This window comes from Lissotriton helveticus, chromosome 1_1 (genome assembly GCF_964261635.1).
Source record: "Lissotriton helveticus chromosome 1_1, aLisHel1.1, whole genome shotgun sequence".
Taxonomy (NCBI): Eukaryota; Metazoa; Chordata; class Amphibia; order Caudata; family Salamandridae; genus Lissotriton; species Lissotriton helveticus.
Genome location: NC_136057.1, coordinates 2,007,379,455 through 2,007,667,812, shown reverse-complemented (window position 1 = coordinate 2,007,667,812; position 288,358 = coordinate 2,007,379,455).

Below are 288,358 nucleotides of genomic sequence, written 5' to 3'. Positions count from 1 at the left end.
TTGATGACATCTCAAATGACATCACTGATGACATCACTAATGACATCATCCACGTGATCATCTGATGCACCTCCTCATACCCTAGTAAAACCTTTCATATACCCACTCAAAAATACAGACCACCAATATCGAAAGCATGAACAGACCAATAGCAGTTAGTGCATACCTGCTCAGTGATTCATAAGTCTACACACACATCCACCCACTAACCCATACAGTCACTCATACACACTGTCATTCACCTATACAGCCACTAATATATACACTCATACATCCATATAGACACTCACACACTACCACTAACCCAAAGAGTTACTCATACACCTGGTGAGTCATGCAAAGAAACTATCTTTCTTTATCATCTTTATTGCGACAATATTGTCATAAAAGAAATTTCAATACATAAAGTAATAAAATTTAAAATAGTATGAATCAGTTCATTGCCTTAAAAACTACCATCAGAGCGGATTCATTTAAGCTATAACATCACAGTGCAATAAAAAATCGTTAAGAAGAAACAATTAAAACATGGTCATCATAGAACCCTGCACTTTTATGATTGGCAATCAGTCTCCCCAGGACTATATACATGTGTCTACCCACTGCCACTAGGCTCAGCATTCAGATAGTTCCGTCTCATAAACCACATTGCTGTTAAAAATTTAGATACAGCAAATACAATTGGGGGAAAGATCAGTCTTTAGTATTTGAAAGACTTCATGACACTGTCTAATCCCCAAGTTTTTACAGATCTGAGCTATCCGCTTTTTTCTTGGGAAACTATCACACACCCATTTCCTTGATTATATAGTTAAACACACACCACCACACTTATTTACACAGATACTAACACATACTTACTGTCTTAAACAATCACTCACAGAAACACACACTCATCCATACAGATACTCTAGCAATCACTCACTCTCAAATATAGTCATTTATATACTCCATGTTGGAACTGGCCCTTCTTGCAGGGTCATCCCCAAACTTTTTGCTTCCTCCTTCCTTATTTTTCCTGACCTGTGGCTGTTGGCAATAGGACTCTGCGCACTTTACCACTGCTGATCAGTGCTAAAGTGCATATGCTCTCTATGAAAATTGTTATTCTGATTGGATATACATGTTTGGCATATTTGTATCACCATGAAGTCCCTAGTAAAGTGCACTGGGTGTGCCAGGGCTGGTGATGACAAATGCTACTAGTGGGCCTGCAGCACTGATTGTGCCACCCACAGGAGTAGCTCTAAAATGGTGTCTCAGGCCTGCCACTGCAGTGCCTATGGGCAGTTTAGAACTGCCATGTCCTCCTGGTCAGTGTCCCCACTGACCAGGCCTAACCCTTCCCTTTTCGTGCACATCAGTCACCCCTATGGAAGGCCCAAGGTACCCCCCTGGGCAGGGTGCCGTGTATGTGAAAGGTAGAGCATGTACTGGTGCAGGTAACATGTTCTGGTAGTGAATTACAGCCATTTTCGTTTTTTACTACTGTAAGGCTATCTTGCTCCATAGATTAACATGGGGGATGCTGGCTACAGTGGTTAACAGCATTTCTTCCCATCGGAACAAGATAGGACATAAGTATCTAGTATCCCTGAACTCAGAATTTAATAACACATCTTTTAGGAAAGGTTGATTTTAAATCTTGTGTTTGAGAACAGCACTTTTAGAAAGTTGCTGTTCTCTTGTCTGAACCTTCTGTGTGCCTGGGCCTGTTTGTGTATTGACTGTCTGGTTTGTGAGTGACAGGGGCTAGGGAATTCCCCAGCAGGATGGATGAGTCAGCACTAGGCTGAATGACTGCATTTGCAACTGGAGTAGTGGGAGGAGTTAGCACCTGGGCTGAATAGGGCTGTGCCTGCCTTCCACAATGCTGGCTCCACCCCCCTGCTGGGCGGCTGAGGACCCTGCCCCTCACTCTGAAAGGAAAGATGCAGCCAGCAAAACAAAGTACTCAGGATCCACCCAGAACTGGTTCAGACCGGGCACAGGGCCCACATGCACCAAGAGAACAAAGACTTTAGGGGTGTAAGTACAGGACCCCTGACAACAGAAAATTAGATCATCCTAGAAATCAAGAAGGAACCTCTGCCAAGGAGAAAGCTGAAACTGAAGAAGGAAGATTGTCCTGCTGTTGCTCTGCTGGACTGACCTGCTGTTGCTTTGCTGCCAAGGAGAGGGGAAGGACTTTGCTGTGTGCTGTGTCCCCTGTCTTGAAGGAATCTCCAAGGGCCTGAGAAGAGCTGGCTCCCTGTTTTGAAGTCCCAGGAACAAAAGGACTTCACCCCCAGCTTCCCTGAACTCTGCTGAGTGAGTTCTGTCCCTCCTAGAGTGCTTGATCCAGTTGTGGGGCCTCTGGAGGTTGGACCTGTGCTGGGAAGCTTGAAACTAAGCTTGAAAGACTTTCTGAATCTGAAAAGTGTCGCATCGCTCGCTTGCGGAGCGCATCCCCGACAGTGCGAGAAGTTTCCCGCCGCTACGGAGGTCGAGATCGTCGCAGCGCCTGACGCCGCTGCCAGAGACGTCGCATCCTTCGTTTGCGGGACGCACCAGACCGGTGCGGGAGAATCGAACATCGCTGCGAGTATCGTCGCAGAGCCTGTCGTCGCTGGGTGAGAACGCCGCACCGCTTGCTTGCGGGTCGCATCACGTCGCTACGAGAGTCGTCGCAGAATCATCGCATCAAGGAGCTGCGAGAGAGAGGATCACCGCTGGACCGCGCATCGTCGCCCCGGAGATCGTCGCAGCCCCTTCGAGATCGTCGCATTGTGCCTTTGCGAGAACAGACTTCCTACGGAACCTACGCACCGGAATCCATACAAGTGGCCTTCCTCCCCATACAGACCGGATTCGTCGCAACACGCCCGCTGCTGCAGCGGGGCTGTCGCATCGCCTCCCCAGGGTCTCAGGAGCAACGCATCGCTTGTTTTCCACCGCACCAGCTTCTGCTTTTGGAACTTTGTTGCAACTAAAGGTACTGTGAGTAAACCTGACGCAACTGTGAACTTTTCACGCAACTGTGGTTATTTTTACCGCAACTTGAAGAACTTTAACGCAACCTTAAGAACTCTTTTTGAAACCATATTTGAACTGTGTATGTTGGATTTTTATCGTTTTGGTCTTGTGTAGTTTTAGATTAAATACCTTTATTTTTCTAAACTGTTGTGGAGTCAGTTTGTGGTGTTTTCACTGTGTTACTGTGAGTGTTGGTACAAATACTTTACGCATTGCCTCTGATTAGCCTAGACTGCTCAGGCCAAGCTACCTAGAGGGCGAGCAGGGGTTATCTCAGAGAGTTATCTCCTTGTCCTGACTAGAAGCAAGGGTCCCTATTTGGACAGTGGTACCTACCTCTGCCAACTAGAGACCCCCAGATCTAACATTGGTGGCAGCGGTGGGATTTGAACTTGTATTTGTACTTGACCCACAGTAATTGGTGTACATCACTAGTGAGTGCAGACCACTACGCCACCGCATACTACATTTTTTATTTTTGGTTCTATTTTTGATCGTAACCCTGAAAGAATCCAAGCATCATGTCTCTGAATGGTAAACCAGCAAGTGATGTTGCAGAACTGGAGTTTGATATTGAAATGTTAAGTGATTACAAAGTAGGTCAACTCAGGCAGTTCTGCAGGAACTTTGGATGCCCCATGAAGCGCCGCTCCAAGAAGGAGGAGCTACAGGAGGCCTTAAGGGCCTGGTGGGAGACCAAAGAGGCTGTGGAGACAGATGATGCAGAAGTGGATGAGGATGCACAAAGGAATGGTTTCAGGCCACAGGATCTGCCTGTGCCCAGAGCAGCCTCAAGGGCTAGCAGCAACCATTCAGCTGACAGTTTTTCACCAGAGGAGTTGGAGGAAAACCGAAGGGCGAGAGATCATAAGTTAGAAATGTTGAGGCTTGAATTAAAGATGAAGCAAATGGAGGAAGAAAGGGCGGCGGAGGAGAGCAAAGTTGCCCGTGCCCTGGAGGAATTGAAATTGACCTTGGCCCATGAATTAAGAATGAGGAAGCTTGAATTGGAGCTCAGGAGGTGTGAGGCCATGAGGGTCTCAGCTGAAGAAGAAACATGGGTAGCTCAAGAGGTGAGCTTTGCTGAGTTGGAGGTGGAGTCCAGCTCAGATGGTGGCAGCATGTTTATGATATCTAGTGCTGAGAGAAAGGTACAAACACCCAGAGATGTGGCGCCTGACTTTAGGGAGGGGGTCGACATACACCAGGGGGTTCAGGTTTATGATGTAGTTCCAGTGGAGTGCAGTGTCCCTGAAGTAGATTGGGGGACTGGCACAGGGGACCATATTCCTAGTGGTGGGAGGGACACTCTACTGACTCTAGATGAGAGGTACAGGGAGAGGGGTTCCCCCCTGGTAGAAACCTTTGTGTGTGTGTGTGAGGACCAGCCAGAAGAGTGTGGGTTGTGTGACAGAGACAGTCAGATACTGTCTTGCCAGTCTCAGGAGAGTGGTGTGGGGTACTTGTGTGAGGCACTGGAGGGTGAGGCAAAGGGTAGCTTGGTTAACAACTGTGGGGGGCTGTGTGATTCATTTGTTGGAGAGCATATTTTAAGTCCCTGTTTTCCAGAGCTATGCCAACACCCGGTGGAGTGTGAGTTCTCTGATCCCAGAGAGCTTGCGTTGGAGGCAGACCTCTTGGTGGATTCCAGAGAGTCTGAGGAGGCATTGGGGAGTGATCCCAAAAGGAGTGGCTTAGATGTCTTCCAGACCTGTGAGGTGGTAGAGGTTCAGTGTAACCCGGTTAGGTCCCAGTGTAGTGGGAGGGGTGTAGGGGCTCATGTCCGGTCTCAGTGGAGAAGGAGTGAGTGTGGGACGGTGTGTCTCACGGTGCCCGAAACCCAGTCTCAGGGCCTGGAGGGTTCCTTAAGGGAACACCAGGCAGGGGACATAGACTGTACTTGTTGGCCATTTGAGGAGGATCTCCTAGTGTCTGGTGAACGGGGAGTGCCTGTAACCAGGCCTCCATCAGTTCTGGTGTCTGGCAGTGCCGCTCCATTTGGGAGGGTACCGAAGTCCAGACTGAGGGGTGAGAGGGGGAAGGAGTCCCCAGTGGGAAAACCAGTGGGTCAGGGACCAGTCGGAAGGGCTGAGTCCCCAGTGAGTGACCATTTTGACCTCACTTCTGTCCTGGGGGATCTTCCCGCGCTGTCAGGTGGACAGGGGTCGGGAGATCTGCGCCAGGCAGACTGTCACAGGACACATGAGTTGTGTGTCACCCTCAAGGGGGTACTATGTGAGTCCCCAGAAGCCCTGGTGCGCCAGGCAAGTGTTCCACTGCAGGGGTTAGTCCCTGGGTGGGGAAACCAGGTTCAGGTATTGTCTGACCTGGAGGCTTTTGAGCCTAGGTTTGAGGGCCAGGCCTGGGGTGCCCCCCCTGACCTGGAATACCAGTTGCAGGATAGCACCCCTGAACTGGTGGATGAATGGTGCGGGACACCTGCCACAGGTGCCCTGGCTATTCTAGAAGGGGGTACCGCTCCAGGTGGGAGGGTACAGATCCCCAAGGAAGAGGAGGACCGGCTGTGGAGAAGCCCACCTCAGCCTCCTGTCCAGCCGCCGGATACAGGTCCAGGACTGGTAGGTCAGTGCCAGGATGTTAGACCTGACATGACAAGAGAGGGAGTGGACAAAGGGTGCCAAGCACCTGGGGCTACTGCCCCCCACCCTCTGACGCCACAGAGGTTTGAGCACCCTGAGAGGCATGAGGCCTGGGTCTCATCCATGATCACTGTTTGTGGTCACTGTGGCTTGCTGTCAGTCTGTTGGGACACACCTGTGAGTAAATTAAGGTTAGGTGCTGCACAGGTGGTGTCCACAGGTGAGGAGAAGGGTTCCGCATGGATTGGCATGGTGGACCCCGAGAGTATGGATAGAGTTATCCAACTGGGTTTAGGATGGCGTAGAACAGGACTGCCCTGCTGTGTGGGCCAGTTTCCGTGTTCTATCGCCTTAAGCAGGGAATACCATTGAGGTATCGTTTGGTCTACCCTGGCTTTAGGCTGGAAGGGGGTTGTGTTGGAACTGGCCCTACTTGCAGGGTCATCCCCAAACTTTTTGCTTCCTCCTCCCTTATTTTTCCTGACCTGTGGCTGTTGGCAATAGGACTCTGCGCACTTTACCACTGCTGATCAGTGCTAAAGTGCATATGCTCTCTATGAAAATTGTTATTCTGATTGGATATACATGTTTGGCATATTTGTATCACCATGAAGTCCCTAGTAAAGTGCACTGGGTGTGCCAGGGCTGGTGATGACAAATGCTACTAGTGGGCCTGCAGCACTGATTGTGCCACCCACAGGAGTAGCTCTAAAATGGTGTCTCAGGCCTGCCACTGCAGTGCCTATGGGCAGTTTAGAACTGCCATGTCCTCCTGGTCAGTGTCCCCACTGACCAGGCCTAACCCTTCCCTTTTCGTGCACATCAGTCACCCCTATGGAAGGCCCAAGGTACCCCCCTGGGCAGGGTGCCGTGTATGTGAAAGGTAGAGCATGTACTGGTGCAGGTAACATGTTCTGGTAGTGAATTACAGCCATTTTCGTTTTTTACTACTGTAAGGCTATCTTGCTCCATAGATTAACATGGGGGATGCTGGCTACAGTGGTTAACAGCATTTCTTCCCATCGGAACAAGATAGGACATAAGTATCTAGTATCCCTGAACTCAGAATTTAATAACACATCTTTTAGGAAAGGTTGTTTTTAAATCCTGTGTTTGAGAACAGCACTTTTAGAAAGTTGCTGTTCTCTTGTCTGAACCTTCTTTGTGCCTGGGCCTGTTTGTGTATTGACTGTCTGGTTTGTGAGTGACAGGGGCTGGGGAATTCCCCAGCAGGATGGATGAGTCAGCACTAGGCTGAATGACTGCATTTGCAACTGGAGTAGTGGGAGGAGTTAGCACCTGGGCTGAATAGGGCTGTGCCTGCCTTCCGCAATGCTGGCTCCACCCCCCTGCTGGGTGGCTGAGGACCCTGCCCCTCACTCTGAAAGGAAAGATGCAGCCAGCAAAACAAAGTACTCAGGATCCACCCAGAACTGGTTCAGACCGGGCACAGGGCCCACATGCACCAAGAGAACAAAGACTTTAGGGGTATAAGTACAGGACCCCTGACAACAGAAAATTAGATCATCGTAGAAATCAAGAAGGAACCTCTGCCAAGGAGAAAGCTGAAACTGAAGAAGGAAGATTGTCCTGCTGTTGCTCTGCTGGACTGACCTGCTGTTGCTTTGCTGCCAAGGAGAGGGGAAGGACTTTGCTGTGTGCTGTGTCCCCTGTCTTGAAGGAATCTCCAAGGGCCTGAGAAGAGCTGGCTCCCTGTTTTGAAGTCCCAGGAACAAAAGGACTTCACCCCCAGTTTCCCTGAACTCTGCTGAGTGAGTTCTGTCCCTCCTAGAGTGCTTGATCCAGTTGTGGGGCCTCTGGAGGTTGGACCTGTGCTGGGAAGCTTGAAACTAAGCTTGAAAGACTTTCTGAATCTGAAAAGTGTCGCATCGCTCGCTTGCGGAGCGCATCCCCGACAGTGCGAGAAGTTTCCCGCCGCTACGGAGGTCGAGATCGTCGCAGCGCCTGACGCCGCTGCCAGAGACGTCGCATCCTTCGTTTGCGGGACGCACCAGACCGGTGCGGGAGAATCGAACATCGCTGCGAGTATCGTCGCAGAGCCTGTCGTCGCTGGGTGAGAACGCCGCACCGCTTGCTTGCGGGTCGCATCACGTCGCTACGAGAGTCGTCGCAGAATCATCGCATCAAGGAGCTGCGAGAGAGAGGATCACCGCTGGACCGCGCATTGTCGCCCTGGAGATCGTCGCAGCCCCTTCGAGATCGTCGCATCGTGCCTTTGCGAGAACAGACTTCCTACGGAACCTACGCACCGGAATCCATACAAGTGGCCTTCCTCCCCATACAGACCGGATTCGTCGCAACACTCCCGCTGCTGCAGCGGGGCTGTCGCATCGCCTCCCCAGGGTCTCAGGAGCAACGCATCGCTTGTTTTCCACCGCACCAGCTTCTGCTTTTGGAACTTTGTTGCAACTAAAGGTACTGTGAGTAAACGTGACGCAACTGTGAACTTTTCACGCAACTGTGGTTATTTTTACCGCAACTTGAAGAACTTTAACACAACCTTAAGAACTCTTTTTGAAACCATATTTGAACTGTGTATGTTGGATTTTTATCATTTTGGTCTTGTGTAGTTTTAGATTAAATACCTTTATTTTTCTAAACTGTTGTGGAGTCAGTTTGTGGTGTTTTCACTGTGTTACTGTGAGTGTTGGTACAAATACTTTACGCATTGCCTCTGATTAGCCTAGACTGCTCAGGCCAAGCTACCTAGAGGGCGAGCAGGGGTTATCTCAGAGAGTTATCTCCTTGTCCTGACTAGAAGCAAAGGTCCCTATTTGGACAGTGGTACCTACCTCTGCCAACTAGAGACCCCCAGATCTAACACTCCAAAACTCACATATACTGCTTTAAAACATATGTAGTTACTCACACATGAACCACTAAGACATCCATTCACAACCATACACATGCTCACCCACCCATACAGCTGTTTCTATATGCACTCATGAACCTATACACCCAGTGAAATAACCACTCACATATCTATGCACAGTCACATACCCCACCATCCACCCACAAAAACACACAGGCACCCATACAGATACTCAAACAACCAATAAATAACCCATATATACACTCATGTAGCTACTCACCAAGCCATGCAGCCACTTACACACCAATTAACAGACTAATTAAGACATTCACACAGTTTAGTCTCTAACCCATGCTTTCAGTAAGACACATTTAATCAGTCACTTATACAGTCAGTCATACTCCTAGTAAATCATCCATTCAGACACTCATACACCCACTCATACTTCAATACACCCTGGCACATATATATGTATATAAAACATATTGTTATACTTTACAGAAACACACATTCACTGGATTATGTCATCAGTGATATCATTTGGGATGTCATCAGTGATGTTGCTTAGCATGTCATGAGTGATGTATTAAGTGACGTCATCAGCAGTGCATTGCGGGGCCGTGAGTTATAGTTAGGTCTACTAACTATAACGGCTGAATTTCTATGGTTTTGTACAAGTGAAATCTCCAACTAACTATAACGTCCCTGAAACTTCAGTCAATAGATATGTATATATTTTCCGTACTGTTTAAGCTACCTTTTTGCCAAAGTTGGTGTAATTCCGTTCAACATTTCGGGATGTAGCTGCATCAACAGCTTCATATGGACATTTACATAGAGAAACAGCATTTTGTGGCCCCCCTTTTCTCGCCCCTGCTTGACGGATTACTCCTAAATTTTCAACACAGCAGCTGAAATGAGTGGCCATTACCGTTGTTTAGAAAATCATATTAAGCTGGAGCCCCTCCTGTTGTGCTCATCAGTTTGGCTTAATCCTTGACCCAGTCTGAACCAGCAGATCATTTGAGACTCTTGCGACAAAGGCTATGGCTGGAATATGTCCCTGATACAATTGTAATGATAGAGCTGCATTCCTTATTCACCCAACCATCCTTTGCCCACGCAGAAGATGAAAGCCAGGTAAAGATCCGAGTTTGGGGAAGTTTTCTCTGTATTTCTAATGCAATGCTATGCAGTTCGTAATCCAGTTTGTAATGTAGCAATAAGACAGTCCATAATGCAAGTACTAATGCGGTTTGTTAAAGCAAGTAATAATGCAGTTCGTAATGCAATTACTAATGGGGATCATAAAAGCAAGTAATAATGCAGTTCGTAGTGCACGTACTAATGCTGATCATAAAAGCAATTAATAATGCAGTTCGTAGTGCACTTACTAATGCGGATCGAAAAAGCAGTTCGGGACCGATCGAGGTGCTAGTGAAGGTCTCTATGCTACTCTTGGCAGACAAACGGTCAGCGACTGCCAAAATATGGACCCAATACTATTATGAAGGAAACAAAGTGCAGCTCCACAATCCGACCACGGTAGTGCCACTCCTCGGGGAGTACGGGTCACGATACTGACTTGAGCTGAGGCTCGTGCTGCAAAGATGGAAAAGGCCGAGTGCAGTCTCTTGTAGCACGCATTCTCCCCCAGGCGGTGACACATGCAGGCTCTCTGAGTGTTACCAGGGGGGCTGCAGTCTCTCTCTCCTCTCCTCGGGGCTTGGGGGTTACGCTGTGAGGCTTTGGGTTGGCGGCGGCTGCTCTTCGCAGTAAGAGTCGGGCTACCATGCGACGGCCTTGCAGGTAATCGGTTCCTGGTACAACTCCGTGGATCTTGGGCAAAGGACCTCAGACTCACGATGGTAAAGGTTCACATTTCTCTCTTTGGCAAAGGCAGGCTCGGGTGAGCAGTGGTGATTTCTCACAGCTCCCCCTTGGGATGACAGTCCAGGCCGATGGCAATAACGAGCAAAGCACTTCTGGTCACGCTGTTGATCGAAGCAGAGTGCAAGACTGCTCCGGGGCACATGGTCAAGGGGTAATTCTCACAAGGCTCTCATGCTGCAAAAAACAAATGCACACAGCGTCGCTGAGATACACTTCGAAACTTTGATGTTCCTGAGTTTCCACAACAGGGAGCCAGCTCCTCTTGGGCCCTTGAAGACAAGTTACTTCAGGACACAGCCCACAGCAAAGTCCTTTCAAGCAGTGGGACACAGGACATACAAAGTCCTTTGTCCTCTCCTTAGTCAAATCAGCAAACTGCAGGCCAGCCCCAGAACACACAGCAATGGCAGTCCTTCCCTTCAGCTCTTCTTCTTTGGCAGAGGTTCCTCTTGATCACAAAGTACTTTCATTCGTTTTTTAAGCTTGAGTTCAGTCTTGAGTTCAGGGGTTTCAGCTTTCACATTTGTACCCCTAAATGCCTTTGAAGTCTTTGTGTTCAGGGGGGCTCTGAGCCCGGTCCAAACCAGAACTGGGTGTCTTCCTGCCAGTGCACACCTTCTCTTTTTGATAGTGAGGTTCCGGGCCTCAGACACTCTGCAGGAGTTGGAACAATACTTTTGTGGCAGCAGCAAAGCCCTCTTCGCATCAAACGGGCTACTGCTCCCACCACACCAAATGCAGGCCATCCTGTTGCTGTCTCACCTACTCCTCTCTGGTGTCAGGACACTCCCCCGACCCTGTCACATCCAAATCCAGACAGTCAATACACGACCAGGCAGAAGCACACAGGGTGGTTAGGACAAGAAATCAGACACTTCTAAAAGCTTGTTTTCTAAACACATAATTTAAAAACCATCTACCCCAAAAAGATGTGTTATTAGACTATTATTAGTTATTATTATTATTAGTACTAGACACACTGCACAGGTAAAATCATAGTGTACCTTCACTTAGATAGGTTACAACAGTCTCAGAAACACAAGCTTATTGCGCCACTTTTGTGTCACTTTTAACATGGGAAAAGTGGCTCAAGGAGCTGGTAAATCTGCGCCTGTCTATTCAAGAAAAAATCTCAACTCCAAACTGTGCGAGACAGTTTTAATGTTCTTTTCTCTCTCTTTCACTCTCTCACTCTCGGTGACATCATGTCTCTTTCTCTTTTAAAGTTATAGACACTGCTGTCTACTTTGATGTGTAGAAGCACAGTTGAATTCAAGTTGTGAACCCCGGTGGCCGCAGTGTTTATACAAGGTAAGCACAGCGGCCTAGATATACAATCCCTCCATTGCAATGCGTTGTTATGTTATGTTAAGGGGAGTTTTTTAAAGCTCTCAGCTACTCGAGCGGAGTGTCCCGGCACTATCAGACCTGGAGATCAAAAGCAGAGAAACCAACGAAATTATTGTCCGAACAGCCATGTTTTAAGCTCTTTCCTAAAGTCAAGGAGGCCATCTATCTTCCGAAGAGACAGAGGCAGTTTGTTACACAGTTGTGGGGTCAGACATTCGAAAGAGCGACCCCCAATGTGAGCTCGCCTAATCGCCGGAACCGTAGCCAGTGCCAGCGAAGCAGAGCGTAGTGCTCTGGAAGGGAGGTAAAAACCTATTCTCTTTCTAAGATAGCGGGCGCCAGTACCATGAAGGGCTTTAAATGCCATGGTAAGGGTCTTAAAAGAAATGCGTTTTCGAACTGGCAGCCAGTGAAGTGATTTATGTAAGGCAGCAGTTTTGGACCTACGGCTAAGGCACAAGATCGCTCGAGCAGCAGAGTTTTGAACCAATTGAAGGCGTGAAAGAAAATACTCTGGAAGGCCCAGGTATAGCACGTTGGCATAATCTAGCCTGGAACCTATTAGGGCCTGTACCGTGTCCTCCTGTGGGCAAAGGAAAGCAAGGGAAGAAATTTCCTCAACATTTTTAGGAGGCCGAAACACCGCCCCACTAAACCCAGGAGCTGCGCTTTGAAAGTGAGCCCATTGTCCACTTTCACTCCCAGGTTCTTTGCCATAGGAGTGGCGGCAGAGGGGAACATATCCGCCGGCCACTATGACTTCCAGCAGGGGTCCGGTGGGCAGCCAAAAAAGAGCACCTCTGATTTATCAGAATTGCACTTCAAATGATTCACTTGGAACCAGGAAAAAACAGCCCCTAGACAGTTCTTGATATTCTCACCATTAAAGCCAGCATTCTCTTCACATGTGAAAAGAAGCTGTGTATCGTCAGCATACGATACATTCAGTGAACCATAGGACTCAGCCAACGCTGCCAAAGGGGACATGTAAATATTAAAAAGAGTGGGGCTTAGGATCGACCCCTGAGGAACTCCCACCTCCAATGGAGGCACTAAGGCTGAGTATGGAGGGGCCCAGATTGTTTGTTGGCGGTCTGATAGAAAAGACTCGAGCCAACTAAAAGCCGTCCCCCTCAAACCAATCTCATAGAGTCTAAGGAGAAGACGGCTGTGGGGGACACTATCGAAAGCCGCCGATAAATCCAGCAACACCAACATTGCCTTTCCTCCCACATCCAAAACCTCCTTGATGGATTCCGTGACCTCCAGCAACGCTGTTTCTGTGCTCATGTTTGAGCGAAAGCCAGACTGAGTATGATGGAGAATGTCATGCGACCCCCAAAAATTCGAGAGGGAGTAGTTGACAAGTTTTCCACGACCTTAGCAAAGTGAAGTGAAATTGGCCTGTAATTTGCGTGAATGCTGGGGTCCAAATTGTTTTTTTTTAGGAAGGCAGGATGAGGGCCTGTTTCCAGGCATGAGGGACGAAGCCGGTATTGAGGGATTGATTTAAAACCGGATTAATAATAGGGTTAATAACATGCGCCACTTTGGCAAGAAACTTGGCAGGACAAAGGTCCATCGGTGAGCCTGATTTTAATTTGGATAACAGATCCAATGAGGCCTGTGGGGAGAGAGACGGGAAATTAGTGAGCAAAGAGTGCTCAGGATTAGAAGGAGATAAAAGACAAATGGACTTGATCGCACAAAGGACGCCTGAATGTTCTTGATTTTACTGGCAAAAAAATCTGCCATTTGAGTCACCCAATGTTCTGAAGGCGAGCACTTGGCTGTTAAGGATGAAGGAGACGTAAATTCCTAAACTATGGTGAAAATGTCCTTACTAATGTTGACTGCGGCTTCGATTCTCTTGGCAAAGTAAGATTTTTTCTCCGGGATAATATCTTTGTGATAGATCCTAGTGCACTCCCTATAGGCCTCCTTTGATAATTCATCGTAGTTATGGCGCCATGCTCTCTCAGCTTTCTTACAAAGCCTTCTACTTTCATTAGGTGCAGGCGTAAACCAGGGGGCCGAGGCATGAACAGTGTTTTTTTGGCCACACGAAGGGGGTGCCAACTCATCAAGGCGCTGCGAGAGCCAGGTCTGAAACAGATCAAGATCAGCCTCTAAGTCGCTGTAGGGTGGCAAGGATGTAGAGTCAAAGACTGGGCCAGCATGTCAGTCGATACGTGGTTAAAAGCGCGAGGGGCTATGGCCTGACGACTAAAACCACAATTTATCGATCTGGTGACACGAAAAATGTCGAACTTCACTAAATAGTGGTCGACCACAGCACGGGTATAGGCGTGGCAACGGAAATGGGAGTAGTGGAAAAGATTTGGTCCAGAATTTTACCTTTATTGTGAGTGGGGATGGCAAGATAGGGAGTGAGACCCAGAGGATTAGTAACATCCAGAAGCTTAACAGTATAGGCTGCTTCTGCCATATCCATGTGGATGTTAAAATCACCTAAGAGCAGGCAGTGATTAAACTTCATGCTTAGTGAAGAGATAGCAGTATGAAGTTCCTCGAAAAAGGAGCCAATCTGGCCGGGGGGCCTATACACTAGCAGCCCAGCACAAGAATGATGAGGCGAGAACGACAGGCAAAAGCCCAGAGACTCCGCCCCTTCAATGTCTTCCGTAGGGTCAATAGAGCAGGTGTAACATTTATCAACTACCATTGCAACTCCACCTCCTTTACCCGTTTTGCGATCTTTCCTTAATATATAATAGTTCTGGGGAGGGCATTGACTATATCTGGGCTCGAAAATTCACCGAGCCAAGTCTCAGTCAAAAAAAGACAAGCAGGCTTGGACTCAGATAAAAAATGAAAAAGATCATAAGCATGTTTGCATGAGGACCGTGTGTTAAGGAGTGTACAAGTAACAGTATTTAGCAAATTCCCTTGGACCAAATCCTGATTAAGAGAATTCCCCAAAGTAGGAGATGCCTTGGCAATGAGACCGCTGGCCAATGACCAGCCGCAGCTGGTGCAGCAATGGTTGCCATTAGAGCTGGTGGGAAAAACTTGGCAGCAGCCTCTGGTATTGCCTCTTAGTGCTATTAAAGGTGCTGAGGCGTATTTGAGCACCTTAACGGGAGACTGATTGAGAAGCTCACCCGCCCGACCGCTGCTCGGCGCCTCCGGGATGCTTATGGGCGCAGACGGGCTTTCCTTTGGCGCTCCTTCGGTGCGAGGGAGGCGCGTCCGCTGCTCGCGTCCGCCGTGCGGAGGCATGACCGTCATGCTTTATACTCCACTAAGAGCGCAACTACGAAGCTAGACCACCCCCTGTGTGCCTCCCCTAAGATGGCTGCTCACTTACACCGGCAGCCTCCGTGAGCCTGGGCACTCAGCACCTATTCGGCCGAATGCAGGCAGTGGATTTTGGCAAGAATGGGCCGGATAGCAAGTAGCAGGGTAAGTTATTTATTTGCTCGATTTCCTCAAGCGTGCAAAAACTATTTTTAAAATACACAGCCAGGTAGCAAGTGGCAGGGTAAGTTACTAAAATTGCTCAGTTTCCTAAAGCATGCGAAAATAACAATAAAATACACAACGTTGAGAACAGCATTTCAAACAGCTCCCGGCTTCCACCTCAGGAGAAAATAAACAGGTCTGACAGGGTGCGCCAAGAGTCGCGTGCTTTATACTCCATCAAGAGGACGACTACGAAGCTAGACCACCCCCTCTGTGCCTCCCCCAAGATTGCTGCTCGCTCACACCAGCAGCCCCCGCGAGCCTGGACACTCAGCACCCACTCGGCCGAATGCAGGCAGCGGACCTTGGCAAGAATGGGCCGGATAGCAAGTAGCAGGGTAAGTTATTAATTTTCTAGATTTCCTCAAGCGTGCAAAAACTATTTTTAAAATACACAGCCAGGTAGCAAGCGGCAGGGTAAGTTACTAAAATTGCTCAGTTTCCTAAAGCATGCGAAAATAACAATTAAATACACAACGTTGAGAACAGCGTTTCAAACAGCTCCCGGCTTCCGCCTCAGGAGAAAATAAACAGGTCTGGGCATTACAAATAAGTCGGTGTATTTACAATCCCATTGTGCCACTTTTGTGTCAGTAACGCAGTAGGCACATCCATACAGACACCACTTGAATGTGGGACTAGAACAGAAGTGAAATGTACTAGGCACACTGCACACCTAAAATCGTACTGTTACCTTCACTTGTAATGCTTCACCTTATTTAGTCACATCTACATAAATTTAAACTCTTTTTTCTCTTTTTGTTTTGCAGATTACCTACCTGACGTCTTTTGGAGTCCACATCACAATTTCTTTATAATACTGTTTCATTAAAGTTATTTTTCTAGTTGTTTATTACATTATCTTTAAGTTACGTTTACAGTTATTGTTGTTTTAATAAAAGTTAATTAAAAAAACTATGGGCCCGATGTAGGTAAAACGCATTTACCGATTTTAAAATACCGATCCGTACCGAATCGGTATTTCAAAATCGGAAAATGATATGTAGGAAAAAATCATCGGAAAAATACCGAATCGGTAGCATTCGGTATCGAGAGGCGATACGTACCGATTCGCCAAGTACCGATTCGGTATAGGCCGGGTCGGACACGTCCGAATCGGTAATAAAAAAATGCGGAACCAACCGAATCGGTAAACGCCGAATCGGAAATATAAATACGCCCCATGGGCCGAAAGGCCAATAGGAAGGCATTATACATTCCGAATCGGTATTTACCGAACATATTCGGAAAATACCAAATCGGAAAATACCGATTCGGAGAATGCCGTTTTGCCGAGCAGGTTGAGTGACACTGAAGACATCAGCCAATGAGCCGTAAGCACCCTCCCCCACAGGGTGTGGCAACCCAGGCAGGTGCAACTCATCAGAACTTTCTGGAAAGCTGCCTGAGCTGAGCAAACACAGAGAGAGCAGCATTGTGAGCAGGATCCCTGTGAGACATGGATACCAGCACAGAGAGCCAGAAGGCAGCGCGTAAGCGCAATCCGAAATTCAGCACCATGGAGCTGCAAACTTTGGTGGAGGAGGTGGTGAGGGTGCACACCCAGCTATATGGAAGGCTGTCCCTCACTGTCCCGGAGAGCACCAAGAGGAGGCTGTGGATCGACATCGGGGAGAAAGTGAATGCAGTTGGTGTCACCCACAGGAGCCTAGACGACCTCAAGAAGAGGTTTTATGACATCCGAGGCGTGACCAAGCGCAAACTGGCCGACCTGCACAAGCAGGCTGGACTCACTGGAGGAGGAACAAACCGTGCGCCACCCCTCACTCAGCTGGAGGAACTAGTGGCGACCACCATCGAGAGGGCCAGTGTCGTGGGAATTGGGGACCTGGATAGCTCACTCCGAGCTACAGCTACAGGTAAGAAGCATGCGCAACTTGACACACCATACCAGACACCTCCCCTACAGACCCAATGCACAGCCAAACCCCAGGCCAGTACTGCTAGCAACAGACATGAGCAATGCATCTTGCTAAATGTACTCAGCAAAAGTACCCAAAAATGCCACAGCAGAAGCTTAAGATAAATAACAGTAATACAGCATCAACGTGTTTGTAATGAGATGTGCAATGCTTTAATAGTAGTGACTGGAACACATTAGCACCCACTTGACAAATGCTTCTTTATACCTAGGGGCACCATCAGGCGGGGGAGCAGCATCAGCTCCAGCACCAGCTCCAGCACCAACAGCCAGTGCGGCGGTGGCAAGCACCAGTGCAGCAGCACAGGAGGAGGAGGACAACAGCTGTGCCCTGGCAAATGAGGAGGACACTGGACATTCCCTCACAACTCCGCACTCCCCCCGACTGTCTCAGTCTCAGTCGCCCTCATTGCTATTCTCCCCGGAGAACACACCACCACAGAGCCACCCTGCACCTGCCACTTCCCCGGCCCGGAGGAGAATAGTAGCTCCATTAGTCATCATGGAGGGGGCAGCGGGTCAGGCTCCTGCACAAGACCCCGTTACACCAGCGTCACCAGAGCACACACAGCAGGGCAGCAGAGTTCCACGTAGGCCACGTGCAACCAGCAGCCCAATACCAGCACCGGGAGGCAGCGTCTTCGCAGGGCTGGAGTCCAGCATGGTCACGATACAGAGGATGCAGGCGAAATCCATCCTGGCCTGCCATCGCCAGTTGCGCCTGCACAACCTGCAGATGGGTGAGATGACACAGGGCTTCAAGACCTTCGTTGACAGCAACAAGGAAATAGCGACATCTATTGGCCGAATGACCACTGCCATCACCCAGCTCTGCAACAGGTTGGATGACCATGAGCTGAGTCGTCGCAGGGATGCACGAGTACAGAACAGGTCACTCAACCGCCTTGCAGCTGCGACTGCCCAGCTATGCCAACGTGGGGCAAACATGGAGGCCAGCCTCACACAGAACATGTCCGAGGTCACTAGGGGCATGGGCCGTATTACAACCGCCATGGAGACACTACTCATCTCCAACACCGTAGTGAATCCCGTCCTGGGCGAGGCTGGGGACAGCAGCAGCCGCAGCAGCCCGGCCAGCGCTGCGTCAGAGCCGCGCCGGAGCAGCAGGCGCTCAGCTGAGGCTGCAGGGCATTCAGAAGGGGGTGAGGCTCATCCTAGTGGGCCTGCTAAGTGCAGCAGAAAATAAGACTGCCACTGCGGGTGAGGCAACCCGGACATTGGACATTCCTACCCCTTCTTGTTTCACTTTTCTTTTGTTGCACATCAGTGCAGTAACGTTGATGCAACATTATTAAATTTAATTTCTGAAAACATACATTGACCTGTTTGTGCATCTGTACTCACTCAGAAATAGTTGTCTGTGATCTCCTGAAGCCTGTATCTGCCGTCAGTTGGTGCAGAGACTCCAGCAGGTAGTGGTAGTGGCACAGCATTGTCATCGTCAGGGTCCTCGTAGTCGGATAACTCTACCTCAGTGCCTTTCCTGACTGCAAGGTTGTGCAACATTGCACAGACAGCAATAATCTTGCAGCAGGTGATGGGGGTATATTGCCTTGCACCTCCGCTCTTGTGCAGACATCTGAACCTGCTCTTCCAGATGCCAAAGGTCCTTTCCACTACGTTCCTCGTGCTTTTGTGGGCACGGTTGTACCTCCTTTGGCTGGGTGTTGAGGGGTTGAGGTAAGGGGTGGGAATGAACGAGCGTAGGGCATATGCACTGTCACCTAGAAGGAGAAGGGGTAACATTACTCACATGCATACATGTACTTCACACTGCAATTTTGGTTATGGGGGTCTGACACTGTGTCTTACCTAGGAGGTATCCTTCGCCAAATTCCCCTGCCATCAGCCGTGCATAAATTCCGCTACTCTGGAAGATATAGGAGTCGTGGGTACTCCCCGGAAACTTTGCAACCAGGTCAGTGATCACACACTTGGCATTGCATATCACTTGCACATTTATGGTGTGCCGTGACTTCCGATTGCGGTATACGTATTCCGTGTCAGCAGGGGGGCAAATCGGTATGTGTGTGCCATCTATGCAGCCAATGATGTGGGGGAATCTTGCCATCTGATAGAATTCAGCTTTTGTCTGTGCCAGTTCTGCATGGGTGGAAGGGAAGGAAATGTAGTGGTCCATCCTCTGGATCATGGCATCAAGGAACTTGTGGAAGAACCTTGACAGGCTGCTCTGGGTCACCCCTCCTGCCACAGCAACTACACTTTGATAGCTGCCAGACGCCAGCAGGTGTAGGCAGCATAGCACCTGCACCTGCACAGGGATTGCGTGTGCCCTTGGGGTGGGGTGCTGCAACAGGGGTTGGAGGTCCCTGATGAGGTCTCTGATGGTGTCTGCCTCCAGCCTGTACCTCTGTAGGATCTCTGGATCTGTCAGCATGCCCAGGGTCACCCTCTGCCTGTAGACCTGCTCCTGTCTCAGCCATTCCCTCTCTCCTTCCTGCTGTAGCCGTAGCCGTCTTGCTATGACATAGAAAGCTGCCATGTTGCAAGTAGAACTGCATTTTGGGTCCTTTTTTATAGGTTGCACCTTGTTACCACCTGATTCCAATCCATGGTAATTTCCGACTCTGAAATACCGATTTTGAAGCAAAATCGGTATTTCAGTGCTTACCTACATCTCAATCTTAAGCTTTTCGCATCGAATCGGATTTTCACCGATTCGGAATTTATACCAAATCGGCGATTTTACCGATTCGGAAAGTCACCGAGTCGGTAGGATTCTGAATCAGAAAAAAGTAGGAATCGGAAAAATCTCCGAATAGGTATTCTACCGATTCCGAGATTTTTTCCGATTCCTACTTTTTTCCGATTCGGAATCCTACCGACTCGGTGACTTTCTGAATCGGTAAAATCGCCGATTTCGCCGGATTTCGGCCTCCTACATCCCGTTGTCTCTATTCCGATCGGTAACGGCCGAAAATACCGATTTTCGGCCGTTACCGACCGACCTACATCGGGCCCTAAATTCTTTTTTTGGGGGGAGGGAGGGAAGATCTACAACAAAAATAATATTTATAACTTGAAGTACTATAGTAAGATGTTTGACAGTAGGTTAGAAAAGTACTGGCTGTACAATAAATTATATGTTCTCTGGATGGACTACAACATAGAAAGGAAATCAAAATAAAACAAAAAAATGTGTACCACATTTACAAACCTCTTGCAACAATTTCACGTGCAAACTTACCCCCCTATAAAATTAACTGTGTGGGCCTCAATGACGCCCCTGAAACCATGAAAACGACCACCGCCCGGAGATTTCTATATTGTGTGAGGGAGGCTGCGTGGCACACCGCTTGATGCCCTGGAGTCCGCCACACCCAGACCCGGTTCCTGCAGTGTCCTGGGGGGAAACAGCCATTACAACGCGGTCATAACCACGCGTGACCGTCACCACAAATTCAGTAGCACGCATATGGCTTTACCACGCATACTTTTACAACTAGTATACATTAAACACGCATAATAAAGCCATAAACATCCTAACGGCTTTGTGGTGACGGACACGCGTTGTAATGGCTGTGGCTTACATGCTTCAAATTAGTTTTTAGGTATGCGTGTGACCAAGTCTGATAACATCGGAGGCCAAGGACAAACACCGTGGTCTCTGTGGCAGGAAATCTCATTGATCACAGAGAAGATAGGCTGAGGGTAAAATTAAAGTAGCACGTATAATAAAAATAACGGAAGAAAATTACTAAAATGGCCGTGGACAGAGTATGTAATCAATGTTTGGCACCTCGGCAATACGTTGCAAATAAATATAGATAGATTATGATTATTAATATATTACAAAAGTATAGCAGCGGATGACACACACGGCCCGGGAAAAGAAAAATACCTGAAATGAGGACAGCTTTGCTTGGCGAACTTAAAGATAAAAAAGAAATATGGGCTTGGAAACGAGACCGCGCATGCATAGAGAGTACAACTGGTACACAAAAAAAAGGAAAGTTTTACATACTATCATAGAAATATAGCTCTTTTTTTAACCAGTAAAGTTAGTTCTCAAAAATAACTGTTTTTTTAGCCACAATGCCCCCACTATCCCAGACGGCTCCCCGCGTCCATACTTCAAAATAAAACCCCAGTGGGTGCCTTTCCCCGGGTCTCGGAGTGCCTTACAAGCCCCCCATTATAGAAAAAAATGCCCCCAGGATTTAGCCCCCCGGTGGCTAATTAAGAATAAAACAGTCTTCGAGTTTGTTTTTTCCTTTTCCACCACGTACGCGTACCATAGGTGTACCCCGCGATTTTTCTATTTTTATAATTTTTGGGCTTAAAGATCCATGTGGGACCCCCTGAGCAGGCCTAGAGGGTCAACGTGTTTCTACCCAGCCCCCTTTCCTAATTTCTCAACTTTGTTTTACTGTTTTCTTGTGACTCGGTTCTAGCGACGCACAAGATGGCTGCCAACACTTCCTGGTTTGGAGTGTTGACAGACATTTGACAGCCAATCAGCATGCAGCTCATGCTCGTAATTGCACGGATTTCAGTACGGGTGCATTATTTCGTCTCTAGATATCGCTATGATTTTACTTTTCATTTTCTCAGAAACTACTGAATAGACTTACACCATTTAACAAAAAACACAATCTGCGAACCAAACTCTACCTCTCTGCCAAATTTGGTGTAATTCCGTTCAGCCGTTCGGGCTGTAGCCCTGGCTAAAGGTCCCTATGGAAAATTGCATTGGGAAAACACGTTTTGGGACCCCCCTTTTAACTCGGCCCCCACTTGACGAATCACCCCCTAACTTTCAGAGAAGGAGCGGAGCGGAGCAGGCCATTTCCTTGGAGATATTCGCGAAGATTCGTCCACTGGCGCCAAAGTTATTCCAAATAGAATGTTGTTGATTTCCCATGGAACTAGGTCCTAACTATAACTACCTACTGGCGACTGCCAGTAGGTAACATACATATATATATTTATAAAAATTGATTGAATCATGAGCCCCGCCGTGTCGCCTCAATCTGCTTTTGGTAAAGAAGATTACCTTGGGAAAATTTAGCGTGCCAGTGATGGCTCGCGAGGATGACCCTCCCTTACGCGTCCTGGGAGTCGCTGGTTTGCATGGAGACTCCCCGACCGCCCCGCACGACGCAGGACACAGAGAAAATGCTACCAATGGTAGTCCATACCTGTATGGAGAGACGCCGCTACTTCATCGGTGTTTCCGACTCTGGGGCATGCAGAACTGCGAGGCTGGGAGTGAGGGACATGAACATCAGTCAAGACGCCCAGAACAAGTACTCCAGTCCTCGCTAGGGTTCATTGCAAGTCGGCTTCTCAATGGGGAATGACAAGAACATGCCGACTAACGGAACCACTGCCAGCCAAGCGGGAACACTGCATGCTGGGAAATGCGGTCCAATTGTGGAGGCAGAAGTGAGTCCGTGCAATGTTTTCCAGGCAACCAACACTACTTTAGTGATCAGGTTGTATAAAAGACTGAAAATGGAGGACTGCAAGCACCAGTGGCGAATTTTAATACTGAAGGGCATTTGATAAAGAATACTTCCGAAACGCGTCATGCCCAATATTAATAAAAATTGATTGAATCATGAGCCCCGCCGTGTCGCCTCAATCTGCTTCTGGTGAAGAAGATTACCTTGGGAAAATTTAGCATGTCAGTGATGGCTCGCGAGGATGACCCTCCCTTAAGCGTCCTGGGAGTCCCTGGTTTGCATGGAGACTCCCCGACCGCCCCACACGACGCAGGACACAGAGAAAATGCTACCAATGGTAGTCCATACCTGTATGGAGAGACGCCGCTATTTCATCGGTGTTTCCGACTCTGGGGCATGCGGAACTGCGAGGCTGGGAGTGAGGGACATAAACATCAGTCAAGACGCCCAGAACAACTACTCCAGTCCTCGCTAGGGTTCATTGCAAGTCGGCTTCTCAATGGGGAATGACAAGAACATGCCGACTAACGGAACCACTGCCAGCCAAGCGGGAACACTGCATGCCGGGAAATGCGGTCCAATTGTGGAGGCAGAAGTGAGTCAGTGCAATGTTTTCCAGGCAACCGACACTACTTTAGTGATCAGGTGGCATAAAAGACTGAAAATGGAGGACTGCAAGGACCAGTGGCAAATTTTAATACTGAAGGGCATTTGATAAAGGATACTGCCGAAACGCGTCATGCCGGATGTATGACATTATAACGCATGCTTTTACCACGCATGTTTTTACATCGCAAGTTTTACAACGCATGCCTTTACAATGCACAGGGCTTTGGGGTGCTGGAGAGTGAATAGTTTAATTTACTATTCCAACTCCAGTCGCCGTGGATAGTAGGGAAGGTGTTGGATAGTAAATTAAATCTATTCCCTATCCTAGAGCGCCCCCCAACGCAATGCGTTGTAATGGTTTGCGTTGTAAAAGTTGCGATGTAAAAGCATTGCGTGGTAAAAATTGCGTTGTAAAGGATGTTTCCCCGTCATGCCCAATATTAATAAAAATTGATTGAATCATGAGCCCCGCCGTGTCACCTCAATCTGCTTCTGTTAAAGAAGATTACCTTGGGAAAAGTTAGCGTGTCAGTGATGGCTCGCGAGGATGACCCTCCCTTAAGTGTCCTGGGAGTCGCTGGTTTGCATGGAGACTCCCCGACCGCCCTGCATGACGCAGGACACAGAGAAAATGCTACCAATGGTAGTCCATACCTCTATGGAGAGACGCCGCTACTTCATCGGTGTTTCCGACTCTGGGGCATGCGGAACTGCGAGACTGGGAGTGAGGGACAAGACGCCCAAAACAAGTACTCCAGTCCTTGCTAGGGTTCATTGCAAGTTGGCTTCTCAATGGGGAATGAAAAGAACATGCCGACTAACGGAACCACTTCCAGCCAAGCAGGAACACTGCATGCAGGGAAATGCGGTCCAATTGTGGAGGCGTAAGTGAGTCCGTGCAATGTTTTCCAGACAACCGACACTACTTTAGTGATCAGGTTGTATAAAAGACTGAAAATGGAGGACAGCAAGCACCAGTGGCGAATTTTAATACTGAAGGGCATTTGATAAAGGATACTTCCGAAACGCGTCATGCCCAATATTAATAAAAATTGATTGAATCATGAGCCCCGCCGTGTCGCCTCAATCTACTTCCGGTAAAGAAGATTACCTTGGGAAAATTTAGCGTGTCAGTGATGGCTCGCGAGGATGACCCTCCCTTAAGCGTCCTCGGAGTCGCTGGTTTGCATGGAAACTCCCCGACCGCCCTGCATGACGCAGGACACAGAGAAAATGCTACCAATGGTAGTCCATACCTCTATGGAGAGACGCCGCTACTTCATCGGTGTTTCCGACTCTGGGGCATGCGGAACTGCGAGACTGGGAGTGAGGGACAAGACGCCCAAAACAAGTACTCCAGTCCTTGCTAGGGTTCATTGCAAGTTGGCTTCTCAATGGGGAATGACAAGAACATGCCGACTAACGGAACCACTTCCAGCCAAGCAGGAACACTGCATGCAGGGAAATGCGGTCCAATTGTGGAGGCAGAAGTGAGTCCGTGCAATGTTTTCCAGGCAACCAACACTACTTTAGTGATCAGGTAGCATAAAAGACTGAAAATAAAGGACTGCAAGCACCAGTGGTGAATTTTAATACTGAAGGGCATTTGATAAAGGATACTTCCGAAACGCGTCATGCCCAATATTAATAAAAATTGATTGAATCATGAGCCCCGCCGTGTCGCCTCAATCTGCTTCTGGTGAAGAAGATTACCTTGGGAAAATATATATACATATATATATATATATATATATATTCACTTTCACTCAGCACAGCGGCCGCTGTGCAAATGCACTCCAACTTCCAGCCTATGCATAGTTGTAAATCAGCAAGACGACTGCATGGCGGTTTCACATATTTATTACGGTTCCAGCATGTGAAACGGAATCAAACAATAAACCCAACGCGTTTCGGCGACAACAACTCGCCTTGGTCACGGGTTGCAATAGCATAGGCTGGAAGTCGGAGTGCATTTGCACAGCGGCCGCTGTGCTGAGTGAAAGTGAATAATTTACGGGGCGACCTCCGTCCCCGTCGTTGCACCGCAGTTCTGGGTCCCGGTGTCTCATGGAGGATGGGAGTTTGAATATATATATATTCACTGAAAAAACCATAGGTTATAGACCATATATAGTTAGGAATTAGCATTTACAAAACCTTGAAAATTCACTGAAAAAACCATAGGTTATAGACCATATATCGTTAGGAATTAGCATTTAAAAAACCTTATTTTACTCACACAAAACCATTGAAATTCCATATATAGTTAGTTGCACTAACTATATATCTCGCACCCGCAATCCACTGCTGATGATGTCACATATTACATCATTCATGACATGGTCAGTGACATCACTGATGACATCACTGATGACATCTCAAATGACATCACTGATGACATCACTGATGACAACATCCAGTGACTGTATAATTCTGTAAAGTTAAAATATGTCTTACATATTGAACAATGAGTGGATGTATAAGTGTCTGGACGAAGGATTTAGTAGGTGCATGACTGAATGTATGAGTGACTGATTAAATGTGTCTCACTGAGTGCATGGGTTAGTGACTAAACTGTCTTAATTTGTGCATCATTATGTCTGTTGTTCTGTAAACTGCTGCATGTGTTGATCAGTAGCTATATGAGTAACTATATGGGTTATTGATTGATTGCCCAAGTATTTGTATGGGAGACTGAGTGTGTGTGTGGCTAGCTGGGAGGTGTGTGACTCTGTGCAGATCAATCTGTACTTGTATCAATGATTGTATAAGAAAGTAAGTATGTGTTAGTACATGTTTGAAAATGTAAGGTGCTCTATGTTTAACTGTATAGACAAGAAAATGGAAGTCTCATTGATTCTTTACAGGACTGACTAGGTGTGTAAGTAACTCCATGGATGAGTGGCAGACTGTGAGTGTCTGTATAGGTGTATGAGTGCATATGATAGTGTTGTAAAGATGAGTGATTGTATGTATGAATGATTGTATGGGTGAATGAGTGAAGGTGTGTGTAGACGTAGCAATCAGTGAGTGCGTATGTAGTAACTAGTATTGGTGTGTCAATGGTTTCAAAAATTATACTCTTTTTAACACTGGGTGAAACAGAGGTTATATTAAAATGTGAGGAGATGCATTGTATTGTCACATGAATGATATCATCAGTGATGTGGTCATTGATGTCAAATGAGATGTCATCAGTGATGTCATCAGTGATGTCATTTGAGATGTCATCAGTGATGTCATCAGTGATGTCACTGACCATGTCATGAATGATGTAATATGTGACATCATCAGCAGTGGATTGCGGGTGTGCGATATATAGTTAGTGCAACTAACTATATATGGAATTTCAATGGTTTTGTGTGAGTAAAATAAGGTTTTTTAAATGCTAATTCCTAACGATATATGGTCTATAACCTATGGTTTTTTCAGTGAATTTTCAAGGTTTTGTAAATGCTAATTCCTAACTATATATGGTCTATAACCTATGGTTTTTTCAGTGAATTTCAATGGTTTTTTAATAGCAAATATCATAAGCTGTCGAATGTCAAGTACGTGGTAAGTAAAAACATTTTCGTGTTTATGCACACTGATCTGCTTTGAATGCTGCCCCCCACCCCTCATTTCTATTAGGAGTACTCTCTCTTTGCAGATAGTGAAGGTTAGTTAACGTAGCCCTTTGCCCCCTTTGTAATCCGTCGTGCCTGCTTCTCTCTCCATTTGATTGATTGTTCTCTTTGGTTCATTCTCTATTTACAAACAAGCACAGAGTCGCAATACTCTGTTTAGTCTTTGCAGATAGCGAAAAACCGTGTAAAAAAACAAAAGGAATCGAGCAAAATCAGTAGGCCACTAATGGGATCTCTTTTTAACCTCGCTAAAATAGAAACATTAGGAACAACCTGTTGAAAATAGCAATGCGTATGTACATAAGCGGCGTTCATTTGTGTTCACAGTACCCCTTGTTGATTGTTTGAATCGAGCATTGAATTGTTCGAAGTTGGTTCTCTTAAGGATCTTCTCTGCCTGCAAACGAGGAAGAATAGGAATATTCTCTCTCCCTTTGCAGATAGTGAAGGGTAGGTAACGCAAGCCTTTAACACGTCGTACCTATTTCATTCCTCATTGATTGATTTATTGTCCGAACATTGACTGTTTGGGAATTAGTTCTTTTTGGAGGTATTCCCTGTTTGCAAATAAACGTAGGAAAATCTTTGCAAGTAGTGAAAGGGTACGTAATGCGGACCTTTCTCCCCCGTTGTAATCTGTCATGCCTATCTACTCCCCACTGATTGATGCACCTGTTTCACCCGGACCATTTACTAGACATACGTCATCTGGCCCGACCAGAGAGCACCCCTAGTGAAAAGGACATATGCAATAATAACGAAGTGATCACTGTATCCTGTTAACAGAAACTTTAGCATGAAACAACCTGGAAAGAAAAGAATAGGAAAACGAAAATCAGTAGGCCACTGATGAACATGAACTTTTATTAAACAACGAACAAAGAAACGATAACATAACGTAATGATAAAACCTATTAATGTCCTAGAAACAAGAAAACGTTAAAATATGCCATTGGTGAGAGACCAGAAAAACAGTAAGAGAAACCAAATCACCCCTCGCTGTCCCACCGCCTGCCACGCCAAAAAAATCGATAGACTAGGGAAAATGCAAGTCAGTAGAACATCCGCCCCCACTCTGGAAACTTCCAAGGTGGGGCAGGGTTCCGGCTACGCCCAGCCGGGAGCAGCCCATATAAGGCAGGTCCTGCTGCCACGCCTCGGCCAGGAGATCCTAACGTAGGGTGTAGCCGGAGGAGAGGCCGAGACCAGCGGGACCCGGCCAGGGGATTGCCTTTACAACGCTGAACAGTTGCAGGGGGGGGGAATGTCTCCTCGACCCTCCCCTCTCTCTCCCAGTCCGGCCGTGGTGGCCCTTGAGAGTTGCAGGTAGTCCCGCCACATGCTCTTCCGGTCCGGCCACCAACGGTCGGGGGGCCGAGGCCGACGGGATCCGGCTGCAGCCGATAAACCAAGAAACCCGTTCATGGGGCCAGAGCCAGGGGCGTCCGGCCGACATCTACCGGAAGCCCGGCCTGAAGACGGACGGGACACTTCTTCTTTCTTGTATAATTGCTGCAACAACCCTGGGGGGGGGATGTCTTGCACATGCCTCCGACCCCCCCCCCCTCGTCCTCATCGCCTGGTCCGGCCATAACAAATATCAAGCGAGACGCCGTGGGGTGCACTGGGAGGGAGAGACGGTGCGAACAGGCCTCTCCCGCCTCCCCAGTGGAGGCTTCCCAGCTGCACCCTCAGCGCTCCAGGCGCCCGGAAAAGAGTTCTTCCACTGTGGCCATGCTGCAACGTCTCGCCCGGCAGGGTGGAGCCCGTCCGCTCATTTGACCCCGTGATCGCCAGTAGCTACCGAACTCTCAAAATGGCGGTCGACCTGGCAAGAGCGGGCCCAGCATAAAGAAATGGCCCGGTCACTGGTTGACTCCACCACCGTAGTCCTCCACGACCTTGAAGATTCTAGAGGAGCCGCGGGAGTCTCCGACCCCCGATGGGGAATGACTGCCATGATCACCCGTGGAGTGACGAAACTGTATCCGCGGGACGTCGGCGCCAGCCTCACTTTCAATTACTAGAATCCTGCAGACCTCACTTCCGGTGAAAGCACAGTGTGACCCGGTAGGAAAAATTGTTGCACCCCCTCCCCTTTTTGACTGATAGTTCAAACCACCGATCCTTTCCTTTGCCCTTTTAACGGAACTTTGGACTGCCTCCCCCTCTTTTACATTTTCTAGAGAAAACAAAACATTAACCACTACATTAGCATAGCCGTTGACACCAGAACTGTTTTCAAATTGAAAACCAACACCATCTTCAACAGAATCCTTTTTGTTTCTGCTGTGACCCTGCTACAGCACAGGCATTGTCCCCAGCAGTAATTCTGCAATGCCGGTAAGAATAGCTGTGGTGCCTACTGGACTCACTCACCCCCGCGGCGCCCCACGCCGTTATGTGCTGGGCGGCAACTTGCTAGACATCACTTTCGTGCCATCTAGATTTCAGCGCGTTCTGCTGCCTTGGAACTATTCGCACAACAGACTGCTACTGACAAGAATATTTCATTATTGGTGCTGTCAATTTCAATAAATCTATTGGATAATTCAAAAGAAATTGCCACGGTCTCTTCGTTGTTTAAATGTTTTTACTGTTTTTGTTTTGTTGTATATATTTATATGTTATTAAAGTTTTATATTCCTACTACTTTGTTGGAGTGCTATAAATTTTTAATGTGACACATAATTGTAAAAACTTTGATGTACAAAGAGTCATTCCTGGAATCTTCCGCTTCAGGCTCGGTCCCCTCCCCAATCACAATACAGGATAGTTTTCAGATAGTAGGAACACGTGTGGTGTGACGGATCTCATCGGGTGTGGGCCTTGATCTACTATAACTCCTTTGAAGAGGGGTGATTCTTTACAGCTGGGGCCATAAACTACATCTGCAGGGCTAGCTGATAGCCTGGACAATCGGACACAGAGGAAGAGGAGTGTCAGAGGGTGCGGTAGTGAATAGGGCGAAAGGGAGGTGTCGGGCGGGCACAGAGTGTGATTCTCAGGGAAGAGCAGCGCAGATGGGGGGAGGTTTATTGCCCATGCATAAGACAGAGAGCGGGGGTGACCAGTGCCTGGGGAAGATGCTTGCGAGGGTGAGGAGCCATGCTACGAATCGACAGCGTGCAGAGAGTGGGTCTGGTCAAGACATCTAAAATGGCTGCCGTGCACGACAAAAGTGTGGCATTTCAAAAAAGGCAAGATGGCGCAGACAATGTTTTTCAACACTTCCTCATTTCCTTCGAATCGAACGTTAACAGACGTTGAGGCATATTACCAAAGTTAAGCGATATTTATCGCTAACGATGCTTACCAACGATTTTTTTACCGCTAAGCATCGTCAGAAATTATCGAAGATAAACCTTGCTTTTATCAAGGTTTATCACAAATGCGATAATAAACGGCCGCAATGCATGAATATCGCTAAAAACTCAGCGATATTCATACATTACCGAGCTAATGCTCTTAGCCATGTTATCCACCTCCCATTGGATAACATGGCTAAGAACTGCTCAGGGCAGGTGTTACTTTTTGGAGATATTCACGCTTAGCGCGAATATCTCCAAAAGTTGGTAATAGTTGGTAATAGGAGATAGATATCTTGCATGTTGTAATGCCATACCATAATCTCCCAGGAAAGCAGAAACTGATCCTAAAAAGGCCTAGGGGGTGAGGAGTACTCTACTTTGCCCCCTTTTCACGTTCCGAACTATTTTATTTTACTCTCTTCTGTAATTACACAAAATACCAGCGATAAGATGCATCGGAGACACACAGTGAGAGAAAGGAGGCCGGAGATGAAGAAGAGATGTCAAATACACATTGGAGATAATATAGTGGCAGAAGGGAAGTAAATATGAGTAAACTTACCATGTAACATAAAAATGTTGCACTCTATACTATAAGTCTCATTTTATACTACAATCACTTCGCTACAACCTCATAAATTAAAAATAAAAATGAATAATGTCTCAAACAATTTTTGATTTCTAAATATAAATTTATTCTTCAGAATTTTCTAAATTTGAAACAACTACTAACATGTCCTCATCAGCAATGTCCTCATGAAAAGTCTGCAATAATGATTCTTGTAACTCTATGGTCTCCAAACACTCGATAAATTCGCCATCAAGAGATTGATCAAAAAAATCATTCAAGTCATCTCCTCCTTCTGACAATATTTCATTATTGGTGCTGTCAATTTCAATCAATGTAGTGGAATCATTCAAGTCATCTCCTCGTGACAATATTTCATTATTGGTGCTCTCAATTTCAATCAATGTAGTGGAATCATTCAAGTCATCTCCTCCTTGTGACAATATTTCATTATTGGTGCTGTCCATTTCAATCAATCTAATGGAATCATACAAGTCATCTCCTCCTTGTGACAATATTTCATTATTGCTGCTCTCAATTTCAATCAACGTAGTGGAATCATTCAAGTCATCTCCTTGTGACAATATTTCATTCTTGGTGCTGTCCATTTCAATCAATCTAATGGAATCATACAAGTCATGTCCTCCTTGTGACAATGTTTCATTATTGGTGCTCTCAATTTCAATCAATGTAGTGGACAATTCAAAAGAAATTGCCACGGTCTCTTCATTGTGAGCCATTTTATTTTGAAATTGCTTGCTGTAAATTGCAGAAAAAAATAATCACTTTCATTTATCGTTTTTAGTAATACATAATATAAAACTAACTTTATCAAGTATTTAGTATAACAGAAGGACTGCAAATAAATAACAGAAAACATTTTTCAAATTATCTTCAAGTGTACAACATAGTTCCCCTTACAAATTAACAACTCACCTTTTTAAAAGTAGGAAAAGTGTTAGTACTGTGTAAATCAAACACCAGAAATTCACCACCAAAAATTCCTCACAAATGTACCTCAGACAGTAGTATCACAAAATGGCTGTGGTTTCCTCTCATTTGACATATATACATAACCAATTAACTTTCATCACACACAAATACAAAACCAAAGTAACATTTTAATTGGTTCTAAATTTCAACACTTTCAAATGTGTTTTCCCCATGCAATTTCCCATAGGACATTTACATACGTCTACAGCCTGAATGGCTGAACGGAATTACACCAAACTTGGCAAAATGGTACATCAAACCTAAGAGGTCAGGAAGGATCTACTATGCCCCCTTATGGTCATTTCCCCCTTCGCTTTGGCCTCCTCTTGTCTCTCAATCCTACCGAGAGACAAGATGGCGGCCGCTACGGACTGTTTGGAATGTTGACAGACGCCGGAGAACCAATCAGCTTCGCAAAGCTCCGTAACGCGAAAAGTACGCGAAGCGGAGCGCTGTTACAGATATATATCTTTTTTTGAACGTTAATTTCTCAAAATCCACTGGAGCACATATATTGAGACCTAGCAAAGGCACATCGGGCTACCAGTCCCTAATATTTTACCAAGTTTCGTGCAAATCCATTCAGCCGTTCGATTATTATTATTATTTTTTTTTTTTTGCCCCGCGGGGCCCTTTTAAAACCTCCACATCAAACCTAGGGGGTCAGCGAGGATCTACTATTCCCCCTTATGGTCATTTGCCCCTTCGCTTTCGCCTCCTCTTGTCTCTCGATCCTACCGAGAGACAAGATGGCGGCCGCTACGGACTGTTTGGAATGTTGACAGACGCCGGAGAACCAATCAGCTTCGCTTCACAAAGCTCCGTTGCGCGAAAAGTACGCGTCCTGGGCCGCTGCCCAGTCCGCTGTTACAGATATATATCTTTTTTTAAACGTTAATTTCTCAAAATCCACTGGAGCACATATATTGAGACCTACAAAAGGCACATCGGGCTACCAGTCCCTACAATTTTGCCAAGTTTCGTGCAAATCCATTCAGCCGTTCGGGCTAAAAGTGAGGCCAACCGCCCTATGGAAATTAACATGGGAAAAACGCGTTTTGGGACCCCCCTTTTTTCTCGGCCCCCCCTTGACGACCCCCCCCAAAATTTTCAGGGGCTGCTCAGAAACAAAATGTGCCATTTTCCTGAAAATTTCAGCCAATTCCGTCCACAAACGCCAAAGTTATTAGACATAGAATTTTCAAAAAACCCATAGAGAAAAAATCCTAACTATATATACCTACTGGCGACCGCCAGTAGGTAATATATATATATATATATATATATATATATATATATATATATATATATATATATATGAAACAGTCCCTGCCACTCTCGCCTGGAGCCCAATCCTGGATACCGCAGCGCAGAAGAAGAGAGGAGACCCAAGTGCAGGTGAGCAGTGTATTTTATTTCGTCGGGGAGACGGCACACCTCAGCATATATATATATATATATTTTTTTTTTTTATTGGTTCTACTTCACATTACTGATGTCAAAAAATGGAGTTCATGATTTTTTTAACAAAAATATTTTGATAGTATTACTCTAGTAGATCTCTAGAAAAGCATTGCAGCTCACTGCGCTAAGCTGTTAAAACTGCCTGAGAGTACTGCTAAACGGGAGTGCTTTTATTGCTGTGATTAGATTTTTGGGCTGCAAATTAAAATTGAAAACATGCCTTTTTCATCTGAACACCACAGATGTTCATTTCATACATCTCTACACAGTTAAACAGTTATGCGGTAGTAAATGTTTAACCACTTTATCCAGCACTGCTCTCAGTTTGCCAATGCATAATTCTCCTAAAAGATTTCATGGGTTTCATAATAAACAGATAAAATTTCTAGCACATAAAAAGTTAAAATAATTGAATTACACTCAAAATCTAAACAACCTTTGGAAAATGTGCTGATATTGATCTATTAAAGTTAAGCATTCCCTGGATGGAAAGAAAATAATCTTGCATTTTAAACAATTTCATTTTTTCATCAATATCAAATAATTCCTTGGTCGCTTTTGTGAAACTTATTTCTCAATGTCTATTAAAAATACATTTGAATTGCCCCACTTATTTATTGCTCTTTTTCAGCACCAACCTTTTCGGAATAATTACCCAATTTTGATTCATCACAGTCCTTGAAATCTTTTGTTGTAGTAGTTTGGGGTATGTGCAGTGGTGGCTGTTGACATTTGAAAGTGATTAAGCATAAACATTAGGAATTAGTTTTAAGTAGCGAGCAGCCACTGTATTTTTGTTTACTTTTGCCTTGGTATAATTATGTGGCAACTCTTTTGATGGCTTCTGCCCTGGCTCCTAGAGCCAAGCCCGACCCCCGGGTCAGCACTCCCAAATCATTTACCAGCTTGGATTCATTTATATAGGAGAGAAATTTTGAACCGCAAGATGACAAATTAAACACAATTTAGCAAATCTATATTGTGACTGCAGGCATACCTCCAGCCAATGGGAAGACCAATATGGAAAGGCTCCATGTTATTAAAATGAACACCACTGCATGTCAACAACACATACATCACTTCAGAATGATTAGCTAATCGGCATCCCCTGATGACATCCATACAATAAAAATAAGCTTGTTTTTTCCGGGCTCCCTCCAGAAGCAACTAGTCCCAGTAATCCCATGTGTCCCTAAAACTCAATAGTTGGATGATAGCTTTTGAGAAAAATAGTCTGCCAGCCAATCAACCAAACAATATAAATGCTGAAGATTTGTGCACTTTGACGGTGTCCTGGAGTGAATGTGAGAGAGCACAAGTTTGGGAAAAAATGTATAAGTGTACCATATTTACAAGCACGTAGTTAGTTTAAACATGTTTTGCACACGAGTGTTTTATAATCTAGGAGTGAAATGTATAGAATGTTAAGTAGAGTAACTATAATTATAACAGTGTGACGTTTATGTAGAAATGTTGGAATAAATATGAAAACCTCATGTTCTCATGTTAAAAGAATCATGTCCGAATTAAATGTAACTTTGAAATCCAGTATAATGTGTAGGCCTTAGGGCAATTCACAGCAAACCTGAACGTGCTGCTAAAATAATGTGAGACGAGGTTGACGTGGTTCTTCCAAATGTATTATTGAACTTAGGGTTAAAATATATGCTTTATAGATGTGTTATTTTAGAAACGTATGCTAGTTAAGAATGTTTGCTGTTTAAATCAAGTTAATGTTTTAAGAGTGCAGGGACCTGCTTCATGTAAATCAAGTAGGCCTGAAGAGATAATGTCATGTCGTTTGAAACGCCATGTGCTCGTTAAGGAAGAAGTCGAGAGGTGTCCAGTACAGAGCTTGGAGTGTGTTTTACGACTTAAAGATATGGTGGAGTCTGGAATTTGAGGCCCACTGCAGGACGAGCTGTATGCAGGTGCGAGGGTCCTAATCAGCTCGAATGAAAGGGACTTTGTTCAGTGGCGCCTTGCGCAGGCCTGTAGGAGTTTCCAGGAATTTAGGGGGTATCGGCGCATTGGAGAAGAAGCCTGGGAACCAAGGTCAACTTTAACGAGGGTCTTCAAGAGTACCATCATGGAGTTTGCCGCGCACAGAGATACCACGTGAGGGGCGTCCCAAGGGGCGTTTCTGTTGGAAATGTGATTTGGTATTAGGGAAAGAGACCCGGGAGGAGAGCAGAGCAGATGATTTTGGGAGCCTAAGGAAGCGGATGGGTAGGCAGATAGGCTGATCAGGAGAGACCCATCATCAGAGAAGAGACAAAGAGAAGTGCGTGATCTTCTTAGGAAGTCACCACGGCTGACACCTAGAGGGGTAAAGATCTTGCTAAGTAGGGATGTCACTTAGTATAGTGTAGGGACAGACTAACCTTAATTTTCTTTTCTGTAATGACTTTGAGATTGCAACTTATATCCATTTTGACAACCCTTATGGTTTTCGAGATTGTACTTATTATTCTGTTTTTCAGACTTAGACTACTCAAGAAGTTCATGTTCATAGTGATACCAATTTATCTTTTGAATCTCATTTTGAGAAGTTTGTATCTTCAGTTATCTTTGACTTTATATTAAACCTTTAAAACTTAATCCTGGTCAGTGGTCATTTAGAGTGGTGTAAGTTCTTAATTGATTGACTTATTGTAAGATTACCTTTTACTCAATGACAGGTACCAACGATTCAGTCGACAAGCTTGGGATTTGGTAAGGTAACTAGTAACCAGAAATCCCGCGTTAGCAGTTGGTAGCAGAGTGAGGATGGTTATCTTCTTGAGGAAGGTAATCTAGAGAGGTTAGTTTACCCCAAGGCCCGAGACGTCGAAAGACGAGCAGCCGAAGAATCGGGTGCCGAAAGGTGCAGACGGTGCGAGAAAAGCAGCAGTATCGGAAGAGAGTGAGTATAACAAAGGGTCATGCGTGAACAGATTGCGGTGTTTTGTGTTGTATTTGTATTGTAATGTCTTGCGGAGTTGAATGCCTGTAGAGTGAATGAGAGAAGGTTGTGAGCGCGCGCAACCTGGTAAGCTGGTAACCTGGTAAACGGGTGAACTGGTGAAATCTTAAGTTCAGGCCAGAGCTTAAGTGGTTTTGGGTGTATCGAACATCCAGGGTAGTTGTCGACCATAGTACGGAGGTCACGAGGTACCATTGACCGCCGTGGATCCAAGATAGGGAGAGTGTAAGAGTGAGTGTATGAGTAACGGACGCTGGTCGAAAGTTACTGTGTGTGAGTAACCTATCGGAGAAGGCGATTGTCCGGAAGTAAACGGAAAGATATTTCGCCAAGTTAAGGTGACAACTACAGAAAGACTGTGGGCGTACAGTCAAGAAAGGTGATCGCTTGGACGGAAGTAATCATTTTTCAGAGTATGAATGGGACGCGTGCATGACCGAGGAGACGAGCTGAGAAAGGAGGGGAACTGCTGCGAAGGGGGACGGGTGACGTCGGCTAGAGCCGCGCTGTGATTGAGCGGTTGGTGTGACGTTAGCTAGAGCCGCGCTCTGGTTGGGCGGCTGGAGTGACGTCGGAGGAAAGTCGCGTACGGATAGGCCAGTTAGTGAGAACGGCGATGAGATTGGTGGAGTGTCATCAGGAAGTAAACAAACGCGGAGAAAAAGAGAAATCATGAAGTGTTTTAAGTGTTTGAAAGGGATTTTTAAACGTAAACGAAGTGAACATTATTACGGGGAGGAGGCTCCGCCGGAGGGTACGCCAGCTCATTATATGGCAACGAATGTTGGGCTGCATACCATATTATGGATTGGGACTTGGAATAAGCTTACGGAAGGGAATGAGGAAATGCAGTTCCCGAAGTACGGGACGTTTAAGTTAGAGGTGTTACATCGGCTAAAAGCAACCATGTCCTCATTGAAACCCTCACCTAGACCAACACAGTTTGAGGCCCTTAATGCATGGATTAAGGCTGCACACGACCGAAACTTGAACAGGCGTCAACAAAGGCTGACGCGATCGGTAAGGGCAGTGCGAGATTCCAAATGGGATGAGGAGGAAAAGCGTTGGAGGGTACAGGCTATTGAGGTGGAAAAAACTTATCCGATGAGGGAGGTGGCAGGAGGAGGAGGAAACCTCATGGAAGAAGACGAGGAAAGCGAGTCGGAGGACAATCTGATAAACAGATTGTTAATGGATAGACCACCTCCGAGAGTGGGGTTGATAGAAGATAGAGGGCTCGCAAGGGAAGATGGGAATGCCATAGAGGGATATACACCACTCCCTATATCGGAATGGACACCTATCAAAGGCGGAGAAACACCTCAAAACAACACTGTACAGAGTGTAGTGGGAAGGTTTGTGGTGCAGAAAACGCCAACCACCGAAAGGGCTGAGTCTGTGGGTTTGCCAGATGCTCTTCAGGTGCCTGTTACCATAGGACCCATAGTTTCGATCTATAACCCTGAGAGAGATAGAGAGGAACAACAAAGGCAATTGGATAGGGAAAGGATTGAGATGGAAAGGAGGAATAATGTGACAAATGCATGGAAACAATTGCCAGGATCGGTAACATGGAATACCCCATTAGACACAACTGTCGGTCCCAATTCAGAACAGGGAGGTCCGAGAGGACCAATGGATCTAAGGGGACCGCGCCCAAGATCCTATTCAGAATTAAGAGCTGATTTGAGGGAATGGGACAGGTCCATAGTATCTCCGAGTAACAGGACAAGAACGGAACCAGAGTGGGAAAGCAGGGGTAACGGGACTGTGTCTCATTGTGGGGCCAGCGAAAGCAGTCAGGGCCGGGAAGGCCAAAGTCAAGAGAATAGAGGGGATACATGTCCTACAAATCAGAGAGAACGGCAGGAACAAAATACCAGGAGTATGGAGTGTGAGGAGGTGTCTCGCTTCACGCAATCAGAGGGAGACCAAAGAACGCAAGAGTACAGAGATAGGTTTAGGTGCACCCATCATACACACGCACCTGGGGAGAATATACAGCATTGGCAAAGAGAGAACAGTGACAGGTCCCGCCATGCTTCGAGTAATCAAGAATCAAGGGGAAATAGTGAGGAAAGGGGGAGCAATGGGATGCCTTACTATGCACCCAGAGAAAACAGGCAGAACGGGGAAGGCGGAAAAATGAGAAACAGGGAAGTATTTCATCATCCACCCCGAGAGGATGGAAAAGCATGGGACCTAGAGAGATGGGAAGAGGGGAGGACTCCCTTTAACTCACCAGTGCCTAGACGCAGGGCTAGGAGCTGGGACGGGAGGGAGACAGAAGGTACTTCTGGACCAGAGGTGCTGAAAGCTGCGATAAAGGTTAAAAGGCTTGATGTCTCCAGTCTGAAATCCGATTTAGACGAAATTATAGAAGGAACGGTGCCTTTAGAAAGGATCGATTTGTATGAACAAGATGAGTTGCTGTTCATAGCGAAGGATACTACTAGGAGAGCTAGAGCATTCCACGAGAAACTGTCTAATTTGGCCGACAGGTATGCTGTAGATTTATCTAGGACAAGGGCACTACAGAGTAATCATAGACTACAATACTCAGACCAAGATCTAGATGAGAAAAGGACTACTGGATTGAAAACTCACATAAGGGAGCTGATAACTGGAATAAGAGTGTGGAGAGAACTAGATAAATGGGAAGAAAAGTGGTCGAAAAAGGGCACGGTTAGGCGAAGTACAAATGTGATGACCCCTGAGGGAAGGGTAATGCAGATGGAGGCATTCCCTTTGCGAGAAATATCCAACGGAAATTATGTACATGTGCCCTGGAGTAGAGGAGACTTAGCTGCATTTACCAACTCATTTCCGAAGTTGCGGGACAATCCAGTAGAGTGGTATAAGCAGGTAGAGAGGTTTGTTAAAATTTCGAAAGTATTGTGGATTGATTTGAACACGTTGTTTGACATCGTGGTCCCATCTGATCTGTGGACCCCTTGTAAGACTAGTGTCGAATGGCCAAATGCTGAACCATTGAGGGATGCTCGAACAAATGGACCATCTGAGATTGTCATGCGAAAGTATGAAAGGGTAATAGCTTGGTTGAAAGATAAGGTACCACCTCAGGATATAGATTGGGTGAAGATAGATCGAACAAGGCAAGAACCGAAGGAGACCGTGCATGAGTTTTATGAGAGGTTGTTGAAAACATTCAAGCAATACAGTGGACTTGATGTAATGGATCCCAAAGATATAGGACAATTTGTGTCAAAATTTGTCTTGGGGTTGAGACCTGACATTTGCTTGATGATTCAACAACATTTAATCTGTTGGCAGAACAAACCACTAGATGAGATTTTACGGTATGCCAGATACTGTAGTGATGAAATAGACTCTAAAGCCAAGAATCTAAAGGAGAAATTGATGGTGGTACAAATGCAGTCCGCCGGAAAGGGTGGCCAGCAGAAACAGGGGATGGGACGAAAGCCAAACAGTCAGAATAAGGACAATGAGGAAGGGCAGAGACCTAGGATAGACTTTGCCACTTTAAAGAAAACGACAAAGTGTCATCAGTGTCACCAGGTGGGGCATTGGCGACGCGAGTGTCCCTTTAACCCTGAAAATGGAGAGCTAGAAGTAGAAGAGCAGGTCCAAGAAGTCCCAACACAAAAGGTGACAGTTCCAAGCAGTAAGGTGGCCAAAGGGGGGACTTCGGCTCCAAGGGCCCAATTCCCACAGCCACCGAAGATAGCAGCTGGGGGAAAGGTCTTTAAACAAATGCCTCTGTTTATCGAGGAAGAAAAGTGTTATTACATTGATCCATTGACAGGACAACGGGTGAGCAGTGAAGAGGACTGTACTCTCGGGGCAGTCCTAGAAGTGGATCAGAGAGGGCCATTTGTTGAGGCAGAAGTGGCAGGGTGTCCCACTACGTTCTTAGTGGACACGGGGGCTACTCGTTCGACTCTGAGATCAGCGGTGGTTCCAGACTTGCCAATGTCAGGGGAAACAATACAGGTGGTAGGAGTCGCAAATAAAAGAATGACTAGTCCTTTGACAGAACCAGTGTCTGTGAAAATTGGAAACCACATGAACGAACATCAGTTTGTGGTTTGTGACTCGAGTCCGGTATGTCTGTTAGGAAGGGATTTGTTGTGCAAATTGAACTGCACCATATACTGCACCCCGCAAGGAGTGGAGGTACAGACTACCGACGAAGATGCTACTTTTAAGGTGGCCAATTCAAAATCTTGTGTAGAACTATATCCTACTCTGACAATAGAAGATCTTCCCCAAGATTTACGAGATGCAGTGGCGTCAGAGGTATGGGATTTCACCGGAGAAGAAATAGGATTGATTAAGGGGGTAGAGCCGGTAAAAATATTGGTAAAACCAAATGTTGAGTTTCCAAGAACGCCTCAATACAAATTGTCACAGGAAACGATTGCAGGAATAAAGCCTGTGATCGAGTCAATGATACAACAGGGAATACTGAAAGAAATCGTGGGTAGTCCTTGTAACTCCCCGATTATGGGTTTGCAGAAACCTAGTGGGAAATTCAGGATAGTACAGGATTTACGAAAAATTAACAGCATAGTCGTTTCATGTTGTCCCGTGGTACCGAATCCTTCAGTGATACTGTTTCAAATACCATGTCAAGCAGAATGGTTCACAGTGATAGATCTTTGCCAGGCTTTCTTTTCAATCCCATTGGATGAAGAGAGCAGGTATCTTTTTGCTTTTAAAATGGAAGATCGCGTTTTAACATGGTGTCGAATCCCACAAGGATTCACAGACAGCCCATCCATCTTTAATCAGTTGCTGAAGAAGAATCTTGAGAATCTAGTACTGCCACAGAACTCGGTTCTGGTACAGTACATAGATGACCTACTTGTTGCGTCAGAGACAGAGGAAGCTTGTAAAGCAGACTCAATTGCCTTACTGAACCATTTAGCTGAAAATGGACATAAGGTATCTCCGAGCAAGTTGCAGTATTGTCTGACAGAAGTACAGTATTTAGGGCACCGGTTAGAAAAAGGGAAACGTAAGGTGTCCCCAGAGAGGATTGAGGCGATAATGAAGATGAATGCGCCTACAACCCAGAGAGAAGTTAGAATGTTCCTAGGAATGGTGGGTTACTGCCGACAGTGGATAGTTAACTTTTCACTGAAAGCAAAGCCCTTACAGAAACTGACGCACAAGGAGGTGAGTGATCCGGTACCATGGGATGAAGAATGTCTGGTGGCGTTTTTACAGTTGAGAGACGATTTGTGTCGTGCTCCAGCTTTGGGGATGCCCGATTACGAGAAATCATTTTCACTCTATTGCTGTGAGAGAGAGGGATGTGCTTTGTCAGTCTTGGCACAGACCCACGGAAATGCCCGTAGACCAGTTGCATATTTTTCGGCTACATTAGATCCAGTAGCTGCAGCGTTGCCCGGATGTCTCAAATCCGTTGCTGCAACGGGTGTCAGCATTGAAAGGAGCGAGAGTATTGTGATGGGACATCCAGTAGTGGTGTATGTACCGCATTCAGTTGAATTGTTAATGACCAGGACGAAGACGCAGCATCTGACCAATAGTAGGCTCACGCGCTATGAGCAAGTTATTCTTGCTGCAGAGAACGTGACCCTCAGGAGATGCTCTGTCTTGAATCCTGCTACTTTGATGCCATTACCCACTGTGATAGAAGGCGAAGGATGTGAAGACCACGATTGCCTTGATGTGACTGAACTATGCACGAAACCCAGACCAGATATTGTGGATGAGCCATTGTCTGACCCCGATGAAATTTATTTTGTTGATGGCTCGTGTTTAAGAGACGATACTGGTCGATTGAGAGCAGCTTATGCTGTTTGTACTATTACTGGAGTTGTGGAAGCCGCTTGCCTGGAAGGAGTACATTCCGCACAGGTAGCAGAAATTATTGCCTTAACTCGTGCCTGCATAGCAGGAAACGGAAAGAGAGTCACCATCTACACGGACAGCCAATATGGTTTCGGTGTGGTTCATGATTTCGGGCAGTTGTGGTCTCAGAGGGGTTATATGACCTCCTCTGGTTCGCCCATTAGAAATGGAGAATTTGTGCGGCTGTTGTTAGAAGCATTGCAAGGTCCAGTTGACATCGCAATAGTAAAATGTGTAGCTCATACTAAGAATACAGATTTTGTGTCACAAGGCAATAGATACGCTGATGAAGTCGCACGCTATTGTGCAGAACAAAACTATTCTTTCTCAAAAGTGGAAATTGAGGGGGTTGAAGAAAGGACAGAATTAAGCATGATGTTAGAGACCGTGGATTCCTGGGAAGATTTGAGGGTAATGCAGGAGAATGCACCAGAAACTGAGAAAAGGGCATGGGAAACAGCAGGTTGTGTGCGAAGTGAAATGGATTTTTGGGTTTCAGCAGATGGGAGAGCTGTGTTACCTGAAGAATTAGCTAATCCCATGGCAAGAGAAATACATGGTCCTGTACATCTAGGAAGGGATGCTATGATGAGAGTGTTTAGGCAGACTTGGTATTGCCCTAAATTTAGAATAGCAGCAGAATCAGTATGTAAGCGATGTGTTACCTGCCAACAGCTGAACGTAGGCAAACGTACACCAGTCACACTGAGTCACATTGGGAGGTCGGGGGGGCCTTTCAATAGAATGCAGTTAGATTTCATCGAAATGCCAAGGGTCAATCGCCTTCGGTATGTGTTGGTGATTGTATGCGTATTTTCCAGATGGGTTGAAGCGTACCCTACACGTAGGTGCGATACACTCACAGTGGCTAAATTGTTGCTCAGGGAGTTGATACCGCGCTTCGGGGTGCCTGCCTCTTTGGAATCTGACAGAGGAAAACATTTTAACAGCGAAATAGTGAAGATGTTGTGCTCCACACTGAATATCGATCAAAAGCTGCATTGTAGTTATCGACCAGAAGCTTCAGGAATTGTGGAACAAGTGAATGGCACTTTGAAGAATAGATTGGCTAAAGTAGTGGCATCCACATCTTTGAGTTGGCCAGATGCTCTTCCTCTAGTGCTCATGAGCATGCGCAGCACCCCTGACAGGAGGACAGGTCTTTCTCCCCACGAGATCCTGATGGGGAGGGCCATGAGACTTCCTACAGTTCCAACTACTGCCCTACTGAATATTACAGATGATCTGATCTTGGATTATTGTAAAGGACTGTCTGACGCCATCCATTCTGTGTCCCTTCAGGTGCATGCGGTTGAAGTTCCAGCATCGAGGAACCTGTGTCATGACCTGAACCCAGGGGACTGGGTCTTGGTTAAAAAACACGTCCGGAAGAACTGCCTAGATGTTCGCTGGCGTGGGCCCTTTCAGGTAATCCTGATAACGAACACCGCGGTGAAGTGCGGGGGGCTGCCAAACTGGATCCATGCATCCCATACTCGAAGAGTTCCAGCACCTCTAGAAGGAACAGCTCCTATCCCAGACGAAAGCCCGGAAGTGGAAGAAGAGTCGCAAGAAGGGATTGAGGTAGCTGAGGGGGTGTCGGAAGAAGTTGGGAACGCAACGGATTCAGAAGAAGAGCGAAGGCAGGACGGCAGTGAGACGGAAGACGCAACTGAAGGAGAGAGCAGAAGTGAATACGACTCAGACTCAGATCCGTATCAGAGCGACCAAGAACCAAGTGAGAGGACAAGGAATAGGAGAATAAGGCTTGGAGCTGCCACTTGGCCAGCAAGGAGAAGAAGGCTAAGTTTGAGGTCGGCCCAGGAAGAAACGCTTGCTCCTATATCCGAAGACTCAGATCCAGAAGAAGATACCCAGGATCAAGCCGAGGAGGGTCTTAGAAGATCAAGGAGGGTGCGAGTGCCTAGCAGAAGATACTCTACTCCCGACTGGACCTACCTCGTTGCAGATGTCTGGGAGACACAGAACAGGGAGGATCAGGGAAGTGGAACTGGTCAGAACTGACCCGATCATCACAGTGCAAATAAGGTTTCTACTGCCAGGAGCGGAGACCGAAAGGTTGCTGACACTCAACATCGTTCATCCTGCTCTCCTGAGCGGAATAAGAAAATTGATTTTAGAGACAGTTGAGTTTCCAGTTTGCTGTTCACGATATCCAATATTGGAGGGAACTCTTCTTCGTTTGGAAATGCTTGAGCGAGTAGTAGAAATGCTAGGAGCGCTTATTGTTGTGGATTAATACCATATTACGAATGTCTTCAAAGGGGCGCAGAACTGGAAAGGTGAAGAAAGTGATCTTGATTAGAACGGACCCCATCGTAACTGTGGATGTAGAACTGATAGTACCAGGAGTAGAAATTGAAAAAACGCTAACTCTCAATTTCGTCCGTCCACTTGTCCTGAGTGAAATAAGGAGAATAATCCTAGAAAAAGTTGACTTTCCATGTTGTGGTACGAACTGCCCAGAACCTGAGGGAATGTTACTTCGGATGGACATTTATGAAGACGTAGTGTCCCTCCTTGAGTCATACATAACTTCAGACGAAAATAAGACTTTTGAAAAGAAATTGTAAAATTACTGCAAGATAACCTAGCGCCGAGTGGAAGAAGAAAAAATGGTAGGGGTTTCCTTTTAGCGGATGGAGAAGGGCTAGGGTTGTCTATTTTTCTACTGGATTTTGAACTGTTTTGTGGAAACAAATTGTCAAGCTTCCAAGTGTTCAAAAGAGAGACATTGCAAGAGAGAAAGACTTTGTTCGAAAAGAGGAAGAAGTGGATGCAGGAAGAACGTCCAAAGTGACACTGTTTGAGAACATGGAGGCTGGCAACCCGAACCGCAGGGCAAAATGTGTAGTTGCTATACTTTTAGGAGTAGTGGTTTCTCTTATAATTTTAGTGATAACTGTTTCATTCCTAGTGGGACACGAGAGGGATGAAACTGCAGTTAAGGAGGTCAAGGGAGTGTCAACACCGAAAACTACCATTATTAAGGAAAAGGGAAACATCAATGATAAAGACAAAGCGTTGTTAGATGCAGAAATAAAAAGGCTACATACCGATGAGTCACAGGGAAATTACAAGTCAAATGCTTATGCTAAATTGCTTTATGAATATGTTGATGCCATGGAAGTGAAAGATTGTTACGTTTGTATGCAATTACCAGCTTCAGTAGAGGAGGGTATCAGATACCATCATCTTCCGTTGACATATGGAATCACATGCAGTTTGTTGTTGAGCATATTTTATGGACGAGAAGGATTTGAGTATTATTTCTCGAATTTCGACTCGACATTGCCAGAGGTCCCGAATTTCAAGCATTTGAACAAGTGGGACTATTACAAAAGCGAAGACAGATTACACAAATGGTTTATTCCATGGAGAACGTTAGATACTTCACATGCTCGAAGAAACAATCTGACTTGTCAAATATCCGAAGTTGAGAAAAAGTTTATAGGACAGGTAGATACTAGATACAGGAGGCAAAAGATTTTGAAGGCATCAGGACAATGGGAAACAGATTGGACCAAGGAGGAAAGGGCACATCAAAGAAAAGGTAGTATTGGTCCAATTGCTTTGGATACGGAGAAACGGGGGAAACTGTGCATTCACAGGAGTTACTCTTATTATGAGAATTTTTATGTAGGTCAAGTCAATTGTGAACATGCCTTTCAATTGGAATATTACTCTAAGGATTTTCTGAAAGGGATGCAAGCCATTCCAAATGTATATTTTGTATGTGGAAGAAATGCCTATGTGAAGTTACCAGATAATTGGTACGGATCATGCTATCTGGCTGTTGTCTTCCCTAAAATATATCATGTTGAGAATTTAGACACGCCAAAGAAAGAAATACCAACTAGATGGAAGCGAGGGCTGGGTGCAGCAGAAGTAGTTGGAGATGTACTAGGTGCTGCATTCCCTATCTTAGGACTGATATTGACTGACATTAAGATCAGGAGGTTAGCTACAGTCGTGGATAGGCTATCTGCCAGCACTGCAAGATCCTTGATGCTGATAGAAGGGGAGATGCAATCGATTAGGGCAATGGTTCTTCAGAACCGACTTGCTTTAGACGTTCTGTTAGCAAAAGAGGGAGGAGTCTGTAAGGCTTTGAAGGTCCAGGAATGCTGCACTTACATTCCAGACAATTCAAAACCTCTAGAGAAGTATATACAAAACATCACTGCCATACACTATGAAATTGAGGACCTGGCAAAGGTAAATGTGTGGGAAAAGGTGGGTCATGGAATGGGTAAAGTTGGAAGTTGGTTTGCCAACTTAGGAAAGGGTATCGTTTGGTACATACTGAAACCCATCATCATAATTGTGATTTGCGTAATCACTTTGTGGGGATTGGTGCGTTTGTATCAATGTTATAGAGCAAATAGGTTGCAGAGAACTATGAGGAAACAGGAGGAAGAGTTGACAGCGATGCAGGACACTCAATACAAGAGTCTGAAAGCATTGGAGAGTATGAAAAGAGGTGGCACAACCATGACTTCACTTTGAAGGGTTCTACATTTTTAGTGTCTTGGTGATGATGACCCCTGAAGGTCATCAAAGGGGGGACTGAGAGAGCACAAGTTTGGGAAAAAATGTATAAGTGTACCATATTTACAAGCACGTAGTTAGTTTAAACATGTTTTGCACACGAGTGTTTTATAATCTAGGAGTGAAATGTATAGAATGTTAAGTAGAGTAACTATAATTATAACAGTGTGACGTTTATGTAGAAATGTTGGAATAAATATGAAAACCTCATGTTCTCATGTTAAAAGAATCATGTCCGAATTAAATGTAACTTTGAAATCCAGTATAATGTGTAGGCCTTAGGGCAATTCACAGCAAACCTGAACGTGCTGCTAAAATAATGTGAGACGAGGTTGACGTGGTTCTTCCAAATGTATTATTGAACTTAGGGTTAAAATATATGCTTTATAGATGTGTTATTTTAGAAACGTATGCTAGTTAAGAATGTTTGCTGTTTAAATCAAGTTAATGTTTTAAGAGTGCAGGGACCTGCTTCATGTAAATCAAGTAGGCCTGAAGAGATAATGTCATGTCGTTTGAAACGCCATGTGCTCGTTAAGGAAGAAGTCGAGAGGTGTCCAGTACAGAGCTTGGAGTGTGTTTTACGACTTAAAGATATGGTGGAGTCTGGAATTTGAGGCCCACTGCAGGACGAGCTGTATGCAGGTGCGAGGGTCCTAATCAGCTCGAATGAAAGGGACTTTGTTCAGTGGCGCCTTGCGCAGGCCTGTAGGAGTTTCCAGGAATTTAGGGGGTATCGGCGCATTGGAGAAGAAGCCTGGGAACCAAGGTCAACTTTAACGAGGGTCTTCAAGAGTACCATCATGGAGTTTGCCGCGCACAGAGATACCACGTGAGGGGCGTCCCAAGGGGCGTTTCTGTTGGAAATGTGATTTGGTATTAGGGAAAGAGACCCGGGAGGAGAGCAGAGCAGATGATTTTGGGACCCTAAGGAAGCGGATGGGTAGGCAGATAGGCTGATCAGGAGAGACCCATCATCAGAGAAGAGACAAAGAGAAGTGCGTGATCTTCTTAGGAAGTCACCACGGCTGACACCTAGAGGGGTAAAGATCTTGCTAAGTAGGGATGTCACTTAGTATAGTGTAGGGACAGACTAACCTTAATTTTCTTTTCTGTAATGACTTTGAGATTGCAACTTATATCCATTTTGACAACCCTTATGGTTTTCGAGATTGTACTTATTATTCTGTTTTTCAGACTTAGACTACTCAAGAAGTTCATGTTCATAGTGATACCAATTTATCTTTTGAATCTCATTTTGAGAAGTTTGTATCTTCAGTTATCTTTGACTTTATATTAAACCTTTAAAACTTAATCCTGGTCAGTGGTCATTTAGAGTGGTGTAAGTTCTTAATTGATTGACTTATTGTAAGATTACCTTTTACTCAATGACAGGTACCAACGATTCAGTCGACAAGCTTGGGATTTGGTAAGGTAACTAGTAACCAGAAATCCCGCGTTAGCAAATGCACTGGAGTAACTGGAAAGGATTCATGTGAGGCAGGGCAAACAGGCAAAAGTCAAAGCAGTAGATGAATAGCAGATGGTTGTGAATGGATAAAGTGGAGTGATTAAAAAAAAGATTAGCACAGTTAAAACACAGCTACAGCAGAAGACGTACCTCCTTCTTATGGTCTTACAAGAGGCCTTGCCACCACCAACAGAAGCTGTTCTCTCTCTCTCATAAGCTCTGGTCTCTTGATCTACTGGAAACTGCTGATTACTGACAGGTGAAGTTGTGGTCACATGATAGGTGCTGTGGGCTCCTCTACTTCTCGTATACTTTGGTACTTAGTCCAATAACAACAATAACAATGGTTAAAATCCCCTGGTGCAACCAGTGCTATCCCCCTAAATGGAATGCGAGGGGGGAATTGAGACGAGCCACCAGTCAGTGCTAGGGCACACATCCAGTTGCACACCCAAACCCCCTTGGCTGCCCAGGGGAACTGGGCACGGTGACGATCCCCTCCCAATGGCCCAATCACCCCTGTAAGAATGCAGCTGGCCTGGCTTCACTTCCAACTGCCAGTCAGGTGGAGTTGACTCAGAAATTTGGGTATGATTATGATGCAGGTCGGACGAGCTTGATGCTCGTCTGACCGGCATCGTTGCGGTAAAGGGACCGGCTGACAGGTAGTTGGCGGACTGACTGCCAAATTAGCATCGATCCTCCATGAGGGAGGTCAGAAACATGCCTCTTTGAATTGAGGCTTGTGCGGCGCCTCCAGGTCTCAAAGCCAAAAGTCATATTTTAACCATCCCTGCACGCTGTGTCAGGCACAATGCGGTGCCTGCCACACGATTCAGGGATGTGGTGCCCCACAGGGCAAATAGAGGAGGGCCACAAGCATCAGGGGCCCTACTATGGGCCCCCATAAAGCCATTTTGCCAGCCATTTTATGCTGGAAGAACCAGCGGTAAAACGGAGAAATGGTACGGTAACAAAGGAAGGAACGAGCAGCAGAGAACTATGGTAACAAATCCTGGAGCTGCCAGGATTGGTTTGAACAGGCTAACCCAGAGTAACTTTTGAGGCTGGGTGCCTGTGCCTGCAATCCCCCGGCAGTTAAACACAGCTGAAGTTAGCGTGGTCTGAAGTACTTATGTTGGGCTGGCCGTCGTAAGGTAGCCAGCCAATTCAACATGCGCTCTCCGTACAGGCAGCGTACAGATTCTCAATATCAAATTACCCTGCTGCCTTCAGCCCCGCCCCTACACTCCACACTTGGGCTAGAACAGTCCGGGTCTGTAATTAAATGGTAATGACCATTATTTGCATGTACCTGCTGCACTCACAGCAGGCGGTGTTGTGCAGTTCCTACTAATCCGTAGAATATGCACATTGTTTGGACATTGTTTGGACAACTCAATCAGGGAATTGTAAGCGCACTACTCACCTGTGAGGGCCTCAAGGCAATGGAAGGAATTTAACCCAAGAAAACACTTCATACCTCTGTTCGGGGCTCTGGATACTTGTTGAGCCTTAACCATGAAGGTAACATCTCCACCCATTGCCGGGAGGCCATGTTGTAGTAATAGATAATAGTAAGGCCTGTTTGCAATTTTCTGAAATATTTAGAGCTGCTTTCTGCTCTCAAGGTCCTCACTTGTTTCTCCATTTTTGGACATTATGTGAAGAGAAAGTTTTAATTAATCGAAATAAAGTATATGGATAGTTGGTATGCACAATGAAGGAACTTCTAATCCTCCAAGCTTGTTTAACCTACAGCCAATACAAAGGGTATACCTACTCAGCGGAAACGGATTTACCTCTCTTCCCACTATGGACATCTGCAGTTTAAATGTGAGTAAGGGTCTCTGAGAAAGCACGACTGAACTACTCAGATTTACCGTTAAATAAGAACCCTACTTACATTGATGTCACCATGTTGTGTAGTTACTACTAATCTTTAGGGTCTGTGCCTTGTTTGGACAACATAAACTAGGGGCTCGGTGTCACGACTGATTCCGGACACCCCTGCAGGATATTCGAGGTGTGGTTTGAGGTATGTGCCCTTAATGCTTCTTTTCTTTGTGATAGGCGAGGGCTTTCTCAAGTTGAAGTTTCAGAAATATGGTCCTATAGCTTTCTTTCAGTGATATAAGCAACGCAGTCTCTGTTCCCGGAACCACCGCAGAGACCACGTTGCTTATATCACCAAAAGGAAGCTATAGGACGGCAATTCTGAAACTTCACCTTGAGAAAGCCCTCGGCCTATCGGCCATCGGACAAAACATGTGTCGGCTGTTGTTTTTTGTGTGACATCACTGTTGAAAAGAAGAAATTAAAATGGCAAATTTTGCCTACTAAGAATAACTCTACATACATTTTGGAAATGATTATTCCTTTCATCGCATCTGATTAAGGTGCACAGACCTCCAACCACAACCCGAATCATCCTTTTACCAATGGCCCTTGGGTGTCACCATTTGTGAGGCGAGTGCAATTTCTTACATTGGGTCTTCACAATGGGTGCATGAATCCTGTATTCATCCACCCATCTAAAAAAAAAAACACAGGATATGTTGGCCTATAGACAAGCCAGCTCACAGCACCACCATAAGCCCTCCTAACCTTACCAGGGAGCAAATGATTTATGCCAACCACTGAACATGAGAACTCTGACCCCTCAGGGATCATGAAAACAATGCAGAACCTTACGCTCAGTCACTCATGCTCACTTCTTCTCAGAGAGGTATACAGAGAGTACACAGTGGGACGTTTCAAATATATTTATTGAACCAATGTTATTCTTATATAGAATACATGTGCTGCAATGATTAATAGACAGAAGCAGATAAACTGGATTAGGAGCACCAAATGGGTTAATAGTAGATATAGTTCTATCATGGTGCTAAAGCAAAGTATATATGCAGGCATATAAAAAGAAGGCAATTGTCTAGCGTACCTCTACTATGCAAAACCTACTCTAAGTGTACCCTAGAGTGTGTGTAGGTGTAGAGCCAAGAATCCCCCAAATAGCATTACCTTTTGGAATAGAATGAGGGACCCCATCTTGGTTATGAACTGGACACCCCTCACAAGATATCAGACCGCTGCCTGTTGAATTCTCAGCAATAAACGGACCTCTGGAGTCAGCTGGACTGACTCCTCTGCTAATCTATCAGGATGCTCATCTTTTATAGTAGAAAGCAGTCTTGCAATGTGCGTATAGATTGGTGATGTTATGGATATGTAGATAGCCCTGTCACCCTGTGGATTTAGATAATGATGACATTTGTACATAGTGCAAAATGAAACCTTGTTCAGGGGTTTGTGATTATGTTGTGCGAAGCTAGATGTGTAAACAAGTTTAGTTTCAGGTAAACTGATCCATCAATGTTGTGCACTCAAATATGTGCAAAAGGTCACAGCTGAAATTGTTATTTCTGAGGACAATGTAAGCAATAAGCTGCTTCGCTACATGGGCCTTACTGTCATGTAGATCCTGGATATCTTTATACCGTGTTAAGTTAGCATGGGCTCATTACAGGTTTAAACGCCATTTTTCCTTTTTTGCAACTTCTGCACACGACACTTAGTTGTTGCTTTAGCTTTCAACCTAGTAGTTCATCGTGGTTTACATGAGAATAATATGTTATTGCTCTGCTATCTGCTTTGCTTGATAAACTATGTCTGTACAGAGAGTGCTGAAGTTTCAAGAACAACACAATACAGAATTGTTATGAGGTCTGATCTCCACGACTTCATAGTCATAACATAAGTGCAGCTTCTGCCAATTCTGGGCTTGAGGCGGGTTTTATATTGCTTTGCCGAACACACATAACACACACGTGATGCGGTTCACATGAAGATAGAGCTGGTGTATGCTGATGTGATTCCTTCATGCTAGGAAACTAAGGTATGGGCCCGCCCTAATCCAACCCGAAGAGACCTTCTTAGCAAATAATATAATATGTGTATTAGGGAGGGTGAGATATAAGTGTTGTTAACTCTTATTCATTTACAGCATGTTAACATGCTGTCACCATTCGCTTTTTATGGACTAGTAACTATGCTGGTAATTTTGCTACTGATAATATGTGTACTTGTATTATCTAAGATACTGCGCCTGAGAAGACGGCATTAGTAAATAAACATTTCAAATGCACATGTGTTCTTCTTAACTCCATGTTCTGGTTTGTAATGATTATATAACGACCGAGTGTTCATGAGTTCCACGTATCCTGAGGTACTGTAAGTTCATGTTCTGGTTTGTCTAAATATTGGGAGTTTGATAAGACCAATGAGACACTGTAGCTAGCTCGGTAAGGGGTAAGTTGGGTACTAAGGTGAGTTTTGGGTCACCCTAATTCGCCGAGGTTCCAATCCTCTGTGCACAGTTCTGTGTGAGAACAGAAACCCTGCGACATGGCGCCCAACGTTTTCGGTGGTCTTATATCATGACACTCGAGTAGTATATCGTTCAAACCTTAACCCCTTCACATCCGTTTCCGGAAAACGGGGTGTCGGTGAAACCTACCTATTTTATGGAAATAGGTCTTTTTCAAGCTTGATTCTTGCTACAACGGTTTCTTTGAATTACTACCCAGTTGTGCTACAAAGTATTCTTTGTTTTTCAGTATTTCCGGTGATATCATGGCAGTGGCCATTGCGCAACATAGCCGAATGGAAAGGGGCGACCACTCGGTCCCCCCGAACGTATGGTGGAGTACCCCGATCCCCCCGGGAAACCGTTTTGGGCGGGAGGCGTGGCTTGGCTGGTATGCCCGTAGTGGCGTAGCCGGGGCGCGCCTTTTCCCGCCCAGGAAGGGTTGTCCTAGACACCTACACCGTTCGAACCGCCCCGTAGGCGTGTTGGGGAAGGTCCACGCCCTCCCGAAGAAGGATAAAAGGAGCATCTTGCCAAGGAAGCATCCTCTTGTTCCTGTGCTTGGAAGCTGCACCTCCTCGTTGCTCGTGAGCCCGAGACGGAACAAGGAGCCAATTTTGAGAACTTGTAATTTTTTGTGTTTCTCTTTCAGTGAGTCCGAAGCTTTGGATCCAGGACCTCGTGTGAATACCCGCGATACGATGCCTGGCAAGAGGGTCGGAAAGAAAGTTGGGACTGAACAACTGCTTCGCACACTGGTGAAAGATATGGGGGACATGAAAAAGCAGATGGCGGCAATGAATGGTAGACCGAAGAAAACCATCGGGCCAGCATTGCCGGGAATAGTCCCTGCCGGGAGAGGTAAAAGGGTCAGGAGTAGGGCGGCAGGTGGGGAGGCCCCGGTTCTTGAGTCACCACCGGCGAGCCCGGTCGGTCCAGTGGGGGCCCCAGTTCCGATCCCGAACGCAGGACAGCCGATCCCTGTGGTAGTTACGCCCGTGAGTGAGGGGGATATGCCTCCCGAACTGGCCACTCAGTTGGCGGCATGGTTGGGCAAAAACAACGTGAGTGCTCCGGCACCAAGAGACACGGCGGCAGAGGCCAAATTGATAATGGAGCAGTTGCGGCAATCGAGAGATGCTGCGAAGGCACCTTGTCCTCTTGTTTACCCGCAGGTTCCCTCGGAAAAACCGGCACCGGTCGTTGGAACAACAGCTGCAACAGATACGGCTCCTGGTTCTGGTAAGCAGCCGTTGCCGATAGCAGGGGAGGGGTCGTTGCCCTCTAGGAGGGAAAAAATTGTTCAGCATATCCCGATGGATGTGAAAGAGAGGATTTGGGCCGATAAATATGTGAACATGTTTTCGTTGTTGACCGATCACTATGAGATAGAACACGTTAAAAATCAGAAGGAGTTGTTGCATCCGAGTGTATGGCGTGCAAAAATGGCGGGTTTCAGGGTGGAGGAAACAATCGCTAATTGGGCCAGGGCATTCGGTATGTTTACTGCAATCATGGGGGAACGTAGGCCGGAAGTAAATGTAGTAAATGTAGTACACTTGTAAAGCGCACAGCTGCCCCAGCAACGGGGCGTCCCGGCGCTGTATAACTCTGGGGAACCCGTCCTGGCTTTCCCTGTGGGATGGTCCCTTGCTGGGAGTCCCCAAGGTGGAGCCAGGCATCCCCGGAATTGGTGGGGCCGTTGTGGAGATTAGGCAAGCTGATGCCCAGAGTTGCCGAGTGGAACCCCTGATTAGAGTAAGCACCGAAGCGAGAATTATCGAGTCCGCTGACCAAGGTCCACAACCCTGCCGCGTCGGGAATTGAACCCTGGTCCCGGGCTGACTTCTGCTCTCAGGCCTGCTGCCTCTAACCAGTGAGCCACACTACTGAAGTATTGTCAGAATTGGCCTGTTATCAGACACGTATTATGGAATTTTTTGAAGCATATGAAGGTAATCAATGGATGGGTTATGATAACAAATTTCATAAGGCCAAGGAGCACGACTCATCCCTGACGTGGGATTGTTTCGACTCCATTTCCTGGCAGAAGCAAGTTATGCCGAACACGGCGAGGTCGTCTTCTTTTGGCGGGAATGGCGCAGAGCCTCCCCGCCAGTACTTGGCGGCGCCCTTTCGGGCAGGCGCCAATGGGGATCAACACAACAAGAATAATGGGAACTCAGGTAAAAAAGGGGTGTGTTGGAGCTTTAACAGAGGCAAGTGCACTAGGCCACAAGGAACATGCAAGTTCAGGCATGAGTGTGCAGGGTGTGGACAGTCTTCACACCCCGAGAGTTCGTGCAGAGCAAAGAGTGGTGAGACGGGAGGTAGAGGGGGGGCCAAACAGGTCTAACATCGCCCGAGGGGCACAGTTACCCACTCCTGTTGACATCATGGCATTGATCCCTTGGCTGAACCGATACCCAGACCATGTCTCTGCTGGGGTGTTGCGAGACGGTTTCTCATATGGTTTCCGCATCCCGGCGGGGGGTTTACAGGGGGAAGCACAGTGTAAGAATCAACTATCTGTGCAACAAAACATGACGGTGGTGCAGGAAAAAATTGCAAAAGAGGTGACCCGAGGTCGGGTTGCGGGGCCGTATGTGCACCCGCCTGTAGTGAATTTTGTATGTTCACCGTTCGGAGTAGTCCCCAAGAAGGACCCAGGTGAGTTTCGGTTGATCCATAATTTGTCTGCTCCTAGGGGTCTTTCGGTGAACGATGCGATTGACCCGGGACTGTGTTCGGTGCGGTACGCATCCTTTGATGAGGCCGTCGCCATGTTGAATCGCCTAGGGCCCGGAGCGCTGATGGCTAAATCAGATATTGAGTCAGCGTTCCGGTTGCTCCCGGTACATCCACAGGATCAGCGCCTCTTAGGTTTTGTGTTCCAAGGACGTTATTATATGGATAAATGTATGCCGATGGGTTGCTCCATTTCTTGTGCATATTTTGAGAAATTCAGTACCTTTTTGCAATGGGCGTTCACTAGAGCCACGGGCCTCACACAGGTAATGCACTACCTTGATGATTTTCTGTTTCTGGGGGCAGCCGGGGGCACGGAATGTGAACAGGCTTTGATGGAATTCTGTAATCTCATGAAAAGTTTTGGTGTGCCATTGGCACCGGGTAAGACAGTGGGGCCATCTACGTCTCTCGAGTTTCTCGGAATTGAGCTTGATTCAGTAGAGGGGTGCTTCCGTCTGCCCAGGGAGAAGGTAATGAAGTTTAAGGCCGCACTGGAAGTATGCATTGGTGAGAGAAAAGTAACTCTCCATCAGCTCCAACAGGTTGTGGGTCAGCTTAACTTTGCCCTCAGAGTAATACCGATGGCCCGCCCCTTTTCCCGCTCTATCGCACAAGCCATGGTGGGTCTCAAGGAAGGACACCACCGCACAAGACTGTCAGCCGAGGTTCGCCAGGAAATGCGCATATGGTTGGCATTTCTGGTGGATTTCAACGGTCGTGTCGTGTGGAACAAGCCAGCAGTTTCCTCCGAGGAGCTAGGGTTGTGGACCGACTCGGCAGGGAGTGTGGGTTTTGGCACCATATTTGGTGAGAAATGGTCGGCACAAACATGGCCGGCGTGGTGGCACGATAGTGGGCTCACAGGTAACATCGGGTTCCTCGAGCTGTTCCCCATTCTGGTGGCCTTGAAAACATGGCCGGAGGGGTTGCATGATCGTGCTGTGGTGTTCTGGTCTGATAATATGACTGTGGTTGAATGTATCAATAATCAGGCAGCACGCTGCAAATGGATTTTGAGATTGCTGAAAGAAATTGTCCTGCTATGTATGAGATTAAATGTCTACTTTAGGGCAAGACACGTGCCGGGGGTACTGAACCAGGCTGCTGATGCACTCTCTCGTTCCCATATGCAGGCCTTCAGGGGTTTTCTGCCCTCAGCGGACTTGGTGGCGGCACCATTTCCCGAAGCTCTCTGGTCTCTCGGTGCCCCGGATTACAAAACCTCGTGGGAGAGAGTTTAGCACCCAGGACAAGGAAGGCATATGAAGGAGCGTTCCGTTCATATTGGGCATTTTTGGGTTCAACGGGGGGGGAGCATTGGGGACAGGAGGAGTCTGTTCTGCAATTTCTGGTAGCACTACATCAGGCAGGCCGATCACTGGCAACAGCCAACAGGCACAGGGCCGCCATTGCCTTCATGGCACAGGCGCATGGCATCCAGGACCCCACATCGTCCTTTCTCGTGAAAAGAGCGTTGCGTGGGTGGCAACGCCTTGAGGGTCGGAGAGTGGATGGAAGGCACCCGATAGATCTGGCTAGGTTGTCCCTGTTAATGTCCGTACTCCCTGCGACTTGTTCATCTCAATCAGAGACGGTGCTGTTCCGGGCCGCTTTTGCATTAGCATTCCATGGGGCTATGCGGGTGAGCGAGCTGGTAGCAAGGAATAAGTGGGATACGGGGGGAGGTCTGTGTCGAGACCACATTCAGATCAAGGGTGACACAATGATGGTCACAATAGCCAGTTCCAAGACCGATCAGGAAGCCATCGGGGACAGTGTGGTAGTCCAGCGGATCCCGGAGTCTCCCATGTGCCCGGTAAAATGCGTGGAGGAGTATTTAGCGCAGAGGGCGGCATCATGGGGGGGGAGTTTGTTGAGACACACCGATGCCACCCCACTGACGAGGTTTCAGTTTCAGCGGGTGTTATCAATGGCAATCGCGTCAGCGGGCTTGGACCAGAGCGATTTTGGGACCCATTCCTTCCGGATAGGGGCTGCTACGGAGGCTACAGCCAGGGGTCTGAGTGTTGAAAAAGTGAAACAATTGGGTCGTTGGTCCTCGAATTGCTATAAGAGTTATGTGCGGTTGCACATGTTGTGAAGCCTATGTCATGCACTCACGCTTCTTGTTTTCTGTTTGATTTTCAGTTGCACGAGCAGGCCTTGCGGGGCGGTCAGTGCTGTTGACCCGACACCTGGGGACCAGCGGTCAAAGTTCACCGGCTGGAGAAAGAGTGGTGTGGGTCGTTGGCCACTCATACGTGAGGCGCGCCGCGGATGTATTCAAAGCAGGTGACATAATTCACGTTGCGGGGAAATACGGGTACAGGGTGACCTTCCACGGAAGGGGCGGGCTCTGTATTGACCAGTTTCAAGGTTTTATGGAGGATTTGTTAGGGCGGACAAGGTCACCGCCGTCTGTAATCATAGTACATCTTGGGGGCAATGATTTGGTGACCATTGGTCGACGAATACTTCTCGAGTTAATCTTGGCCTCAGTAAGCTGGTTGGCAAGGAGGGTTCCGGGGTGCACGATCCCATGGTCACACATGATTCCTCGGAAGGTGTGGCGGGGGGCCCTCTCTGTGTCAGCTTTAAATCACTCGGTAAAGAAGGTTAATAGCAAGTTAGGTAGACTGTTTCGCACAGAGAAATTGCATTGTGTACCACATGGATGTATTCGGGGGGATCATATGTATCTGGAGGATGGGGTCCATTTGTCCCGGGAGGGAAATGTCTTACTCATAGGGGACTTCCTAGCTTGGTTAAAAAGTTTGAGTAGCCATGACCTATAGTAGGAGTTTTGGGGGGTCCGGATAGCCGGTCAACTATCCGGCCTGTGGCGGTAAGGTCATGATCGGTGAGCAGTAATTGGAAGATCCCTAGAGGTGGGGCGCCACCCAATATGGATGGGAGCGCCCGGGGTGAGGCGGCCATTGGCCCCTCACACGGGGAGGCGGTACCCTCTAAGGATGGGGACGCCGAAAGGGAAGGCGGTCATCGGCCCCTCCCTGGGAGGAGGGGCTACGGGCCCCTCCTGGGAATTTCCCGGGGCCAGGACATCCGCGACGGCGGATGTGGTAAGCAGTGTGGGGTGGGAGGGGGGTCTACGCTACCTTCTAGACACCTCACACGAGTCCTCGGACGACCACCAAGATGGCGCCGAGTAAATATGGGGCCCCCGTTAAGACAAGGGAAATTGGAAGTTGGCACAGAGGTACAGTCCTCTGTGCACCCGCCCCTCACAAGTGAGGGGGGAGTTATGGTATTAGGGATCTGACACCGGTTACGACCTTGCCGTTGGCCCGTAATGCTAGGATGTACAATTTGATTTTGAGAAAATGCATCGTAATGTGTAAATGAATTTGTACATGATATGAAACTGTTAATTTAATGTTTTAATTTTTGTTTCATATTTTAATAAATACGGCCGGTGAGGGTAACTCCCTCACCGCCTTCCAAAAGCTCAAGAACCGTTTCCGTCTTCCCATTCTTGGGGATTGTGTTGGGAGGGGGTGACGGGTATCCCGCCCATATGGAAAGGGGCGACCACTCGGTCCCCCCGAACGTATGGTGGAGTACCCCAATCCCCCCGGGAAACCGTTTTGGGCGGGAGGCGTGGCTTGGCTGGTATGCCCGTAGTGGCGTAGCCGGGGCGCGCCTTTTCCCGCCCAGGAAGGGTTGTCCTAGACACCTACACCGTTCGAACCGCCCCGTAGGCGTGTTGGGGAAGGTGCACGCCCTCCCGAAGAAGGATAAAAGGAGCATCTTGCCAAGGAAGCATCCTCTTGTTCCTGTGCTTGGAAGCTGCACCTCCTCGTTGCTCGTGAGCCCGAGACGGAACAAGGAGCCAATTTTGACCCACCCACCAGCCCCTGATGACAGCGATTTGTATTGCAATAAAGTCAATTGACATGGATATTATCTCTTCTCAGGTTGTTTCAAAAAAGGTGGGATGGTTGTAATATGACAATAAAATGGTTGGTCTTTTCTGGTGAGGTATCACAGCTAAGCGTAAAACTGTTATGGCATAATTGGAGGTTGATGTTTTAAAATGCCCAGTATAACTGTTATTCTCTTTAGTTTAAAAACTGTCGTATTTATTTTCTGGTCGGGCGGTAAGGTCATGATCGGTGAGCAGTAATTGGAAGATCCCTAGAGGTGGGGCGCCACCCAATATGGATGGGAGCGCCCGGGGTGAGGCGGCCATTGGCCCCTCACACGGGGAGGCGGTACCCTCTAAGGATGGGGACGCCGAAAGGGAAGGCGGTCATCGGCCCCTCCCTGGGAGGAGGGGCTACGGGCCCCTCCTGGGAATTTCCCGGGGCCAGGACATCCGCGACGGCGGATGTGGTAAGCAGTGTGGGGTGGGAGGGGGGTCTACGCCACCTTCTAGACACCTCACACGAGTCCTCGGACGACCACCAAGATGGCGCCGAGTAAATATGGGGCCCCCGTTAAGACAAGGGAAATTGGAAGTTGGCACAGAGGTACAGTCCTCTGTGCACCCGCCCCTCACAAGTGAGGGGGGAGTTATGGTATTAGGGATCTGACACCGGTTACGACCTTGCCGTTGGCCCGTAATGCTAGGATGTACAATTTGATTTTGAGAAAATGCATCGTAATGTGTAAATGAATTTGTACATGATATGAAACTGTTAATTTAATGTTTTAATTTTTGTTTCATATTTTAATAAATACGGCCGGTGAGGGTAACTCCCTCACCGCCTTCCAAAAGCTCAAGAACCGTTTCCGTCTTCCCATTCTTGGGGATTGTGTTGGGAGGGGGTGACGGGTATCCCGGCCATATTGCGGTGCGCAACCACTTGCAGACTTATCTTGTCCCATTGGAGGGCATGGCTGTGGTTTTTGTGGTGTGTGCAGACCCGGCGTACCCATTTGAACTGTTTTACTCTTGGGTTATGTTTCCGGAGGTGGATGCGAATTCTCAAGTATTCCTCCACTACACACCCTCCGCTGTACCGGCTGAATATACTCCGTACAGGGCACTGGAAATACCTATTAATCATTGGCAGCATCGCGTTTGGTTTGATGGCGCCCTCCCCCACTCTTTGTCAGCTGCGCGGTTAGGCCCACTCTCCATTCCAGGTGCTGATTGGCCTGCTTTGGGGGGCTTTACCCCGCACCCGAATCACGGCGCTTGTCCTCTAGTGGATGTTCATAGACTACATGTGGTCGCGATTGCTGTGATTCGAGCGTTAGTGCAATACATAGGTCGTCATCTCCCGGGGGGTCCTCCCGGGGGTGCGGCCGTTCAGATGGAACGTGGCGGTTTAAAATTGAATCCAGTTATGGTCAATTCGGTTTTTGGTAAGCGTCCTGATGATAAGGATGACTTTCCCTTTTGGCTTGCCGAGAAGTTTGACCAGCTGGAAGCTGTGTTCCCGAATTCTACTCCTGCTGATAAACATAGGATGTTAACGATTACTTTACCTAAGGATTTAGCTCCCGAACTAGTCGACTGTGAGAGCTGGGGAAAAACTTTTGCGGCAGTTTTTACGAGGTGCTTTGGCACCCCGTCGATGACGCAGCTGCCCGAGATCGTCAAACGTGTTCAGGATGATCACGGACCGGAGGCAGCTGTTGAATTGGGTATGCGCCTGTGTGGTTCGTTTGACATCGTTAGCGATCTCATCCTCTCCAATGTTAAAGGAGACGCAGTGAACTTTCAGGTGTCTAATGCTTTGGCACTTTTACCCGATGCCGAGAAACCCCGCCAGTTGGCGAAAATTGTAGTGGCCGCTTATAAAACAATCGGTCGCACAAGTAAAGGTTTGAAGTATTTCGCAGTCAAGGAGAAGAAACAAACGCAAGTGCAGTCTGCTGCGGCAGATGTACAGCCCAAGTCCAAGAAACAAAATTGGCCTCAAAAACAGAAACAGGGGAAGCAACAGCAGCAGACTCAAGTTTCTTATCCTGCACCACAGGTTCCTGCGCCGACTGAAAAAGTTTATGATTTTCGCGATCGCGCAATGATTAAATCACCTGATCGTTTTCAGGGTTCTGATCAACGCTCTCCTCGTTCCTTTCAGGACTCATCGGCCCCGAAGACCGGTGGTGGAGGAGGCGGACGGGGACGTGGTGGCCAACAAGGACGTGGCCAGCCCCGCCAGACAGACGGCGCAGCGAAGCAGGAGGATTCTGCGCAAAAGCGACCGCAGTTTGCGAAAAAGAAAGTCGCAGCCTTAACAGCGCATAGACATGCCACAGATAGTGAGAACGCGGCTTCGGAATCTGACGTGGGCTCTGACCTTGCTGGACAGCGCGGCGGAGATTACCATAGTGAGAGAGGCGCTGCATCCACTACTGAGGGTGACAGCGACTGATGTCTACGTAGTCATTGAAAGAGCAGACACGAGACTTGCTCCCCCTGAAAGACTTTATGAAATTGTCCTGTTAATTGAAGGTGACATACAGCGTACCGTCAGAGGGGTATTTTGGGAGAATCTTTCTTCTACATATGACATTTTGCTTTCGGAGGCTGACTGGCCCCCACCTTTTGTGCTCGCGGCGCCGCGAGGGGAGGAGGTAATCCTTCCCAGTTTCGCGAAAACTGTCTCGACAGAGCATGCGCAGCATTTTGCAGAAGAGTGGGCTCGGGCTCTCGCACCGGCTCTGTACCGCAACCAATGTGGTTGGGATAAATTGTCTCCTTGCCACGAAATTCCGTTGCGGTCTGAGCCGCAGCCTCAACCTCAATATCCCATTCGGCGTGAAGCAAAAGCTTCCGTCGCAGAAATCCTTGAACAATTGGAATATCAGGGAGTTATTGAAACGTGTGTGTCACCGATGAATAATCCCCTTTTTACTGTGACCAAACCTGACGGATCATATCGTTTGGTATTGGATTACCGGCATTTAAACTCGCATTGCCGTAACTGTGCAGTACAGAATACTCACGGCTCTGCCCTAGTGGATAGTCTAGTGCGTAAGCGTTTTAAAACAACGCTTGACATTTCCAACAGTTTCTATGCCCACAGATTGGATAGCCTCAGCTCCCAATGGACAAGTTTTACGAACGCTGGTGTGCAAAAACGCATCCGGCGACTCCCAATGGGCTACAAGAATAGTCCTGGTGTTTTCACCTCCAGAATTGTTACTCTTTTGGAGAGAATCGACCCGGATGCATGTTCGTATGTGGATGACATTTATCTCACAGACGACGAGATTTGGATGCATCTGTGTCGAGTGAATTCTGTTATTTGTAACTTTGCAGACATGGGTTCCAAATTTAATTTTGCAAAATCGCACATTGCAGAACACACAGTGTTGTTCCTAGGCTATGAGCTAAACAATGAAGGTAGAGGTTTGGCTCCTCACTTCTTGGAGAAATGCGCACAGTTGCGCGCTCCAACAACACTGAAAAAATGACAGTCTTTACTGGGCTTTTTGAATTTCGGAAGAACATACATTCCGGAATATGCCCAGCGTATCAAGCCGTTGTATGCATTGATTCAACCAACTTTCTCAAAATCATGCTGGCTGCATGAGCATTCAGCCATTTTGCAATCCTTGCAGGCTGATCTGCTCGCTTCTAAATACTTACTGACTCGTGATAACCACACCAACCTGGTTATAAGAATAATTCCTGGGACGGTGGGTTTCACGTATCTAACGTTTAATGAAGGAGACACAGTACCTATTGCTTACAAGTCACACTTGTACACTTCAGCTGAATTGCGGTTTCCCACTGTGGAAAAGGTTTTAACTGCTGTACATATGGCGATTCTTAAGGAACGAGCTATATCACAGGGGAAACGCATGTTAGTGGTAACACCCTGTCCTCATTTGGAGGCAGTCACGAAAGCCAGTGTACCTAATTCAAAAGCTTTGCACCCTCGGTGGATTCAATGGGCTGCGTCCTTGACGTCCACGGATGTCACGTTTATTTTTGACGCCTCGTTACGGTCTCAAGAGTACTTGCAGTATGGGTTCGTTCATCCTGCTCCTCTATCTATGCGGCCTTTGGAGGACTTCCATTGCATCATTTACACTGATGGTTCGGCGCAGGTTGCGCATGGCTCTAAACATGCCTACGTTTCCGCATGCGCCATTGTGGTCGGTGCTATGTTGAACGATGAATTCATTTCCAGTGAAGTGCACACCTTGCCCCTGGGCGACTGCACCGCACAATTGGCAGAGCTTCGTGCTCTTTTACTAGCGTTGGAGTACGCAGATCCTAGTGTTACTACTCTCATTGTAAGTGTATTCTTACTACTGTGTCCAGTCTTACAATGAAAACTTGTTCTTTTGGATTCAGAATGAATTTCGTGATTCCAAGGGTAGCACAGTAAAACATAAAATGATCTGGGTTCGAGTGGCGGAACTTAAGGATAAGTTACCACTCGTTTTTGTAATTCATACTCTTGGCCATCAGCGCGTGGGAGTTCACGCTGTTGGAAATTCGCTTGCTGATGAGGCGGCAAAGTCAGCAGTATCTACATACTTAGTTGCAGCAGTTACTAGGTCCAAAACCAAGATTGATAGTGACATCTTGGCGGCAGTTGCTGCCTCTGAGAAGGGAGGTAAACATCCTTCGGGATTCCCTTCGAAGTACAAATACCACTTAAGTCCCGAAAAGGTTCCTTTTGTGACAATTCCTGATGTTGGGGAACGGCTGATTCCCAACTCGGATCGCAGGGCAGACTTGATTACAGCGGCGCATGAAGGTGTGGCGTCTGCGCATGCGGGCGTCTCAGCCACTGTATCTCTCTTACAACAACGTTTCTGGTGGCGGGGACTGTACAAACAGACGCGTGATTATGTCCTTCTTTGTGACATTTGCCAGCAGATTAAACCTTCAACTGCTGCGCGTCCGCCACAGACACAGTTGTACATTTCTAATAAACCACTAGGCTGTGTTTATTTAGGTCACTGCGGTCCTTTTTCCTCTGATACTGCATATAAGTATATCTTAGTAGCAGTTGACTCATGCACACGCTTTGTGTGGGTGTGGCCCCATCGCAGCGCTGATTCACGGACTGTCATTAGAGATTTGCGTGTCTTTATAGGGATGTTTGCCTGTGGTACCTTCCATTCGGATCAGGGTCCGGCTTTCGCCTCTAAGGCGTATAAGGATGCCATGACTTCGTTGGGGGTCCAAGTCAAGTTTTCGTCTCCCTACAGACCTGAGGGTAACAGTGTAGTTGAGCGAATGAACCGTGATTTAAAGCAATCTTTGACAGCCCGAGTTATAGGCACTGGCAGAAACTGGCTGAACCACCTCAATGGCGTGCAGCGTGCTCTAAATAATCTCCCTAGAAGGTCTCTGGGTGGGTGGACCCCATACGAAATGATCTTTGGCATCAAGATGTACGTCCCTGACCTTGACGGTCTAGACTGTGTGGTTCGCGCCACTTCCTTTGACGCAGATGAACATTGCAATGTTTTACAGAATCTACAAAAGACCAGAGACAGTCTTGCAAAGGAACATTTGCCCTCCACGTCGGATGATGCGTTGCAGATCCCGGTAGTTGGCTGGCTACCCCAAGTTGGAGAACTGGTTCGAGAGAAGATCGATAACAAGAAAGAATTTGGTCCTTCCTATCGAGCTCCGGTTCCAGTCCTTGGAGTGAAGGGCACAAGAACAGTCATTTTACCGCCACTTCCTGGTCGTAAGGAAAACAGGTTTATTTCAATTGACAATGTCAAGATACACAGAGTGGCCGATTCTTCTTAGCATGACACCGGCTGTCTCCTGTCCTTCCATTGTGAGAAATTCAGTTATGCCCACTGCTTCTATTGTTGAACCTGAAGTGGCCATCGAATTACCTGCTATTTCCAGTCCTTTGTTAAATACTTTACCCGGAACTAACATTGATGAAATAGATAATGCCTACCCCACTGATTTGTCCATGCCTGACCCGCAAGCACGTTTAGCCATGGAATCCAGATTTTCATTTGACTCTGTTTCCCTTGCCTCGAAGAAACCCTCTTGTATTGCAGTTTATGCCAGCTTGTTTAAAAAAAAAATTTAATTACCCCTTGGACTTACATATGGCTGGTCCTTTTTTCAGTTTACTTTTTTATGTCAATTGGTTTTGTGTTTTATTTTTTTCGAATCATCAATGGACACTATGTCGAGGAAAGAACATGCATTACTCATCTAAATGGAACTTTGGCCCCGCTTTCCTCATCACATTATACACACAGATTTAAAAGAGACTTGACTTTGGTTAACATCACAGCATGGCCTGTCCTTGATGGAATAGTGTGGGATGCGGTTCGATTTCAAATTCATGGCCCAACGGAAGTCGTTAATGTTCCCAATGTACTTAGAGTGAATATGGGGGATGTGGTAAAACAAAACATTCGTTCTGATGACTGGGATGTTAATGCAGTAGAAAGTTTGTTTTCTGATTTGCAATACTATGCTGCCTTTGATGCTGAGGATTTATATTTAGAATCTGCTAATTATGGTGATTTATTCTGCTACCAACATTATGGCAATCACTTCTTACACAAAACATCATCCCGAAGGGATACTGTTAATTTTACACAGTGGGAACATTGCCCAGTGCCTATACAAGGCAGTTCTCAAACATTTCTGAAAAAGTATACTTATTTCACTGACTTTAACCAGTCCAATCCCGAGTCTTTTTATTTTAAATTTCAAAAAATGCCTATGACTTACCGATACAAAATTGTTGTATTCGAAGGCCTTCCTTGATCAATTAGTAACTGGAGGCTACGAGTTATGGAAGGATACAATAGACCTTAAATCAGTTTGGGGTTCAAGAGCCTGGCAGGTACATGGCACCGAGGCTTTGCACCGTGCATGTCTCATCCCGAATCATATGTTTTTTCTAAATGAGACAATTTCCCAGACCACATGCTTTGGATTGACTACTTCTAAAAAATTGAACGCCCCTACTATCCCGGAGTTAGAGGAATATGATGGTTGGAGTAATTTTACTCAGTTGGCCATTAGTGATTTACAGGCCCTACTCCTTAATTCTTCCTTTAACATTTCCAGTATGAATCCAAAAGGTTGGCTGCTTTGGCAACGTAGTGCTGATTCTTGCCAAAATAGATTTTTGGGTTTAGCTGACGGTTTTAAAACTGTTCGATCTGATCCCCGGTTTGACTTGGTCCACACTGTCACGACTTACTCTGTAGGCAAATTGTGTCAAAATTGGCTGAAACATTCAACTTTACATGCAGTTAAAAATCACCTTTCCAAACTGAATGCAGACGTGGATTTGAATGATTTCATTAAAGGCCCGGCTAGTGGCAGGTCGAAAAGGTGGATATATGCAGCTTATAATGAAATTTGGAAACTGTCTCAGATTGAAGCTGCTACACGCCTTAGGGCTATTGATCAGGCGAATCTTGAAAAAGTGCTTGCAGTTGTAGACAATAGTATTAACGTTCTTTCATCTAGAATTTACACACTGGATAACATTGTGTCGTCAATTGTCGATATTGTGCATGATGAAGTGTCAGTGTTATACCATGGTCAGAATCAATTACGGTCAATCATGCAATTTGCATGGACCCTTCAGACTCTGAAAAGTGGTAAAGTTCCCTGGGGATACATGAACGTTTCTTCTTTATTTGCCCCGTTTAATTTGACTGACAAACAACGCTTGCTTTCAATGCGTGATGCTTCCTTTTCTATGTTGCATATTGAAAGGTTAGAATCTTTACCTTTTTCCGTGGCAGAGGCCAATGCTGCGACGTGGCTTATCCACGGTATAATAACGCTGCCTTTTGCTTTATATAAGTTTTCTAATTGTATGAAATATGTACAAATTGGTCGTTATGAACCTTTAGGTAGTGGTTTCCTTCATGAAGTCTGGTCGCTTCCATACACATACAGATGTTTCAAAGATGATCAAGAAGTTTATCTGAATGGAGAGGAGTGCACTGAGACGCCAGATCATTCACTAATGTGTAGACACATACAGTTACACGGTTCGTGCAACAAAGACCGACCAAATATGGCTTGCGTGTTGCAAGGCGCGCCAGTTCCTGCTATCATCCCCACGTTCAAGTTGTTGGAAAATGGTAGTTATTTAATGCTCAATAATGAAGATTGTTGTGGGTTAATTAGAGGTATTCCTTTTATCGTAACAGTAAGTGAACGGGTTATTTGCTGCAGAAATGTTCTATTTCCTCCCACACATGAACATAGGGAGTTTTCCATCTGGCCACAAATACCAACCTTGGGAGCAGATTTCAACGGCATGGCAAGAATAAGGGCTCTTTTGTCTCAGAAAGAGGTGGCCTTGAGTTCGGCCCGTGAAACTTTCGTGCTTCACATAGCGAACACCCGTACAGAGGTTCAGGCCCTTTTAAATACTGATTTGCCTTTGCATTTCAGCGAGATGGTTCGGACTATCTTTAACGCGTCCTCCACAAAGGGCCTGGCACATTTTTTTAAAATTGTTAGCAGTGGTCTCGTGACTTCATTTGAGAAGATTTTTGGAGTCATCCCTGCTTTCTTTCATTCTATTTTTTCCACTTTGTTTGGTGGATTCCCATTTCTACTTGCATTAGCAGCGGGCGCTCTAGTGGTTTTTTGCATTTTTAAATATGGATGTCCTTCCTGTGCAAGGTCCCGCCCCGCAGCTGCTGACGCTGTTCCGCAATCGCATGCTTGAATATTATGGCACAATGCCGTTGGCGATATTGAGCACGGCATATGGATTATCTTTTCGATTCTCCTACTTCACCTGTGTCCAGCCTGTATTTCACTGCCTGACCTGTGATTTCGATTGGGCCATTGATTTGTATCTCTGCGGACCGGTTTCTCCTGACGTCGACTTTAATCAGCTGATGAGTTCTATCATTACTCATGAGTTGGTTTGTCCTGGCGAAAGGGTTATGGCTTTGGCATTGATGCATGGACTAATTGGTCCCTGGAATTTACTGGCGGCAGCACAGTCTTTCTTGGAACAGAGCTTTCTTGAAAACCCACCGAGCTGTCCTCTGATGGTGATAGAGGATCCGGTGCTGGGAGAGCACGTATGTTCTTTTCCACTTTTAAGTTGGATGGCTGAACTGTTTTCGGATGAAGACGGTGACTTCCTATTGGAGGCTGTTGCAGCTTATTTTGCATACACAGTTATGTCATAGACCTTTTTCATGTTTGACATGCTGAGTGCTAGCATATCAATGACAATTTATTGACTTATATGTCAAGTTTTTTATTATTTAGCTTGCTATTGGCTTGAGCCACTATAAAGTATTTGGCTGTTTTTTAGCATTAAAATTTGTTATTGCGTTATTGTATGTTGTTATGACACGTACCTACTCTTGTTTCTCCTGTTCAAAGGAATATTTGGCAAATAGTTCATTTTTGCACAGTGATATAGTTTCTCATTACTCACTTCAGGCCTTTCAATGCATCCAATCCGTGGGCTAAACATACCTTTCCCATTTGTTGAATATCACAGGACATCCATATGGTTCTCATTCATTAGGTGTTTGAAGGCATGTCTGGAATTTTCTTTGGACCTCCATGCCTCTTTTCTTTCAGAATTTTAATTTTTAAACCATAAACATTTATTAGCTTTATCCTTAACTATAAGACCTGTATGTGCTACAAATTTCAAGTTTGCCTACAGTATGAGCAATCTGGCAGTTTAAGCTGATCAATTAGAAAGTTGAAGGTATCACTTTAGAATTGTTCATATTCTTCCCTACAGTTGTTTGGCCTTTTTCAAGGAGATACTTAACAGGTTTTTCACAGAGCTTAAAATGTGTCTCAGACGTGAAACACCAGGTGACCTACGTGTACTCAGTGGCTGTAAATAAATGTAATCCTAATGTAATCCTAATTGTCAAATTGTCCTTCTAGTGGGTATGATGATTACATGGCAAGTGAAGCTTTTCAACAGAGCAGGTTGATTGAAAGAATAAAAAATGTACTAGGGTCAAACTGAAGTCCTGGTTTAAGGTTGATGTAGAAAACTGGGTTATTAGTTGGGCATGATGTCAGTCATGCACAAGAAATGAGTACACAATTGATCCTTACCAGCAACCAAGAATTTAATTGTAGCAACTTACTCTTTCAGGGTATTGAAGTAGAGCACTCCTCGGCCTACTCAGGGGAAGTGATATGGGCTGGGCTAGTAATCTCCATCTGCTGGTGTACACCAACCCTCAACATATGATTGCCCGGACAGTGCTTTTTCTTAGAAAATTGAAGAGTACAGAGGTATGGGGGCAGGCAAGATGATGGCTGTTTGATCTTGGCCATTGTAACCCTCCTGCTTGACCTACCCTGCAACCACGAAAAGCCCTCCCCCCCAGTTTAAAAAAAAATGGATGAAAGGGTTGGGGAGCCTTTCAAGACTACGGATCAGATTACGGATTGCTCTTCTTAGATTGGCAATGTCAGCATTAGCTCAGGCTTACCATGTATGGAGACGACGCAGCCAGCGGCTGGCCATCCTCACGGTTGGCTCTTTTGTGAGGGGCAGAACTGCTCCGGGTAGTGGACCGCAGATGTCTTCGATCAAGGCTGCCAAGGACACAAATGGTCACTCCGAAACAGGAATATCTATGAAGCATCCTGCAGCAAAAGTTGATTTGGATCCAGGCACTGTATCCAAGGGCGTAGCTGCAACAGAATCAGAGGATACATTTGTTTCCCTATCGGATATCTCTGACTGGTCTGACACAGAGAACTATAGCAATGAGTCTGAATCTAGCAGCACAGAGGGGAAACAAAATGGCAGCTCAAATGATACTGTCACAGTGAAGAATAGTAAAAAACTATCTTCACGTAATAAAGGAAGCAGAAATGAGGCAAGAACTTGTGGGCATCTTTGGGATTATTCTGTTTCCCCAGTGTTGGAAGAGAGTGTTGCAGCAATTAGCAATACTCAACAGGGAGGGATGGATGCTGTTTCACTGCAGTCTATATACCAAAGCATTATGGCTCACAGGTGAGAGTCACACTTGGAGTGTCCAGACAGCCTACAGGAAGATGAAGGGAGCTATCCATAAGGTCTCTAAAGTTTGTTCTGAGTTCACGGAAAGAATGAGCGAGGTAGAGAGTAGGGTTGCCATACTGGAAAATTAAACTTCATTACACAGAGAAATTACAGTATCTTTGGAAAAACAAATGACAGATCCCTAGTGGAAGCTAGAGGACTTTAAGAATAGACTGAGATGAAGCAATCTGAGGGTGTTCCAGGGAGAACAGAGGCGGACAATGTGCTGAAATTTGTCGTCAATCTCTTCAAAGGTGCTCTCACTTAGCTGGGAAATTGGGATTGGGCTCAAGACATCCAGCGTGCCCATAGATTCATGATTAAGCAGAAAAGACCTGTTCCAAGAGTCAATCTTCAATCTGGCTTGACCAGATCGGCAGCGCTCCTTCTTTGTTAGACCTGACTTTTGCGATTCTATGGTAGAACCTCGCTGGCAACTTCGCCAGTTGATTCAGCCTTTTCAGAGTAAAGGAGCTCAAGTTTTTCTAATGAACCCAGCCAAGTTAAAGTAGTCTGGAGGGAGACTCCTCATATTTTTTACATCAGAGGTTAAAGCTAAAGAGTTTTTACAAATCCTTGTACAATTATATTCATGAGTAGTGAAGTGCAAGGTTCACAGCTGGGGCAGTCATGCGGGAAGGATAGCACTTCATCAAAGGACTGATTGGTCCAACTGCTTGTGAGGGTTGAGGGGGCAGGGGTGGGGTGATTTGGTGGGGGAGAGGAAGGGTTGAGGGGACGGTGAGGTGAGGTGGGGCAAGTAAAAGGGTAATACTGTTTGTATTTGTCATGGCATTCTTAATCTTGTAAAAAGCAATAGAATGATTACTATAGAGAGCAGCAATCTGATTTGCAGCATTTAAAGTTTCAGAATAGTGGACTCTAAATACAATGACCAGAGGTACAATTTGGATCTGTTTGGTGAATGTCTGTGGCTTCAATGTTAAAAAAAAGGGGCACGATGGCCGAGAGCCTTCGAATTATGCAGACTGATCAGGTGTGCCTCCAAGAAACTCACATATCATGGAATAAACAATGATGGCTGAGGGATTTCGGATACAACATGCTAGCATCACATGTACTTGCCAAGGGACAACAACAAGAGAGGTGGCAATTCTAGCAAGAAAAAGTATAGGCACTTGCAAGCGATGCAAAGAAAATAAGTTTTGGCCGGTGGCCATCACAGAATTCGAGTCAGTCACTGGCAACGTATCGTATTTGATCTGCACTTTGTATGGGTCTAATGTAGATGACCCTGAGGTATTGGATCACTTGAATATAGAACTTGCATTATGGCCACATCACCTAATCTTTTGCAGCAATTTAAATATCTAATTAGATAGCCCATTTAATCTACATGGGGCCAAATGATATCAGGGGGGAAATTGAAGGTGTTTAAGGCTCTGCAAGGTCTGGTGAGAGAATATGGCCTGGTATATATTTGGCATAAACATGGGGTATCCAACCCCAGCTTTACTTTTTATTCAGCTCCCCATAATAAACTAGTTAGGCTAGATCTTTTTTTGTTTCAAATGCTTTAGTGGGACAAGTTAACACTGAGAGCTTCCCGAGGGCTGTCTCAGATTATAACCCCATGGCAATCGAATTTTTAATGACGGGAGCTATTAGTGCTCAAATGTCTTGGACCTTCAAGAGAAAGCTTTTGATTAAGCACGCATATCAAGACCATTTGGTTATGTGAATAGTAGAATTTTTTATATTCATAAGGGCTCAGCACCAGGTATTGTAGTCTGGGATACCTTCAAGGCTGGAGTCCGAGGGGAAACTTGAGCTTCTCTCTCCATCATCAAAAGGCATTGCAGGCTGAAAACCTGAGTGGTATGAGCAGATAAGACTGGCTGAATCTAAACTCAGGGATAAAGTAGTTAAGGGTCAAGATATCCAGCGGTGTAGGCAGGCAATAACAATTGTAAAGTCTAAAATCCATCTGCATTTCGGGACAGTAGTGGCTGCCAAATGTATTCAATATAGGGCTGAATCCTATGAGCTGAGGGAGAATACTGTGTGGTTATTAGCAAAACTACTATGACAGCAAGAAGCAACCAACCAAAGATTAGAAATCATTCAGCCTAATATATGAGTCACCGTCAGAAGTGTTGAATGTTTTTAAGAATTATTACAAACAATTGTACACTGAGGAAGCCGATCTGTTAGGGGCCAAAAACTAGGAACACTTCTTTAAAGAGATGGAGATGACAAAGGTTACACATGAACAAAATGCTAGGCTAGTGGCCCCAACAACAAGGGAAGTGATGGAAGAGGCAATACATTCTTTGGTGCTGGGTAAGGCCCTTGGACCCGATAGCATCACTTTGGAATTTTAAATAAAACTTTTTCAGTCTTTACAACAGGATATGCTGCAAATTTTTCTGCAGGCCCAAAGTGGATATGTCACTTCCTTGTGGAAGAGGACTACCATAGCTGTGTTAAAAAAAAAAGGGGAAGTCAGAACTGAGCCCAGACTCATATAGACCAATATCTAGTTTAATTTGCAATTGTATAATCTATTCTAGAATACTCACAAATTGTTTGCTCAAGATTATTACTCCTTTGGTCTCAATGCGGCAGCATGGGTTCTTTCCTGGTAGAGACATGGCAGACCATGTCCGCCGAGTCATAGTTCTTTTTGACTGGGCGCAGGCCACAAAACCACTGGGAGTAATTCTATTTGCGAAAGCATGCAATCATGTCTCTTGGCTATTTCTGTGGGCTGTTTGTCAGTAGAAGGGGATCTGCGAGGAGTTTGCTCAGGCAATTAGGGCATAATATCTTCTACCGATAGCCGTCATCAATATTACAAAGGCATGAGACAATCAATCAATCAATCAATCAGGGGTTTCAAGGCGCTAGGGGTGGGGGGGTGCAGGTTCCATTCCATCAAGGGGGGGGGCTGTCGAAGAGCCAGGTTTTGAGGTTTCTTGCGAAGATGGGGAGCGAGGTTGTCTGTCTGAGGTGGAGCGGAAGGGCGTTCCATGCTTTGGCAGCGAGGAAGGAGAAGGAGCGGCCTCCCGATCTAGTCTTTCTGGTGCAGGGGACCACGGCGTAGGAGAGCTGGGCTGATCCTAGGGTCCTTTGGGGTGCGTGGAATTTGAGTCGGCTGTTCAGGTATGCTGGTCCGGTGCCGTGGAGGGCCTTGTATGCGTGGGTGCGCATCTTAAAGGTGATTCTCGCCTTGATGGGAAGCCAGTGGAGTATGCGCAGGTGCTGGGAGATGTGGCAGTGTTTTGGCAGGTTGAGGACCAGTCTTGCGGCGGCGTTCTGGATGTTCTGTAGCTTGCGGATGAGGTTTTTGTTTATTCCGGCGTAGAGTGCGTTGGCGTAGTCGAGTCTGCTGGTGACCAGGGCGTGAGTGACTGTCTTTCGGTGTTCGAGGGGGATCCATTTGAAGGTCTTACGAAGGAGGCGGAGGATGTGGAAGCAGGAAGATGAGACAGAGTTGATCTGGCGGTCCATTTTGAGCTCGGAGTCCAGGATGATTCCCAGGTTGCGTGCGTGGTCTGTGGGGGTTGGTGGGTTTCCAAGGGCAGTGGGCCACCAGGTGTCGCTCCAGGCGTCGGGGTTTGGGCCCATGATGAGTACTTCTGTTTTGTTGGTGTTTAGTTGTAGGCAGATGTTTTTCATCCATTTGGCGACGGCTTCCATGTCTTCTGGAAAGTTGCATCTGGCATGTTGGGCTCGTTGGATAGGGAGAGGATGAGCTGGGTGTCGTCTGCGTATGACACGATGTTGAGTCCGTAGGTTCTGACGATGGGGGCAAGTGGAGCCATGTAGACGTTGAAGAGCATCGGGCTGAGGGAGGAGCCCTGGGGGACTCCTCAGGTGGTAGGTGTGGGGTCCGAGAGGAAAGGGGGGAGTCTAACCCACTGCATCCTGCCGGAGAGGAAGGAGCAGATCCAGTCGAGGGCCTTGTCCTGGATTCCTGATTCATAGAGTCTGCGTATTAGGGTGCGGTGGGAGACTGTGTCCAACGCCGCTGATAGGTCGAGGAGGATGAGGGCTACTGTTTCTCCTTTGTCCAGTAGGGTGCGGATGTCGTCTGTTGCGGCGAGGAGGGCGGTTTCCGTACTGTGGTTTTTTCTGAAGCCGGATTGGGAGGAGTCGAGGATGTTGTGTTCTTCAATGAATGTGGCGAGTTGGCTGTTGATGGCTTTCTCGATGACTTTTGCTGGGAACGGGATCAGGGAGATGGGTCTGTAGTTTTTGAGGTCGGTGGGGTCCGGTGAGGGTTTCTTTAGGAGGGGGTTCACCTCAGCGTATTTCCAGTCGTCGGGGAACGAGGCAGTCGCCAGGGAGCAGTTGATGGTGTGGCGGAGCATGGGTGCGATGGTGTCGGCGGCTCTGTTGAAGATGTGGTGGGGGCAGGGGTCCGTGGGGGCCCCTGAGTGGATTGACTTCATTGTCTTCAGTGTGTCTTCGGTGGTGAGGGCTGTCCAGTCATCAATCGCTGGTTTCCGGGTGTCGGGGGTGGTTGGTGAGGGTTCAATGTGTTGGTTGTCTTCGTCGAAGTTGTCGTAGATGCTCTTGATTTTGTGGTGGAAAAAGATGCTGAGTTTGTCGCAGAGGTCTTGTGAGGGAGGGATGTCGGTAGACTCACTGGTGGGTTGGGCGAACTCCTTGATGATGCTGAAGAGTTCCTTGCTGTTGTGTGCTTGGGTGGAGATTCTGTCTTCAATCGCTTTTTTCCTCATTTCTCTGAGGAGTTGATGGTGGGCATTGGTGGCGGCTCTGAACTTGTTGTGGGCTTCTGTGGATTTGGTGTTTCTCCAGGCCTTTTCAAGGCGGCGGCATGTGCGCCTGGATTCTCGAAGTTCGGTGGTAAACCATCTGGCTTTCTTGGCACGGGTATTGTTGTTTTTCTTGAGGGGGGCTATGGTGTTGGTGCTGTCCGAGATCCATCTATGCAGGATTCGGGCTGCGGTGTTGGGGTCGTCATTTTCCGCGATGGTTGGGGTGGAGTTGTTGAGTGAGGAGGTGAGCTGGTCGTCGGTGATTTTTGTCCAGTTTCTTTGTGGAAGCAGGTGCTGGTGTCTGTGGATGGTGGGTGTTCTGAAGGTGAAGAGGACGCAACGATGGTCGGTCCATGGGAGTTCGGTGGTGTGGCTGAAGGTGATGGAGTTTCCTGTAGTGAAGAGGGGGTCGAGGGTGTGTCCTGCTGAGTGCGTGGGCTCGGTCACGATCTGGCGGAGTCCAATGTTGTGGAGGTTGTCCAGGAGGCATGTGGTGTTGGGGTCCAGTTGATTGTCGAGGTGGAAGTTGAGGTCTCCTAGCAGGGTGTAGTTGGTGGATTCGATGGCCTGCGGGGAGATAATGTCCGTGATGGAGTTGGCGAAGGCTCCGCGGGGTCCAGGGGGTCGGTAGATGAGGGCTCCTCGGAGGGCGCCGGTGGGGCTGGCCAATATCTTGAAGTGAAGGAGTTCCATCAGTTCTGTGGACCGTCAGGGAGTGTGCTCAGGCGGAGGCTGGATTTGTGGACGATGGCGATTCTTCCTCCTGGGTGGGTGGGGCGGTCCTTCCTGGAGATCTTGTATCCTTGGGGGATGGCGATGTCCGGTCCCGAGGTGGTGTTGGTCCAGGTTTCGGTGAAGAATGCTACGTCCGGGGTGGTGCTGTCAAGTAGGTCCCAGATTTCTGTGGCGTGCTTGTGGAGAGAACGGACGTTGAGGAGGATGCATTGCAGGGTTTTCGGTTCGGTTGTGTTCTTTTGGGCGGGTTGTGCTGGATCTGTGTTCTTGGTGGTGCTGCAGGTGTGCCGGCAGCGGTGACAGCTGAAGGGTCCATGGGTGTCGGCTGGTGATGCTAGCTTGCAGTTGTTGTTGCAGCCTGGGTTGAGTGCGTGGAGTGCTGCTGGGTCGTAGCGTTGGCGGGGCGGATGTCCAGGGTTCCTGGTGCTGGTCGCGGACGGGCGCAGACGTGCTTGCCTTTGACGCGCCTTCGGTGCACCAGCGGCAGTGGCCGCCATTAAGTAGGGGTCGGGGAGGGCTGGACAGCTGGGAGGCGGGAGCGGGGAGGGGAGCTGGATTGGGCTGGTCGCGCTGGGGCGGAGGGGCCGCGGTGGCAGCAGCGGCGGGGAAAGGTAAAGGGAGGAAAGAAGGGATAAAGAAAAAGGGAAAATAAGCAGAAATAAGGCACAAAAGAGCAGAGATGCAGAAAAGAGCAGAAAGGTGAAAGATAGAAAGGGTAGAACAACGAGTGAAGGAGCAGAGGGAGAGAAAGGGAAAATGGGCAGAAATAAGGCACAAAAGAGCAGAGGTGCAGAAAGGTGAAAGATAGAAAGGGTAGAAAAATGAGAGAAAACAAGTGAAGGAGCAGAGGGAGAGAAAGGGAAAATGGGCAGAAATAGGGCATAAAAGAGCAGAGATGCAGAAAGGAGCAGAAAGGTGAAAGATAGAAAGAGTAGAAAACCGAGTGAAGGAGCAGAGTGAGAGAAAGGAGACAGAGGTCCACTGGACCACCAGTGATGAGGCGCAGGGAAACCTGCGGGTGGTGTAGGGCCTCGATCACCAACACTCAAGAGTGCAGGAGCAGGGGCACCTCACTTAATGGTGGAGCTGCGAGGGTGGGAGAGCAATTTCACTGACAATGAGTCAGTGGTCACCGTTTTTGATATCAAAATGTCTGTGTTCTCCTCTGCTATTTGCTCTATATATCGACCCCTTTCTAAGGAAATTAGAGCCAAATATGAATATTAAATTGGTGAAATTGAATGGGGCAGAGTATAGCGCACTGGCTTATACAGACGACATAGTGGTGCTTACTAGGGATTTAGCTACTACTCTCACAGAGATTAGGTCCTCAGCTGAGCGGATTGGAGATTTTTACAAGATGCAAACTAAATGTAAATAAAACACAGATCCTATGCTCAGAACGTATGCAGCGCACAGATCCATTAGTAGTTTCTGAGTCGGTCTAATTAGGGGTTAAAATTTAAGCTGTCATAGATAAAACTGTCGTATTTGAACATGTGTCTGATTTTAAACCATGTCAGCAGAAAACTGGAAAGATTGGATCATCTACATCTCTCGACATTCGACAGGAGTAATGTGCTCTAGATGTTGATTTTGCCCAAGGTGCTATATGATTTTAGAACTATGCCTACGGTCTCCTCATCATGGTTGGCGAGCCTGGAAAGGGTATGCTACAGGTTTCTATGGGGATATCTCAAACCGAGGAGGTCATCTAAATGGTTGGTTCTTCCAACGCAGCGGGATGCTGGGCAATCCCCACCTTCCTTTTTTACTATTGGACTTGCTTGCTGCAACATATGGATATCTTGATAGTGGGGGATAAAGTAGAGGTCCCAAATGCGGACAGACCAACTATCTACAAATTAGCCTTGGGGAATGATATTAAGGGTTGCTTGGTTAAGGTATTAGAACCTAGCTATTACAAAAAGACTACATTCAAAATGTTAAAAGTTGCTTACAATGTATGGAGGTAGATAAGAGGTAAAGTAAATATCCCAAAATTAAATGTTTATACATCATTCTTGGCTGTAGACACCCTTCCGTCAATTTTCCAGGACAAAGTAACATTCAGATGGGGGAGGAAATTATCAAATTCCGGGGTGATTTGCATACGGAGGGACAGATACTACACTTCCTGAATTTGGAAGAGCTGTACGGGTTAGATAAGTGAGACTTTTTCAAATATTTGCAATTACAGTGCTTTCTTGTTAGAAGCATGAATAGAGCCTGGTCAACATCAAAGAAATCAGTGGTTGAGGCAGTAAAGACTAAGGCGCAGATTGGGAAAATCTACGAGATATTGATCCGAGCATCCCTTGATGAAATAGAGGTACGGAATGCAAAGTGGGAAACTAAGCTCCGAATGAAAGAAAAATATATTGAAGATTCGCTGTAATTGGTAAACCAGGGAGCCTCAGAGGCCAACATTTTATGTCTATTTTTGATCTTTACTATACACAAGTAAAGGTAGCTAATAAATGGGGCGCTAGGAGGGGGAAATGTAACAGATGTGGACTACAGTCAGCAATATCCTTCATATGTTCTACTCTTGCCCTAAGCTGATTACTTTCTTGCAGGATCTTGAGGAGTTCCTTGGTAGGGCTCTTGGTTTATCGGTGTCCATCACTCCCGCTTTAATGTTCATAGGGATATCAGAGAGTACGGAGACAAATGAGGTGGTAAGAGCAGAGAATGGCTTTCTGTTTTTAGCAATGGCTATTGCTCGATTGTGTCTTACCTCACAGTTGCTAAGTGTGGATCCTCCCATTTTCAGTATTAGCTATATACAATATAGAAACTCCTTTATCCAAATTGAAAGGATGAAGGAAAAGGGATTAAGGATGAAGAATCTGGGTCCCAATTTCTAGGTGGGTGAATTAGGCAAGTGTTAGTGAGGGAAAAAATTGAGAGCTTCCCTTGGGCATTGTATCTAGGGACTATTCTAGTGGGCCTTAATTTTTAGTTTTGGAATCCCAAGTAACATATGATCATCTGCTTTTTTACTCCGCCCTCCACAGGGTAAGGGGGGAGAAGCATGTCTACATTACATATTTCATTCTTTATTCCCCATCCTGTCTCCCTGTGATGGGGAAAAATTGGCCCATTCAAGATAATGGTATTCTATCTAATTATGTGAGGCACACGCACTTCATCAGGATAAGGATCCTCCCTAAAGCTGCGCAGCAACAAAAGAGATGTGCTGTATCTTTTTCTCTATGGTACTCATCCAATTGGATGGGTATGGATGTTTGTGATCAATTTGATTATTTATTGCACTTGCACTTTCATCAGAGGCCGGAATTTTTTTTTAATTTTGGATGCGATAAGCTCTTTGGTATTTATCTCTCTGCAGTTGTCCAGTGAGTCAAAGCTATTTAATGATATTTATGTGTTTATTTATCATTTGTATAATGAAATATGATCTTAACCCCTTCCATGCTCATGACGGAACGGTTCCGTCATGAGCGTCGGTTGAGCTGTGCTCATGACGGAACCGTTCCGTCATGAGCCCATAGGCTCATTAGAACCTTCAGCACAGCGCGAAATTCGCGCCGCGCTGAAGGGGTTAAAAAAATAATGTCTCTGTTTATATCTGCTGTAAGAATGGCCATGTTTTGACAAAACAAGGGAACCCTTAAGGTATATTTATAGGGACCTTGGGCATTTACATATTATAAAGAACAATGGTCCCTATACGAAATTAGTATACACAGAAAAACAATAATCATATACTTAATAAGTAATATGTCTTCTGCCCGTTTGGACAGGGTTTATTTGTCAATGAGTGCATAGATAAAAAATTTCTTTTTGAAAGAATGTCAAGCGGGCACAGCCGTGACCCTTAACATACAAGACAAAAACAAACCGGAGGAAATGTGAACAAGGCAAGAAAATAAGTCTGCATACTTGTACATCAGTAAGGCAGGCAAAAAATATAATGAAACCACTCCATTGCAAATTTGTACATAGGTAAATCGCATATGGGGTTTTTTGAGGTCGACGACGTTTCGATGCCTATACAAATGAGGGCATTATCATCAGGACAAGGGGTAACATTATTGTTGTCTTGGGCAAAAGCAATAGATAATGCCTTAAATTTACATTTACTTTTACAACCATATTTACAATTGGGAGAAAAGAAAAGAGAGAAAACCACAACAAGAATTAAGATAAGTAAAGGCATGTATTAATGATCCTATTATTTACAAATAAGTGAACTGTTCCTTAGTGAAGTCCAGTAGTGCGTGAGTTAAAAAACAGTTAATTAGACGCAGTGACTCTTAACGGCGCAGTGAGTCTAAAAACGGCGATATTGCGTGTGAAGAAATAGTGAAATCGACCATTTCATGGAAGTCTTATGGATTCAGAGACTGTGGCACCTTAGTCATAACATTAGTCGATTGCTGCTATTCTGTGATCCAGTTTTACATGCAAGGCAGTTTTTTGGGTAAGTGAGGCCGATGTGCACGTTGGCGCAAGGGTAGCGTGCTAGTGATAGAAAAATAGAAAAATAGCGGCAGTGTACATACTTTGTCTTACAATGACGCTGGCCGTTTAAGAATCAAACGCCGAGATCGGAAGACCGTTTAGTCTGAAAATGATAAACGAACGTTACTACATGGGAGCACATGCTGGGCATCTGAATTACATAGTGCGGGTGGGGTTTACCTAATCTGTCCGATGGTTTTCTGCACCAATAATGGTGTTCAGCAGAGAGATAGCGAGCCGGGACTCAATGGCATCAATGGCGAAGGAGCACAATGGCTTCCTAACACGGACAAAAAAAGGGAGGTCTCAGTAAATTGCCCCCATGCCGGGTGGGCGAAATAGGGGCTAAAGTCGGCTGGTGTACTTACTAGAGGAGTGCGGCGGCACTGCTGCGGGTGTGACATCCAGTGAACCGTGAGCCTGACTCCCGGGCTTTAGGTAAACCTACAATGAGGTAAAAAGTGTTGAAGGACTGGCTAGCGTGTGCCGTCTGTGAAGGGGGTGATTTCGGCAGCCATCTTGTAATGGTAACCCTACAGTGAGGCAGAAAGTGTTGAAGGACTGGCTAACGTGTGCTGTTTGTGAAGGGGGTGATTTCGGCGGCCATCTTATAGTGGTGATGTTTACGTGAGCATGCAATTCAATTAAAAACGGACACAAAGATAATATCTGTTCATTTCAGTTTGCAACAAGGACTTCACGTCCTTAATCCGATTTTGTTAAAACCAGGGGTCAGACAATCACGTATATGTATTTCAGTATATATGACATAGGAGAGGAATTTACAACAGGGATGTCCAGTCCTCAATCCGATTTAACCCGTTCCGAATGCTATTGGTCCGCAGGATCCAGTGTAGTTCCACTTTGTTTAGTAATTGGACCATGTCTGCCCCCCTAGGGGGGGGTTTGATAACCGGGATCACTGTCCATTGTAGGTCATTCTCGTTGTGTCCATTTGCAGAATAATGTTCCACCAGGGGTGCATTTGCTGTCTTGCATTTGATCCTGCTTCGATGTTGGCCAATGCGCAGTTTGATTTTTTGGCTGGTTTGTCCAATATAGATTAGACCACAGGGGCAAAAGATGGTATAAACTAAATTTGCAGAATTACAGTTGGAGAAGGATTTACGCTCAAAATTGATATTGTCATATGTAAACATTTTACCTTCAATAGTTGTATCACAGTACATACATCCACCACACTTATTGTGACCAGTAACAGGTGGGAGCCCCCACACATCATTTATCGTTGTTTTCAGTGTAGGTAGTGGGAGCGCTGCCCTAACTAGGTGATCTTTAATATTTTTTGCACGTTTAAAGGCAAACATAGGCTTATCTAGAGTAAGTTGTCCAGCATTAATAACCGGCCAATGTTTTAGAACACTTTTTCTTATGGCGTTGGACACTGGCGAGAACGTAGTGACACATATGAGTTTTTCTTGTTCATTTTTTTCTTTAGGCTCAAGAAGGGTTTCTCTGGGGCAATACCGGGCTCTTTTGAGGGATTTTCGGACCAGTTTTCGTGGGTAACCTCGGCTTCTTAATTTTTTGCTAAGGGTCTTTGCTTCAGAGAAGTAGTCTTCCCTAAAGTAGCAGTTACGCCTAATCCGAAGAAACTGGGAAAAGGGTAAGGAGTCGCGTAAGGCCCTGGGATGATGGCTGGTATATTCGAGCAGGGTATTCCGCTCTGTGGGCTTGCGGTGTAGTGTGGTAGTTAAACGGCCTTCATTATGTTTTATTTGTAAGTCAAGGAATGGGATTGAGTCTTTACTGGTGGTTATGGTAAAGTGGAGGCCTCCGCTATTGTTGTCTAGCCAATGCTGAAATGCTAGGAGGTTCTCAGGGGACTCATTCCATAGCAGGAAGATATCGTCTATATATCTTTTCCACAGAGAGATTCCTCCGTGGAAAGGATTAGACGCATGCAAAATGGTACTGGTTTCCAAATGGTCCATGTACAGAATGGCCAGGTTTGGAGCAAAAATAGCTCCCATGGACGTACCCTTTACTTGGCCATAGAATTGTCCCTCAAACAGGAAGAAGTTCCTGGTGAGACAAACTTCCAGTAATTCAAGGATAAATAGTGATGGTACATTATGTGGGCGTGCTCTTGACTCAAGGACCTTCTCAATCACCCTTAGGGATTCAAATTGTGGAATATTAGTATACAGTGATTCCACATCCAGCGTGCACATAGTGCTGGATGTGGGATCAAAGGGATACTCTTCAATGAGGTTTATCATAGCCATACTATCTCTGATGTAACAGATAGTTTCAGGGACGAAGGGCTTAATAAAGTAGTCTATGTAATGACCTAAAGGCTCCAGAATTGACCCACAGCCCAAGACAATCGGGCGGCCCGGGGGTGATTGAGGGTTCTTGTGAATCTTGGGCAGACAGTATATCACAGGAGTGCGTGGGGATTTGGTATTCAGAAAATCATGTTCCTTTTTGGAAAGGAATCCTGAGTCCAGTGCCCTGGTAGTGATGGTTAGGATAAGATCTTGAATATCATTGGTGGGGTTCCGAGGGAGTTTACAGTAGTGCTCGGTATTGTTAAGTTGTCGTAGTATTTCAGATTTATAGGCTTCAGTGTCCTGAATAACTATCCCACCACCCTTGTCTGCCGGTTTTATAATCAAGGACTGGTTATTTTTCAAGGTTGAGATCGCTTTTTTCTCATCTAGAGTGATGTTATATGGGATGTAGGATCTTTTAGTTTCAAGTTGTAGTAGATCCTTGAGTACCAGTTTTTCGAATGTAGGAATCTCAGCTGGAATCATGTTAGCTGTAGGGGAGAATTTTGAGGGAGGTCTGAATGGAGTGTTAACGTTCTTAGGTATGGATGGATTAAGAATGAAAAAGCTTTTTAGGCGTACTTTTCTGAAGAACCTTAACCTCTTAAGTGCTGCGCCTATACCAACGGCCGACGGCACCACTACCTCGGGAGTGCTGCCGTCGGCCGTTGGACGTTCCAACTGCACCTGCGCAATGGAACGTTCAGCACTGGAGCTGGACGTTCCAAAGCAGCTAAGGTGTTAATAGTTCAGTTTGAGCTTCCTGAAAGTTGGGACGTATTGTGGGTACGAATGACAAGCCTTTGCTGAGGAGTGATATTTCATTGCTGGATAGCATATGATCTGTAAGATTAAAGATCGGCAAGGGACCAGTTTTTGAAGTGTTAGTTAAGGACTCATTGGCATTTTGGTTTGGTATATCTACCACCTGTAATGTTGGCGGCGTGTAGAGCGTTCCCCGGGGGGGTTCGGTGGTTTGGGCCATGTTTTTCCTCTGCCCCTCGGTTGTCCTCGGCCACCTTCTAAAAAATTCCTGTTTGAGGGTCCTGGGCTGTCACTTTGATCAGAGTGACCAGATGAGTCAGCTGAGGTGTCGGAAAATCCTACGTATTGTTGCCTCCTATTAAATCTACCCCACGGTCTCTGTTGCTGTGGGCCGTTATAGGGGCGATTAGTATAATAATCTTTGGTGAGGTAGGGATATGTTCTTTCCTGGTTGTAGTTCTTGATATCTTTTTTCACTTTAATCTGTTTTTTGTTGAGTTCGAATTTATGAAACTCTTCTATAGTTTTATTTATTTTTTCAAAGAGTTTATTCGTTTCTGAATCAGCATTGCTATCCTTAATTTGTTTTTCTAGATCTGTTATTTCAGTACTCAATTGTTTAAGTTCTTCTGTCGCTATTTCAATTCCTAACACCATCCAGTGCCTTGAGCAGGTCGTACTGATGTAACTAAACCCCTTTAGGTACTTAGGATTAGTGGTGAAGACCCCAGGCACATTGCGCACTTGTAGACCAAGTGGAATAGTGTTGGATTTTAGGTAATCAGTCAAAAGTCTAATCATTAGGAGTAGCCGAACCTCTTTTTTCTTTAGTTTCTCTAAATCATCAGATAGAGAGGAGCTGGATGCGGATGGGCTTTCAGTAGGGTCAGAAAGGAGAGAAGGACCCCATAGAATTGTATTAATGTATTCCAAGTCATACATAGGAGGGTGGGGATCAGACATGCCTAGGGAAGATAGAGTGTGAAAGGTAATACACAGGACACGGTGAGCCCACTTGAGAGAGAAAAGGGGCTGGGATTACCTGAATCCCTTGCAATCCGGCGATTGCGCTAATTATGTTTTGACAAAACAAGGGAACCCTTAAGGTATATTTATAGGGACCTTGGGCATTTACATATTATAAAGAACAATGGTCCCTATACGAAATTAGTATACACAGAAAAACAATAATCATATACTTAATAAGTAATATGTCTTCTGCCCGTTTGGACAGGGTTTATTTGTCAATGAGTGCATAGATAAAAAATTTCTTTTTGAAAGAATGTCAAGCGGGCACAGCCGTGACCCTTAACATACAAGACAAAAACAAACCGGAGGAAATGTGAACAAGGCAAGAAAATAAGTCTGCATACTTGTACATCAGTAAGGCAGGCACAAAATATAATGAAACCACTCCATTGCAAATTTGTACATAGGTAAATCGCATATGGGGTTTTTTGAGGTCGACGACGTTTCGATGCCTATACAAATGAGGGCATCATCATCAGGACAAGGGGTAACATTATTGTTGTCTTGGGCAAAAGCAATAGATAATGCCTTAAATTTACATTTACTTTTACAACCATATTTACAATTGGGAGAAAAGAAAAGAGAGAAAAACACAACAAGAATTAAGATAAGTAAAGGCATGTATTAATGATCCTATTATTTACAAATACATGGAAGTCTTATGGATTCAGAGACTGTGGCACCTTAGTCATAACATTAGTCGATTGCTGCTATTCTGTGATCCAGTTTTACATGCAAGGCAGTTTTTTGGGTAAGTGAGGCCGATGTGCACGTTGGCGCAAGGGTAGCGTGCTAGTGATAGAAAAATAGAAAAATAGCGGCAGTGTACATACTTTGTCTTACAATGACGCTGGCCGTTTAAGAATCAAACGCCGAGATCGGAAGACCGATCACAGAATAGCAGCAATCGACTAATGTTATGACTAAGGTGCCACAGTCTCTGAATCCATAAGACTTCCATGAAATGGTCGATTTCACTATTTCTTCACACGCAATATCGCCGTTTTTAGACTCACTGCTCCGTTAAGAGTCACTGCGTCTAATTAATTGTTTTTTAACTCACGCAGTACTGGACTTCACTAAGGAACAGTTCACTTATTTGTAAATAATAGGATCATTAATACATGCCTTTACTTATCTTAATTCTTGTTGTGTTTTTCTCTCTTTTCTTTTCTCCCAATTGTAAATATGGTTGTAAAAGTAAATGTAAATTTAAGGCATTATCTATTGCTTTTGCCCAAGACAACAATAATGTTACCCCTTATCCTGATGATGATGCCCTCATTTGTATAGGCATCGAAACGTCGTCGACCTCAAAAAACCCCATATGCGATTTACCTATGTACAAATTTGCAATGGAGTGGTTTCATTATATTTTGTGCCTGCCTTACTGATGTACAAATATGCAGACTTATTTTCTTGCCTTGTTCACATTTCCTCCGGTTTGTTTTTGTCTTGTATGTTAAGGGTCACGGCTGTGCCCGCTTGACATTCTTTCAAAAAGAAATTTTTTATCTATGCACTCATTGACAAATAAACCCTGTCCAAACGGGCAGAAGACATATTACTTATTAAGTATATGATTATTGTTTTTCTGTGTATACTAATTTCGTATAGGGACCATTGTAAGAATGGCCATGACATGAATAAATTGGTTTTGTCTGCAAGGAAAATAAAATAAAAAAAGAAAATGGAAAAATGAATGTATTACACACACATAACTAACTACTATGGATTAAAATGCAAATGTTTATATCATGTAGATGCAAATAGATAAGGAAGGTGCCATTTAAAAAAAAAGATGGCCTCCTTGCTTTGTTAGGTGCTCAAAACATCAAGATATTTAACAAGTCTATTGGCTTTGTCAAGGTGTCACCAAATTGATAAATAAGACAGCCTATTGACTTTCTGAAGGGGGCACCACCTCAAAATAACAGTTGAAAACATTAGAATTGATCATTAAAACCTGTGGAGTGAGTAACTATATACAAATGCATTTATTATTAATAAAGCATAGTAATGTTCATCAATAATCATTCAATAAAGTATTATCAGCAAAGCATTGAATATTAAATCAATAATAACATTTAGCAGAGTCTGGTATGTACAGTTTTTAGGCAACAAAGAATAGCCTTACGACCACCCATTAGGGATCCCTGCAATCCCAATCTGTAGATCAAAATCTCTAGCTCGACGAGTACTTGAAAATAAGTTAATTAGTCTCCCCAGGTCATGAATCCTATGACCTTGCACATATAGGATTAATTTTCTTTAAATAATTCCTGGAGGGATGGTGCACTTCCTGCAGCCCCCCAGTACTCTTTGAACATACATTGCTGGTGCCAGTGCCCTGGGAATCCACAGAGGAAGCAAGGAAATAAAGGAAATCCCACATAGGGAATTATGGTGTTCTCCCTCACCGGGAGAATGAATTACATAGGAGTGTCTCGTTCATCTCTATCGGCCTTGTGCTGCACCCTCACAACTCATGTGTTTCTCAAGTTATAGTCATTTCTTATACCACATGGGACACCCAGTTCCTCCTGCACTGTTAGGACAGTGCAGGGAGCCAATAACCACTCTGCTCTCCCAACAATGTGCTGTATTTACAAGGGAGCTTGATTCTCTATGGCTTCCAACTTCAGTCCATTTGGGTGGGAGAAATGCTGCAGCCCCTGGTATCTACCCCCCATGACCTGGGCATGGGGGCAGAAGAATCACGGTGGAGCACCACATGCTCATTGTGTTTTGTTTGTAAGGAGTCAAAGTTCAAATCTTTCCAGTGCCATAACCCATGCCTTTTGGGCTGATTTTCATGATCTTTGGCTTGTTTTGCTCCTGGTCACACGCTCAATCCGCCTCAAGCATTTTGAACAGGCTTCCTGGCCTCTAAAGGATGCACTTTGTGGGTAGCTGTTTAACAGGCTCCATGTGCTACTCTTCTGGTGCTTCTTTCCTGCTGGTGGGGGCATCTTGCACAGCCCGCTGCATTTATTCAGTATAGCACTGTTCTGTCCAGAACACTGGGCCCCAAAGGCTAATAGCTATTTTGCAGAGCACTTGGGGTCGCAGTGGAATCCAGATCCTCCTCAACTGGTTCTCTTGGATGATAAGAGGGCCAGCACCTTTGGCCCTAGAGAGACGCCTCTACAGCTGGGGGTCAGCTGGAGACAAATTTGTTAGCAGAGAATCAGGTGGCTTCTCCTTCCAGTTGTCCAATGTCTTCTTCACTGTTCCTTCTTTGTGCAAGGGATTACAAGTGGGGGTGGAAAGCTCTAGGTGTCAGGTACCGCTGGCCAATCCTAGGATGATACATCATCCCTCCACCACTGTCCCAACCATCTTGCACAGCAGTCTGGAGTAATCTTTACATTCAGATTTCACCTACATGTATAATCGGGTGCAAGCCCTAGAGATTTTCCAGTAACCCCTATTGACCTATCTATGAATGCCCACTAATAATAAAAGGCCTACTCCAGGTCAGTACCTATCTTTCCAGAGACCCTTCTGCATCAGGCTACCTGTGTGCAATTAATGGACTGTGAAGGATAGTAATCTCACACATGCAGCCCACACATGTGCTCACATGTGTTATCTTGTTCATATGTAATCAGTGCCCTTTAGCCTAGCTGTGCTTCAGTGGCCTTGTCTTAAAAGGCAGACACTGGTGGTGTACATGCTCAGTTGAACTGTCGTGAAATTACGGTGAATCAGACTCAGGTACAGAGACTCAGCCACATTAAATGTACAAAAAACAAATTATAAAAAGCAGAAAATCCTGGTCTACTAAATGGGCATAACCCAATTGCAACAGACGACAATTGATTAGCAAAGGGACAGTTTTTTGTAATAGCTAACATTAACTTAATTACCCTAGCCCAAAGTCTAAAATATTGGATAGGAAGCAAAGATGTAATCTATGAAGCGCTTATGTTTCTAGCAGGCACCGTCCACCAAATTAGGATGTTGTTAGGAAACAGCCTTTTCATGGCATTGATGCAGCCATGGAAAGGCTGGCAGAGATTGGGTTTGGGGGCCCGTTGTGGGCCCCCTTCTTTTGGGGGGAGGTGTTGCGGCACTGGGGGTACCCAGGGTACCTCCCTGCATTTCCCGGTACTGCGTGGCAGGCACCACGTGGTGCCTGCCACGTAATGCAGGGAACTGCACAGCATCACATTTTAACATTGCGTATGGTGCTGCAGCAAGCAGCACCGCCCACATTGTTAAATGCCCTAGATGCGCCCGCCAGTATGGCGGGTGCATCCTAATTGCAGTGGTGGGACCGCTGCATGTCTGGTGGGTGGTCCCAAACACCACAACGATGGCGGGGGGTCTAATGTCCACCCACCATCGTAGTGAGCCCCAATGTGTCTTGTGTTATTTAGATCTGTGCAACTTTATGTGGTAATGTTATGTATACCTTACAGGGGTTAAATCGTTCACAATGTTTTGAAATCTTTATTGTCTATCTGTTGCATGAAACATTCTTATTGAGTTATGTGAAGGCCAGTGCCAAACTTGTGTTAAGGGATACTTGAATGTTAATATTGAGGAGGAGCTGAGTGTGATGAGTGGTCAGGTGCAGAGCAGAAGGGGAGAAAGGCAGAATTCCACAGTTTTTACAGACAGAAATCTTCTTAAAAATTAGACTCTGAGATAAAAAGTGTCATATAAATTACCTGGAGCCTCTCTTTAACTAAGCCTGAGAGAAGCAGAGATGCCCAATTTTTCTGGAATCTCTTATGAGTTTCTAGAAAACTATCGTTCATTAATAATGGGAGTTTTGAATCAAAGGAAGACCCAAAGAAAATTAGAATTTCTGATGAACCATTAGGAATTACATTGTTCTGGAGTGAATAAGAAGCCGGAATTGAAAATGGCGTGTGGAATGAATTAATTTCAAGTCTGACAAATGTCACCGAAATTGTTGAACAAGAGCATAGAAAAGACACCACAGTCATGAAAGGAAAGGTTAACTATAGGATTCTGTGAATCATTAGGAGTTACTAAAGTTTTATTGATAGATCATTAGCTGTTTATAATTAAATGCTTTGAAATGAGGCCCGAGGTGGCACCTTGAAAGTTAATCCTCATAGAAGTGTGGGGAAACCACATTGAGAAGCAACAATACTTGAGGAAATGCACCCTCAGAAGCAAAAGGCTTGTAACTTTGTCCTTCAGATGAACTGTGAGTGGTGCCAGGCAGAAATGTTGGGCAGCAGTGAATGCTGAAGCAGAGGAAAAGAAGATTCAGATTGTGGTGGTAGCCTCTTCTAGAAATCAGGAGTGATAAAAGCAACACATGTTCCTTTTTGTTCCATTTCAAACCATTTTCATTGAATTTTCAAGAAGTAAACTCAATAATATTGATGAACACAATAAGAAGATGATGAGCAATGGCAAAAATGATAGAGAACATACAACTCATAAGCAATACAAAGTAAATAGAATACAACAAAACAGCAGATTACTTAGGTGCCTTACATTTTCTTTAATAAATCTTAACACAGATATTGCTTATTGACTTCGAAGTGGCCCACCCTGCGTTCAAGAATGAGTGACTGAATAATTAATTAGAATTCAGAGGTGCCTGATGTGAAGCATTTGTGTATTGTAGATGTCTGAATTTAACCTAAACATTCAAATGAGGTGTTGTTATAGCTGAAAAGGGAAATATAAAGCAATTTAAAAGGAAATATAAATAAGAATGTGTTTATTCTTAAGTCTCCCACATTCAGAAAGAGCCTCAGAAGATGTCTAGTAGATATCTAGTAAGGCCTGGGATGATGCAGAAGTCATGATTAAAGAAAGGCCTTTGCAGATGAAAAAAAACACTATTACAGTAGCTGTGAAAAGCACCGGGGATACACTGGATGGTTTAATCAAATGTATCTTGAAGGTGGAATAGAAATTGAATGTGACTACTGACAAGAGGAGGAAGCTGCAAAACCTGAAAGCAGACTCTACAGGGATGGTAGGGGCATTGCCCTTCTTCAAGAACCATGCTGTGGACGCGATCTAAAAAATCAAGAATGTACCTCTTGGCCAATCTGTGAATGGCTGCCCACCTTCTGATTATAGGTGTATATCACTGGCTCTAGTCCCACAGAGAGCCCCACATAAAGTTTGAGTGGAAATCTTAAAGGTTCACCATAAAATATAAAAAAAGGATCTACTGCTATGTGGAATGGTTATGGTGGCACCTAAGTTCATCAGAGATGATAAGTAAAATCGTTCAACTCATGAGTAGAACAACATCTATGATGATGGCTTATTCCTTACTATTTCCATTTCCAACCTGAATTACCTATATCCTTGTGAGGAAGACCGCACTGATGGAGGTGAAAAATGTAATTATCCACATGTAGCATTGACACTAGGGGTGTGTGTAACATGTATGTAATATGCTGTAATGTATTTACACCAACTGTTAGGGAAAGTACATACAATTATATGTAATTATGTGAAATGCTAATCCATCCACTAACACTTTATCTTAGAGCTAAGTGCATCTTCGCATCAATTTTTTATGCAAGAGGGCATTTCTTGGTTATACCTTATGGCGGGAGAAACATAACTGGCGCAAGCTACACCCGCTCAAGTGCGGCTGTTTGCATTAATCCCAATCAATCACTATAACATTTTGTGGTTTCAATTTCACCCAGGGCTAATGGAGACATCAGTTGGATTCTCAGTGAAATTGAAGGTTCAATGACAAGGGAAAGAAATATTTCTTTATCAAAGGTAAATTTGCAAGTATATTGTAGAAGTGAATCTGATGTGACTAACACATTTACTCTGGCTGCATGGTTTGTGCTCTTCGAGGCCATCGTTTATTACTGTTTCTTGAGCCAGACGTAAGGCAGATTCTCTTTTGGTGGGAGGGGATATGGGATTTGTTGCAAATAAAAACAATAATTTGGGGTGTTATTTCTTTGTTCTTCATATGATGTCTCTCATCTTTAACATGCCTTCCCCCAACTAAGTTCCTCTGGGGTTGTTTTGATTTATTGAGCATTAAATAAATGGCTGGATCTGTTTTTAGTTCAACCCGGCATTCTGTATAAGTCTGTGTCAAACTAGGTGCTATTGCTTTTAATATTTAGTACTATGTTGCTAGAACTTATTTAAACAGGCTGCTTAGAAAGTGGTCCAACTGCAACCCTTTTGTAACTTACTATGTACTTTTTCTGTATAATGTTCCCTATTTTATATAAATATGATGAGAAATGTATAACCAACTTGTCCAATTATTTCCCACACTGTGGCATGTAGTACTAAGCATATTAGGTTTCCAAAGGTTATTATTTTATAAAATGTACATGTCTGTCCACCAAATGTATTTCAATGTATTTCAATAAAACATGACTTTCCACTAGAACTTTTTCATAAAGCCTACTGTCTCTAAGGGTCGCAACATGTCCATCTATCTGTTTAAAAACACACTGGTCCTGTATTTTGATAAAAGAGTTGTAAACACTTTCATAGTGGCAGAAATGTGAACGGATCTTTCAAGCATTTAAAAGAAGCTGTGTGCTGTTGTTCATAGGGGGTGGGGAAAGAATTACGCTCTGCCAGCAGAGTTGGTGGAGTTTTGCACGCTCCAAAAGTGTTCCAAAAACTCTGCGAAGTGACGCGGAGGAATGGCTTTTTTCTCGAGTGCTGGCGAGCACTTGTGAGAAAAAATAGTGCACTAGAGGTCCTCCTGGTAAGATTTCTCATTGCTGGCGGTTGTGGCAGGTCACGATCACTTGTGTTGAGTAATCTGGCATTCGCAATGAGGAATGTAAAAAGAACTATTCGGTGTGGACTGTTCCCATGAGGCACAGGGTCAAGAGTGATTTGCATATGGCTGGGTCTAAACTGGGGTGGCATGGTGAGCAAAAGAACAATGGATTTAACCCAAATCTCCTGACTCGGGGTGAATGTATGATTTATTCAGCATTCCTTTAATCATTTGTTTGCGTAGCACTATTCACAATGAGGAAGCTGCCGCTTGAGCAGAATGTATACTCGAGCAGCAGAAAGCAGCAGCTCCCTCTGGCGGGATGTGTAGTGCTGTTCACCCATATTTTATAGCACAGGACAAACTCCCGGCACTAAAAATCAGCACGAGCAATGCAACTTAACAGACTCACCACTGGCGGAACTCCGCTGAGCGCGGCGGAGATTTTCTGGCACTTCGCACAGGATTAATGTTAATTCGTTAAGGAATATGATCACTTTAAACTAGCTATTCATACAAAAAAAGAGCAAGCATCACAAGGACCAAAGTCAATGAAGATAATTTGTAAGCAAAATCACCAGTATGTAGGGATCACAGATTAACCCATTCAGGCCCCATTCACTGAAATGCATACAAAGAAGTTACTAATGACCATCTTGAGGCGGGAGTTCAGACAGCAAACACCTCCCCGAAAATACACTTAAAGGCATTCTGTTAATCAATGAATATCACTTCTAACCCTACAAGTGGAGGAGTAGGTTAATAAAATATATTAATTTCATCTGGATTTTACAGTTGTTTAGAGTGGAAATCTTTGTTATGGGAATAAAATCTAGTTCTCCCCTTCATCTCTGCCCTGCACACACCTGGCACCTTACCCCCTCTGTGGTTTCCAGACCCATCCAGGAGTGTTTCAAAGTGCTTAGGTCAAATGGGATAGCCTGTCATTGCCAAAAAAAGGATAGTATAACTTTTTTCTTGAAACAAACAAATTACTCTTTGCCCGGCACTAACCCCTGGGAAAATAGTGGCTAAAAACGCACACTATTACTTGAAATAACTAATATCCTTGCTGACTGTCAGTGTGGGTTCCGCCTCACTCAGAAGGGGTACTGAAACAACCTTTTTTCTTGTACTGGTGAAACAACAAACCTGATTCTACTGAACCCTTCTGCAGTTTTTGTCATGCTCAAACATAACTTTGTGATTAACAATCTGCAGGAGGTGAGCTTGGCCGGTGCAGTTCTACTCTGGGTAAATCTTTCGTGGAAGTTTAAGTTCAATCTGTAAAGTTGGAAGCTCTGTGTCTTCAGGCCACATCTCTCAATGGGTCTCATTTAGAGTTTGGTGAATGAATACTGCATCACAAATGTGACAGATATCCCTTCTTCATTATAATAATCACATTGGTGACAGAGTACCCATTCGCCAATCTCTAAATCAAGCCTTATCTTCTTCCTCTATCCTAATTGATTCAATTTTTGGATGTAGACGACACCCACATTTTCTTTTACCATGACCAGCCGGCCCTTGAAATATTAATTAGCTAAGTAATGCAGTCAGAATTGCAAGTTATTAAACCTTATGACTGCTTTGACAGGCCTTGCTAAATATTGCTGGCTAATTGTTTGTGACAATTATCTCAGTGGATGCATTTTCAAAGCTGGACTACAGCAACCAGCTTTATTTGAGTATTCTGTTCAATACTATCATACTTTTAAAGAGAGCGAAATGCGGTTGGTCAACTTGTCTGCCAACGGAGAAAATAGAACCATGTCTCTGCCTCATGCAAAGAACTCCACTTGGCTGACACTGAAACAAAGAGTTCACTTTAAATCATTCTGCGTTATACTAAAAGTCTCCTATTAATCTGATCACGCTTGTCTATCTCATCAAGTTTAGTACTGTAGACCAGCATGGTACTTACAGTCGGAATGTCAGCTTCTGCTGAGAATTCCATTTACAAACAAGGATTGCCACAGCTATTAATCTTGCTTTGGTTGCTGATCTTTTACTTTTTGTTTGTGAATGTGTTCTGTATGAAGGCATGCATTACAAGAAAAGAAGCATTGTCTAAAAGCCTATAGAAACATTTTTCCACATTATTTATCTGTCAGACCCCCCATTTTGCATCTATTTTTGTACCTCAATGTGCTGCTGCATCAATGACAATTACATTTGGAGGCTTGCAGTAAAATAATATTTACTGGGCAGTTACAGTTAGGAAAACATTTCTATAGGATATTGATTATGTGGTTGCTTATAACTTTGGAACTATTTGATGAATCATCACGCAACATTCCCCCAAAAAGTCTCATCCACCCCAGTTCATTAACAAACAATGTTGGGATCTTAAATGTTTTTTCTATATTCATTTTTCCATGGGAAATATTAGACACAGCTGCAGAAAAAACAGCTAAAAGAAAGGAAGCACACTCATTTGGCAGAAAGCTAGTTCTTGGTACAGAAAGCATGCTTTTTGTAATTTGGTGTAAACCCATTGAGAAGTTTTGAAGAAATTAGGGGGGAAATTAATTGTAGATATCATGCCATGGAAGATATGCAGATCTAGTAAATGAATAGAAATGGTCTGATTGACTGCCACCTTATTAACAAAGATTTGGTGGCAGGCTTTTTATGGCTTACGGACTAAGTCCACTGGCCTAAATAAACAAGAAAATAAACATATAGAGGGGGAGAGTAGAGATACCCTACACCCTATGCATTGTGTGTGGGGGGTCAGGCCAGAACATATTTTATTTTGTATTGGTGCCATGGAAGAACCACGGGTCCCATAAAAATAAAGCTCCTGCCTGTTTTCAGACTTAGGGCCCATTTACGAGTTTGGTGATCCTGGAGGGGGCAGCCTCACCACCACCCCGCGTCTGGACCACTAAACAGGCCTGCCAACCGCCCACCAGATTACAAGTTAAATCAAGTGTAGCAGGTCCTGCGGCAGAGTCTTTCAAAGGCTCCTATGGAGCCTTAGAAAGTCAGTACTGTGGGACTGCCACAGTGCTTCCAGCACAGCATCGACTGTGAGATTCCTGCCATGCTGGAACCGGGGGTGCATGTAAACAGGGGGGCACAACATGTGCCCCCTAAATGCACCAACATCCATGGAACCTTTGTTTCCTGACCACCAGCAGTCGCATGGAGGAAGAACCTTCATGCGACCAATAGCGGTCAGGAAACTCGTAATATGCATTGGCAGCGCCACATCAACACTGCTAGCATATTGTCACCACCATGGAATCTGGTTTCCTTGTGGTTGTCGTGGTCAAATGGCAGTCCAACTTTCAAAGTTGTAATAAGGCGTCGGACTGCAGGTGCGGTGGTGGCTGGACCGCCGCCTTTGTGTCACTGTGGGTGTGTCGGTTAACAGACCATCAAACTCATAATTAGGCTGTTAGTCTCCCTAGGTGGGCCAGGGTTCCACGAGGTCACTGTTTTTATTTTTTATGGGGGGTGTGGTCCCCCTTCCTGACCATTTTGAGGCCCCCGGGGCACCATCCCTTACAGCCAATAGCATTAATATTGGGGAGGGGTCATGTAGTCCCCTCCCAAGCCTTAATTAAGCCATGGAATCTCCATCCACTAGGGCCAATATTCTTAATTGGGGGAGCAGACTTGTGACTTCCCTACCTTAGCCTATCAGAGGCCTCAGATCCCCATCACCAGGGGCTGTGCTCACACGAGCAGGCAACACAACTTTACTCCCACCTGGGCAGGAGCAGAGAAAAATACAGGGCAGCATCAAAGTCTGTGAGCCGGCCATAAAAGGTGTGGTGGTGGGGAAACAAATGGAGTTCTACAGGGCCCCTGGTGCCTGTGTGTCAGGGGATGCATATGTTGTGGCCCCCTGCCTGCATGCACCCCTAGTTCTTTCAGGATGTGGACTTAACAGTTCATGCCCTGCAGGAACGTGAAATGGTGTTCCTATTGCGAGGCCTTGCTAAGGCTCACGTGTAAACCTTCAAACTGCACCGGCATCAACCTGCCGCTGCAGGACTGCCCAATCTGGATTCCTGCTGGAATCCGGCGCAGTGTTGCATTATGGCTTTGACAGTGTGGCAGTGGAGCGCAGGTGCGGCTGCCTGCTGCAACACCACCAAAGTCCTGATAAGGCCCAAAGTCTCATGATCCATTGAATCCATGACCCCAGGAGTGCTTAACAATTTTTTAAAAGCCCTCCAGGCTGGAGCTATATGCTTTTCAGCTCTATTGCAGGGATGTCAACTTGTAGGCTCTATTGCCCTGATAAATGGTAAAAAATAATCCTCAATGACATTTTAATGTTTGTTCTTGAAACTATTTTATGATAACCAATTTTATTCAAATGTCATAGACCAGACACTGTTACTTTGGTATTTTAGGCCTGATACAAAGTCAGTAGATGTTCCTTATCTGAAATGACACATTGATATTGTTACATGACACTGCCAGTCATGCGTGGAAGGCAGCACATGGCAATGGACATTTTACTGTGCATAATGAAAACATAGAAATTCACTGGAAAAAACAAACATTAAAGTGACGATATAGTTAGGAATTATAATATTATGTTACTTTACATTTAAGGTTAACAGGACATTATAGTTAGGTGAAAATATCAATTTAAACATACTCTTATAAACAAAAAAAATCTTATGCCCTAAAGAAACTGTACCTTAGTCCCTCACCATGTGCTGCTAAATACCTCAGATATTACACATGTTCTATGACATCATTGATGACATCCCAGCAACATTTTAAATGGCATCATTAATAACAACACTGCTTTGCAGGTGTGTGAATAATAGTTACTTGAGATAACTGAATTACAATTATAAAATTTCAGTGGTTTTGTTTCTTTAAAATAGCATGTTTAAACTGACACTTTTATCTAACTATAACATCCCTTTAACATTTGGTTTCTGGGTAGTTGTAGGAGCAACTGGATCGAGAACAGCTGAAAAATATGCACAAGGACGCTGCTTGTCACCATGTGCCTTTACTAAAACTGACAGTGCACAACCATCTCTCTCTAGTACATAGAGTGTGAAAGCCTTAGTGTAATCTGGAGTGCCTAATACTGGTTCAGAACAAAGAGCTTGACGCAACTGGTAGAAAGCATTCTGGCATTCAGTCGTCCATGGAACTAGTATTGGAGTGTCTTTAGTCAGAAGAGCCAACAGAGGATTAACAATCTGTGAAAAGCTTGGTATCCATTGTCTACAAAAAGAAGTAAGACCAATGAATGCACAAACATATTTCTGAGTACGGGGCACTGGCGTGTCTAAAATAGCTTCATTGCGGTCTTGTATAAGTTCACGTCCCTTATTAGACAGGAGGTGACCTAAATAGGTAACCTTCTGTCTAACAATACTGCAATTTCTTCCGCAAAACTTTGTGATGGTGTGATGCAAGAAATGAAAGCAATGACAGTGTTCCTTCTTCACACTGTTCAGGGGTATCAGCTGCCAACAAGATGTCATCAACATATTGTATGAGAGCCACCCCAGTTGGCACAGGGAAAGAATCAAGCTGTATTTTCAATGCTTAGCTGTAAATGCTAGGACTCTCTATATACCCTTGGGGAACTCTACAGAATCTAAAGGATTGATTATTCAAGTGAAGCCGAACAAATATTGGCTGTCAGGATGAATAGGGATTGAGAAGAAAGCATTCTTCAAATCAATCGCAGTAAATGTAATAGCAGTTGGAGGAACCAAGGTAAGGAGTGTCGTGATGTCAGAGACTATAGGGTATTGGGGCACCACAATCTTGTAAACCTCTCGCACATCAATAATAAACCTGTAAATTTTAGTATCAGTGTCCTTCTTCAGAATAGGAAGGATAGAGCTATTGCAAATATTGTAAGGGACTTCTTCCACAACCCCACTTCAATCAGATCATGAACAATACGCATTAGTGCCTCTTCACCATCTCGAGAAATTTTGTATTGAGGCAATTGAGGTAATGAAGCACCCTCCTTCACCCGAATATGCACTGGTGGAATAACTATTTGTACCACATCGGTATCTGATGTAGCCCACAGAGTACTAGGGAGTGATGCCAAAGCAATATCCTCTCTAATGAGACAGGATTTCTCAACCACAGGATAGTTATCATTCAAAATAATATGCACACCTTCTGGGGAACAACGTATCGTAGCCCTAAAATGCTTCAGCATCTCAAGACCCACAATATTGTCCACAGTGTTAGGGGAAAGTAAAAATGGACATGAAGCAGTACATTTATCAATAAACAAGAAGAATCCTACTTCCAGTGTGCACCACAAGGATGGGGAACACTCAGTGTTGTGTAAAATACCCCTCACACACCAACAGGCCCCTTGGTGTCATGCTTCATCATCAGGGTCTTCGCACCCCGCTAAAGGGATGCGGCACGCTACGACCTGCGACTACGCGGGAGCGTTGACAAGAATTGACTATGTGTGGTGTGTGTTGAGTGCATGTGAGGGGATTAATGTGAGTGAAGGGTGTAGTGAAAAATTAAAAAGTACCTGGCTAGTGGGTGGTGCGAAAAAAAACTTTATTCCGTACCCCTAGCTGGTGCTATTAAAAAGGTGTGCAAAAAACGAGGTTAATTGTCTTAATTAGGGACAAAACCTCTGGTGTGCGTCGACATGTTTCGGAACTGGTGTTCCTTCTTCAGGACGGGGCACAACTTCCCAACCCTACTCACGTATTCCTATAAAAATGTGTTATTCTAATTATCTTTTTAACAAAAAGTGATAACAATCTCACGAAGGCTAACAATGTGCCTACAGCGGTATCTTCGGTTCATGCACTTGCATGCCTCATAGTCACTGTTGTATATTGCGTCATGAGCATATCCAGACACATCAGGGTAGGTAGGTGGATCCACAATGAAATCCGCCTAAATTGGCCTCCTTCTACCACCCTGTGCTGCTCCGCCCACGGCCCACGGCGGAGCAGCACAGGGTGGTAGAAGGAGGCCAATTTAGGCGGATTTCATTGTGGATCCACCTACCTACCCTGATGTGTCTGGATATGCTCATGACACAATATACAACAGTGACTATGAGGCATGCAAGTGCATGAACCGAAGATACCGCTGTAGGCACATTGTTAGCCTTCGTGAGATTGTTATCACTTTTTGTTAAAAAGATAATTAGAATAACACATTTTTATAGGAATACGTGAGTAGGGTTGGGAAGTTGTGCCCCGTCCTGAAGAAGGAACACCAGTTCCGAAACATGTCGACGCACACCAGAGGTTTTGTCCCTAATTAAGACAACTAACCTCGTTTTTTGCACACCTTTTTAATAGCACCAGCTAGGGGTACGGAATAAAGTTTTTTTTCGCACCACCCACTAGCCAGGTACTTTTTAATTTTTCACTACACCCTTCACTCACATTAATCCCCTCACATGCACTCAACACACACCACACATAGTCAATTCTTGTCAACGCTCCCGTGTAGTCGCAGGTCGTAGCGTGCCGCATCCCTTTAGCGGGGTGCGAAGACCCCGATGATGAAGCATGACACCAAGGGGCCTGTTGGTGTGTGAGGGGTATTTTACACAACACTGAGTGTTCCCCATCCTTGTGGTGCACACTGGAAGTAGGATTCTTCTTGTTTATTTATCAGTGCCTGTGGAGTAGGAATCCTATCTTTTTACTCTACCTCCCTTCATTGTTATTTTAGGCAGTACATTTATCAACATGAAATGCAAGTGGCTGTGACAGTGGGCTTAGGGAAGGTGTCCCATCTAAACCTATCGATGTAATTGTTAAGCCAGACAGGGGAGACCTTGGAACCAATTGTTTAGACAGTGCACTACGAGTAGCTCCTGTGTCGACCAGAAACCAATCAGTAAAACCCAAAACGTGCTGTAACATAGGGACCCTTCTGATCTACTGGGACTTTAAACTGATTCAATTACCCCATCCTAGGCATTCCTATGCATAAGCAGAATCCTTCAAATCAGAAGATAAATAATCAGACATTTGATATTGGTTTCATCTATCAAAAGTATTAGAGGAATTACGAGCATGTGCAACAGTTTAGAACCTGGTGTGATTATCCATGCCTCCCTTATGTCCTGAATACCCCAAGCGGCTGCTCATTTGCCCCCATCCATGCTGATACTGCTGAGCACACAATTCTTGACAGTCAACAGCTCAATGTCCAATCTTCTTACAATAAGAGCACTGATCAGAAGACAGAGTAGGCCGAGCATAAGAGGGTGTGCTCGGGCAATGCGACCATACTGTACATAGATGGTCATACATAGAATGCTCAGTCAACAAAATGGGAGGAGCCAACAGTTGCTGATCTTGGTTAAAACAGCCTGACAGTAACAGATTAGAGCAGGTGCATAGGGAGCTACAGACTCTTCTGAGCATGTGCAGAGTAGCAAGGGCTAAGTATAGTCAGTTCTTGAGCAAAGCACAAGGGCAAGCAACAGCGAAGAAGGAAAGAGCACATGGTTGAGCACATGGTCAGACAAGATGGCTTCCGAAAACAAGATGGCTTCAGCTAAATGCTAACAGCGATCTCTGCCAAATTTCCACACACCCACTCACACATCCATATAACACTTACACACCAAGGGGCAGACTTACAAGTCCCTTGCGACAACTTTACGCCATTGTGTCACTTCTGTGATGCAGCAGAGTCGTAAACAATGCGCCACATTTAGACGCTTACAACAAGATGCATCTAAGGAGATGCGTCACGTTGTAAAGCCCTGCGCTACATTACACCTGCGTCAGGTATAATGTATGCAGGGTGGGCGTTCCGATGCAAGAAAGCCTCCTAAAAGTGACTCAGTGAAATCCACAAGATTTCACTGAGTCACTTTTGCAAAGCCACTGCCTCAAAACCTTGCGCCTGCTTGAAGCAGGCGTAAGGAGTGACGCAGCATGATAGGAGTAGGCAATTCTGACGATTGCTGGAGTTGCATTGTGCTTGGACACAACTCCAGCAATTTGCTGCCCTTGTGCCAAAAGATGCGTCACACATCTGTCTATCCTTGCTCTTTGTGGTGGGTGTGCAAGGCTTTTTTTACGTGTAGCAAATTAACTGGTGCATCTCTGCTGATATGCTTATGACATCTCATATTACATAACTCATGACATGGTCAGTGACATCACTGAAGACATCTCAAAAGACATCGCTTTTGACATCTCTGATGACATCATTAAGTGAGTGTAAGTTATCTTGAAATTGCCCTTAGAAATTCACCTACAAAAGCAAGTTAAAACACAATTATGGTTATGAATTGACCAAACAAACAAATCAATTTGCAAGTTATGGTTATGAGCAGAATACATATTTTACACAAACAGCCACATAAACCATAACTCACACACCAAATACAATGTTTATAATTAAGCAACAATACTTAATAAAACTAGTTATTTATACTACTTTCGTAGACATCTATCATGGTGAGGGCCTTGTGGTATTGAATAATTTGTGATTGTATGTTTCATTAAGCATCAGCTACTAACCCTTCAAAAGCCCTTCAAAATTCTGCAGATGTCAAACAAGGAATAGAGGCACATCCAACACAGCCACTATGATTGCGAGAAATGCTATTGGATCACTTATCTCCCTGAGTAGTATCACTGCAATCAAGACATTTGCAATTAGCACATTATCCTTATAATTAGCCGCACAGGACTGTGCGCTGCTATGCAACATCACCAACTTGCCACTTTAGGACTAAGTGGCAGTATCCATCAAACAGCAGGTGAAACCAATACCAAAAAAGCATTTGTGACTGGTTCTGTGGCTGTTTGTGGCCTCTCGCTACAAGAGCAGCATGATGATGGTATGAACTGTACGATGTGAAGTGAACAGATTGCGTTCACCGTTGTGCTATCTAGGAGGATCTAAACCAAAAAGAATTGGTGAGCCACAAAAGCATCCCTTAGAACCCACAATGTGCAAACAAAAGCAAAACACATTGCTACCCTGTAAAAAAGCAAAGGTATTGTTAAGGTTATTAAAATATGAATATTACTTTATCTTAAAAAAGGCTTCTGATTCTGGAACTTGTGGTATATAAATAAATAATACCGGATCTATTTTTGAATGAATGAATGAATAACAGATAGCTCAATAAAATAAGAGTCAAGATTCGAGGTAGTAGGAGTTTCTGCAGGTTTATTACAGCATAAGGACAGGATCAGGACAACCTGCATAGGAACAGAGTGACAGGGCCCAGCAGGACAACTGGGGCCCAGCAGGACAACTGGGGCCCAGCAGCTGCCGGGGCTTGATCTGGGATGAGCGCGCTCTCTCTTTTAATAACAATACATGGACTTATATACATAGCGCAAACACATAGCATTACATTGCAGTAGGCGTAGCAGTGGGTGGAGCAGAAGGCGTGACGCGTAGCAGTCGCGAAAGATAACAGTAAAAAGAGGGGTAACTGGGAGTATACATAGACATGTGATGCAAACGTAACAGAATATGTCATGAAATGGGCGGAAACATAGGAGGGGGCTACCTAAGGAGCCGGGACCTCTAACCTAATGGTGCGCGTAAACTGGCAATGACGTATCACTAGGAGAAGCTGGGGGCTACGAACTCTGTGCTAGGAGCAGAGACTAGAGTCTTGAGGGTCGGAGCGACATGTACCTAAACCCTATCTGGTATCTGATGTTTAGGGAACATGTTGATATAAACTAGAAGTCATGAGGGGAAAAGCTAACTTGATTCTAAGACTGGACCATGCATTATTCTACATGTAGTGCGTGATGAAGAATATTAAATGACCATTAATACAGTATTTCTCTAACGTGGAGCCGAATAGGCTAGACAATGACGGAAACTATTGATGCAGTTCAGTAGCTTAGGAATGCAGAGAAGGAGGACTGAACTGATAGCTGGAACTATAACATACTTTTGGCAGACTCAGAGGCAGAGCCAAGCTGCACCGGGCACTGCGAGGCAGGAAGTAAGTGAAAGGTCGAGGATACAGGTGGGGGCTGGATCGCTTCTCAGCGAGGCTTTCAGGAGACAGGAGCTGAATCTGATGTCCGGGCCCTGTTGAGGCCTGGAAACGGGGACTTTATAATGGGATAACGTGCACACTGAGAAACGTGGCAGCGTAGCTTTACATAGGCCTGATATTCGTATTATTCACGAGGACTGGAAACTTGGCATATTAGAGGTGGACACAACTGTAATTGCGTCATTAATCGGACATGGGGAATAACATATGCATATTGATCATGCACACATAACATATGATGGATGAGTAGGGACACAGAACATGGCAAAATTTACTTTTCCACATTCCCTCCTTGTCACTACGTTTCCATCAGGAAACATCAATTTTCATGATACCATCTATCATTTCATACAGTATCATTTGCTCGTCTCGAATTATCCTGGAACGGGACTTAGAACGGGGCTTGGGACTAGGAATACAAGAGGTAGCGCACATGCTGCAAATCGCAGGGCCACATTGTATACAGAGGCAGCAGCTAAATATGATCGCTACCGCAATACCTAGAAAAGACAGGACTTTCCATCCCCATGCGGAAATTATATTCCAGAACCAACCTGACCATGTCCAGGTGCCTGGATCTTGGTGTAACAGATGGGCAATTTTATGGAGTCTGGTTATAGCTGAATAAACAGACGGCGCGTTATTTGGAATGAAAATGCAGCAACTAGATCCGATGACTCTACAGGCCCCGCCCCTATCGGCCAGTATGACGTCAAGGACGAGACGATTTTGCAAAACGACAAATCTCATAGCAGATTGTTCTTCGGTTAGGTTACCTAGAGCAGAGGCAGTCTCATTTACTACAGCTTCAAGGGTTCTTGTTAACCTACGGATCAGTTTACTGTTCTGAACAGGTCCTACAAAGAAGAAGAAACCTTTATTGAAATCTGTATACTGTTCTAGAGTAGTTTCAGTATAATCGACAATTGGGGACTCCCTTCTATGTCTAATGTGTACTAGATGTGTGTTTCTGTGATAATCAGATGGGGCTAGGAAAACAGGTGGCAGTAGGAAGGCAATGTAACAGGTTCCCTCCCAATCGAGGGGCAGACGAACATATGCAGTTTGACCACAAATAAAATAAGAATGACGTGAAGCTTTGAAAATAGATTTCCCACTGTCACTATACTTGATAATAGTAGTACATTCACTATGTCCTACGTGTACAGAACCATAATTGCGGACACATAATTCGCCTTTGACAGGTAGTACTGAAATAGCAGGTAAGTCTGGAGTAGTATCAGACTGAACATTCAGGACCATGAAATTCGACGAATAATTACCTAAATTATACACTTCATTTTCTAGATCTAACCCTGTTCTGTGGGGGAGACCTTGCTTGTCTGGGAAACATGTACTGTTAAGAAAAGACATATCTGTTGAGGATGACGTTAACGTGGACCATGCTCCACATGAACCATTATGTGAGAATGGATAAGGAAAAAGTGGCAGAACTCCCTTCGGTGTCTGGAAAGGGGGGAGTCGACCACACACCCAACAATTAGTGGCATTGCTGGTCTGGTGTGAATAATGTAACATACGGATAAATGTGTTGTTGCGCATAGCGAGGCGGTATGAATATTCGTGAGGAGGCAGATCACTAAACGTGTGCTCTACTGTAGCATTAGCAGACATATTTACATGAGGAACTGGAAAATACAGATAGAATGCATAGCTGGTGCAGGAAATCATAATGCTGATGAATAATATGAAACTCAGAAAAACGATACATTGAAGTGAACTCCGACTAACTCTCTCACTATGGGGGTCTATTTTATACATGTCAGAAACAATCTAACCGTTTCACCTAGGGGAGGACTTATACAATCAAACTGACTGACTTATTTTACTAGACCTGAGCTTTAACTTATACTCCTGCTGCGGAGTTTTCTCTAACCAGGGAGGGGTTGTAGTAATGTCTTTTGCGGGACAGTCCTTTAAAACAATGTCTTGACAGTTTTTAGAATCTTGGGAATCCTTGGAAATGTTTTTAGAAACGGGTTTCAATCCATTGAAAAGTTTTATATGAGAAAGATGGACCCACCCCTTCCTGCCTTCCAACTTGACGGCAGTACGGGTGGTCAAGAGGACCTGACGTGGCTCCTTCCAACGTGGTTCCAGCGGACTTGATCTGTCAAAATTTCTGATCATCACCAAGGAGCCTGGAACGATCTCGTGCGGTGCCACCTCGGTATTGTCTGGAAATGCGGCGGCAACCTGTGAACGACATGAGTTGAGGGCAGACATCAAGGAAGCTAGGTAATCTGTCAGCATATTACATGAAACATCGGTAATACTTCGGGGTCTAGGAGTACCCCACATGTTAGGGGGGCGGCCGAAAATGACCTCATACGGGGACAGACCTGATCTGGAATGTGCGACCATGCGCATATAAAACAAAGCGACTGGCAGAGCTACTAGCCAGTCCACACCTTTTTCTTTACAAACTTTGGCAATACGGATTTTCAGGGTCTGATTATGTCTCTCGACTAGACCGGCTGCTTCAGGATGGCGTACACAATGAAACTTCCACTGGTACCCTAACAAAAGGGAAACGTGCTTCATGAGTTCAGATGAGAATGGTTGGCCGTTATCAGAATATACGACTCTAGGGAGTCCATATCTAGGGAAAAATTCACGAACCAACTGCTTGGCAGTGGTCGCGGCTGTGTAATCTGGGACTGGATATGCTTCTGTCCATCTGGACAAAGCGCATACAACTACAAGGACATACTTGAAACCTCGACATCGCTCCATCTGAATATAATCCATCTGGAGGACCTCAAAAGGGTGGTCAGGGGGCTGGAAACCACCTTGTTCCACCGGGACACTTTTACCTGGATTAAACTGACAACATATCATACAGGTACGGACTTTCTGCTTGGCTGCAGCTCGTAAATGCTTGTTGAACCAAATGTTCTGGATACTGTCTAACATAGCTTTTTCTCCTAAATGTGCTGGACTATGTGCGGTATTGATAATGACTTGAACCATAGAATCGGGGAGAAACCATGTGGCTCTACCCTTCGTTAACCATCCTTGATCTGTCTGGACCCCTCCTTGTTCAGACCATTTCTTGATTTCCTCGGGAGTAGCATGTAACTGGATATCTATGACATCTTGTGTAGGGTCCTTAACTGTCATGCATGTAATCGGATCTGGAGTATGTGTCATGTTAACTGGAATGTCTGGAGTCTGTGCTGTAAGCTTGGCTGTGCGATCTGCTAGATCATTACCTTGGGAAATAATGTCAGTAACTTTCGTATGTGCTTTGCACTTCATGATAGCAATGGATGTCGGTAAATGTATGGCGTCTAACAAAGCTTGGATAAGGAGACCATGCTGAATCTTGGTTCCATGAGAAGTCATGAAACCTCTCTCCTGCCAGAGCACTCCGAAGTCGTGTACAACTCCGAATGCGTAACGTGAATCTGTGTAAACATTAACTTTCAGGTTCTTGGCATGTATACAGGCTTGTGTCAGAGTGACTAGCTCTGCTGCTTGAGCGGACAGAGTATCAATACGGTGTGTCTCGATAACTTCAGTGTCAGTAGTCACTGCATACGCGGCGACTAGTTCTCCTGTACTAGTTCTCATACATGAACCATCCACATAAAGTGTCAGGTCGGGATCTGGTAACGGAATGTCTGTCAGGTCTTGTCTTGGCTTTGTCGTAATATTAACTACTTCCACACAGTCATGTGGGTCAGGATTTGAACTAACTGATGGTAACAGTGTAGCAGGATTCAGGACATTGCAGCGTCTAATTTCTATGTGTGGCTGGAACAGTGTCAATTCATAACCTGTTAAACGTGCAATGGTCAAGTGCTGAGTTTGTGTTCGGTTTAAGAGAACTTCCACGGAATGTGGAACTTGTACTGTCAGGGAGTGCCCTAAAACTATGGAATCACTTTGTCTGATAGCTAGTGCTGTGGCTGCAACTGACTTGAGGCACGCAGGCAACGCCTGGGCGACTGGATCTAATGTGCTCGAAAAATAAGCACAGGGCTTGTATTGTCCTGCTTGATCTTGTGTGAGAACAGATAATGCTGTACCTTCACGTTCAGTAACGAAAAGTGTAAAAGGCTTACTGTAGTTCGGTGTAGCTAGAACTGGAGCTTGACATAGGGCTTTCTTTAACTCGTTGAAACTAAGTGTATGGTCAGATGTCCAAGGGAGGACAGTCGATACGGCTGCCTCCTGTGTCGTTAACTGTATCAGTGGCTTGGCTAGAAATGCATACTGGGGAATCCATTGTCTACAATAAGAAGTAAGGCCGATAAAGGCACGTACCTCCTTCTGGGTTCTGGGCTGGGGAAGACTCGCTATTAACTGGATACGGTCTGGTGTCAACTGCCTACCCCTCTTGGACAGCAAGTGCCCTAAGTATACCACTTGCTGGACACAGAATTGAAGCTTCGAAGGTGACACCTTGTGCCCCATCTCGGCAAGGAAATACAAAACTGTCAGTGACGCTCGCTCGCAGTCACGTTCAGAACGGGCTGTGATCAGTAGGTCATCGACATACTGGAGCAGGGCAGTGTCAGTTGGCATGTGAATGTTGTCTAGTTGTCTCTTGAGTGCTTGACTGTAAATACTAGGACTTTCTGTGAAACCTTGAGGAGCGCGTGTGAACATATAGCTCCTTCCATTTAAACAAAATCCGAAAAGAAACTGGCTGTCTGGATGAATTGGAACACTAAAAAATGCATTCTTAAGGTCTATGACAGTGAAAAACGTGGCTTCAGAATCAATGGCTGTTAATAGGGAAGAGATCTCTGGGACAACTGGATACTGAGGAATAATACATTTGTTAAGCTCTCGTAAATCAATCACTAATCGATATACTGGGGGTGCATTTGGATCAGTACGTTTCATGACTGGAATGATCGGAGAATTACATACATTGGAGTCAGTTTCTACAACTACTCCTTGAGCCATGAGCTCGTCAATAATTTTGGATAAGGCTGCTACAGCCTCAGGTGGCAATCTGTACTGTCTGATTCGGGGTAACACTACACCTGGTTTGAGAGTCACACGATGGGGTGTGATTTGCATGTAACCTACATCAGTTGGACCTTGCGCCCATAAATGCTGCGGAACATTAGACAGTCTTGAATCTAAATCTCGTAATACATAGTGACCCTTAAAGTCACGTAGGAACAGACGTATTCCCTCTGGGGAACAGCAAATAACTGCACCTAACTCTTTCAGTGTCTTAATGCCTAACAGATTTTCTGGACATGACTTAGTAAGTAACAGATCAGTAGTGCGGGACAATGGACCTACTTCTAGAATGACTGGCTTTGATATCTCATTAACTATTGGCTTTCCTGAAAATCCAAGGGAAACATTTCTTGAGCCTGAGAGCGGAGCCCCTGGAACTTCGGCATGACTAATTGTGGTCCTACTTGCCCCTGTATCGATCAGAAACTTTCTGTCTTTCCCTAATACTTGACTGTGAACATAGGGACCTTCTTGATCTACAGGTATCTCGATGAGAGGCAAGCCTACCTCCCTCTCTAGGCTGTTTCATGAATATGGCTGATACTCTGGATACTCGGACTGAGCATACTGGTACATCTGCGATGTAACGTGCTGTGTTGCAGCGATAGGCTGCGGTGCGGGAACTGTCTGTTGTGCATTCTGTGACTGAGGAATCTGTGAAACTTGTTCTTGTCTCGGCGGACGTGGTCTTTCTTTAGTCTTACCAGTAGCTATATTATGTTTCAGAACTGCACACTCGTTTATAAAATGACCTGGTTGTTTACAATAATTGCAGTTCCCTTTAACGGGAGCTGCAGGATGACTGGCTTGATTCGGACCCCTCTTCTGACTGTCTTGAGGAACAGATTGTGCAACTAGCACTTTCATTTTCGTGTCTTTCATACGTTTTCTCTCGTGTTCTTGCTCTTCTCTGATTCTATTCTGGTGATACTGGAGCATCTGGAGCATCTGGGACGGAGTATTTGCTTGCCAGGTGCTTTCGACCTTTAAAACTCGATTTTTAATTTGTGGACTTGAATTCTCGACTAATTTGGTAACGAAAAGGTGAGGGTATGACTCACTACTTGTCTTGAGACCACTGTTAATACTAAAACATTTCTCAAATCTAGAATAAAAATCACTAATATCTTCATCTTGTTTCTGTTTACAGGCTGAGATTGCATCCCAGTCTTCCTTCCTAGTTGTCAATAATCTGGGTAAAACTTGAATCAGTAATTCTGGTAATTCTTTACATTTATCTCCAAGACCGGTACCTGGTACTCGTGCCTTGTCTTCAGCTTCTAGAGCTGCCCAATCGATCTTTTTCTCTCCCACCTCCCATTCCTTTTCCTTTAACTTTTCATACACCCCTGCGGGTAACAGGACCTTTAACATTTTAATGATATCTGGGTAAGTGTATTCTCCCATACGGAGCATGTCTTTTAATTCTCTATGGAACCCTGCTGGATCTTTGTCATGACAGGGAATTAATTTCTTCATTTCAAGAAGTTCCATCTTTGAAATCGGAGTGTATACAAACACTCGTTGCATTTCGCCACCCGTCCCTCTGACTGGGTGGACTTCTCGTAACGGATTCTGTCTGTCTATGTAAAATGATTTACTTTCTGGGGGTGAGACATGAACAAAATGCGGGTTCAGGAACGTTCTATATTTGTGGCGCTGTTCTAAAATGACACTAATTAAATCGGTACCTAGACCTTTCCATTTATACTGGAGCAACTCGTTCAGGATATCGTGTAACGGGCCTGGATCAGAATGTTGACCCTCATACAGAGTAATGAGATACTGGATCATATACATACCCACCAGTCGTTGCTCGGCTGGGGGCAATTTCAGGAACATTTGTGCCACTATTTCGTCTGGAAAAGTGGTAGAATCAGTAATCCATCGGACTGCTGATCGGGCTAGTTCTTGTTCATGCATAGTACTTAATTCACTGTAACCGACTCGTGATTTCAGAATGTGGTCGGTAGCTTGGAATACTTGTTCTAGAGAACCTTGTTCTGGTGCTGGACGATGAAAAATAGACTTGTGTTCTAGGCGTAAATGGCGATCTGGAAATCTAGATTTTCCTACATACGCTATTCTGACGGGATTCTCGTCGTCTTCCTCTTCAGGTTCAGAGGTACTTTCTTTCTCGCTTACTTGTGCTGCTTTACGTTGTTCGTGTATCTTTATTATTTCTTTACGGATTTTCTTGTACATACTCTCCATAGCACTAATGGTCTTGTGCTTACCCTCGGCTATATTATCACTCCACCTTGTCAGGATTCTCATTTCGGCGGAATCTTTAGACGGATAATCTTGTTCTCTTATTAGACAATTGATCAGGAACTTTAATATCATGAGCTGGATCTCGGCTTTCCTTTGAGACATAATCTCGCCAATACTTTCTGGATCATCCCCTGTACGGATGAAACGATATATTCTGTCTAGATCTTCTTTCATATTCGGTAAGGTGACTAGATACTCGGTCACTCTCCTTACACGTAAGGAATATAAAACCATATTATATTCGCCTGGAACTGGATCATAGACACATTCGTTAAGGGTTTGCCTGATTTCTGTAACAGACTGATGTTTGGGCGTACGCTGTAATGCTTGAGCATGTAATTCGAGTAATGTTAAACGCTTGTGTGGCGGCGGGGTTTGAGGAGTAGCTCCTCCTGCGGCCCCTAGACTGGAGTCGTCTACTGAGGCTCTACGTCCTGGCAGAGTGGGAAATGGAACTGTAGGCTGGACCGGGGGTACCGTAACAGGTACTCCGGTGTCTGGAGGAGCGGGAAGTGCCTGATTTGCAGGGACTGGCGGAGCGCGAACAGGATTCGCATATTCTGGGACTGTGTCGTCCAGATAGGACGAAATAAAAATATCAGCTGCGGTCTGTTTGTGACATAGCTTAGTCGGAACTAATGGTGGCGGGAAATTACTGGATGCCTCTGGGGTCGCTTTTGGCAAGCCCTCGGCAAGAAGAGGATACATACCCTTAATAAGGGCATGCCTCTGTCTGTCTGACTGTTCGGCTTTGACTTGTTCACCTATCTCTATTAATTCTCTTTCTTGGGCTCGTTCCTGGAATTCTCTACTTAACTCCGACTTTCTGACTTCCTTTTCCGTTCTTTTATGAGCTTCTTTACGCCATAACTCGATGGCATCTTTCTGTGACTGTCTGGCTTTCTTTTTCCATAATGCTTCTTCTACTCGCATGATACATTCGGGATCCCATGTACCCGATACGGGCCATCTATACTTTTCTTCTAACTGTTTGGTATACTCTACCCATAAATCTAGATACAATATGGCGCTTATGCCATGTTTCTGATACATAAAGTGACCTGGACTGTCCCTAGGCGGAACAGGAACTGCTTCTTCTAATAAACCCTTTCTAGTTTTTAACTGTCGTAACTTGGAAAAGAGCGGCATTGTAAACTTGAATCGGAACACAATACAATACACAAAGAACAATAACAATTGGGAAAACAATTCAGGCATACCACGATATTGGAAATACATTGAACAACATCATAACATAACAGTTCGGACAGAATACTACCTGAAAATACTGAGAACAGAAACAGAACAGATTTTCTCGAGAACGGAACAGACTAGAGTTACTGGATGCACTGCTGTAACAGTACGGAACATACCGGTCCCATAAAGGGACGCATCAAGACCCGTATCCACCTAGGTGAACACTTCGTTTGTGAGTCTGGGCACCACCAACCCACGGACCAGGAGTCAATTTAGATTGGTCCTGTCTAGATACTACCCCAGCAATGGTACTCACCGGGCAGCACGGAACGGAAAGCCTCGGACGGAACTGGACTGCTACGACGACGAACTTCGGTACTTCGGACTTCGGACTTCAGTTACGGGTGGGCCTCCGGATACCTCGGACCTTGGACTCTCGGCTTGGGCTCTGGTCGGGACTCGCCGCGTTCCTCCACCGTCTCGTTCGGATGCTGGACCGCCTCCTCCGTCTCCTCCGTGGGCCTGAGGGATACTTGAGCAGAAATATCTGCCACTGCGCAGAAGAGTTCCGTCACGACTGCAGAGGGTCAGGGGGTCGGCGTGGCTTCACCGACGCGTGGGGAAAGGGCAAGTCCCTATTCGGGCGCCATTATGTGGTATATAAATAAATAATACCGGATCTATTTTTGAATGAATGAATGAATAACAGATAGCTCAATAAAATAAGAGTCAAGATTCGAGGTAGTAGGAGTTTCTGCAGGTTTATTACAGCATAAGGACAGGATCAGGACAACCTGCATAGGAACAGAGTGACAGGGCCCAGCAGGACAACTGGGGCCCAGCAGGACAACTGGGGCCCAGCAGCTGCCGGGGCTTGATCTGGGATGAGCGCGCTCTCTCTTTTAATAACAATACATGGACTTATATACATAGCGCAAACACATAGCATTACATTGCAGTAGGCGTAGCAGTGGGTGGAGCAGAAGGCGTGACGCGTAGCAGTCGCGAAAGATAACAGTAAAAAGAGGGGTAACTGGGAGTATACATAGACATGTGATGCAAACGTAACAGAATATGTCATGAAATGGGCGGAAACATAGGAGGGGGCTACCTAAGGAGCCGGGACCTCTAACCTAATGGTGCGCGTAAACTGGCAATGACGTATCACTAGGAGAAGCTGGGGGCTACGAACTCTGTGCTAGGAGCAGAGACTAGAGTCTTGAGGGTCGGAGCGACATGTACCTAAACCCTATCTGGTATCTGATGTTTAGGGAACATGTTGATATAAACTAGAAGTCATGAGGGGAAAAGCTAACTTGATTCTAAGACTGGACCATGCATTATTCTACATGTAGTGCGTGATGAAGAATATTAAATGACCATTAATACAGTATTTCTCTAACGTGGAGCCGAATAGGCTAGACAATGACGGAAACTATTGATGCAGTTCAGTAGCTTAGGAATGCAGAGAAGGAGGACTGAACTGATAGCTGGAACTATAACATACTTTTGGCAGACTCAGAGGCAGAGCCAAGCTGCACCGGGCACTGCGAGGCAGGAAGTAAGTGAAAGGTCGAGGATACAGGTGGGGGCTGGATCGCTTCTCAGCGAGGCTTTCAGGAGACAGGAGCTGAATCTGATGTCCGGGCCCTGTTGAGGCCTGGAAACGGGGACTTTATAATGGGATAACGTGCACACTGAGAAACGTGGCAGCGTAGCTTTACATAGGCCTGATATTCGTATTATTCACGAGGACTGGAAACTTGGCATATTAGAGGTGGACACAACTGTAATTGCGTCATTAATCGGACATGGGGAATAACATATGCATATTGATCATGCACACATAACATATGATGGATGAGTAGGGACACAGAACATGGCAAAATTTACTTTTCCACAAACTCAAAGGTCTCTGTTGAACTTGGCCCTTTCTGCATGGTTATCCCAAAACATTTTGCCCCCACACTCCCATTTTCTGAACGTGTTTGCGTTGGCTTTTAGGACTATGCACACTTTGCCACTGCTAAAGTCTCTCTTTAAACCATGGTAGAATTGGCTAACACCTAATTGGCAAATATTATTTGCTTGTAAGTCCCTGGTAAAGTGGTACTACATGTGTCCAGGGCCAGTAAATTTAATACTAGTGGTGGGCCTGCAGAACTGATTGTACCACCCACTTAAGTAGTCCTGTAAAACATTTCTCAGGCATGCCATTTCAGCCTGTGTGTTCAGCTTTAAACTGCCAGCTTAACCTGACAAAATAACCCTTTTTACAGGCCAAAACCTTACTTTTGCATGCACATCTCACCCCTAGAGTAGGCCCGGACAGCCTAGTGGGCGAGATGCAGTGTATTTTAAAACGGTGGACATTTGCTTTTAAGTTTTACATGTCCTGGTAGTTAAAAACTCTCTATTCACTTGTCAATACTGCAAGCCCTACTTATCCTATAGGGTAACATTGTGTTGCCTTTTTGCAATTAATAAGTGATAATTGTTAATTGGTAGCAGCTAAACAGATCAGGTTTAGTGTCTAAAGAATTGGAATTAAAAGACCACTTTAACTGAATAGTCAGATTTTAAGTCACTATTCTAAAAATGACACTTTTAGAAAGTTAGACAAAACTACAAATGTCAGTGCTGAAGATCCTATCATATATTCAATTTAACTCTTCATGATCGCGCAAATGAATTCCTGAGACAACCAGTTATTTTCTTTTTATTCAAGAAACATTTGATAACTATTTTCACAACACACTCAAAGACAGTTGACCAACAATCATGGAAAATATGACATCCAATTTTTTCAATATTGATCACCTGCATAAAATTTGACAAACCATATCAGTACCACATGGTGAATTTATACAAAAGCAGCGCAACAAGGTTATATGATAGAGGCACGACAGGATAAACCACATGTTCTTCTACCACGCAGCCTAAACAACAAATGTGTCTTAACCACGCCTTCCTTTACCACACATGACTTTACCATGTAATTTTGTGGTAAATGCATGAATGGTAAAGTTGCATACGTGGCTAAGGTTGCGACCCCCCTCCCCCGGCCCAAGCCACACATTTCTACTCACCCCCTGCACACCCTGAGGTACAAATATTCCTATCCCATCACAACACCCATGCTGTCCCTAACCCTTAAACACTACCTCAACCCCCTCCTACCCGCTTGTGCTGTCCCTACTACTACCCCAACCCCTTCCACTTCCCTTAGGCAAATGCCTATTTCAAAAAATGACCCGACCCCCAACCCTAAAAACTACCCCGCCCTCCCCTAAGCCCTAAAAACTACCCTGACTACTCATTCCCCTCCCCCTGCCCTGAGGCCTAATCCCTTAACTATGTCCCTTAACCTGACCCAGCCTAGCATTGACCCAGCCCTAAAAACGACCCTGCAGTCCCCTAAGCCCTAAAAACTACCCTCACTACCCATTCACCTCCCACTGCCCTGAGGCCTTGGACCCTAACCGCTAATTAAAAAAAGTACTCCGACTCCCCAGCCCTGAAAACTACCCCTGACCCCCAGCCCTGAAAATTACATCGACCACCCACCCCTGAAAATTAGTGAAAACCCACCGAACCCTGAAAACTACCTCCAACCCCAGCCCTGAAAACTAGCCCAGAACCAAACATGGAAAATCACAGTCAAAGAGTAATTATGAAAAGAATAACTCTAAGCAAGCACCCGACTCTTCAAAGAAGTGCGACAATGAACAAAACAATAAAGACAAAACAAAATCATGGGGTGTGTCTTCTCAACAGGAAGCCAATGAAAAATGAGATATTCTACTAAACTGTGATAATATATGACCACCTGACTAGAGTCAGGATATTGATAAACCTTGATCTCGTTACTTCCAGGGGTCATTTGATAAACATTCAGAGAGGAGTGGTTGGTCAGAGCGTAGATTGAAAGAGCACATGACATTGAAGAAGGACTCACATCATTCATCTGACTGCATAATGAAATAGGAATCTACACTGAAACCTTCCAAACCTCAATTTAAAAAGAAGAAGGTAGCAGGACTTAGGGTCAGGCATGCCACAGATATTGAGGGGTCTGCTTCTCAGAAGGGAATGGGCAGTGACCTTGCTAGACAGCTTGGCAGAAGTCACAAGAGTTCACTAGATCCTGATGAATTGTCTGTTGGGAGTAGCACTGAGAGAGTATATCACTGTGGAAACACCTGATACCAGGTAAGTGTCCCACATCGTTTATACGAAATACAACTCCAATTGGGGGGGGGGACATGCCCAGAATCATCAATGTTTCTTTTGATAGGACTTAACTTATGGTTACGATACTCTTTTGTCTGAAAAGGATTGGCCCCCTGATTTCATATTGGCGTGCCAAACAGGGAAATGGTACTTTTACCTGCTTTCTCCTACATCGTTCCATAATCAGTAAAACACTCACACACCAAGGAGTAGGTGGTAGCACTAGCTCAAGCTTTATACTGCAACCATGTGGGGAGGGATGACAGTTCCCTTATCATGAGATCCCATTGAGGACAACCTCACAACCTCAACAACAATAATCAATTAAACATGAAGCTGAAAAACAAATTAAGGAAATCCTAGAATAGCTTGAATACCAAGGTGTAATATAAAGTTGCATCTCATCTATGAATAATCTTTTGTTTACAGTAATGAAGCCAAATTATTCATATTGTCTAGCATTAGACTAAAGACTCTTAAACAGAGCAACTTCCACATTTGCACTACAGAATGTACCCGATGCTGCACTAAAGAACAACATTGTGTGGAAAAAATACAAAGCCACACTTGATACCTTGAATGGATTTTCTGCTAAAATAAAGCACCTGAAGGCAGATATTTGACTGCCTTCAGTGCACTAGTCTCTCAGGGGCAATTCTGTAGATTGCCCCAGGGGTATAGGAATAGCCCGGGCTGTTTTCAGCCAGGGTTACAGAGCTACTACAGAATGTTGATGATTAGATATCATCGTATATTGATGACATTTTTCTGATGAAAGATGACCTCATGGAACCCTTGACAAGAGTAGATTGTATTATATTGAGATTTGCTCACATGGGCTACACATTTAATTTAAAAAAAAATCTAAAATTGCCTGCCTCTATGTTCTTTACCTAGGATATGAGCTGTTAATTGATGCAAAAGCCTTGCAACACACTTCTTTGAGAAATGTGCACTGCTTCAACCTCCAAACTCATTGAAAAGACTATTTTGGTATTCCTACATTTTGGCAGAACATTCCTTCCAGATTACAGAGAACAGGTTAAACCAGTCTATGACTTGATACGTCCAGACTTCTCAAGCACACATTGAACACAGGAATACAGAAATATTTTACGTTCAGTACAAGCTGACATGATAGCTTTCAAATATTTACACATATGTGTGAACACAACCAACTTGGTGATTTGTGCTATAACTGAAACATTATGTTACACTTACGTCTCGTTCAATGAAGGTGACACAATACCAATTACATATGAATCGCATTTATACACTAATGCTGAAAGGTGTTTAGCACCTATTGAAAGAATCCTGATGGAAGTGCTGACTGCTATGGTGAGAGAGCAAGCCCTAGCTCAGGGTAAACCCATAATTGTTGTGACCCTGTTGCTGACCTTGGAGGCCGTCACAAAGCAAGCACTCCAAATGCTAAAGCTTTACATCTACAATGGATACAATGGGCTATCTCACTCACCGTAACAGATGTAGATTACATATTTGATTCTACACTACAAACACAAGTTTTTTTTTAGCACGAACAAGAATATCCTCTGCTTAATAAAATAATGCCTTTAGATCATATATACTGATGGATCTGCCCAGCCTGCTGTAGGGACTAAGCACCAATGCTCAACAGCATAAGCAATTGTGAAAGAGCACTTTCAGAATGGAGAATTCTGTCCTGAGAAGACCTACATGCAGTCACTTGGTGACTGCACAGGGCAGCTGGCAAAACTAAAGGCTCTAATTCTGGAACTAGGAAATATGGATTCCGGATTCCCCGAGTTAAAGTGTGCAATTCGTATTACTGTGCCTAGTCCTATAATGAATACCTACACTTTTGGTGCCAGAAAGGATTCAAAGATTCAAAGTGTTGCACAATAAAGCACAAAATGCTTTGGGAACAGGTGTCAAAGCTGACAGACTGCTTACCACAGACTCATGTAATACACACATTGAGTCATCAATGTGTCGGTGTTCACATTGCAAGGAGTTCCATGACTGATGAAGCAGCAATAGCAACAGTTTGCACTATTGCAGTTGCTGCACTTACTTGTTCTAGCATGAGGATAGACAAAGGTATCATAGTGGCAGTCAATGCTGCTTGCAAAGATACCCACATGTCAAAAGGCATGCCAATCAAGTACTCCTACAAGTTAGAAGCACAGACCTTTGCATATGCTCACATTCCTGGAGTAGGTATAGAGTAATACCAAACACTGATCTTATATTGGGGTTAATACTAGCTGCACACAAGGTTCTGGCTTCTACACATACTTGGGCAGCTGCTACAATCACATTATTACAGTAGAACTATTGGTGGCCAAGTCTTTATCCTTAGACCAAGGACTTTGTCCTCAAATGTGACATCTGCAAGCAGATGAAGGGTTGCATCATAGTGAGTCCTCCCCAGACACCTCTACTGATTTCAAACAAGCCTTTGTTTTGTGTCTATTTGGACCATTGCGTCCCTCTGTCATCAGATGGGGCTTACAATTCAAAATTGGTACCAGTGATATCCTGTTCTCGATTCCTGTGGGTACGGCCACAGGGGTCGGCGAACACCTGAACTGTTATAGAGGATCTGCAACGCTTTATCAGGACATACACAGTTGGCACATTACATTCCAAATAGGGTCTGGTGCTTAGATCCAGGGCTTACAAAGAGGCCATGGGAAGTTTGGGTGTTTCATCTTCATACCCTCCAGAGGGAAATGCAGTAGTAAAGTGGAGAAAATATGACTTAAAGCAATCTGTACATGCTAGGGTTCTAGGCACAAGTCGCAGTTGGGTCCATCACCTACACGGGGTCCATGTGGCCCTCAATAACATGCAGAGAAAATCACTGGGTAGTTGAACTTCCTAAGAAATCCAGTCTGGGGTAAAGATGTGGGTTCCAGATCTTGAGAAATCTAGCACAGTGGCAGCAGAAACATCATTTTACATCAATGAACGTTTGACTGTTTTCCAGGAACTGAATAACTTCCAGGATGAACAAAGCAATGGCCAAGTAAAATGCACCACCACTGGAGAAGTGAAGGTAGTCTCGGCGAGGCCTGGTTGGATCATGAAGGTTGGGAATCTGGTCAGTCAAAAAATTGTGGACAAGATAAAGTTTGGGCCATCCTGTCCTCTTTGTTTAAGGTACCAGAACTGTACTTATTCCGCCCCTTGCCAGTCGTACAGACAAAAGATTTGTCTCCATTGATTTGGTCAAACCGCAATATATGGCTGATTCGCAACAGTAAGCCACAAGGACTCCTGGGTAGCTACCTGCCTCCTTTCACTTCCACACAGGAAGTCCAGATGGAAGCTTTGGTAATTTAAGAAGCATCCTCTCTCCATTGAGAGACAACAATTAACAATAATGAAGTATGTTTTCTACCTATTACATCTACTACAACTATACAGTCAATTGTTGCAGAAACACAGATTTCAATATTGAAATTTGAGAAGATAATGATCTATGTTATTGTACGACATATTGACTCATCTACCAGTTTTACAAAACCTGCTGAGCTGCCAGAAAATAGATCGGACAGCCTCTGGCTTCTTCATTAACTTTGATGACTTCTCATTGGATTCAACTGATCCTCCGCCACCACCACCTCTTCCTTTCAGACTGAAAATGCATGGTTTCCATCTTTGGCTAAAAAGGAACATTTTGTTTCTCCAAGGTTACATCTTTGGTGTACAATTGTGTTACTTTTCCTGGTCCTTTGGATTGGTTTTGTAACAGACTTTTCCCAGCTTATGAATGGACATTTCCTCCCACATTGCTCTGCGGTACAACTCGTGAACTTGGGGGCTCATTAGGATGGCGGACGGACTATCGTCTGTCCGCCACCCCAGAGGAGGAGGGACCGTCCGCAGGGGCAGCGGCGGTCCCTCCGTGCCAATTAGGATGTGACCGCCACCCTGGTGGTCACATCCTATATATTTAACATTGCGGCGGGTGCTGCTTGAAGCAGCACACGCCGCAATCTTAAAAAACACATGTTTTCCTTTGCGTGCACGGAGCTGCAGGCACGGCGTGGTGCCTGCCGCTTCATGCACGCAAAGGCAGGGGGGTACCATAGGTAACCCCCATGTGCAGCCCCCACCCCCCCTTCACCCCTGGGGGCCCGCAACGGGCCCCCAAAGACAAGTCCGTATGTCTTTACACGGTGGAAATGCCACCGTGTAAAGGCATAGCACCGCTGACATCCTAATATGTCTGGCGGTGTCTGATAGACACTGCCAACTATGTTAGTGCTTTTCCACCGCGGATGGGAGGCGACCGAGGCGGAAAAGCGGCGGACGGAAAAAAGATCCCCCAGCCATCCTAATCTGGCGGGGGTCTTTTTTCTGTCCGCAGCGGTTAATCCGCATCCTCCGGGCCGGCGGTGGCTTCCACCGGCCCGGATGATGCGGATTAACCGCAATCCTAATGTGCCCCTTGGTTCTTAAACCACATTCATCATCACACCGAGAACAAAGAAACCTTTCCCTGATTCACACTGTCAATCTCAACATTTCATTTTCAGTACTATCTACATCACCAAGTGAGCAGATATGAAGCATTAGGTGAAGGGTTTGTACACAAGTCTTGGGGACTACCTTTTAAGTTTCAGTGACAAAATAAGGGAACTGAAGAACTTCTCAGCAGTTCAGACTGTGATAGTACTTTAAGTGATTCATTAGTTGGGAAAGATATTTCCTTGCACATGGCTTGTAACTCTTCGTTGGCAAACTTATCATGCTATTTAAAAGTTGCTCTGGCAGCCATGAAATGTCTGACTTCTAGAGTACTCTCTAATGGGAGTTGCCTGATGTTGAACTCTCAAGGGAGCTGTGAAATCAAACTGGGGGTTCTCTGTCTGGTGACGGTTAGTTCCATAATTACTTACTGTACCCAAGTCCTGTTTCCACCTGCCCGTACATTCTGGGATGTAATGCTTTGCCCTTCAATTAATCATACAGCTGTGCATTTTGACGCCCTGAGCAAACTGAAAGCCTTACGGTTTCAAAAAGATGTGTCCTTAACTTCTGCTAAGGAAACGTTTGATCTTCAGATGCCAAGTACCTCTTTAGAAATACAGGTGCTACTCCACACTAATTTCCTATGACATTTTGGGGAGCTGGTGTATATAACAAGGACCCCCTGATATAGAGCTAGAAAATTCCTAGACCAGGGACATATATGTATGAAAAATAACAACCTAGGCAATCACACTGTAATGTCTTATATAATAATAACTGGGGGAATCAACGCATTAGCAATCAGAGTTCTGCTTTTTATTGTTACAAAATATTAAAAAACACGACATATAATAGAATACATAGTTCAATGAGTGCAGTTCTGTATACAATCAAATTCATAAAAAATAACAGAAAATATTAAAAAAGTTTTTTTATAAAACAATAGTGGCACAATAATAAATTTGACGCACGTTGCGGCGAACCAGCGCCTTCTTCAGGACAAGCCACGTACAACCTATAAGTGAAATATACAATAAAAAAAACTTCTATTATATATTTAAAATTACATTCCAATGATTACAATAACTTTTGATGACAATCAAAAAAAAAGTAAATACATTTGTAAACAACATAATCACAGAGCTCATAATCGAAGTGTCTTTGAACAATCTAATTTACACTCCCCCAAGGAAATAGACAAGAAAGACTTGCAGACCAATAAAGTCAATAGAATCAGGTTAAATTCAGTGCTCATATTAAATTAGAGAGACTGTTTAAATAAACTACCTCTCTTACCATCTCACTACCTGAGAGATAATTTATCTAAATTAAAGCAAATTGTATGATAATACTTACTTCCAAAAAGAACTTGTTATCACTTAAAAATAAGGATTTGTTTAAAGAGTCTTTGTATCTCTAATGATATGTAGAGAAGTTTATCTGAAAATAAATCGGAGAACATAATCATGAATATTAGCCTAAAAATTGAAGCATTTCTTCTCAAAGGACTAATTACATATCTCCTTACCTACAAGAAATTGGATTTTAGTTTTTCTTGAATTGAGTAAATGAGGGCTGCTACGATTCTTGATATTAACTGGAGACACCCATCTAAGGGGTTAACATTACTGTCGTCCTGGTTGTAATATGCGGCCTAAAGAATAGAAAATATCCATTTAACGTTCAAGAGCCGGTTTGTTAAATAAAGCCATTTTACAACACCAAAATGTGACAAAACTATATATATTACGGCTCGAGCAGAAAAATAGTTTGACCCTTCTATGATACAGGGTTAATAACCGTATGAGCTGGTGAACTCTAATAGGTCAAAACGACAATCAAGATAAAAACATATAAATTGATAAACTAATGAACCGATAAAATCCCTAAAGATGTTCGTTTTATCAGAAATACCTTAAAAATGTTGCCCTATAACTGATAAATCGAAGCTAATTATTTCGATACTTGTCCTCATTCATATCATTTAATGGACACAACTTTATGCAGTCAATTTACCTTTTAGAGCTTATATCAAGGTCCTAATAGAAATGATGTTTGACTGGATGAATCGCAAAAAAAACGCCTCAAAATAATATGTACTGATAAATTCTAGAAGAAAAAAATATATAACCAGAGACAGAAGTGTGTAAATAATTATACACACAATTATCGTCTTATCTTGACTATTTTCATGTCATGATATTATTATTAAACTTAATAACAATTAATACAGGGCGCGGATAACCTATTGGACTTTCGTTATATCCCCGTCGCCTCCGATTCTTGAAGACGTTGATAGTGTGTGAAGCTGGAAAAACGAACAAAAAAGCTATCAGTAATAGCGCTACTCTCTACTTATTATTTTTTTTAATTTATAAAAACCTAATTGAAGTGACGTTATATTCTTCCAAATCACGTAGCCGCATAACCTAGTCTGGTTTTCTTGCATGCAAATTCTAGTTCCAAAAAATACGGTAACTTTCATTAATTGTTTGTTTACGGTGACAACTCGCCACAGTTGACCGAAGGAGACTAAAAAGACCCTGGTTCTTACAGTAGTAAGAATTGAGCAACTAAAAACATATCTCTAGATCAAGTAGCCCATGCGCAGACCTGAAATTTCTGCATACAAATACTAATTCCCAACATCAACCAAATTCGAAAAATTATTCACCTAGGATAGCGCTTCGCCGCAGATGATGGGAGGCGACTGGAAAAAAACCAGCGTCCTGCTTCTTCTTCGGTAACCGAGCAGCTGGTAAGTATCAAATTGGTCATGTGTTCTTAGCCTTTAAATACTTACAAATGATAGGTTGATTTAAAGGTAACCCGTCCCAAGGAGTAATACATGACTGATTCATGTGACCATTCATAATAGTCAAGAAACGACTAATTAATGAAGCTAGAAGACAGACTATCAGACGAAGCTGGAAAGATATATATAGTCCATAAAAAAGTATTTTATTCATGACGCGATATTATTTCATAGTCACACCATCCTATATTCACTCTGTTCTCTGGGGCATCTTTGGAGGTCTACCACTGGTCCTGTTCCTCAATGGATGTCCCATTTGAAGATTAAATGGAGCTGGCACGTGTTACTGTGCTGTGAGCACATGGTGCATTGCTTTGGCACACCCTTGCTTTGAGAACTGAATGTGCATTGGTTCTTATCATTTCAGACTGTATGACTTCACTGAGTGCAGCCCGTGTTCTGCTATCTGTTGTGCACTTTCTAATGTGCCGTGGATTTTCCCTGGAAATTCAACTGCCTGAGCTTTTGGATAAACGGGTGGACCCCTTAAAAGCTCATATGTATAGTTGTCCATAGCATATTCCATTTCTCCTGGCCACAATCCCTGAGCCTCCCTGGGATGCTTCTGCTCAGATGGATTAGATCTTGGCTCTGGTTTGGTAGAACCCCAAATGGCTGTTTTTGCTCCCTCGGTGTTGGGGTTAGATGGGAACATATTTGCTCTATAACCTTGCTCTGAGATGTGCCTTTGTGGATGATGGGAACAGAAATGTTTCAACTACCACTCGGAACACATAAACATCTGGCTATTCTGTTTGGTAGGAACGCTTATTCTGTCTGTTTTAACATTCTAAATTAATTTTTAAATTGATCTTTTTAAGCTTGCATATTTTTTATGTTTCCTTTCTTTCTGCTTTGGGCTTCTAAAATGCATTATTGCCTTTTAAACAACTTTTACTTTGATTTGGATTTTGTTAGTGCCAATTTTAGGATTCCTTTTGCATATGCTGCTGCATTTTTATCAATAGGATTTGCTCTTATAGATAGCTTTTTTAGTTGACATGTCCTAGGAGTGGGTCTTGTGTTCCAGTTAGCCCTGGAAGGAAACACTTTCATTTTAAATATACACAGGTCTTTCCTAAAGTTGCCTTCACTTTTACACAATGACTTCTGACATACATTTGCATCCATGACAGTCTGGATTAGGTTCTTGGAAATTATACTTGCTTACAGAATCAACTACTAAAGAACACTATCATTCTACCTTGACACCATATACAAGGTGTATTCATACGTTGTGCAAACATGCTTGTAGTTTTCGTACATATGGCAACATAGCTATCTATAAACCACGAAAAATCACACCCTGATGAACATCTCAGCTCAAAGGCAAGGATGCATTTGGTTATAAATAAACATCCATTTCCAGGTGTTGGCAGAGGAGTGCTTGCAGTCATTGTCGAGGTCTCCAAATGCTGATGGTTTGGCCCACTGATATCTCTATGAGGGGTGCCCAGATTGTAACCACAATGGAGACCTACAATCTTTCCCTTCAGGTAACAGGGATTGGATCATCCAGTACAGGGATTCTTGGCAGAATACACACACTTCCTAGACACTTAGATTTGGGGACGAATGCTAGGAGTGCTCCAGATTTTTATATTGTTTATATGCTTGAATATATACATTGTTTTGGCACGATAGTAAAACTTTTCATTCTGTTCACTATCCTAGTAATTCTAATAAATGTCATCAGCTTCTGTCTATTGATCTTTGCATTACATATATTTTATACAAGAATCACAAGAATCACGTTGGTTCAATAAATATTGAAAATGTCCCACTGTGTATTCCTTGTGTATTTCTATGAGAGAAGGAGAGTATGAGTGACTGACCAAAAGGGTTCTAGATCTGTTACCACGATTCTTGGGGGATCCGGGATGTCATGTTCAGTGGTTGCCAGAGCCATTTGTTACCCACCTAGGCAGTGGCGCCTGACACAGGAAAACGCAAGGGGCAGGGTGGACTGGGGTGGGAGGGGGGAAGTTGGTAGACAGAATAGGTATAATTCAATAAATAAGTAATACCTATTCCATCATCTGTAGCCTTCCCCCGCCGCACCCTACCTCACTGCATACACCTGTGCCGACCGCCACTGCACCTATGGTTAGGGGGGCTTATGGTGGCACTGTGAGCTAGCTGGCCTATTGGATGACATATCCTGAGGGGCACATGGAATCAGACTGGTACCATCCCAAAGGTGATGCTGTTCATAAACGTGCACTTCCTACCGAATGGTGGAAAACACACAACATCTAAAAAAACAAATATGAGGGCTCAGTACTAAATGTCCAAAGTGGGTGAACTGATGTAACCTAGGCAGTCTATTTTAATATATGAAACAAGCTTGTATGCTCTCACTTATCCAAAATAGGTGTGGACGTGCTGCCTGCGTGCTGAGCTTTTAAAATTGTTTGCTCATAAGAATGTGTTAGAAGTCTGGTGATACACAAGAATTATGCCCAAATATTGTGACAGAAATATGCTCTCCAAATCTCATACTAAGACATTGTAAGCTTGTTTTCACTGAAGGATTGGGCTTCAATATTTTCAGATTGCTTCCTTACTGGTCCAATCACAAAGACTGATTTCACACAGAACGCACTGAGCAGCCTTTTTGAATGAGTGAGTGCATCCAAGTTTGTTTCATATATTACAAAAGACTCCCTCAGTTACATTATCACCCCTACTTTGGATATTTAGTATTGAGCCTTCATATTTGTTTTTTTTTTAGATTTTCTCAGAATTACCATGCCCAAGAGATAATTGAAAGATCCAGTGGTCTATTCAAGAGTTTACAGTAAGGTAATCAGTTTATGTTGTATGATTCCAAGCTTCCTATAAATGAAAGAGCCACAAGCACTAAAGGATGCCCTATATATTTTATTTTAGAGTATCCAGCAGTTCTGAGTCCTGAGGAGGAATCCCAAATCACATTGGGTTTAAAACGAGTCAACAGTGTTTACACACCACAGAGTGCATTATAGAGACATTACTGGCATACAGGGAATAAGCAGAAAGAAAGGCATAGAAGATACATCCCTGTCAATAGCCGGTCTTTATATAAATTGTGCCAGCACCTCTGGGTTGAGGCAGGAACTCATTGACTGTTTTTTTTTTATTGTCATAGCTCACAGTGGGTTTTCAAAGTCAGAGCTGGGAAACATCAGTTGCTGTTGTGTATATACACATTGTTTGCGTTGCTTTTGTTTGAATTCAAACATAGTAGTCATATGGTTTGTTAAATGTTATATGGGTCATCAATATTGAAAACATTTGATTTATTTTCCTTGATTGGTGGGCAACTGTCTTTGATTGTGTAGTGAAAATCAATATTGAATGTTTCTTGACTATAAAAAAATAAGGAGTTAAATTGAATATGTGATAGGATCATCAACACTGGCAATTGTAGTTTTTTATTAATTTTAGTGGCCTAGCCTTGCTGATGTATTGTTGACCTATCTCCTGTTCCTTATTTTGTGGTAAATAAATAAATAATTACCGGTACTATTTTTCTATGCATTAACTGAAAAGGATAGCTCATTAAATAAGAGGCAGAATCCGTGGTATCTGAGTCATACGGGCTTTAATTAAGTGGCTCGAGCCAATGGACATCGGGTTCCATCACCTGCTAAGGTTCAGGAAGGGACAGACAATCGTTTATTAACACCATACAGTATATATAGTAAAACAGTACAATTGCATTGAATACAGTAGGCGTAACAAGTGACATACGGAAGATAAGAACATATGGGCGTGAAAAGAAGGCGTGCACAGGGCGTGCACGGAGGTGTGTGATGTAAACGTCACAGAAGTGTCATAAATGGGTGGATACATGGAGGGGGCTTCATGGGCAGCTGGAACCTTTAACCTACTGGTGCGCGCAAAACGGGTCATGACGTGTAACTGGGGAGAGCTGGGGGCTCTGACTCCTAGCACTAGAAGAGGAGACTAAAGTCTGGGATGTCAGAACGACCTGTACCTATAGCATATCTGATATCTTGTGTTTGGAGTACATGTCGCTTGAATCTAAAAGCCATCAGGGCAAAAGCTACTTGTCACTAAGGCTAGTGCATGCATATATTTCTTCATGTATTGCGTGTGCTATGAATCTTCTATGGATATTAATTCAGTAATTCACTTGCATGGAGACAGGAAGACTAGACTGTAAATGAGGATGTTTATGCGGTTCGTTAGCTAAGAATGTGAAGACGGAGAGCTGAACAGATAACTGTAGGCATAACATATTCTTGGCAGGCAGGCAGACTAGGCCGAGCCAGGCACCGCGCTGCTTGGCAGGAAGTAAGTGAAGGGTCAGGGATGCGGGCGGGGCTGCATCTCTCCTCGGAGTGGTTCAGGAGACTTGAGGCTTGCATCTGGTGTCCGGGCCCTGTGAGGCCTAGAAACGGGTGCAACTCGATGATTTAACGTGCACAATGTAAAGACGTTGGCAACATAGGCCTATAAGCCTAATTCACGTTGCTTTCACGGGGGACTAGATAACTGACATATTAACGTTGGACGCAACTGTAAATGCGTCTTTATTCGGTGATGGGGGGAAATATGCATATTAATCATGCACATATAACATATGATGGGGAACACGTAGGGACACATAGCAGGGCGAAATTCAATTTTTCTCATTCCCTCCTTGATCCCTACGTTTCCATCAGGAAACATCAATATTCATGATACCATCTATCTGTTCATACAGCATCATTTGCTCGTCTTTTATCTTTTGGGAATAGGACTTTGGACGTGGAATACAAGAGGTAGCGCACAAGCCGCAAATCGCAGGGCCACATTGTAAACAGAGGCAACAACTGAATATGATCATTACTACTACTCCCAGGAATGACAGTACTTTCCATCCCCAGGCAGATATTATACTCCAGAGCCAGCCGGACCAAGTCCAGGTGCCTGGATTCTGGTGTAGCTGATGGGCTATTTTATGAAGTCTAGTTATTGCTGAATACACAGACGGTGCGTTATTAGGAATGAAAACGCAACAACTAGATCCGATGACTCTACAAGCTCCTCCCCTATCGGCCAGTATGATGTCAAGAACAAGGCGGTTCTGAAGAACAACAAATCTCATAGCAGACTGCTCTTCTGTTAAGTTACCTAGAACGAAAGTAGTCTCATTCACTACTGCTTCAAGGGTTCTGGTTAACCTGCGTATTAATTTACTATTCTGGACAGGATCTATGAAGAAAAAGAAACCTTTATTGAAATCTGTATACTGTTCTAACGCAGTTTCAGTCTGATCGACAATTGGGGACTCGATCTCCCTTCTATGTCTGACGTGTACTAGATGTGTATTTCGGTGATAATCGGATGGGGCTAGGAAAACTGGTGGCAGTAGGAAGGCAATGTAACATGTTCCATCCCAATCTAGGGGCAGACGTACATATGCGGTCTGACCACATATAAAATATGAATGACGTGAGGCTTTGAAAGTAGATTTCCCACTGTCACTATACTCGACCACAGTAGTACATTCACTGTGTCCTAGATGTACTGAACCATTCTTTCTGACACATAATTCGCCTTTCACTGGTAGAACTGTTATAGAAGGCAAGTCTGGAGTAGTCTCGGACTGAACATTCAAAACCATGAGGTTGGAGGAAAAATTACCTAGATCATATACTTCATTTTCGAGATCCAACCCTGTCCTATGGGAAAGACCTTCCTTGTCTGGGAAACATGTTCTATTCAGAAGGGACTTATCGTCTAGGAATGATGTTAATGTAAACCATGCTCCACACGAACCATTGTGTGAAAACGGATAGGGAAAGAGTGGCAGAACTCCCTTCGGTGTCTGGTAAGGGGGGAGTCGACCACACACCCAGCAATTAGTGGCATTGCTGGTCTGGTGCGAATAGTGTAACATACGAATAAAAGTATTGTTGCGCATTGCAAGTTGGTAGGATAACTCGTGAGGGGGTAGGTCACTAAATGTGTGCTCTACTGTATCATTAGAGGAAAGATGTACATGCGAACCAAGAGGAGGAAAAAATACATGTAGCATATAACTTATACATGTGATCGTAAGACTCAGAAATAACATAAACAATAATGTAACAACACATCTGCTTCGCAGACCTTTACAGTATCTCATTTTCTTGGTGTTTCGTCTATCTTTCTCACTATATGGGTCTATCTTATACATGTCAGGAACCTGTCTAACCGCTTCACCCGAGAGGGACTTAAACAATTAAACACTGTCTGACTTACTAGACCTTAACTTAAGTTTATACTCCTGCTGCAGAGTTTTCTCTAACAGGGGAAGTTTAGAGTCAGTATCGGGGCAGTCCTTGAAAAAAGTCTTTGGACGCAGTCCATGGAAACGCTTGATGTGACTGGAGTGGAGCCAGCCTTTGCGTCCTTCCAGCTTTACGGCGGTCCTTGTGGTCATCAGAACAAGTTTCGGCTCCTTCCAGCGGGGCTCCAGAGGGCTTGAACGATCAAAATTGCGGACGAGAACAAGATCCCCCGGAACGACCTCGTGCGGTTTCACCTGGGTATTGTCTGGAAAGGCAGCCGCGACCTGTGAACGACAAGAAAGTAGTGCAGACATCAAGGAAGCTAGGTAATCTGTCAGCATATTACTGTCAACATCAGTGATTTTACGTGGCATTGGTGTACCCCACATGTTTGGGGGACGACCAAACACTACTTCGAAAGGTGACAAACCAGATCGGGAGTGAGCGACCATTCTCATATAGAAGAGGGCAACCGGCAGGGCTACCATCCAATCTACACCTTTCTCTGCACAGACCTTCGCTATCCGTATTTTCAGAGTTTGATTATGTCTCTCAACGAGGCCAGCTGCCTCGGGATGTCGTACGCAGTGGAACTTCCACTGGTACCCTAACAGAAGTGATACTTGTTTCATGAGTTCAGACGAGAATGGCTGTCCGTTATCTGAATACACGACCCTGGGCAAACCATAGCGAGGGAAAAACTCACGAACCAACTGCTTGGCAGTGGTCGCGGCAGTGTAATCTGGGACTGGATATGCTTCTGTCCATCTGGACAAAGCGCACACAACTACGAGGACATACTTGAAACCTCGGCATCGATCCATCTGGATATAATCCATCTGGAGGACTTCAAAAGGGTGGTCAGGAGGATGGAATCCACCTTGTTCCACCGGAACACCTTTACCTGGATTGAACTGACAACAGATCATGCAGGTACGCACTTTCTGCTTCGCTGCTGCTCGTAAATGCTTGTTAAACCAGAGGTTCTGGAGGCTGTCTAACATGGCTTTTTCTCCTAAATGTGCTGGACTATGTGCTGTATTAATAATGACTTGAACCATAGAGTCGGGGAGAAACCATGTGGCTTTTCCCTTCGTCAACCATCCCTGATCTGTCTGGACCCCTCCTTGTTCAGACCATTTCTTGATTTCATCTTGAGTAGCATGTGTCTGTATGTCTAGTACGTCTTGTGTAGGGTCCTTAACTGTCATACAAGTCGTCTGGTCTAGAACATCTGTCTTTGTCGTGTTAACTGGAATGTCTGGAGTCTGAGCTGTAAGCTTGGCTGTTCGATCTGCCAGGTCGTTACCCTGGGAAATGGTGTCGGTGGCTTTCGTATGTGCTTTGCACTTCATAATCGCTATAGCCGTCGGTAAATGTATTGCTTCTAACAGAGCTTGAATGAGGGGGCCATGCTGAATCTTGGCTCCATGAGAGGTCATGAAACCTCTTTCTTGCCAGAGGACTCCAAAGTCGTGAACGACTCCGAATGCATAACGTGAATCTGTATATATGTTTACTTTCAGGTTCTTGGCTCGTATGCAGGCTTGGGTCAGAGCGATGAGCTCTGCTGCTTGAGCAGACAGGGTGTCAATACGATGTGTTTCTATAACTTCAGTTTCAGTAGTCACTGCATATGCGGCTACTAACTCTCCTGTACTTGTTCTCATACATGAACCATCCACATAAAGTGTCAGGTCTGGATCAGGTAATGCAATGTCCGTCAAGTCTTGTCTTGGCTTCGTCATGGTGTTAATAACTTCCACACAGTCATGTGTGGCAGGATTTGAGGTAATCGAGGGTAACAGTGTAGCAGGATTTAATATGTTGCAGCGTCTGATTTCTGTGTGTGGCTGGAACAGTGTCAGTTCATATCCTGTTAATCGTGCTATGGTCAAGTGCTGAGTCTGTGTTCGGTTTAAAAGAACTTCCACGGAGTGTGGAACCTGTACTGTCAGGGAGTGTCCTAACACTATGGAATCACTTTGTCTGATAGCTAGAGCTGTGGCTGCAACTGATTTGAGGCACGCAGGCAGAGCCTGGGCTACTGGATCTAATGTGCTAGAAAAATAAGCACAAGGCTTGTGTTGTCCTGCTTGATCTTGTGTGAGAACAGATAATGCTGTGCCATCACGTTCAGTGACAAAAAGTGTAAAAGGTTTACTATAGTTTGGTGTCGCTAACACAGGTGCATTACATAAAGCTTTCTTTAACTCATTGAAAACAAGTGTATGTTCCTGGGTCCAAGGGAGGACAGTCGATGTCGCTGCCTCCTGTGTTGTTAACTGTATCAGTGGCTTGGCTAGGTATGCATACTGAGGGATCCAATGTCTGCAGTAAGAAGTGAGGCCGATAAAAGCTCGTACCTCCTTCTGTGTCTTGGGCTGTGGAAGATGTGCTATTAACTGGATACGGTCAGGTGTCAACTGTCTACCCCACTTGGACAGCAAGTGTCCAAGGTATACCACTTCCTGGACACAGAATTGCAGTTTCGAAAGGGACACCTTGTGCCCCATCTCTGCCAGGAAATACAGAACTGTCAGTGATGCACGTTCGCAGTCATGTTCTGTACGGGCTGTGATCAATAGGTCATCGACATACTGGAGCAGGGCAGTGTCAGTTGGCATGCGAATATTGTCTAGTTGTCGTTTAAGTGCTTGACTGTAAATACTAGGACTTTCTGTGAAACCTTGAGGTGCACGTGTGAATTTATAGCTTCTTCCATTTAAACAGAATCCGAAAAGGAACTGACTGTCTGGATGAATGGGGACACTAAAGAAAGCGTTCTTGAGATCAATAACAGTGAAGAACGTAGCTTCGGAATCAATGGCAGTCAATAGGGAAGAGATATCTGGAACCACTGGGTACTGGGGTATGATACATTTATTAAGTTCTCGAAGGTCAATTACTAATCGATAAACTGGAGGTGCCTTTGGGTCAGTACGTTTAAGAATCGGAATGATAGGAGAATTACATACATTGGAGTCAGTTTCTACAACTACTCCCTGAGCAATGAGCTCGTCAATGATTTTCGATAAGGCTGCTACAGCCTCAAGTGGTAATTTGTACTGTCGGATTCGGGGTAATACAACTCCTTGCTTCAGAGTGACACGATATGGTGTAATGTGCATACAACCTACATCAGTTGGACCTTGCGCCCATAAATGCTGTGGTACATTCAGTAATCTTGGATCAAAATCTCTTAACACATAATGTCCTTTAAAATCACGTAAAAACAATCTCACTCCTTCCGGAGAACAACATATTACGGCACCCAATTCTTTCAATGTTTTAATACCAAGTAAATTTTCAGGACATGATTTCATAAGTAACAAGTCTGTAGTTCGGGACAATGGACCAACTTCTAGGGAAACTGGTTTCGATATTTCGTTAACAATAGGCTTTCCTGAAAATCCCAGGGAAACATTTCTTGAGCCTGAGAGTGCAGCCCCTGGAACCTCGTCATGACTGATGGTAGTCCTACTTGCCCCTGTATCAATTAGAAACTTTCTGTCTTTCCCTAATACTTGACTGTGTACATAGGGACCCTCTTGATCTACAGGAACCTCGATGAGAGGCAAGCCAACCTCCCTCTCTAGGCTGTTTCATGAATACTGCTGATATTCTGGATAATCTGACTGTGCGTACTGGTACATCTGCTGTGTAACGTGTTGTGTGGCAGCTATAGGCTGCGGTACTGTAACTGTCTGTTGTGCGTTCTGTGGTGGTTGCGTATTTTGCGGAACCTGTTCCTGTCTAGGAGGACGCGGTCTCTCTTTCGTCTTACCAGTAGCTATGTTGTGTTTCAGAACTGCACATTCGTTTATATAATGACCTGGCTGTTTACAGTAATTGCATGTCCCTTTAACGGGAGCTGCAGAATGACTAGTCTGATTCGTACCCCTCTTCTGACTATCTGCTGGAACAGACTGTCGAACTAGTACTTTCATTTTCGTGTCTTTCATACGTCTTCTTTCGTGTTCTTGCTCTTCACTGATCCGGTTCTGGTGGTACTGTAGCATCTGTAGCATTTGGGACGGGGTATTAGCTTGCCAGGTACTCTCGACTTTCAGTACTCGATTCTTAACTTGTGGTAAAGAATTCTCAACTAGTTTGGTAACAAAAAGATGTGGATACGACTCACTACTTGTTTTCAAGCCGCTATTAATAATGAAACATTTCTCAAATCTGGAATAGAAATCACTAGTGTCTTCATCTTGTTTCTGTTTACAGGCTGAGATGGCATCCCAGTCTTCCTTTTTCGTGGCTAGTAATCTTGGCAAAACTTGTATTAACAACTCGGGCAATGCTTTGGCTTTGTCCCCGAGACCAGTACCAGGAACTCATGTGTTATCTTCGTTCTCTAACGCTGTCCAGTCAATCTTTTTCTCTCCCACCTCCCATTCTTTTTCTTTGAGTTTTTCATATATGCCCGCAGGCAGCAGGACCTTTAACATTTTGATGATATCAGGATACGTGTATTCTCCCATACGGAGCATGTCTTTTAATTCACGGTGGAACCCTGCTGGATCTTTATCGTGACAGGGCACTAACTTTTTCATTTCCAATAGTTCTATTTTCGTTAAAGGGGTGTAAACAAATACTCGTTCTAGGTCACCTCCCGCTCCCTTAACCGGATGCACTTCTCGCAACGGATTCTGTCTATCTATGTAGAATGGGGGTGGAACAGGAACAAAATGTGGAGTCAGGAACGTTCTGTATTTGTGGCGTTGTTCTAAAATGACATTAATCAAATCGGTACCTAGACCTTTCCATCTGTTTAGGAGTAACTCGTTCAATACGTTATATAAAGGACCTGGATCAGAATGCTGATCCTCATACAGTGTAACGAGATGTTGGATCATGTACATACCCACCAGTCGCTGTTCGTCTGGGGGAAGCTTCAGAAACATTTGGGCCACTACTTCGTCTGAAAACGTGGTAGAATCACTAGTCCATCGAACTGCTGATCGGGCTAGTTCTTGTTCATGCATAGTACTAAGCTCACTGTAACCTATTCGTAGTTTCAGAACTCTATCGGTAGCCTGGAATAAATGTTCAAGAGAACACGGTTCTGGTACGGGAGGAGGAGAAGCTTTCTTGTAGTCTAGGCGTGTGTGTCTGTCAAAAGGTCTCGTCCTACCTACATACGCTATTCTGGTTGGATTCTCGCTGTCTATATCTTCGTCTGAAGAGTCATTCTCTTTCTCGGCTACTCTCATTGCTTTCTCCTTCTCGTGTATGCTTAGAATTTCTTTACGAATCTTTCTGTACATGGTTTCTATACAAGCTTGTTTACGGTGTTTTCCTTCTGCTATATTGTCACTCCATCTTGTCAGGACCTCCATCTCATCTTTGTTTTTATCAGGATGATCTTGTTCTCTTATTAAACAATTTATCAAAAACTGCAAAATCATACCTTGAATCTCGACTTTCCTCTGTGCCATAGCCTCGTGAATACTTTCTGGTTTTTCCCCTGTTCGGATGAAATGATATATTCTGTCTAAATGTTCCTTCATATCTGGCATGGTAGTCAAAAAGTTTGCAACTCGTCGGAAACGTACGGAGTATAATATCATGTGATCTTCGCCTGGTACTGGATCATATCTACAATCAGTAAGGTACTTTTTGAGGGCTTCGTACGTAGCCACTTTTGGCGTACGCTGTAATGCTGCGTCTCTCAGCGTCAGTCGTTTTGTTTGAGGCGGGGTGATAGGAATACCTCCCCCTGCTCCTCCTGAACTAGAATCGTCAATTAATACTGAATGTGCGGCTGCTGGTAATGTGACTGGTAAAGTAGGCGTACGTAATGTGGGTTGGTCCTGGGGGACTGGCGGATTAGGAGGATTCCCGGGACCAACGACTGGAGGCACAGTAATTACGTTATTAACAGGGTGTTGAGGTTGAACAGGCAGGGTAGGATTCGTATTAGCATATTCCGGGACAGTATCGTCTAAATAGGAAGAAAGGAAAATTTCAGCTGCGGTCGGTTTATGACGTAGCTTAGTCGGGACCAATGGTGGCGGTAAATTACAGGGTGTTTCCGGGGTCGCCTTCGGCAAACCCTCGGCGAGAAGGGGATACATACCTTTAATAAGGGCATTTCTTTGTCTGTCTGACTGTTCTGCTCTAACTCGTTCACCTTCTTCTAGTAATTCCCTTTCTTGGGCTTTTTCTGAGGATTCCCTACTTAGTTCTGCTTTTCTGAATTCTTTTTCCGTTCTTTTATGCGATTCTTTACGCCACAATTCTATGGCATCTTTCTGGGATTGTCTGGCTTTCTTTTTCCATAATGCTTCCTCTACTCTCATGATGCACTCAGCATCCCATGTTCCTGAAACAGGCCATCTATATTTCTCTTCGAGATCCTTGGTATAATCCACCCATAAGTCTAGATACAGTATGGCATCTAAGCCGTGTTTATGATACATGAAATGTCCAGGACTGTCCCTAGGAGGGACAGGAACTGATTCTTCGAGTAATGCTTTTCTGGTTTTTATCTGACGTAACTTTGAAAACAGAGGCATATTTGAACCCTACTTGAACTTGAACACAATACACAATGAACACAGTAATGAATAGTAAAACAAATCACTCATACCACGACATAAAAAAACACATTAATAACAGTTCGAACAGATACTACCTAGTACATTGAAAACACAATACTTCGAAAACATAATACTGGAACTTCTCGAGAAACGATACTAGAAACAGAATTACTGGAGTTACTGGATGCACTGCTAAAACAGTACAGAACATACCGGTCTCCTAAAGAGACACGTCATACCGTATCCACCTAGGTGAACACGTCGGACCGGATCTGTGTACCCAAACCCGTCGGACCGGGCACAAATTAATGAACCCGTCTAGATGCGTTCCCAGCAATGGTACTCACCGGGAAGCAAAACTGAAGGCCTCGGACTGGACTGGACTGCTACGACGTCTGGTTACTGCTACGCACTACGCATGCGCCTCGGGCTTCGGAAACAGGTGGGCCTCAGGATACCTCGGACCTTGCTCTCTCGGCTTGGGCTCTGGTCGGGACGATCCGCCTTCCTCACCGCCTCGTCTGGATGCCGGACCGCAGTCTCCGTCTCCTCCGTGGGCCTGAGGGAGATTTAAAGCAGGAATACCTGCAGGTGCGCAGTAGAGGTCCGTCACGGCTGTAGAAGGGTCAGGGGGCCTGCGTTACATCGCCGGCGCGTGGGAAAGGGGCTCGGCCCTGTTCGGGCGCCATTATGTGGTAAATAAATAAATAATTACCGGTACTATTTTTCTATGCATTAACTGAAAAGGATAGCTCATTAAATAAGAGGCAGAATCCGTGGTATCTGAGTCATACGGGCTTTAATTAAGTGGCTCGAGCAAATGGACATCGGGTTCCATCACCTGCTAAGGTTCAGGAAGGGACAGACAATCGTTTATTAACATCATACAGTATATATAGTAAAACAGTACAATTGCATTGAATACAGTAGGCGTAACAAGTGACATACGGAAGATAAGAACATATGGGCGTGAAAAGAAGGCGTGCACAGGGCGTGCACGGAGGTGTGTGATGTAAACGTCACAGAAGTGTCATAAATGGGTGGATACATGGAGGGGGCTTCATGGGCAGCTGGAACCTTTAACCTACTGGTGCGCGCAAAACGGGTCATGACGTGTAACTGGGGAGAGCTGGGGGCTCTGACTCCTAGCACTAGAAGAGGAGACTAAAGTCTGGGATGTCATAACGACCTGTACCTATAGCATATCTGATATCTTGTGTTTGGAGTACATGTCGCTTGAATCTAAAAGCCATCAGGGCAAAAGCTACTTGTCACTAAGGCTAGTGCATGCATATATTTCTTCATGTATTGCGTGTGCTATGAATCTTCTATGGATATTAATTCAGTAATTCACTTGCATGGAGACAGGAAGACTAGACTGTAAATGAGGATGTTTATGCGGTTCGTTAGCTAAGAATGTGAAGACGGAGAGCTGAACAGATAACTGTAGGCATAACATATTCTTGGCAGGCAGGCAGACTAGGCCGAGCCGGGCACCGCGCTGCTTGGCAGGAAGTAAGTGAAGGGTCAGGGATGCGGGCGGGGCTGCATCTCTACTCGGAGTGGTTCAGGAGACTTGAGGCTTGAATCTGGTGTCCGGGCCCTGTGAGGCCTAGAAACGGGTGCAACTCGATGATTTAACGTGCACAATGTAAAGACGTTGGCAACATAGGCCTATAAGCCTAATTCACGTTGCTTTCACGGGGGACTAGATAACTGACATATTAACGTTGGACGCAACTGTAAATGCGTCTTTATTCGGTGATGGGGGAAATATGCATATTAATCATGCACATATAACATATGATGGGGAACACGTAGGGACACATAGCAGGGCGAAATTCAATTTTCCTCAATTTCACTGTTAAAAAGTTGGAATTTTCTTGTCCTAACCATTTGGTGCCTGCAGCCTGTCCCTGGGTCACACAACCAGGTGTTGCTGGCAGTCGGTCTTTGTGGATTGCTCTCAGACAGTGAGACAAAGCGAAGATAGGTGGATTGGTGTTGGCAGGATGGGCCACTCTGATTTAACGAGAAAGAGAAGCAGTCATCTACCACACTTGCACATCACAAAGACTCAGCCTAAGCAGTCTTACAAAGGGTTTGCCACCTGTCTATTATGTTCCCAGACAAGCCTGGGCCAAGACAGGGATGACGGGGATGCCTTACACCTCAGGGTGATGGAAGTCACCAGAAACCCCTCCTACTTCAAAGTGGGCACCAGGTATAAATATTGGACTTCATATCCCAACTCTTCAGTAAACCTCTGGACCTGTGGAAGACTCAGAAGACAATTGACTGCTGTGCTGCTTTGCTGCAAGAACGACTGGCAGTCTGCTGCCCCGCTGTGTCATCCTGATGCCCTGCTACCCTGCTGCCCTCCTGCCTGAATGAGAAGGACTCAATCTTACTCCGTTCGGCCTCCAAAGGAACTTGCACACACTCGAGTCATATGCAGAACAACATTTTTTGGTCCCTAACACAACAAAAACAAAAATAGTTCCTTTTCGAGGAAGTAAAAGATGCGTAAACTATAACTGGACCTTAGGAGGACAATCGTTAGAGCTAGTGAATGAATACATCTATTTGGGTTGTATTTTTTTCTCAAGCCTTAAAAAACTCATTCCCATCTCCAGCACCTGGCTAACAAAGCTGATGTTCACGCCAGGGCGCTTCAAAGATTATACTGGGCTTAGGCACTTTTCAACCCTTTTACAGGTTTTTTGTATCAAGATCCCTCCAGTTCTTTCATACGCTCTTGAGCATATTCCTATAAATCAATGGCACCCAATATAACCCAAAGAAAGCAAGATTCTTCGGAAATTAACCAAAATGTCCCAAGCTGTACCTGTGCAAGTCCTGCGCCTTGAGTTTTTTCTAGCTAGTACATACGCTAGAGGAATCTCTAGTATCATTCGATGGGTGTATAACATCTTACATGCTGAACAAGGTTTTCTAAAAACTTTACTAAAACTGAAAATTTTTGATGAAGGATCCTCTAAATACGTTTTTCATTGAAACATAATATTTGCACTGAAGTTGTCAGAATGTACAGTTAATCTGCTGAAAACATGGACCCCGGCACATTTGAAACTATTTTTTTTTTTAAGCTCCAAGGCTCAGCTATGATCTTGATTTCTATCACTGTACAAAACTGCAATGTTATAAGTTGTATGCTGAGTCAATTGAATTCAAACAAAGGCAACAATATCTTTCTTACACTTTAAGACACGGCGCCAGGTATTGCATGATTTTACTTCGGTTTGGGATCCTTCCTCTCAAATCTTTTACCTGTAAATGGATAAATAACAATAATGCCAGTAGCTTATGTGACCTCTGTAAAGGAGGAGTTCAAGATCTGATGCATATTTTGTTTGTCCTAATCCCACTGTGGTCGCCTCCAGAAAGCGATTTTTAAAACCAGTTCAAATAAAGTGTAATTCTACAAGTGTACAGAGTTTGATTCCATTTTTTAATCACCTCCCAATGAATTTGTATGCTATAATATGTTTAAATTAAAAAAAACTTTTTTAACCTGTATTAGGAAAAGTGTTCACAATTTCGCTGACTCCGGGTGGAACATCTCCGGGCAAGGTTGGATGCTGGTCAAACGGCGGCGCTTATTTTGTTAGATCTTAGCGCCGCCTTTGATACGGTAGACCACAGCATCCTCCTGCGTCGACTCGAGGAGACTGGTATTGGCGGTCAGGTGTTGCAATGGTTCCGCTCCTTTTTAGATGACCGCTCCTTCTGTGTTGCCATCCCTCCCTTCAAGTCCAACTACCAACCACTGGCCATGGGGGTTCCGCAAGGGTCCTCGCTGAGTCCCACGTTGTTCAATCTATACGTGAGACCGCTGGCTGATGTCGCTAGGCAGTGGGGCCTTACTTTGGTCTCATATGCCGACGACACTCAGCTGGCGGTTACTCTCAGCGGGGATGCGGAAATTGAGGCCCCCAGGTTTCAGTCCGGACTGAAGGCGGTGGCTAGCTGGCTGACAGGCAACTGCCTTCAGCTAAACGCCACTAAAACAGAGGTGATGGTCGTCGGGAAGGGAGTGGAGTTGTGGGGTGACCACTGGTGGCCCTCAGAGTTGGGACCTACTCCGATCCCGGTATCGGAAGTGAAAAATCTGGGGGTATGGCTGGATGCGGGCCTCTCCTTTATAGGCCATACTAAAAGAACTACGGCCTGTTGTTTTGGTCTCCTGAGGGGCTTGAGACCTGTTCTCAAGTTCTTTGATGCCCCGACCAGGCAGCTGGTGATCCAGGCCACTATCATCTCCCGCCTGGATTACGCCAGCTCTCTCCTGGCTGGGGCTAACCAGGCTGAACTAACCCGTTTACAACGGGTTCAGAATGCTGCGGCGAGGGCGATTGTTGTTTTGCCCAGATTCTGCTCAGTGACAGGTGTCCTTCGCTTCCTACACTGGCTCCCGGTTAGGAAGCGCATCCTCTTCAAGGTCTTGTGCCTTGCTTTTAAAATCTTGAGAGGTACAGGCCCGGAAATCCTGTCGAGTTGTCTGTCTTTTTATGTCCCTGCCCGTAGCCTCCGCTCTCAAGGTCTGGCCCTTGCGGTGGTTCCCAGATTCAGGCTCAGCCGCATGGGAGGCCGCTCGTTTAGGGTAATGGCTGCGTCAGCATGGAACTCCCTGCCTGTTGAAATCCGCTTGCTGGAGGACCTTCTGACCTTTCGGAGGGCTATAAAAACCTTCTTGTTTTAGCTGTTTCTTAGTTTCCGTTCTTAGCTTGTCGTTGTGTTACGGGCTACCTTGTCTCTGCGCCAGGACGCTCCTTGGCTGGAGTATCTGTGCGCACAATAAATAGTCGTAACATAACATAACATAACTATAAATGTCGTTTTAGTGTTTTATCATCCTATTTGTTGTTCTCAGTAGAGAACTAAACCGGTTCCATGTTTAAATATCGATAACAAAAATATAGTTTACAAAAATATAGATGTAAAAATATCGATTACAAAAATATCGACCCCCTATACTTAAACAGGTAAGTACAATAATATTGACTCAAAAATATAGATGTAAAAAATATAGATGTAAAAAATTTTGACTTAAAAAAATATTATAACTTAAATTAAATAATTAAATAATATTAATATTATTAACAAAATAAATTAAATTACATTTACATTTTAACTATTTATAACAAATAAAATTAATTTAATCAATATAAACATAATAAATGTATACATATACATATATTTTCTTAAATACATTTTATTATTATCTTTATTTAATTTATAAACTTTAATAATTATATAAAAATAAAATAAACACATATATAAAACATTTGGAATAAAATACTTACCACATTAAAGTATTTAAAAATAATAATACATATATTTAATAACAAAATAAAACATCAGTAATTAAAACATGTGATACCGAAGGGGTGAAAATTGCTATTCCCACTCCAGTGAGTGCAACAGTAGGGAAAGCGCTAGATAGCGTAGGGGTAAAAATTACTATTTCGACTCCAGAGAGTGCAACAGTAGGGAAAGCATTGGATAGCGTAGGGGTAACAATTACTATTCCCACTCCAAAGGGTGCAACAGTAGGGAAAGCGTTGGATAGCGTAGGGGTAAAAATTACTATTCCGACTCTAGTGAGTGCAACAGTAGGGAAAGCAGTGAATAGCGAAGGGGTAAAAATTACTATTCCCACGCCAGAGGGTGCAACAGTAGGGAAAGCGTTGGATAGCGTTGGGGTAAAAATTACTATTCCCACTCCAAAGGGTGCAACAGTAGGGAAAGCGCTGGATAGCGTAGGGGTAAAAATTACTATTCCCACTCCAGAGGGTGCAACAGTAGGGAAAGCGTTGGATTGCGTAGGGGTAAAAATTACTATTCCTACTCCAGAGGGTGCAACAGTAGGGAAAGCGTTGGATAGCGTAGGGGTAAAAATTACTATTCCGACTCCAGTGAGTGCAACAGTAGGGAAAGCGTTGCATAGCGTAGGGGTAAAAATTACTATTCCCACTCCAAAGGGTGCAACAGTAGGGAAAGTGTTGGATAGCGCAGGGGTGAAAATAACTATTCCCACTCCAGAGGGAAAACGCTGGACCCCAAAACAATAAAAATGCAAACTATCAAATTGTTCATTAAATTTAATTTCCAATATAAACATAATTAATATATACATTTAAATATATTATTTTTAACAAAGATAATAAAAAAATAATTAATTACACATTATTTAACACTGTAATATCCATCACACACACCTAAAATTAATTAAACAATTACATTTAATATTTACTAATTAATAATGAAAATTATTGTATTTTTTTAATTAATTAATTAATTAATTATTTAATTGACAGCTTTCACACCATATACACTTATAAACACCACAACACAAACCTAAAATTAATTACACATATACAATTAATAATGACTAATTAATTAATGGCAACTAATTTATAAAGTATTTAATAATTAATCGATTCAAAAATAATTACTTCACACCATTTACACATATAAACCCCACTACACACACCTAAAATTAATTAAACAATTAACATAATTAATTAACATAATTAATTAATAATTGACTAATTGAAATAATTAACAAATCATTATTAAACAATTATTAATAAATGAACACATTAATTAATCAATTAATTTTATATAATTAAATTACTTCCCACCCTATTCCCCTATAAACACACAACCCGCTACGGAACTAATAACACAAAATTCAACATAAAATACATTAATAACTAATAAAATTCTACAATATATAATAAAATGACAAACAATTCTCATTAAAAACAATAAAATACATACCATTATTAAAAATTCGATATTTTTGTAAACTATATTTTTGTAAACGATATTTATTACAACTATATTATTGTTATCGATATTACTTACCTGTCAGTCGATATTCTGGTCAAACTAAATTTTTGTTGTCGATATTTCTTCAATTCGATATTTCTGCGGGGATATTTATGTCACACGATATTTCCCCGTCGATATTCCTACTCTGCAACAACTAAACCAATTAAAAAATACATTTGAATTTGATTTGAACTTGAGAAGAACTGTACCTGAATCTTAAACCGAGGACAACCAGAGTGACTCAAAGGGCTGGTTGGCTTGCCTCCTGATCAGAAGCCCCAGGAACAGACAGGCTTCCTACATCTTGAACCCAACAGGTGGACTCTGACAGCTGTGTGTCCTGCCCTACCAAGTTGTGTTGCCCTAGTTGTGGACCCTTGGAAGTGGGCCTGAAGGTTCTCTAACAAGTAGTGACAGAGTTTCTTACTTCTTTTGCTTGTTATTCTGTTATAAGTCTGTACACGTGCAAGCCCGGAATCATGGTCTGCCCAAAAGCCACGTGCTAGAAGAAATAATTAAAAAAAATGGGGTGACCTCTCACCCCAATGCCGGGCGCACTGCGTTAATGACTGCATATCACTGATGCCAACATTAATCCAATTTCATCAAGTTTTAGTCCAATTTCTTCCAATGCTTTACGATTTTCATAGTTTATCCATTTGTCACATGGGAGTTATTTTACATTTTACACTGTTTCCTGAAAGCAGCAGACATGCTGATAAGCCTTAATCTATAGCCTGGAGTGTGTATATAAGTAATCTTAATCAGTTCATCCCGATAACCCAATGCATTTCGGGCACTTTTCCTGGCCCTTCGTCAGGGGCATTCTATAATTATAAAAATATTATCATAGACCCTGTTTTTAAATCCATTGAACATATTAAACTGTAATGCAAAAAAATCGCAACTCTTTGCCCAGTAACTTGTCTCATAATAACATCTTCCTGCTCAGTGTAGCCAAAACGCTACTCCCAAAGTTGATGTACAGATCCCCCTCTCTAAGCCTCCCTCCTTTCCCTCATCTTTAATATCGCCATTTAAAACCTCATATATCAGTACCAGTAAACGTGTGGAAAAAAGCTTATGCAAACTGTTTGTAATTCTGCTACACTGTCTTATACAAAGCCGTTACCTTTAAGTTCTGTAACCACTCGACTGCTTCACGCTCGCCTACTAATTGTGTAGTCCACCTCACCATTATAAGCACCTGTGTTATTTGCTCCACCTTCTACTCTCTCCCTTCACTGACTGACTCTTTTCAACTCATTAACCCGGTGAGTCCCTTCGAGCACTGATTAACTTATTTTGTTGCGATCTTAACAAATCTCAGTGCAGTTTTAGTGAGGTGACAGTGTGCTGGAGTTAATTCATGTGTTGACCCGCTATTTTCTCAACTACTTCATTCATGCCCTGCTACCCTGCTGTCCTCCTGCCTGAATGAGAAGGACTGTACCTAAATCTTAAACCCAGGACAACCAGAGTGACTCAAAGGGCTAGTTGGCTTGCCTCCTAATCAGAAGCCCCGGGAACAGACAGGCTTCCTACATCTTATTTTATTTATTTTTTATTTATTTTATTTTATACAATTTTATATAGCGCGGACTTTACCCAAAGGTGTCAGAGCGCTTTACATAAGAACCAGTTGCAAAACATAAGGACTTAGGATTACATGTGTTACATAAAAGATACAAACAGAAAAAATTGCAAATGTACAAGATGTAAAGTCACACAAGGAAGAGATACAAACAGAAAGAAAAATTGCAAATGTACAAGTTGTAAAGTCACTCAAGAAAGAGATACAAATGGATATACTCTAAGAGTCACATAGGAATGGTATAGAGTACAAAGGTCTACAGCATATACTAGTGATTAGAGTGATCTCTATATACGTATATATAAATACACATAGTAGATTTTCTCAGGTCAAGAGCCAAAAAAAAACAAAAAAAACAGGAGAGCAGAGTTCCATTAAGTGGGGTCGAAAGGGTTGGAGGGATACAAGGGTATGGAGAAAGGCAAAACAGAAAAGGGAAGAAATATTTGAGGATCGTCAAGGGGCAAACAAGTGAAAAGGGTAAAGGACGAGGGAATGGACAAGATGGTGGGTCGGGGTCCAGAGAAAAGCGTCCGAGAACAGAAGCAAAATGGCGGCATGGACAAAAGAAAAAGTAAAGAGGTCCATGAGAGTTCGTGGCGGGACAGGCCACTCCGATGAAGAGTGTTCTCAGGGGGCCTGGGGTGGGTCTGTTCAGAAGGGACTGCAGTGTGCCAAGCAATATAGGTCGGGACTGGAGGATAGTCGTGGACCCTTGGAAGTGGGCCTGAAGGTTCTCTGCCAGCCCAACTCTGGTCCGAGCAGAACTGAGACATCACCTCCCACACACTTTGTATCAGATCCGCTGCACTACGCATCGCCTCACCAAACTCGGCATCGGGCCACTGCATGATGCATCCCAGGTGCAGGACTTTGCATCACCACCTGCAGCCTTCTAGAAACTGCTGCTGTGTAATGCATCCTTGATGCAGGCCTTTGCATCTCAAGCCCCAGCTTACGCCATCATAAACAATGACACTAGACTCAGCATAGTAAACCCATAGGTTCTTTAGAACCAGCCAGTGCACAACGCATCTTTGACTATGGACTTCCTATTGCAAGCACCTTATCAACGGCATCCATGACCTCAATCAATCAATCAATCATCAAATTTGTAAAGCGCGCTACTCACCCACTAGGGTCTCAAGGCGCTGGGGGGAGTGGGTACCGCTACTGCTTGAAGAGCCAGGTCTTGAGTTGCTTCCTGAAGGAGAGATGGTCCTGTGCCAGCCGGAGATGTGGGGGGAGCGAGTTCCATGTCTTGGCCATTAGGTAGGAGAAGGATCTTCCCCCGGTGGTGGTTCTGCGGATCCGTGGGACAGTGGCGAGGGCGAGGCTGGCGGAGCATAGCTGGCGGGAGGGAGTGTAGAACATGAGGCAGTTGTTGAGGTATGTGAGGCCCGTGTTGTGGCCCGTGTTGTGGAGGGCTTTGTGTGCGTGGGTGAGGAGCATGAACATGATCCTCTTGCTGACCGGAAGCCAGTGCAGGTCTCTCAGGTGGGCGGAGATTTGGCTGTGGCGGGGGATGTCATGCGGAGGCGTTTTGTATGCGCTGGAGTCTTTTCTGTAGTTTGGCTGTGGTTCCAGCGTAGAGGGCGTTCCCGTAGTCCAGTCAGCTGGTGACGAGGGCCTGGGTGACCGTTTTCCTGGTTTCGGTCGAGATCCACCGGAAGACCTCACATTGTAGCCTCTTAGCTTCTAGGAACTGCCACTGCGCACACTGCACCGCATACTCAACACAGGACTCTGCAATACTCTGCTACTAGGATTTAGCATACTCTTGTTCAGCGTGCCTAACTGGGGCTCTGTAGCCAGCACGCTCTCTATCAAGGTCAGGCTGAACTTGTGACTTTGTACCTGTCTGGTGTGACCTGATATCCACATGTGGGGTTTTGAGCTTTTTTATACTATTTTGCTTAACTCTTTAAGATGGAATACCTCCGGTTCTACTTATTGGATTTGTGTTATTTTGGCATTACATTATTATTATATTTTACTCTATATTTCTAATTTGATGTGGGATTTTTCTTGTGTTGTGTTAGATGTGCTACATACATATGTTTAACTTTGAATCTAAGTTGAGCCTGACTGCTTTTCTGCCAAGATATCTGAGGGTTCAGCACAGGTTAATTTAGGATTTGCCTGTGACTTCACCCTTACAAGGATTGTGGCTGCTGCTTAAATAGGGTTCCCCCTCACAATTCTTTAGTATCTAACTAACATAGCATAACTAAATTAACATAGCTTCTGCCATTTTTCACGTAGGAGTCTTTAAAAAAAATGGCAGACTCTGTTTGATAATTGGCCAAATCTCAAATCCCCCCTAAACAGATTGTATTCACTTCAGTGCTCGGGTAACATGAGCCACGCTTCCAGGTGACATTCAGGATTGCCATTTTTTATTATGTTCTCTATCAGCTACTGCTGTTCTCCCACCACAATAATTATCTGTTAATTTCTCTATGCATTGTTTCTTCTTTTTCCTGTTCTCCTGATTCCTTATGTGTGCAGCCTTGTTCATTGGGCCAACAACTTCAAAACACACGTTCCTTCTCCAATTTACTATTGGTGCCTTTTTCCCTCCATACCCCACTGCACTCGAACCATGTATTAGTTCCATTTGTTTTGCCTTCGCATTTATCTTTCTGTTGCCCGCTGACAATCCGGATGGGTTAGGGATGCCCAGGAGCAGCCCAGGGCCAGACTGTGAACCCGAAGCAGCCCTGGCAATTTTGTATGATAAGCCCAAGGATGGGAGGAGTGCTGAAAGGGTGAAGCACTGCCGCTTTTGTTACTGGGGCCCAACATTGCAGCACCACGGCAAAACCGACCCCGAGTAACAAAAAACTGTCCCCACTGCTGCAAATCGACGCACACGCTTCCAGCCTCCCAGGAAAACGCCCGATGCCCACTATGGCCAGTCCGGCCCTGGAGTAACTTTGTACTGAAACACAGCATCGAAGGGAGCGTTTTTTCCTAGAATCAAAAAGGTCAATGTGTTGAACACCAGCTTTATGAATTGGCCTATGATTTGGTTTTAAAAATTGTCTCTACATTACAATAAACAATTAACGTTTGTTTGTGCACATTCACAAACAAATCTACCGATTTAATCTTTTCGGACTGGGACAGAAACATGCCTGGGCACCAAATTAAAAGTGGTCCCCATTAGCTAATTAGATAGCCAAAAAGTCGGTTACATATGCAATTCAGAGAGACAAGCTGTATATGTGTTTTGCAAGATATGGGAGCCTGCATGTATGTGTGATTGCTGCATGCAATGTTTGTTGTTATATCCGAGAAATCAACATTAAACAGCATCCCAGAAAGCGCTTGATGTCACCTGCAGCTGTGCTGAAACAATACCACTCGGGGTGTTAATCAGTTTCTTGAAGTAGCTTCTCTGAAATGCTAAATTAGTACAGCTAGTGCTTAAGTTGTAAAAGTAAAGGTGCCCAGACCCAGAGGTTTCTTCAGAAGCCAGTGGCCAAACCTATAAATGGTCGGGGTGCGAAATAGCAAGACTGTAAACACTTGATTCCACTTCACACCTCTTTAATCCGCATGCAGACACTTGCTGCCTCTTTTCCTCACTTATACAGGTTCTTTTTCATCCCTGCTGTCTTCTATTGTCGCTCTTTTTGAGTGCAGCTCATGTTTTCTGGGGCAGGGGCTTCCATCAGTGTTAGCCAACATTTTAGGCTCTGATCTACATCTGATTCCAAAGATACCGTGCTATACCTGCCTAGATATTAGTTTCTTCCAAAGGCATAAAATCATCAAATATCATCGGAGTATATAGATCTTTGTCCAGGTTTTCTAACTTTATTTATTTATTTATGAATTTACTTCACAGCCTACAGTGAAAACAATGATTTAAAACTGCAATGATCACAACCCGTTCGATAACGTATAAATGATTTCCTTCATATGTACTGTTGTAAAGAAAATCTAGCAGAGCTCCGAGAAAACTGTGGTATTTAAAAAGTACACTATCCTCATCAAGATTAACATTTCAAATCTTGCAGGGGTATTGGGAGGTCAGGAAGTTCATCCCAAAATGTAACCCTTAATGTGTGTTTAGGATCTGAATTTCCTCTGATTGTAAAGAATTTGAGAAAAAAAAGATGACTTATATTTTCAAAGATATCAAGCAGTTCAAAATGAGTTCAGATAAGTTAAAATGAAATAAAGGTATTTTAAAGAAGCAATTAAAAGCGGTGGGCTGATCATGGCTCTGTTAACGTACGAGTTGATGGGGGTTCCCTCATGGTTGATTCTTATCAATATGGTTAGGGTGCTTGGGAGGGAGGATAAAATAAAATAACAGAAGACCTCTAAGAAATGTAGAAATATGCAAGGATAAAAAAGATGGCTGGTACAAGACAACTACAACACGCATTGGCATAGCCAATAGGTCTCGCCTTTGGGGCCTTATGTGTTTAGCCATGCATGTTGATGTTGTTGCACCAAAGATATTGTGCTGGATAACTAAACACTTATAAGACCCCAAAGGCGAGTCCTATTAGCTATGCCTAAGCCCTCTACTATAGCAGCTAGATGTGTGGTGGATGTTGCACTGAGCCAATTGGCTGATAAGGCACTAAAATGTTGACTCTTTTTTGGGCTTCGTCTGTCTTCAGGTTTGCAGAACAGAAAGAGCTCAGGCATGTAGACCTACGTCTGACAACTGAGCCAAGTGTGTGAAGGAGACAGAGGATTGAATGAATAAAATGTGGAAAACCTGAAAAGTAGAGGCATCAGACAGATAGAGGTACAGAAAAAGATAAGAAAGTAAAAATCAAAGCGGGAAGAAAAGAAAAAGATTACTAAATATAAATGGTGAAATGGGGAAGGGAAAAAAGGAACGAACGAGGAAGGATACAAGTATGAATGGAAGGATAAAACAAAGAAATGCGAAGGTAAGAGTGGAAGGAAGTGTGAAACAAAAGAAGGGTGCAAAGAAGGAAGTGTGGAAGGAAGAATTAAAATAGGGACAGGAGGAAAGGGGGTTGGAGGAAAAGAGGCAGGGGCGTGACAAACCCCCACAGCCCCCACGGTGCAGGGGGGCCCCAGTCTTCAGTATCTGAAGGGGGCCCCCTCAGCTCATTGGTAAAGAGCTGTGTGTGTCTTGCTCTGAAGCAGCTGCAGGTGCAGTCTGCTCTGAGCTCCTACGTGCTGACCCAGGACTGAAGAGGAATAATGTAACAACTTACTGGAAAAAGGATGGGGGTGTGGGCCCCAGAGACAGCAATTTCCACATAGCAGTAACCCAGGTAGAACATGACCCCGGTTCGTGTCGTGTCTGCACTAATTGATGTAAAGTTTAAAGATGTGGAAGAACTTTTGTTTCTGAAAGTTGACACCTTTTTTAATTATATTGACGGGTAACGCAAGCAATATTAGAATTGGAAGTGATTTTTAGGTTTCTGACTTGACGTGTGCACTAGGAGGGGAAACAAGGTTTGTAGGTCAATTAGAACTTGGCTTGGCTGCACCCCCCCCCCTCTCATGGCCACAAATTAAGACTTGCGTTTTGGCACTGTTTAAGCAGAGGACTCTCTCTTTCAGCCAGTGATGGACATGGTAAGGTATCTCTTTGTCCTCAGCATGCATTAGAATGCACCCCTGATGCTCATGAAGTATTTTTCTTGGGGGAGTCACATAGATGTAGAAGGGCAACAGACCCTCTTGAAACTGTAATTTGTATATTGAAATGCAAGCTGCATGTAACCACAACAGTAGACCAGCTGATCTCGCTCACAAGTGTCTGGTGGATGATTTGACCCATTTCACTTTTCAAACATGTAAAAAAAACATGTTTATCGTGCAATGTTTGGTGACATACTTGTGTAGACTTAAGTAATTGGGGGCATATTAACAACGGCCGGGGAAAAAAAACGCAAAGCGCCCTTAGGGCTTTGCTATTTATCGACGTCTATCTCTGGAATGTATCGCCCTGGTAGCGCGTTATTAACAACGCGTTTCGCCAGGGTGATAAAAATTCCAAAGATAGCGGGATGTTGCCGTTTTGCAGGGAACATCGCTAGTTTTCCAGCGATGTTCCCTGCAAAACGAATCTAACGCCTGCTAAAATCCTTTGGGCTGCCTTGTAAATATCGCGATGTGAACATTAGTGATGTTTGCAAGGTAGTCCATCCGGGGTATGCCCAGTGACGCCCACTTTGCATCATTAGAGATGCAAAGGGAGGCGTTGGGAAAAAGGATGCTAACATGCGATTATGCATGTAAGCACCCTCTTGTAAATAGGGTAATAGTTTTATCTCCGCTTTTTTGGCTTTTTAAGCCAAAAAAGCGGAGATTAAACCCGTGTAAATATGCCCCTTTGACAGCCACAGTTTCAAAGGTAAAATAATAGGTTAGTTCTGGGGCAGTTTTAGCTCGCCAAGGCGCTGAAATGTGCCTCTCTGCACGGATTTAATCCAGTCTACTCGCACCTGTGTTTAAGGAGTACTAACCAGCACTGGCTGGGCACTGTTTCTTTTATTCTACCTGAAGCCAATCACTTTTATCACTTGTTTGCCAGTCAACTTGAGGTATCCAGTCAGTAGAGTCTGTTACCGGTGCATGGGTGATGTCCAGACCGAAGTGCTTCTAAGGCATGGAAATCAACCCTCGTGTTAGCCATACAGAAGCACTACTGGCCAGCGCCAGGGAAACTCTCCCTCCTCAAATGACCTGCTCCTAAAAGTGTGATGCTTATTTTGTGATCCAACCTAATTACTAATATATCCATTTGCAAAACAAGGAATCAGAGGGGCTAACAGAATGACAAGCCTAATTACTGTTCAGTGGGCAGAATGCAAATTATGATTCCCTCGGTTTGGCTACCTTCACAGTGATGGTGGCCTGCGAGGGAAAGCATACCGTTAGAGTGTCCAAAACTTACTTAATTTGCTTATGTTTAATTACGAGAAATTTAGGAAAGATTGCTCGAAATGCAAAACTGGCATTTAGAGCTATATTTTAGTATGACATTTGTCTTTATTTCCATTTTGGGCAAAATGACATACTTGGTGCTAAAATGCAAGTGCTGCAGACAGCAGTAACTCGCATTCTTGTTGCTCTCATACAGCCTGATTCATCAAGCTAAATTGCACTCGCAAAGGGCAAGATTCTCAGAATCTTGCCTTTTGCGAGTGCAATTTTTGCATTTGGGATTCATCATCCCAAATGCAAAATTCGCTATTAAAGAATTCGCACATTTGCGAAGAATTGCATTTAAGGAATCTCTATTTGAGATTCCTTAAATGCAATTCACGAATCATTTTAAAATTGCGAAATTGCAATTTTGGGCCGCTATTTACCGAGAGGTCAGACCTCTCGGTAAGTAGCAAAAACTTAGAAAAATGCATTTAAATGCATTTTTCTAAGTTGCATGTTACACACACACATGTCCTTTGGACATGTGTGTGCGCAACACCAATGTAGATTACATTTCAGGGGTGCTACAGGGTGTCCTTTGGACACCCCTGCACCCTTGAATTTGCATCCTTATTTGCGATTAGCAAATTGCTAATCACAAATAAGGAATAACTCCCCATGCATTCCTATGGGCCTGTAGGCCCATAGGAATGCATGGGGAGTTATTCCTTATTTGCGATTAGCAATTTGCTAATCGCAAATAAGGAACATGTAGGAATCGCAATATTTTTTGCAATTCCTACATGAATACCGTTTTGCAAGTCCTTAATAGCGATTCCTTATGATTCGCTATTAGGGGCTCGCAAAACGGGAGAATGATGAATCAGGCTGATAGTTCCCTTGGGTTCACACAAACTGCGTACGTACCGTGGAGTTGTAGCATCATATCGGGAATTTTGAGTAAGAAGCATAGCACAGAATTACTGAATTTATGTGATACTACACCCGCATAACAAAATGTACCCACCACCCCTGTGAAAGAAGTTTAAATTGGATCTTTTTTCAAAGCATCCCGAGTTTTTTTAAGAAATGGGGCTGCTTTAAAAAAAGTATGTTGTCCAGTTTTGAAAAGATTCAGTGAGAGTGGCCTGGACCTCTGCCTACTGCCATCATGATTCGCAAAGGGGTCAAGGATCCACAGAGGACGTCCAATTTGCTTTGCAAATCAGTTACTGTGACTTAGGAGTCAGTAACTTGTCAGTGGTTTGACCAGAATTAGTGCTGGAAACTATTGATGCCTAGGTTACTGATTCGCTGTTTGGAATGGATGGCTGAGACCCGCCCCTTTAAAATTTAAAATCTGTAATCATTCCTAAAAACACTTCTGAACCGCTAAATGGGTTTAGAAAATCAGAAAAAGGGTTTTACCAGTCACAAGCCCTCTGGTGTGGGAAATGGGAGTTGTTCAACCAGTAAAAAACTTTATATCGCTGGCTCATAATGCCTTTAAAAATATGGATACCAATTATGTGATTTTAAATGCTTGTGAGCAGCTACTAGTCCCCAGGTTGTTACTGCCATCTTGCGGTTTGAAAGCATTTCTTTTCAACTAAGGGATCTGAGGTGCGGGGTGAATGCTGGCTTAAGGGACTTTTCCCGAATCGCAGCAATTCGGCCATATTCCGCTTTCCTTAATAGACATGTAGATATCAGCCTGTCAATGGGGAGCACCTCATTTCAGAACATCTGCACTTAAGCGTCTAGCTGTTGTACTAAACACACATCATTTCATAGGGTTTTCACATGACTATTCTCTAAGCAGCATGAGTTAAGAGCTATATTTGAAGTGAAATAGAAATTCAGGGAAGCCATATATTTGCATTTTAATCTTCATTGTTTTGTAAGGCTCCCCTAAGATGAGTATACGATATTTTGAAAAGATCTGTGATCCTAGTGATTGGTAGCACCTCAACCAGGTTCGTATATACATCTTTTCAATTGCTAGTTGTGTTTTACTTAAGCATTAAGATTGTGTAAGAACTGCTGTGTAACAGTGACATTTCAGTGTGAATAACACAATCCAGCATTCCCCTGATATCACAGGTTCAGAAGTAGAGTGTGGCTGGCTTACCACTAAATAGATAAATATTTATACCCTTTAAATGAAACTTGTGTCTTCCTACTCAGTTCAGGTGTTCAACTCACTCGTCAGTCAAAATGAATGTTTTAAAATAAGCGTATAGATATTTTTGTTATATCAGTGCAGTTGATGTCGGGCAGTACAGTGCAGGTAGGCATTTTGAATAAAAAAACATCTAATCTAAGCAGCACTTTTGCTACACTAGGCTTCTCCAATCAGTGTAGACATTGGACCTGTGAATTATGTTGCCCTGGAACGAGATGTTTGACGTCCCGGGCCTGTCCTTTTCCTGCCATGAGATGTAGAACCTAAATCTTGGCCAGAAACCTGAAAACTAGCCATCAGACTCAATACGGATATTTTCTCAATGAAAGAAAGATGCAACTGTAGGGTAAAAGTTTTCTAGTGCATTACTCTGTCATCAAGATGATGATAACTCGTGGTTGAACAAAAAGGGAAAGGGCTGCTAGGGGTTCAGTTAGTGACAGAAACACTCCTTTCTGAGCTTCTCAGACCCTCTCTCAAACCCACTTCACACCTCCATACTGAATCACCTGTAACAACTGTGTTAGGCACTGCCAGTTTATGTCCTTTCTCCGAGTTCGGTGTTTGACCTTAAAGGGTGATACTTTTGTAAAACAGGCTTACCCCTCTTAAAAAAACTTGAAGGACGCATTAAAAAATGTTAACTCGTGGCCTTCTCAGAAGCCTGCTTTGTCTCAGCTTGGCATTACTGGACATGAGCTCTAATAGCCCATCCATGAAGCTGGGGGATGTTCAAGTCGATTTTCAAAACCATCCCTTAACACAATCAGATTGTAAAAAAATGCAAAACATGTTTGTTTTTCATCATAACCAGAGTGGAATCATGCTACAAAGCCCAAAAGCCCTCCCCCCTCCACACACACATTGCGTGTTGCTCTTTAGAGAGATCATTGTACTATGTAGAAGGATTCTTTTAGAATAGTGCTGCCTCGGGGCATTACAGCACCTGATATCACCTCATACTACTGGTGGCACAGGTCATGATGATAAATAAGTGATGGAATGATACCAGAAAACCCAGCTTATGCATCAGAAAATGGGCCAGGCAGGGAACCCTGCTGCGGCATCTCCTATATGGAGGGATTTATTTTCCTTCTCTTCCACCTGCTACTAAGTGGACTCCAAACATAGTACAATACTACCAAAGTCCTGGGGTCAAAACATTACCTTACCAAATGGACCTTTATGGACCGGAGACTGGATCTGACAAGTGGTGGAACTTTGGGGGTTCTGACAATGGACACCATAGGGATCTCCAAACTGGCGATGCCATGGCCAGAAAATTAATAAAGTATTTTGCGACACTGCAGTAAGAATTTGAAATGCATTGGTCCTAATTTTTCAAATACTTAAATTTTTGACATGCGCTGTGGCTCTAGATTAGGAGCATCAACATCATTTATGGATCACAAGGGGTTGCTGCTCTGACCACTGACTTGACCCTTGCTACCCCCAGCAATGGCTTTGTACACTCCAGGCCTCAGAGGTGGAAAAATCAGTGCCAGGAGTGCTGGGGCAGCTCATCTTTAAGGACGTCAGTTGGGTCTCAACTCTCTTTGTTTTCTTTCAGTTTTTTTAATTTTAATAATGGTGAATAATATTGCATGATTAACTATTAAGGCTATAGAAACTGGAGTACAAATAGCAGTTATATGACAGCTGAGGTAAGTCAAAAACATTCGTTTAAATGCATGCTGTGTGTGTTTATGTAAGAGAGAGTGTGTATTATTGAATGTGTATGTGTGAGCAGAGCGTGTTTATTTATGAATGTGTGTGTATGTGGAAGCATGTATGTGGAAGTGGAAGTGGAAGTGAAGGTTAATGGGCATGTGACTTCCGCTACCCATGGCATGTTGGGGAATTGGCGTCCATGATTAGGAGCGACATGAAGACCTCCATAACTTTGGCCCTTTAGAAGCTAAACTCCCAACAGAAGAGTTTCAGATGCATACATTCTTGCAAATCTATAGAACATTAGTGAATAATCTCCTTGACACTTTTCCCCACCTCCATGAGGGGAGGGAGAGAGATTTAGGTACGCTCTTTGAAAGTGATTGGAGGGAGGCATGTGCCTCACTGGGAATCTGTCTTCACATCACATTTTAGGATCATCCCACTAAATGATTTTCATTGTACATACCTTACCCAACAGACATAATTGGAAATGGATCTGATGAGTTTACCGCATAGCCACACATGAGGATTTTATACATAGGGTCTTAGGTTGTCGGGTGGTTGCTGAAGGTTTGAAGAGGTGTTGGTCTGGCCGCATCCCAAGTACCCTAAGTTCTATTGATCTAGATAGAAACTGTTACAAACTCAGACTTTTACTATTACTGATTGGTCTCCTGGTTGCAAAGATGGACTTTGCTCAAAACTGGACAGATGTTGGCCCTCCTTCATTAGAGCATTGGAAGAGGGGTGTTCATTATTCAATGAATCTGGAAAGGCCAGTCTATATGGCCAAGGGGTGACCCCAAAATCTGGAATAAATGCGCTCCCTATAGAGGAAGCGGACTGGGATCCCTGCCCACAACATGTGGATGTTGAAACACAGTGGTGAATCAATAGCCTCTTCAGCCCCCACAGTGCGGGGGGGGGGCTCCAAACTCCAGGGAGGCCACTCCAGCACAGTGTTGCACTGTGAGCTCCAGACTGGGTCTGGAATGTGGGGGCCCCCTCCAGGTACTTTGCAGGGGGGTCCCCTTAAGTTTTGTTACGTCTCTGAAAAGAGGAAAACAAAGAAGGTTTGGAAACAAAAGGTTGAATGGAAAGGTAGAAAGATGGAAGAGTGCATGGAAGGGAGTTGGGTGGCTGGATGAGTTGAGAATGGAAGGAAAAAAGGATGGGTGAGTGGATGAATAGAGAAAGGATGACTGGGAGGATCGATAGAGGACAGGAAGGAGGGAAGGGTGAAAGGGTGAATGAGTGAATAGATGGATATTAGGTGAAAGGATAATAGAAGAGAAAGTGATTGGTAGAAAAATTTGTGGGTGGATGGAAAGGTGAAATAGTGGATAAATGGGTCGTGGATTGATGAAAAGGTGATTGAAGAAATCGATTAATAGGTGGATGGGAGGAGGAAGGACAAATGGATTAATTAATGAAAGGAAGGGTGGAAGAGAAGTTTTGTAAGGAGAATTGGGCTAGCTTGCTGTGCTCGCTCGATGTCATTGGACATATGATTCAAAGTGGAGGTATCTTATTTGTATGCCACTTTGTTGGTTTAGAGTGAAAGTATCTTATAGTTACTGTGAAGCAAAATCTGACAGGGGCAAAAAGATAAGTAAACTAAGAAACTATGCAAACTTCACAAATAAAAAAAAAAATTCAAGTTCTGCCAGGTGTAGGAAATTGCACAGTTGTAAGTAGCATCTCATTGGCGACTAGAGGAGTGGTTAGTACAAACATGTATTTATTGAACTTTAAAAAGGGTACCTATAGCACAGTGTGCACTATAGAAATGTTCCTTCTGAACAAAGTGGATAGAAGACAAATGTAAGCTCGTAAGATTTCAAACCACTGAACTGAGTAGAGACAAAGCACCACAACCATTGACAAAGCCAAAAGGTTACGCAGATGAGAGAGCTATTGGCTTTGTCATTTTCTTTTATCCATGTTGTACAACGGCACAGCTGCCGGGTAGCATGACTGCTGCAGCTGCTGCTGCGTAAGCGAGACCTAAAAATGCAGAACCCACTAGTGCAAGAACAATATATGTTTTTTGTGAGCAGTTTACCTCCTTCAGCCCTGCTTCAGCTGTCTGCTCCAGCATCTTGAGGACTTGCTGACGCTCTTCAGCCTCCACGCCAACCTTGTGGTGTAACAGATATCTGGCATAGCGATGCTGTGCCATGCGATGACCGTTAATTGCTGCAAGGTGGTAATACACTGCGACCTACAGGAAAAAATAAAATAAAAAGCGGTCAATGTAATAATCCACCCCTCCGCACCCCCTGCTCCACCTCACCAAAGAAAGGTACACCAACGGAAGTCACTCCCCACCCCACCTTGAGATGAGGAGAGAAACATGTAACTGAAAGAAGGGAGTGGCTGCAAACAATTTGACCAAGGGAGGAGCAACAGAAGAGAACACTGCATAAACAAACAGCAAGAAAGTACTGCAAACAGTCACCGATTAGGCAGGGATAGCTGAGAATGGGTGCCTGCAATAAGGGCTAGAACAGGAGGACCGATGGTGAAAGAATGTCTCAGGGAGAAGAAAACTCCGGAAGCGAGGCAGGTGTAATTGAAATAGGAGACTGCAAATAATGAAGAAGTATGGAAGGCGGTGACGATAAACAGTGCGGACTCACAGAATGGTCCATGGAACAGAACAAGGGGCAACAGCAGATATGTCTAAAGCAGAAAAGGGTAGAATGGCAACATGTGAAGCGGAGACGGGTAAATACGTAGAAAATCTCCAAAACATCATTAGCGAACAGAAGGACTGAAATATGCACCTCCTCCAAGTCTTTACGCACTCCACACCCCTGGATTGTACTGTGCCTTGCTGTAGCCCGAACAAGCTGCAGCTTGGAAGCAGGTAACAGCGGTGCTATAACCCTTATTTTCCCGGACACTGCTGATACCTGCAAAGATATTGAAAGACTGAAAACAAAGGCAATGAGGAACTACATATCATCACCAGAGTGACACTTCCCTTCCTGATTGTGAGAAATGGGAGATCAGGAGACAGCACAAGAATTAGAGAGCAGAGAAATAGGAAATCAGCGCACGCCTCGCTCCTCACTTACTGAAAACTGTGACTTGAAGAAACGGTTCACAACATCTCTTTCCTTCTTTCATTTAGTTGCTTCCCTGTGAAATGGATCCAAAAAAGAACCAGCACTCGCCTCGCGCTGAAAGTTTAAAAAAAGAGCTGGGAGAGGAGGAGGCAGCAGGGGGAGGGGAGAGAGGCAGGGGCCTGCGGCTGTTTCCCTTGTGGGAGCGAGCAGAAACCATATGTTAAAGCTCGCTCCAGCAAGGGAATCGCCAAACGTGCAAGCGTTGCATTCAAAGCAATGCAATGTGTGCATGTTTTTGACTGAAAAACAGAATCCAATGCTAAAGGTCTTTTTCCTATGCAGTGCATGCACGCTGCGTAGGCGACACCTGAAAAGGAAGATGTTGACCACACCTTATGTGACTAAGGTGCAGATATAATACTTTGACATAGGACACACATCAAATATAAACTTATTTGATCATTTAATACTAGATGTGTTATTTGTTTGGACGTACATGACCATTAGGAGCCAATTTTACTATCCATTTGCATATTTGCTCATCTTTGCCTCAGGCCCAATATGTTAATATTTGTTATGTTATGTTATGTTATGTTATTTTATTTTATAGAGCGCACAGATGCCGCAGCCAAGTGGCGTCCCGGCGCTTAGGATATGGTAAGAACACAACACGAAAACTAAAAAACCAGGGGGAAGAACTAAACAGTGGAGAATAGGAATTTGTTTGCAGTCATTAACTATCTCAAACACATTCATTATGTAACAATGGGCTAGATGTACGATGCCCAAAATGGTGCCTCGTAAATAGTCTTTTGCGACTCGCTATTTGCGAGGTCAATTTTACATGTACAACAGTATGTAACATACTCTTAGTGATTCCCAAAGGGGTCGCAATTTGAGAGGCCCATGAATATTATTGAGCCTCTCGCAATTTGCGACCCCATTGCGAATGGGAGGCCCCCCCAGGTATGGTGGCCTGCTGGGCTCAGCAAACCACCATGTCTGGGACTGCTTTTAAATAAAACGGGATGCATTTTTAAAAAATGGAACGTTTTTGTTTAATTTTTTCAGGGCAGGCAGTGGTCCCTGAGACCACTGCCTGCCCTTAAAAGATATTTTCTCATGCGTTTGCAAAGGGGAAGGGGTCCCCTGGGGATTCCTTCCCTTATGCGACTCCATTACCACCCTCTTGAAGAGGGTGGTAATTTGCAAGGGTTTTGAGACTGCAATTGTGGTCACAAAACATTTGTACATGGGGTTGCGCTAGCTATTAGGAAGGGAACGCCCCTTCCTAATAGCAATTTGCAATTCCAAAACAGCGAGTCACAAATAAATTGCAACTCGCTATTTTGGTATGGTACATACCCCTTTTGGTTTTTGCATGCGCAAATGGGTTCGCAAAGTGGATAACTCCAGCAACTACAATCTTGTTGTACTAGATTTTTATGGTCTCATAGGAAGCCATGCAGAGCATTGCGCTTTATGTCATTACCCCTAGAGAAAGGTGGTTGGGCTGTGCCAGATTTTACATTGTATTATTACGCGTGTATTCTACAAAACTTGACTGGGAAGGAGGTAGATAACCCTGCAGAGCATCCATCTATTTACCAGATGTTACTAGGCGCATAGATTAAAAACTGTCAAGTCAAGATACTGGAATTTAATTACAACAAAAAAAACGCTTCAAAGTGATAATAGCTGCTTATAAGGTCTGGAAAGTGGTATACACGATCACCTTTCCAACCCTATTGCCAAGTGTTTTCTCGTGATAGAATAGTGCACATATGGAGAGAAAAAGGGATGTTATATATCAGTAATTTATATAAAGATGAGGACCTGCTATCCTTTTCCATGCTAGCCAATAAATATGGGCTTTCTAGAACATAATTTTTCAAATTTTTACAGTGATGGATTTCTTGAAGAAAAGACATAAGATAATTGAGCCACACTTGACGGTCGCGGCCATTAGACGCAAACACGTATTGGTGTAATATACAACTGCTTATTAGATACACTGTAGTGTAGTTCCTATATTCGCAATAGGCTCTGCGCATTGGAATAATATATCCTATAGATTAGACGTAGGACTGAGGTCGAATAGGTCTCTATTGAATAAACTTAATAGTGAGTGCCAACTAGCTCAGAGGTAACCAGAAACTTTCTCAAATTCACAAGAAGGGATTAGTTTCTGACAACCGCATAAACATGATAACTTTGTTTCCAAGAATAAGAAATATATCTCTAGAGTCGCGGAAACAATAGATAAGTATTTCACTCAGTCAATCGTGCATACTATGTTTCAACAGAGTTTGTAGAGAAATAGAGAGACAGGCGTTTTCAATAAAAAGGTATATTGAACAGTTTTCCTTCTCGTACAAGAGATGTGAACTGCTACAATCGTTTAGCAGACTGCAAAGTATAATGCGTACAGTGAGAATAGCATTATAAAATAATACTGTAAAAGCATTGTATGGCTTCTAAGCCATATAAAAATACATACATAAATAACATTGACTAAAATGCATAACTGGTGCTTCTAACTACGCCTACCCCAATGTACCTAACCTAAGTCTAGTACGGGGGAAGAAGTAAGTATGGTGTAGTATAGGTTTAGTTGTTTTTGCCAACAATCTACCAAAGGTTTCTCGAGGTTCTAATCAGGTCCATACCTTGGTTTTAGAATGAAGGAGGTCTGGTATCTCTGTCTCAGGACTCGATTTCCCAACACCCCGCAAGGGGAGCTTGGAAACACCGGAGCTGGATTCTCAGTGAGAGAAAAGCAGCCTCTTGATCAGTGCATCAGCTGGAGGGTCGGCTTCCTTCCGCACTTGCTGTAGCGAGCTGCGTCGGGCAAGTAGATAGTCGAATTGCTCCGAACCACCGTAGTTTGTAATAGCAAGTGAAGGTATATTTATACCTTGAAGGTGTTTAGGAATGCCATAGATTGACGAAAAGTCGGGCTTAATAACCTCAGGAAAGGACCCCTAGGGAATAGTTGTTCTTTGCAAAGTACATGAGTTCTTGGACAAATCAATATTCCAGCAAGGGAAGTTAACTAACTGCTTAAGCCGATTTTCCAAGAAATTGTTGTGACATTTGGTAAGAGTGGAAATGGTCATGCCTGTATTTGGTCTGCATGGGCTATGTCTAAATAAGGGATGTATGACATTACAACGCATGCTTTTACCACGCATGCTGTTACAACGCAGTTTTTACAACGCATGCTGTCCCAACGCATAGCACTTTGGGGTGCTGGATAGTGAATAGTTTAATTTACTATTCCAACTCCAGTCCCAGTGGATAGTAGGGAAGGTGTTGGATAGTAAATTAAAACTATTCCCTATCCTAGAGCGCCCCCGGTGCAATGCGTTGTAATGGTTTTCGTTGTAAAACCTGCGTTGTAAAAGTACTGCGTTGTTAAAGTTCTGTTGTAAAGGATGTTTCCCCTAAATAAGGGATTGATTTCTATTCCTATATAAGGGCAGTGTGAACTGTACCTATGTAAGGGCATAAATCGGGAAAATTCACTTGGAGCTCTAAACTCCACACAAAAACTACTCCACTTTATTATGTACGACATTACTACGTTCCAAACATATTAAAAAACATATCTAAACATGATGTGTTAAAACCCACCCAAAATACATAAAAATGCATTGGTACTGGTTGTACACGAAAAGCATTTGTGCTGTACTCATTTAAATCATTGTTTCATTAAAAGCATATAGATGACATTTGAAAAATGCTGTCTGAATGAATCATGTAAATACAGTTATGAAACGCCTCTTAATTACAAAAAAAAAGGTTGAGACCATTCCATGGCAGATTATATAACCTGTTTGAATGTGGACAAGGTCAAATATTGTCACTTGGAAGTTTTTCAAAGAATTTTAGTTCTCTGTGAATAGTTCTACTATGAGCAGATTACTTTGTGCCAAAAAATAAAAAAAATACAAATTTGGAATCACAAAAGCTTGATTATAGAAAAAAAGAGTTCCAAAGTTAGAAACTTGTTTTGAAAAATGAACACTGTGCAAATTCAAAAATCTGAACTATTGTTTGGAGAAAACATCAAATGATCTTTATTCTGTAACAGAGGACCCTCAAAATGCACATGTATAAAAAAATGACAAAACATATATATCATAGGACCATTTTAAGACATGTCGTAGCAAAATTCATTAAGAACATCACTATAAAAAAATCATTTACTTTAGCCATTACTAATGTGCAAAATGGAAGCAGAAGTCAAGCAAAACTGTGTGAAAATTAAGCAATAAATATGTAAGAAATACATAAAAACTATCTTCCAACTGTATATATATATATATATAAAAGCAATATTGGTAAGATAAAAACAGTCCTAAAAAAAATGTTGACCTTGTCACTTGAGGGCACAGTCAGTAGTCTACCACGTTTATGCCATACCACCAGTAAAAATGTGCTAGTAGCAATGACAATTACTGGAGTGATGTTGCTCCTTAGTATTCGATGGGCCACTATATATTTTGTTAATTTCAGATTTTCGCATACAGGAATAATCAATTTCCGGCGCGAGTCATGGTAGCTCAGACAGAAGAATAATATATGAGCCTCATCTTCATCTGCCAAGCCACATGTTGGGCAAGTGTTAATACCTGGTGCCTTGTGCCATTGACTCATTACTGATCTCAAAGGGTGAGTGCCAAGTCGAAAACGGATATCAAGACTTTTGGCTAGAGGGGAGGAAATAAAATCTAAAAAATCCTCATAACGAGAAAACGGATTTATGTCTAAAAATCTGTTAGTTAATTTACCAATTAAATGATTATTTGAATTAATATCTTGGATGTAAGTCCAATAACTAGAATTTGTGATATTAAGGTCGGTTTTACATTCTTCCTGGGTTAATCCATAACCTTGTCAATCCCAGTTTATTAAACCAATTTATTGAACCAGAGAGAAATTTAACCGAGTGTATTGATTTGGCACTGCTTGTTCACAATAATTCAGCTAAGCAATCTCTGAATTCCTTCAGCTCTGAAGTAACCCATAATCTAATCCAGTAAACAAGTGTTCTAAGGACAGCCAAATCAGCAATTATTTTGAGTACTAAATCATAAAACAGAGGAAATAGTGGTGTTCTTCTCGAGACAGAGACCAGCCTTCTGGCAAATCCATTTTCTGTAGCAGTGAGTTTAGAAACATCAGTGCATCCCCAAATCTCTGTTCCATATAGGGCTGCCCTTTGTGCTTTGCCACAATAGACTTCCAGGGCCGGCGATAGTGCATGGGAACGTATTTGCCTATGCAGCCTACTAACAGCATTTGCTCTGTGCTCTAGTAGTAGCGTACTTTTCTTTGTCTGATCATTCCACTTCATAAGTCCCATTACCGTAACTCCTAAGTAATCAAAGCTCCTCACCCTCTCAAGTACTACTCCCCAGGCCCTTATAATTGAATTTTTGACCGCTCCTTTGCCAAATACCATAAAGGTGTATGTTTTGGTAGTGTTGCTTTGTTCACTTGTAAACGTTGTTTAGGACTGTGTTCTATAGAAGTTGACACTGTGGTGTGTGTCATATATATTTTTGCAAAGATAATCTCTCTGTGTTGGTCTGTTTTAAATATCTCCCCCATGTAATCTTTATTTGGACATTTTAGAGTTGTGGCATCACTAGATATATGCTGCTCTTCAACCATACTGAGTGTACATGGATTGTTCCTGGGAATGTGTGTCACAGAGTTTTGATGTACAAAGCTGCTACCAAGATAGGATGGAAGTTACCTGGCTTCCATTGGACTTATTTCTTGTTGTGCGTTGGTCCTAATACAATATGTGTGCTATTATGTGATCCTACAAACTGTAGTGTTGTGGCCAAATTTTGCTATCCTACCTTCACATTGTCCGATTTCACATTGCCTACGAACTGGAAGTATGTGTTGATGTGTTTATCATTGTTGGCTCAAAGTGCTTGTAGTCCATTTTCATTTGTTTGTGACTTTCCACTAGATGCATGCTACATTCGATTGAATAGACACTGTGGTCAGAAACTGTGGTACTGACATGTGTCTGTGTACTAATTTACTGGATGCGGTATTCCTTTTGTAAGGTCATCCACATGCTTGAAGCTGATCATGTTAACCTAATTTGTTGATTGCTAACGTTTGAGATGTAATCAGATATGTCCCCTCCTACAATGCTGTGTAATTCAAGATGAGCTGATGTGATCATTGAGCCTGGATCACTGAGTCATTTACTTTTCTTTATATGTGTCTGATATCATGTCAGCCTATGATATGATTTGACCAACATAGTAAAGATGTTGTAAGCTCAGACAATCATATGTATGCCTTGTTTTTATATGGTAGTGTTACAGATCTGTAACTTTTTTAAACATACAACATATCCATGCTTCCATTAGTCCCTAATTTTGACATGGCAAAGTTCACATGATTTTACTTTCATATTGTCATGTGAGAATGACAATAGGAGACAACGCTTAGGTGACGTGAGTTGTATATTGCGTGATCAGACCTAAGTAATCAGCAGAAATAGAATGAGTGAAAAAAAAAACAAGATGAGAGATTCTGTCATGGTGGATAAAAACATTGGAGTAGAGTCCATTATTTCTGGAGTTCAATGTCCAACATACTCAGAAATGGAAATGTAGGCCAGAAAGTCAACAATGTGAATGTGTTGCATTCACACAGGGGTAGATTAGGAATAACATTTCCTGCTAGAGGTTGTTATGATGAAAAAACGTAGCCGCTGTTTATAGATTATCCTTTATTGATAACATAACCCCGATTCACAAAGGAGACGCGGACGCAGCAGCCGACCAGCTCTCACCACCCGAACTGCTCCCAAACCCTTACATGCATAAGGAATCCTCATCACAGTTTGAATCATCACATATTAGGCAGAGCGAGGATGCACGAGCGTAAGAACACAGCTGTGCAGTGTCCAAGCCAAGAAGTGTAAGGAACAGGTTCCTGGCTCGAGACACAACACTTCTCCCCCCTTTACAATAACGAACACAACGTTCCTGGCTCGAGACACAACACTCTTCTCCCCCCCCCGAAAAAAGAGAAAAAAATTAGAACAAAAATTAATAAATAAACAAATAAATTAAAATATTAGATAATAAGATTTCTCCATGCTTTACTAATTTTTTTTTTTAAATCACAAATCCCTCTTTTAATTATGTCCCCATCAACATGTCTCTGCATTTCGCAATCACACCGCCATGTTGATAAGTGTGAAAGACCCGAAAGACTATTCATATCAGACTTTATGCAATCTCTAATTCGCACATATGATGTCGAAAAGTGCAAAAGGCCCAGACAAGAACAACTCAGATCAAATCTTATACAATGTTAACACCCATATCTAATTCCCTACTGTCATGATTGTCTTCACACTCATTACTCACATAAGAAACCATAACATCACCCAACTCCTGCTCCTCGCTTTCTTCGTCCTCATCACACACATCCACAATACACCTCACACTTTTATTATGTTTACATGCTCTTGCAAAATGACCGGTCATTTTGCAATATGCACATGTTTGACCTAGGGCGGGACATCTTCTGTCATTGGCGAGATGCGTTGAACTTCCACAACGGAAACACTCCCCCTTATTCCCATCCCTATATCCCATCCTCGTCGCCATTGTTATGATGAATAAACGTAGCCGCTGTTTATAGATTATCCTTTATTGATAACCTAACCCCGATTCACAAAGGAGACGCGGACGCAGCTGCCGACCAGCTCACACCACCCGAACTGCTCCCAAACCCTTACATGCATAAGGAATCCTCCTCACAGTTTGAATCATCACATATTAGGCAGAGCGAGGATGCACGAGCGTCAGAACACAGCTGTGCAGTGTCCGAGCCAAGAAGTGTAAGGAACAGGTACCTGGCTCGAGACACAACACTGGTGATGTCTTTCTTGACATTCTTTGCTCCTGAATCCTTACATAGACATCCTCTCTTTCATACAGAGGGGGGTCTTGTGCTGCTGGGCCTGAGGCACTTGCAGGAGTATCCTCCTATGTCAGGGCGTCCCTCTCTATGGCTGCAGTAGATGTTGATGCTCTGGACGTACTAGGCTCACATGGAGGGGTAGATGATGGAGGAAAAGCCCTGCAGAGGGTGGTGTTATTTCCTGCAGCACCCCTACCAGATAGGCCACCTCAGAACGGAGGCCGGACATCTCAGTGTAGACCGCAGCCACCTCAGTGTGTAGGCCTGCAACCTCTATGTAGATGCCACCAACCTCCATCTGTATCCCGGCAACCTCCTGGGTATATGCCTGTGTGCAGCACTTTCATTCCCCACATCTCTGTGATCACCTGGACCAACAAACTGTGGGAGTCCTGGTAGAGTCCCAGGACTTGTGTAATATCAGCCTAGGTGGCTGTACTCTCAGTGGTTTACCTCTGGGGGCCCACATGTACCCTTCCATGATGGGTAGCCCCACTTCACTGTGCCATAGGTATAGACTCTACCCTATCACTGGATCCTGGCTCATCACTGACTGGGGTGGTGGTGACAGCAATCTGAGAGGCCAGGGTTGGATGGGTAGTAAATGTTACTGGCAGTGCTAGGTACACTGGTTGTGGGGCCAGCAAATATTTGCAGTGTGGTGGGACCAGAGTGCCAGACTGTATGTGTCTGCCCAGGCTGCCCAGATGGGTCAGGACGGTCGTAGACATCCACCTGTTCAGGAACATTGGCATTACTGAGGGCTTCTTCTTGTTCCTGGGTCTGGCTTTCTTTCCTCTGCTCAGGTGCAGTGGTGTAGTATGGAAGCAAAGGATACTGGTCAGGGATGGGTTGTGTTTTACAGTATGATTTGCAGGTGTGTCCACTCACCAAAGCACATCAGGTGAGTATTTTTTTATTTCATCCAATGGTCATTGTCATTTTTTTTGTTACTTTTGCCTGAACAGATGTAGTCAGGCAGAGCTGTGAGACCGCCAGTACCAATGGGTAGTCATAATGTGCTTAGCTGGAGGACCACAAGCCTGGCGGTGACTGCCAATGAACCACCAACATTTTGGACCACTACAGGACCACTGGGTGAACTGCCTTGCTGGAAATCTGGGTTTCAGACTGCACAACACGTAATAGGGTGGTCGGTCGGGTGCAGCGGGGGCACTGACATGGCGGCCTTGGTTCTCTGTCAGTCGGACCGCTAGACTCGTATTAAGGCCTGACGAATACAAAATAGGTCCCTTAGTTAAATAGAAAATGTTACATTGTAGTCACTTGCTCAGGAAACAGAATACAATAAAACCATGTAGGAAATAATTTCTCTGACTTTCTATTTCTCTCCCGTTTTCTCTTTCTGACTATCATCGTCTTTATTCTCATCTCATCTCAGTTGACAATTCACACCACCATGGTGACCATCTAAATTTTGTAAGCCATGGATATTAATATTGTATTTTCAACATAGATGAGTGAGATCCTTTGTAATCGCATATAGATAATTCAATAAAACTCTATGGGTGTGAGTCACAAAGGTAAAGTTAGAGGAAATTCTAACTTTACGACTTTTGGTATTCACAAAGGGCATTTACTTATTGAAGATGCCCTTTGTGAATACTGAAAATATTAAAGTTTGACTTGCAGTATTCACAAAGGGAATTTACGACTTTTGTCTAACTTTACCTCGTGAGTCGGGCCCTTTAGGTTTAATCTATTTACCAGGCCATTCAGAAATGATTGTAGTCTCTTGGGGAAAAACAACATTTGTGCCCTGGTCCAAAGAACCTGGTTCCACTCCCAGCTTCCCTGTTTGACAAAGCAGGGTGTCCCTGGGCAATTTATTTTCTTTAATGTGTCTCGTTTTTCACAATAATCACATTTGAGAGCACCTTCATATAATTAATTTCTGGATACTTGCTGTACAAAATATTTTTTTGCAAAAGGTTTAGTAGATCATAATGTTGCTCAAGCTATAACAACCACAAATTCCCCATGTCAGAAGCACAACACTACTGCCTTGCCACTTGGGCCACTAATAAAATTGTTTCCAGGACAGAAGGATGGTTCACCATCAATTCTAATAAAGACCTCCCAGTAAAGTGATATAATATAAGGTGCCCTAGTGAACCAAGCCAAAATTATAAAGAATACATTTTTGAGGTTCTGTGGCAATCAGTGATGCTTTCAGGGTGGAGTGTCCAGGTTCAGATAAGAGCAAAATCACTTTGTCACTCATTCAACATGGCACTGCTCTTGCAGGCAGAAATCCTGTCACAGTATTGAACTCACATGAGGCCAGCAGACAATTATTTCACCCGTCACCACCTTCACTACCACTGCTATTTTGAAACTGTTAATGATGCTGTAGAGTCTGGCTAGTGGATGTGCATCCTGAGGGGCATATTTACAAAACCCATGCAGCACCTGAGCGTCACTTTTTGCGAAGCTCTGGTGGAGCTGTGTCCTGCTCCATATTTACAGGGCAGCGCTAAGCCACTTTGCATGGCTTAACAAGGCCTGTAATGGGTGTTGCAATGGGTATTCCCACCCAACACCCATGGCTTTTTGACACTACCTCAGATTTACATGGAAACGTAAACCCGAGGCAGCGCCAAGTCCCCCCAGGAGAGGCATAATGGAGGCGCAATGAGGAGAAAAACTTTAATTTCTCCTCGGTTTTTGCTATTACTATTTGTGCTACATTTTTCAGTGCACATAAGAGCAAAACACCATAGTTTATAGTTTTGTGTCAGAAGGTGTCTCTTGCTGCACAAAAACAATCACCCCTACAACGCAGGCACCTTTTCACCATTATGCAAGGGTGCCTGCGCTGGCTCATGGTGGCCCTATTGTGCATCAGGGCAGGGGAAAGAGAATAGGAATGCACCAAATCTAACAGATACAGCGTATTCCTGCTCTTTTCTTTCGATGCACGGCAGTGCAGCAAGATTTCTTGCGGCAATGCCATTCGCCAAAACCTCGCAAAGGAGGCCCTATATGTGCCCACACCCTGTCATCTCCACCCATGAATTATTTGACTAAGATTACAGTTACCTGTACTGTGATTCCAACGGGACTCTCCAAGCATGGGGAACAAAATCCTGTCTAGTCACCCTTTCATATGATAGTGCTGTTTACTCGGGGGGAGGGGGTGGCGGGGGCTGGGGCGGTCTGTCGTTCCAATTTTATATGGAATAATTCCAGAGTTGCCCGGGAAATTACAAGACCTTGTAACATCCCCTAAATGAGGAGCATTTCTTTTACTTCTGTGTTCCTTCATAAGTATCAGGAGAAATCGAACTCTTTCAGCGTCCACTAAGCTAAGAGCATGCACGATGCTCCTTGCTCACCACTGTGCCTACAGGCAAACTATTTTTGTGATTCTCATACATTTACACTCTTATTTAGCCCATTCGTACTGATGCATAGTTTCTATTGAAAAGTTTGTGACTCTCTTCCACAGGAGAATCTTTCAACTATCTCCTGGTGCACCAAGTAATTTTTACGACTATTAAAAAATGCTTGCAAGTCATCTCTGTTATGTTTGTTTTCTGCAGCTGTCCGTCAGTCATAAAGAGAACAAAGAATGATTATCAAATCCCAAAGTTATTATTACAATTACGATTTTCCTTCAAGTACATCTCATAAATCATCCATATAACTATATGTATTCACAAACTAATTAAATTAACATTTCTGCATAACATTTTGCGAAACGTCAGCAAAGTAAAAAAGAGGAGCATTTGCCTTGTCTTAGGAAAATTGTCTCCGGCAATATATTTCATTTATTAATGTAAATAAAAATGTTGGAAAAACCTTGACAATTTTTTTGAAGAATATAAATAGCACATTTATACTAATCTCGACTGCTGATCTGATACATAATTGGCTAATACCACATAAACAAAAACTCCTAGAGAAGGCAGGTGTTGTGTGTGGTTAACATCTTGCAGAAGTAAGCGTAGAACTTTAAAATATTGCCAGATCAGATCTAACAAATCACTAAATTGATTGCAACAATGTGTGGTAAGATACAACATATTGAGGTCCTTTATGTATCCATAAGGCCCTGGGAAACTCTATCACAACATGAAATTAACCGTTGTCCACTTAGGAAAGGGTGAGCTGGCCAGATTTATTCATCGATAGTCCTGGCATTGCCTTACCATGCCTTTTCAGAGGAGTCAATCACGTGACATTAGCAAACGTGAACCTATGGCTAACATTTACAAATAACTGTATGGCACTGCACTATTTTGCACTACCTCAACAAGTTTTTGTAACGAATAGTAAATCAACGTAATGCTTTGTGTTGCTTTATGGCAAATCAGCACTGGTAAACTCTAACAATTTACAAGTGCTTTCTTTTCTTTTCACTTCTTTCCCTTTGCTTGACACCTCAGAATCAAACAGTAGCTGTGGGAACAAAGAGATAAATCCCATTATTTAAACGGCAGAGGGGGGGTTCAAAGGGTATATCTTATCACTTTGATCACTCGACTGGCAACCCAGTGGCGGCTCCTGCGCTAAGGCAGAGGAGCACAACCCCACTGCGCTCAGAGCAGTGTAAAAGGAAAAATAAAATTATAATATCACAAAACGATTATCATTTTATTTCTAGTACAGACTACTAGGCCAGGTTAGGACAGGGCGTAGCTGGGGTCACAGGGAGGAGGAAATATGTATGCACCATAAGTGTTCATGACAGTTTGGCTGGCTGTCTTGGGACGGCCAAACAGTCATGCGCACTTAGCATCTCTCCATCTGGCTGTGTTGCACAGCCGGGTGGAGAACAGTCCGAAGGTTCCCAGGCACTGTCTGAAAGGGCCAAACAGGCCGCTCAGACCAATCATGTCGCTGCTGTCATGCTGCTGACAGCAGCATCATGATTGACTTAGAGAAGCCTTTGTGCTGCCAGGAGCCAGGAATAGAAGAGGATGGAGGAGAAGCTGCGGCCGTAATCAGGTAAGTTATCTTTTTTTATTATCGTTCCACCTCACCACCCACATTCCAACGCAGCTGCCACTGCAAATAAACCACAGGTGCGTTTGGTGACTTGGCATCCTATATAGAATGCAACATGAAACTAATTATTTTTTCAAACATTCCCCCCTAAAATGAACTCTTAAAAGCATACATGGCACTGTATAAGAGCGACATTCCTTGATGTGCCTCAAATGTGCACTTGCATGTTTTATGCGTTTTGGAAGTTCGACGAAACCCTAATCAATATTTTTAATCAGAAACTGTCAAAATACATTGATGCACTTGTTTCAACAAGTATTTTTTCACTGTTCTGTTAAAAATTGATTTTAAAATAGGAGGCTTCCAGATTAAAAGTGTGACATTTGGTTAGCTTCTCTGAGTTGCTAGCAGTCGTTGAAGACATTAAATAGAATTTATTGTACCACATAATTGTTGCAGCTTCCAACAATGGAAAAAAAGTTCAATAAATATTCTCTTTGGAGAACACTTTCCAATTTTCTACAACCATTTCTGTATGGCTTCCGTGAAGGCAGTGATTCTTGTTATCGAACCAATGCAAACAATATAAACCTGTATGTAAGAATAAAGTATAGGCTCACTGAAGGTGGAGTGGTGTGGCTCACTGGTTAGAGGCGGCAGACCCGAAAGCAGAGGACGGCCCGGGACCAGGGTTCTATCCCCGACACAGCAGGGTCGGCAGGGTCGTGGACCAGGGTCAGCGGACTCGATAATTCTCGCCTCGGTGCCTACTCTAACCAGGGATCACACTCGGCAACTCCTAATGTCTCATCTCCACAACAGCCCCCCACAAACGCCGGGGATGCCTGGTTTCACCTTGGAGATACCCAGTAGGGACCATCTCACAGGAAAAGCCAGGACGGGTTCCCCAGCGGTCTACAGTGCAGAGATACTCCTTCGGGAGTTGATTCTAGCGCTTTAGAAACCCACAATTAATTAATTAATTAATTAGGGTGGCTCTTCAGATAATGTAACTGAGATGGAATGGATTGCATAAAGCATAGGTAAGAATGTGGAGTTAGGGTCATAGACGGAGAAGTGTGAGTTAAAACCAATGTTATGCATATAGTTAAACAGGTCTAATTACAGTTAAAACTATATATAAGTACTTGACCTTGAAACCCCAGAGACAGTGGTGAGGCAAGGATCCAAGTACATGTAGAACAGTCCTGTCAAATGTTACCAAAATTCTCATGCAAATCAGCAAAGTACCAGACAGCGTGTTTGGGTCTCTCCCACTGCAGCCTCTTGATGTTTTCTCTTGGCCACGTCTCTTCCTGTCCACAGGCAGCCATGGGGTAGGCTGTTTAATGCCATGTATGTGATTGGTCCAGCCCTCAAGTCATCTGGATATCAGGATTAGTCCCCTTCACCTTTCAGGTATTTCAGTTCCATCTTGTTCTGCCTCTTCTAGACAGGCAGATCATGCCAGTACCATGTGAATTTAAGAACCTGTACCCCAGCGTCTAAATATGCTCCACACAAAGGCACAGTGCCCCAATACTCTTAAGTAAACAAGGTGCCCATACTGTTGAATGAATAGTAAAATAATGCAGTTATCAGCGTTCTGCAGTTGCAGTGGCTTCAGATCCTTCATGCCCCTAGGCCCCGATATCACTGCACATTCTCGACATTTCATGGCTAATAATGCCACTGACAACTGAGCCTTTGGGCGGGAAAGGACAGCAAAGTGGATAGTTGGGAGATAGGGTGAGGTCAGGAGATCACTGGGCCCCTGGGGATGGTCTTTCTAGGCTCAGGGAGGGAAGTCCTTGCAGCCCCTTCCACTTTTTAAAGCATTGTGTTCCCAGGGGATTGGGTCCCTAGAGCCTTCTACGGCTCAGGGAGGAGGTCAGCACAACCCCACTTTATTAAAATTGAGTTCCGAGGAATGTGGTCACTGGGGAATTGTTACGCTCTGGGAGGGGGGGGCACATGCCACCTCATCCCACAAAATATGTGTTGCCCCCAGGGACCAGGCCTACACCAAGGGAAGCTTATAAAACAAATGTAGAAGCCAGTGATTGTTTTTTATTTTTTTATTTTGCAGCACATCAATACATTTGTGGCAATTTGTGTTCTTTAAATGGACTGATTTTAACATAGGTGGGTGCCCTGGTGCCCACCCAGGGCACCCAAAAGCAACATGTTTGGGCCAAAGGGGAGCTCCAGGGCCCCAGTTAGCTTCCTACATGGTACAAGAGCCAGCATTGGTTCCTCCTGGAGGGGAACAGCCTTTACAACGCGGGTATTACCACACGCTACGATTACAATGCTGCTATTACAACACACGTCGTAACAACGACTTGCGCTGGAGGGCGCTGTTGGATAGGGAATAGTTTAATTTTCTATTCCAACACCTTCCCTACTTTAACGTGGGCTGGAGTTGGAATAGAAAATTAAATTATTCCACTATCCAGCGCTTACAGCGCAAGTCGTTGTAATGACTTGCGTTGTAAAAACAGCATTGTAATGGCACGCGTGGTAACAGCCCGCGTTGTAATGCCATACAACCCTCCTGGAGTTAGCAGCTATTTATGCTGCTCCCTCCAGGCGAGAGCAATATCTTGTTCTGTTTCCCTGCCCACAATAGCACAGGCAGGGAAACAATATACAAACATGCCCCCAGCTGGCAGGGGCATTTGTCAAGCTTCTGCCTGCTTGGAGCAGACCTTGTGTTTGCTCCCTTTTGGCAGGAGCTTTATAAATGCTCCAGCCAGGCTGTGGGGGCAGGGAGCTGCTGTAACCTGAGGATGAGCTTCCCAGGACACAGAAATTGAGTCGACCCCAGGGACGGGGTCCTTCGGGCCTTTTAAAGACTCAGGAGGGAGGCTTCATAGCCATCTTCCCCTGACCAATACTTTGGGCCCGGGTGAGTCCATGGGGTCAAATAGGACTCAGGGAGGGAGGATGCATGCCTCCCTCCCCTTAATTAATCAATGCAGTTCCAGGCTGCCATTTTTTTTGCGATCTCATTGGAGTCCCTCAGAATCGTGGAAAAAACTCCAATTAGTTTTTTACTTCAGTCCTTTGAGTCCCCTCATTGGGGCGTAGGACAGGGTATCCCTACCACATGCCCTGCTATCTTTTTTCCCCTAAACTTCAGGACAGGGGAAATAGTCTCCAGAGTCCTGTAATGGCTGCCAGCAAAACTTTTCTCATGTTTGACATCCATTGGGTTATATATGTATTACGCCATATCACTCACCACTGAATAGTTAAAGTTAGGTCAGCGTTTCCATAAGAAGTGCCATTTTTGTTTTGCTAATAAATTTGACCCTTTATGATGAATGTTTGTAACTTTTACACTTGCTGAAAAATCTTCATGCAGCTCATTTGCCTGGTTTGTGCATGAAATGTTTCTCAGTGATCCGTTAAGCAGAAGCTGAGAAAAGAGGGGATCCTAGAACTGCAAACTCCCCATGCATTTTCCATGGACTTTTTTGGAAAGCAATATCAGGTTACTAGATCTTGGCAGAGAGAGCATGCATTTTGTGATGAGGTTTAAATCTGTTTAATAGTTTTTGTGATATTGGGGATCAAGAATATCTGGACAGGTGGGTTTGAGGGACTCTCGCAAAGGTTCCTTAAACTCAATTTTAAAAAGTAGAGCATTCTGATTGGCCCAATTAGTTTTTTTCCTTTAGCCATTTTACTCCCACAGGAGACATGTTCCCATTGGAGCAAGCACACTGATTGACTGCCCACAATATGAAAAGAAATGTTGCATGTAGCCATTACAGGACTCGGAAATGCATTCCTGTCCTGGGATTGTTTTAAAAAATTATATATGTGACACCCTGACCTCCTAGGTGCTGTGGGTGGGGCCCAGAGAGATACACACTGGGTGCAAAATTAAATCTGCAACTTTTTAAAACCCACCAACTTGTTATATATTAATAATTTGATCTCAATGGTAGTCGAGAGCACCTGGGTCTTTATCTGAAATATTTGGGTAGGGTGGTGTGAGTTGGGCACCCATCACTGAGCCAGTCCTCTCCCCAGGGACCCCATTCCAAGTGGGCTGAATACTTGAAAGAGGAGGGCATGTGGCACCCTCCCCAAACCACCAATTGTCCCCAGGGTCCCCAACCTCCAGGGGCTGAAATGTAAAAAATGGGGGCCACACCCCCTCCTGAACCCTGTGTTATCTGACAAAACAGAAAGAGTGCCGTTCGCCCTCCACTCCTTAAGGGGATTTGTCCCTAAGACCCCATCCCCTGGAGCAAGATACTTTACAGCCCACCTCAGGAACCCTGCAATTCCCTGCTCGAGAGAGGGTGGACATACCTTGCCCACACTTTCCTGAGCAGAGACAATGCTTTGTTCCTGCCCAGCAGGAGCAGTGAGGCAGTGCTGCTCCCACCCAGGCGGGAGCAAAGGAAAGTTGCCAGCTCCCCTGCCAGCACCCAGTATGATACTGGCAAGGGAGCCAGCTGGGGACACAGTGGTCCTGGGGCTACTCCTGCAGCCCACACCATAGTGGTGGTGTCCCTGGTGCTCATTAGTGGCTCTGGGAATGGGAGCCTCCTGTTCCTCCCCTAAATGAACATTTGGCCCCAGGGGATCGGATCCCCATAACAATAAAGGATCAGGAAGCGGGACCATGCACCCTCTCTCCTTCATTAAAATATGCCTGTGCGATAGGCGTCCTCAGAGTCCTTAGTGGACTGTGGAGTGTGGGTTGTTTGCCCTGCCCTGTGGCCTTTAATTTGAAAAACTCTAGAAATTCCCTGAAAACAATAAATGTTAAAGTGCTGTTATAGTTAGGTAAAACTTTTATTGACACTGTAACAGTCTTAACTCAAAACCCCACTAAATTCACTATTTATATTAATCTCAACTAACTATAACTTACACCCTCATCATGCTCAGTTAATTACCCTACATATTCCATCATTCATTACATATTCTATGGCATCATTGATACCATCACTGCAACTATTGAAATTACATATTTGATGACAAGTCTGTTTGTGGCAAGGGGAGTGATTTATAGTTACTCTAGGGCATGAGTCATAGCTACTTGAGATAACCATAACAGCTGAATGTGATTCATAGAAAAAGTATTTCATAGAATACTAATACTGAAAAACCATTTTACCTAAACTTACCATTTTATGGAAACCTGTCTATAGAATGTCTTTTGGTTCAAAATTGGCTTTTGCATGCTTATATTTAAAGGTGTGATGTAATGGTTGCAGGTTCTACTTATTTTCAGGAACAGTATTGTTCAAAGTATTTATTTCAATCATTTACTTTGGGGGATCTCAAGTCAGTTTTATGTCTTTCACATTGTCAAACAACTTCTTTGGATGATTTTAATTCACTGACTCATCATCGCCGCAACACCATCTATTCCTGTCCTCTAAAGACCCCTACCATGCCTAAACTACACCTGTTCCTGAACCCTAAAAGCCACTTCTACTCTGATGTTCCACCCAATCAAGAAGCCTAAGCACCCCTCAGTATGCCTGAAGTACACCCTTCCCTGGCCCCAAAAAGTATACCCATCCCTGAACACTAATAGCCCTTTTTACCCTGCACTCCACCTATCCCTGAACCATAAAACCCTTCACTAGCTCTGAACGGTAAACATCCTTTACCCTGCAGTCAGAACAAAAAACCTGCCTTTACAAGGCAGTCACTACCCCGACTGTGATGTCACCATAAGTTCCTTAACCTCCAAGTCATTACAACGACTTGCTTTAGGTGGTAGGTTATTGGACTGAAGTTGGATTTTAAGTTCTGGAGTTGGAATAGAAATATGTACTAAAGTCCAGCACCCCCTTAAAGCAATTAATTGTAATGACTTTGTAATGACTTGCATGGTAAAGTAATGCATGATAGCATCGCAGTCGGGGTACTGACTGTGTTGTAAAGACACGCAAGTTAGTTGCATGCAGGATTATATCATACAACCACTCTAAACTCCACTCATTCCTGAATCCTAAAAACTCCATTCTATGCCTAAACCCCACCCATCCCTGAATCCTAAAAAACCCTCACCAATCTTAAACAATATGTAATATGTGGGGTAAGGGCCAATGAAATAAGACACTAGCGGGCAGAAGGGTGGTGGGCAAGGGCACCAAACTGACCTTCAGGGCAGGAGCCAGGGGTTGCTGGAGCACAATATCCCAAACAGGTCAAGCAGTACGGCAATGCAGCACAACGGCCAATGGATATAATGGAAAAAGGGAACAGGGACACAAACATTAACAATAGAGAGCAGAGGGTAAGGAGGCAAGAGCAACAAGCTGACAATAATGGTCAGACAGTAGTATCAGCTGTAGCACAATGGATCCTGAAAGGGGCAGCCCAATGGATCGTGGAAGGAGGAGGGATGGGTATCTGCACATGGAAAATGGAGGGCAGTAGAACAGGGGGCAGGGCAGGAGGACCAAGTTGACCATGCAGGGCAGGCAGATTGGACACTGAAAGCACAACACCTCATGGAGGACAACAGGGAGACTATAATGGCATACATACAGACAACCGGGAGAAAGTAGGAGGTAGGAGGGGTCAAGGGCAGCAAGTTGACCGCACAGTGCATGTGGAAGGGGAAATTGCATCACAAAAGACCATGTATGGTAAGCGGGAGCAATAGTGGCAGCACAACTGCCTTTGTGGGCAGGAGATTGAGGGCAGGGCCATGCACAAAGGATCATGGAAGGCAGAATGTAGAGGCTGAGCACAGACAAGAGAGGGCAAGGGCATGGGGTAGGGACTTCACAGCAGACCCTGTGTGGTGGGCAGGAGGAGAAGTTGCAGCACAACAAAGCATGGTGGGCAGAAGAGAGTGGCAGCAAAATAGACCAGAGAGCAGGTAGAGAGGATAGAGGCATTGATCTTGGACAATGGAAGGCAGGCTTGGGTGGGCAGTGGCAGTTTCATGTAACACTGTGAACAAAAAGGAGGCAGCAGAAGCATGCACATAGACATCAGAGCACTAAACAGGAGGGAAATGTTAGGGGCATTGCATAGCCTTGGGCAATGGGGGTTTGAGGAGTGGGCAGGGACATCAAACTAACTGGTAGGCAGTGGCAAAGCATTGTACTACGCAGGGCAGAATTGAGGGGTAGGTGCATGGACTCAGACAGCAGAGTACAAGGAGGAGGTTGGTAGGTGTAGCAAAATAACTGTGCAGAGCAGGGAGGAAGGGCAGTAACAGAGGAATGCCCACAAGGGCTGGATGAAGGGGTAGGGGTATGGATTTGGGCAAGGAGGAGAAGAATTAGGGGCACCAAGCTTGGACGGGGGAGCACAACGGACAATACCAGGCAGATTCTGCATCCAACTTTCTCCCACTACACATTACAATGGACATGTTACACTACATTTTAAGAAACCTAGATATTCACTGACAAAACAAAGGTTAAAGTAACATTATAGTTAAATGTAATATAATGATCTGTTGTTAATTTTTCAAAAACATTAGAAATTCACTAACAAAAACAACAGTTACAGAAATGTTGGAGTTAAATGAATTTCTCACAGAAAAAAATGTATGCGTCAGAGCTAACTATCGCCATGCACTGCTTATGACCTCACATATCACTCATGACATGTTCTTAAAATCATTTATGACATCTCAAATGACATCATTGATGACAACACTGTTTACATCATCCAAGCGTCTTTTGTACACATTGTTCTATAAACGGGGATAGCTACTGCCTAGGTGGTTCCCAAGTTTTAGATGGAGAGCAGGTCCTTTGTAGGGAACGCTCCAACACACCACCAGCACTCCAACTCAGCTCAACTCAAATTTCTGTTTTTCAAGAGGAGTTTTAAATACATGTTTAGCACAGTGCAATCCTTACTGAGCTAGAAATTTACAAAACCTTTTGCATTTTTACAGCAAAGTCTTTTGGCATAGAATTAGCAAGTGCTAGTGATGCCGAAGGCCGTGTAAGGAATGGGTGCCAATCGGGGATTGAGTCAGGTTGTGTCCCAGAGGGGCCCCCCACTAGAGCGCTGCGGGACTAAAAAAACTATTTATAAGAAAAGGGTGTTTTGTGTCTTTTGGGGTAGGCCTGGCCCTGGGGCCAACTCCATGCTACATGTGTTGGAAGGCCATACGCAATGGGGATTGACTGCCTATGGGAGTTAGAAGCAGGGCCTGGCTTTAGGCCGGGCCCTGCAGCTACATTTATGCTAGACACATCCTAAGGCTATCATGGCAGAAAGAATTATCTCCTAGGGTGGGTGCATAACCAGCACTTGGAGATAGGTAGGTAGGTAGGTAGATAGATCTATAGATAGATAGATGGATAGATGGATAGATGGATGGATGGATGGATGGATGGATGGATGGATGGATGGATGGATGGATGGATGGATGGATGGATGGATGGATGGATGGATGGATAGATAGATAGATAGATAGATAGATAGATAGATAGATAGATAGATAGATAGATAGATAGATAGATAGATAGATAGATAGATAGATAGATAGATAGATAGATAGATAGATAGATAGATAGATAGATAGATAGATAGATAGATAGATAGATAGATAGATAGATAGATAGATACTGTAAGTAGTGCAACTTAACTTCATGTAGTGTAAAAAAGCATAAAAGCAAATCCAAAAATTAAAATGGGTGCCTGACTTTGCTTGGAAGGCAGGAGGTAGGGTGCAGGGCCTGACCACAGGCCGGGCCTCCACCCAGCCCCTGTTGCTCAAGAACAAAGTCTGTGTGCATTCGTGGATGGACAGACATGTTGGGTTGGAGGCCAAGCCCTGTGATTTGCAATTTACCACATTTATTTACTGACTTGCATAGACCCACATTTTAAAACTTCAAAAGTTGCAAGCCCTTAAACATTGAGGCCTGCCCCTTCTGGTTTCTGCTAGGCATCAGGGCCGGACTTGCCAAAGCCTGGGGGTCATAATCTGTAAAGACCTATCCATGAAGTCCCGGATTAGCGCAGTGGTATCTTCCTGCTTTTTTCACCTTCGCAGAATCCGTAAAATCTCCAGATTTTTAACTATGGAGGCCTTAACCCTGGCTCTTCTGGCCCTGGTCATCTCCCGCATTGATTATGCCAACTCACTCTACATTGGCATCCCTGCTTACCAGCTCCGCCATTTGCAGCTGGTACAGAACCAGGCTGCCAAACTCATGTTCCATCAACCTGGATACCTTCATGTCTGTCCCCTGCCTAAAAGCCTTCATTGGCTCCCAGTGGCCAAACGCTATGAATTTAACCTAGGCTGTACTGTGAAGGTATCAACCCAGGCGGCAATAAAAAATTCTTGCCCACATAAATAGTGATAGGACACAGTAAATGTAAATGTAAATGTCATGGTACTTATAGAGCGCACTGTCACCAGACGGTCACCTTGCGGTGTCACCTATTCGGCTTCCTGGCGCTGATACTCATACCGCTGTGGAACCCCTCCTGGCTTTCCCTGTGAAGTTTCCACTCCTGGGCACCCCCAGGGTGAAGCCAGGCATCCTTAGCGCTGTTGGGGCCGGTGTGGAGGCTAAGCAAGCTATTGCCCAGAGTTGCAGCGTGGGGCCCGTGATTAGAATAGGCACCGAGGCGAGAATTAACAGGTCTGAGGAAATTGAGCCTGAGACCCCACCGAGGCGGGAATCGAACCCTGGTCCCTGGTCAGAACTCTGCATCAGGGTCTGCCGCTCTAACCATTGAGCCACACTCGTCCACAAGTAGACCAACCCACTTCCGTAAATTAGTGTAGTTTCTTTTATTTAAGCAAGGTTCATTAAAAAGCAATGAAAAAAAAGTTTTTTTAATTAAAAGCAAGCATGTGGAGACATGCAATACATACAAACATTAGGATGAAATGCAAAAATAAAAATTAAAATTAAAATGAAACTATAACAATCACAGTTTCATCAAGACATGAAATTAGTTCCTGAGTCAAACATGAATGAATATTGAGTCGACGCGCGTTTCGGCGACCAGCGCCTTCTTCAAGACAAACAAAAATCTCAGGTTCCTAAATGAAAAACATAATTAATAATCCGCACAGAATAGTCAATTAAAAATTAAACAAGTTTGTTTATACAATCAATTAGTAAATTATTCCAAACATCTGTCATGTTTTGACATCTTATTGACTATCAGAGCCACCTAAACGGAAGTAGGTGGTTAAATGAAGCCCTAAATAATAAGCAAGGAAACCACTGATATGGCAAAAGTAAATTAAAAGCAAACTTCGGTGCTCATTCGAAGAAACACATATATAGCAAAATATAGCTATTAAGTTAAAACATTGATATTGGAGTAAAAATAAGGATGAAACAGAAGATGTAAGCAAGTTTACTAAAGAATAAAAAGGAATATAAAGAAAGAGCACACTAGTCACTCTTCAGTTATTTCTTAAAATATATTCTATGTGGACCATTTCTGTTAATATCCATCATCTTTATATAAGTGATAGCCTGTATGTGGCTCAAAATCGGTGCACTAGTCACTCTTAATTTGTCACATAATATATATTCTCTAGGCTAGGCTGTATCACCTTTAAAGCACTGGCCGGTCTTGGTCCAGCCTTTACTTCTTCCTTGCTTCACCGCTATCTTCCTTCTTGTAATCTTCGCTCCTCCTACCTGGCTCTACTCACAACTTCCACTTTTATCCGCAAGAAACACGGAGGTCTCAGATTCTCTTTTCTTGCCCCCTCCTGTTGGAACTCACTCCCCCTGGAACTTAGATCAACTACTTCCTATACCCACTTTAGATCCTGCTTGAAAACTTTGTTGTTCTGCCAGGCCTATGAGTAACGCACTATCTGTTCATTAACCTTAACTGCAGGTTCTACCTCCCCCCGTTCACAGCGCCATGAAACCGTCTGGTGTAAGTGCGCTTTAAAAATGATTTTAACATAACATAACATAAAATCAGGGCCGGACTTGCCATAGCAGGTGCCGGGCATTTTCCTGATGGGCCGGATGAGTTAGGCCATTTTTGGACCTTGGGGGCCGCTTTTGGTACAGGGGGCCGGTTTTGCAGCAATGTTGCACGATCGGTCCCCTGTACCAAAGGCAGCAGCAGTGTTTCCCACCAGCAGCCTTATCCCCCACAGCTGGTTTCACTTAATTGCCAAGGCCAGTGTGCATTCTCAGTCCTGCCCTGCTAGGCGAGGGTGATATATTCTGTTCCATCAGCAGAATTGGCAGCATTTTGGCTACTCCCCATTATGTTTATAACACAGAGCTCTGGCCAGATTCTGCCAACTGCCCGTGGTGGAGTTTTTTTCTCATGTTTGACTCAAAAATGGTTAGTTGGTGAGCGCAAGTCAGATTTGGTGGCCCCTAGCATTGTCTTTGGTCACTAGGAGGTTACCTGGTGAGAATTTGCCAATGCGGGCGATCATGTGCATTCGCATAGAGCTGTCCCTCGAGTAGAAAATCAACTTGAGTGGCTCAAAAATCAACTTAAGAAGCTGCGCCTTCTGACATAAAGCATGGTAGTGTTCATGGTATTCTTTCAGTGCAGAAAAAGCTCCTGGCGCTAAATCACAGCACAATTATCTGAATGTGCCTATTTCCACCCGTTGGCAGAATTCCACTTAATCATGCAGAGTTTTTTGGTAATTCTGCTGAATTCCACCGAGTGAAACTGTGACTTCCAGCCAAACCTAGTTTCTACCATTTAAATGTCACATACATGATCTTTTGTGCCATGTGCTGGGATGTGTTAGGAAGAATTTGGCCTTCCTTTTGATTGTCATCAATGTATGCAAATACGTCCTTTAATTATATAGGTTGCTGTAGTTTCTGTCTGTCTCACGTGTCCCCTTCTAGCTTGGTGGCCCTGAATTAGGTTGCGTTGTTCTATATTCTCTCATAAGTGTCTCATCCCTGTCAATCATTGTCTAAGTAAATTGTCACCACCTGTCAGTGTCTCCCTGTCAATCCCTTACAAGGAACGCTTCCTCATAGGTCATTGCTAGTAAAGACATTGGGAGCAGATGTACGACCCTTTTTTGCCGTCGCAAACGGGAATTCGGCACATTTGCGTCTGCAAAATTTGTCAGCCCCATGTACAAACCATATTTTGCAAGTCGCTAACCTATTAGCGACTTGCAAAATATGGTTTGCGACTCGCTACTTTTTTTTTCTTTTTTTTTTAGTAAGTAAGTAATCTTTATTGCTTGATTAATAAAAATCTTAGCAAACTGCATATAATGTCAAATATAACGTTAAAACACTGCTAAGTCTGTTAAAATTGCCGTAATTTCATAAATACAAAAATATAAAATTTGCATACAGTACTGAAGATATATATTAATATTAGTGTCATGTTTAAGCACACAGTGGCTGCTGTGGGGCTGTCCTCTGTAAGGATAACCTAGGTTCAGGTATCTGTGTGACTAAGTATAGAATCGTTGCCAGGTTAAGGGTATTTGAGAAATGGTCCTTCCTAGTGAACAGATGCCAAAACGAGTTAGCAGCAACCTAGGATTCAAGCCAGTTAGTTGGGGATTGTCAGGTTTAGTTTTGTTTTTGCAATTTTCATAAAGCGTACAAAACTACAGGGTAGCCAAAAGTCACGCCCATCGAAGCCATCACCGCCTGTCTGCATGACCGTATTTAGTTTTAATTCATATGCAGCTTTTGAAGCTGTCTTCGTTCAAGATTTAAGCTCCTACAGAGGCAAAATAGATGTAGGACATCCTCTTCGGAGTTATTGCAAAGTCTGTAGTTGGGGCTGGATGAGTGCATTTCCATGGCGGTAAATGGGGTTTTGCCGGTAGAATCCCAAGCCTCATTGCCAGAAGCCTTTCCTTCATACTTCTCGAGAAGCTTGTACTTAAATATGGCTGTGGAATGCTTCTTGAGCAGCTCTGAATCACAATCCAGCTGTGTGACCTCTATTTGCGTCTGTTTTATCTTTTTCTAGGGAAGTATTCTTCAACGATTTGTTCACCAAGGCTTTAAAACTGTTATAAGGAAGATCAGATTTCCATAATTCTTGTAAAGAAAGCAGCCTTAATCCTGCCTGAGGATAAGCCATACCGGGGAAGTCAGTTTTTCTGGTCATCTCTTTCCGCAAGTAGGAGTTTAAGGAACCAGGCTTTGCACTCTTTATTTTGTACCAGAATTTGACATAAGCGCTCTTCCTTGCTATTTGATGCTTTTCTAGGCCAAGCTCCAGCCTTCTGGGAACAGTCCGGCCCAAACTGAGAAGCCAGGTCCTCCCTGGGCCGGAAACAAGCATCCTGTGACCAGTTTCAGGGCATCACCATTCATCAGCCAGGCAAGCTTGAATCCAGTGGTGTGGTGAGCACGGGACCCACGTCTGGGCATACCCTTCCCACTTAGGGCGACATATGCAAAAGAAAAAACTGATAGACGAAATGCTGGACAATGCAAGTATTCACCCCCGGTCACAAAGATATGGGTTAAATTCATCATTCTTTTGCTCCCCACACCACACCAGTTTGGACCCAGCCATATGCAAATCAGTCTTGACCTTGTTCCTTGAGGGAACAGTCCAGCCCGAACTGCCAAGCCAGGTCCTCCATGGACCGGAAACACGCATCCTGGGGCCGGTTTCAGGGCATCACCCTTCATCAGTCAGGCTAGCTTGAATCCAGTGGCATGGTGAGAATGGGATCCACGTCTGGGAATACCCTTCCCACTTAGGGCCACATATGCAAAAGAAACAACTGTTGGACATAATGCTGGACAATGCAAGTATTCACCCTCAGTCACAAAGATCTGGATTAAATACATCATTCTTTTGCTCACCACACCACCCCAGTTTGGTCCCAGCCATATACAAATCAGTCTTGACCCTGTTCCTTGTGGTAACAGTCCAGCCAGAATTACCAAGCCAGGTCTTCCCTGGACCGGAAACAAGCATCCTGGGACCGGTTTCAGGGCATCACCCTTCATCAACAAGGCTAGATTGAATCCACTGGGGTGGTGAGCACGGGACCCATGTCTGGGAATACCCTTCAGACTGGACAATGCAAGTAGTTACCCCCGGTCACAAAGTATGGGTTAAATCCATAATTCTTTTGCTCACCACACCACTCCAGTTTGGACCTAGCCATAAGCAAATCAGTCTTGACCCTGGTCCTTGTGGGAACAGTCCAGCCCTGAACTGCCAGAAGGGTGACATACCCTGAAACCGGTTCCAGGATGCTTGTTTCCGGTCCAGTGAGGACCTGGCCTGGCAGTTCGGTCTGGACTGTTCCCATGGAGCACTGGGTCAAGACTGATTTGCATATGGCTGGGTCCAAACTAGGGTGGTGTAGTTGGCAAAAGAACAATGGATTTAACCCGGATCTTTTGACTGGGGGAGAATGGTTGCATTGTCAGCATTCCGTCCATCATTTGTTTGCTGTAACACTTTTCGGCCTAATTGGGATGGGTATGCCCAGACGTGGGTCCCTTCCTCACAGTGCCACTAGATTCAAGCTAGCCTGGTTGAAGAAAGGTGGCATAGCCTAAAACCGGTCCCAGGATGCTTGTTTCCGGTCCAGGAAGGACCTGGCCTGGTAGTTTGTTCTGGACTGTTCTCATGGGGCACAGGGTCAAGCCCGATTTGCATATGACTGGGTCCAAACTGGGATGGCGTAGTGGGCAAAATAACAATGGATTTAACACAGATCTATTGACTGGGGGATAATTTTTGCATTGTCAGCATTCCGTCCATCAGTTGTTTCTTTTGCATATGTCGATCTAAGTGGGAAGGGTATGCCCAGATTTTGTTTCCCGTGCTCACTACACCACTGGATTCAAGCTAGCCTGGCTGACGAAGGGTGATGCCCTGAAACCGGTCCCAGGATTCTTGTTTCCGGTCCAGGGAGGACCTGACTTGGCATTTTGGGCTTGACTGTTCCCACAAGGAACAAGATTGTTTTGCATATGGTTGGGTCCAAACTGGGGTGGTGAGCAAAAGAATGATGGATTTAACCCAAATCTTTGTGACTGGGGGTAAATACTTGCATTGTCCAGCATTTTGTCCATCAGTTGTTTCTTGGGCATATGTTACCCTAAGTGGGTCCCGTGCTCACCACACCACTGAATTCAAGCTAGCTTGGCTGATAAAGGGTGATGCCCTGAAACCGGCCCCAGGATGCTTGTTTCCGGTCGAGGGAGGACCTGGTTTGGCAGCTCAGGCTGGACTGTTCCCACAAGCAACAGGGTCAAGGCTGATTGGAAAATGGCTGGGTCCAAACTAGGGTGGTGTGGTGAGCAAAATAATCATGGATTTAACGCAGATCTTTGTGACTGAGGGTGAATACTTGCATTGTCTAGCATTCCGTCCAACAGTTGTTTCTTTTGCATATGCCGCCCTAAGTGGGAAGGGTATGTCCAGACATGGGTCCGGTGCTCATCACACCACTGGATTTAAGCTTGCCTGGTTGATAAAGGGTGATGCCCTGAAACCGGTCCCAGGATGCTGGTTTCCGGTCCAGGGAGGACCTGGTTTGGCAGTTCGGGCTAGACTGTTCCCACAAGGAACCCCAGACTCTGTAATTGTGGCAAGTTTTACAGAGTCTGGGGGTCCCTGAGGAATTACTAACCTTGATAATGTGCCTCCATGAGCTTACTTTTGCCAAAATTCAGTGGGGCGGCTATGGGATGGTCACAGATGACTTTCCTGTCGAGCGAGGGGTTCGACAAGGGTGCTCAATGGCTCCAACCTTGTTTACTTTGTTCATAAATGGTGTTGTCTCTCGTATGGTACTAGCTTCAGTAAATGCTCCCTCTCTTTCAGGACTAAAAATCCCTATATAAATGTTTGCGGATGACATGCTTATTCTATCTAAAACCCCTAGTGGTTTGCAGCGTGCTCTGTCAATTTTTGAAAATTTCTGTTGGGAACACGGATTAGAGGTGAATGCAACTAAAACTAAACTCATGAGCCGCACCGCAGTTTTAAGTCCAAAATTGTTATGAGTGGTCGGCCTCTTGAGGTAGTAAACTCATTTACATATCTGGGTATCCATATTGCAGACAATACCAGGTGGAGTAAGCATATAAACATTGCTACACTGAGACACAAGCAACTAGCGGGTGCCATCAATTCAGAACACAGGAAGTCCTTGATTAAACCCGTTAAGCCAGCTTTGCTGGTTTACGAAGCAAAGGCAATTGGGTCCGCACTCTATGGCGCGGAGATGTGGGGCTTTGAAAATTTGAATTCCTTGCAGACCTCAGAGAACACTTTTTTACGGCTACTCACTGGTACACCGAAAAGTACTCCGCTGTTGCCTTTAAGATACGATCTTGGCAGGAAACAAATTAAGGATGTGGCCAGCTTACGACCCATCTTGTATTGGCGAAGGCTCTGGACTACTCCTGAGCTCTCGCACTATGCTGAAGGTTTTATTGATGTCATAAAAGCGGATAGCTTTCATAAAATTAGTTGGCTCAATTCACTGAAAGCAACAGTGTTTGAGCTTGGGTTAAGTTCTATATGGCTTGATCCAGCAGGTGCACTGTTTCCCACCAAGTCTGCCCTAAAAAATATATTTTGGGAAAATGTTGCTAACAGGAGCCTGAGCAGATCTGGTAATGGGTCTATGACTGTGGGTTTCCTTGAGGTTAAATTGTATCCTGCTTTGGAGCCGTATTGGGATATTATCTCAAAGCCAGGTGACAGAAAGCTCCTATTCCAACTGAGAGCTGAAGCCCTCCCAATAAGGTCACTGACTGCTAAATGGGGTACAGGGGGGAATGACACCTGCCCAGCCTGTGGTACGGGGAAGGAAACCCTTGGTCACTTCTTGTTCTCCTGTAAAGCTTACTGTGCTCCAAGGCGTGTTTGGTTAGCACCTATGTGCAGGAACCTTGGGACCACCTGTAGTTCTGTTGCCCTCCGTATTATATGTTCTAGCTCACTTACATGGATATTAATAGCCACAGCAAAATATACTGGTTGGGCTTGGGCGATCAGACAGAGACTGCTAGTTAATTAAGTATTCTCTCTCTGTAAAATCTGTCTCTATGAATTTGTTACCACTGCTTTTTAAACTATTAATGTTTCTGTATTTAGATAGAGACTGCTAGTTATTTAACTATTCTCTGTCTGTAATATTTGTCTCCATGAATTTCCCATCACTGCTTTTTAGATTGTCAATGTTTTTATAACCTTGACATTTTTTAAATGTAGTAATCTCTTTTTTAAATATTTAACAAGCATTGTGAGAAATTTTATAATTGTGTGTACTCTATGTATTCAATAGTGCAGTGTCACTGTGACTGACTGTAATTTAATTCCATTTTAATATTTTGTGTGTATTTTGCTTTTTATGAGTAACTACTCGAATAAAGCACTATTTGAATTGAAATTGAACTGGGTCAAGATCGATTTGCCTATGGCTGGATCCAAAATGGTGTGGTGTGGTGAGCAAAAGAATGATGGATTAAACCAGATCTTTGTGCCTGGGGGTGAATACTTGCATTGTACAGCATTCCGTCCAACAGTTGTTTCTTTTGCATATGTCTCCCTTAGTGGGAAGGGTATGCCCAGACATGGGTCCCATGCTAACCACACCAATGGATTCATGCTAGCCTGGCTGATGAAGGGTGATGCCCTGAAACCGGTCCCAGGATGCTTGTTTTCGTTCCAAGGAGGACCTGGCTTGGCAGTTCGGGCTGGACTGTTCTCACAAGGAACAGGGTCAAGACTGGTTTGCATATGGTTGGGTCCAAACTAGGGTGGTGCTGTGAGCAAAAGAATGATGGATTTAACCCATATCTTTTTGACTTGGGGTAAATATTTGCATTGTCCAACATTATGTCCATCAGTTGTTTCTTTTGCATATGTCAGCCTAAGTGGAAAGGGTATCTCCAGACATGGGTCCCGGCTCACCACACCACTGGATTCAATCTAGCCTGGCTGATGAATGGTGATACCCTGAAACCAGTCCCAGGATGCTTGTTTTTCGTCCTGGGAGGACTTGGCTTGGCAGTTCGGGCTGAACTGTTAGCACAAGGAACAGGGTCAAGACTGATTTCCATATGACTGGGTACAAACTGGGGTAGTGTGGTGACCAAAATAATGATGGATTTAACCCAGACCTTTTGACTGGGGGTGAATACTTGCATTGTCCAGCATTCCGTCCATCAGTTGTTTCTTTTGCATATGTCGCCCTAAGTGGGAAGGGTATGCCCAGACATGGGTCCCGTGCTCACCAGACTACTGGATTCAAGCTAGCCTGGCTGATGAAGGGTGATGCCCTGAAACCGGTCCCAGGATGCTTGTTTCCGGTCCAGGGAGGACCTGGCTTTGCATTTCCGGCTTGATTGTTCCCACAAGGAACAGGGTCAAGACTGATTTGCATAGGGCTGCGCCCAAACTGGGGTGGTGTGGTGAGCAAAAGAATGATGGACTTAACCTAGAGCTTTGTGACTGGGGGTGAATACTTGCATTGTCCAGCATTCCGTCCATCAGTTGTTTCTTTTGCTTATTGAAAAAGCAGTCACAGACACGGTGGTCTGCTGACCCCGGCAGGCCACTATCCCTGTGAGTGCAAGCCATTCCCAATGGGGTCGCAAAATGCACTTGCCTCATTAAAATTGATGAGTCAAGCAAATTGTGACCCCATTGGGAATCGCAGACTGTGTCTGAGGCACTGTTATACATTCAGTTTAGCAAGTAACACATCGTGATGGCAATTCTGGGCAATTTATGACTCGCTAAAGTGAAAGGTCGCACATCTGGCCCTTAATGTAGTAGGATGTTAGGAAGACGTGGTCCTGTCATTCATATATTTGTTTTGAGTGCTGGGTCTCCACTTGTGTGTTATAGGCTTCTGTGATGTGGTGGCGGAGTATCAATGCTGTTTATCATCTGTAATTAATTAAGTATTCACACGTTTTGTTTTGTTCCTGTTAGCTGTTTTATCTCTATGCAGCTTTTCTGTAACAGCTGGGCTTGATACTTTGATACATTTGTAGCCCTAGTACATTGTAGTATTGAAGTGTCTCCTTGCTAGTCGTGAGTTCTTGTTAGGATTTTGAATTTCATTTTGTACAGGATCTACTAAATAGTAGTGGCTAGGTTTCACGGCGATACTGCCATTGAGATCTCCAATGTGCCTAAGGTGATGATGCGAGTTTGAAGACTTGTTCTGCTTGTCTTGAGAATCTGTTGGTTGTGTGCCTCTGTTTGACCTCTGCAGCTGCAGCTTAGTTTTCACATGTTCCCTTTTTGTCTTTCTTTGCGATCCTGGTTCCATTTGAAGCTGGAATATAGGAGTAAGATTCCGATCTCTTGCAAAATGACAGAACTGGCTGGAGTCAATGAAAAGCCATATCAAACCGATGCCTATGAGTGGATTCTCATGTAAGCATCTCATGTAGAACATGACAGCAGGTTGGATTAGAGCAATCTCTCTCAATAAAATCTCAGGGAGCAAGGTGTAACAAATACATGAGAAAGCCAGGAGAGGAAAAAGACATACAAATCAGTGTGTGTTTGAGGGGTTGCATTCATATGTCATACATTGTAATGATTATTAGTTTGGTTAAAAAATGTAAATAAGGAAAGGTGCTTGATGGAAAGCTTTGAATTAATCTTGACCACTTTCCGCTTTACAAACTAATGGTTTTGCTCATGTGTGCAATTTCCATAAACAACGACAACTTAGTCTGTGTTGACTTTGATTGTCTCATTGTCTTGTTAGTCCTCACCACCATAGTGGAGCTTGAGACATTGTGGTTACAATTTCTAGACCTAAACCTGAACTGAAGATAGACTGACTAAAATCAGCATGATTCCTGCCTATGACTTTCAAAACACCAACAGATCGCACTAACCAAACATTCCTTCCAGCACAGTGATGGCTAGTTGTAGGAGAAAACAGTCAGTGGTTGCCTTAACTAAATGATCCTTTAATCGACAGTTTTTAGTGAAAACAACACTATTCTGTCAAGAAAACATGGACATACAAAAATAGGGCAACATGGAGACAGAGGTCATATTGTTAGAGAGACCAATACAAATAGTGGCACCAGGCAAGGGAATATCACACAGAAGGATTTCAGGACAAAGAATTAAAGTGCAAGATTTCACTTAAAGATGTTTATAGATCAGTTTCAAATACAAGTGCTCGGGATAATATGAATATTCTACCAATGCCAGCATGAAGATAATCTAGGTCAAGAAACTAAGCAACTTCTAGACAAAATGACATGTCACAAACACCATACAATGAATACTATGACAACAGACCACGTAAGTTGTGTGGAAGAGTGCAAGTCCCTATGTCAATACACACGTACGTCACCTGGGCTTCCCCTATGAAAGACACCAATCCCATAGCTAATGCAGGCTAGGCTGAGGGCCATAAGAACTGGATTCCCCTACAAACCCAATGGAATATTCGATGCGAATGGCCATAATGCAGGACACACTCAAATGGGTAGAATGAAGTGTTGTAGATGCCACTTTCTCACCACATTCTGTCAACAACATATAGAGGAAATCCCACATCTTCAAGCCCATATCGCTGATAGACATTCAGGCAAGAGGAAGGTTGCATGCTTCCCCACCACCCCACAGGGATAGTCTATTGGGTAAACCCATAAAGCACATTCAACAGACTGCCTCCAGGAGTCAATTGGTCAAGGAATTAGTGAAGCTTTTTACACACTAAAAATAACATATAATATAGTGAGCTTTTTATTGCTGTACTTTATTGCTTCGTGGTTCTACTTAAGGATTGCTGCAAGTGTGTTGTCAATGACTTCTGCTGAACTTTTGCTAAAGTAGTGTGAAAGCTGTGCATCACTTTTGATATTAATATTACACATGCGGGAAACGCTTATGTCTATGTATTACTTTTACTTGGATATCTTTTGGAATTTACAGTATTGTACTGTAGTTAATATTAACGTCTTACAGTCTTATGAGAATAAAACTTCCTAGGAAGATTAATGCCATATTCACTCCGATGCGCAATAATCTATCAGACACTATTGCTTCGGGAAAATCCCAGTGGTACGGAGTTTTAAATCATAACATCCACTCTATGCTTTTTCAGTTATTCTGAATGGTTAGCCTCAGAAAGTCTGTAAATTCTGAAGTGACATTACACCGTAACTTTCAGAAAGAATTCACAGATTGGTTAATGTCTTTTTACAAACGATGCAATGGTTGCACAAATCTGATTTTCCAATTAACTAGGATATTTCATACAATATTTGGACAGCTTACTTGAAAAAAATCCCCAAAAGAATTATTTTGGTTTGCTATTTTTTGGCTGCGTAAAATAGTCACCAGTTAAATTTACTACAATTTCAATACTTGGTTAGACCTGCCGAACTTGTTACTCCCAGACTGTTGATATTATAGCATGCTGATGTGAGCTATACTGGAAGCCCCTTAAACTGTGTTCATGGACGGCATTAGTGGCCATCTACATCATGCCAATATCAAAGAAGCAGCTTCCATTTATGGATGACTAGTCTCATCTCTTTTTTTCTGCACTTTTGTTGTGTGAGTGAGCACCTGTGAGCGAGTTTGAGTGACTGAGAGTGAGTTACAGGTAGTGAGTGAGGATAAATGAGAATGAGTGTCAACACGTGAGCCTATCCGAGCCCAATTCAGTTAGAATGATGGAGTGTGATTGAGAATAATGATGAGTGAGACTAAAAGTGTCTGACAGTGATTTAGTTTAACTCTGAGTGAAATTTGAGTGAATCAGATTGAATAAGAATAAGTGGTAATGGGTGACTGAAAGTAAGAGTGAGTGAGTGCAAGTGAGTTTGAGTAAGTATGAGCGCATTACAGTAAGGGTGACTGTGAGTGAGTGAGAATGAATGATAGTGAGTGAGAATATGTGACTGAGAATAAGAGTGAGTGCAAATGGGTGTGTGTGAGCCAGAATATTAAAGAAAGTGAGTGAGTGTAAATTAGTGGGTGCAATTGAGAGTGAGTAAGAATAATTGTGAGTGAGTGAATATTAGCGAGCATGAGTTACAAAATGACGTTACACGGTAAGTCTAAAGTTAGCCATGGCATACTGAAGACGATTCTTAGCGAACAGAGGCCCCCATGGCAAAATGTTGGTGCACAGGCATGGCAAACAGCTGTGACAAAATACTGGCTCTGGCACACTAGAGGTAATACTTGGCACATGGGACACGCATGGCAATATTCAGGTGCTGATATACTGGAGGCAATGCTTGCCATAGGAACCCCCCCCCCACACACACACATACACACACACTAGACTCAATTGCTCCCTAGAGTTTAGTAATATTACCCTCTTTTGCTTTCAGAAATCACTAGCAAATTCTACTGGAACAGACCTAACAGTGTCTTGATGAACACTGTTTACTTTCAACCACTTCCACTGGGATCCAGACATTATATTTGTAAAGTACAAATTCAGCAGTGCAGTGCACACTCTTCTGACTAAATTAAAATCAAACTAAAAAGCAGGCAGATTTTTAAAGAGTACTTTCAACTCTGCGGTTCGCAAAAGTGAAAGTGCATTGCAAATTATCATGAACCAAAATGTACTAACAATAAGGAATAATTTATGGCAATCCAATTGTTCATATTCAATTTATGGTCTATAACAATTAAAACAAGGTCACATAATTCCTGCTGTTATTTTTTTAACATATGTTTCCCCTTCCTATGGTTGAGCAACACAGTTGTCTTTGAAATATACATTGGTGGAACTATTACATTCTGAAAGTGTGAGGTAAAAATAATTTAGCTTCCGATTGCTATAATATGGAACTTCAGCAATGCCAAATATTTTGATGTCATCAGGTTTAAGGGCATGTGAAAACACTTCTTCGGAAAACTGAGGGCTAAAGCTTAAAGGGGGACATGATGTCACTTCTGGTACCCTTGGCTATTTTCTGAATCGATATCCATGCTTGGAGTATAGATCTGATCCTCAAGCAAGGGACTATATAAGGGGGAAATCTTTTAACTGCTGTGAGGGCTGTTCCAGGGGGGGGGTACCTGTAACAATGGGTATAATCCAAGGCATAAGGGATGCAATTCTATTTTACCAGTGCACACATTAAGGGTAGAATGTTCCATATTAAAAAGGGACATATAGAAAGACAAACATTGCAATGTTGGAGCAGGAGCTTTATATCAGCGTTTATGGGCCGTGAGCTAATGCAATGCCCTAAGCACGAGGTCTGAATGTTTTGTTGATGTAATAGTCTATAGAAAATAGATGGTGCATTATTCCAATAATCACTAACTTTCATATTCGTTCATCTAGCACCTTTACATGCGCATCCCATGTTAGCAATAAAAGAGGGGATTGATAGATGTGGTCTTCTGTGTCATATCTAGGATCTTTTCTTCAACTATTTGCCGCAGATAAAAAGGTTTACTCAACCCTCATGTCCGGAATTTCTTATGTGTTATGCGTTTTATTTAGCAGCTACCTCATTATGGTGTATCAATATTATATCTTACTAGGCCTTTGTTTATTGAATTCGCCCTGGAAAGTAAAATTAGTCCTGACAAAAGACTATATGAGGAAGCATAGAAGTGTCTACGACCTTCTCCTGGGAGCTTGGAGGAGTTCCCCTACTTAAAAAAAGTTTAGAAGAAAATGGTAAAAAATGGTGGATGTTGCAACTCGGTTTTTAAAATCTGCTGGCAAAACCTAACACGATATGTATACAGCACTTAATTCAAACTAATTTAACATTTAATTTCTTAATGTTTACCACAGTAATCAGGGGCAATATTTCGCCAAAGTCCAAAAGCGTGAGACAAAGAATTGAAGATACAATGAGATTCAGGGGTTACCTGAGAGTGTGCCCCACTGATTAAATGTTCATATAAAATCCTAAAAAGAGAAAAATGACACCAGTTTTACATTCCGTGCAAGTTATCGAAGGCCCTTTACTTTTCCTGTGCTAGAAAGTCCTTCAAAAACCTCTGTCCTGCTAAAACCAAAATGCTAATTATACCACCCGATCTGGAGTGCTTCTCAAGAACACCAGCGTCCTTTACAAGAGGCACTTATTAAGGGTGATCACTGCTGATAAAAAAGGCTTCTCAAAACATTTTATTTTGCCCGTGATGTCAGGTCAGAACACCAAACGTTATCCTTTGTGAAGGCAGGGGGGAGTTTCTAAACATTCCATGAACTGTTTGGCCAACAAATTCCTCTGTAGATAATACAGATAGATGGATGAGCTCGCAGAGAAGGATGGTATCTCCTGCAGGAGGAAAATGCTTTGCCCTTGCTGCTGGTGACCAACAGGCATAAGGTAAAGGGGAGCGTTCGTTTTGGACAAAAGAGAATCCAAGGACTTGCCTGACTGCCGTGAGGGGAACGGCCAACAACTCTGCACTCTTGCCATCAACGCCTGCCGTGAGGGGAACGGCTCGTCGCTCTCTGCTCTCGCACCCCGCCAGCACCATCGCGGACACTGGGACTTCATTTCCCAGGTGCCCTGGCGGCTGTGGCGCGAGAGTGACGTCACCAGAGCGCCCGGAGGCGCGATAAAGGACAGGAATGCCTCTCGCCCCGCGAGTCGCGCGCAGGAGGGCCCGGACGAAGCCCGGACAAAGGGCGGACAGTCTTAGACAGTCCGAGACAGGACGCGACTGGACTGGGCCAAATCCCCTGCCCGAAAATATTGTGAATTGCACTACTTCGCATGTTGTTAAAACTTTGGAAATCTGCTACATCATTGTGGAGGATTTGAACTTTATGCTCACTTTGGGACTGCTATCTATTCTTGAACACTATATTACTAAGTTGCAAGCAGTCTTACATATTAGAACAGGCTAGTATGTCTAAGCAAAAGACTCCCACTGTACCTAATAACACCATGGATAACTATCTAGTTCAGGTTGTCGTAAAAATTAATAGCGAGAGAAGGTCCTCACTGGGCCTGAGCCTCTCACCCATTACCACCTTGCCTGATCCTACTGGAGTAAATTTATTGCATCCGGACACTAGTAATGACGCTTTTGTGTTTGACCAGACAAATAATGAGATTCTCACACAGAATGTATTAGCAATTGTTGTGTCCGAAAACGTAGATGAGGACAAACCAGATACAGCAGAGGAAAATTCCCCGCCCCCAGTGCCCGTGCTTGCACCTAGAACACCAGAGGGTGCCATTAGGGTCTTCCCAAACGAGGTGGGCTACGTTCGAGTAGAAAAAGACTAGCCTCACCGCCAAAAAAGAAATGCGATATGGATGAAGGAAGGGGGGAGAACGGGGAGAGTACATTCCTGGGAGATGATCAGCTTAAGAAATTAGCGAGCATGTTTGATTTAAAGATAAAGGGCATTATCAAACCATTGGTAAGCAGCAGTTAGCGGGGTATTTAGTCATGGCAAGAAGAGTTGATTGGGTAGGGAATAGCCCAAAAAAACTTGGGGGTGACTGTGTAGTGTTAAATTTCTCAGGGCCAGATGCACTCCCTAACATCCTGCCAAATTTGTCCCCCCCCCAACGTAGAACTGCAGACATAGTTCCACTTACTCTTGAATTCTTCTATCCTAGAAGAGGAATTGATCTGAATCCAAGTATATTGAGGACTAAATGGAATTTGGTGACAAAGGGAAGGGGAAGGGGTGGCCAAAATAGTGAATGGGGCCTGAGCCTTGAAAATAGGTTTTCAGCACTATCCAATCTTAATGAATGTGATTGACTTGGTTGGGGTGAAATCACCGAATGTAATGATTTGATAGCGCGTGACAGCCTCTGTACTACCGTTGATAAGGGCAGTGTGCCTATTATGCCCCTAGCAAGAAGGAGGAGACTACTCACTTTAAACGAAATAGGGCCACATAGGGAAGTCCCTGTACAGTTGACTTTGAGAAACTTGGAGAGTAATACTGGTCAAGGGTGTATAGTCTCTTGTACTGATTCATTAGACCACCCTCCTGTTAATTTAGACCCCGAAGATGTTTTGGTGTCTCCGAGACAAGACATGCTGACACCTCTTGACCATGCAGGTCTAATTATAGAAAAAACTAGGCTGACTTTCCTTTCTTGGAATCTCGCCGGAATAGCTAATAAACTAACTTCCCCAGAATGGTGTGACTTCATTGACCAACATGATATTATCTTGTTCCAGGAAACATGGTCACTGAGTCCAGTCTACCGGCTAGGGTTTCTTAACTTCTACATCCCGGCTATAAAAAATTCTAAAGGGAGCCCATTTGGAGGTTTGATAATTTGGGTACGTCAATCATTAGATTGTAAAATCCAGCAAAGGAACCTCCCATCAAGTGATATATTACCAGTTAACATCATGTGGGCTAATGGCCAAGGGATGGCCATTTTCAATATTTATGCCGGGGGTAGGGGGTGGGAACACATCGGAAGTAATATCTGTACTTGACCAAGAGCTTGAATTGCTGCCAACCCAGCTATCTATTATAGTAGGGGGTGACATTAACACCACTTTTGAACCTCTAGGACAAGAGGACCAGATTCTGGTCTCAGAGGAGGATAGTAAATGGGGAGTTCCCCAACTTGAATTGGCCATGGTTAAGAGATGGTCCGCGGTGGCTATTCAAACTAAGAGTCTATGCTTAGCAAGGGGTCTTAGAGCAGCAAATGGGCGTACTCCATCAGATCGTCAAGGGAGTAATAAATTTGATAATGGAAGGTCAACCAGCCGAATAGAATACTTCCTGGTGGATATCAGGGATTGGCATGGACTGCAAGATATGATTATAAAAAGTAGAATTGAAAGTGACCACAATCCTCTTTGCATGGATTTCCAAATTAATTTAGGATCGAGAGAATCAAGTCAGAGGGGTGACAAGCTGACCCTAGATATAGTTTCCTCAAACAATCAGCGCCATGTAAAATGGGGTAGATTGGTAGAAGTTCCAGAGAAAATTGAGGATCTTAAGAGAGTAGTGGCCGAGGAAGTAAATAATCTAAAATTACACAGCAATAAACCAAATTTCTCTGGAATCATGGCAGAGACTCACATTCATTTTTTTAATAGGCTCCAAGGGTTCTTTCTAAAAACAATCAAACAAAATATGGGTGCCAGAAAGTTACCTAAGCTAGGGTGGTATGACCAATCGTGTAGAATAGCCCGTCAGAATCTCAGTACGGCACTCAGGTCTAGGAATATTATAGGAGTGAGGGAGGCTAGGGACATATATAGAAAAGCCCAAAAAAAAAGCTAGGAAACAGTGGGACGAGGTCCATTGGCTTGACCTAAAATCTGCTTGTGCCGCTAAAGATCAAAAGCAATTTTGGGCAATTGTTAAGTGGGACAGAGGAGGGACAGCAGAATACCCACAAAATAATGTTGCAAGAAACCTGTGGATAGACTTCTTCAAGCCCCAGTATGCCTGTAACCTAGCTGCAGATAGCTACACCCTACCACCCACGGTCTTCTACAGCTGCCAAGTATTTACCATAAAAGATGTCAGTATTGCATTAGACTGTGTGACGGGGGAAGAGCGCCAGGTATGGATGGTATTCCTGCCGATGTGTTTTTAAGTGATCGGGAATCATGGTGTCAGTATTTTACATGGCTAGCCAACTCTGTGGCTCAGGGTGCACCGATTCCGAATTCCTGGAAGGGTGCGGAAATAATTTGAGTTTTTAAAAAGGGTGACAAATCGCTACCCAGTAACTATAGACCCATCAGCCTTATAGATTCAGCTCAAAAATTGATGGGTCGACTAGTGCAGAACAAGCTCCAATCGTGGATAGCGGAAAAAAATATTTTGTCTCCATATCAAGCTGGTTTTCGCCCCCTGACAAGCTCAATTGACCAGGTCTTTTATTTTATAGCCCTCTATTGGAGGAAAGTGACTCTGATCAACGGCCCTCTTTATGTCGTATTTGTTGATTTAAAATCAGCTTTTGATCCAGTTCCACGGCAAAAACTCTGGAGTGTGCTTGCAGAAGTCGGTATAAGTCCAGAATTGCTAACATTGCTTGTCCGTTTGCATGAAAATAACTATGCTAGAATCAGGTGGGGGGCCCAGGGTGAAGTGACTGATCCCTTCCCTGTAGAACGTGGGGTTAGACAGGGATGTGTCTTGGCCCCCACATTGTTTTCTATATACATTAATGGTATAGTGGACTATTTAAGAAGGTCACCCACCGATGCACCAGTACTAGCGGGGGCGCGTGTGCCAGTCCTCATGTTTGCGGACGACACACTGATAGTATCACAAACTCCTAGTGGGCTCCAGAAGGCAATTAATGCATTTGGAGAGTTTTGTGGGAACTGGGGTTTAGAGTTGAACACTTCTAAGACCAAGTTTATGTGTATGAACCAACGGAAGACATTCAAAGGCTCAATAACTTACAACGGTACCCCATTAGAGCAGGTAGAGGCCTTTACATATCTAGGAATATCCCTTCAGGGTAATATGCGATGGAAAAATCATATCGATATGGCAATTCTAAAATTCCATCAGTTAGCGGGTGTAGTAGCGCTCAAACATAGAGCCTCATTGACCAAACCAATCACCCCTGCGTTAGAAATTTATAACATGAAGGTGATAAGTGCCTCACTGTATGGTTCGGAATTATGGGGATTTTCTAACGTGGGGGACCTGTCATTGGCAGAGAATAGGTTCTTGCGGCGCCTAGTGGGGGCACCACAAAGCACTCCCACTGTTCCTCTGTTGCTTGATCTTGGCAGGAAAAGTATTGAGTACTTAGCTCGCCTACGCCCTCTGTTATATTGGAGACGGATAATGACAACGCCGGAATTAGCTCACTATGCTGCAGCCTTAGCGGATATTATTAATGCTGACCGCTTTCATACCATCTTGTGGCTTAAAGAACTACGGAGCCTATTATCTAAACTGGGTCATCTCTGGGCTAATACTGATGTAACATGTTTTCCATCGAAGATCATCTTGAAGAAAATGTATTGGGCCATGGTTCGGTCATCTGCTTTTTGTACTGGTTCCAACTCCAAATTAACTCGACGGTTTCTTGATGTTAAAACAGTACCATCTTGTGAACTCTATTGGGACATTATCAAAAAATCGTTCGACAGAAAACTGTATTTTCAATTCAGATTTGGAACTCTCCCCCTAAACGTATTTACACAAAATTGGTCTACGAACCGGGATGAGAAATGCCACTACTGTAAAGACCTTGTTGAGAATGTTTCTCACTTACTGTTTGTTTGCCCTCTTTATCACTGCCCACTTCGAAAATGGATAAAACCAATGTGTCATAATTTAGGAACACGCAGGCATATAGAGGCGCTTAGAATACTGGAATCAGATTGTTCACCATATTTTGCGATTGCTGTTGCAAAATTCCTAGGATGGGCTTGGTCTATTCGCACCCGCAATTTACATTATCTGTCGCAGTCTAATGAATTATTGTTACCATCGTTTTTACATACGATCGATTTTTATATAATTCTTGATGGAATATTTTATATTGAGTAATGAAACTGACAGCATAAAGTGTTTAATGTATGTTTTAAATATGAATTTTAGGCTTAGTATTTATTGTGTAGCATTAGGATGTAATTGTTTTTATGACTTGCTGTCGAATAAAGCTTTGACATTTGATTTGTTATCCTTTGTGAAGGCAGGGGGAGTTTCTAAACATTCCATGAACTTTTTGGCCAACAAATTCCTCTGTAGATAATACAGATAGATGGATGAGCTCGCAGAGAAGGATGGTATCTCCTGCAGGATGAAAATGCTTTGCCCTTGCTGCTGGTGACCAACAGGCATAAGGTAAATTCACTCAGGGGGACAATAATATGGGGAGCTATGACAATGGTGTTTTATTAACCTGCCCATAGCCCTATGCTTAATGGGCAATTAGGTGCAGATTGGCAGTTAAGATGCATTTATTCCCAGCTGAGTCAAGGCCTTCCTCTTCAAGCAGGCACAAACTGCCCATTTTCTTCTACCGGGCATTTCACTGGTAGGCTAGAGATGTTGGATGCCGTTTTTAGGTCTCGGCCTAGCAAAAGCAGCGCATGCGTTGCTCTCGTCCTATGAGGGCTTCTTCGAATCAATACAGAGTTTGAAGCTCTCGGAGGCAGAGTTGAAGCCCCGCCCATCATCTTCATTTGCTGATGTCAAAACGAATGCTCACGATTGAAAAGGAGGCTTCTTAGTCCCTCCTTGTTACCGCCCTGTCCACTTTTGGCCCCGCTCACCGGGATTGGATCTCTCACTTGCGGCGTTACACACTGTCCTTCATTAGCTGCCTTGCACTATATTTTTCGCACAATGCTCTGTATGTCAATAAGGTTGGAGCAAAAGCTAGCGGAAGCGCAAGCAGAAAGGGAGAGATTGCCGGCAGTCAATGGCTCATGTGAAAAGCTATGTCAACTGAAATTGCTTCTTAGCAAAAAGTAATATTAAAGCAAAATTCACATCTGTACAGATCCCCCTTGGATCATAAAGCTGCTCTAAGACTCAATTCCGATCTCAGAAGAAAGCCATCAAATCCCTCCTCAGGAAACAATAAAAACATTTCAGATATTTCCCGGCGATGGCTCTTCGTGCATCACTCCCAAAAATTACGCTCAAATAAAAGAGCCTGGGGAAGTGGCTGTGCTGGTTCTGCTGCCTCTGTGCACTTCCTGACGTGGCAGAGGCTGGCTGTGCTGCTGCTGGCACCGCACTAGCTGCCAGGGGGTGGGGGAGCCGTTTCACTTCAGGAGCCCGCCTCCCAGCCTGTGCGCGCTCTCTCTCTCTCTGCTGCTGTGAGAGGGATAGATACTGCAATACTGGGCCAATCCCATCTGCCACAGTAGGGCCGCATATCAACCACTCACAGGAGACAATGTGAGGTTTCCATTGCGAAGTGCACAGAAAGAAAGATTCATTGTTGTTTTGGTTAGAACCTCAATGGAAAGTTATGGATGAGAAGGAAAACCAGGCCAAACCGGGCCACGCCACGACAAAACAGAAATAAAGGAAGTAACACTGTCAAGAAAAGCAGCAACATATTGACTGAAAAGCTCATACAATGCACTTCACACAGTCATACCCTAGGTCTCAGAAATCAACACACGCACCGCGGCCTTCGCTATTCCACAGAGGCAGGCAGGTAATATGAACGTGGCTGAATTAACTTCCTGAAGCCTACATAAAGGCTTGTCAGATGTTAATGGACTGCCAATCAATCACTATTTGCCAATTTATGGGGTCGATTTCTTAGCTTAAAATGTAAGAATCTTGAAATTCCATCTAGGGGTGTAGAAAGCACCTTCTTTAACGCTTCTGGTTCCTCAGTCTATCCCATTTGTAGGTGTTTGCAATTGTCGGTCAACCACGAATTTCGTTGTGTGCACTGCATCACATTAGGTGATGCAGTGCACACAACGAAATTCGTTTTATTTATTTATAAGTTTACTTACCTATTATAGTCCATAATCCATACATTACAACCCCCCACCCTGCCCCTCCCCCGCCCTACATCACCGCCCTGCATTTACACCTGCTACCGGCTGTGGCTGTTGTCGGTATGCACAGGCCATGCTAATGGGCAGGCATACCGAACTCTCATCTGCGGCTTTAATCGAATCTTCATAATGTCGCTGCTTCCATCACAGACTACTTCCCGTTATAATGTCACACCCTTCTTATTTAACTACGTGCACATATACTTGTACAAAATGACCAAGAGATTGTGCGGGGATACATCGACTCAAAGACGGGCAGGGCTGAGCTAGCAGCATGGCTGCTGCTGGGAAGCGAGCAGCTGACTCAGCACAAAGAGCCAAGGGGGGCTTGGGGGAGGGAGCTGACCAAAGGGAGGTCTCCTCCCCCGGGCATTTTGGGAGGGCTGCGAGGGGTTAATCTAAATGTAGAAGTTTCTCGAATTGGGCTGGTCTAGTAGGTTTTAGCCAGCCCAATTATAAACTCATGTGTTCCCGCCTCCTAGCCACCATTTTAGGTTTGGTGACCTGGTGGCTAGGAGGATAGCTAGCGTTTTTTGTGGTGTTTATTTTAGAGTTGTAGGTAGCCCCCCTTTAGTGTTATTTTCCCCCTTTTCATCGACTAAATGGAGGATTATCGAGTATTAAAAGCGATGAGGCTTCTGTCTGAGGCAGGTTGCATGGATCTGTTGGTGGGAGGGGGGCCGGCGCGCCCTCAGCGCCAGGCCTCCTCTGGTGTTTCTGCTGCGGTTATGGCATGCTCCTCTCCGAAGAAGAGATGCTCCGGGCAGGTAAGTGAGAGGGGCCGGTCCCGTACGAGGAAACCGGCCACTCCTGTTCAAGTGCGAGTGGAGGTTGGGGCGGGGGGAGCTCCGGCGGTGTCTGGCGCTACTTTTGGGTGTGCGAGTGAGGCGCGACCGGCCCCTTCTGTTCAAGCGCGAGTGGCGGTTGGGGTGGGGGGAGCTCCGGCGGTGTCTGGTGCTCCTGCTGGGCTTCTGAGTGAGGCGGAAGGCGTTTTGTCGAGCGCGTCTGTTATGCAGGCGGGCGGGGCTCTTCTGATGCAGGGCCGCAGCTCGGCAGCACCAGCTGCTGTGAAGGCGGCCGGCAAGAGGGGGGGACGGAGAGCGAGTGCAAAGCGCTCCGCCTCTGACCCGGTTGGAGAGAGAAAATCGGAGCCTGTGAAGGGGCAGGCAGTGCGTGGTGCGAGGAGAGGCTCCCTTCAGTTTGTCGAATCTCGGGGGTCATGGCAGCCTATGAAGGAGCCGGTGGGGCAGATATTATCCCCTCCAGGCCATGTTGTAGCAGAGACACAAGGTTTAGTTGGCAGAGAGGATGGGGCATTATTAACCCCTTCAAGGCATTTTGTGCCAAGGATGCCTATTGTGGAAAGGAATACTACATGCAGGTTTTCCTCAGGTGGTCTAGAGGGCTTTGGGGGTTTGGAACATCAGGTGGGTCAGGTCTTATCTGGTGCTAATACAGGTATGGTTGTTAATGAGATGGAGGGTAATGTGGGGAGTCCTTTTCTGTTTTCTACGCCTGGTTCTTCTGTGGGTGCTGCATTGTCGGTGGGGGGAGGGGGTTCCAGGGGAGAGGGGGAGTGGGCTCAAATGGGAGAAGGGGGTTCAGTTTCTGGCGTTGCTATGGATTTGGAGGTTTCTTGGCCTGGGGCTGCTGGGTCTGTTGGTTTTTTGGATATGGATGACCGTTTTCAGAGGGGGGGTAGGGGTGTGTCACAGGTGGGTCATGGAGCTTTTTCTTGTGATGTCAATGTTGCAGGTCATGTGGCTGGTGCAGGGAGTTTGGGGCTTGGAGGGGCAGTGGTGGGTAATTCTGCAGGGGTTTCGCAACCTGTTGTAAGGAGTGTAGAGGGTGTTGGTTTTCCTGGCACAACGTCCCAGCATGACAGGGGTTTGAGGCAAGTAAGTGGTTGGCCTGTACAGGGGCCTATGGATGCTGTTCCATATTGGTCGGAGGGTGCAGGAGGCCCCTCTTTGATGTTTGGTTCTCCTGGGTGGGAGCATTTTGGTGCTGCAGGTTTGGCGCAGCGTGGTTTACAGAAGGATGGTGAGGGTCAAGTTTGGGGTGCAGGGGCTCCTCTTCGGGTTTCTTCTTCAGCGGTGGCGGTTGATAATTTGGAATGGAGTGAGGATGAGGAGGTGATAGGCGACTCTCCGGTCAGGGAGGTGCCTTTGAGGAGTAGTATTAGAGGGCGTTCTTTGGATAGGTTTCAAGGGATGGTTGTTGGTTCTAATTTGCAGGGGATAGGGTCTGCGTCAGGTGTTGTATATAGGGATCCTAGCACACCAGTCCAAATTTTTTCTTTTCAGGACAGGGATAGGTGCGGCGGTCCAGACTTGGCAGGGCGTGGTCCAGTCCAATTTCGCCGAGGTGAAGTGAGGAGAATGCCTAGCGCGGCCCTCTCTGTTCCACCGAGGGAACCCGCCGCGGTCAGCACACGAGGGTCCGGCGTGACCCCGCTGGCCCCAACGAATAGCAGGTCTAGGTGGTCCACCTTACCGTCGGCTATGGAGCCACAGAGTCAGCGCAAGGGGAGTTACAGGCGTGTACAGTCTGCTCCCCCTCCTGGAGGTTCTTCACAACAATTAAAATGTAATATTGCTGATGCCTGGTTAGGTAAGACCCGTAGTGTGGTGTTTCCTGCTGAACTTGATTCAGTGGTCCTGGATTATGATGAAGATAGTCCCGAAGAAGGAGAGTTACGGGAAGTAGAGGGGGGGGGCCCTCTCATGTGTCTAGTAGTGTTTTTCAGGCTCAGGCGGTGCAAAGACAAGTAAAGGAGAGAAGAGAACACGGCCCGTCAGTCAGGGCGCCTCGAAGACAGGATACATTGGTATCGGCACCACGGGCCGAGCCTGCGAGAGTGGTCTCTTTGTTACCAGGTGAGCAGTTAGCTACACAGGCCAAACCTACTATGGTGTCTGTGGGCACAGGAGGGGAAGGGGCTGTTGGGGTTGGTGAAGGGCGGTTGCTGAAGGGACGTTACGTTAAAGACACTGCTGTGGGCACTGACGATGTTTTAGAGATTACAGGTAAAGTGGAGAGTAGTACTAGCACTGAGGCTTCAAGTGGGGTAAAAGAGCCATTGGCTAGCAAGGAATTGAAAATTAAAAAATTGCCATACATGGGGGTCACGAAGCCTTTGGGTGCTCATTTAATGTTGGTTACAAAAGAGAGAATTTGGAAGGGAGAATATGTTGAAATTCTTAAGCTGCTACACCGGGAAGTCCGGTCCAAAGAAGGGTCGAAAGAAGAAGAGTTTGAGCTTGCAAAACGACCTAGAGTTCCGTTAACCATTGAGAATTGGACGGCTGCATTCCTTATTTATGCGAGTGTTTATTGTGAAAAATTTCCAGAGCGCAGCGTGTCTCTTTTTAAATACATGGATGTTATACGTAAGGCGCAGCTTACTGGGGGGGGGTTTGCTTGGTCCCAATATGATGAGGAGTTCAGGGCCAGGATGGATTGGGATCCGGAGGCCAAGTGGGGGGAGCTGGACACTGATTTATGGCAGCATACTATGGGATCTGCATCGGGGGGTAAGACGATTTTTACAGCCAGTGGTCTCCCCTTAATTTACCGGCCCTTTCAGGGCAAGCCCACCCGGGGAGGGGTGGGGAGTAGCTCAAACACACAGTCTGGAGTTGGCACATGCTGGGAATTTAACAAAGGGTCCTGTAATAGAGAGTATTGTAAGTTCAGACATGAATGCTCCGGTTGTGGTAAGCGACACCTCTTGGCTAAATGCTGGGATAACAAGCCAGCAGGAGGTCAACAGGGGAAACAGTCAGGTGCAGGTGGTTCGGGGACGTCCCAGCAGTTTTCAGGGGGTAGGGGATCTAGAGGTAATCAGGGTGTTGGGCCCAAGGGCTCATACGCCGGTTAAGTTGGAAAAGTTGCGCCTTGCACTTCAGGATTATGATGATGAAGCTGTGAAACAGAAATTGTTGGGAGGTTTTGAATTTGGATTTCATTTGGGTTACATGGGTTCCAGACAAAGGAGATGGTCTGCTAATTTGAAATCAGCGTCTGAGCATGGCGCAGTGGTGCAAGAAAAATTGAATAAAGAAGTGCATGAAGGAAGGATGGCTGGCCCTTTTCATGATTGGCCGATCCATAATTTGATAATATCACCTATTGGAGTGGTCCCTAAAAAAGATCCGGGACAATTCAGGCTTATTCAGCACTTGTCATGGCCGGAAGGGTCATCTGTAAATGATTTTATTGATCCAGATTCTACTTCGGTCTCTTATTCCTCAGTCGACGTGGCCATGTCACTTGTTGTGACCGCGGGCGCAGCTGCTGAGATGGCTAAGTGTGATATTAAGTCTGCTTTCCGGCTGCTGCCTGTGCATCCAGATGACTGGAGTCTACTGGGCATACAATTTTCAGGAAAATGGTATGTGGACAAGGCATTGCCGATGGGTTGCTCCATTTCATGTGCTCTTTTTGAGTGTTTCAGCACTTTTCTACAATGGTACTTTACTCATCAGTCTGGTCACTCACTGGTAACGCACTACCTAGATGACTTTTTCTTTGTCGGGTCCCCGGGCTCCACGGAGTGCCAGTCTGCTCTGGACACTTTCCAAGGGCTTATGGAGTATCTGGGAGTTCCTTTAGCTCCCGAGAAAACTGTGGGTCCTGCCACTGTTTTGTCCTTTTTGGGAATTGAAATTGATTCTGTGGCAATGCGGGCTCGCTTGCCAGAGGATAAAAAAGTGAAGATGCTGCAGTTGCTGGAAACCATGTTGTCAAAACGGAAAGTGATGGTGAGAGATATTCAGGTGTTGCTAGGTCACCTCAATTTTGCGTGTAGGGTGGTGAGAACAGGGAGGACTTTTTGTCGCAGATTGGGCAGGGCCCTTGCAGGTCAGCATTTGCCTCACCACCGTGTTCGCTTGTCTGCTGGTGTCAAGGAAGATTTGAGAATGTGGACATTTTTTCTATCTTCTTTTAATGGTGTACCTTTGGTTCAGGATGTTGACTTCCAGTGGGATGTGCAAATGTTTTCTGATGCAGCAGGCAGTGAAGGATTTGGTTTGTATTGGAATGGGAGATGGTGTGCAGAACGATGGCCGGATGAGTGGTTGAATGGTGGTCGCAGCATAACCTTTTTGGAGCTTTTCCCTTTACTGGTGGCTTTGACTCTGTGGGGGGAGGTCTTGGCACACAAGAAGGTGCTTTTTCGTGTGGACAACATGGCTGTGGTGGAGATTGTTAATCGACAGTCCGCCAGGGATGAACAGGTCTTGAAGCTCATGAGAGTCTTCGTGCTGGGCTGTTTGAAACACGACATTCACTTTCGTGCTTTGCACATTCCTGGTGTGGACAATGACATTGCGGATGCTTTGTCTCGTTCACAGTGGGGGAGATTCCGTGGACTGGCCAGGGAGGCAGACAGATCACCAACCCCGATGCCGATTCATCTGTGGCACGTAGGCAACATCGGGTCTTACAACTGGTGGTAGGTTCTTTATCTGTGTCTACGCGTTCAGCTTATTCTCTGGCTTGGAGGGAGTTTCTGGAGTCCGGCGCTTGCAGGCGTGAGGAGGTTTGGCGTCGTTCTGAGGATGTGGTGAAATTCATTTTAGATCTCATGGATAAAGGTCTGACTAGAGTAACTATTGCAGGAAAATTGGCAGGGATAGCTTTCATGGGTAAGTTGGTTTGGGGTTATTCTCCTTCGGCGGGTGAGATTGGCAGGAGAATGCTTGAGGGCTGGGCTAGAGAACAAGGTCATTCTAGTAGATTAAGGGCCCCTTTATCTTGGCAGATGCTGGCTCGGTTGATAGCTATTTTGCCTTCGGTTTGTTCAGATGACTTTGAGTCTTGCTTGTTCTCCATGTTAATGGCATTTATGTTTTTTGGAACTTTTAGGGTTTCGGAGTTGTTGGGCTCAAAATGTAAGTGTGGAATTTTTTGGCGTGATGTGTTTTGTTCTGATGAGGGGGTGCATGTTTGGTTAGCTAGTTCCAAAACTGATCAGAAGAAGTTGGGGAAAGGAGTGTGGTTGGAAGCGCGCTTTCCTAAGATCACTTGCCCTTTGCTGTTGGCCCGGCGCTGGCGTTCTTTATCAGGGGGTGGTGATGATGCTCTTGTTTTCCAGCATATTAATAACACTCCTGTTACAGCATACCAATTTCGCATGGTTTTGCGCAAGGCGTTACAACACTTGGGTCTGGATGGGAATTTATATGGTACGCATTCTTTTCGGATTGGTGCTGCAACTGAAGCTTTTAATAGAGGATGGACGCAAAGGGATATCATGAGGTTGGGGCGTTGGTCTTCGAACTGCTTTCAGCGTTACGTGAGAGGTCAGGCGGAGGAGGCGCATGCGTCATCTTCCTTTCCATAAGCTTTAACTATGTTTTCTTTTATAGGATCTGTAGCTGGGCCCCGTTCTCCAGTGGTGACAGTCTGGATAGTTGGGCATTCCTTCGTGAAATGGGCCCGAGTCCAGGCGGCGCAGAGTTACTTCGGAGAGCTTTTGGGTTTTAATGCTCACATGTTCAACATGGTTTGGAAGGGGAAAGGTGGTATGCTCTGGAGAGAGTTAATTCCATGTCTCAACAACAATATGGTGGGCGGGCTATGTCCTGACATTCTGGTGAGTCATTTGGGCGAGAACGATCTCTGTACCACTAAGGGTGGTGTATTGTTGCGAGCTATCAAGAAAGATTTGAGTCTCATTAAAGAGTTTTGGGCTGGTTGCCATGTTTTCTGGACTGAACTAGTTCCGCGTAGGATTTGGAGAGGAGCTGTAAATCCCAGAGCTGCAGACAGAGCCAGGAAAAAGGTAAATTCTGAGGTTTCTAGATGTTGCCGTTTGCTTGGTTTCAGCAGGATTTCTCATAGAGAGATACGCTTTGAGACAGTGGAATTTTTCAGGGACGATGGTGTTCACCTTTCCAGAGTAGGGATGGACCTGTATTTGTTGGAGTTGCATGAAGTTTTGGCACGATCACTGACGATGCAGCGTTGAATTTTGTTAGTTTCTGCTTCTATTTTCCTAGTTGGGGGGGCAGAAAGGGGGGTGGTGTAGTTTTCCTTCCCCCCCTACCTTTCTGGGTGGCGGGGCTTTTGTTGTTTCGGTGCTGTTTATTGTAAAGTTTTTGGTGAGTATTGGTCTGATTCATTGATTGACAGGTAAAGGGGAAGTTGGTCATTGCTTGACCGTTCAGGTTTTGGGGGGTCTTGACAGGGGTGAAGGGTCAGGCAGGGTTTTGGTTATCGAGGGCCTGGTTTTCATTATGTGATTGGGGTTGTTGATGACGTAATGTGTTAAGTGAAGACGTAATGATTTAATTGATGATGTAATGCTTTATTGATGATGTTATGTTTATAATGTTATTGTAATGTTTTAATGCTGTATTGTTGGGTGGGGGAGGGGCCAAAGAATTTTAGGGGAGGGGGTGGTGGCGGGGTTTAAAGTTATTTATTTATTTAGTGAGGTATAGATTTGTAAGGCTTTGCCAGGGTTATGCATATTGTAATGTGCACCTGTTTCCTAATAAAGCGGCCTTTTTCACACTCAAATATTTTGGTCTACTTTTCTCCCCCCCCTCGCCCTCCCTCCCAAGGGAGGCTTGGGGGAGGGAGCTGACCGAAGGGAGGTCTCCTCCCCCGGGCATTTTGGGAGGGCTGCGAGGGGTTAATCTAAATGTAGAAGTTTCTCGAATTGGGCTGGTCTAGTAGGTTTTAGCCAGCCCAATTATAAACTCATGTGTTCCCGCCTCCTAGCCACCATTTTAGGTTTGGTGACCTGGTGGCTAGGAGGATAGTTAGCGTTTTTTGTCCCTCCCCCCCCCCTCTCTAATTTTTTCTTGACTCTTGGTGATTTTTCCTTTCCTCCTTCTTTTTGGTAGAGTTTTTATATTTCCTTACTTTTTATAGTTTCTTCTTTTGTGTCCAAAGGCTGTTTTCTTGTTAACAGGTGTACAAGGGGTTTTTGGTTTGTATTGTCGCTAGGAACAGGTGCGGTGCGGGGCTTTTGTTGTTTCGGTGCTGTTTATTGTAAAGTTTTTGGTGAGTATTGGTCTGATTCATTGATTGACAGGTAAAGGGGAAGTTGGTCATTGCTTGACCGTTCAGGTTTTATGGGGTCTTGACAGGGGTGAAGGGTCAGGCAGGGTTTTGGTTATCGAGGGCCTGGTTTTCATTATGTGATTGGGGTTGTTGATGACGTAATGTGTTAAGTGATGACGTAATGATTTAATTGATGATGTAATGCTTTATTGATGATGTTATGTTTATAATGTTATTGTAATGTTTTAATGCTGTATTGTTGGGTGGGGGAGGGGCCAAAGAATTTTAGGGGAGGGGGTGGTGGTGGGGTTTGAAGTTATTTATTTATTTAGTGAGGTATAGATTTGTAAGGCTTTGCCAGGGTTATACATATTGTAATGTGCACCTGTTTCCTAATAAAGCGGCCTTTTTCACACTCAAATATTTTGGTCTACTTTTCTCCCCACCCCCTAGCCCTCCCTCCCAAGGGCTCGGGCGAGCCCCAGAAGCACAGCTGGCAATTAAGGCAGGCCTTATAAATCCTTAGGAATGAGTATTAAACCGGCAGCGGGGAGCACTGGGTTTTCAGAGCCTTCCTGTCTTCTCCGCCTGATCACCTTTCCAGGGGGAAAGTCACATTCATCTAGGCTTTTGTGGGTTAGTACGTTAACAAAGAGCTTCGGATTCCTACATGCACAAGGAGCGGACGCCTGCTGAACAAGCATTAAAAATGCAATAGGTCTCGTCTTGTATTGAGTTAAAGCCATTTGCTTTGCTATACAATACCATTAGGAAAGCAAATGGCCTTAACTTAATCAAAGGCGAGACCTTTTGCATTTTCAATGCTTGTTTGAGGCAGGGGGCCATTGCTGGTGGCTCTGCCAATTACTAAACTTTGCCATATAATTACAGCGGTATGATGGTGGTGAGAGGTATGAGAGAAGGGGCGAGGAGAGAGAGATAAAGAAAGATCGATGAGATAGAAAGACGAGAGCAGGGCAATTTTATACCTTTTTGCCAAGTTGATTTTTACTTCCAGTCTTGCTCTGCCTAGCAAGATGGGACATAGCGTCTCACAGGACTGAAGTCTACGTACTGCTGCCTATAGCGCTTAAACAAGGAAATAGTGTTGAAAGTATGAAATCTTTCAAAACCCTGCAATGTTTAAAAAAAATATATATATATATGAAGCATGTGATAGTATTAAACACTGCCAAAAACTCAAATATGATTTTAATATTCCTAGATTTTCGCTAGTGTATAAAATAAGTAGATAAGGCATTAATCATGATTCTCTACCCTGCACCCAAAAGCAACCACACAAAACTGAAAAAACAATATTTTAGTGGTATCTCTACAAAACAAACCTGACCAGTATAATCTTGGACAGTATCTCTTGCTGCTACCTTGTATAACAAAGTTACATTGTGTTGGCATCTACCGAAAGAAATTACAATGACTCATTCTCTCTCACTTTCACGTCTTTGCCTTGTATTTTAGTTTGTGATTTTGCAGGTGTTTATCAGTGTTTATGTATTTACACTGATGAGGGATTCACCCTTTCAGTGGTGAAATTCACTGCACTAGTGGAGTTTGCGTAGTTCAAGACTTCCACATTTCATAAGCAATGTGGAGTTCCCAATAAATTCTGCCTTCTGCTGCATAGCGGTGTTTTTTTGTTTGTTGTTGCTTGCAAGATGTATTTTGGAGCATTGTTGTTGAGCATAGCAGGACTTACCGGCTGCTTGTGAGCGTGTACGAGACTTGGTGGCCGTTAGAGCAGATTGCGCCACTTTTTTGATGCTGTTGTCAGGCGCAAGTGAACGCAGCTGCAATTGAACAGATTCTCTACTCAGCAGCTAAATCTACTTGAAAAGGCATTTTTGAGTTATTATTCTATTCCAACGGACTGTTCAGGGTGTTTGTTAGTGCAAGATGCCTTTTCTTTTCTTTTCCTTTATTTTTTCAACAAAAAAAAAGTGCTCCAGAGACTCCAACTTGCTGTTCCTGTCCAGCAGGCATATCTCAGTGCTTTGTTCATCTCCTGGTCGCTTTTCATTTGGCTTTGTAAGTGGACGGATCACTTTCTTTGTCTGCTGCATATATACCAATGGGTTTAAGGCCTTTGCTTTTGAGATTTCACAATTAAGTTAGAAAAACTCTTGTACAAGGGTGTTGTTCATTTGATAGAGGGCTTGCACCAGTATTTATTTGTTTTTTTATTTGATCTTTGTGGTGAGAGACCTGCAGTTTCAATAGGGGCCTAGTTATATTTTTTACATTTAATTTTTCTTCTTTTGTAAAGGAACTATGCTGCACAGTTCAGTGCATTTATTCTATGTTTGTTAAACTTTGCAATATTAATTTATTTTACTATGCGGTCTAGTCTGCCAACGGGCCATCTGGTCAGTATGCTCAGGTCAGTATGAGACATGGGTGCATGAACAACTGTTCAAATGGTATATTTTGATTTAAAACATAATTTAGGACTGGGATGGCTTTGGATTACATTTGAAAAAGTGGTGCTTTTTTTGTATTTCACATTTTCTGTGTGCAAAAAGTGCATATGTGGGTAATATTTGATGTCTCGGGAGCATAAATGGTTAATTCTTTTGCATTTCTGAATTAATGTTAGTGTTTTCTTCAGTGTTACCAATGCCCCCTTAGTCTGGCAAATGTGTGTTTGCCATAGCCATCATTTGTCTTTATTCTACATGTTATGTGGCCTGAGGCAATTTTGTGTAGTCAGTGTTCATTGTCCTGTATGTGTTCTTTGTGTTCCATTGCTCCTTGCTTGTCGTTGTTTGACCATGTGGCTAGCAATCATTTTGTGTAGCCAGCAAGTGCACTTTAGCTATAGGCTTGCATGTGTTCTTTGTTGTGGTCATGTCTCCTTGCTTGCTGTTGTTTGACCATGTGGTCGGTGACCATTTTGTGTAGGCAGCCAGTGTGCTTTGCCATAGGCCTGCATGTATTTGTTGTTGTGGCCATGCCTCCTTGCTTGCTGTTGTTGTTTGACCATGTGGTCGGTGGCCATTTTCTGTAGCCTACTTGTATGCTTTTGCCATAGGCCTGTGTATGTTCTTTGTTGTGGCCATGCCTCCATGCTAGCTGCTTTTTGACCATGTGGTCGGTGGACATTTTATGTAGCCAGCCAGTGTGCTTTTGCTGTAGCCCTGAAAGTGTTCTTTGTTGAGGCCATGCCTACTTTCTTTCTGTTTTTGTTTGACCATATGGTCGATGGCCATTTTGTGTAGCCAGCCAGTGTGCTTTTGCCATAAACTTGCATGTGTTCTTCATTTTCCATGGCTCCTTCCTTGTGGTTTGACCATGTGGCAGGCTATCATTTTCTCTGGGGAGTATAACCTATAGTTTGATTTGAATGCACACCCTTGATCACTCTTTTGTTGTTTGAATATAGTTAGTAGGGGTTGAAGAGTGTTTCTCTACCCTCTCTCTTTGTTTATGCTTGAATTGCAGCGCACAGCTGCGAGAGTCTCTTTGTAGATTCTGTGAGTCGCAGTGCATGTGCTTCACCTCACCGCTAGTATGGAAAACTTAGGCCTCTCTTATACATGGGAGAAAGTAGGTGCTCTCCTGTCAGACCCAGCCCTTTTTGCAGACCTCTCAGTGGCACAGACTATCTCCCAAACCACCGAATGGGACAATCTTTCTGAGCAGAAAAGATGCCGCATACGAGCCATCCTACAGGGCACAATGATAAAAGAATACCTGAAAAACAACACAGCACCGAAAGGACTTTTGGTCAACACTTGTGATCCTCATTTGAAGTTCACGCATGACCATAATAAGGAAGAAATGTTTTTTCTGGACGTGACTATTAAGAGAGTGGGGAACCAGCTAAAGACCAAGACTTACCAGAAACCCACCGCTAAGAACAATTTACTGCATTTCACAAGCTTTCATCCACGCCCACTGAGAGAAAATCTCCCATTCGGGCAATATTTACGCTTAAAACGGAATTGCAGCGAACTTTCTGATTTAAAAAACCAGGCCCAAGAACTGACTGGAAGATTACAAGAAAGAGGTTACCCAAAAAGAATCCTTGAAAGAAGCCGTAAGAGAGCCAGGAATCAATACCAAGGTGCCCTTTTGGAAGACATCCCCAGGGTACCAGCGGATAATATACCTTTGACTTGTGTGACGACATACAACTCCATTTCTAATTTGGTCAGTCGTGCTATCAACAAACAATGGAAAATCCTCACCAGCAATAATCATAACTGGACAAAACCTCTGTTCTCCTAGAAATGAGCTCGGAGCCTTAAGGATTCCTTGTTCCACACGCACCCCAACCACCACAGACCAGAAGACGAACCCACAGTCCTGAATGCGTGGGGCCTTCCCCCTATCACAGGGCATTACCCATGCGGTGGCTGTAGTATATGCCACCTCACATCGGCAACCAAATTTCTGAATCTTGAGCAGGGGAAAAAATGGGTACAACGCCAAGATACGAATTGCAATTCGCAAAATGTGGTATACATGATTACGTGCCCATGCGGGTCAAGATATGTGGGCATGACTACAAGAAAAGTAAAACAGTGTATTGGTGAACATCGCAGTAACATACGTTGCAAAAGGAACACGACTAAACTAACGGCCCATTTCATTCAGTTGAACCACACCCCTGAGGATGTTAGTTGGACCGTAATAGAGCAACTGGAGAACTATGCAGGTACACAGGACCGCCTGTTCGAGAAAGAACAACTGTGGATTTACCGTCTGTCGACACATCTAGTGGGGCTGAATGATGATATTCCATGGGGAACAGTAATGCGACGATGAGACGCTATCCTATCTGTGCTCCGCGTATTTAAGATGTACTCAATTACATTGCATAATCCTTTAAACTCACCTTATTGGATTTCCAACCTAGAAAGGATTATGGCACATTGGACTCAATCAGGCGTTCAAACTATCAGTCCCTATTTCCATCCACACCAGACAAGCACTTTCTTAGCTCTAATCCCCCCTTTTTCTCTAGCTCAGAGTGCCCACCGATAAATCGTTAGCTTTTTCACAATATCCTTGTAACACCCAGCTTCTGGATTACATACCCTTCTTCTGGAACAGGGAGCCAACCTGAATAGCTTCAGCTGTTTCATAATATTCGTTTGACAGTATTTGACTAAACCAAACAAAAAAAGCACGTTCCTTACTTAGCCTCTGTGGACATTAATCTCCCCCGTGTGTTTTTTTTAAGTGTCAGTGTTAAAACGAGATGGTTAATAAAGTTCGCTGTAGCCGCAATGAGTTTCCCCTTTAAGAAAGTTTCATCGGCGAGACGAATGACGTGTAAGTCACGTGATCGCTGTGTAGCACTTCTGCTTCTGCAATTTGCCTTTCTGGCAACATTCGGGCCGCGGACGTGCCAGAGATAGGTATACAGGAGGGCAGTCGCCAGGGTTGAAGTAAGTTGATAGTCCTAGTTACCCCTGTAAATTCTTGTGGGGGTACTATTTGACATGCACCTATGTTTATGATTAAAAACGCATAGAGTACTACGAGTAAAAGCGCGTGCGCTTACACCGCCATCTATCACTTGTAATAGGATACTCCGGCATTATAAACACCACCGGTTGTTGTTCAAATTAAGTTGGCTGGTGGATAAAACAAGGGGCAACATGCATAAGGCAGAGCCGTATTGCGTTAGAACGCACCAGACGATGGCTGTTTAACGGGAGAGCTACAGGAGACTTCCCGGTTATATATAATACCATGTAATTACTAAACCCAAGGGCCGCGTTGGACCACTAACAAGTGTGGGTAGAACGGGTACGGAGATCTACATCACCATTTACTTCTTTGACACAGGTAACTGGGTGACACATTATCGTTCTCATTTACCCTCTGAGTACGAATGCTTCGTTTGAATGCCGCCTGTTTCTAATAAGGCTGCGTGATGCCTTTAGTTCCTCTTTTGGTTACTGCGGGTTTAAATTAGGCACATACCCTGACGAGCGCATGACCCGGGTGAAGGTCTGAATAGCCATAATGTTAGTAGTTAGAAGCTTAGGATGGGACGGCCTGACTAGATCATAACACATTTAGATGCCTGACCTCAGGTCTTTTGTCGCTGAATACTTACGTCCAACTGGTACTTGTTATATCAACATTTCTTGTAAGATACCTGAGAGAAGGCCCTAAGCCAGGGTATTTTGATGAAATTATTGTCTACAATAATCATTAACAATCCCTTTCAATCTGTTTTGCTGCTGCCACAGCAAAATAACTGACGTGAAGAACTAAACCCCCGCCGTGAGCCCACGGAAGCGGGACATTACGCTTTGACATGTAAGACCTCCCGAGCAATTAACACATACTCTCTTTTCCATACTACGGTGGCTGCACCTTTTTCGGGATGGGGCAAATACTCACCAGAGTATTTAGGGAGACACATTGTTTGACCACATGAAACTAGTTGGCAGGCCCATAACTTTAAGGAGCACTGCCCTAGCAATCACTATAATTAGTGCCATTTTGAATGCATGCTCAATCAAGTACCTGTGCATGCTACACTATGCAGTTTTGCGCCATTAATAATTGCCAGAATTTGAATTCACTCCAGCCACAAAATAGCACAGTGTGGTTTTGTTAAAGGTGGAAGATGGTTTAGCAACAACCGACAATATTTAAAGTAAGTGTATGTCTGCATTTACCACGTGGGAAGCAATTAAACAATTCTGATGTTGCTGTGCGCCGCATTGTCCCTTTCTTTTCTTCACAGGGTATTGGATGCTGGGGAAATTCCAGGACGGTCCTCAAAACCACGATTCTGGTTCATTGACAAATCATACCTCGAGGTTAGGATACACCTTAGTGTGTGTATACCGCCCGGGGTACTTACTGGTCCTGATGAAAGCTCGGCTGACTTAGCCAAATTGAGCAGAAACATGTCGACAAACACTTTTTCACATTAAGGACAATATTGGTGCAAACTTATAACCATTTGATGTCCGCTACACTGTTTTTAACGAATGCAATCTGGTCCCTAAATAAAGATTTTTTTGAGACACAGAATGCTTTCTTTTAACATCAGGCAAATCTTTTTTGCACCATACACAAAAACCAGCTCCGCTGTAACATCAGGCTTTAACCCCTTCGGGGCTGATGACGAGCTGGGCTCGTCATGGCGCACACCGGTCGTGCGCGGATGACAAGGCCAGCTCGTCATGAGCCCCACCCTCGGGGGAAGCGCTGGCGCTCCCTAGACACCCAGGGGAGTCCAGGGAGGTATGCCATGCGTGGGTCCCCCAATGTTTTCCTACCCAGAAACCCCTGCAAACCTTAAATTTAGGTTAAAAAACCCACTTTTCCATACATTTTTGGGTGGGATCTCCCTGCCCGCACAAATGTCCTACCACCCAGCGTTCCCCTTGTTCTCCCGAGTAAAATGATACCTCACTTGTGTGGGTGGGCCAAAGGCCTGTGGCTAAGGTAGGGGGGCTTAATTTGTCGAACTTAAATACTACTTTTTTAAAAATTCATTTTTAGCCTGTTCTGCTTTGGGGCACCCACACAAGTGAGGTATCCTTTTACTCGGGAGAACAAGGGGAACGCTGGGTGGTAGGACATTTCTGCCGGCATGGAGATCCCACGCAAAAAAGTTTGGAAAAGTGATATTTTTACCTAATTTTAAGGTTAGCAAGGAATTCTGGGTAGGAATACATTGGGGGACCCATGCATGCCATACCTCCCTGGACTCCCCCGGCTTTCTAGTTTTCAGAACTGTTTGGGTTTGGTAGTTTCCAAAGATGGCCACTGAGCCCCGGGCCAAAAACTCAGGTGCCCCCCCAAAAAATCAAGATAGTTTTGCATTAGGGTATTATAAATTCACCACCGTACGATTTGAACCGTTTCCTGTTGCAGCCACTATGCCTACCCACGCAAGTGAGGTACCATTTTTTTTGGGAGACCAGGGGGAACGCTGGGTGGGTGGAAATTTGTTGATCCACGCAGATTCCAGAACTTTCCACCACAGAAATGTGAGGAAAATGTGTTTTGTTTTGTCAAATTCTTAGCTTTGCAAGGGATTCTGGGTAACAAAACCTGGTGGTAGGCAGTCGAGTCACCCCATCCTGAATTCCCCTGGGTGTCTAGTTTTAAAAAATGTATAGGTTTGCTAGGTTTCTCTAGGTGCTGGCAGAGCTAGGGCTCAAAAACAAAAGGTAGTCTCTTTGTCCAAAAAGGGCAAGATTTCACTGGGAAATTGAGGTGCGACCATGTTGAGTTTTGCGCTGTTTCATGTCGCAGCCACTATGCCTACCCACGCAAGTGAGGTACCATTTTTTTCGGGAGACCTTGGGGAACACTGGGTGGGTGGAAATTTGTTGATCCACGCAGATTTCAGAACTTTCCACCACAGAAATGTGAGGAAAATGTGTTTTTTTTGTCAAATTCTTAGCTTTGCAAGGGATTCTGGGTAACAAAACCTGGTGGTAGGCAGTCGAGTCACCCCATCCTGAATTTCCCTGGGTGTCTACTTTTCAAAAATGTATGTTATGTTATGTTATGTTATATATGGGTCTTGTATAGCGCAACGGCTACTCCAAAGGAGTGTCCCGGCGCTTTTATGCTCCAGACCCAGAAAAGGAAGCTAAAAAACATAACAACTGACAGGAAACACAGAGGAAGGAGACAGAAGAAATCTAGTTCGAGAATAACCAGGTCTTAAGATCCTTTCTAAAGGCCAACAGATTGGACGTGGACCGCAACGACAAGGGAAGGGAGTTCCACAACTGAGGGGCCAGGTATCTAAAAGATCGCCCTCCCAGGCGTGCCCTCTTTATACGCGGGATCGCGGCCAGGGCCAAAGACTCCGATCTTAAAGATCGCGTCGGCCGGTAAAAAGCCAACCTTTTCTGTAGGTATTTAGCACCCGTGGCATGCAGTGCCTTGTGAGCTAATGTCAGAGCCTTGAACTTTATCCTCTTCCTTATGGGAAGCCTATGGAGGGATTGCAGCAGGTTTGAGGCACTGGCGCGACGATGCAATCCAAAAATTGCTCATGCTGCCGCGTTCTGGGTCACCTGCAGGCGCTGTAGAAGGTATTCTGGGAGGCCCAAGTACAGAATGTTGGCATAATCCAATCTGGATCCGATGAGGGCCTGTGCAATTATTCTCCGGTGTTCCTGGGACAAAAGAGGAAAAAACTTTCGAAGCATCCGAAGGATGCCGAAACAGGTTCCAGTAAGGGTAGCCACCTGGGAATTAGGCGTTAGCCCATTATCAATTTTAATTCCCAGGTTCTTAGCCCAGATGGACGCCTGAGCCGGAGGGAACATGTCAACAGGCCACCAATCATGCCAGTTCGGTTCCAGAGGACATCCAAAGAAAAGTATCTCAGATTTATCCGAGTTACACTTGAGGCTGTTCAGATGGAACCAGTTAAAAACAGCCCCAAGGCACTCACGGATACTTTCCCCATCGAATTCTTCACTCTTACGGCAGGTGAAAAGAAGCTGGGTGTTGTCAGCATATGAGACGATCTGGGCCCCGAAGGACTCCACCAAAGTCGCCAGAGGGGTCATGAGGATGTTAAATAGAGTTGGGCTCAGCACTGAGCCCTGGGGAACTCCGACTCCCAATGGCGGCATTTCGGCAGATCCAGGAGGGACCCAGACCGTTTGCCGGCGGTTGGCTAAGAAGGAACAAAACCAGTTCAGCACCGTCCCCCCAAGACCGATGTCATGAAGTCTTATGAGGAGATCCTCATGGGGGACGGTGTCGAAAGCCGCCGACAAGTCTAACATGACTAACATCACCCTGCCTCCGTCATCCAGCACCTCCTTTATAATCTCTGACACTTCCAGAAGCGCCGTCTCAGTGCTTAGGTTGGATCGAAAGCCCTATTGAGACGCATGAAGAAGCTCATTAGATTCCAGGAAGTTGGAAAGCACGCTATGAACGTGCTTCTCCAGGATTTTAGTCAGTGCTGGAAGGAGCGAAATAGGCCGATAGTTGGATGGAACCTCTGGGGCAAGATTGGGCTTTTTAAGAAGGGGAATCACCATAGCCTGTTTCCAGGAAGGTGGCAGAAATCCCTGACTCAAAGAAAGATTCAGAATAGGATTGGCTAATGGATTGACAACATCAGCCATTCTGGCTAAAAATGTTGCCGGGCAAGGATCACAAGGTGAGCCAGATTTCAGGTTCCTCATCAGAGCTAGAGATGAAGCCATTGTGAGGGGCGGAAAGTCCAGAAGGGCCGGGCCAGAGATAGGCTGGTGTGCTATCTCATTAGACAGAGTCAAATGGTCCCCTGCCAGTCTCGGAGAGAAGGACTCCTGAATCTGTCTAATTTTAGTTGTAAAAAAATTAGCAATGGTATTCGCCCAGCTCTCATTTGGAGCCTCCTGGTCCGAGATCGAGCGGGAAGTAGTGAATTCGCGTACGATCTGAAAGATTTCCTTGCAGGAGTTGGCTGCTTCCTCAATTTTCCTAGCAAAGTAACACTTCTTCGCCTGTAAGATTAAAGCATGATATGATTTCATCATGGCCTTATAGGTCTCTTTAGCCTCCCCGTCATAAAAGGCCCTCCATGCACGTTCAGCGGCTTTACACTGTCTGCGGGATTGAGCGACCTCTGCCGTGAACCACGGGGCCGAAGATCGTTTGGTGTCTGATCTAGGGGGCTGTGCAGGCGCTAGTTCATTCACTCTAGCTAAGAGCCAGGACTGCAGGGTCTCTAGATCGAGCTCCAGATCCCCCGTGACGGAGAAAGGATGATTCACCAGGGCCTGAGATAACATGTCAGGGGAGACCTGATGATACGCCCTGTAGTTCCTTCCCAGTTGCCTGGGGGCTCTGATAGATGGTTTCTCAGTGCCAGATATTTGGAAATGAGCGAGATGATGATCAGACCACAATACAGGCACGAGTGCAGTGACCGTAATTGGTGAGGTAGAAAAGACCTGGTCTAATGTGTGGCCTTTGTCATGGGTCGGGCCGGAAAGATAGGGGAGCAGCCCCAGGGCAGATGTGATATCTAATAGCTTCACAACGTCCTTAGCCTGCCGATCTTCCATATGGAAGTTAAAATCTCCCGCCAAGAGACAATGTTCTGATCTAAGAACTAGTGTGGCTAGGACCTGCTGGAGGTCCTCAAAAAAGGACCCCACAGGGCCCGGAGGCCGATATACTAGAAGGCCCTTCACAGCTTGCTGAGGTGATAGGGAGAGGGTAAAAGCGAGAGATTCGGAACCCGTGATAATCTGCGTGGGTATAGGTTTGCTAGGTTTCCCTAGATGCTGGCAGAGCTAGGGCTCAAAAACAAAAGGTAGTCTCTTTGTCCAAAAAGCGCAAGATTTCACTGGGAACTTGAGGTGCGACCATGTTGCGTTTTGCGCTGTTTCATGTCGCAGCCACTATGCCTACCCACGCAAGTGAGGTACCATTTTTTTTGGGAGACCTGGAGGAACGCTGGGTGAGTGGAAATTTGTTGATCCACGCAGATTCCAGAACTGTCCACCACAGAAATGTGAGGAAAATGTGTTTTTTTTGGTCAAATTCTTAGCTTTGCAAGGGATTCTGGGTAACAAAATCTGGTGGTAGGCAGTCGAGTCACCCCATCCTGAGTTCCCCTGGGTGTCTACTTTTCAGAAATGTATAGGTTTGCTAGGTTTCCCTAGGTGCTGGCAGAGCTAGGGCTCAAAAACAAAAGGTAGTCTCTTTGTCCAAAAAGCGCAAGATTTCACTGGGAAATTGAGGTGCGACCACGTTGCGTTTTGTGCTGTTTTGTGTCGCAGCCACTATGCCTACCCACGCAAGTGAGGTACCATTTTTTTTGAGAGACCTGGTTAAACGCTGGGTGGGTGGAAATTTGTTGATCCACACAGATTCCAGAACTGTCCACCACATAAATGTGAGGAAAATGTGTTTTTTTGTCAAATTCTTAGCTTTGCAAGGGATTCTGGATAACAAAACCTGGTGGTAGGCAGTCGAGTCACCCCATCCTGAATTCCCCTGGGTGTCTACTTTTCAAAAATGTATAGGTTTGCTAGGTTTCCCTAAGTGCTGGCAGAGCTAGGGCTCAAAATAAAAGGTAGTCTCTTTGTCCAAAAAGCGCAAGATTTCACTGGGAAATTGAGGTGCGACCACATTGCGTTTTGCGCTGTTTCGTGTCGCAGCCACTATGCCTACCCACGCAAGTGAGGTACCATTTTTTTCGGGAGACCTGGGGGAACGCTGGGTGGGTGGAAATGTGTTGATCCACGCTGATTCCAGAACTTTCCACCACAGAAATGTGAGGAAAATTTGTTTTTTTGTCAAATTCTTAGCTTTGCAAGGGATTCTGGGTAACAAAACCTGGTGGTAGGCAGTCGAGTCACCCCATCCTGAATTTCCCTGGGTGTCTACTTTTAAAAAATGTATAGGTTTGCTAGGTTTCCCTAGGTGCCGGCAGAGCTAGGGTGCAAAAACTACAGATAGGCACTTTGCCATAAAAGGGTCAATTTGTAACTGCAAAATTGAGGTGTGACCACGTTGCATTTTGAGCCGTTTCCTGTCGCAGGCACAAGGCCGACCCATACAAGTGAGGTACCGTTTTTATCGGGAGACTTGGGGTAATCAGATTCGTAAATCAACTGTTATTACCAATTGAGCTTTTATGCATTGCTCCCTTTCAATGAAAGACATTGTGTAAAAAAAAAAATCTTTTTGAAAAATGACCAATAATTCTCATGCTAGTATGAGTATTCCCAATTTTGAAAATGTGCAATTATATACTGTTTCTGAACTCTATAATTTGTACCCAATTCAGAAATACATAGGTGTCTTTCATACAGATTTTGCCATGTATACATTTTCCAAGACAAAGTGCTCTATACCCAGTAAATGAAAAAATACCATTGCAAGTTGCTGCTCAGTTTTTGGATCTGGGTTCGTCGGGTTCTTGGTGAAACTACAAGTCCTATATATCCCCACAACCAGGACGGTTTAACGGATGTAACGGTATATTGCTTTCCAAGAGCTGTCAAAATTAAAAAAGTTATAGGTGAAAACGTTGAGACAAAAGGCTGTTTTTTTCAACAAATTTTCAATTATTCCAATATTTAACTGTTAGTTTCTATAAAGAAACCTTCATGGATTTAGACAAATGACCCCTTTCTGAATTCAGAATATTGTCTACTTTTCGAAAATGTACAGCTTTCCAGGATCCATTATTGCTTTCAAACTCATTTCTACCATTAACTGGAAGGAGGTGGAAAGCTCTAAAAATAGCAAAAATAGGCTATGTCCCAGAAAAATGCCAAAACTGTTTGAAAAATGTCGGTTCTCTGACAAAAGACTGTCATTCCCTAAAAGCTGAGAAAATGGAGATTTCAGCCCCACAAACCCTTTTTTGATAACATTTTCAGGGAAAAACCCAGAGGCTTTCATTTGCAGCCCGTGTTTCCCATTTTTCTGAAAAAAACAAAAATTTCACTATATTTTGGTTAATTTCTGAGACCCCTCCAAGGGAATCCACAAACCCTGGGCGCCTTTAGAATCCACATGATGTTGGAAGAAAAGGGCGCAAATTTGGCATGGATATCTTATGTGGTCAAAAGGTTACAGAGGCCTAAGCGCGCACTACCCCAAAACGCCAAAAAAAGGCTTAGCACAGGAGGGGAAAAGGCCTAGCAGCGAAGGGGTTAAAGCACACCGGGCAGACATTCGGTCTACCCAGTGGGAACCCCATGATGAAGCATGTCACCAACCAGGTCGGTGAGTGAGGGTTCTTCATACTAAACTGGTATTTGTCCCCTCACTAACCCTTCCCCACCTCTTTTGTTTGATTCCGTTGCTTAAACGTCTTGGGGAGTATAACCTATAGTTTGGTTTGAATGCACACCCTTTATCACTCTTTTGTTGTTTGAATATCATTTTCTCTAGACAGCCAGCATGCTTTTGACATAAGCCTGAAAGTGTTTTTTATCGTGGCCATGCCTCCTTGCATGCTGTTGTTTGACTATGTTGTCAGTGGCAAATTTGTGTAGCCAGCCAGTCTGCTTTTGTCATAGGCCTGCATATGTTCTTTGTTGTGGCCATGCCTCCTTCCTTGATGTTGGTTGACCATTTGTCGAGTGGCCATCTTGTGCAGCCACCCTTTTATCCAGTTTTCAAAGGGAATTGATAGGAGAGGGCTATGCCTTTTTGAAATTGTTTATTTTTATTCCTTTCCCTGATATCAGTTCAATACTATGATTGAGGATCATTGTAGTATTTGCATATTAAATGGGTTTTATATTATATGCATTTGTTTGCATTTTTCATGTTTACCCATGGCCTCCCAATGGGTTTCTCATAATCCCCTAGTATTCCCTAATACACCAGCAATTCACTTTTTTGTTATTTATTATATTTGTTCTTTTAAATTTTCTTTACTTATTTTCTTTTATTTTTTTATAATTATTTTAAATTTTTTAATTTAAATTAAATTTAATCTAATTGTTTAATATTTTCCCACCACCCATCCACTATCTGCCTGCCATAGGTGCATAGCCGCACAACAGCATTCCATTGCCCCTTGACCCCTTTGTCTGCGATAAGGCACACACCATAATTAATTTTTTAAGTATTATTCAATTTGTCCCTGCTCCTCCCTGACTGTCACTTGTGTCTCCCTTAGATGCACACTAAGCAAACAGTTACATCTGTATGTTGTTACCTAATTGAACATTAAATATTATGTTCTGGTGTTGTGGTTTGACTTTGAAATTCACTGCTGTTGTTAATTATTTAGGATAATAATGACAACTTAAGTAACCACATGTCTTGCTTCTTTGATACTAGGTGCACAAGACACAGTACGAACGGTACAGCCAGGCAATCTCCTGTGTTTGTGCCGCTAAATGCCACTGCCAATTGACAGCTTCACGTTGGTCCTAAATAAAGGTGTTACCAAAAAATGTGGCTAGTGGGAAGAAGAAGCTTTCCACCACTGGTGTGTCAGCCAAGACATTTTTCATGCTTCGTCTGCCTGCCGCACTGTCCTCCAGGGTGCAAGTTGGGAGCAGCACTCCTGCATTAGTAGCACTACCCGAACCAAGGCCATGTCTCTCAGGAATACAGCCACTACAATCATGTGTATGCTGACAAGCAGTGGCATTGGATTGGATTTGTCCCTTTCTCAAAGTAGTAGCTAATTGTTGCAAGAAAGTAGACAACAGTGGCAGCCAGCAACAGATCTTCCTGAAGTAGGAGCAGAACAGGAAGTTGAGATTCCTGCTAAGCAAGAACCACCTTTTTTTACAGCTATTAGCTTCCAAATCTCCAGAAAGAAAAAGGAAGGGTAATCCACCATCTTCTCCAATCCCCTCTTCTGGTGATCTGGACACAGGTTGATCCCTGGCTGAGTCCAAGACATGCCATGAGAGGATCAGAAAAAATAATGTTCATGAAAGACTTACAATTATGAAAGGGGATGAGGATGGTGAGCCAGTCATTGTGGAAGCTGGCATATAGGAGGCCAACGTTACCCCTCCTATTCAAACTACTCTGAAGTATGTGGCACCAACACCATTGCTAGCAGGTCCTCTCCCATTTTAAGGCCCACTCTGGGGCCTGCATACACGACTAGCTCAGTGGAAGTATGCACTGCACACAGCCAATCATTGACACACCCTCCTACCTCAGTATCTACATGCATTGGCAGTGCCAATATTGGCACACATGAAAATTACACATCCCCAGTGTGGGACTTACTCATGGTTAGCAAGCAGAAGGACAACATTGCAATATTCTCCTTTCCCAACCCTAGTGTTTGTCGAGGTAAGCTTGGTATGCACTATGGTACTGGAGGTCAAGTGACCCATTTGACAAAAAGCATCACGCACTCCGCTGGGAGGTGTACCTTAATCAACTTTCTGCACATGCTGTTGGTCAAGGTGATGTTAGAGGGGAATTGGCTCCAGAGCCTCCGATCATAGTGGGAGGTGTATGTGATGAGTAATAACAGGGTTACATCTTTATGCAAAACAGCCCTGCCACAAGCAGTGACCAGGTGTTACTATCCTCAGCAATATCCCAATTGCACAAGAGTCAGATAGAGACCCAACAGCATACAGTGACTGCCCCTAGCACAACATTGAGTCAATGACTTTCAGGTTTTCTCCAGAAGTCTCCTGCGTCAGTGGTACTGCAAAAGAAAAAATCCAGGCTACTATCACTAGCATGTTAAGGCAGGAGGAGCACTATGAATCCAATCACCCAGTGGCACATTTGTCCAATGGGGTTCTGGCTAAAATGTTTGAGCTGGACCCCTTCCCTTTTTCTTTTGTGGAAGGAGTGGGCTTTTTAGAGTTTGTGGCTGCTGAAATGGAAGGTTCCCAGAAGGACTGACTTTGCCAGAGTGACTGTTACAGTGCTTACAGTGCTCCATCACGATATGCTGGAATTGGTTGGAAAAGCTTTGCAGCAGAGTACTGTTCTAACTATCCACCTGACGACAGACAAAGGGACCAGTTGTCAAGCCACTGATTGCATGTGTATCACTGCATACTAGTTCTCTTTGTGGGGTTAGGCAACAGATAGCTACTGGACTAATCGTGGAAGATACGTTTAGGAGTGTTTGGCCGCATGTAACAGCTACAAACATCTTGGAAGACTTTAACAGCAATATTTTTGAATAGCTGCAACCCAGAGGTCTCAGAATTGGGTTTGTTGCCACTGACAATGGCAGGTACATAGTTATGGCCATGGCAGAGGGTGGCTATTTCATGGTAAAGTGTTTGGCATATTACATCAACATCATTGTGCAGGACTTATCTAAAAAAAGAAAACCTAGTCAGCAACTTACTGACTATCTGCAGAAAAATCTCCATTTATTTCTGAGATTCTTTAAAAGCCCGGAAGTAATTGAGGATCATTCAGCATACTAATAGAGTACGAGTTAAAGTTCTCATACAGGTGGTACCAACACATTGGAACTCAACATATTACATGTTAAAACATCTGTTTGAGCAGTGCAAAGCAATCAATTAGTATGTCATGCAAAGAGGAGGGGCTGTAACTAAAAGCACAACGATTGGGATGGACAAAGGGAAACTAATCAAATGTCTGACAGAAGTGCTACTTCATTTAGAGTTTTCACACAGGAAGTCAGCAAGGAGGACACTAAGATGGGCCAAGCTATCCCATTGTTGTGTCTGATAAAGCACCTGTTAAAAAGCATGTCTGACAGGTTCACAGCTGTGGAAAAATGAAAACAAAGATGCATATACCTTGGTTCAGACCTTAATCCTTCGCTCTTCTGAGAGTACACAGCTGCGGGGAGACATCATGTCATCCAGAGTACATCTCTGCCATAATACTGTAACCACATTACAAAAAAATACTGCCCACTTTCATTCTTTTTTCCAAATGGGATGCTTCAGAAAACAAGCACTGGATTGTTGAATGAGCCAATGTACTGGAAGAAGAATGCCTTGAACACAGAGTACCTCTCATGGAAAGAAGTTCTGGGTTGTAGCATTCAACTACCCGATAAGGCAATCCTGTTCTCTCACAGAAGTCAACACCTGCAACAAGAACGCCGGTGGCAACAACAACAGGAGCATAAGAATCATCCACAACCTCTGCATTGATTTGGTTTCAAGGGCAGGGCTAAAGTCCAGCGCAGAGGTGAAGGAAAAGAAGGAGAGCAAGTGGCAGCACCAATGACGATTGAGAGGATGTTCTATGGGTATCGGGATGACCCAAAAGAGGTCTATGTGGATCAAAACCACTTTGGTGTGTTGGCATTTGAAGATGCCCCAATGGCCACAGCTCAGCAGGCTTTCAATATTATCTGGCCTGTCTGGTAGCCAGTGTGTCTGCTGCACGTGTGTTCAGTGCAGCTGTGCTGTCTTCACAGTGAGATAAACCAGTCTCTCGCCTCAAAACATGGAGAGATTGACCATCATTCAATCAATCATTTGTAAAGCGCACTACATACCCGCGAGGGTCTCAAGGCGCTGGGGGGAGCACTACTGATCAAACAGCCAGGACTTGAGTATAATCCTGAAGGTCAGCAGGTCTTGGGTCTGTCGGCGTGTCAGTGGGAGAGTGTTCCATGTCTTGGCGGCAAGGTGGGAGAAGGATCTCCCACCAGTGGTTGTTCTTCGGATACGCGGGACGGTGGCAAGTGAGAGGTCGGCGGAGCATAGCTGGCGGTTGGGGATGTAGAAGGAGAGCCGTCTGTTGAGGTAGACTGGGCCAGTCTTGTGTAGTGCCTTGTGTGCGTGGGTGAGGAGTTTGAAGGATATCTTCTTGTTGACAGGGAGCCAGTGCAGGTTTCTTAGGTGGGGGGTGATGTGGCCGTGGCGTGGTACGTCGAGGATCAGTCGTGCCGAGGTGTTTTGGATGCGTTGTAGTCATTTGATGAGCTTGGTTGGGGCTCCCGCGTAGAGGGCGTTTCCGTGGTCAAGTCTGCTGCTGACGAGGGCCTGGGTGACTGTCTTTCTTGTATCTCTGGGATCCAACTGTAGATCTTGCAGAGCATGCAGAGGGTGTTGCAGCAGGAGGAGGAGACGGTGTTGACTTGCTTGGTCATTGAGAGCGTTGAGTTGAGGATGATTTTGAGGTTGAGTGTGTGGTCTGTGGGTCTCGGGGCTGCCCCCTGTGCCGTTGGCTAACAGGAGCCGTTCCAGGCTGAAGGGTTGGGGCCGAGGAGGAGGACCTCCGTCTTGTCCGAGTTCAGCTTCGGACGGCTGGTCTTCATCCAGTCGGCGACGGCCTTCATTCCTTCGTGGAGGTTGGCTTTGGCGGTGATGGGGTCCTTGGTGAGGGAGAGGATCAGCCGAGTGCCGTTGGCGTAGGAGATTATGTTGAGGTTGTGCTGTCGGGCTAATTGTGCGAGCGGGGCCATGTAAATGTTGAACAGCGTCGGGCTGAGGGAGGATCCCTGGGGTACACAGCAGATGATCTCGGAGGCTTTTGGAACAGAATGGGGAGGCGGACGCCTTGAGTTCTGCCAGAGGGAAAGGTAGTGGTCCAATCCAGAGCCTTGTCTCTGATCCCTGTGGCGTGGAGGCGTGTACGTAGTGTGAGGTGGCAGAGAGGTCTAGGAGGAGGAGTGCTGTGGTCTCGCCGTTGTCCAGCAGGTTCCTGATGACATCGGCAGGTTCCTGATGACATCGGTGGCGGCGATGAGGGCATTCTCTGTGCTGTGGTTACTGCGGGACCCTGACTGAGAAGAGTCCAGGATTCTGTTTTCTTCGAGTTATCGGGTTAGCTGTCTGTTGATGGTTTTCTCGACGACCTTGGCCGGGAAGGGGAGCAGAGAGATGGGCCAGAAGTTCTTGAGGTCTCTTGGGTCTGCCTTAGGGTTTTTCAGTAGGGCGTTGATCTCGGCATGTTTCCAGATCTCTATGAAGGTCGCGGTCTCAAGGGAGAGATTGATGATGTTGCGCAGGTGGGGTTCGATGGAGCTGCATGCTCTATTGAAGACATGGTGCAGGACTGGGTCTGACGGAGAGCCGGAGTATATTGTACGCATGGTCTTCATGGTGTCATCGATGCTCATGCTGGCCCAGACTTGCAGAGGGTCGTGGTCGATGGTGTGCGGAGGGTCTGTTGAAGCTGTCGTGGATGTCCGCTATCTTGCTGTGGAAGTAGGTGGCGAGGGAGTTGCACAGGGCTTGCGACGGCAGGATGTCGTTGGTGTTGGAGCTGGGGTTGGAGAGGTACTTCACGATGTTGAGGAGCTCCTTGCTATTGTGCGTATTGTTGTCGAGGTGGTCTTTGAAGGAGGTCCTCTTGGCTGCCCTGATGAGGAGGTGGTGGTTGCGGATGGCGTCCTTGTGTGCTGCGTGGCTGTCCGGAGTTTTTTCACTGTGCCATTTCTTCTCTCGTTTCCAGCAGGCTTGCTTGGAGGCTAGGAGTTCTGGGGTGAACCAGCTGGCCCTCTTGCTGGTGTCTCCGTGGGGGGTGTCAGCAGGGCAAGGGTGTTGGCACCATCCTCGATCTAGCGTGTGAGTCTGTGGGCAGCGTCATCGGTGTTGGAGGGTTTGGTGGGTGGGCTGAGAGCAAGGTTTGCATGTAGTTGGTCTTCGGTGATTTTTCTCCAGCAGCGGCGGGGGATCTGTTGGGTGCGGTGGGCTTCTGGAAGGCAAGGTGGTGGTCGGTCCAGAGGAGTTCGGTAGTGTGGCTGACGGAGACGTGCGGGCTTGAGGAGAAGACGGAGTCGAGTGTGTGGCCGGTGGAGTGGGTGGGCATTGTGAGGAGTTGCTTCAATCCGAGGTTGGCGAGGGTATCGATCAGGGTTGTGGAGTTGTTGTCGTTGTTGTTTCAGGTCTCCGAGGAGGATGTAGTCGGTGGAGGTCAGGGCGTGCGTGCTGATCAAGTCGGCGATAGAGTCGATAGAGTCGCTGAACTGGGAGCCGGGTCTGGGGGGTCGGTAGACGAGGGTGCCTCTGAGGGTGGAGTTAGGGTCTGTGTGGATCTGGAAATGCATGTGTTTGGCGGTGCCTAGCATGTTGTCGGTGCTAGTCGAGACCCTGATGCTGTTCTTGTGGACTATGGCGATTTCTCCTCCGACTCCGTTGGTGCTGTCTCTGAGGGTGATCTTGTGGCCGTCTGGGATGTCTATGGCGATGTCGGATGCGGAGGAGTCATTAAACCAGGTCTCTGTCAGGAAGGCGACATCCGGGGATGTTGTGTCGAGCAGGTCCCAGAGCTCAACGGCATGCTTACGTGCAGAGCAAGTGTTCATTAGTTTGCATCGGAGGTGGTTGGGGTCTTTCTTGGCGGGTGGTTCATTGGCTCTGAGGCTGGTGCAGCTGCAGTTCCGGCAGGTGAAGGGGCCGTGTGAGCGTTTCGGGGTTGGCCTTAAAGCAGGTGTGGCTCCATCCGGAGTTGAGAGCATGTAGAGTGCTGGCGTCGTAGTGGCGGCGGTCGTCGTGGTGGGTGCGGGGGCCTGGGGTTCTGGCACAGGGCGCGGTACAGACATGGAGGGGCGCAGATTGGCTTGCCTTAGGCGTGCCTTCGGCACGCCAGCAGGCACCATATATAAGGGGAGGTAGGAGGGAGGAGCAGCTGGGAGGTGGGAGGCGGGGGCAGCGAATGGGCAGTGGGCCGTCAGGGGGGCTGGGCCGCAGGGGACGCAGCGGTGAGGGACAACAAAGGTAACTTTTGATGACAGATTGACTTTCCAACACTAGGTCAACAAAGTCATCTCTTTGGTGTTTCTAACATTAAAATCAACCCCAGCAAAGTACGCACCTTCATCCCCCCAAAGCAGTAATAACTCTAGTGACGGACCTAGCCATGGCTAGACTGGACTACAGAAATGCCCTATACTTAGGCTTTTAAAACAGCACATGGCCAAGCATCAGCGAGCACAAAATGCGGCTACCAGAATGCTGCTGGACATCTCCAAATTCCAGCCCATCTCAGAAGGCTTGAAAAAACTCCACTGGCTTCCTGTAAAGAAAAGAATAGATTTTAAATCCCTATGTCTGGCGTACAAAGCTGTACAAGGAATGGACCAGCATTTTTGAAACACCACCTCACCTGGTACCACCCACCCAGACACCTACGCTTAGCACAGAGCAAACTTCTTCAGGTAGCAAAATATGAAAAATCTTGCTGGGGAGGAAAAGCTTTGTCCTGGGTACTGTGAAACTGTGGAACTCGCTCCCGATAAATATTAAAAGCTGCCCAACATTGCTCGGATTCAAAAAGCTACTAAAGATTAAGAACTGGCTATTTTCAACCGAACATAATCCATCTTTAACTTGATCTATGGCATACTCCTCCGCAGAGCTCCTAGACTCCCCTGGGCATTTGTGCGCTATATAAATCCTACAATTAAATCAAATCAAGGTACTGCCCTCATACCAGTATTTGAATTGCCTCATCTTGAAAAAGACATTTTGTCATGGCTGTTTAAACATTGTACCAGTGGGTAAATCATCATTGCCATGCCATAATTAATGCTTTATGATGTGTAGGGTAAAATTCTATGTTGACTAGAATTTTAATTTCAAAATAATGGAAGGGAAACCGACTATTCCCCATCGATTTTTCTTATTCAAATCATTAACACTTAAATATTGATTCTCTAATAGACATTCTATTTACCCAAACTTTAACATTAATGTATCCCCTTAGAAGACAGGATGCCTTGTTTGCAGTTTAAAAATAGGGCAGATATTCATCAGTTTAAGGTCTGGATCACAGCAGTGGTTAACTGAATAGAAGCCAACCAAGTTGCAAACATGACTGTTAATAGAGTGATTGTGAAAGTGATTATTTTGTGAACAATACTGCCCAGTAATCAAAGGAGATTCGGCCACACTAAAATATCATTTTGTGTATTTCATGTTCCTATAACTGAAATCTTGATGTGTTCAATATTGATAATTTTTCCCTGAATGCTCAGAAAATGCAATGAACAAATGTGTTTTTTCAACCTGTTTTTTTTACCTATTGGCATCTTGTCTGCAGCAAACCGACTTGCATTACCAATGGCAAATGAAAATCATAGTAACTGTATTTGGTTGACATTATGAATGTTAAATGTCACTGACATGTACAGTACACAGATATTACTAGTATAATAATTATCTACATTTACATTACTACACTATGCACGGTTGATCAAATTTTACATGAATGTTATGACACCTGCATTAGTTTAATGCTTATTGCTATTATGGAATTGCAGCATATGATGGCAGCTCAATAAATATAGAATTACATTTAAAAACAGTAACTGTACACCATCCTTTCATCAAACATGGACTGTGCCACCATGCCACCCAAACAACTAACTCTGATCTTCCTATAAGAATAATGTATTACTTATAATTAATAAAAAGGTACTTTAATTATCAAAAGTTTATATATACTCTACCTGTCAATCTAATCCCCAAAAATATTTTTACCTTCTTCTATGTTCAAAAACACACTTCAATTACCAATTAAAATGTGCAAACCCTTCACTACCACATATCAGAATCACCCTTAAATTCATGTTAAGGCACACAATGTCATGACAGACCAGGCTAAATCAGCTAAAAACAGAAAATCAATGAAACTATCTCAACCAACATTAAAAGATGAAAGATTGGGTGAATGATTGACAGGTTCACTCCCTGACCGATGAGGCATGTGGAAGAGAGACGTGAACGCTAAAAAACTAAAGAGATTAAAGAATACACCGAATAGATTCGGTTGATACTAAACTCTCCCGATTAGTATACAGGAGTGAGTCAAATAATTTATTCAGAAAATATTTCAGCCTTTGGGGCCTCACGTCCACCGGCTGGTGGTTAGTGATATACTCTGTGCAACTGGTCCTGAGGATGGTCCTATGGATTTTGTAACCGAGAAGGACCGAAACGTCGACGCCTGACACCGTTCTGCTTTCATTAATATCATTTGATGTTATGCAAAATTACATGACTGTGATATATTTTATTATACACGGTATTTCAGTTTATCCATGTGGAGAGCAGAAGGTGTTGTATACTACTGGAAACCAATGATTTATAGTAGTATTTTGTTGCCAGGTCTGAATGTTTGAAAAACTAATTTTTGATATGAGATTTGTATGAATTGATTTTTTGAAAAATAATAAACAGTATAAAATACTGTAGTTACCTTGCTTTCAGCTAAATGATGGATCACTTTCTGTGACAATACTAATTATTGAAATCAGCTAAAACGATTCCTTTGAGGACAAATTGTTTATTTGTTATTGATTATACCCAGTCCTCACGGGATTATTGGGTGGCTCTGTCTTTATACATTATGGAATTGCAGCATATGATGGCAGCTCAATAAATATAGAATTACATTTAAAAACAGTAACTGTACACCATCCTTTCATCAAACATGGACTGTGCCACCATGCCACCCAAACCACTAACTCTGATCTTCCTATAAGAATAATGTATTACTTATAATTAATAAAAAGGTACTTTAATTATCAAAAGTTTATATATACTCTACCTGTCAATCTAATCCCCAAAAATATTTTTACCTTCTTCTATGTTCAAAAACACACTTCAATTACCAATTAAAATGTGCAAACCCTTCACTACCACATATCAGAATCACCCTTAAATTCATGTTAAGGCACACAATGTCATGACAGACCAGGCTAAATCAGCTAAAAACAGAAAATCAATGAAACTATCTCAACCAACATTAAAAGATGAAAGATTGGGTGAATGATTGACAGGTTTATGTTTATGTTTGTGTTTTGTAAAGCAGAGGGCTTCCCGAGGGCTTTCCTGTGCTGATGAGTGCCGTCATGAGTCCTTTGATCATAAGTAAATTAACGGGGGAACAGCCCAGTCTTTAGGTTTTTTCCTGAAAGAGATTTCATTTGGCAATGATCTGAGATCGAGTTGGAGGGTATTCCACAGCCTCGGGACCAAATGGGGAAATGATCTGCCTCCCCATCTTGCCCTTTTAGCTCTGGTTGCCCTGACATGCTGCATTTGGGAGGATCTTAGGTTTCTGATGGACAGTACCTATCTGAACCTTAGTGGGACTTTTTTGTTTAAGGCTCTGTGGGCAATACAGAGGGATGTAAACTTGATTCTGGCGTCCGTTGGCAACCAGTGGAGCTGTTTAAATGATTCTTTAACTGATATGTGGCTTTTTTTTTTTTTAATTAAAGCCTGGCTGCCGCATTTGCACCACCTGGAGTCGTTTTGTTACATATTTCGGCGAACCCACGTAAAGTGAGTTGCTATAGTCCATACCTGGATCTATAAGGGATTGTATGACAGTTTTTTTAGATGATCTGGGATTAGTTCAATGATCTACCTGATCATTATGAGTAGCAAGACTCAAATTTCTGATAACTTCTTGGTTTGAAAGCCAATTGTGAGTGTATTCTCCAGCCAAATTCCCAAAGTTTTTATGACAGGTTTGGGGACAGGTGGGTTGCCCATATCAATAGGCCATTGAATCAGGGGTTTCTGTATGGCAAGGTTTCCCCGTATCATAAGCTCAGTCTTTTCTCCGCTTAGCTTAAGCCAACTGTTTGACATCCAGTTTGTCACCTTCTCGAGACTGTGAATAAGCTGGTGGTTTCCTGAATTATGGCCATTTGTCAGAGTAAGAACCAACTGGGTGTCATCTGCGTAGGACACCACCGATATGTCAAACTCCTGCACTATGTTGGCAAGCTGTCGCATATAAATGTTAAATAGTTTAGGACTGGGAGACAAGCCCTGCAGAACACCACAGATAATTTGCAAACAATCTCAGAAACAGTCCTAATCCACAGTTCCACTGGGTTAGTGTAATGTATGAATATGCATGTATAAGCATCAAAAATGAGGTTGGGCAAAACATTACATACCAAAAAAGTAGCTATGATAGTTATTTAATTGCAGACTCTGTAGAAAATGAAATTAGTTTAGGAACAGAGCAGAGTCGACACTAGGTTCCGCCATAGAGGAGTGTAAGAGAGCTGGCAATGAATTGAAGTTTCTCTTACCTCCTGTCAACATCAATGTCAGAATTTAATCCAAAAGAAAGGTAGAGAACAAGTAAGTCATCTAGCATCAAGAGGGACTCTTGGTAACAATTCACTGAAGAGTAAATCCTAAGATTGGGAAAAGGTCGCTCCATGAAAATATAAAATTAGACAAACAATTAGTGGACTAGAAAAGGTGTGTCTGCTCAAAAGTGTCTGCTAATGATGCAGAAATGCTTGATATTAGTGGCCAGCTGTCCACACTGGTCAGATGCATTGACACATAGCTTTTTGAGCAATATAATAGACTCACACAATGACGTTTTGAATTTTCCTCTGGCCATGGTTCTGAGACTGACTGTGCATTTGATGCAGAAGACCATGAGGTTATTTTATAATAGGATCCCACCTCTTGCTAGTAGCCAAAAAACAAAACTTACATGGAGATAAGTCAACAATGAAAATATGAGAGCTTGCAAAGACTAGCTACATTGTGTAAGCCCTCTCTCTGAGTCCTAAATAAAGCCTTCACCTGGATTAATTGTTGATGAGCATAGATCAGGACTGCAGATATGTTTCTGTAAAAAATGATTTGGCTAATGTTAAGAATTATATTACATCATATCAGAAGACTAAGAGCTTAATTTGCAAAACCAAAAAATTGATAAGTACCTGAGCCCAACATTTTCTTTGTGGGCACACACCCACTTCCACCTTTGGCATAGCCCTCTTTTAACATTGCTAAGGGCTATAAATCAATTAGAATCTCCTTATTTTGTGACTCTAAGAGTACTTAAGTTGTGGGTGGCTTTAGGCCACTTAATGGTCAGCAACAACTAAAGTACATTTCTGTCAAAGTATGTACAGATTCTTATGGTCCATGTATGGTCCCCGAAAATACTGTGGGGGCCCACCAGCAGTCATTGGCTCAAACTAAGTACAGAGAAGACTGCAGTACTATTCTCCTATTCACAACTTTGTAAAATCAAAGTGAATCGCCAGAGGGCTCTGCTTCTTTCTGCCGCCCAAGTAGATTTTCTACTCGAGTGTCAGCTTTCTCAATGTAAACAGCTGGGACTGCTCTTGTTGAGAAATCTTGCGGAGAGGCATTACAATGCCTGAAAATCACACTCAGGGATAAAAATTCTTGTTTGCCAACTTAACGTTGGTGCGCTGCATGTGAGAAAAAATGGGTTTCGCTGGAGCTCCACATTGCAAGCAGGACAAGGAGTGGGGAAAATTCTGAGAACTCCACCAACGTAGCAGAATTATTTAACCACACCTATAAATTACCTTGTTTATAACCGCTACACATGGAATAAATAACATGTCATAAACCACATAAGGACCTATACAATTTATTACTATGTCATTATGATGATAAAAGGCATATTATATTTAATCACTATAAAATATTTTCCATAAGACTTTGTAAACCATTGCACTTTGTGGCTTATTTTAGCAGATGGGATACTTTGCCACAAATGCAGGGATATCCTGTCTGCCATATTATAAATGCAATAGGTTGTATGTTCACCAAACTCTAAATCCCTAAAAAAGAAGGCCCTTTGTGTATCGAAATAAGTCTCCAAGAGACTTAGTATGTTTTTTTAATGTTGCTGGAAAGCTGCAGCCCCCACACCCCCTAACATAAAAAATGGTTGGTGGTACCCCTGCTCCTTCTAGGGGCACCTCCAAGAAGAAATAATATATTTAAGAAAACACTCTGATATCATGGGGCACTCCTTGTTTGGTGCTGTGAATAATAAATGAGTGTCTCCTGCTGCTCATATCTTCTTTTTTTTCTTAGTTTTTTTTATAGGTGCCACAGTCCCCACCTCGAATACTGTTCACAAACAAATTTGTCTGGTCAACAATCTCATCCAAAATTACAACCTCCATACATAACTGAAAGAAATTCAAAGGCAAAAAGTTTTCAGGTTTGACCCTACAACCTGTGACACCACTAGAGGTAGGCAACACAGTCTGCACCATGTTTGGGACAGCCCATAATTCAGCACTTCCATTGGGAAGCCTTCCAGCCTCATGCTGCATTCCAGATTCCTCTTGCTGGACTATCAGCATATCAGTGTACTCCTCTAAAAGTGGCCCTTCCTCCGCACTGACATTGGCTTAATCATCAGATGATTCCTCTTGGATAGAAAATTCACTGCCAAAAACATGGTCTTCTGCATCAGATGCACAGTCAGTCTCAGATTCATGGCCTGAGGAAAATTCAAAAAGCAAACCAACAACATGCTAAAGTGGTCAACCTGCAGTTATAATTCTCAATAATGAAAGTAAAACAACAGATAAGTCAATAATAACCAGCAAAGTATAAAATAAGTAATAGACATACTGTGGCTTTATCAAACAGAAAGTAAAACTACTGTTTTATAGTTATATGGAAGGAAACGTCAATCAACACAAAGCACACAAAGATATATATAACCAAAAACAATACCACTCACTTATCAAAGACAACAAGACTGGAGATCACCTACACCTACTCTGCACAGACACACCATGCACCAAAGAAGTCTCACTGGAAAGGAAAAAACTAACAAAAATGCATTGCACATATCACAAGGCAGCATAGAATGTGCACAAATCAATGTATTACTTTGAAAGACAACCTAAAAATACAAAAACAAAAAAATCCCACAAGGGGAGCATTCTTACCCCAAGGGGTCTCGGCCTTTCCAAACATAATCTCTGGTGTCTCGTGGGCTTTTGCCTCGTGAGGGCAGATTGGCCTAAAAATGGTCAATATGCCCTCATGGTGGAACTAAAAAAATATAGCCCCCATAGGGAAGTGTCCCTTAAGTAATTGGTTGCTTCCACTTCAAAATGATATTCCCTGGTATGTAGTGGGCTACCACCCCGCTCCCGAAACCAGAGTACGCACCCCTGAATTTGATCAAAAACATTACTCCTTGTACCTACTGGGTTTCGACCCTGCCCCAGCCTGTGGGGCCGATTTGCCCCCCAAGAAATGTCCAAACTAGCCCCCCAGGGGGGCGAAACATGGATGTATGACAATGTACCATGGGTAGTGACCCTTACCCAAGGGGCTGCTCCACCAACAACAAACAAAGCTCCAGGGGTGTAGTTGGTCAGATTCATGCTTCACAATCGCTGATCTTTCCTATCCCCCAATGTATGTTCACAAATAAAACTCAAGATAAGGCCTCACCTTCTTCCTCTAATGTGCTGGAAGCAAATGGCTTACAGGCAGTGGAAGCACTCCCAACACTGCTCTGTGCCTGGATGGCCTGGCCTAAAGCCATGCCCCGCATATATTCACTATGACTGACTCTCCTTTACTCTTGCAGATGCACCTGAATCCCCTTACAGAGATCCCTGTATAAACCACGATAGAATGTGAGTAAAAAGAAGATGTAGTAAGGGTATGCTACCAATTATGTTATGTCAGCCTTCATTATTTTAACACATATATTTAGGTTTGTCTTTTTCTTTATGAATTGTTTTCATAGTTTACTATTTACTGTCTCTAGCAGATTTTGATTCGACTTCTGAAGATGTTCCCTTTATGAATGTGGATTAAAATTCCGTCGACTAACTGACCAGAGTTGATTTAATAATTACATTGAATACAGAGGCTGCTTACAGATTCTGTAAATTGTAATACGCTCATTATGTATTTGTATCACTTTCGTTCGCGCACCGAGAACATTTTTCACCTCACTGTCACTTACGCACTTTTGCACTTATTTCGTGACTTATTGCAGTTTCCTTAAACCCCGGGGTGTGTTTTCAATATTCAACGTAATATTATTTCAAAACAAACTTACAGTAATGCGTTGTTTTGTTTCTACTGACATTGATTTTAAACTTTTTTTGCTGCAATTCCAATCATATTGAAGAGGCTCATGCCCCAGAAATAGTACGGCATCCAATCACTAATTAAATTATAGGAAGAGCAGCTGTGAATGAAGGCACAGGGGAGTTCTCTGTGTCAAATAAAATGCTGTGCTTTGCAGAAGTTAAGGGTATTCGACATAAAACAACGTTGTCTCTGTTCTTATGTTGTGAGCAAACTGACAATCGTTTCTCTCAGTTTTAACTATTGGACGCCAACTTCATTAATTTAAACACAGTTAATTTCCAAACCAGATAACTATTGTTTTAGGGATCCTTATTATAGGCTTTACGTACTTCATGCAGCGCTTTATAGTTTCCTTACCCACAATGCATACCAGGTAAAAAAGAACGTGTTCGGGAAATGTCATGCTGAATGGATTATGTAAATTGTATTCAAATTGAATTTCAAAAAAGGTCAACTGACTATCACTGATAAGATAGTTTGGAAATCTACCACTGATACAAGTAACTGAAGTCCTGTGACGCGTATGGCTTGTTCTTCCTTAAAGCAGCAGTTATCTTGAAGTCTTACAATGAAATTGAATTAAAAAGTGAATCTTCTCATACCTTAAGTGTTACCTTGACTTTCAAAACTATAAGTACAATGTCTGCAACGCTATACAAAAACAAACATTAAAATAACCATTGGCAAAGCCTATAGGTTTCCAATGCTTATTTATTGCCCGGATACACATGCATCCATCACGTAGGAAATACACATATAGGGGCAGATTTATAAAGGCCTTGCGCCGCCGATGCGTCATTTTTAACATGGGAAAAAGTGACGCACCGGCGGCGCAAGGCCTTCATAAATCTGCCCCTTAGAGGTTAATTTTGCAATTATATTTTCTATTAAATGAAACCCATTCTGCAGGTGTTTCTTGTGTATAGTGACACATGGAAGTCCTTTTTAATTTACTAGTTTAACATGTTCAATGTCAATTTTATACCGAAAAATTAATAAAAGAAAGAAATCGAAAAATAGTGCATTCAAGTGCAAAAAAGGTATTCAGAAGCAAGCTGGGGATAATGCAAGGAAACATATGCACGAGCTTAGCATGTTCAGTGCAAAATGAAAAAGAGCTCCACCAAGCCAGCAGTGAAGGATACCACTCATGCAGACAAAACTTTGAGATGGGCTTACTCCTAAACAGATTACACGTAATGATAATGTGAGAAGCCACTGAATCAAAAGCAGACTCCTGAGACAGAAAAAGAAGCCATTCAATCATGTGCAAGGGACTGAACCAACACCAACTGCAAGCATAGGCTATATAGTATGGAATGATTAAATCTGCCCAAGGCTGTCTGTAGGCAAGACATACTAACCTCGGACCTGTTTCCTTTCAACTCAATGACGTAACTTTTTAATTCATTAGTAAGGGTGGGCATAGTTCGCGAAGTAGCGCTACGCGAAGCTACGCGAAGCTACGCGAAGTGCACTTCGCACTACGCGAACTTCACGTAGCACTACGCGAGCTGCGTAGTAGCATGTTCGCACTGTACAAGATGCGTTTTCAATGATTGCACAGTGCAGACAAGCATCCGGCACTGTGCATGCATTGAAAACGGCATCTTGCACAGTGCGAGCTGTAGTTTTCTGCTGCTCGAGTAGATTATTACTCGAGCGGCAGCTTTCTCAACGCGAACAGGTAGTTTCTCATTGAGAGCGGTCGCGAGCATGCGCAACCACTCACAATGAGAAACCTGACCTCCTCGCGTTGAGAATCTTGCCGGGATGTCATTTTGCTTGCTCGCGGTCGCGAACATGACGTTCAGGACCGCGAACAAGCAAAAAATGACCGCTGCACTACGCTACGCTGCACTACGCATGTTCGCACTGTGCTACGTGCAGCTCGCGTAGTGCGAAGTTGCGAAAACTTCGCAAACTCCGCGAGCGTAGCGTAGTGCTTCGCCCAGGGTTATTCATTAGGTATAATTTCCTTTCTGATGCCAGGATGAGCTGAATGTCCTTTTTTAAATATGAGAATTCTAACTTTATCTTCAGACATTGAGAAGTGATTGATTATTTATAATTTGGAATTGTCAATCCATGATTATTTTGGAGATATCTTGAGGTAACTGTCACAAGGCAAATATAATGATTAATTTTTCATTTTGGTGATGTATTAGTGTGTATCTGGCGAGTGTCCCTTTGCAGGAAGTCGCTGGATCTATCTCAACCCTTTCAATAACTGAAAGAGTGCATGGCATTGTCCATTGCTACAGCCAGGGTAAATTTTCGTTCATTATGCATCAGCGGAAGGTTGATGGCCTGTTGGTTCAAGGCTCGAAACCTAGATGGACAGACTTACGATGCACCGAAGCATCACCGATGTACCTGTTATTATCAGTGCTTCCCCCACCTGCTTTCTCTTCACACCTACTTTCCCACTCCCATTCTCCCCTCCCACTTTTGCTTTCTTCCCTCCCTCCTGCTCAGTTTTACTTTTAAATACCTTAGTCATAGTCAAGTCAAGTCAAATGATCTTTATTCGGAATAAAAAAAAACATCCATAAAAGTGCATTACAGAAACAATTTTAAAAACAATACAGTACAAAAATAATTTGACAGCTGGAAAGAAAAAGGCATAGACCAATCAATCTTATTTTACATAAACACACAAAATGTCCCTCCTATTTTAAAAACAGCAACATTTTTCACAATTAAAAACTGGTTTCAACCAAACAAAGGTAAAAAGATAAATGGAAAAAAAATAGCAGCGACATTTAATTAAACTTCGTCAGTCATGTGCAAAGAAGCAGATAAAACCCAATGTACAGAGAGCACATTTATAAAGTGCATAAAATATAGTGTGCAGATATTATACATCAAAATGTAAAGTGGCTCGTGAGCGAACGGCAGTTTTAAGAAAACAGCTTACTCTGAATATTACCTCATCAGATTCCAATGATAAAAAGATTCTCAGTGCTTTTCTGAAGCAAGTCAACTTATGTTTTCTACAGTAAGACATCAAATAATGAGCAGAAGATTTTTTATAAAAACTGCAGAAAAACAAGAAGTGCAAAAGGCTCTGTTTCATATTTTGGTTACATGGGCAATACAACGTTTCTAGATGTTTATTGTAACCCAAGGGAAAATTTAACAGATTTACTATGCTCCCATCACGAAAGCGAAACAGCAAGCTTCTGTTCCATCTGCCAAGGTGTAAACGTAAATATTTAGATGGAGGGCCTGGATGTTTGGTCTGTGAATCAGAATAGCCCATATATTTTATAACAGTACACTTTGACAGGTTTTTCCTTTGCCGCTCTTCTCTATACACATGATACAGTGCCCTTTGAATAATAATCTTATGCGAACGATTTATCAAAGTAGGTGAGGTAAACAAATGACCATGTCCTACGCTGTCAAGGCAATCTTTTACGGCTTTTAACCAGGGTATGTGGTGTGCCCTGTCACATTTAAGGCAGTCCAAGATTATATCACGGGTCAAGGTGGCAGCCGGGTTATTCCATAATTTTAGCCAGAAGAGTGCTGGTCTAGATTTTACAAAGTCTTCTATATATGAGATGTTCAATTCATTGTGACATATATATTGGGGGGAACAAATGACCCCTCCTAACACCTTCCGACAAAACCTGTTTTCTTCGGTTTGGAGATGGGTACAATTTGTATAACCCCAAACCTCGGCGCCATAAGTACCAGTTGGGATGCATTGGGTTTGATAAATTTTTACTAATGGTGTGATCACATCAGCGCTAAAGGGTTGTCGCAGAGAAGTGACACAATTTATTGCTTTACCCAACTTGTTCCTGGCATAAGCAACATGTGGATGCCAAGAACCAGAATTTGAAAATAGCAACCCCAAGTAGGGAAAAGTACAAGTGCTTTTCAAAACATTTGACCCTGATTTAATCTCAGCAATGTTATGTTTTTTAGGTCCACAGCTCATGATAAATGATTTTTTAAAATTGGTAGTCAAATCTAGGTCTGCCATGAAATGGACAAAGCCTGAGATCAAGATACGGAGTGCCTTTGGTGCGCGGCCCATTAGGACCGCATCATCAGCGTAAAGGAGGGTAGGTATAGGAACACCATTAACATATGGTACATCTTTTGTTAAAATACTCAAAGAGGAGCTCAAATTATTGATATAAAGAATGAAGAGGAGGGGGGCCAGCACACAACCCTGTCTGACCCCCCTACCAATGCTAATATCGTTCGAGACTTAGCCAGATTGGTTAATACGCACACAAGCTTTTAGATCGCTATGTAAAAAAGCTAAAAAGTTCACTAAATAATCATCCAAACCATAATTTAAAAGGATGGACCATAAGCGGGAACGATTAACGAAATCAAAAGCAGAACTTAAGTCCATAAAACCAAAATATAAGGGAGTTTTTTTTAGCAGTATTATATTTTGCCATAATCAGACTCAAGTTTAGACATTGTTCCACTGTGCCAACGTTACTGCGAAAACCGAGCTGGCTGGGGTGTAGAATCTTACTCTCCTCCGCCCAGGTTTTAATTCTTTCAAAAATAACCCTTCCCAGAACTTTTAGGGTATTATCGATTAACGATATAGGACGGTAACACCCCGGATCCAGCCTGTCACCTTTTTTAAAAATGGGCATGATGGTACTGCAAGACCATGTTTCTGGTATTTGTTCATTCGTTAAGTTATTAAAGACATTACATAGCAATGGGGCCCAAAAGTTAAGTTCACACTTTAACTGGTCGATTGAGAGCCCATCGGGACCGGGTGCTTTATTTCCTGCACTTTCAACTATGGCATCCTCGACCTCAGACACGGAGATGTTAAGGGGGCTTAGCGGGGGGGAGGTTAAAACAACATGGTTGTCAGGCGTGGCATAAATTTTAGCAAAATGTTCGACCCATGTGGGTCCAGTGATGTTACAATTGATTGCCGTTAAATTCGACCCTATTGATCTTAGATTCTTTGCCTCCCTCCAGAACCCGGTAGTGTCCTTCAAATCGGCCGTGCGTGCCAAGGAATCTTAACCAGTTCATTGGTTCTGTTTCGTAAGGTAGATTTATAATATGTTCTAAGTAACCTTATTTGAGGAATATTTCTGGGTTCAGATTTTAAAGCGGTCCTTAACTCTCTATTTGCTTTAGAGCAAGAGGCATCGAACCATCTAGGTGTTACCTCAGTTGTCCTCAAAGTAGGTCTGGAGATCTCCCTTTTTATTACAGAGCAGAGTTTACTAAAGGAACTGATAATGTTACCCCCATGGTCATTGCTGGTGAGGCAGGTATCAATCAGGGCTGGGTGTTTTTTAATGACTTTTGCCAAAATTTCCCTGTTGTTCACGCCCCTCCAGACTACCCTCAGTTTGTCAGTTGAAACTTCCAGGTTCCTTGCACCTATTTCAGTTTGTGGGCGTTTGCCCCTCGGAAGTGATATGTGAATTACAATAGGGAGATGGTCACTATATACTTTACTCACGAGCTCAGCATTCATTAATACATTAGCGATGGTAGATGAGACAAATACATAATCAATCGTAGTGCCACTCCCGTGACCAATAAAAGTCGGAAACGGGGCAGTGCTGGTTTCCATACCAGCATGCTCCATGCAATTTACAAGTTCTCTACCCTCCTATACAAATTCCATCGAATTTCCCATATTTCTGTCCATCCATGATTTCATCAATAAACTCAAATAAAAGAATAAAATTACGATTTGGTTGGGACAAGAAGTCATTATTATAAAAATTGATCAAACATAGCCTTATCCTATTGATGTATGCCAATGCCATAAAGCTTGGGCTATTAGTTTGGAGTAAGTCAGTTTTTGCTTCTGCAGATATTTTAACCCAGATGGAAAGGCCCCCACTAGGGCGACCTAAGGGGGGGGCCGGGACAGACTTATTATAACAACAGTACCCCTCGAGTAGTAGGTCATCGGTACACCAGGTTTCTTGGAATAATAATACGTCGTGGGAAGAGACCCAATCCGTCCAAGATGTAATTTCCATCTTGCCCTTCAGGCCAGCAATGTTCCAGCTAAGGATTGACAGGTTGTTATCGGGCCTCGAGCAAGGGGCAAGGTCAGTTACTAGAGAAAGGACTGTTGTAGTTTGTCCCTGTGGTTCACACGGTGTTCCAAATTGGAAAATTTCAGTTGTTAATGGGGGTGCCTCAAAGGATGCTTCCACTGTACAGTCAGTAGCTGGGCACGTTGAGACAGGTACTTCAATGGTAGGGGACAGTCAATCCATTGTACCCAAATCGTGAAGTGGCGAAAACCTGTTATGTAATGGAAACACAGGTGGAGGCTGCATCATTCTGTGTGGGGGACGATAAAAATAATTTAGCGGTAAGGGGGTCACCAGAGTCGATGGGCCATGATGTACAAAGTTCTTATTTAGCAGAGACTTCACGGTACCAGGATTCCTGAAATTGATTATGATGCACTCCCCGTTAATGTTTTTAAAAAGAGGACCAACCCATGTTACACGACGTGTGGATATAATTTCATTAGAGACATCATAGCCAACCCCCTTATGCTTGGTTAACCAATCGATACTTTTATTGTGCAATTGCACCCACGACTCTCCTTGCCCTTCCCTAAGAGGTGGGATCCCAGCCAGAACTAAAACATAAGGACACGCCTCAGGTGGTAAATGTAGGGCAGGGCCTTGGTGTTTAATAGGCCTGGTGTCTTCATGTTGGATCTTATTGTAGCGCTGGCTTGGGTTTAAGGGGGCATTCTGCGTTGTTGTGCCTCTAGCGGGATTACATTTCCGGTTATTCTTAAGTACACTACTAGCAGTAGTGGGCAATGAAGGTTTACTTAGAGGATCAGGGGGTTACTTTTCCTTATGCTGGTGGTCGCCACAGGTGGCATAGTTGTTGGCAGACCACTCACAGCTTCTGGTGCCTTAGCCCTATTTTCTATTGGCGGATTGCCATTTGTTGTGTAATTACTGCTAGTGAGTGCACGGGTGGTAGATTCCAGATCTTTTAGCAGGCGTTCACCTCTTAATTTATCCAGTGACACTGTCCCTTTTCTTTTGGCATCATCATTTTTAATTAAATTTTCCAGTCTATCCAGTCTCTTAGAAATGTTATTAAATTGTTTGATCATTTGACCTTCAAGTTGCTTAAAAATTGTGTCCGCAATGGTCTCAATAAGATTTCCCTCAGACTTGGAGTATATATTATTTACAGTGGAAAAATCCATTGAATTTAGACCATCGTTATTTATGACAACGACATCGTCCAAATGGGGATCAACCTGCTCGGGAACTGTATACTGTTTTTGTTTCTTACCCTTGTTCCACATACTTTGCGGTGTTGGTTGGTTTACAGTCCTAGGGGGCTGCTTCCTTTTATTATATGATGATTTTACTGGGCCTCTTTTGCGCTTAGCTCCTATATTCTCAGTGAGTTCAGTGGTTGTTGATGGGGGGGTAGGGTCCGGGACTACATTTGAGAGTGTGTAGGTGATAGTGTTTTCGTCCTCAAGAACAGTTGGCGCATTTACAACATCAGAATGCTGTTTCTCAACAGTTACTTCAGGAAAAATGTGCGTTTTGCTACTTAAAGTTTCAACTGGTAAGTTGGTGGTAGGCGAACCCATTGAGAACCTCCTCTCCGTTTCAACAATCTCATTGAATGCAGTGTCTATTAGTGCCTCAAAGGACGTAATTAGGGACGTAGAGTTCTCAACGACCTGAGTGGCAGTGTTTGTAATTTTGCCAGCAGCATTCCTTTTGGCCATGGTTACAAGAACTAGCCAAGAAAGGTCTCACCTTAAGGAAGGGGCGTAAGAGATGTGGCCCGCCCGACCACTGATGACCTCTGAGGGCCTCAGAGGGCCCGCCCTTTGCCCGGGCTTAGCCCGGCGACGCCCGCGCGCGTCCTGCGACGCGGAGGGAGCGTCCCGTTGAAGTAGCGCCTCCAGGCACGCAGCGGCAGGAAGTGGCCGGAAGTGGTCGCACTGCCCTCTGGGAGCTGTAGTCTTCAGCCGCCACCAGCCGCGAGAAGTGGAGAACGCGGCAGCGGCGAGACCTACAGCGTCAGGGCCCCAGGAGCAGGAAGGCAGGAAGGCGTCCGGCAGGTAGGCTCCCCGCAGCAGTGTGGCTTGATTTCCCCGCTCCACCGAGGGAGCGTCCCGTTGAAGTAGCGCCTCCAGGCGCGCAGCGGCAGGAAGTGGCCGGAAGTGGTCGCACTGCCCTCTGGGAGCTGTAGTCTCCAGCCGCCACCAGCCGCGAGAAGTGGAGAACGCGGCAGCGGCGAGACCTACAGCGTCAGGGCCCCAGGAGCAGGAAGGCAGGAAGGCGTCCGGCAGGTAGGCTCCCCGCAGCAGTGTGGCTTGATTTCCCCGCTCCACCGAGGGAGCGTCCCGTTGAAGTAGCGCCTCCAGGCGCGCAGCGGCAGGAAGTGGCCGGAAGTGGTCGCACTGCCCTCTGGGAGCTGTAGTCTCCAGCCGCCACCAGCCGCGAGAAGTGGAGAACGCGGCAGCGGCGAGACCTACAGCGTCAGGGCCCCAGGAGCAGGAAGGCAGGAAGGCGTCCGGCAGGTAGGCTCCCCGCAGCAGTGTGGCTTGATTTCCCCGCTCCATCGAGGGAGCGTCCCGTTGAAGTAGCGCCTCCAGGCGCGCAGCGGCAGGAAGTGGCCGGAAGTGGTCGCACTGCCCTCTGGGAGCTGTAGTCTCCAGCCGCCACCAGCCGCGAGAAGTGGAGAACGCGGCAGCGGCGAGACCTACAGCGTCAGGGCCCCAGGAGCAGGAAGGCAGGAAGGCGTCCGGCAGGTAGGCTCCCCGCAGCAGCGTGGCTTGATTTCCCCGCTCCACCGAGGGAGCGTCCCGTTGAAGTAGCGCCTCCAGGCGCGCAGCGGCAGGAAGTGGCCGGAAGTGGTCGCACTGCCCTCTGGGAGCTGTAGTCTCCAGCCGCCACCAGCCGTGAGAAGTGGAGAACGCGGCAGCGGCGAGACCTACAGCGTCAGGGCCCCAGGAGCAGGAAGGCAGGAAGGCGTCCGGCAGGTAGGCTCCCCGCAGCAGTGTGGCTTGATTTCCCCGCTCCACCGAGGGAGCGTCCCGTTGAAGTAGCGCCTCCAGGCGCGCAGCGGCAGGAAGTGGCCGGAAGTGGTCGCACTGCCCTCTGGGAGCTGTAGTCTCCAGCCGCCACCAGCCGCGAGAAGTGGAGAATGCGGCAGCGGTGAGACCTACAGCGTCAGGGCCCCAGGAGCAGGAAGGCAGGAAGGCGTCCGGCAGGTAGGCTCCCCGCAGCAGTGTGGCTTGATTTCCCCGCTCCACCGAGGGAGCGTCCCGTTGAAGTAGCGCCTCCAGGCGCGCAGCGGCAGGAAGTGGCCGGAAGTGGTCGCACTGCCCTCTGGGAGCTGTAGTCTCCAGCCGCCACCAGCCGCGAGAAGTGGAGAACGCGGCAGCGGCGAGACCTACAGCGTCAGGGCCCCAGGAGCAGGAAGGCAGGAAGGCGTCCGGCAGGTAGGCTCCCCGCAGCAGTGTGACCTGATTTCCTTAGTCATATGTTGGATCAGACTAAACTGGATCAGTATTTCTGTATAATAAGAATGTATTATTAATATTTACAATCTTTTATTTTCTCTCTAAGATTGTCTGTAAGTAAAGAAAACTGAAGGGTTGCAGCAACTTTGAGCCATTGAAATAGTCACGACCCTAGTCCTATGAAAGATTGAAACATATTTAAGTAGCATTTACCTCGCTTTAACGCCAATGGAGTCCTCCTCATATAACAGGAAGAATCAATTACAAACAGCAGAGCGAGCATAAATAGGGTGGGAAGATAGAAGAATAGAAAAGAAAATTAGATTTTAAAGTATAGTCCTTCCGTTCAATTGTTGCTCTGATTTACTTAGAATTCCCTTAATCTACGGTTCTTTAATTCTTCCTGTGTTTTATCAAACTAGGGGGCATATTATCAAGAAATGGCGTTAACATTATCACCGCTTTAGCTGCAGCTAACGCGGCAATAATAGGCTTGATAATACACCCTTGTGAATTCCCATAGAAGCCCATGTTCTGATGTGAAAATGGGCTTCTATGGGAATTCTCTAGGGCGTATTATCAAGCCCATTATCGCCACTTTAGCGGCAGTTTTTTGCAAATAATGTCGCGATAATGTTAACGCAGTGCTTGATAATGTGCCCCTTGATTCTCTTGAATATAACATAGTTTTCTCATTTTAAACTCAGACATTATGATACCTTGTGTTACTTCTCACTCTATCCCACCAAATTCATATATTCAGGGGAACTATTATGACTGAAGTCTAAATTAGACCAAAAGTCTAACTTTACTACTTTTCGGTATTCACAAAGCAAAACTATTACAAGTAACTTTACCACTATTTACCAGATTTAGAAAGAATATCAAGACCTGCCTTTTCAATAAATAATTCTCTGCAAGCCTTCCTGCGTAACTTCGTCCAGCAACATGTTGTCGGCGCCGGGAAACCCTTTTTGGGTAGCTGTGCGCCATACAAATGTAAAAAATAAATAAATAAATAAATTTACCACTAGTAATTTTACTAGTAATAATTTAAAATTAGTAGTAGTAAAGTCACCAGTAGTAGCGTATCTTTATGAATACCGAAAAGTAGTAAAGTTAGACTTTTAGTCTAAGTTAGACTTTTGATCTTACTTTTCCTTTGTAAAGTGGGAACTCAATGTGTGTGCACAAAGGTATAACATTATTAGATCAGTGTCACACATATGTACGGTGTTTATATAATATATGCATTTTTTCTATTTTCCCTGAACCTCCTTACATTCCAATGGATTTCTCGGAGTCCCTAGTGAGAGACACCAGATATTACATTTTTTAAATTTTTGAGTTTTTCCTGCACCCTCCTGCCTGCCATAGGTCTCCTAGGCCATAGATGCTATCCAGCATAAATATTGTGAGGATTATTCCATTTTAACCTGCACCCCCTGGTTGTCTTAGGTCGCTAGAGTAAAAGGCCACACAAGCAATGATTTTTTAAGAATTATGTCATTTTGCCTTACGTCCTCTGCCTGGCATGGGTGCAAATCAACATTAAACTTTTTATTCTATTTTCTCTGCACCCCTTGCATGCCATAAGTCTCTTAGACTATAGGCACACAACAGTGGTAATTCTCTCAAGGATTATACCATGTTCCCTGCACCTCTTGCCTGTCATAGGTCTTTTAGGCCATAAGCACACACCAGCATTAAGGATTATAAAATTTTCCACTGGGCACCTCCGACCTTTCATAGGTGCACACCAGCATGCACTAAAAGGTTGTTCCATTTCCCCCTGCATCCCTTGCCTGCCATAGGTCTCTAAGGCTGTAGGTGTACACCAGCATAAACTGTTTTAAGGAATATTCCAATTTTCCCTGCACCCTCTGGCCTGCCACAGGTGTATCACTTTAGCGGCACATGCAGCAAACATTTATATATGTGTGTTGTAATCCTAATTCAAATGTCATGTCATGTTTTGAATTGGAATGGACCCACTATTGTTGTTACTTATTTGGGATAACCTTTCGTTCGTTTGCTTTTATGTGCACGCAAGACATCACCCATAGTACTGCCAGAAAGAAGGCTGGCACAAAGTGATACTAAACCACACCACTGAGTCCTTCTCTGCTTCCATTTGTGCACCTAAGTGCCAAATGACACAGCTTGAAGATGGCCCAAAAGAACGGTGTTCCTGCTAAGAAGGTGGCCACTGAGGAGGAGAAGATGCAGTTTTCGACAACGGGCATGCCACCCTCCACCTTTTTCAGGAAACATGTTGGCATCAAGCTGGAAGTAGCACTCCCACTTCAAAAACAGCACCAGCCCAACCTAAGACCAGGCCCTTGTCCTTCACTGAGGCAGCCACTGCAGTCATGGTGATAAGCAGTAAGTCTAGATTGGATTTTTCTCACCTGCAAAATACCTAATCGTTACAGGAAACTAAGCACAGTGGACAAAAGCACAAAAGATGGATGGGCTTCCTGATGAGCAGGGTGTTGCTCTTGAAACATTGACTTCAAAATCACCAGAAAGAAAAAGAAGGGTTATTTCATCATCTTCTTAAAGTTTCTGGTGTTCTGGACATGAATTGGATTAAACCCCAGCCGAGTCTAAGACTCGTTATGAGAGACAAGGGAAAAGGAAAATTTCTTGAAGGCCTTAGAATTGTGGCAAGTGACAGTGATGAGAACCACACAGTGATTTTCAGTATGGAGGACACCGTGATGACCCCTTTTATTCAACCTTCTCAGAAGAATGTGACACCGGTTCCATCTCCACCACCACCGCCATCTTCCATGTTTGTACGGTACTTTCTGAGACCTACAGTCACCACACCTCAGTCAAAATACACATGCAGAGAGTCAAACAGCACACCCACCTACCTCTAGTTCCTAAGGCACTGGCAGTGGCACACTAAAAAAGTTAGTCTCCCAATTTTGGGACTAATTTACGATTAGCAAGCAAGAGCATAACATTTTAAGATGCTCCTGTTGCCACACAAGTGTTTGCCAAAGTAAGGCAGTTTCACACTATGGTACTGGAGGCCAAATGCACCATATGAAAAAACATCATGCAATCTGGTGGAAGGAGAACCTTCAAAAGGTAGCTGGTGGTAGAGTGGTGATGAGAGAGGGAAAGCAGCTCCAATCACATTGATAGAAGGAGGTTATAAGGAAAAGAATAACAGCTTTACACAAAGAGGCACTTAGCTTTACAGTGTACCAGCATCAACCACAATTGCAACCTCCAAATGACTCAGATGCAGAGATCACCACATACAGTGATTTTCCCAATATGCACATTGAGTCTACCATCTCCCGGTTCTCTCTGAAAGTCACCAGTGTAAGTGGCAACACAAAAGAAAAAGATCCAAGCTACTATTATGAGCTGGTTTAGGCAGTAGGGACTCTATGAACGCAACCACCCAACGGTACTTTCGTACAGCATGAAGCTGGCTAAAATGTTACAGCTGGACCCCTCACCTTTTCTTTTGTGGAAGAGTGGGGATTTTAGAATTTGAGGTGGCCATCTGCAAACAATGAAAGGTTCCCATGTAACATATTTTGCCTGAGTCGCTGTTCCATCATGATGTGCTGTCATTGGTTGGCCACGCTATGCAGCAGTGTTCTGCTCACACTAGTCACCTGACAACAGATATGTGGACCACTTGTCATACAATTGATTACTTGTGTATCACTGCACACTAGATCTCATTTGTGGGATTTAGGCAACAGCTGTCCCCATGTCTCAGCACTTAAGACAGTGTTAAGAGCATTCAGCAGCATGCAATTGTAGTGATGTTTGCCATGGAGAAATACCATATAACTGCAAACATCTTGCAAGACTTTAAAAGCAAGGTTTTTGAATAACATTGACCCAGAGGTCTCAGAATAGGATTTGTTGCCATGGACAATACCAGAAATATAGTCAAGGCCATGGCAGATGGTAGATATTTCAGGATCCTTGTAGGACTTGGCCTTTTTGGATAAAGTTCCCTAAACATTTTGCTTTCCCCCTAGACCGTTTTTCTGACATAGAGTTGCCAATTTAAATGCTTTGGGTACTTTGCCACTGCTGATCAGTGTCAAAGTACAAGTATTCCCTATGTAAAATGTAATGGTAATTGGCTGGCCATGATTGGTAATTTTGCCTTACTAGTTAAGTCCCTAGTGATGTGCACTGTGTGTACCAGGGCTAGTAATGCAAGGCGCGCGGAGAAGGGAACTCAAGATTGCATTGTGGGGCCTGCACACAGAATGCTAAGTTAGCATGTTGTCCTGACAAGTGCGCCACTTGTCAGCCCTGACTTTCCCTTTTGCGTACATATAAGGGCACCCCTTTGGTAGGTCCACAGTGTAGGTAAAGGGAAGGATATACACTAACACTCCATTTCATTTTTCACTACTGAAAGACCATCCTGCCCATAGGACAGAATGAGGGAGGCTGGGTGTTGTCTTTGTTAGCCTAGTTTCCTGCAAGTTTATAATGAGAGGTGAAGTTGTATGAACTCACAGTGTCATAACACATCTTTCTATGAAGGTGGTTTTGTCACTGTGTGTTCAGAAACCACTCATGTAGAAAGTGGTTGAGTTTTGTGCTCTAGGCATTTTTCTGTGTCTCTACTGAAATGTGGATTGTCTGTCTGGATCTAAAAGGTGAGAGGAGCTGGAAGAGGTCTTGATCCAGGGAGCGGTTTAGTAGGTCAGTCAAAAATTTGTTTATTTGGTATTTCACAACCATAAAGCATACATGTACCAAAACAATTTAAGATAGCAAACACTTAAAAGGTCCTTTAGTTAAAAATTTATTTTCTCGTTTTTTCATTTACAATTTAACCCAGACATTGTCGGTGGTCTGATTCTGCTTTTTGAAGCTGGGTCTCTACAGAATTCATGAACTTTACCCCGCGGCATATTAGAATGTTTGAACCTGCTCCCATCCAGCTGGTCACAGCTTGCCTGCAGGTACGGATCTGTAGCATATTAAAAATTGGTTTCAGTAAAATGTTCCTCTTTTCTTTAGAAGACTCACATGTGCACAGGAGGTGGCACAAGGTCTCACTGTGATAATCACATAATCTACATCTTTGTTCCTGGTGTGTGACCTTCCATGACGGGATCAAGTCTTTTGAGAAATGGTCGCCCATTCTGAAGGCCATACATTTTATTTTTAATGATAACCGGAAGTGCGCAGTAAGATAGGGTTGAGGTTTTAATCGTTTGTACGAGTTTAGGATGGTCCATGCGTGTCGACGTTAGGCCAAAGTCTTTTTATCTTCTACCAAAGATAAGGCTTTTGCATTTAGCTTGCAAATTTTTTTTTTTAAAGGACGTTGTTTCCGGTGGATTGTTCCAGATCTACACTATTTTGAGGGAGTCTAATGATGCTCGCAGATCGTTGCCCCATGAGTTGGGTTCCTGTTGGTCATATTGTTTTTTAATTTCTTGCCAACATAAGTTGTTTAAAGATCCTATTTCCGATAATCTCAATTTCCAGCACCATTTCACTAGGGCTGCTTTCCTTTGGTATATTTGATTTTGCAAACCAAATTCTAGCCTTATTTGGGCAGGGGCTGCTCCTTTGTGTATGTGAAAAACAGCTTTGTATATTCTTGTCTGGAGTGCATTTAGAATAGCTGCTTCTTTCCCATGCCATATTTCCAGTCCATATGAGAGGGATGGTAGGACTTGGGCTGCCATTACTTTTAACAGGTGGTCATATGATGGACATTGCAATTTCTTTTGCAGAACTTTATAAGCAAAACTCAATGATTGTGCTTTTGCGGCGATAATTCTTTTATGATCTGAGAGGGACATGTTTTTACTTATTGTAACCCCCAGATATTTGTAAGCAGTTGTTTCCTCGATGAATTTGCTTTTTGTTTGCCACTTGAAGGATTTTCCACTGGTGCCCGTCAATCTCACCACCTTTGTTTTTTTGATGTTTATTTCCAGGCCTTCTCTCTCGAAATAGTCTGTTAGCTCCGATATTGCTCTTTGTAGGCCTATTGGTGTTTGGCTTAAAACTACAATTTCGTCCGCATATTGGAGGCACTGGATGCTTTCATTGGCCAATTTAGGCGGGTGTCCGTTAACATTCTTGAGTTGATCTTTCAAATCGGTCAGATATATATTGAAAAGGCTTGGGGAGAGCACGCAGCCCTGTTTAAGGCCATTGGTTATTTTTTGTTCTGCAGATATTCTTCTTCCGTCACCCAGTTTTACCTTAGCCCATGTTCCGCTATATAATGCCATTATTGTTTCCGTTAGTGTAGGCGGGAGGCCCCAGAGATCCAGTTTTTCCCATAGTCGTTTTCTGGGAACTCGGTTGAAGGCGGATTTCAGGTCTATGTAGCAGGCTATTAAACTGGTCTTCCTTTTCCTTGCTCCTTCGATTAGTAATGACAGGGCTGACAGGTTGGTTAAGCAACCCATTGCCTTCCCTAAAACCGGTTTGGAAATTGGGTATTATTTTGCGATCCTTTATCCAGTGTCGTAGTAGAGACAGTATACAAGATGAAAAAAGCTTTGCCTCCACATCGATTAGAGCTATTAGTCTATAATTGCCAGGTTCCATTCTGCATCCACTTTTATGGAGAGGGTGGAAGATGTTTCCTTGCCAAGACAGTGGAATCTTTTTTTCCTTATGAATGTAATTAAACAATGGTGTCAAGTAATTTGCCCAGAAGTCGATATCATATCTGAATAAGGCATTTGGCATTCCATTTGGGCCAGCCGCTCCCTCCGCTTTTAATTTCCTTATTAGGCCGGTTAGTTGTTTGGTGGTTGTCAAGGGCATTTGTTCCTCTTGGGCCGTGCCTTCAGGCTGGTTGTTTTTCCACTGTCCGAGAATTTTTTCTTTTTGTTCTTGATCTTTTTTTCGGTAATTAGATGTTACTGTATTAGTTGGGTAGCTCTGGATGTTATACAATTTGTTGATATATGCGGCCCATGTTTTTTCACTTATTCCTATGTTAGGCTGATCACCTGCTCCTTTCGATAATTTGTTTATAATTTTCCAAAATTCTCCACTGTTTGGTAGTTTGCTTGTTCTTAACAGTTCTTCCCAGATTTCCTCTGTGTAAGATTTTTTTGCTTTTCTGCAATCTTCTTTGTATTCTTTCCTCATTTTTTGTATAGCGATATTATCTACTTCTTTTCCTAACCTTTTTTCTGCTGCCATTGTTCTTAACTTTTTCGCAATTTCTCTTTTCTTATCTCTTAGGTTGAAGTTATACCACGGATCTTTATTTACTTTGTGTCCATGAATTGCCGGAGTTTTTACCGCGAATTTTCCTAGTACAAATTTATGTAAATTCTCCCAATTTGTTATGGGTGATTGGTTTTTTATGGCATTCATAAGATTTACGTGTTCCAGTACTGAGTCCATTATTTGCTTTTTTATTGGGCCCTTGCTTTTGATTTTCTTCAATTTATACATCTCCGGAATCGCGGTAAGAAATTCTAATTGCGTTTTCTCTTCGATGTTTTTCCTCATTATTATCTCTTGTGGGGAATGATCGCTCTCTGGTCGAATTTGTATTCCAAAATAGTCTATGCTCTTTTTTAGTTCATTGCTTATTAAGGTGAAATCAATTATGGAGTTCCTTTTGCCGCTCGTGAAAGTGGTTTTGGCAGGTATATCTCCCTCTATATTTCCATTTAGGATTATTAAACCTAGAGGTTCCAGGTCGCCCCAAATATTATGAGGTTTATCCTTGGTCCTATTAGCTTTTATTAGGTTACTGTTAAAATCGCCGGAGATGAATATCTCGTGTGATTGATTAGTTCTGCGTAAGGATTTTATCAAATTTATTAAAGTTAGAGCTTTATTCTTTTTTGTGGTCTTATCTGGGTGGATATATATGTTTATAATTATTAAATTCCATCCTGGACTTTTTTTACTTGCTTTTGACTCTATTTTGATCAGTTGTAACCAATTTTCCCCTGCGCCGAGCAATTCGGTTTTCCAGTCTAGATTGTTCGTAATAAAGATGGACAGGCCTCCCCTTGGGTGTCCATACTTTGCCAATTTTTCGGCCAGTATGTGATGTTCCTCGTATCCCATAATTTGCTTCGGGGTTAAATTCCATGTTTCTTGAAGTAGCATTATTTCGAATTTACTCAGGTAGTCTATTGTCTCTTGATCTTGGGACATTTCTTTGAAACCGTGTACATTCCATGAGCAAATCCTTATTTTTATTTCTGGTTTTGAGGGTAAATTGATGTTTTGCCTTTGTTTTTTTTGTGCTAGTTTACCTACATCAGGATCGATGAGAATTTAGTGCCTGTGCTACCCAAGACCAGTCTTTGTATTCCTTCTGACGCTGGTATTCCTGCTTTGTATTGATACTGCTCAGATCTTGTTCGGAGATTGATTTGTTTCTTGCTCCCTTTAAGATTGATTGCATTTTTTCCTTTGTGTTGTTAGAGTGGGGAAATGTATTACTTAATAGTGGGAATGGATATTTTATTGGGGTGTGACGCTCTAGAGTTATTCCCCATTCTGAAAAGTGAGTCCTGGCTGAGAAAATAAGATCTGCTATTTCTTTGAATACCCAGGTGGTACTACTTATTTCCATGTCCGTTTCTTTGTTTCCTTGGATGAATTCTAGGGCTTTTAGGTCGCTTGTTTGTTATTCCCCTTAATTTTGGTATCACTTCAAATAATCGCAGGATATTTCCTCTGTTCAGTGTGTCCGTGTTTCCTTTTGTTTGATATTCCGGCTTGAACAGTAATGTACATTCTGTTTCCATACTAACCGATTCGAGATGTCGGGTTTGATAGACTCTCCTTTTTCCCTCACTTGGATCAAATCAAATGTGAGATATGTTATCGTTCTGGCAGACCGTGGCTGTTGAATCCGGTCGAATGTAATCTACCATGGATGCATCTTTTGTGAGGAGCATTTCTTCTCGACTTATTTGTGTATTGTTTACGTTTTGCCCTATTTTATCATTTGACTCATTTTCGAGAATGTCTCTGCAAGTTCTTCCTTTATTTCCTGCCTTGATGGTCAGATGAATATTCGATTACCTCACTTGGTCTGCCTATATTTTTTGTCTTTGCTCGTGTTCCGTTTTTTTCTGGTTTAATGGTGGATTTCCCCCATTGTGCCAACTTGATCCTTTTTGGGCCAGAGTTTCACAAACCCTTTCTTGCGTGTTTTCCTGTGTTTTTTGTTGTTCTAAGGCCTCTCTATGATTTGGTTTTAATGTTTCGTTTTTGTCATTGATTTTGTTTAGAATTGACTTTTCCTCATCTGTTGATTTCCCTTCTGTACTTGATGGTATTTTAATCTGATCTGGAGATCTAGTTTGTTCTTCTGCTTCATCTGTATTTTTTTCTTTTTTTCCATCCTCTCTGGTAGAGGTGTTAGGGGTTCTGACATACCCGACGAACTCATTGTTTTGTTTTCTTCCAGGCCTCTCTTTAGTGGTTCGTTTTTGTCTGTGTCATTTAGAGTTTTTTCTTCTATGATGTTGATAGTTCTCGTTTGATTTACGATTTTATTGGCCTCTATGGCCTCTATGTTGAGGTTATCACCTTTGTTGGTTTTCCCACATGTTACTACTAGTATATTTTTCAAGATGTCTGGGAGGGTTGCTAATTTATCTATTATTTCCTTGCAGACACAATTTTGGTCTGTTAGTTTCTTTTTCCATTGTTTTTCCTCCTCCTTTTCTTTTATGAGGTATAACGAAATTTGTTCCAGTTTCAAATTTATCCGTGATATGTGGGTTGCAATTAGGTTCATTAAGTCTACCTGCACGTCCAGTTTATTAGATTGAAAATTCAGTGCACTAGTTGCTTGTTGTAGACTTTTTAGGAGCACATCCCCCCAGAGTGTAGATTTTCCTTCAGTTTGTTCTGACCGTACCCCTGTTGTCCTGTTTAAACTTTCTGAGGAAGAAATAGTTATAGGGTGTGCGTCTTTTATTGGATTTTTACCTATGTCAGAGACCTGGCTTTTATTTCCTGGTTGTGTGATTGGGCTTGATGTAAGGATTATTGGGGAGGATATTGGCTTCATTTTCTGTCCGATTACTTTCCTTATACCCATGTTTTCGTGATGTTCTAGTTTACTCAAGTTTTCGAGACTCAGGTGCGTTAAATCGACTTCCTTGTTGATGTTTTCTTCGAGCATTCTCCGCAATTCTGTTTCTTCGAAGATCGAGAATGATTTTGACCACTCTGTCTTTTGTGCGCTTTTCTGCAGATTTATTTGAGATCCCAAATTGCTCTGCATAATGGGTACTGGATTATTTTCGTTAACCTCATCTGATGTATTGTTTGGTGTTAACTTTGTTTCATTGCAGGGTGCGTGAACTTGTGCCGATGTTTTTATCAGCCAGTTTTTTATTGTCAATTTCTCTTTGAGATTAGGACTCGTACATTTCCGAGTCGTTACTCATCTTGCGTTTTTTGCGTGTTGTAGTCAGACCAGTTGGTTTTTTTTGGCTTTTTTGATGCTTTGCGCCGTTGCTGTTATTTAGTGTTATTCCCCCTCGCTCTTTTAAAAACTGAAAATTGTACATCACTTTATCACCTCCAAATTTGAAAGGTTCCACTGTGGGGGTATGAGCCTGATCTAAATGTTCATTCCCGGTTGGCTCTTCTGGATTGTTTTTATTCCCTTGTTTTTTTTTCCCTTTTACTGCCAACCTTCTTTTTGCTTTCTGTATTCGAGGTTGTCGAATTTTTCCTGACCGCATCTTCAAAACTTCAATTACCGGAAAAGAATTTCCTTCCTACTCCTATCCTGCGTTGTCTTTCCAAGAGCTTCCCTGGCCCGTCTGCCACTTAAGCGACAGCTGCCGTTTAGGGAGAGCACTTTAGAAATATGATCTGGGATTGGATGGATGGTTGTGTAGGTTGCTTTATTGGCGAGAACGATGGAAGTATAGCTCTGAGTTACTAAAAATTGGACTCAGTTTTGAATGGATAAATCAGCTCTCTCAGCACCCCTTTATGTCGTAATGTGTCTTTACTGTCCATAAAAAAGTGCATTTCTCATAGGTACTGCTCTCCAGCTCATTTGCTCTTGCTCTGCTCAGAACTAGGTCAACTGGGCTAGTACCGAACAAAAAACCAGGCGAATGCCGATAATTTCTACAGCCCCAAAAGTTCCCGGCTGTTCCTTTGCTACTCCTTACAGGTTCGTCGCCACTCCTTATGGGCTCATCTGCCTCTTATGCCGGCCCTCGCTTTTCCCAGCTCTCAAATCTCTAAGAGGATTTTCTCCGGGTTAAGTCTTTACTGTTTCGCAAACCCGCGTGGCTCCTCCAACTCCAACTCCTTCCAAACTCCTTCAGCCACTTCCTGCTCCAGTTCATGACCAGAACCTTGGGGGGAGCCTAGGGGATGCTTTTGCATTAGCTTTTTATTTGCTTCACTAATATAGCTCTAGTCCTCTGTTCCCGCTCTGTCAAAAGTCCTCTTTTCTAGCTCGTGGGCTCAGCGGGTTCAGAGAGCTCAGAGAACACGGAGGGCTTCCCGGTGCCCAAACTCCTCTGCCATTCCTCTGTCCAAATTCCTCTGCCACCCCTCTGTCTTAGACTGCTTAACTGCTTTAAAATGTCTTAAATTGTGATTAGGTTTGTTTAAAATTGCTGCCGCAGCTGACTCTTGCTACCTCTCCACGGCAGCTCAACAGCTCAATAGCTCAACAGCAGCTCCACAAATGCCAGCGGCGCTAGCTCACGCTACTTGCCTCGGCTCTTGGCTCGGCTTTCAAGGTCTCCTCTGCTGACTGCTGACAGCTGCCGCCGGACGCTTTGCTGTTTGGCGGTGCGGTGCGGTTCTGTTTGTTGGTTCTGCGGGTGTTTCTGCGGGTGTTTCTGCGGGGCACTACGGCCTGCAAGCGGCAAGCGGCAAGCGGCTTGTAAATGGATCACACTTGGCTCGTACTCAGCCACGGCATCCAACCACGATTTCGGGAAAAACGCTACTCCCGCTGCCGCCACCACCGCCGCTGCCGCTGCTTCTCTGCTCTCTGCACTATGCGAAACTCTCTGATACTGCTCTCTGGTGCCACCAACAGCAAGCGGTTTAGAGGGCACCAGGCTGCCCTGCATCTGGAGAGTAGGGGGAGGAGAAGCCCGGGAGGTGAAAAGGCCTGGGCTGGTGCTATAAACCAATTGACCCATCTCCTGTTGACAGCCGCAGTTGGTAGGGGAGTACCTGCCGGGGCGGTGACGTGGGGAGGGGGAGGGGCATGGTGGGGGTTAGTAATGTATGGTGGTGGTTCTGCGAATCGGCAGGACGGTGGCGAGGGCGAGGCTGGTAAAGCGGAGCTGGCGGGTGGGGGTGTAGAACGAGAGGCGGTTGCTGAGGTATTCGGAGCCATTGTTGTGGAGCGCTTTGTGTGCGTGGGTGAGCAGCCTGAACGTGATCCTCTTGTTGACGGGGAGCCAGTGCAGGTTTCTCAGGTGGGCGGATATGTGGCTGTGGCAAGGGATGTCGAGGATGAGTCGTGCGGAGGCGTTCTGTATGCGCTGGAGACGTTTCTGAAGTTTGGCTGTGATTCCTGCGTATAGGGCGTTCCCGTAGTCCAGCTGGCTGGTGACGAGGGCCTGGGTGACTGTCTTTCTGGTTTCAGTGGGTATCCACCGGAAGATCTTTCGGAGCATGCGCAGGGTGTTGAAACATGAGGACGAGACTGCGTTGACTTGCTTGGTCATCGTGAGGGAGGAGTCCAGGATGAATCCCAGGTTGCGTTCGTGGTTCGTGGGTGTCGGTACGGTGCCCAGCGTCGTGGGCCACCAGGAGTCGTCCCAGGCGGATGGGGATTGTCCGAGGCTTAGGACCTCCGTCTTGTCCGAGTTGAGCTTCAGACGGCTGTGCTTTATCCATTCTGTGACATCTTTCATTCCGTCCTTGAGGTTGGTTTTGGTGGTGAGTGGGTCTTTGGTGAGGTAGAGTATCAGTTGGGTGTTGTCGGCGTAGGAGATGATATTGATGTTGTGTTTTCGTGCGATAGTGGTGAGCGGGCTCATGTAGATATTGAAGAGGGTTGGGCTGAGTGAGGATCCTTGGGGTACGCCGCAGATGATCTTGGTGGCCGCGGAGCGGAAGGGAGGGAGGCAGACTCTCTGGGTTCTGTCGGAGAGGAACAATGTGACCCAGTCCAGGGCCTTTCCTTGGATCCCAGTGTTGAAGAGGCGGGTTATTAGGGTGCGGTGGCAGACGGTATCAAAGGCTGCCGAGAGGTCCAGGAGAATGAGAGCGGCTGTCTCTCTGTTGTCCATCAGGGTCCTGATGTCATCGGTGGCTGCGATGAGGGCGGTCTCGGTGCTGTGGTTGGCTCGAAATCCGGACTGGGATGGGTCGAGCGAGTTGTTTGCTTCGAGGAATGCAGTCATCTGTTTATTGATGGTATTCTCGATGACTTTAGCCGGAAAGGGGAGAAGGGAGATGGGGCAGAAGTTCTTGAGGTCTTTGGGGTCTGCTGTGGGTTTCTTCAGAAGGGCGTTGATTTCTGCGTGTTTCCAGCTTTCAGGGAAAGTGGCTGACGTGAAGGAGCTGTTTATGACGTTCCGGAGGTGGGGCGCGATGATGGTGTCGGCTTTGTTGAAGATATGATGAGGGCAGGGGTCGGAGGAGGAGCCAGAGTGGATGGTGTTCATGACGTGGGTGGTGTCTTCAGTGCTGATGGGGGTCCATGCGCTGAGGTTGGTGGTGGGGGTCGTTGGTTTGGTGGCTGGAGGCGGTGTCTGGGGTCCGAAACTGTCATGTACATCTGCGATCTTGTGGTGGAAGAATGTGGTGAGGGAGTTGCAGAGGTCTTGCGACGGTGTGAAGTCATTGTTGCTGGCGCTGGGGTTGGAGAGCTCTTTGACGATGCTGAAGAGTTCCTTGCTGTTGTGGGTGTTGTTGTCCAGCCGCTCTTTGAACGATGTCCTTTTGGTGGCGCGGATCATTTGGTGGTATTCGCGGGTGGTGCTCTTGAGGGCTGTCATGTTTTCTGATGTCCGTTTTTGGCACTAATCTTTTTTGAGGGTTCGGCATGATTTCTTTGCGCTTTTGAGGGCGTCTTTGAACCATGAGGTTTTTCTGTTGCCAGTCTTGCCTGGGGGTTTCTTTAGTGGAGCGATGTCGTTGGTGCAGTTGGTGATCCACTGTGCGAGATTGTGTGCTGCGTCGTTGGTGTCAGGGGTGTCGACAGGTGGGTTCTAGCTCAGCGATGTGGTCAGCTGGTCTGTGGTGACTTTGCTCCAGCATCTGCGGGGGATATGTAGCATGTGGTGGGGGGATATAGTCTTCTTGAAGGTGAAGTGGATGCACCTGTGGTCGGTCCAGTGTAGTCTGGTGGAGTGGCTGAAGGAGACGTGGTTGCTGGCGGAGAAGATGGGGTTGAGCGTGTGGCCAGTGAGGTGGGTGGGCGTGTCTACCAGTTGTTTGAGTCCGAGATTGGCGAGGTTGTCGAGCAGGGTGGTGGTGTTGTTGTTATTGTTTTTCTCCAGGTGGAAGTTCAGGTCCCCTAGGAGGATGTACTCTGGTGAGGCTAGGGCGTGTGGGCTGATGTAGTCGGCGATGGTTTCGCTGAATTGTGACCAGGGGCCCGGGGGTCTGTAGATGAGCGTTCCTCTGAGGGTGGTCTGGGGGTCGGTGTGGATCTGGAAGTGTAGGTGTTCAGCGGCGGCAAGTGTGTCTTCGGCGTTGGTCATGACGCTGATGGTGTTCCTGTAGATGATCGCGATTCCTCCTCCAGTTTTGTTGACGCGGTCCTTCCGGGTGATTTTGTAGCCGTCCGGGATGGCTATGGCAATGTCGGGGGCCGAGGAGGCGTGCATCCAGGTTTCTGTGAGGAAGGCGACGTCTGGTGATGTTGTATCAAGGAGTTCCCAGAGTTCGACGGCGTGTTTGTGGATGGAGCGGGTGTTGAGGAGGATGCACTTGAGGTGGTTGTTGTTCCCGTTGCTGTGTTCGGCGGGTGGGGTTTAGGTTTGGAGGCAGGTGAATATGCAGGCTTGGCAGGTGAAGGGTCCGTGGGTCCGCTTTGGGGTGGCTTGATGGCAGGTCGTCCGGTGTTGAGTGCGATGAGGGTGGCGGTGTCGTATCTCAGTCGGGTGCCCTGGCTTCGGCTGAGGCCAGGGGTTCTGGCACTGGGTGCGGTCCAGGCACAGATGGGCGCAGACAGGCTTGCCTTTGGCGTGCCTTCAGCACGCCAGCGGGGCGCCCGCTGCACGCGTCCGCTGTGCGGCCTCCATAAGAGGTGAAGTGGGAGGGAGAGGCAGCTGGGAGGCGAGAGCGGGGCGGCCAATGGGTGGGCAGGGGAAACAGAAAGGAAAAAGGGGGCGGGCCGTGGGGGACCAGCGGCGGGAAGCAGGGAGCGGGGGGGCACCGGGGGCAGGGGCGCACAAGGAGCGCCTAAGATTCTACAGGACAGCAGCAAAACACACTAAAAACACAGGAAGCTAAACAACAAAATAGCAGAGATGCAAAGGAGTGCAGAACTTGGGGGACACCAGCGGCGAACCCTTGTCAGCACTCGAGTCTTGGAGGAGTCGAGCGGTGTGGGAAGTGACCTGGGGTCAGGTCACGCTCACCTGCGCTGCGCGGCCTCCATAAGAGGCGAAGTGGGAGGGAGGGGCAGCTGGGAGGCGAGAGCGGGGCGGCCAATGGGTGGGCAGGGGAAACAGAAAGGAAAAAGGGGGCGGGCCGCAGGGGACCAGCGGTGGGAAGCGGGGAGCGGGGGGCACCGAGGCAGGGGCGCACAAGGAATGTCTAAGATTCTACAGGACAGCAGCAAAAAACACTAAAACACAGGAAGCTGAACAACAAAATAGCAGAGATGCAAAGGAATGCAGAACCTGGGGGACACCAGCAGCAAACCCGGGAGCACTCGGGTCTTGGAGGAGTCGAGCGGCGTGGGGAGTGACCTGGGGTCAGCATTACCTTAAAACTATCTACTCAAATACTCATATATAATTGATGCAAACTCTGTTCCTTTTGCTCGAATCCCTCGAGTGGGGGATAGAGTAATTCCAACCAGGAAACATAGAGCAGCTTTGATACACAAAGCCTATTTGGTAGAGGGTCTGATACATAAAGGGATCTCTAAATCTATACTAGAAAATAAAGGAGACGTACTGGTGGCCAGGGATGAATACGCACATTCACACATTTGCAATTAATTACCATGACTGCAACAGAGATCGCAGCAGGGAAAACCGCCAGATACCTGACTACAGTATAGCCAGCCCAGTACAGACACCATTGTTAGACAGCATTAGACTATCTACACACAGACGTCCCTATGGACAGATGCGGTCCCACAAATATTAGGACAGATTCATTTGGATGTGGCCTCAGCGATCGGCTGACGCTCGAAATGTTATAAAAGATTTGCGAGTCTTTATCGGCACATACGCAGTCGGCATGCTACATTCTGACCAGGGTCCTGCGTTTAGCTCTCGAGCTTACAAAGAGGCCGTGGCCAAATTGGGCGTTGCATTGCGGTACTCTAGTCCATTCCATCCTGAGGGAAATTCGGTAGTGGAGAAAAAAAAACTGGACATAAAGCAATATATAACAGCTAGGGTATTAGGCTCGGGTGACAGGTGGGTCAAACATCTAATAAGTGCCCAACATAGTCTTAACAATCTGCTAAGAAGTTCTCTAGGGGGTGTCACTCCATATGAAGTCCTTTTCTGAACCAGAATGATAATTTTGGATCTCGATTGTCAGACTTCATTGGTGGAACAAAAACTCTTTGATATCAAAGACCGTTTGGCTGTTTTGCAGGACGTAAATGAAATAAGAATGAAACAAAGTAGTTCCTGAAGCCAACAGCCACTGAAGAGAAACCGACTGTACCAGCAAGGCCTGTCTGGATCCCTAAGGTTGGGGATCTAGTCAGAGAGAAGATCGCGGACAAGAAGGAAAGTGGGCCTTCTTACAGACAACCAGTACCTGTCCTATAGCAATCCATGGATCAAGTACAGTATTACTGCTGCCCCTTGCTGGTAAAAAGGAAAACAGGTTTGTGTCCATCGACCTGGTCAAACCACATCATGTGGCCAATCAATAGCAGTCGGGTCGCTCCCCACGCCGCACAGCTCCCCCTGTGCGCTCGTGTCCCTGGCCCCGCTGCCGCCGCTGCCGTGAGTTCGCCACTGGTGCGCTCTCTTGAGCTGCCTGCATTGTGGTTCTGATTGTTGGTTTGTTTCTTTAATTTTCTGCTTTGTTTGTATTCTTTGGTTGCTCTTAGCCCTCCTTGCCTCTCTGTACCCCCCGCTCCCTGCTTCCCGCTGCTGCCCCCCTGTGGCCCTGCCCCCTTTTGCCTTCTGCGGCCACCCCGCTCCCGCGTCCCAGCTGCTTCTCCCTCCCACTTCGCCTTTTAATGGAAAACGGTGCGCGGAAGCGCAGCGGACGCGTGCAGCAGGTGCGCCGCTTGCGCACCGAAGGCACGCCAAGGGCAAGCCTGTCTGCGCCCGTCCGCGCCTGGACCGCGCTCAGTGCCAGAACCCCTGGACACCGCACGCCCCACAATGCCAGACTCCGTTATGACGCCAACACCCTCCTCACTCTCAACACCGGCCAGAACCACCGCTGCTTCCAGGCTGCCCCAAAACGCACCCACGGACCCTTCTCCTGCCACACCTGCAGCTTCTCCTGCGACAGAACCACCAAACCTCCAAGGACCGGACCCAACCACCTCCACTGCATACTCCTCAACACCCGCTCCGCACGCAAACACGCCGTCAAGCTGTGGGACCTCCTCGACACAATGGAACCAGACATAGCATTCCTGACCGAGACCTGGTGGAATGACTCCTCGGCACCAGACATCGCCATAGCCATCCCAGACGGATACAAGATATCCCGCAGAGACCGCACCCACGTAATCGGAGGAGTAATAGCCATTATCCACAAATCCACACTCCAGGTCCACACCCTCACAGACGACTCTCTCAACTCTGCCGAACACCTGCACTTCCAGATCCATACCGACCCCAACACCACTCTCAGAGGAACACTCGTCTACATACCTCCCGGACCCCGGGTCTTGTTCAGCGACTCCATCGCCGACCTCGCCAGCACCCATGCACTCTGCTCCACAGACTACATCCTCCTCGGGGACCTGAACTACCACCTCGAGAACAACAACGACACCAACTCCACCACCCTTATCGCCAACCTCGCCAACCTCGTATTCCGACAACTCGTCACCGAACCCACCCACGCCGCCGGCCACACGCTCAACCCCATCTTCTCCACAAGCACCTACATTGCCTTCAACCACACCACCGAACTCCACTGGACCGACCACTGATGCTTCCACTTCACATTCAAGAAGGCAATCACACATCACCGCACCCAACAGCTGCCTCGTTGCTGCTGGGGCAAAGTCACAGAGGACCAGCTGTCATCCACCCTCGCCCTGAACCCTCCGAGCGACCCACCGACCCAGACACCGCCGACCGGAACCTCAGACAGTGGATCGAAGACTGCACCAACACTCTCGCCCCGCTAAAGAAACCCTCCATCACCCACCCCAGCAAGAAGACCACCTGGTTCATCGAAGAACTCCAGACCTCCAAACACACGTGTCGGAAGCTAGAGAAAAAATGGCTTCAAGAACGCACGTCAGACAACCACGCTGCCCTCAAGGACACCACCCGCAGACATCACCAACTCATCAGAACAATGAAGAGAATCTCCTTCAAAACCCGCCTTGACAACAGCGCCCACGATCGCAAAGAACTCTTCAGCATCGTGAAGGAACTCTCCAACCCCAGCGCCAACACCAACGACATCCCGCCCTCACAAGAACTGTGCGACTCACTGGCCATCTTCTTCCATCGCAAGACCGTCGACATTCATGACAGCTTCAACGTCCCGCCCACCCCGACCATGACATACCCCACCCCAAACAACAACAACCTACTGACCTCCTGGGCCAACGTCAACGACGACGAAACACGCAAGATCATGAACTCAATCCACTCAGGATCACCAGCAGACCCCTGCCCACACCACGTGTTCAACAAAGCAGCCGCTACCATCGCACCCCAACTGCCAAATGTCATCAACATCTCCTTTGACTCAGCGACGTTCCCGGAAAGCTGGAAGCACGCCGAAATCAATGTCCTCCTCAAAAAACACAAGGCGGACCCCAAAGACCTCAAGAAATTCCGGCCCATCTCCCTGCTCCCTTTCCCGGTGAAGGTCATTGAGGAGATCACCAAAATACAGCTAGCCCACCACCTCGAGGACAACATCCTAGATCCGTCGCATTCTGGATTAAGGCGGAACCACAGCACCGAGACAGCCCTCATCGCCGCCACAGATGACATCCAACACCAACTAGACAACGGCAAAACCTCTGCCCTCCTCCTCCTGCACCTGTCAGCCGCCTTCGACACGGTCTGCCACCGCACACTAAGAACGCGCCTCCAAGAAGCCGGAATTCGGGATAAAGCCCTGGACTGGACCACTTCCTTTCTGGCAGAACCCAGAGAGTCCGCCTCCCACCCTACCGAGCCGAAGCAACCGATGTCATCTGCGGCGTACCCTAGGGCTCATCGATCAGCCCGATGCTGTTCAACATCTACATGGCGCCCCTCGCACAAGTGGCCCGCCAATACGACCTAAACATCATCACCCATGCTGACGACACCCAGCTCATCCTCTCCCTTACCAAGGTCCCGCACATTGCCAAAACCAACCTCCACGAGGGTATGAAGGCCATCGCTGAGTGGATGAGGAACAGCCGCCTGAAGCTGAACTCGGACAACACGGAAGTCCTCATCCTCGGCCCTGCCTGGGACGACTCCTGGTAGCCGACATCACTAGGAACAGCACCGACACCCACGCTCGCAACTTGGGATTCATCCTCGACTCCTCCCTCTCCATGTCCAAGCAGGTCAACGCCATCTCCTCCTCCTGCTTCAACACCCTCTGAATGCTTCGCAGGATCTACAAGTGGATCCCGGTCGAAACCAGAAGAATGGTGACCCAAGCCCTTGTCAGCAGCCGGCTGGACTACGGCAACGCACTCTACGCTGGAATCCCGACCAAACACCTACAGCGACTACAACTCATCCAGAACGCCTCGGCCCTCCTGATCCTCAACCTCCCCTGTCGCATCCACATCACCCCCCCACCTAAGAGACCTGCACTGGCTCCCCGTCGACAAGAGGATCACCTTCAAGCTTCTCACCCATGCACAGAAAGCACTCCACAACTCCGGACCAGCCTACCTGTACAGCAGACTCAACTTCTACACCCCCACCCGCCAGCTCCGTTCCGCCAATCTCGCCCTTGCCAGCGTCCCTCGAATCCAACGGACCACTTCCGGAGGAAGATCCTTCTCCTTCCTCACTGCCAAGACCTGGAACACCCTCCCCACCCACCTACGGCAGACCCAGGACCTGCTCACCTTCAGGAGGCTCCTCAAGACCTGGCTCTTCGAGCAGTAGCAGCAGCCCCCCCCCCTCAGCGCCTTGAGTCCCTCAAGGGTGAGTAGTGCGCTTTATAAATACCGTGATTGATTGATTGAGTAGGCCAAGTGGACTCCAAAGATGTAGCAGAGGCCCTAACCTAACTACTATCCAAGAGGTTCAAACCGAGAGACTCAGCACCTTTGAAGAATGTGCAGTGCGAAATGTAGGACTAAGCAACAAAGCTATGGAACTTGTACCTCTTGAAACACAAATAACAGTTCGTCAAGAAACACCTGTCTACAATGAAATAGCATCTGACTATACAAATGTATCAAGTGATCAAGTGGTTCCAGCGATTTCAACGAATGCTTATGCAATCCCTACAATTGACAGAACTGCCACTGGCTATGTCATTAACTTTGATACGTTTTCCGAGGATCCCAGCAAACCTGAAACGACGCCAGTAAAAAGAACTTTCAAAGAACAAGCAACAGACCTTTTTCATCACCTGGAAAAGACTTATCTGGTTTCACCATGGATTGAACTTTGGATTGTGTTGGTTGTGCCTTTTCTTCTACTTTGGTTGACTCTGCTAATAACTTTGGGAATGCTGATAAATGGAAGATATGTTAAAAAGGACACAGCAAGTAAGAACATCAACTTACAACTCAAGCTTCACAAATCATCTCATCGTAAACAAAGAGAATTGTCATCAGTGAACATCACAGCCGTTCCTATACCTGGTGGTCTAGCTTGGGACAGAACTGAATATGACATTTTTTGCCCGTGTGAGCTGTTGAAGATTCTACACCAGTTCAAGATTTCCTTAAATTACTTTGTTTCATCTAGTACCTTTTCTGATGGTTGGGACTTCGAGGCTGTTAATAATATGATGTCAGACTTAGAAATGTCTGCAAAATTTGCAAATCATTAATATTTAGAAGGTTCATCAGATTATGAACATATGTATTGTTATAATCACTATGGTCATCATTTCTTGCACAAATCTGCAAATCCTAGAAATGTACTGATGTATAACCAATGGGAACATTGTCGGACGCCACCAAAGGGTAGCTCAAAAAAAATTTATGGCAAATTTCCATACTTTTCAGGTTTGAATGTATCTAATCAAGAATCATTTTACTTTAAAAATGTTAATAGGACAGGAATGAAAAGTATGTTGACAAATACTAAACACATTTATTCTGCCGCCTTTTATGCTCAGCTGTCTTCGTTAGGTTTCGACTTTTGGAAAGACAACATTGAGACAAAAACTATCTGGGGCACAAAAGACTGGCAAGTGCAAGGATTGGAAGCCCTATTTAGAGCCGGCACCATCCCAGAGCAAATAATGTTTTGGAATAACACTGTCCAACAGACATCTTGTCTTGGGTTAGCCAAGATCAAAGAGTTTAACAAACTCTCCATACCTACTCCTACACCTGATACCAGTAACACTTCAGAGGGGGTGGTCGACGAACATACTATTTTGCTTCACAACAGAACAGATCGACATTGGAAAAAATGGCTAATCAGGCCCACAGACACAAACAACTGTCAAGATAGATTCCTGAATAAAACACAAGGGTTCAAATTCTCAAGGCCAGACCCAAGATATGTTTAGAGGCAGCATCCAGGAATAGTAACAACGTACAGTGTAGGGAAACTGCGCCTTGAATGGTTACATAGAGCTACACTCAAGGATGTTCAACAACACTTATCTTTACTTAAAGATGGCGCTGATCTAAGGGACTTCGTGCAAGGACCTACTAAACCGCGTCATAAATTTTTTATATACGCCGGTATCTATGCATCGTATAATGAAGCATGGAAGATTACACAAGCAGACACTGCAGAACGAATACTAGAAATTGACCGTATTAACTTAGAGAAAACGCTCTCTGTAGTTGTCAATGGGTTAACGACTTTGTCATCCAGGATATATTCTTGGACAGCATAGTATCCTCTGCCATAGACATCATAGAACAGGACTTGGTCATGCTGCAACATGGTCAGTCAGAATTACGTTCTATCATGCTATTAGGCTGGACGTTACAAAACTTTCGTTCAGGCTATGTGCCTTGGCGTTTAATCAATACTACGTCACTGTTTTCAGAATTCAATCTCACTAGAAAACAGATCAAACTGGCACAAAGGGGAGCAGACTATAGAGTGCTGAGCATTAAAAAAGTGGAAAGATTCCCATTTACAGTCGCTGAAAAGCCAGCAATTGAATTGTTAATACACGGAACAATCACTCTGCCTGTTACAATTTTCCATTTTCAGTATTGCTTACAACATATACCAGCAGGCATATATGAAAGGTTGGGTAAAGAATACATCAAGACATCCCGCGAATTACCATACCCACACAGATGTTGGCATGGGGGGAAAGAAGTTTTTCTTAGTGGTAAAAATTGTGAAAACGTACTAAGCGGTTCTCTCCTTTGTCAGGGTATTAATTTACACGGGGCCTGCGATGGTTCCTCTGACAACTTATCCTGCCACCTGCAAGGTTCACCAGCTGCGGTGATTGATCCAATTTCTGGACAACTTTCTAATGGATCCATTCTTTTTTTTTCAATCTTTTTCTCAATGTCTAGAATCTAATTATAGCCAACACTTTTTGTCCACTGGGGACTTCTTCAGGGATCATAAGTAGATTACACCACGTATTGTGAGAAAGTTGAACAGACCATCATGCCCATTGGATACTTTTGTATTCAAGCTTCATAATATAGGCTCTTCTGTTCCGTTTTGGCAATACAATTCTGTTATAAATGACCCATTCGCTCCAGACAAAAAGCCACAAGCTCTCATCTTTAACAGGTTAGGGCCCTATGGGAAGTGGCCTCCATGGCGAAATAGGCCAGGGGAGTGAGGCTGTATGTCTCCCTCCCCTTCCAAAAGATGCTGGGCCCCTTGGGATGGAGTTTCAGGGGCTAAATTGGCCCAGAGCGGGGCTGCATGCCCTGCTCTTTTAAAAATGGTGCTGGGCACCATGGGGGTGGTCTGAAACATCCCTTGGAGAAGTGTGCATGCCCCCTCATCCTAAAAATGACACCAGACCCCAATGGATGGGGTCCCTGGAGGGTTCAAAATCAGTCGGCAGAGGGGGGTCATGCATGCCCCACTCCCTGTTATTGGAGGAGTCATCCTGGGGGATGGGGTCCCTGGGCCTAACAAGGATCAGAGAGGGAGGCAGCTGTGGTGGGTGGGTGTCCGAGGGCCTAATGCGGCTCAAAAAGGGGGGCCATGATGCACCCTCCCCTTTAAAAAAAGGGACTGTGTGTGGGTCCACAGAGTCAGGCCAAACTTCCACTGTGTGGGGCCAAAGGCTGTGTCCCTTGTGGGGTGCGCTGCCTTTCGGGGGAGTGGCACAGGACCTGGCTTCAGTCCACGACTTGTCGTCAACCCTGCACTGCGCACGGCCAAAAACTATGTGCAACTGGGTTTGGCTGCATGAGTGGGGTTGGTTGGAGGGCCTAGCCTGTGGCCTTGCCTGCTGTGCACGACCAAAGGGACTGTGTAGTGTGGATCTGGCTGCCTTTTCAGAGGATGACCACAGACATTTGGGCATGTGCAAATCTGGCTTGGTCGCTTGATCCACCGGCAAGTCAGGCCCTGCATTCAACCCCCTGCCACGCATGACACTGCATGACTGGGGTGTGGATTTACAGATCATAATTAAATATAAATTTACAATTAAAAAAACCTATAATTATATGAAAAAAACAAAGGTTATATTAACATTATAGTTAGCTGTGATAAAAAAGTTCTGCTTTTATTCTTAAAAGCAACTTAGAAATTCACTGAAAAAAACAAAGGTCTAAGTAAGGTTATAGTTAGATGAATTTGTCACTGACAACATTAATGTTTTGAACTTAAAACAAATACAGAATTTTAGCAGTTATGGTTAGCAGAGCTAAAATTACATTGCTCCCCAGCCTTGCATTGCTTATGACCTCACATATGACATTACTCATGACATGTTCTATGACATCATTGATAACATCTCTGATGACATCTCAAATGTCATCATTGATGACATCACTGATGACATCGTCCAAGCTTCTTTTGTACACATTGCTATTTAAACGAGTATACCCTTGGAGCTATGAAAGTAAGTGGAAAGTAGTTCAAAATAATATGAAGCATCGTTACTGCTATCATAGATGCATTCCCCAGAGGTAAAGCAGGATTTAGTTATTTTCAACATTTACCCTATGCCATAAGCTTCATGGGTAGCTGAGTTCATTGACTATGTACCACAAATGAAAGGTTAACCTATCCTACATACAGTGTTCAATCTGTATTAAGCATGGGCGGATCTAGCGGATCTCGCGTACGCGAAATTGCGGATTTACGGATTCGCAATCCGCGAAGATACGCGAACTCTTGCGGATTTGCGGATTTTCCCGTTTTTTGTGTTGGCGAGCGTTCGCGCCGATTTTGGGACAATTTCGCAATTGCAAACTTACTTTTCGGCACGCAACGGCCGCGACTATGTTGTTTCTACGTCTGGTTTATCTCACAGGTTCACAGCACCCTCTGTTTCACCACTGCCACCCTCTGGGACACCCATGCCACCCTCCGGTACATCCTCACTGCCACCCATTAGGTTTGTTTATCACTGTAGTTTATGGGGGGTGAAAAAAGCAAGCACACCTCCCCTACTTCAACTGCCATGAATTAATTTGGGGTTGATTAATGTGTCAGTTATTTAGAAAGTTCCAGTCTGGCTGGCACCTGCTTCCTTCCTTATCTGTAAATTGCTTTCTGTTGCAGTGACATTTTTTTTCACAGGACCTTTATGGTCTACTTGTAGCTATTCTATGAGCCTGCTGTTTGGGTCATAGCAGGGTCATAGAATAGTTGCAAACTCTGGAGGGGCCCCTCAGGAAGCACTACAGTGAATGTTACAAATGTTAAGCTTGAACTTTTGCACCTGCTCATTGCTTTCAGTTTAGCAAAAATCGTTTTTTCTGCAATTTCGCGCGTTTTTTGGGGCGCGAATCCGTGCGAGATCGATTTCGGAAGCCGCGAATGCTTGCGAATACACGAATTTTTTTTTGCGACGTGTATGTTCGAGTGCTTTTGTGCGTGTTCGCGAGGCGCTTGTAGCTATACGTTTGCCAAGTTACCCTAGCGGTCGTACACGGGCGCGGCCATCTTGTTTGCGTGACGTAATTCCGTTTCCGGCCGCTATGTGTAATCTCGCAAACTGTGCTGCTCGCTAGTACAATTTCGCGCGTGCTCGCGAGGAAAATCTCGCGCGAACTTACCCACGCGGTCGTGAACGGGCGCGGCCATCTTGTTTCTCATTCATTGCTATGGTTCTGGGCATTCTTTCTGTATCCTCTCTGAATCTCTGCCATCCTTTGCTTGTTTGAAGTTTATTTAATCTATTTTACTTATTATCTATCCCTCTATTTTCTAGCTGTATATTTTTGTGTTTTCTGCTACTTTTAGTTACTTTTAAACTACTTTTTTAAACTCTTTTCTTTTCTTCTTCACTATTCTATTTCTTCTTTATCATTTAAGTTTATTTCTGCCCAGACCATGGTAAAGGGAGCCGGGAAGCACCCTGAGAAGGGGAAGGGTCCCGCACCCCGTGCCCGGCTCCCGTGCGGGCGTTTGAGGGGGAGCAAGCGGTGCCACGGGAGATCTTCAGCGCGGAGGAGGTGGCCGCGCTCATCTTCCACGTCCAGCGCCGCCTCCCCAAGACGATCCTGGGAGGCGGCAAGATCGCAACTGGCTATGGCATCCGGGAGCGCCGGAAGCGGTGGGAGAAGGTGTGCTGGGCCATGTATAAGCTCTCTGGGGTCCGGCGCACATATAACCAGGCCACCCACCGCTGGACCGATGTCATGGACCGGGAACGGGACTTGCTGGACGCGCTCGGCGTAGAGGTCCCCGGGCTTGGTGAGTAGTAGTAGCTATTCATCACTACTCTGTTTTATCCGGCTCTGTTATTTGCAAATCTTTGTTCTTTACCAAGAGCAATAATGCTGCCGATTACATTGTAGGTAAATTATATTTCAAAATCTTCTATGCATTTCAGGTGCACTGCTCTCCTTCTCAGTAGCCTTGCTTGCTACTATGCTTATTTGTTTTGTAAATTGTGTTCATTTCATTGGCCTGAGAAATTATGTATGAGTGTAGTGTAAAGATAAGAACTGCGTAATGCTAGACACTAAGGGTCATATTTTCAATTACCGGCGCATCCCTGCAAAGTAGCAGGGATGCGGCAGTAATTGTGTGCCATGCCACCACCACCCATTGGCCCAAAACGTCACAGAAGCCTTACGCATCTGTGCCGTAAAGGCGGCGCATTGCTGGAGTTGCGTGCCAACGATGGCGCAGCTCCAGCAATGCTCTGGGGTACCCTATCTCCCCAATGCTGCATCAAGCCGTACGTCGGCTTCAAGCGCGCAGGGTTTGACTCATGCATCATTGTCTTAAAAGTGACTGATTGACATCTTGTAGATTTCCCTCAGCCACTTTTAGGATTCGTCCCTGCGCAGGTACGCCCTCCCTTGCGCCGGAAGGCCCCCTGATGGCGCAGGGCTTTACAACGTGATGCATCGCCCATAATTTTTTTTTTTAATATATACGCCGCACCAACACCATGGCGAGTCTTTTGTTCTGCCGCTGCGTCACAAAAGTCACGCAACAATGGAGGAAAATGAGCCGCAAGGGACTTCTAAATCAGCCCCAACAGACTGAAGTCCAGTCCTTCCTTTAGACACATGGCTATAAGAAGAAATAGTGGTGGTGGTGGGTGGATTGATAGTTTGAGTATTCACTGATCTGCAAGCAGGATGGACTTTGTCTGTCACTTCGCGTGCTGCGGACTGCTGCCTGCAGTGCCAGGCCTAGGCAAACCTCTTTAGTAGTCTGTTTATTGAGTTACATAGGAACTTTCTAAGTCAACGGTCCGCAAATCAGGCAATACGAATAACGTAGTATACCACATGAGATAGATCCCGTGGAATAGTTGTCTATCTATTTGCTATTTCTCCAAAAAATGTTGTTATTGTTCTTTTGAAATGGTTGATTTGGTTGACAAATCTCATCCATGTTTTCTGGTCTTTCTTTCTTTCATGTTGTACATCAGCTCCCCCCAAGGGCAAGAGGACACAGGAGGAGGAGGGTGCTGTTCAGGATGCAGGCCAGGATCGGGCAGGCGAGGGCTCCTTTGCTGGCCCCAGTAAGTTTTAATTGTAATAAAGAGTACCTATTTTTTCCTAGCGTTCCTCATTCGATTTTTTCTAAATCGTCTTTGATCTTCTTGTAGACTGGATATAAATTCTTATCCTGGCTCGAATATGACTCCCTGTGGTATTACTAGATTATTCTTATTAGTCTGTCTGTGTAGCTAACTAAGATTGGACATTTGGCAATTCCATTGGACTCCCATTCTATTCAGCAATAGCTCTATGCACTGTCTCCTTACTGACCAGATAGTGTGGCAGAGTCATTCAGCTCCCGAAGTCACCGATGATTGATCCCCAATGATCTCTAGATTATCGTACGCAGGACAAGAGAGTACGGAGTCACAGCACAGTCAAGAAGTGTCAGAGGCACTCATGCTTGCAAAAATTCTAAAACCTTTAGCTCATCCACTCTAGTCTGGAGGACCAAAAACCACAGAGTCTATTTAAGTTTAAAAGCTTTATTAAAAGTAAACACATTTATTAAAATCTACTTTGTCATAAAACTATTTAACTGAAAACGGAAAAGTGCTTAGTGCTGACGATTAATTGGACACATTTCTTGTGGTCGAGCCGAGCTCTCACCTGGTTTGAACTTGATCCTGGTCGTGTTCTTAGGAGTCAAGATTCTGTCTGTTAGGAGAAAAAGTGGTGCGTGTTAAAAATAAAAAGCAAGCATTCATCAGTTGTGCATAAAAGTGCAGCAAGACACCAGCCTTCCCTGGAAAAAGGGACATTTTTACTTTAGAGTAGACAGTCACAAATTATTACATTGTATTCTGTTTTTTTAACATTTCTCCTAGACCAAATATTATATAGTAGTGAGTGGTGTATTCTAACATTCTTAAATGTACTTTGTAGGTGTAACATCTGGTGACGGGGCCAGCGCGGAGGTGGCGGTGTTGGGCGAGGACTCGGAGGACTCTGGGGAGGAGGCGGTGCAAGAGCCGGCGGACGGTCCTGTGGGGGTTCGCACGGTGGTGGCGGGAACAGGTAAGCTATATATTCCTTACTTATTGAGATTGAAGACTGCATAGTGTGCTTTCTGCACGGGTGTATTACAAATCAACCAGGTAGTAGCCTCCTCGAAATGTACTTCGACTTAGCTGTGAAGTTTTTGGTGAGAAGAATCCCAATAAGTTCTTAGACGAACGTGATGGATGGGATGAACGAAAAGCGAAAGAAGGGTGTAAGTAAGTGGGACGCGAAATTGTATGATGGCTGGCAAAGAAGAACGATATGTGTTTGCTTGGCCCCCGAGGTGGCTGGGAAGGTAAGAATATGGTATGGTGCATGGCTGGGTCAATGATGAAGCAAGGATGGGTGGAAGGACATCAGCCTGGGTGGGTGAAACAGAAACTGTATGTGTGCGTATACTTTGAATGAATGGATGCCTGGAGCATGGTATTCTCTGACTCTTAGATAGCACATGTGTATCTATAGAGAGTAGATGGTCGCTGGATGAACTAAGTGTTACCTTGAAGAGCATGTATCACCGCACCCGCACGTCCGTTCCAGTGTAGGGAAGGCAAGGAAAAGAAATTGTAAATGTGTCCAATACTACCATGAATAGTAGCAGTACTTTGTATTGCAACTGCAAGCAGAGCATATATCTGGTTATTACGGTGGACACTCCGTACCTCTCTTAATAACTTTAGTTTAGTTGTAGTGCGTCATTCAAGTGTGGGTGTATCACTGTTCACTCAATATTAAGCAAAGCACCTAAAGTCATCCCATATGTCATCAAATACGTCCCATGTGAAGTGATAGATAATCAAATTATTTAGCTTCTTCATTTTCCTTTTCTAGTACTCATTTGCACTGTAGGGTGAAAGGTAAATTAATTAAGCAGTAGCCCATGTAACAGAGTATTCTCAGTGCCACCCGTAATAGAAAAGTAATAGCTTCACCACCCGCATGTACTGGACGGGTACAGTAACGCAAGTCTGTCTCACTCATCATGGTGTGCAACTGTTTTTCTCGGGTGCAAGTTCACTGTGCTGCCATTCTGCCGGCTTGCATAAGATAACGTACCAATTTTCCTAAACAAGAGAGAAGAAGAAGAATAAGACTGGTGTACTGTCATAGTCGACTGTAATGGAAGTCCATAGTGGTCGTAGAATTTGTTCATTAAACTACCACTAATGTTAGAGCAAGGATGCAGAAGTGGGAGGTTACATAGATACTGTCCTCAATAGTTATGTACTGTGCTTTCAATTTGCTACTTGTACTGTGACCCAACTTTCGGCTCAATCAATTTGTGTTATTAATGCTAAGGAGCATTGGTTACAGACTATGTCTTTCTTTCTTCATATAGTTGCTCCTTCCAAATCAACATCACGGAGGGAGCAGGCGCGAATGGCCCGGCAACGGAGGCTGGATGCCACTGTCGCCGAATATCGGCGGCTGGTGGCCCTGGAGGAGGAGGAGGACACGCAGTCGACCGGTGCAACAACAACATCCTCGACTGGGACCGCTGCATCCTCCTCCGTGACCCCACGGGACGCCAGCATGCGCAGTGCTCCAGCGGGACCGAGCCGGGCTAACAAAGACAACCGCCACCGCCAAGCAACAGAAAGACCAGCTGCCCCCCACAGGAGCTGCAATGCACGCCAACGCCGCCTAGGAGTCCGAATGTCCTACCTGGAGCAGGAGGTCCAGAACTATAAGAACTTGGTAGAGGGCCTCCGCTTCGAGCTTGCCACCCTCCGCAAGGAGTATGATGCCCATGCCGCAAAATGCACCAGGTCCAGCACCCTCCAGAAGTGGAGTGTCCCTTGCCCTTTTTTTATAGACTTTTGGGGGGTGGGATTTGGGAGTTGGGATCGTTTTGGGACTTTTCAAAGACAATCGTTGGGGTTAGGGTGGGTCTTGAGGGAGATTATTTTGTTAGGGCTACATAAATATACATTTTTAAACTTTATCTGACCATACCTGTTTTTTACTGCTTTTCAGTCTGGTGGGTGGGGGACGGGGGTGTAACAGTAAGTTTGTTTTCCTGAACAGTCGTAGGACTTTAGTAGTACTACCATCAATCTCTCATCTAGTCCTAAATAATACTCCATTATACTACCTCCCACCAAACGCTTATCTTACCTGTAATTTGTGTTAGAAATTAGGGCTAGGCCCAGGGCTGGCTCCACGTGAAATGGGGATTAACGTTGGCAATCCTGGGCGGGTGAAATTTCCTCATTGCGGTGGTACTAGTGGTGTGACACAGTGGCAGTTGCATGCCTATGGAAAAAAAGAAAACGAAACTGGTTTGTCCTTACTGTAGCATTACAACGGTTACGGTACCATCGAGAATATAGCAGGTGACAGTACACTAGAACAGTGCCATAATGTAGCCTAACAAATGGTAAAGTATTTGCTTGCAAGTATAACTAGTACTTGCGTTGAATTTATTTGACATTGGCTCCTACTACTAGAAGATATAGTACTGAAGCTGAGTAAGTCTAGAAGATATCCTCGTATTCCTTCACCAGCCTGTTGCTATGACCTTATCCTCCCCAGCAAGTGTGTGGAATTATTGATGTCATTTTAGTCAGACATCAAGCAAAACAACACAGCCCGGGGGAAGAGGGTGAGGGTTTGGAAAATGGATGGGAATGGGGGTTTCTTTTTGGGTAGGTTTTGTTGAAAGAAGAAAAAAAAAACACAGCATGGACAAACAATAATTGAAGATAAAGAGAATCTTTGCGTACAAACTAAAGCTAAGCACATGCAGTCACACTCATAGAATAAAACAATGGATACTGTATCTGTATTGCGTATGTTGTTGGAGTTGTCCTGTTGAATTTGGTAAGTAAGTTGCATGCAGCAAACAATTCCTCTTATTGGCGGCACTCCTCCATTCCAGCTGACGCTTCGTCCATCAATGTTGGTGACCACTGACAGAAGACACCCTGTCCACTGCCTGACTGGCGGATGTTGACTGAAACCCGGCCTGTAATTATTGAACGGAAAACAGGAAGTGCTATTACAATACCACTGATAAATAAATGAAAGGTATGTACGCTGTGTGGTGCAAAAAGTGACACTTTGATTTCCCTAATGGACAGTACAATATTTTTGAAATTGCGTGCTCTGTCTGAGTCACCTTTTTAAGGATAAATAAGTATGGCCAAAATATTATAGCGGATCTTTCCCCTCAAGGTAGGTGTACTGTAAACTGTGTTTTAGAACAAAATTTGACCTTCCCAGCAATGCTCCCACCAAGACCCTTACTAAAGCCAGTCGCAAAAATGTAGAAGACCCCCAATCAGATCTCCAAAAACGATGCCTAGCAGAAAAATGGTGACAAAACGTACTTTGAAAGTAACAGTAGGCCCAAATACAGACCGTGGATTGTATTCAAACCACTTGCAAGCAAGCAAAAGTATCCATAGCCAGCATCGCTCCAACAGTGCTCTAAAACCCCAGAACTGCGTTGCAATAGAACCCCCCGAAACACATGCAATCCTGCTGCTAGGACGAACCCTAACGAACCCTAACTTACAAAAAGTGCCACAACTGGTGTTTCCTTATGGATTTTGTCCAAAACACTTCTATCCGGTATTAGGCCTTCCCAGGAATGCCCCAGGCAAGACCCGCCAACCCACCTGCAAAAAACCACCCGACAACACCCCCAAACAGCGAAAAAGCTAAATCTCATACTTACAATATGTCTCGGCCTTCGGTCCAAACGCGGCGCTGTGCAGCTAGGTTATCATCAATCATCATAACTCCTGTTTTCCACCACGGATTTCCTGAAAAGCAAATGCAATCAAGATTAGACTGTCGCAGCAGTGCTTCGACAGAGACCCCGGCCGCAACCCACCCACGAACAGCAGGAAGCCCCCCAAAACGCTACATTGAGCAAGATGTCAGAAGAAATAGCAAAAAAAAGGCTGTTCCTTAAGGATTTTGTCCAAAACACTTCTATCCGGTATTAGGCCTTCCCAGGAATGCCCCAGGCAAGACCCGCCAACCCACCTGCAAAAAACCACCCGACAACACCCCCAAACAGCGAAAAAGCTAAATCTCATACTTACAATATCTCTCGGCCTTCGGTCCAAACCGGCGCTGTGCAGCTAGGTCATCATCAATCATCATAACTCCTGTTTTCCACCACGGATTTCCTGAAAAGCAAATGCAATCAAGATTAGACTGTCGCAGCAGTGCTTCGACAGAGACCCCGGCCGCAACCCACCCACGAACAGCAGGAAGCCCCCCAAAACGCTACATTGAGCAAGATGTCAGAAGAAATAGCAAAAAAAGGCTGTTCCTTAAGGATTTTGTCCAAAACACTTCTATCCGGTATTAGACCTTCCCAGGAATGCCCCAGGCAAGACCCGCCAACCCACCTGCAAAAAACCACCAGACAACACCCCCAAACAGCGAAAATGCTAAATCTCATACTTACAATATCTCTCGGCCTTCGGTCCAAACGCGGCGCTGTGCAGCTAGGTCATCATCATCAATCATCATAACTCCTGTTTTCCACCACGGATTTCCTGAAAAGAAAATGCAATCAAGATTAGACTGTCGCAGCAGTGCTCCCAGACACCAAAAATCACCCACAAACACCCGGAACCCCGCCAAAGAGCACCTCAAAGGCAAGCAAGTCAGCAAAAACGGCAAGAAATTTCCACCTCATATTTGGTCCAAAACACTTTTGTCCATTATTAGAGCTTCACAGCAATGGGCCCAAATCCGTCAACTCACCCGCAAAGAAGTACAACACCCCCACAAGTGCTGAGTCTTTCTTCATTGGGCGTAATCCAGCACTCTGCTTTGAGGGAAATCGCAGTCTGGAGGAGGAGGATAGAGGAGCATGTTCTTCAGAACTTGTGAACCTGAGGAATGTAGACTGCGGCACCTTCAAATCAATAAGCAAACAAGTGAAGACAGTTCTGCTGATGGTCTTGTTTTTGGGATTAGGTGATTAAAGTTTGAATTAAATTAACTGTGCAAAACAAAGAAAGAGAGACACACAGGAATAAAAGTGAATAAGGACGAAAAAGAAAGTTCTTTATTCATTGTCTCATTTTCAGGGCTCGGTGTCAGGGAATAAGAAGAAGATTTCGTCATCATACTCTGCGAATTCAGGCAGGATGAGGTCAGTGCCACCGAACAGAGAACAAATCCCCTCATCTACGTTGCCGTCCTCCTCGTCTTCATGCGGCGTGCTTTCTCGTACTTTGTAATCTGGTGGTATGAGGTGCTGATTCATCTTGATCATTGTCAGCCGCTCCACATTTTTGGGCGAGAGGCGGCTCCGTTTGGGAGTTACAATGCCACCAGCAGCACTGAAAACACGTTCAGAAGACACACTTGCGAGTGGGCAAGACAAATAGTTTATAGCCCGGTTGGACAGCTGTGGCCACAATTGTTTTATGCCATGCCAATACTGCAATGGCTCATCATTAAGAAAGACCTCTGTTGAGTCATTCATATAGTCCTGCACCATCGACTCAAGGTCATCAACGGTTCCTCCACTTTGCTTACTTTTTGCTGTGCCTTTGACATTTTTTCGAGAACCATACCCAAGCAAACTTAGCCAATCCTCCTCAGCAGCCACTGTTAGTGTTGTGTGTGGTGCAGATGATCCAGTTGCCGGTGTCTTTAACGGCTGAGAGGTCACTTGTGCCCCAGCCACAGGTGCAGAAGTGGATTCTTGTGACTGGGGATGGCCTGCTGATGCTGATGTACTGTCTTCTCCTTCAATAACCTGCCGTTCTTTTTCAAACCTCTTGGCTGACCAGGCTAACCAATGTTTGTACTTTTGAACATCTGCATCAGCAAAAGGAAAGAATGCTTCGCCTGCCAGCGCCTTTTTGTAGCGTGGATCCAGAATAGTAGCACAAATGTAATGCTGATCTGACTTGATCTTTTGAAGACGTTCATCACCACGTAGGCGCTCTAATAATTTCTCAGACAAAATAAAATGGTCTTTTTTTTGTACATCTTTTTGAAACTCAGAAGACACCGCCATCAGTTGGTGCTCCAGCATGCACAACAATGGGATAGCTTTTCCCAAATTACAGTCCTCCTGGCTGACTGCACGCGTGAAGAACTCAAAAGGACGAAGCATGTCTGTCAGGCTTTTAACTATGTCCCATTGCGCCGCAGCCAACCGCAGGTCCTCCTTCTGAGTTGTACCCTCTGTTAAGAAATAGTGATCGAGTACCGTATACTGCTCATACAGACGCTCAAGCATGTAGAAGGTTGAGTTCCAACGTGTTGCCACCTCCTGGATGAGTGCTTTCACTGGTATTCGACTTTGAAGTAGCAGCCTCCTCAGATGCTTCCGGGCCTTAAAAGAATGGCTGAAATGGTTGCACATTTTGCGGCAGGTGGCCATTACCGCGAACGCTGCACTGTCTCTATCACTCAAGAATTTTTGAACTACCAGGTTGATACAGTGCGCCAAACACGGCACTCTAACATAGTCACCCAGCGACATGGCCTTAACTATATTGGCGCCATTATCCGTGGAAACATAACCAATCTTGCGTTTTATTGGAGATAGCATTTTCAAGACCTTTTTGTCAAACTCGTCCAAAATGTTTTGGGATGTGTGACTTTTCTCCAAGCCAAACATGGCTAGTGTTGCATGTTTCCGAGCAGCTTTGAAAACTTTGTCCGGGTCAACACCTGCGTTTAGCTTTGCTTTAACACCTGAAAAAGAGACCCAGTGTGCAGTGATGCACATGTAATCAGCGCCTGCGCCACTGGTCCACATGTCTGTTGTCAGATGTATTGTGTGAACAGCACTCTTCTGCAAAGCTGCCCCAATCGCCTCAAGCACATCTTCATGTAGTGCTGGGACCGCAACTCTGGCAAAATAGAACCGGCTAGGAACCTTCCATTTAGGGCAGAGCGTTGCCACTAATTCTAGAAAACCTACCGCTTCTACAAAAGAAAAAGGGAGAAGGTCCACAGCTAGCATTTTAGCCAGCTTAGTGTTATACAGACGCGTCAGTGGGTGGTTGCGTTCATATGGCACGTCTGAAGTAAGCATTGTTCTAATGTTGCCCTGGACCAAGCATTTTGGGCTGATAATGACTTCGTTGACCCAATTTTGCTCGCTGGTGAACTTTTGTGCGTTGGTGTCTCACTCGCTCCAACACTCTTAGTGTGCCTCACATTGGGTGTGCTGCTGACAGGGGTACTGGGTGTAAGGGAAGTGTTTGACACGTCTTCTTCCTCCTCGTCATCATCAGATGCAACATCAACGTTTCCTTGAATTCGGCCTTTCTTGATCGCATCTAGGTGCGCAAACCATTGGACAGTGTGCTGTCTCCTAAGATGACCTCTCTGGCCTCCGGTACCATAGTTGGTACCTGGCTTACCACGACTAACTGCAAGCTTACAAAGGGTACAAATGGCAAACTTTGGATTTTTTTGACAAACAGTAAAGAAGTCCCAAACTGGGGACTTGAAGTGTCTGTGGGACCTGGAGGAGGCGGCGATACTGGTGGTGGTGGTCATGAAGCTAATGCCAGATGAAGTGGAGGATCTGGATTGCCCAACTTTTGTACGTTGTGCACTTTCACCGCCACTAATTAAGGTCGAGGTGGATGGAGGTCTCTTCTTGCCAGAAAGAAATATGGAAGCGGGACGAGTTGGTGTACTACTTAACTCCAATGATTGTGGTGTTTCCACTGCCTCCTCATCGACAACATCATCATCATCACGCTCAGCAGCTCTTCGGGCTAGGGTCAAAATGTCTGTTTGCTGCATGCCCGCTGGGGCTGCAGTGACCTTTATGATGACTGGGTCGTCGTTGGCAGAGTCTTCATCAGCAGCAGTATCCGCCACTTCTTGTTGAGCCTCATCACACTCCATAACTCTGAGACTTTGGACGAGCTTCCTTTTACGCTTAACTACCTTTGTCGGATCATGGTGTGCCTCACTCTCAGACGGCAGTGGTGCTGGTTCCCAAGTTTGATCCGTATCATCAGAAGGAGGTGTGCTTGAAGAAGATGTAGACACCACCCTTGATCTCTTCCTTGGTAGGGGTGTGGAAGACAATGAAGGATCATCAGGAGGAGTGGCTTCCTCAAATGATACCTCGCCTTGATTGTCGATTTCCTGATGTGCCCCTACTTCGGGAGGGACAACTATTGTGGGCACTTGTGACCCTCCATGCACCTCTGCTTGCGCATCTCCTTGCGCTGCCTCTCCTTCCACATGTACTTGGGCTTGTACTTGCACATGTGATTGTTGTTGTGGCTGTGGTTGTTCAACACTCGTCAGATGAGCTACAACAACCTGTGTTGATTGAGGGACATTGCTGCTGCTTTCTTGCGATGAGCCAACATCACTGGTCGATGGTGATTGAACAACTATACTGGCTGCCTCTGCAGCACTCAAGGGCTTGGACTTAAGTTGGCGTGGTGGTGGTTGTGGCACTGAGCCCAATGGAGCGGGGGTGCTGCTGCCAGCTTGGTCCCCAGCAGATCCCGCTGCTGCTGCAGGCATACTTTTTTTTTTACCACCAAAAAAAGGGGCGGGCGGCACACCAGTCTCCTTGGTAACTTGCTTCTTCTGCTCCTTACTGGCACCTTTCTTGCTAGAGGAGCTACGGGTTACTTTTTTTGGGGCCATCTTCTTCAGAGCAGGTCAGAACAGCAGGCAGCAGTTGCACGAGTTGCAGAGTTGTCTGTGTCCAGACGTGACGTCGCGTGACGTTATGCTGCACACACACACCGCTGCAGGACTTCTTCCTAGCACTGGTGGTTCTCTTGAGTCTTGTGCACCTAAAAGCAATGGAAGACAGAGGAACATCAGTTCAGTTATACACCCCAAAAAATCGACAAAACACAGAAAAATGAGCACAATCCCATGCCATCCATGATGTTTACATTGAAGACACCCCACAGAAAGACTAGGGACATGCAAGTATGCAACACTCACTACCCCTGGGCATAATGGATGAAAAGTAGGCAAAATAAGTGCAGGCCTCAGACACTGCCTCTCCTCAAAATGGCCCCTTACACCCCAAGCACATGTTGCCTGTACCAGCCAGCAGCACTCAAGATGGCCACCACCACCACCACCCACATGGCCAGTCCACATCAACAGTACACCCCAAAAAACACAGAAAAACAGCCAGAAATCACCACAATCCAATGCCATCCATGATGTTTACATTAAAGAGAGTGAGACCACACTACAGGCACACTCAGTCCATGCACCACTACCCCTGGGCAAAGGGCCCCACCAGCAGCCCCAAAAAAACGACAAAAAACAATAAAATCAGCACAATCCCAGCCCATCCATGGCCTCAATGGTGTTTAAATTCAAGAAGACACCCCTCAGAAACACTAGGCCCATGCAACACTCACTACCCCTGGGCATAATGGATGAAAAGTAGGCAAAATAAGTGCAGGCCTCAGACACTGCCTCTCCTCAAAATGGCCCCTTACACCCCAAGCACATGTTGCCTGTACCAGCCAGCAGCACTCAAGATGGCCACCCACCACCACCCACATGGCCAGTCCACATCAACAGTACACCCCAAAAAACACAGAAAAACAGCCAGAAATCACCACAATCCAATGCCATCCATGATGTTTACATTAAAGAGAGTGAGACCACACTACCGGCACACTCAGTCCATGCACCACTACTACCCCTTGGCAAAAGGCCCCACCAGCAGCCCCAAAAAAACGACAAAAAAACAATAAAATCAGCACAATCCCAGCCCATCCATGGCCTCAATGGTGTTTAAATTCAAGAAGACACCCCTCAGAAACACTAGGCCCATGCAACACTCACTACCCCTGGGCATAATGGATGAAAAGTAGGCAAAATAAGTGCAGGCCTCAGACACTGCCTCTCCTCAAAATGGCCCCTTACACCCCAAGCACATGTTGCCTGTACCAGCCAGCACTCAAGATGGCCACCACCACCACCCACATGGCCAGTCCACATCAACAGTACACCCCATAAAACACAGAAAAACAGCCAAAAATCACCACAATCCAATGCCATCCAGGATGTTTACATTAAAGAGAGTGAGACCACACTACAGGCACACTCAGTCCATGCACCACTACCCCTGGGCAAAGGGCCCCACCAGCAGCCCCAAAAAAACGACAAAAAACAATAAAATCAGCACAATCCCAGCCCATCCATGGCCTCAATGGTGTTTAAATTCAAGAAGACACCCCTCAGAAACACTAGGCCCATGCAACACTCACTACCCCTGGGCATAATGGATGAAAAGTAGGCAAAATAAGTGCAGGCCTCAGACACTGCCTCTCCTCAAAATGGCCCCTTACACCCCAAGCACATGTTGCCTGTACCAGCCAGCAGCACTCAAGATGGCCACCACCACCACTCACATGGCCAGTCCACATCAACAGTACACCCCCAAAAAACAGAAAAACAGCCAGAAATCACCACAATCCAATGCCATCCATGATGTTTACATTAAAGAGAGTGAGACCACACCACAGGCACACTCAGTCCATGCACCACCACCCCTGGGCAAAAGGCCACACCAGCAGCCCCCAAAAAATGACAAAAAACAATAAAATCAGCACAATCCCAGCCCATCCATGGCCTCAATGGTGTTTAAATTCAACAAAACAGTTGTATCATGCACCCCTAACCAACCCTGGTCCTACTGGATACTGTGGCTACCCACAATATAATTTATTTAATGTTCTGAAAAAGTTCCAAAA